Source organism: Crinia signifera, chromosome 3 (assembly GCF_055691185.1).
Source record: "Crinia signifera chromosome 3, ASM5569118v1, whole genome shotgun sequence".
NCBI lineage: Eukaryota > Metazoa > Chordata > Amphibia > Anura > Myobatrachidae > Crinia > Crinia signifera.
The window spans coordinates 109,638,951-109,927,308 of NC_139219.1; the positions used below are offsets into that span (position 1 = coordinate 109,638,951).

General features: G+C 43.8%; 1 protein-coding gene across 7 annotated transcripts; it reads left to right on the top strand.

Annotated features, from left to right (window-relative positions):
- The first annotated feature begins 8,764 nt into the window (after nt 1-8,764).
- FAM120B (family with sequence similarity 120 member B) lies at nt 8,765-232,859 on the top strand. Of its 7 annotated transcripts, none has more exons than XM_083176370.1 (15): nt 8,765-8,914; nt 14,005-15,060; nt 49,960-50,140; nt 76,593-76,694; nt 77,806-77,978; nt 82,592-82,684; nt 162,729-162,935; nt 163,347-163,373; nt 182,424-182,532; nt 196,916-197,026; nt 200,099-200,209; nt 206,811-206,918; nt 207,772-207,858; nt 224,561-224,642; nt 231,312-232,859. In XM_083176370.1, exons 2-14 carry the CDS (start codon nt 14,041-14,043, stop codon nt 224,617-224,619), a joined length of 2,388 nt encoding a protein of 795 aa, XP_083032496.1. In that variant the 5' UTR covers nt 8,765-8,914; nt 14,005-14,040; the 3' UTR covers nt 224,620-224,642; nt 231,312-232,859. The 7 variants fall into 7 exon arrangements, 6 of the variants coding, with proteins under 6 accessions (XP_083032496.1, XP_083032499.1, XP_083032500.1 ...); XM_083176373.1 differs by having other exon boundaries at nt 224,564-224,642; XM_083176371.1 differs by having other exon boundaries at nt 8,902-9,034.
- The last annotated feature ends 55,499 nt before the right edge of the window (nt 232,860-288,358 follow it).

Sequence of the window (288,358 nt, forward strand, 5' to 3'; positions counted from 1 at the left end):
GTTGTTAGGTAGATGTTCTAAATGGTAGAGGTGCAACTCAGTTGTTGGCATGATCTTTAGCTAGTCCTTCCTTTATTATTTTCCAAGAATAGTTTGTCCTCTATGGACATTGCTCCTGGGTCATCCTTTTTAATTCTTTGGAAGACTGTGTACCCCAGAGGATCTTGGTAGTTGTCACAGACATGGTTGTCACTAAGAGAATATATTGGAGTACAGTGTGGTAATTCTTTAATGAGGATGTGATTGTGACATGGTTGAAAAAGAGAAGGATGTCCATTTTCTAAAATGTACAAGTAAGCCTGGTGTTGATAGAAGCTGGTTTGTGCACACTCCCAAGGCATACTTCTCCTATTATGACCCATTGTAGGTCTAGGTGCTGAGCATATGGTGCATTGTTTGGACCATTAATCTGACTTCTGGCTTTGTGGACTCGTAGGAGATTTCTCATGTTGAGTAAACTTATCTGAGCTTGTGGGTCCAGTTCTGGTTTTAGATGTTCTAAGCGTTTCAAATGTGTATGATGAATAGCTGCATCTGGTGTAAGAATTTCAGACATTTTATCTGGGATCTCATTGCACTGAGTGATCGTTGGTAAGGGAAGACATATCTTACCATCTATGGATTCGACTAGATAGCCAGTGGTTCTCCTTTCTGATGTTTCAAAAACTCCTTGCACAGGTTCTGAAAGGGATGCTGGGGCCTTTAAAACTAAAGGTCTCAAAAAAGGTTGATCTGGCTAGAGACCTGTTACTTTGTTCATCTAGGATTGCATACAGTTTGACAGCTTTATCTGGTTGGCCTTTGTTGTAGACTCTGACTAGACAGATTTTGAAGCAAGATCTGTTGCTAATGGCATATTTACAGACTTTGGTACATGCCCTGTCACTGTAGCTGTGTTGTAAAGTCCACGGGGGAGGCCCAGGGTGTAAAGCTGTGTTATGGCCTGTGCTGCTACATTCTGTGCAGTTAGCACTAACCTTGCAGTCCTTGGCAAGATGAGTAAGAGCAGCATATGTAGCAGATACCATTTTCTCTTAAGTAGACCTTACGGTTCAAAAGGGACTTTTCTCTGAAGGCTCTGAATTTCAGGAGATGGTGCAGTTTGTGATGTAGAGGGCACTGCTTTCCAGGATCTTTCTCCTTGGTTTCTTGGTGATCAGAGCTGAAAAACCTGTGATACGAATCTGAATAGTAAATGTTAGTCTTGTGAACTGTGGCTGCTGTTTTGTGGGGGTTAGGTACTGTAGCACAGGGGTAGCACCTGTTTGATGAACAAAGTAAACAAAAACAGAGAATGGTGTAAAATAGTACATTGTTCCTCTGTTGAATCCTGGATAACCCATTGTTCCTGTACTTATAAAGTAGTTTTTGCACTACATGGTTAATACCTATGGCCGTCTCCAGGAAGGCAAGTCCTGGTAAGACTCCCACGCATTTGGCTACTTGGAGCTCCCATTAGTAAATCACTCAGGGGTAGATTTATTAAGCTCGTGAAGTGATAAACTGTCTGTTTTTTATCACCGGCCAATCAGCTCCTTCCTCTCATTTTTCAAACCAAGCCTGTAACTTCACAGGTAGGAGCTGATTGGCCGGTGATAAAAAACAGACAGTTTATCACTTCACCAAGCTTAATAAATCTACCCCTCAGTTCTCTAAGTCTCTGATGGCCATTGTTAGGAGTCAGTACAGTACATGTATTCAACTGCTTGACAGACATGCTGCTGATGACTTCAGGATTATACTGTATGTTTAAATTGCTGACAGCCTGATATTTTACTGATGAAGTCAGTGTGCATGTGTCCAACTCGCTGATAGCATCAATGTTTTACCGTTCAATTTCTCACTTTGGCAAATTCGAAGCATACAATATAACCCTCCTTTACTTTTCAATAATTCATCCTGATACAATGTCTGAAGAATGATATTTATTATTCCATAAAGGCATCATGAATATATGTGATGATTGATTTGATGATGTAATAAGCATAACTTTGCATAGACATGAAGGGGGAAATTTACTAAAGGAAATTTGTAAAAAATAGGTGTATTTGTATCCAGAAATACACTTATTTTTGACATTTACTATCCCGAAAATACGGCAATTCGTATTCGTATTGATAGCACGTCAATAGGGATCCGAATTGCCGTATTTTCGGGATAGTAAATGTCAAAAATAAGTGTATTTCTGGATACAAATACAGGTTGAGTATCCCGTATCCAAAATGCTCGGGACCAGGAGAATTTTGGATAACGGATTATTCCGTATTTCGGAATATTTTAATATTTCAATTATGTATTTTGAAGTATCTTGCATGTATGCTGTATAAACACATAAAATACACACAAATATATTTTATTACCACATAAAATACACACAAATATATTTTATTTGTTCAAAAAACAAGGTTTCAAAACATGAAAGAAAATTTGTGTACTATCTCAGATATTGAATTTAAATGCCAAGCAATCATTTTCTTGCACATATATAGTGCCAGTTACATATCATGTCACCAGTAGTGCTGTTACAAATGTCCCCAGTGAGTTTTTAGCAAAAAAAAAAAAACGGGATACTCAACCTGTACACCTATTTTTTACAAATTTCCTTAAGTAAATTTCCCCCGAACTTTCTATATTGCTGTGAAGTTGCTATAGTGACATGAAGTGGTAAAACTGTAAATAAAACATGAAGATGCAATTACAATAAATACATGGGAAAAGGCAAGGCAAACATATGCAATACACAGAACATTAAGCATATAAACATGGTATTACATGTACAAGAGATATGCTACAGTGCAACTGATACAGCTAACGTACATCACTGACTAATTAATCGATAAACTCCCCATCGAAATGCTGTACCAGGCTGGACCATGTGAAATGTGTGGGGAATGGAAACGGCTGCTTACAGCTTCTTTGGCCCAGAATGCATTGCTAAGCTAGCTACAGAGGGATAAGAGGTACAAAATACTTCTACTGATAATAAGATTTGTGCTGACCACTGGAGGGAGTTGATAAATGCAAAGGGATATGGTCACTAGGTCTACAAGCATTAGGTTGACACCACTAGGTAGACATGCAGGAAGGTCGACATGCATTAGATCAACATGGGTTAGGTCGACAGTCAAAATGTCGACATGAGGTTTTTCACTTTTTTTTGGAACCGACATGTGCTGACAGGTGGTATTTCATGCCCTACCATCGACTAGGACAGGCATTCCCAACCACGGTCCTCAAGGCACACCAACAGTGCAGGTTTTGTAGATATCCAGGCTTGAGCACAGGTGACTTAGTTTAATCAGAATCACTCATTAAGTCACCTGTGCTCAAGCCTGGATATCACTAAAACCTGCACTGTTGGTGTGCCTTGAGGACCGTGGTGGGGAATGCCTGCACTAGGGCATGGTGGAAGAATAAAATAGTGTGCCGAGCATAGCGAACAAAGTGAGCCATGCAAGAGGATGCAGTGCTACGTTTCAGTGTCCATGTCGACTGTGTTGACAGGCGGGACAAAAAATGTGAAAACCCCCATGTCAACCTTCCACATGTCGACCTAATGCTTGTGTCGACCCAATTACCCAGTCGACCTAACACATGTCGACCTTCCTGCATATCGACCTTCAGCCATGTCGACCTAATGCTTGTAGACCTAGTTGCTGTCTATCCAATGATCCCATTCCAATGCAAATTACAGAAACCAATGAATACAAAACTATGACAACCTCTATGTTGCTCTAATGATGTTCTAGTTAGGTATAAGGTATAACTGGGCTGCTGTTATCGCGAAGAACCCTGCTAGTGGAAGCTACACATGAAATGCTACAACAATAGTGAGACGAGCACCCCAATATGATTTACATATACAGTAATGATAGCTATACTTGTACTTCATTAAGATAGTCCATTTCCCCTCCAAAATTATTTAAACATAAAAGTTAAATTGTAAAAACTGTGAAGACAATCCTTACATACATACACACACCATTTTTTATGTAGATAACACAAAAAGCAATAAATATGATAATAATAATAATAATAATAATGTTATTTATATAGCACCTTTCTCCTAATAGGACTCAAAGTGCTTGCATTAGCCTTTTACAGCACAAAATACAAAACAAACTTAACAAGCGACATTAGTGAAATGCTTGGGTGAACAGGAAAGTCTTGAGTCTATTTTTGAATGTTTCCAGAGTGGAAGCTTCTTGAACTGAGCGGGGAAGTGAGTTCCATAGAGTTGGAGCTATAGCGCTGAAAGCTCGACCCCAGATGAATTCAGGGAAATCCTGGGTACTGTTAGTAGACCTTCATCAACCGATCGCAGTAATTGAGTGGAACAATAAGGGATCCGAAGCTGCTGTAGGTACCTTGGGCCCTGGTAGAGCCTTAAAAGTCAGTAAGCCAATCTTGAAAATTATTCTCCATCTTATAGGCAGCCAGTGAAGGGCATACAGAATGGGTGTTATGTGGCTGGAATGGGGCTGATTGGTTAATAGCAGGGCTGGGCAACACCGGCCCTCCAGATGTTGATGAACTACACATCCCAGCATGCCTTGCATTAGTTTCAGCATGGCCACATAGCAAAACTAATGCAAAGCATCCTGGGATGTGTAGTTCACTAACATCTGGAGGGCCGGAGTTGCCCAGCCCTGGTTAATAGCCTGGCAGCTGTATTTTGTACCATCTGCAAGTGGTGGAATATTTTTTGCTGGGACACCGAGGTAGAGGGCATTGTATTAAAGGTGTGATGATACAAATGCATGTATGACTTTAGACAGATCTTCTGAGGGAATAAAGTGCTTGATTCTGGCTATATTCCTTAGATGATAGAATGAGGATTTAATTGTGGCTGATACCTGATGTTTAGGTGTCAAGCCACTATCCAGGACAACACCAAGATTCCGCACATGTTCCGTATTTTGAAGTTCTGCATCCCCAAGCATAAGTCCTGTTGGTTGGCTCTTATGCATTCTTGTCCTGTGGCCTATCATAACCACCTCTGTTTTATCAGGGTTCAGTTGCAGCCAACTGGCTCTCATGCACTCCTGTAGCTCAGCTAGACAGCCATTTAGGGTTGGTATTCCTGGAGTAAAGGACAGGTATAGTTGTGTATCATCTGCATAGCAGTGGTAAACCAGGCCATGACATCTTATTATTTCACCCAGTGGTAGCATGTAAACAGCAAAAATCATGGGAGATAATTTGGAACCCTGCGGGACACCACATAGAAGTGGCACTGGTGATGATGAAAACACTCCAGATTAAACTCTGTGACCTACCAGTGAGAAATGATTTTAACCAGCTAAGAACTGTGCCATCCAACCCACATACATTTTTCAGGCGCTGAATTAGAATATCATGCTCCACGGTATCAAAAGCTGCTGAGAGATCCAGAAGAATTAAGATTGAGCAGTCACCTCTGTCTCTTGCCATCAGAAGATCATTAAGCACACATACCAGGGTAATTTCAGTGCTGTGTCTTCTGAATCCTTACTGGAATGGATCATAAATATCATGGGCTGACAGGTGGGTTTCTAGTTGAGTTGCTAACACTTTTTCAATAACCTTTCCTAGAAAAGAAAGATTTGATACCGGTCTGTAGTTGCTCATGCAGTCGGGGTCAAAATTAGTTTTTTTAAGAAGTGGTCTGTGAGTGTGTACAAACAGGGGGTTAGGACACTAAGGGCAGTATTCAATGAGAATACTGGCGACGTGCAGCAAATCCTGTTTAGGATTCTCTGCACATTCGCCACTGCCCGCCGCGTTCCGGAGCCTCGCCGGCTCCAGTATTCAATGAGTCAGGAGCTCGCTGCCCCTGACCGGCGAATTTGAGCTCCTGCGGCGGACGCCGCAGGGAGCCTGAGGACGGTGGCAGGCAGGGAGATGGAAGTCTCCCTGCCTGCCCCAGAACGTTTCTGGGGGGGGGGGGGGGGGGGGGGAGGTGGGCTCCCCGGGTGCCAGGCAGCACAGGAACGGGTATATTCTCTACACCCGATCATGCATATGTAATGATCGGGTGAAGTGAATATATGAATATCTAATGAGCGGCTTGGCTCCGGCCCCCTGCTGGCTGGTCTGTGTAAAGAAAAAAAAAAAATTAAATTAAATATATATTCATGTGCTTACAGCACATGAATAAAAATAGCATGCCCCTCCTCAGAATAAAATTCCTGATTTTTTGACACCAATTGTAAAAAACAAAAACACTTTATTTTAAAAGTTCACATTCCACTTCACCATAAAAAGATAGCGATTGCTACTCGGTGAATCTTGAAAAAAACCCATGAAATGTATTCGCCATCTGGTCATTGAATAGGGTGATTCACCATTTTAGTCAAACATTCGCCTTACAGCACAAAATCGCCATAAAAACCTGGCGAATCAGCCTCATTGAATACCGCCCTAAGTGTCCTGAGAAAGTGCCTATGGAGAGTGGGTTTGCTAGAGCTGCAGTTATGGTTTATTCGGGGGGTCAAGCCCAAATAGATAAAGTGAAGAAAAAGAGGAGGTGGTGTGAAACTGCGCTAAACGTGTACAAAAAAATAAATACAATATACATTAAAAAGGGAGGAAGGGGGTAAATGGATGAGCTCAATGGCAATAATAAAATAGCTGGTACCAAAATAGGTTGTATAAACAAGGATAGTCACCCAGAGACCTGGATAGATGGTGTCCAGTGTCCGTTCCTATGTTGCTTCCTTTGGTGGGATCTCCACTTTGTTAGGACCAATCACTGTGGCATGGACTAGGAAGTTGTATTCCCTCCTTAGCCTGATGGTCTGGGGTACTACCTGGTACGATGGAGAATGTTAGAGTCGTTTTCCTCCATGTTATAAATAAAAATGTATAAATCTTTCTCTGTAATATATTGTACTGTCCATACGAGGCAGCATCCTGCAATATGCTGCACTGTGTTATGTAATCCCGCGCATGTGCACAACAAGTGCCATAATGGCCAGAAATGGAATCCTAAGTGCCCACACAAAGTGGGTGGAACCATTTTTTGTGTCCAAACATTTTCTATCCGATCGAAGAACATGAAAGGGACTTTGGGAGTGTAGGCAGGTTGCATGTGATATCTTAACAGTGGCAAATGCAGGATTTTTAGAGGGGGGTTTCCCAAATGTAATCCAAAATTTCCCACTGGAGTAAGAACGGGAGTCTGGGGGGCCGGTAACAGCCCCGAAAATTGGTCTTTTAATAGACTGGATTCATGGTACAATAGTTAACATTACTACCTCACAGCGTTAAAGTCATGGTTTCGATCCCCACCATGGATCTAACTGTATGGAGTTTGTATATTCTTGCGTGGGTTTATTCTGGGTACTCCGGTTTCCTCCCACATTCCAAAAATATACTGGTAGGTTAATTGGCTTCCAACAAAATTAACCCTAGAATGTCTGTGTGTGCGTGCACATGTGTTAAGGAATATAGATTGTAAGCTCCACTTGGGCAGGGACTGATGTGAATGTTCAGAAGGTGCGTACACACGAGGGGAAAATATTGCTGGCAATATGTTTGATGTGGGACCATATTGCCAGCGATTGGAGTGTGCATTGGCGATAAATCGCAGGGTGCACACTCCCTTTTTCAGCCCCCTAATGGTCGCTGGTTGGAGGAGCATGCTCCTCCGACCAGAGACTTCCCCTGCCTCTTCTCCCGGCAGTGTGTCATTTTCATCAGCGACCACCTCTGGTCGCTGATGAAAAGGGACACTGAGCAATATGATTGCTGAGCAATATATTGCCAGCGATCATATTGCTCTGTGTGTACACAGCTAGAATGAGACAGAATGGCTTGCAATTTTCAGCCAAAATCGCAAGTCGCTGATGAAAACGGTACACTGAGCAATTTATTGCTGAGAGATAGTGCCAGTACACTGAGCAATATATTGCTGAGTGATTTTAAGCCCAAATTGTTCAGCGACCAAATCGCACCGTGTGTACACAGCTTTAAGGTGCCCATACACGTTACAATTATTGTATACAATATCGCGGTTTTGCGATGAGATGAGATCTAGTACAAAAGGTTTGTACTAGATCACATCTCATTTCAAAACCGAGATTTGATGAGATGCCATATTGTATACAATATTCCAGGGGTTCCCAAACTTTTTGGAATCACAGCACCCTGGAGTATCAGATTTTTTTTCGTGGCACCCCCTAGGCCAAAAGTTTCTTATTGAGCACTTTCAAAATATATAAAATAAATTGTGTTTGTGATCCTTAGGTCCAGTTATGTTGTGAGGGACAGTATTCACTTCGGTTTGTCCACATAGTTTATGATTGGAAACCACAAGCACTGATTTTCCATAAATAAAATGAATTGATCCTGGACCACTATCCCAGGGCACCCCTGCAAGTGCTCCGAGGCACCCCAGGGTGCCACGGCACACAGTTTGGGAACCACTGCAATATTTTATACAATAATTATAACGTGACATCCCCGTTGCCAATGCTTTAATTACTGATAAAGGCATTAAGCACAACCCTGTACAATGCAATCTATTGTATTAAGATAGCAGTGATTCCGTTTTCACAGTATTTACATGTGCTAAAAACAACAAACAAAAGTAAAGGGAAAATAATAAAACAGTGTTACGATTATACCTTTCCACTCACGTTACATATACTTGAATGAATAAAATATCAGTCAATGTTCCATTATTTGCTCAACACATGAATTTTAATATAAAGAAAATACGTCAGAATATGCGTATAATAATTTACAATAAACTGCTACTAAAAATACGTCACCACACTACTTCCGCGCATGTGTGCAATGGCTCGAGCTCGAGCCGTAGTACTATGACGGTGCTCTCCCTGCTCTGCATTCGGCATATGTCCCCGTGACATCATTAGAACATCCGGGAAGCGGAAGGCAGAGAGCTATACAAAGCGCCGTGTAACCTCAGGTGAGTGCAGTAAAAGTAAAGCACTTGCGAAATGCTATGGTGCTGTAAATTGGAATGCGACGCAGTGCGCCATGGGAGATGTAGTTTTCTGGGCTAATGCTGATCTGAGGCCTACAGAAAGTAGGTATTTTGTGGCTCTCTTTCATTATGAGTCTACAAACCATAGTGTGGAGTGTGTGTTGTACTTTCTGATGAGATAGGAACACGGATGCCAAGGGGAAGCTAGAGTGGCTACTACTAATACACTGGGCCTGCTGGAGGGGATTGTAGGGGGCTTAAGGGTCAGCTGCTAGGGTGCCACACATAGGCTACCATTTAACAATAAGATATATCCACTTTAGCACTACTCTCTCCATTGTTCAACAAAGATTACCATTGTTTGTCACTGTATTGCTAGATGGCAAGAGCAATAAGATCCCCACTGCCAGCAATGGTGACCCAGTGCAGCCTTTTTTGAATTTAGTGAAGCCTTTGAGGCAAACTTGCCTACCTGACCCTCTCCATGCGGGAGATAATGCTCGGTTCCTGGACTTCCCTGGTAATGTAGGATTGCCATCACCTGTGGTGAAACACCTTTACCTAGTTCCCCACAGGTGATGGCAATCATACATTACCAGGGAAGTCCAGAAACAGAGCATTTTCTCCCGCATAGAGAGGGTCAGGCAGGCAAGTATGCTTTGAGGCACTGCAGCCGGGCTCCCACTGGGGGAGAGCCCTGAGCAGTTTAGGGATAATCATCAATGGTTTATGATTGATGTAGAATAGTTTTGCCATCAATGGGGTAGAACAGATGGTTTCCAAATAACAATAGTTCTTTTTTTTTTTCCTTGGGCCGGGACATGGATAATAGCCCAACAACTGTAAACCCCTGCCTCTAGCCAGGGTTCTGATTGGCCCAAGGGCCAGTCAGTCCAATAAAAAGGATGGCCATCGATACTTAATACCATCGATGGTCATATATAACATAGTATGGTACCATTGATGGTCATTTCCACTATTGCGATGGTGATCGTGTTGATGGCCATCCCTAGTGCAGATTAGCTGAAACGAAAGCATGTTTAGACTACCAGGAGAGGGGCATAACTGGACTTTACAGGTAAATTAAGATACATACAAACGGTATATTCCTGAAGTATTCCTAAATACTTAACAACATATACTGCTGGTATTAAGACTTGTTAAGTGGGGCCCTTTGTAGATTGATTTTTAATTTGTGGATGGATATTTATTAACAGTGTCTTATATAGTGCATTCACATCAGTCCCTGCCCCAGTGCAGTTTACAATCTATAATCCCTACCACGTGTACACACATTCTAGGGTTAATTTTGTTGGAAGCCAATTGACCTATCAGTATATTTTTGGATTTTGGGAGGAAACTGGAGTAAACCCAAGCAAACATGGGGAGAATATTAAAACTCTGCACAGTTAGGTCCATTGTGGGAATTGAACCCATGACCTCAGCGCTATGTAATGCTAACCTTCTGACTTGCCCCATCGATTTGATACAGAATGTTTGTCTCATCACCTGCCCCTGTTGGGAGCAATAAGTGGCTTTGCCTGCTATATAATATGTCAAGAAACACAATTTTATCATTTATTTTTTGAGAAAAACGTATTTTAAAAAAAAGTGTGATGTGGCATGCTATACCAGCTGCTATTTTTGAAAACCCTTAATCAGTATAGCTGCAGTATTCCTCCTCACTTCCCCATCAGTATAGCTGTGATGTTCGGCCTTACTTCCCCAGCAGTATAGCTGCAATGTCCCTCCTCACTTCTCTATCAGTATAGCTGCAATGTGCATCCTCACCTCCCCATCAGTATACGGTAGCTGCAATGTACTTTCCCATCAGTTTAACTGCAATGTTTCGCTCCACCTCCCCATCAGTATAACTGCATTGTTTCTCTCCACCTCCCCATCAGTATAACTGCATTGTTTCTCTCCACCTTCCCATCAGTATAACTGCATTGTTCCTCTCCACCTCCCCATCAGTATAACTGCATTGTTCCTCTCCACCTCCCCATCAGTATAACTGCATTGTTCCTCTCCACCTCCCCATCAGTATAACTGCATTGTTCCTCTCCACCTCCCCATCAGTATAACTGCATTGTTCCTCTCCACCTCCCCATCAGTATAACTGCATTGTTCCTCTCCACCTCCCCATCAGTATAACTGCATTGTTCCTCTCCACCTCCCCATCAGTATAACTGCATTGTTCCTCTCCACCTCCCCATCAGTATAACTGCATTGTTCCTCTCCACCTCCCCATCAGTATAACTGCATTGTTCCTCTCCACCTCCCCATCAGTATAACTGCAATGTTTCTCTCCACCTCCCCATCAGTGTAGCAATGTTCCTCCTCACTTCCCTAATAGTATAACTGCAACGTATCACTCCATAAATATAGCTGCAATGTGCATCCTCATCTCCCCATCAGTATAGCTGCAATGTACCTTCCCGTCAGTATAACTACCATGTTTCTCTCCACCTCCTTATCAGTATAACTGCAATATTTATCTCCATCAGTATAACTTCAATGTTTCTCTCCACCACTCCATCAGTATAGTTGCAATGTCCCTCTCCACATCCCCATCAGTATAGCGTCAATGTCCCTCTACACCTTCCCATCGGTATAGCTCCAATGTTCCTCTTCACTTCCCTATTAGTGTTTCTAATAAGCAATGATTCTCCTCACCTCCCCATCAATATATCTGCAATCTACCTCCCCATCAGTATAACTGCAGTGTGCCTCCACCTCCCCATCAGTATAGCTGCAATGTGCCACCTCTCCTCGCCATCAGTATGGCTGCAATGTTCCACCTCACCTCCCCATTAGTATAACTAAGATATGCGTCCTCATATTCCCATCAGTATTGCTACAATGTTCCTCCTCATATTCCCATCAGTATAGCTACAATGTTCCTCCTCAAATTCCCATCAGTATAGCTACAATGTTCCTCCTCATATTCCCATCAGTATAGCTACAATGTTCCTCATTTTCTTATTAGTGTAGCTGCACTGTTTCTCCTCACCTCCCCATCCGTATAACTAAAATGTGTCTTCTCACCTCCTCATTCAGTATAGCTGCAATATGAATAGCTCAAATGTGGCTTATTTCTGTCTTCCAATATTACCTCCATCACCCTCATGGTTGACCACATTATGTTCTCCCCTATATCTCAAGCCAGTTACATTGGTGTTACCATTGACTCCTACTGTATATCAGTTTCTCCCCACACATTCAATCAACCTCATAGTTCTGCCACCTTTTTTTTTTTAAACAAAATAGCCAACTTTTACACCTTTGTCGCTCTGGATGTAACCAACAATCTCATACATTATTCAAAATACTGCAATTTCATCCTTGCTAGAATTGCCTTCTTTTTCTTCAGTTCATGCACCAGTTTATCTTTTTCTCTTGTTCCTCATCTACAGCACCTCTTGGAAAAACCCTTCGCTGGCTCCATTTTCTTTCCAAAATTTACTTCACACTGCTTACCATAACCAAGGCTTGCACTTAATACATCTCTTACCGATACACAGCAACCTGGACAATCTGTTTCACCTATGACCTTAACCTCTCCCTATCGCCTCTTGCCTTCACAATTATGGAAATAGTTGCCTCTTCCCATCAAGACTCTCCAAAAACCTACATTTTTTAACTTTTGCATAAACATGCAATACCACTCCTGATTACACCCCCCACATTGTCTACTTGTCACCCCCATCTAGATTGTGGTTGTATTCTTTAGCAAACAAGGCACAAAATTAAGAAAATGTTTTCAAACATAGGGTAAAATTCAATAAGCCCTGGTAAGGTAAAAGGGGTAAAAAAAAAAAAAAAAAGGTGGTAGCCTCAGGCTTTATCACCTGAGCAATTCGATTCCAGCTCCTTTTTTACCTAAACCCCTTTGTAATACCTGTTAACATGTTCACAGATTTAACAGGGTAATATTACACATTAACTCTCTTGTTGCCAGGGATTTTTTTTTTTGCATCTGCCAATTTACCTTTTCCAGTTAAACTTTAGTCCACTATTTAGTTTCACTCTCAATTAGCAGCATACATATCAAAACTTGAAGATAGATCAAGTACCAGCCAATCAATGACAGGAGTTATTTTGTTTCTGTGCAGGGTAAATACTGGCTGCTTTATTTTTACACTGCAATATAGATCTCACTTTGAAGTAAAACCCCACCCAAAGCTAATTCTCTCTGCATATTTTACATCTACCCCCCTGCAGTGCACATGGTTTTGTCCATCTAAAGCCCCATACACACGGGGGAGATATATTGCTCAGCCATATATTACTAGCAATATATGGCTAAGCAATATATTGCTCAGTTTCTCCTTTTCATCAGCGACCAGAGATGGTCGCTGATGAAAGGGAACCTCTGCCAGCGGTCCCGCAGAGGTAATCAGCGATTAAAACGGGGCTGAAAACGGGAGCGCGCACCTGGCGATTTCAGCCCCTATCGCCCCCGTGTGTACACAGCTTTTGAAGGATTTTGTCAGAAAGAGCAAACTAGAATAAGGCCCAATGTCCCTGATTTAGACCCATGCCCTGCTCTGCAAAAATCGCTACTTAAGCGATTTCTGGAGACCTGTGCATGCACCAGTGCCAAGCATTTAAACTGCAGTTTTTTTGTGACTGCAGTATATCCAGCAGTCCAGAGACACCAGCACAGGTGTATCCTGGCCACTTGGAGGGAGGGCCATGGCAGCAGCGTGACACAAGCATCCACTGGAACCTGAAATATGGCTGCGCAGCCAGGGGGCAGTCGGTAATGCACAAGCACCTCATTGTATAGAGAAATGCTTGCACTTTATAGATGCGCCTGCTAACTTTTAAAGCCACATTACGATGTGGTACCTAGCATGCGGGGCCCCACACAGCTTAGTTCTGGGAGTTGTAGTTTAACAAATCTTTGCTAAACTACAACTGAGTCCAAATCAGACCCAATGTTTTTTGTAATTGATAGAAGAAGACAAAAAGCTATCTCAAAATATATTTAACCCTTTGAACAATATATTTTTTTCTAGGTTTTCCAAGTGTCTATTTATATTAATCTGCTTTTTTCTTCTTCACAGGTTCATTTGTTTTAAAGTTTGTTGTTTTTGTCAGCAATGGGCATCAAAGGATTACAGGGTTTTGTGCAGAATCAGTGTTTCAATGTTTGCAGCAATGTCAACTTAAGTACTCTAGCCCAGAAGCACATGTCGTCTTATCCGGGTTGTTCTCCTACTCTTGTTGTTGATGCAATGTCCTGTCTACGTACCTGGTACACACCAAACGCTTGGGTTCATGGAGGCCAGTGGAAGGAATATCTGGACAGTTTACAGAACTTCATTACGGCCTTTAAGAATGCCGGTATTCGACTTGTATTTGTTTTTGACGGTGTTATAGAGGAAAAGAAGAGAGCAGAATGGATTAAACGGCGGTTACAGAACAACAAAGAAGTTTTCAAAATTTTCACCTTTATTAAGTCGAATTGGCAGCAGCCTGGTCGGAATATGTTCTTTATTCCTTCTGGAATATCTACTTTTACACGATTTGCCTTAAAATGTCTTGGCCAGGAAATAATTTGTTCACAAGTTGAAGGAGATTATGAGGTTGCTGCATATGCCCTGAAACATAATTGTCTTGGAATTTTAGGGGAGGATAGTGACTATCTCATCTTCAACACTGCCCCATACTTTTCCATTAACAAGCTTTGCTTGGACAAACTGGTCACTCTAATGTACTCAAGAGAATCCTTTTGTGGAGAACTGGGCCTCAATCTTTCAGACCTGCCTCTTCTTGCCTGTCTTCTTGGTAATGACATTGTTCCAGAGAATGTAATGGAAAGCTTTCATAGAAAATGCATGGCATCATATCCTCCTAGCAGTAATACACATAATAAAAGGGCCAATATCATTAGGGCTGTGGCTACTTTTATTTCTAGTATACAACTTCTACCACATGGCCTTAAAGAGGTAGAGAAGATGTTGCACCCAAGATTTGATATGGCATTGCTGCAAAAGGGAATAGAATCCTATGTTCTGCCACAGCAAAGTTCTCCTTGGATTTGTTCAAGTTCACAGCCATGTGATACACGCACTAAAGAGGTAGCAACCAGTGTCTGCCAAGATCAAGAGATTGTTCAGGTATTTTGTTTAATATGTTATTACTTTGCACTAGTAGTTGCTTTCAGTGTATTTAGTTTTTCTGATCTGCACAACTAAATTAAACAACAAAAGGTGTTTGGTGATAAAAATAGTGATATATCAATGTTCTAATTCTAAATTGTCAACATCTAATAAAGGAAAATAGCATCTATGAGAATATTACAAGCTCCACTACCACTGAGTTGTTTAACTTTTCAGTTTGCCACTGGGTGTTTAGGTATGAGGACCAATCAGAATCAGACTGCTTTTGCCCCAGAGCTTCGGGAAAAACAGACCAGGGGCTTTATGGTGAAATAGGAAGAGTAGTCCTGGGAGGTAATGAAGATTTAGTGAAATCATGTTTAGTTCATGTACATTTGATGGGGGAATACAATTTTTTTTTATCATGGCTTTAACTAATAGGCATCCACTAAGCAACTCCATTGCTACTCCGAGCACACTCAATTGCTGTAGGTGGGACTATTCTTCCAGCCTCCTGAGATGGTTAGTAGAAATGTGCAAATAGTACAAATGGCATTATGGTTGTCCTATCCATGACTTTAGACTTGTTTAGCTGTGTAAAGTGGGCATGACAAGCTTGCACATAATAATTTAAGTGTTTTATTTGGTGCCCATTAGTGAGTGTCATTATAAAAACAATTGTATCCCCCCTTGTGCTTTCATTTTGTTTGTGATATACTGCATATATCAGTACTTCTAATGCACGCTTTACAGTTGTGCAAATTATAAAATTGCAAATTCTTCCCATTTTCTAATGGCTATGTTTAAAGAAGCATTTGAAATAGCAACATGTTCTTCTTCAAAACTAAATGTAGTAACTTCAATCAGGTATTACAGATGTGGGAACAGTGCTTTATAAGTTTTAAAAACGTATAACCTGGATCCTACATTTCAGAATAGATTAGCTACTCTACTGGGTTAAATGCCACTGACACACCGTATGTTAAACATGATAACTTTTGACATTCTGCATTGGCAGATAGTTGGTTCAACATATTTTCAGATGAAAGAAAATTAAGTGTGGAAAAGATGTGCAGCACTTGAACCCCTTTAAAGCATTAATTAAAATGCTAAGGGTTATGGAAGGCATTTTCAACCTTGGTCCTCAAGGCACGATAACGTTGCAGGTTTTAGTAATGTCCCGGCTTCAGCACAGATAGTAAAATCCAAATAAATGAGGTACTAATTGTCACCTGTGCTCAAATATGGATATCACTAAAACCTGGATTGTTATGCTGCATACACACTGGGCAATATATTGATGGTCCATCAGCCTGTGTGTACCAGCAATATGTCTGTGAACACTGTCGTTCACAAACCTATTGTATCGGCTGTACAACACACTGCATCGGCTGTGCCAATATATCAATCTAAAATACGAGCTGTATTGGCACATCGTGCTCTGTGTACTGTTGATCTGCAGGAGCCAGCAGTGATTGACCACACAGTTATGACTTATCAGGCAGTGTGTGTGTCACAATAACACGCTGCCCTATTTGTTGAGAGATATAGGAGGGTATTCAATCTGGGGTCACGGCTGTCGAGCAGTCTGCTTGACAGAGAAATTGCAGGCGAGATTCAATGTCCTGCCTGCAGTGGGGCAAGAAGGGGGCGTGGCCGGGAAGAGATGAGTTGTGGCCGGGAGCGTGTCACTTCCCGACTGTTCTCGGCCGAACGAGCCGGACTGCATGTGAAGTCTTGCTCATTCTGCCAAGAAACCCTGTTCAATGCTGTCTAGGAAGACACTCCTTGAATAGGGTAGTGCCTGCGCTGGCTGTACCAATAAATTGTACCAGACGTTTCTCAAAAAAGTATAACAATTTTAATAAGAATAATACATATAAAATGATGGTACTTATGTATTATCTGGACTCCCATGTTAAATGCACCCCATTTTTTCATACCCCTACTATCCAACTATGCATGGAGTTGATTTTATATAGTGTGGCGAGCGCAGCGAGCCACCGTGCCCGAAGCGTGGTGAGCGCAGCGAGTGGACGCGGTCTCATAAGAAAAACGGGAGTCCAGATATTACATAAGTACCAAAATTATATATAAAATATCACACTATACATGTTAAATTCCTAGACATAGAGTCCAAGGGGATTATATGGTGTATCGCCGGGATACTTGTTTAGATCAATTAAAGCTGAGATGGGATATGTAAATGCTGACGAGTTTATATTATCATCCTGGTCGGTCTGGTGAATGTTGTTATCCAGACAATTGGAACAGCAGTCCAGAAGAATCTCAGCCTCCTCCATTTCGGCTAGACGTATTTTATGGCTCAGGTCTTGGCAGGCCGAGATAAAAAAAGGCAGTGGAGGCCTTGCCTTTCGCGTGTGATTTTTTTGTTCGGTCAGGAACTGGAGAAACTTATCACCCAGGCTACGGGGGGAAAGTCAACCTTTTTGCCCTCAGCACCTCCCCCACAGAAGAGGGTTTTCTCGGGGCCATCCTTTCGGTCCTTTCGAGGCTCCTCCTAGGTTTCGGGGAAAAACCAGAGGCACCTCTGCGTCTGGCAGAGGTAGAACCATGTCCTCCTTTACCTTGTCCTCCGCCGCGAGGACAGCTGACAAGCCCTTGCCATGACGGGCTTCCAGCCCACCTGGAAAACCCCAGGGTGGGCGGTCGTCTACAGGCTTTTCGGGATCAATCTGAAAAAAAAAAACACAATATAACTGAGAGCGCACTGTGAATGTCTATAACAATTTATTAAAAATAAAAGCACAATTAAAAATTGAACAATAAAAAATATATAATAATAATATTACAATACAATACTAATATTGCCAAATATCATACCTGTCACGATATATCACATAAGCATTAAGTGTATACCCCCAATGTTCGTACCCACTTGAGTTGTGTGTAATTTGGTTACAACGTGGGGACTCTCGGCAGGTAACAATTTTGTATTCAGAGATCAAGTTGGCCAACTGACTTGTATTTGTTTCCAAATATTATAATTGGATTGTGGCAGCAGTTGTAATATGTGCAAATGTCCCAGTTAGGCACCCAGTTGAGCCACAGGATGGAGATCAATGGTATGGGCAGGTGGGGAAAATGGTCACTTGGTCAGGCAGGAGGAAGGTAGAGAAGGATTGGAAGCAGGCACAGCGTCTTGGTTGCTACCACCGGCGTAGCTCTGTTGGAATGAGAGCCAGCGCCGGGAGCAATCTCCGTCGCGTGTATGTAGGTGGTCAGTCGCTACTACCGGCGTGACTATGTTGTTGTGAGTCAACGCCGGGAGCAACCTCCACAAGATGTGAGTACCTCTCGACCTCTGACTGCGTTGACAGGTGACGTAGTCCGGTTGGTTCTCTGTAAGTGAACAAGCGATTACAGGCTTCACACTGGTCTCGTTGTGAGCTGTTATAATCAGCGCTTCGTGTGAGGGAGATGGTTCCCGCCGGACACCCAGTTCACTCAAACGTCCCTATGTCTCCAGGCTGGGTATTGGGGCTGGGAAGATGAATAGGTCAGCAGACAAATGGACAGGCAGATATTTGGGCATTTGTGGAACCCCTATTGACGCGTTTCTCCGTACAGGTATACTGACGGTTTCCTCAGAAGATGGGGAAGGGTGTTGCAGTCCTCGTTTTAAAAAAGCAGATTTCACCTATCAGCACACAGCATTCATTATGTTTCACCTGTTGTCTTTGTGACAGGTGTGAACTTTTTGCAGTGTATAGACATTGCTAGCATTCGAGCTTGCATATAGTATCTCATTGTAGCATTACAATCACAAATTATATCAATTTAAAGATTTTCGGGATCAATGGCTTCAGACTTGCAAGGACAATTGGGCGCGGAATATCGTGATGCGAGGGTACGCTTTGGAGTTTGCCATGCCACCACCCAGGCGGTTCTTCACGACAGGACTCCCTCATTAGAGAGGGGATTCAGAAGGCAATTCATACCCTCCTCCAATCCAGAGTAATTATTCAGGTTCCACGGGAACAACGAGGTCTGGGGTTTTATTCAAACTTGTTCGTGGTTCCGAAACAAGACGGATCTCTATGCCCAATTCTAAACCTGAAACTCCTCAACAATTACATTCTGTATCAAAAATTCAAGATGGCGTCGATTCGGTCCGTAATTGCAAGTCTGGAGCCATTGGAATTCCTAATTTCACTTGACATAAAGGACGCTTACCTGCACTTCCCTATTTGGGAACAGGATCAACAATACCTGAGATTTGCAGTCCAGGGTCTACATTTTCAGTTTCAGGGCCTTCCCTTTGGCCTGTCTTCGGCGCCCCATGTGTTCACGAAGATTATGGCCTGCATGGTAGAGGCACTCAGGCGGCAGGGCATCACAGTGATCCCTTATCTGGAAGATCGGTTACTGAAGGCCTCTTCGGTGGAACAGCTCCGAAGGGATGCTTTCCACACTTGTCAGTTCCTAGTCCAGCACGGCTGGATATTAAGGGGGAAATTTACTAAAGGAATTTTGTAAAAAAAATAGGTGTATTTGTATCCAGAAATACACATAGTTTTGACTTTTACTATCCTGAAAATACGGCAATTCGTATTCGTATTGATGTGTTATCAATACGAATTGCCGTATTTTTGGGATAGTAAATGTCAGAAATAAGTGTATTTCTGGATACAAATACACCCATTTTTTACAAATTTCCTTTAGTAAATTTCCTCCTAAACTTCAAGAAGTCGCAGTTGATCCCATCTCAGAGACTAGTCTTCTTAGGCCTTATCCTAGACACAGTACAAAACAGGGTTTTTCTCCCTTTGGACAAGATTCACTCATTGCAGGATCTGTCAGGAAGGTACTTCAAGAGCACCAGGTCTCAGTCCACCTGTGTATTCGGCTCCTTGGAAAGATATGGCATCTTTCGAAGCTGTACCTTTCGGTTGTTTTCATTCATGGCGGTTCTAACTAGATCTGTTCAGCCAATGGTCAGGATCCCATTTACATCTTCACCAGTTGGTGAGGCTTGCTCCTCATACCCGTTTGTCTCTGCAATGGTGGCTCAACAAGGTAAACTTTTTGGAAGGTCGCAGCTTTGTTGACCAGGATTAGACCATTCTCACCACAGATGCCAGCCCAAAGGTCTGGGGTGCGGTGGTGCTGGGACATCAGTTTCAAGGTAGATGGTCAGTCCAGGAGTCCCGACTCACTATCAATGTGCTGGAGTTGCGAGCTATTCAGTTAGCTTTGGTGCAGGCCACCCCTCTTCTCAAGGGGCGGGCCGTACGGATCCAATCGGACAACGCCACGGCGGGGGCATACATCAGAAACCAAGGGGGCACACGGAGCGGAAGAGCTATGCAGGAGGTGAAGCCGATTCTGCAGTGGGCGGAGCGTCACTCCACGTCCTTTTCTGCAATTTTCATTCCCGGAGTGGAGAACTGGGAGGCGGATTACCTCAGTCGCCAGGATCTCCACCCGGGGGAATGGGCTCTACACCCGTCGGTTTTTCACCAGCTTGTACAGAGATGGGGTCTTCCCCATATCGACCTCATGGCCTCCAGGCTGAATTGCAAGCTGCCGACTTACTGTTCTTGCACCAGGGATCCAGCGGCGGCTGCAGTAGACGCCTTGTCAGCTCCGTGGCCTTACAGACTTGCCTACCTCTTCCCGGCGTTTCCTCTCATACCACGGCTACTCAAATGAATTTGGAGGGAATCCACCACTGTCATTCTAGTGGCTCTGGACTGGCCCTGTCGAGCCTGGTACACAGATCTCCAGCGCCTGTTGGCAGACAAACCTTGGCGGCTTCCACTGCAGGAAGATCTTCTTCTTCTTCAAGGACCATTTACTTACCCCGATTTACCACGGCTACATTAGTGTTCCCGCTAGGCTGTTTTAGCGGAGCGCTGCGCCCTGCCCGATTTATTGAAAGGGCAAAATGCGCCCTGCCCGTCTCGCAGCGCCCCGCTAAAACTGCCTCATGGGGAAGACCAGCGTCGCCATTGACGGCGATGCCTGGCGCTTCCCCGGCAGCACAGTGGATTCGGAGGGGCCAGGCCCGCCCCCTTTTGATGACTGTAGCGGCCGGGCCCGCCCCCTTTGATGACATCGGTGGCCCAAGCACGCCTCTTTCATTACGGCGGTGACCCGGGCATGCCCCCTTCATGACGTCGGCGGCCCGGGCACGGCCCTTTCATGATGTCGGCGGCCCGGGCACGCCCCCAGCTGTGACGTCGGTGTGCCCGGTCCGCCCCCCAGCGCCCTGCCCGGTGTCACTCCTAGAGTGGACACTACACATTTAACGGTGTGGCTGCTGAAACCATCCTATTGAAGAAGAGGGGTATTCCGCAGGAGGTGATTTCAACTATGCTGAAGGCAAGAAAGGAAGTTAAGTCAGTGCACTACCATAGAATTTGGAAGGCCTACCTCCGGTGCGAACGGAGGAAGTTTCCTACTACTGCTTTTTGCCTAGCAAGACTTCTCGGTTTTCTTCAATCAGGTTTAGCTGCTGGTTTGAGGCTCGGTTCCTTGAAGGTCCAGATTTCGGCTCTGTCTGTGTTTTTTCATAGAAGATTGGCTTTACTCCCAGAGGTCCAGACCTTTCTGAAGGGTGTCCTCCGCATTCAACCACCAGGAGTAGCCCCGACAGCCTTGGGATCTTCCTTTTGGTTCTTTCCTTCCTACAGTCGTCATCTTTTGAACCTTTGGAATCTGTTAGTTTGCGACTACTGACCTGGAAAACAGTCTTGCTTCTGGCATTAGCGTCAGCCAGGCGAGTATCTGAGCATAGTGCGCTCTCCTGTCGATCACCTTATTTGGTCTTTCATGAGGACAGGGCAGAACTTCGAACGCGGTTGGATTTCCTACCCAAGGTTGTATCAGCGTACCACATGAATCAACCCATCGTGATGCCTGCACTGTCAGGAGATTCCAGTTCCTTGGACGTGGTACGAGCATTACGCATTTACGTGGATAGAACTGCAGCAATTCGGAAGTCAGACACTATGTTCGTCTTGTATGACTCCAATAAAAAAGGCTGGCCTGCCTCAAAACAAACGCTAGCACGCTGGATTTGCCTCCCCATCAAACAAGCATATTTGGCTTCGGACAGCAGGCCTCCTTTACCAATTTCTGCCCATTCTACGCGTTCCGTTGGTCCATCTTGGGCAGCGGCAAGAGGGGTCTCTATGACTCAGTCATGTAGAGCGGCCACCTGGTCCAGCTCTCAAACCTTTATTCAGTTTTAAAGGTTTGATACATTTGCATCCGCCGCGTCCAGTTTTGGCAGAGCGGTTTTGCAATGTTCTCAGCGCTCTCCCACCCATGGGGGTAGCTTTGGGATGTCCCCAGTGTAAGCAGCATTCAGTGTCCCCTGGGAATGAAGGAGAAAATAAGAATTTGGTACTTACCGATTAATTCCTTTTCTCTGAGTTCCCAGGGGACACTGAGCGCCCACCGAGAGCAGATACATTGGGTAAGTTACAGTGTGATTGGCGGTTGCGTGGATACTTCTTTCCTACCTGTTATTACCTCCTCTCTCTCACAGTTTTCTAAGACTGGAGTCTGGGAGGGGGGATAGAGGGGAGGAGCCTGTCACACTCCAAAAGAATCTAAAGTGCCGACTCTTCTAACACCCACTCTATCCCCAGTGTAAGCAGCATTCAGTGTCCCCTGGGAACTCAGAGAAAAGGAATTATCGGTAAGTACCAAATTCTTGTTTTCTAATAAATATACATGTTTGTAAGACTACTGTTTGCTAATTGGAGGTTTGTGTTTTCAGTTGTTAACCACATTGGATATACAGTAGGGCTTAATCCAGCCTTAATTGCAAAAATATTTTTTTCTTTAACCCCTTCCCGACATTTGACGTACATTTGTAGATTCTGTAACAATTGTAAATTTCTCCATTGTGAGACGAATAAAGGAATTCTATCTCTATCTATCTATCATTTACGTCATGGCCGGGATGTACTTCCCGACACATGGCGTAAATGTACGTCATGGCTTTAAACTGTCACCGCGTCTATAGATGCGGTGACAGTTTAAACATGTCTGCTGTCCCTGACAGCAGACATGTCCCTGCATGCCCAGGGGGGCTGCGATGCCGCCCCCCCGTCGGCGATCGCTGTGATTGGCTGTTCAGTGTGAACAGCCAATTACAGCGTTTTCTGTGTCACCGGCGAATAACGTTCGCCGGTGACACAGGGATCGGTGGTGATTGGTGCTGTAAAGTACAGCACCAATCACCACGGGGTGTAAGGGTGACACTGGTGTCACCCCACCTCACCCCACCCGCCCCCAAAGGCCGTGATTGGTTCGTCGGACCGACGAACCAATCACAGCCATGGAGGGTGATTTAAACTAACGGTGACTGCACTGCAGACGCCATTCCGGTCTGGAATTGCGTGCAGTGCGGTCACCGTGCCTATCTGCCGCGATATACTGACCTGATCCTTGCAAACACTTACCTGATCACTGCTTGTAGCGTTCCTGGATCTTGTTACTTCTTGTGACTTCCTGTGTTGTGCTGTGCTGTGTTGTGCTGCTGCAGTGTGTTCGAGTTATAGATAGAGAGAGATAGAGAGGGCTAGTGACAGAGAGTGCTATATTTTGTGCTGCTGCAGTGTGATAGAGTTATAGATAGAGAGATAGAGAGAGATAGAGAGAGATAGTGACAGATTGTGCTATATATTTTTTATATATATACAACTATACTGCGTGTGCAACTGACTGCTGCCCCCCCCCTTTGTGCTGATCAGTATAAATTAACTGATCAGCAACTTTTTGGGGGCGCAGGTTTTTTTTTTTATATATATACCTGTCAGTGCTGCTGCTGCAGTGTCATAGAGTGATAGATAGAGAGAGATAGTGATAGAAAGTGCTATATTTTGTGTCTGCTGCCCCCCTTTTGTGCACCCCCAGCAACTTTTTGGGGGTGCAGGGGTTATTTTTTATATATATAACTGTCAGTGCTGCTGCAGTGTCATAGAGTGATAGATAGAGAGAGATAGAGAGTGATAGAGAGTGCTATATTTTGTGTCTGCTGCCCCCCTTTTGTGCACCCCCAGCAACTTTTTGGGGGTGCAGGGGTTATTTTTTATATATATAACTGTCAGTGGTGCTGCTGCTGCAGTGTCATAGAGTGATAGATAGAGAGAGATAGAGAGTGATAGAGAGTGCTATATTTTGTGTCTGCTGCCCCCCCCTTTTGTGCTGATCACTATATCTGAGGTGATCAGCAACTTTTTGGGGGTGCAGAGGTTTTTTTTTTATATATACCTGCCAGTTGCACTGTCAGTTGCACTAAAGGCTGTGCACCTGCTGCCCCTCACTGGTAATCAGTGTCGCATCACTGATCACCTTTTTTTTTTTTTTTGAGGGTGCTGTGGGGTCTTTTTTAATTTTTTTTGATCAAATTCCTGTTGCCTTTGAGCGCTGTTCAGTGACGGACGTTACTGACCAACATCTGTGCTCAATTTTTGGCGCAGGACCTTTTTTTTTTTTCTGCACTACATACACACTACACACTACATACTACATTGAAATAAAGTTTGTACCCCCCCTACACTATACACGTGTTGAAACATTTCACTACCAGAAACACAAAAATAAAAATGGTATCCCAAATGTCATCCCAAATGTCATCCCAGTCATCCAGAAGAATGTATTCAGCGGAGGAGGCATATGCCATGCTTGCCTCTGACTCTGACACAGCCAGTGAGGCAAGCGGGGAATTTGAAGGATTCATCTTAAGCTCCTCTTCCTCCTCTAGTGATGAGGGACCCCCTCAAAGACGCCCCCGTAGAGCAGCTGAGACCCCCCCCCCCAATAATTGATCTCGTATGGACCCCACCACCAGACAATTTTGAGCCCCAGGTTCCTGAGTTTTTGGCCATGCCAGGAATCAAATTTGATTCCACAGGTCTCAGAGAAATTGACTTTCAAATTATTTTTCTCTGATGATTTTATAAATTTAATGGTGGACCAAACTAATTTATATGCCCAGCAGTTTATTGCTCAAAACCCCACGTCATCATTTGCTAGGTGGACCCCTGTAGATGCAGTAGAGATGATGACGTTTTGGGGTCTGGTGTTTCATATGGGCATAGTAAAAATGCCAGAAATTAGGCAATATTGGAGTACAGATGTTCTGTACAGCACCCCACTTTACCGTATGGCCATGACCCGGACTCGTTTTAAGTTAATCCTTAAATTTTTGCATTACAACGATAATGCACAGTGCCCACCCAGAGATGATCCCACCTTTGACCGGCTATTCAAAGTCAGGCCAGTCATTGATCACTTCAGTGCCAAATTTGAAGAGATGTACATCCCAGATAAATTCATTTGCATAGACGAGTCCCTTATACATTTTAAAGGAAGGGTTAAATTCCGCCAGTACCTTCCCAGTAAGAGGGCAAGGTATGGCATAAAAATGTATAAGCTGTGTGAAAGCACCTCAGGGTACACTCACAGGTTTAGGGTATATGAAGGGAAGGATTCAAGAATTGAACCGCCAGAATGCCCTCCCTCCCTCGTAGGTGTTAGTGGAAAAATTGTCTGGGATTTAGTGCACCCCTTCCTGGATAAAGGTTATCACCTCTATGTGGATAACTTTTACACCAGCATACCCCTGTTTAAGGCCCTTGGTTCAAGAGGTACAGCAGCTTGCGGTACTGTGCGCAAGAACCAAAGAGGCCTCCCAAAAACGCACATTGCCCAAGTAATGAGAAGGGGTGAAAGCAGGGGAATATGCACCGAAAATATGTTGTTGGTCAAATATAAGGACAAGAGGGATGTCCTTATACTGACAACAATTCACGGAGACAGTACCACCTCCGTCCCTGTACGAGGTACCAGTACCCACACCTCAAAACCTAATTGTATCCTGGATTACAATAGGTACATGGGCGGAGTGGATCTTTCAGATCAGGTACTGAAGCCGTACAGTGCCCTGCGGAAAACAAAAATCTGGTACAAGAAGCTGGCCGTGTATATCATCCAGATGGCACTGTATAACGCTTACGTGCTATTCCGTTCTACCAGCCAGAGGGGGACATTTATGCACTTTCAAGAGGAAGTCATAAAGGGCCTAATATTTGGGAACCAGCAGGCAGAGGGCCCCAGTACTTCTAGTACTGGCCCCCGTATTGTACCAGGGCAGCATTTTCCTGATGAAATCCCCTCCACTGGAAAAAAGGGCAGGACACAAAAAAGGTGCAAAGTTTGCTATAAAAAGGGAATAAGAAAGCAAACTATTTTCCAGTGTGACACTTGCCCCGACAAACCCGGCCTATGTATAAAGGAGTGTTTTAAAATATACCACACATCTATGGATTATTAGGTTCATAATTTCACCGTGCTTCGGGGGTCTTGCTAATGCCACATAGCACCCACCATTCATTCCACCAGAATCTGAGCCGCAAAATCCAAAAATCACTCCTTCCCTTCTGAGTCCTGCCATGCACCCAACTGGTATTTTTTGGTCACATGTGAGGCATTGCCGTACTCGGGAGAAATTGGGGCACAGATTTTGGGGTGCTTTTTCTCCTTCATACCTTCTGAAAATGAAAAATTTTGAGCCAGAACTGCATTTTTGTGTAAAAAAATGTAATTTTTCATTTTCACTGCCCAGTTGTATCAAAATTGGTGAAACCCCTGGGGGTTTGAAATGTACACTATACCCCTAGATGAATTCCCTGAGGGGTGTAGTTTGCAAAATGGGGTCACTTGTGGGGGGGTTCCACTGTATTGGTGCTTGGGGGGTCTTGCTAATGCGACATAGCACCCACCAACATTCCACCAGAATCTGAGCTGCAAAATCCAAAAATCACTCCTTCCCTTCTGAGTCCTGTCATGCACCCAAATGGTATTTTTGGTCATATGTGAGGCATTGCCGTACTCGGGAGAAATTGGGGCACAGATTTTGGGGTGCTTTTTCTCCTTCATACCTTCTGAAAATGAAAAATTTTGAGCCAGAACTGCATTTTTGTGTAAAAAAATGTAGTTTTTCATTTTCACTGCCCAGTTGTATCAAAATTGGTGAAACCCCTGGGGGTTTGAAATGTACACTATACCCCTAGATGAATTCCCTGAGGGGTGTAGTTTGCAAAATTGGGTCACTTGTGGGGGGCTTCCACTGCATTGGTGCTTTGGGGGTCTTGCTAATGCGACATAGCACCCACCAACATTCCACCAGAATCTGTGCTGCAAAATCCAAAAATCACTCCTTCCCTTCTGAGTCCTGCCATGCACCCAAATGGTATTTTTTGGTCACATGTGAGGCATTGCCGTACTCGGGAGAAATTGGGGCACAGATTTTGGGGTGCTTTGTCTCCTTCATTCCTTGTGAAAATGAAAAATTTTGAGCCAGAACTGCATTTTTGTGTAAAAAATGTAATTTTTCATTTGCACAGCCCAGTTGTATCAAAATTGGTGAAACCCCTGGGGGTTTGAAATGTACACTATACCCCTAGATGAATTCCCTGAGGGGTGTAGTTTGCAAAATGGGGTCACTTGTGGGGGGCTTCCACTGTATTGGTGCTTGGGGGGTCTTGCTAATGCGACATAGCACCCACCAACATTTCACCAGAATCTGAGCTGCAAAATCCAAAAATCACTCCTTCCCTTCTGAGTCCTGCCATGCACCCAAATGGTATTTTTTTGGTCACATGTGAGGCATTGCCGTATTCGGGAGAAATTGGGGCACAGATTTTGGGGTGCTTTTTCTCCTTCATACCTTCTGAAAATGAAAAATTTTGAGCCAGAACTGCATTTTTGTGTAAAAAAATGTAATTTTTCATTTTCACTGCCCAGAAGTATCAAAATTGGTGAAACCCCTGGGGGTTTGAAATGTACACTATACCCCTAGATGAATTCCCTGAGGGGTGTAGTTTGCAAAATGGGGTCACTTGTGGGGGGGTTCCTAAATTTTAGCATCTTATGGTGCCTAAAAAATAATCTCATAAAAAGGAGGCTCCAAAATCAAGTAGGTGCTCCTTCTATTATGAAGCCTGTGGTTTGGTCAACGTGCACACTAGGGCCACATATAGGATTTTTATGAAAACAAAAGAATTGGGGGAATCAATTTTTAGTCACATTTCTCTAGTAAAATCTACTGTGTTCCTTAGAAAAATGTATTAACCCCTTCACGACATTTGACGTATATATACGTCATGGCCGGGAAGTACTTCCCGACACATGACGTATATATACGTCATGACTTCTAACTGTCACTGCGTCTAGAGACGCAGTGACAGAGGGACGATGTCTGCTGTCAGCAGCAGACATGTCCCTGCATGCCCAGGGGGGGCTGCGATGCCGCCCCCCCGTCGGCGATCGCTGTGATTGGCTGTTCAGTGTGAACAGCCATTCACAGCGTTTTCTGTGTCACCGGCGAATAACGTTCGCCGGTGACACGGGATCGGAGGTGATTGGTGCTGTAAAGTACAGCACCAATCACCGCGGGGTGTAAGGGTGACACTGGTGTCACCCCACCTCACCCCGCCCGCCCCCAAAGGCCGTGATTGGTTCGTCGGACCGACGGACCAATCACAGCCATGGAGGGGGGTTTAAACTAACGGTGACTGCACTGCAGATGCCATTCCGGTCTGGAATAGCGTGCAGTGCGGTCACCGTGCCCAGCTGCCGCCATATACTGACCAGAACCTTGCTCAATACTTACCTGATCACTGCTTGGGATCTTGCTTCATCTTGTGACATCCTGTGCTGTGTTGTGCTGTGTTGTGCTGCTGCAGTGTCAGCGAGTTAGAGAGAGAGAGATAGAGAGAGAGAGATAGAGAGGCCTAGTGACAGAGAGTGCTATAGTTTGTGCTGCTGCAGTGTAATAGAGTTATAGAGAGAGAGATAGAGAGAGATAGAGAGAGAGAGATAGAGAGATAGTGACAGATTGTGCTATATATTTTTTATATAACTGACTGCTGCCCCCCCTTTTGTGCTGATCAGTATAAATTAACTGATCAGTAACTTTTTGGGGGCGCAGGTTTTTTTTTTATATATATATATATATATATATATATATATATATATATATATATATATATATATATACCTGTCAGTGCTGCTGCTGCAGTGTCATAGAGTGATAGATAGTGAGAGATAGAGAGATAGAGAGATAGAGAGAGATAGTGACAGAGAGTGATAGAGACTGCTATATTTTGTGTCTGCTGCCCCCCTTTTGTGCACCCCCAGCAACTTTTTGGGGGTGCAGGGGTTATTTTTCATATATATAACTGTCAGTGCTGCTGCTGCAGTGTCATAGAGTGATAGATAGTGAGAGATAGAGAGAGATAGTGACAGAGAGTGATAGAGAGTGCTAAATTTTGTGTCTGCTGCCCCCGCCTTTTGTGCTGATCACTATATCTGAGGTGATCAGCAACTTTTTGGGGGTGCAGAGGTTTTTTTTTTTTTATATATACCTGTCAGTTGCTGCCAGTTGCACTGTCAGTTGCACCAAAGGTTGTGCACCTGCTGCCCCTCACTGGTAATCAGTGTCGCATCACTGATCACCTTTTTTTTTTTGTGGGTGCTGTGGGGTCTTTTTTTAATTTTTTTTTTTACACACACTGTGATTTTGTGGGTGTCCTGTGGCCACTGTGCGCTGATCAGTGACGTACATCACTGATCAGCTTTTTCGGCACAGGGTTGATCTATTTTTTATTTTTTTTTTGATCAAATTCCTGTTGCCTTTGAGCGCTGTTCAGTGACGGACGTTACTGACCAACATCTGTGCTCAATTTTTGGCGCAGGACCTTTTTTTTTTTTTTTTAACCCCTTCAATTTTTTTTTTTTAACCCCTTCAATTTTTTTTTTTTGTATAAAGTATTTTTATTTTCTGCACTACATACACACTACACACTACATACCCCCCGGGTTGAAATAAAGTTTGTACCCCCCCTACACTATACACGTGTTGAAACATTTCACTACCAGTAACACAAAAATAAAAATGGCATCCCAAATGTCATCCCAAATGTCATCCCAGTCATCCAGAAGAATGTATTCAGTGGAGGAGGCATATGCCATGCTTGCCTCTGACTCTGACACAGCCAGTGAGGCAAGCGGGGAATTTGAAGGATTCGTCTTAAGCTCCTCTTCCTCCTCTGGTGATGAGGGACCCCCTCAAAGACGCCCCCGTAGAGCAGCTGAGACCCCCCCCCCCCCAATAATTGATCTCGTATGGACCCCACCACCAGACAATTTTGAGCCCCAGGTTCCTGAGTTTTTGGCCATGCCAGGAATCCAATTTGATTCCACAGGTCTCAGAGAAATTGACTTTTTCAAATTATTTTTCTCTGATGATTTTATAAATTTAATGGTGGACCAAACTAATTTATATGCCCAGCAGTTTATTGCTCAAAACCCCACGTCATCATTTGCTAGGTGGACCCCTGTAGATGCAGTAGAGATGATGACGTTTTGGGGTCTGGTGTTTCATATGGGCATAGTAAAAAAGCCACAAATTAGGCAATATTGGAGTACAGATGTTCTGTACAGCACCCCATTTTACCGTATGGCCATGACTCGGGCTCGTTTTGAGGCAATCCATAAATTTATACATTACACCGATAATGCACAGTGCCCACCCAGAGATGATCCCACCTTTGACAGGCTATTCAAAGTCAGGCCGGTCATTGATCATTTCAGTGCCAAATTTGCAGAGCTATACATCCCTGATAAATGTATTAGTATCGACGAGTCCCTTATACATTTTAAAGGAAGGGTTAAATTCCGCCAATACCTTCCCAGTAAGAGGGCAAGGTATGGCATAAAAATGTATAAGCTGTGTGAAAGCACCACAGGGTACACCCACAAGTTTAGGGTATATGAAGGGAAGGATTCAAGAATTGAACCGCCAGAATGCCCCCCCTCCCTCGTAGGTGTTAGTGGAAAAATTGTCTGGGATTTAATGCACCCCTTCCTGGATAAGGGTTATCACCTCTATGTGGGTAACTTTTACACCAGAATCCCCCTGTTTAAGGCCCTTGGTTCAAGAGGTACAGCAGCTTGCGGTACTGTACGCAAGAACCAAAGAGGCCTCCCCAAAACGCACATTGCCCAAGTACTAAGAAGGGGTGAAAGCAGGGGAATATGCACCGAAAATATGTTGTTGGTCAAATATAAGGACAAGAGGGATGTCCTTATACTGACAACAATTCATGGAGACAGTACCACCTCCATCCCTGTACGAGGTACCAGTACCCACACCTCAAAACCAAATTGTATCCTAGATTACAATAAGTACATGGGCGGAGTGGATCTTTCAGATCAGGTACTGAAGCCGTACAGTGCCCTGCGGAAAACAAATATCTGGTACAAGAAGCTGGCCGTGTATATCATCCAGATGGCACTGTATAACGCTTACGTGCTATTCCGTTCTACCGGCCAGAGGGGGACATTTATGCACTTTCAAGAGGAAGTCATAAAGGGCCTAATATTTGGGAACCAGCAGGCAGAGGGCCCCAGTACTTCTAGTACTGGCCCCCGTATTGTACCAGGGCAGCATTTTCCCAACGAAATCCCCTCCACTGCAAGAAAGGGCAGGACACAAAAAAGGTGCAAAGTTTGCTATAAAAAGGGAATAAGAAAGGAAACTATTTTCCACTGTGAAACTTGCCCCGACAAACCCGGCCTATGTATAAAGGAGTGTTTCAAAATATACCACACATCTATGGATTATTAGGTTCATCATTTCACCGTGCTTCGGGGGTCTTGCTAATGCCACATAGCACCCACCATTCATTCCACCTGAATCTGAGCTGCAAAATCCAAAAATCACTCCTTCCCTTCTGAGTCCTGCCATGCACCCAACTGGTATTTTTTGGTCACATGTGAGGCATTGCCGTACTCTGGAGAAATGGGGGCACAGATTTTGGGGTGCTTTGTCTCCTTCATTCCTTGTGAAAATGAAAAATGTTGAGCCAGAAGTACATTTTTGTATAAAAAATGTAATTTTTCATTTTCACAGCCCAGTTGTACCAAAATTGGTGAAACCCCTGGGGGTTTGAAATGTACACTATACCCCTAGATGAATTCCCTGAGGGGTGTACTTTGCAAAATGGGGTGACTTGTGGGGGGGTTCCACTGTATTGGTGCTTTGGGAGTCTTGCTAATGCAACATGGCACCCACCATTCATTCCACCAAAATCTGTGCTGCCAAATCCAAAAATCACTCCTTCCCTTCTGAGTCCTGCCATGCGCCCAACTGGTATTTTTTGGTCACATGTGAGGCATTGCCGTACTCGGGAGAAATTGGGGCACAGATTTTGGGGTGCTTTGTCTCCTTCATTCCTTGTGAAAATGAAAAATTTTGAGCCAGAACTGCATTTTTGTGTAAAAAAATGTAATTTTTCATTTTCACAGCCCAGTTGTACCAAAATTGGTGAAACCCCTGGGGGTTTGAAATGTACACTATACCCCTAGATGAATTCCCTGAGGGGTGTACTTTGCAAAATGGGGTGACTTGTGGGGGGGTTCCACTGTATTGGTGCTTTGGGAGTCTTGCTAATGCAACATGGCACCCACCATTCATTCCACCAAAATCTGTGCTGCCAAATCCAAAAATCACTCCTTCCCTTCTGAGTCCTGCCATGCACCCAACTGGTATTTTTTGGTCACATATGAGGCATTGCCGTACTCGGGAGAAATTGGGGCACAGATTTTGGGGTGCTTTGTCTCCTTCATTCCTTGTAAAAATGAAAAATTTTGAGCCAGAACTGCATTTTTGTGTAAAAAAATGTAATTTTTCATTTTCACTGCCCAGTTGTATCAAAATTGGTGAAACCCCTGGGGGTTTGAAATGTACACTATACCCCTAGATGAATTTCCTGAGGGGTGTACTTTGCAAAATGGGGTGACTTGTGGGGGGGTTCCACTGTATTGGTGCAACATAGCACCCACCATTCATTCCACCAAAATCTGTGCTGCAAAATCCAAAAATCACTCCTTCCCTTCTGAGTCCTGCCATGCGCCCAACTGGTATTTTTTGGTCACATGTGAGGCATTGCCGTACTCGGGAGAAATTGGGGCACAGACTTTGGGGTGCTTTGTCTCCTTCATTCCTTGTGAAAATGAAAAATCTTGAGCCAGAAGTGCATGTTTGTGTAAAAAAATGTAATTTTTCATTTTCACAGCCCAGTTGTACCAAAATTGGTGAAACCCCTGGGGGTTTGAAATGTACACTATACCCCTAGATGAATTCCCTGAGGGGTGTACTTTGCAAAATGGGGTGACTTGTGGGGGGGTTCCACTGTATTGGTGCTTTGGGAGTCTTGCTAATGCAACATGGCACCCACCATTCATTCCACCAAAATCTGTGCTGCCAAATCCAAAAATCACTCCTTCCCTTCTGAGTCCTGCCATGCGCCCAACTGGTATTTTTTGGTCACATGTGAGGCATTGCCGTACTCGGGAGAAATTGGGGCACAGATTTTGGGGTGCTTTGTCTCCTTCATTCCTTGTGAAAATGAAAAATTTTGAGCCAGAACTGCATGTTTGTGTAAAAAAATGTAATTTTCCATTTTCACATCCCAGTTGTACCAAAATTGGTGAAACCCCTGGGGGTTTGAAATGTACACTATACCCCTAGATGATTTCCCTGAGGGGTGTAGATTGCAAAATGGGGTGACTTGTGGGGGAGGTTCCTAACTTTTAGCACTTATGGTGCCTAGAAACCTACATGGTGCCTAAAAAAAAATCTCATAAAAAGGAGGCTCCAAAATCAAGTAGGTGCTCCTTCTATTATGAAGCCTGTGGTTTGGTCAACGTGCACACTAGGGCCACATATAGGATATTTTTTAAAACAAAAGAATTGGGGGAATCAATTTTTAGTCACATTTCTCTAGTAAAATCTACTGTATTCGTTAGAAAAATGTATTAAAATTGAAACTCTGCAAAAAAAAAAAAAAAATTTTGAAATTTCACCTACACTTTGTTTTAATTCCTGTGAAACACCTAAAGGGTTAACAAACTTCCAAAATGCTGTTTTGAATACTGTGAGGGGTGCAGTTTTTGAAATGGCATCATTTATGGCGGTGTCTCACATACAAGTCCCTTAAAGTCACATCAGAACTGAACTGGTCCCTAAAAAAATCAGTGTTTGAAATTTTCTTGAAAATTTGAGAATTTGCTATTCATATTGTAAGCCTCCTAGTGTCCAAAAAAATTAAAAGGAAGTTGAAATAATGATGGAAACATAAAGTAGACATATGGTCTATGTTAGTTATTAACTATTTTGAGTGGTATGATTATTTGTCTCACAAGCAGAAAATTTAACATTTTGCAAATTGCTAAATTTTCCATTTTTTTACGACATTTTGGTATTTATCACAAAAAAACACAGACTGTATCGACCCAAATTTACCACTAATTTGAAGTAGATTGTGTCACGAGAAAACAATCTCAAAATCACTGGGATAAGTAAAAGCAAAAAAAAGTTATCCCCACTTAAGTGATACATGTCAGATTTGAAGAAAAGGGCTCTGTCAGGAAGGCAAAAACTGGCTGTGTCAGGAAGGGGTTAATGGACAAAACCTCATTGCACTGCAGGTGGGGCAAATGTAACATGCACAGAGAGAGTTAATGCTCATAGACACGAGACGATTCCACCCCTCCCCCTATATATTAAACCAGGGGTGGCCAAACCTGTCCTCAAGATCTACCAACGGTGCATGTTTTCCAGGCAACCTGTGGATATATAGTAGGAATGAATGCAGCAGGTTTAAAAAAAACGACCGTTAGTATTGACCAGCTAGATGATCTGGAAAACATGGACCGTTGGTAGATCTCGAGCACCAGTTTGGCCACCCCTGTTCTAAACAATCTGTTGCTATGTGTAAATGGGTGATCTAGCCACCGGGGCAATCAGTAGATTGTCCCTTGTGTATGGGGCTTTAGATTTGGGTGAGTTATTTTGTTTCTGTAGAGGGAAAATACTGCCTGCTTTATTTTTAAACTGTAATTTAAATTTTAGATTGAATACAACTCACCCAAATCTAACTCTTTTTCACATCCCCCACCTGCAGTGCAACATGTTTTTTTAAAAGTCCATTATAGAAAAAATGTGCTTTGCAATCCAGTCTAAATTAGTTTTATATAGAATATAGGGTACTTGTATAGTTTCACGGCGGCAGGCTACGCTACGCTGTCAGCGTAGCCTAACTGCAGCCTAGCGTAGTGTCCCAGCGGCAGCCCTGCATAGTCAGCGTAGTGTCCCCATCAGGCAGCGTAGTCACCGTACTGTCCACATGAGCTGCTGCTCTGTCCCTGGCAAGCCTAGTGAGCGTCTCACACAGCGCCAGTAACTGCCAGATCCCCTGCGCTGGCGGACGCCAGCAGAGAGGCGCTCCATCTGCCTGAGCATCTCATATGCTTGTGCGTCTCAGTAAAACGGTACGGCAACCTTGCCTGTGTCCGCTTCAGGAGACTGTCAGGGTTAGGGGTTCGGTAGTGCGTGCGTCTCATTTACAGGGGGGTGGGGTGCGGTGCGCAAGTTCATTTCATGCACAATAAAGGATACATTTGCCAGTGCTCCATATTACATACTGGCAAATGGCTCCATTTAAAACCCCACTATCCACGTCAGCCCAAAGCGTGGTGAGCGCACTTTGTACGCATCCTCCCGACCTGTTCATACCCTCACTATCCACGTCAGTGTGGAGTTGATTTTATAAAGTGTGGTGTGTGCAGCGAGCCACCGAGCCCAAGGCGTGGGGAGCGGACGTGTAAAATGAGCCCAAAGGGTGGCGAGCCCCGTGGGGCTGGCTGTACTAGCCACGCTTCAGGCTCACCGCGCTCGCCACACTTTATAAAGTCAACTCCACGCCAATGTGGATAGTGGGGGTATGAACAGGTCGGGAGTATGCGTACAGTGTCTGCTCACCACGCTTCGGGCTGACGTGGAACAGGAACTCATTCACACCTGTCATGTCAGGCAGGTGAACAATTGTCAATGGTTCCCACACAATGTAATAAGCGCTGACACAATGCTGACTTACTACGCTAACTGTGTAATGCTGACTAACTACACTAACTGCTTAAGCTCCGGGTAGGTGCGAAAGTACACACAGTCGCAGACACAAGCTGACTATGCTGGCCACGGGGGCACTACATTGACTACAGAACTGCCGTCGTGAAACTACACAGGTACCGAATATAGTATAAGTCTCTCCAATAAGCCTCTCCAATTTCCTATGTGAGGAAGAATTATGTATAGATTTATAAATTATATTAACTATAGGTGCGTAAACACTGGGCAATATTACTAATATGGTTTTAGGCAGTATAATGTTAATTTTATATCTGTTTTTAACTAACATGGCATGCAAAGAGTGTGCTATGTGGATGCCGAATATCCTCCTAGTTGACTCTATTTAACATAATGATAAATTAACTTTTTTAGCCAATTTGTTGACAGTGATTTCAATTACTCTCTGTGGAAACACATCTTGAATTAGGCAAAAGGGTTTTATTTCTTTTTTTTATTTACAAGTTCTTGTTGTGTGAAACATGATATTTACATTTTAGTTTAGTGTCTTTAGTTCCAGTGTACTCAATGTACTCCGTTTCCTGAAATGTGAAGAAAAAAAAAGGTTTTGTTTTATTTTAAATGGAAATTGTTATAACCGATGCAGGGCATTTTTAATGAATGTTGCATCTAACAAAATTAACACATACACAATTAAAACTTGTATCACTTCTTCTACATTGCACATGTACATTGCTTTATTATACGAGTAACACAAATTATTTTACAGAAGCTGAACTTGTTTGTAATGTTCTTCACCATGCATCAATTATATGGAGTGTCAATTAGCTTCTGTCTTGCAGCTATCCTTGTCACTGTTTCATAAGGTCTAGCCCTTACTCAACAATGACTAATTTAATTACATTAACTTAACATAAGAAAAATAAATCTGCCAATCTAAGTAGTATTCGGTCTTCCTACTTCATGGGTTTAGGCCTCTTTCCAATTTCTAGGATTTTACCTTAAGCAATTGTGGTATGACTTCCCGGGATCTGATGGGTACATATGTGAGTTCTGTGCTTTCTCCGCATAGCCCAGACCTCCTGTTACGGACTTGGGGGTTACCCACCGTGGGAGTCCGGAGACAGTAACGTGAGGATGCAGGAGGCAGGGAGCTGGAGATCAGGCGTGAGCCCGTAGCCGGGACCGCTGGTTAGACCGGTCACAGCGAAACCCTACACTGACTCTGTTGAGTCCCCCGGGCAGATGGAATACCCCTGCGGTAGTGCTAGGCTTCGCCTGTAGCCGCCGTGTTCGACAGAGCCAGTTAGGCCGGCTCTGACCCCGATGCAGCCAGGTGTTAGGTAATGACAAGGGGTGAGCAATCGCCAGGGGTTAGCTCAAAAGGATGATCTGGCTAAAGGACCTAGCTGGAAAAAGACCCCTGACTACCGGCACCAGGCCAAGGATGGGAGTTGCGACCCAGTCGCAAACACAAGAGATACAATAGGGAATCTCGGAACAGGGGCACACCAAGGCAAGTGATTCCCCAAAACTGGTTGCAGATGGAAAGGGAAACACCCCTGCCTGATGGAAGCTAGGGTGACAGACAATAACAAAACAGGAGGAACAGCTGGAAAAATGACACAAAGGAATAACGACGGACCCACAGCGGGGAACAGCCACGGCTGGCAAATGAATAATAAAAGATAGAACCACCGGGCTCCAAAGGAGCACTTACGTGACCCACAGGGAGAAGAGGGAAGTGGATCAGGTGCAGGCTCAGGCCCAGGACTGGATGACACACCAAGCAGACTTGGAAGCAGGAAACCAGGAGAGCACTGGAATTTCCAAAGGAGTACAGCAGGAACCAGAAAGCTCCGGGGTCCGGGTATACAGGCTGAAGCTACAGTGAGCAATGAGCTGCAGAGGATAAATCCTGAGATCCAAACAGCAGACGGAACAGGGAACCAGGTAGCGAAGCTGAGAGCTGACAGAGAGTTCTCTCCGCAGGAACTAAACATAGGTTAACAGGAAGCTAGAAGCTGACAGGAACTGAGGCTATCACTGGCAAAGTACTGCAGGTGAGCCTGCCCTATAAAGGGCTCAGGTGATTAATTACACCTGAAGATTCAGGGAGCTCCCAGGCTAGTGCTTGATTAGCTTAATTATCTCACAGCCAAGTGAATAAATTAAGCTCCCAGAACACAAAGCTGTAATGGCAACAGATCTGCCACTGGAGGCCACCAGTGAGTCAAAATGCCAAACAGAAACTGACAGAAAACAAAACAGACTGGTTCCTGACAGTACCCCCCCCTTGAGGAGGGGTCAACAGACCCCAAAATCCAGACCTCCAAAAATTAAATGTATCTGGATTCTGGATAACGGGGCAAAGGCAACAGAAAGGTGAACACAAGCTAAAACCACGGCTTGTCTCAGTGCCCCCCCTAGAGGGTGACCACAGGGCACAACCAAAAAGACAAACAAGATGATCCAGGAAAGCGGAAAAAGATTAATGCTTCTTTTTCTTTTTCTTTTTCCTAGATTTTGATGGAATCAGCAGTTTAAGGCCCCACACATTATCAGATCTGATGGTACCTTCTATCAAATCACAGCTATGGGTTACCAAATCAGAAACAGAGTTGAAGTCTCGATCTGAGGAGATCATGAGAGTCTTTTTAACAGATGGAATCTCAGAAAGGGAAGAATGTCTTAATTGGCCATAGGCAGAACTCTTATTGGATTCCCCAGACCCAGAATTACAGGTACCAGATGTGTCCAAAAATTTTTTGTCAGGAGTCAGTGAGACAAAACCAATAGCTAAACTCCTGGATTCCGGACCAAGCGATGAGGCAGAAGAATGAACAAACAGAGACTGTGAGTCTCCAGAAGCCAGGTCCTTAAGCCTTATGCTGGGCACCACATTTCCAGGAGCTGGTGGAACCCCATCCTTCTTTTTGGGACTGAACTTCTTAATAACTGCATCACAGAAAGAAGATAGATCTCGGATACAAGGGTCACCAGAATTGATCCGCTCATAGGCCCATGTCTGAGGTCTACCCCTAAAGGCCGAAATGAGGAGGTATATAATATTAGTCCAAGTGACCCCTGAAGATGGTCCTGATTCAAAAAGGGAAGTATAGTGTTTAACCAGGGCAATAAAATGGGCAAGATCTCCATCAAATATGATGGACGTAGGGACATCCATCTCTGGGACCTCAGAACTGGTATTCTCTATCGGAACAACAACCTTTGGGTCTAAGATTTCTGAAGCCTCCCGAGAAGCTGGCAAGACAGAAATGCTCACTGGGTTTGCGGCCCTCAAGACCCTTGCTGAGGCTGTGGTCTTTGGGACCTCAGACAAGGATATGGCCACCCCTTCCGGGGACACAGCTTCTATAATACCACTTGAGGCTAGATGGATTGACCAGACAGACAGAGTCCCCTTCCGGGACCAGATAGACAGAGTCCCCTTCCGGGACCAGATAGACAGAGTCCCCTTCCGGGACCAGATAGACAGAGTCCCCTTCCGGGACCAGATAGACAGAGTCCCCTTCCGGGACCAGATAGACAGAGTCCCCTTCCGGGACCAGATAGACAGAGTCCCCTTCCGGGACCAGATAGACAGAGTCCCCTTCCGGGACCAGATAGACAGAGTCCCCTTCCGGGACCAGACAGACAGAGTCCCCTTCCGGGACCAGACAGACTTGCCCACCTTCTGGGGCGAAACAGACTTGCCCACCTTCTGGGGCGAAACAGACTTGCCCACCTCTCGGGGCTACGGCCTTTGGGCCCCCACTCGGGGCTACGGCCTTTGGGCCCCCACTCGGTTTGGGCCCCCACTCGGGGCTACGGCCTTTGGGCCCCCACTCGGGGCTACGGCCTTTGGGCCCCCACTCGGGGCTACGGCCTTTGGGCCGAACATTTTCCGCACGGTTTTTAGAAAAAACGGAAGATCCCTTAGGATGGGATCGTCAGCCTCTATGAGAGGTTTAACCCACTCCAAAGCTCTTCCTCTAAAGCGTGACAGGAGATAATGGACAGCAGAAGTAGGGGTTATCTTCATATCAGGTGTGAAGTCCATTTTTGAGAGGAATTGTTGAGCAATTGGTCGGAGCTGGGCCAAATCTCCATCGAAGTATGGAGTGTTAGGCGTATCATCAGACTCACCCGGCGGGCCTTGGGCATCAAATTGGCTCGACTGACCTCAAGCACCACAAATGTTCAATGAACTCCAAGCGCCCTTGCCGCTAGATGAGCCCACGGCATCGGACTCGCCTATGGAGACCGGGAATTTGAGTACCATTCCTGGATCTACAACATCAGAGGCAACTCCAAGATCGGGGAAGATGTCACTAGAAATCCCGGCTGAGACTGATGTCAGGGATTTTTTCTTGGGAGTTATGCCTCCCGAGGTCTCATCAGGAGCAATGACCTCCACAACTCCATGTGGGGTTAAGTTCCCCAAGACCCTCTTAGGGGCGACTGTTTCAAGGACCCCCTCTGGGATTATGCCACTTGAAGCCCCTTTACAGGACTTAGCAACTCCAACATTGAAAGAACGTTGAGCTCCCTGACTGGAAGACTAGCATCCAACGTCTTTCTGTCTGGAATCTTTGTGGATGAATTCCACATTCCCGTCTGATTCCGTACCACAACATGGGGCGCTCTAGTCCTAGGACCCCAGTTGTAAGTCGGAGCGCTACGTATGTGGGGGGTGTGGTCAGGTTCCTCCTGCTTAGAGGAGACCGGTATAGATGTAACCTCCTGATACCACTTGGATTGAGGAAAATCCTTCCCGGTACCACCACCAGGTCTGCGCAATTTGCAATACTGGAGAAAGTGGCCTGATTCCCCACAATACAGACATAGGTTAAAGTCCTTACGCCGTCGCCGCTCTTCTGGTGTGAGCCTTGGCCGTAAAAAACTTCTATGTCCCTTCTGAATCTCCTGATCTGAAGTTTGACTGACTACCCCCTTAGCCAGGGTCTCCCTAGGAGCTGGTTGAGCCCCAAAAACCTCAGACAGATCCAGGAAAATTTGGGTTAACAGATCTTGCAATTGCAGAAATGACTGCTGCAGACCCTTAACCCGCTCAGGTTTTAATTCTGTAAAGGCCGTATTTAAGGCCATCAAGGAAGCTTGCAAGGCCTGCATGATTAAGTACAGCAATGAAACAAACAAACAGACCAGACCAACTGGGCAAGCTGAATAAAGCAAAACCCTGTAACGGGCAAAATGCGGGAAGAAAAAAAAATCTTAATAAGGACAAATCTGTAAGTCCCGCAACCAATCAAAAACACCCAAATCACCTTGAAACAAAATTTTATATATGCATGTACACCTATGACTACTGTGAACACATGCATATATCGGTATGGCCAGTGATAATGTTACGGACTTGGGGGTTACCCACCGTGGGAGTCCGGAGACAGTAACGTGAGGATGCAGAAGACAGGGAGCTGGAGATCAGGCGTGAGCCCGTAGCCGGGACCGCTGGTTAGAACGGCCACAGCGAAACCCTACACTGACTCTGTTGAGTCCCCCGGGCAGATGGAATACCCCTGCGGTAGTGCTAGGCTTCGCCTGTAGCCGCGTTCGACAGAGCCAGTTAGGCCGGCTCTGACCCCGATGCAGCCAGGTGTTAGGTAATGACAAGGGGTGAGCAATCGCCAGGGGGTAGCTCAAAAGGATGATCTGGCTAAAGGACCTAGCTGGAAAAAGACCCCTGACTACCGGCACCAGGCCAAGGATGGGAGTTGCGACCTAGTCGCAAACACAAGAGATACAATAGGGAATCTCGGAACAGGGGCACACCAAGGCAAGTGATTCCCCAAAACCGGTTGCAGATGGAAAGGGAAACACCCCTGCCTGATGGAAGCTAGGGTGACAGACAATAACAAAACAGGAGGAACAGCTGGAAAAATGACACAAAGGAATAACGACGGACCCACAGCGGGGAACAGCCACGGCGGGCAAATGAATAATAAAAGATAGAACCACCGGGCTTCAAAGGAGCACTTACGTGACCCACAGGGAGAAGAGGGAAGTGGATCAGGCGCAGGCTCAGGCCCAGGACTGGATGACACACCAAGCAGACTTGGAAGCAGGAAACCAGGAGAGCACTGGAATTTCCAAAGGAGAACAGCAGGAACCAGAAAGCTCCGGGGTCCGGGTATACAGGCTGAAGCTACAGTGAGCAATGAGCTGCAGAGGATAAATCCTGAGATCCAAATAGCAGACGGAACAGGGAACCAGGTAGCGAAGCTGAGAGCTGACAGAGAGTTCTCTCCACAGGAAGCAGGAACTAAACATAGGTTAACAGGAAGCTAGAAGCTGACAGGAACTGAGGCTATCACTGGCAAAGTACTGCAGGTGAGCCTGCCCTATAAAGGGCTCAGGTGATTAATTACACCTGAAGATTCAGGGAGCTCCCAGGCTAGTGCTTGATTAGCTTAATTATCTCACAGCCAAGTGAATAAATTAAGCTCCCAGAACACAAAGCTGTAATGGCAACAGACCTGCCACTGGAGGCCACCAGTGAGTCAAAATGCCAAACAGAAACTGACAGAAAACAAAACAGACTGGTTTCTGACACCTCCAGTAGCTGTGTTCCAAGCCGGGTGCCTGTGCATTCCACCTGCGCACTTCCAGATCTGGCAGGTGTTGCCTAGGAGTTCCATATGGGCGTCTAGGCCTTCCTAAGGCGCACTTCAGTTCTGGATCTGGTCACTGTCTTCTGCTGGATTTAAAAAAAAAAATGTTACTGTTCCTGGGAATGGCTGCATTCAGCTGCAGGAAAATGAGGTTGCCTCACCCCAAAAAATGGTGCTCTTGCAGCTGAGGTAGGTCCTCAAAGAGGACTTGGTATTTATTTTTGATTGTAGGAGCTTATAGTTTGTTCCTTCTTTCTTCTAGTTTGTCTTCTGGTGCTAAGAAGAAAAGCACATGAAAAAAGAAACTCTTCCAAGCATTGCCCTTCACGTGACAAATCATTTATGGGGATTGTGTCAATGATTCTGCACCTAACCTAAATACTTCTACTCAGTTTTCAGATTTAAATGATTGGATGAAGAAATGTTTGTTTCTGAAGAAATTTGTCACTGTTCTAAAAGATCTAGGTCTCAGACCAGTCTTGGTGTAGTGTTCCTAAATGGTGTAGTGTTCCTAAAATTGATGCAGTGGTGGCTAAAATCACACTAGGACCTCTATACCATTATAAGATGGAGCCATGCTTAGAGATCCTATGGATAAAAAAAATGGAGAGTGCTTTTCAAATTACACATTTCTAATACAGTAGCAATAAAGTTGCTAGAGCTAAGATTGTGGTGTTTCTTGCAAGAGGATCTGCAAGAAAGGGTTCCTAGGGATCGTATATGTAAGGAACCTTTCATCTATTCAAATGTCAGTAGATTATATCTGTGGGGCATCGTTGGATGTCTTATATGTTTCCGCTAAATCCATTACTTCTGGTGTTATAGCTAGAAGATCTTTGTGGCTTAAATCTTGGGCAGTGGATTCCCTTTCTAAAAATATTCTTAAAATATTCTAGCAACGTTGCCTTATGAAGGGTCTTTCTTATTTGGAAGAAAGTCAGATTCCATGATTCAGAGCATTTCCAGTAAGGACAGGCATGGCAGGTTTATGGATGTGTCCTCAAGACAACATTGCAGGCAAGCAATGTCCTATAAAGCTTGATGTCTGTATAAATAAAGATATTCTTCTGGATTGTCTAGGTCATCCTTTCATTAGCCCAATAAAAGTGGACAGAAGCAGTGACTGTTAGGAAACTTTGGTGACTTACCCCCTTATGCCAGTTGGAAAAATAATTTTAAAATTTGTAGAAAACTGGAAAAAAAAACATTCAGGACAAGTGGGTTCTGGATATAGTCACCTAAGGTTACCTATTCGATTTTTCAACAAGCCGAGGAAAGAAAACTTTATCATTTCAATACTACCAATTATGAAAATAGAAGTCTCAGCATTACTGGAGAGTTGGAGAGAGTTAATAAACAACACTGTGAATCTTTAAAATAAGCCTATTGTAAGGGAATCCTTGGTGTTATTCCACATTTTTGTTGCTTGTTGTCTTTATCTAAGTAAGCTGAACCAATGCAGGAAATCACACACCACAGAGATATAGGGCCTTATTCTGGTTCACTCTCAGAAAAACCATGTGCACTGCAGGGGGGATGTAACATGTGCAAAGAGAATTAGATTTGGGTGAATTTCTCTGCAGGAAAAAAATACTAACTGCTTTATTTCTACACTGCAATATAGATCTCTGAAGAAAAACCCCACCCAAATCTAATTCAATCTGCACATGTTCTATCTGACCCCACCTGCTGTGCACATGGTTTTGTCCATTTGAGAAGGAATTTGCCTCTGAGAGTGAACCAAAATAAGACCCATAGAAAGGTCATTCAAAAAAGAGAGGTGCCAAGTCTGCCGAGCATCAAGCTACATGGTTGATCAAGGTTTCTAATACATATAAATTTTTCACAGTATTATTATAACAAGTGGGATTGTTGTTTTTCTTTAATTAAAACATTAATGCAAAAAACAACAACAAAAAAACGGTTACAATTATTTTTTTTCCCCAAACCTGTCAGAGTGTCTTTACAAAGATATTTGTGACTTGACTAGCCCACCTCAGGGAGTAGGGCATTATGATATGGGCTTACGTAGACAGCCTTCTCATTGCAGGTCAATCAAGGGAGTCAGTATAAACTGCAGAAGTTTGGAAGAAAGAAAATTCAGCAATGCATGGCATTAAGGTTATTGAGCATCATCAGCTGTTGTTATGGTCCCATGGGCAGGATGGAGGATGCGAATACTTCGTGGGACTTACTAAAATACTCCTGGCTCCTAACTGCATGGGTCATTTGAATAAAAGTGTTTGCATCCACAAAGAAGTCTCTGTCTCGGTGAATAGACAGTCAAATATGTCTGAATGGTACCGCCTTAGAAGAACCAGTGTTTCTGGTTCTTACCATCAATGCAAGCGGCTGGGGGGCTCATGGGTTGCACAAGAGCTGTCAAGGAACCTGGTACCCTCAAGAAAAAAGTTTATTCTCCAATCCGAGATGAGGGCAATTTGTTTGGGAGTATGTCATTTTTAAAACAACATTACAGAAAACCATTTGAGAGTATTTTCAGACAATGTAACCTTGGTGGTGTATCTAAACCGACAGGGCCGGATGAGAGGTTTGGCCATTATGGAGGAAGTGCAGAACTTCATGGTCTGGGCAGAGAGACATTTGAAATGGTTAACAGCGTTACATGTCCCAGGCAAAGAAAATGCGGTTGTGGATTACGTGAGTCTGTCCAGGAGAATGGGAGTTGGAAAATTCCATATTACAGTTAGGTGTGGTACAGGGGTCCGACAGTCGGATCCTGACAGTCATTAGCCCAATGTCAGGATACCGACTGACCGGACCCAGACAGCATGGTGAGCGCAACAAAGCCCCTTGCGTGCTCGCTGCACCCGACATGCTTCGGGGATCCCGACTGGCACCCATTACAGTTAGTAGTCATCAGGTTTGGCTTTCTAGGAATAGACTTGATGGCAACTCAGAGAACAGATACAACATGAACAGCTCCTGTGGACAGATGCTCTATCGCAGAAGTGAAATTTCAAGCTGGTCTATGTCTTCCCTCCATTTTCTCTAATTTCCTGGGTACTGAGGAAGATAATGGAGGAACAAGTGCAGGTAATCGTCATTCTACCTTTCTGGCCCAGGAGGTCCTGGTTTCAATTATTAAGGATGGCAGTCAAAGATCCTCTAACATCACTTGTAATTCTACGAATGTTGTGTTAGGGTCCCTTATGGACCCTCAGAATCTATTTTTACAACATGGAAGTTAAGCGGAAATTGTTATAAAGTAAAGGGCTGCCTCCTGCTGTAGTTCAAGTATCATCACAAATATACTATAGAAACTGGAAAATTTTCCTCAGCTGGGCAAAAGTAAAGTGTGATGTGCTCAAGGCAGATACACCACTAATCCACCACAATTTGTTTGTAAAGTGTTTGATAACGGCCAGGTAATTTTCACCCTCAAGGTTCATATAGCAGCCCTAAGTGCACTGCTGGACAGAAGATTTTCTAAGGACAGGTTGATTTTAAGATTTTGCCAAGTTTTAAAGAGAATCAGACCTTAAATCAAGTAATTTATCCCTTAATGGGATCTAAATTTTGTTCTTAACGCCCTTATGATACCCCCATCTGATCCTTTGGACAGAGTAAAGTTAATATTCTGAACATGGAAGGTGAAATTTCTCACTGCAATTACTTCAAGAAGGTATGGAGCAACTACATGCTTTATGGGACAGCACGGAGGGTGTAATTTTATTTACAGCTCTTTACAGAGAATATTTAAACTTTCATATCAGTCCCTGCCCCAGTGGAGCTTACAATCTATGTTCCCTACCACATGCACACACACACACACACACACACACATTCTAGGGTTAATTTGTTGGGAACCAATTAGCCCACAGTATATTTTTGGATTGTGTGAGGAAACCGGAGTACCCGGGGGAAACGTACGGGCAGCATATACATACTCCGCACAGTTAGAGCCTTTGTGGGAATCAAGCCCATAAGCTCAGTGCTTTGAGGCTGTAATGCTAACCATTACCCCATCCGTACTGCCTGTGATGCCTGCCTGTGATTACTGCTTCACAGCACTGAGGTCATAGGTTCGATTCCCACCATGGGCCTAACTGTAGTGTTCCCGCTAGGCTGTTTTAGTGGGGCGCTGCGCCCTTCCCGAATTTTAAAGGGCAAAATGCGCCCTGCCCCTCTAGCGGCGCCCCGCTAAAACAGCTTCACTGGGAAGCCCAGCGCCACCGTAGACCTCAAAGGGGGAAGGCCTGGGACTGCCCCCAGCTGTGACTTCGGCGGGCCCGGTCTGCCCCCCGGTGCCCTGCCTGCTCTAAATGCTAGAGTGAACACTATAACTGTGTGGAGTTGGTATATTCTCCCCATACTGGTGTGAGTTTACTCTGGTTATTCCGGTTTCCTCCCACAATCCAAAAATATACTGGTAGGTCAATTGGCTTCCAACAAAATTAACTCTAGAATGTCTGAATGTGTGCGTGTACATGTGGTAGGGAATATAGATTGTAAGCTACACTGGGGCAGGTACTGATGTGCTGCTTAATATCTGTGCGGTATATAAATAACTTAATAAATAAATGGGAGCCTTATTATCTTTAAAAAAAAAAAAAGTCCTTTTTGCCTAAAACAGTATCTTCATTTAATTTAAATCAAGACTTTATTGTGACGTCTTTTTTCCCTGAAGCAACGAATAAGAAAGATGAGAGTCTTCACTCATTGGATGTGGTTAGAGCTTTTTCCATTTACTTGGATAGAATTAAGAGTTTCAGAAAGGCTAAGACTCTATTTATAATTCCAGTAGGAGCCTGGAAAGGTCTTTCGCCAGTTGGTCATATGGTTCTGAAAATAATAAAGGCACATTCAGCCAGAGCAATGTCGGTCTCATAGGCTAAGGTGGCTCAGGTGTCAGTAAAATAAATCTGTTCTGCAGCTACCTAGTCCTAAGTGTATACCTTCTCTAAACATTATGCATTTGATGCGGTGAAGCAGCACATTGGTAGCGGCATCCTTAGTCAGACTATAGCTTAAGGTATTTTATTAGCCATCCCATTTATTGCTTTGGTATATCCCATTGTAAAGAGCTGACATGAAGTAGGAAGAAGAAAACAGCAAATTATACTTAGATAAAGATAATTCCATTGTATTACTTTGTGGCAGCCCCTAAATCTCTGAATCTATTTTAATTTATCACAGATTCTATATATATTTTAGTAAATTGTGTTTTATGTCATCCTTAGAAGCAAATCTTTATCCTCTCCACATAATTAAACCTGTTTGTCCAGGACTGGCAGCCCCCGGCACTGGTTTTACCTATTACATGGATACTTAATAGATACTCTGGCTGAACTCATTAGCCCCACTGGGTTTAAATGAAGAGTTTCCATTATCTTCTTCTCTATAATATCATTAGCCTAAAAAACATCAACCTTGATATTCTATCTTATTAGTAATCTTCTAAGTTAATATAAGTATGTCTATGTGTTCTTCACTTTTTTTATATTTTTCACGTTTTGGTGTAATTTCTTGTGTTTAACTATGACTTGATCCAGTCAGAGATGCTCTCTAACTAATTAATATATAGGCTGATACATGCTAGACTGATACATTTATACTCATGCCATGAGTTGCTACTGCAAGTACTGTAATTGCGCTCCAGTGGTGTGTCCAAAAATGGCTGGGCGTTCCATGCAGTGGATCTGCTAGAGCATCCTCCAAAAGATGTCGGTGCGGGTCATGATGCGCTCCATGTGGGGACCCGATGACGTGGCGCAAAGTTTGGCGTACACTGGTGCACCCATAGTGGAGATGGCGTCTGAGACGGGGATTGATGACGCAGGGACCGCTGCGTGATGCGGTGCGTGTCACCTGCATGTCTTCTGCTTCCTACCTCTGCCACGCTGGATGGATATGCTTGCAGGCTGTCTGAGGGACCCCTCCTCCCCTCAGCACGCTTCCGGAACCCAGAGATGATGTCAACGGCTCTCATCCGCATCATCATCTCCATGGTGACCAGACGCTCGCAGTCCAGACACTAGGGGGTGACACTAGTGGCTCTCACCCGCGTTGTCATCACCATAGCGACCAGACGCTGCCATACTGTCCACCGTTGTGCAGCGCTGTGTTCACTCTGGACTGTTAGCTGAGATATCTGCAGCGAACAGCCCAGAGTGAACACAGCGCTGCGCAACGGTGGACAGTATGGCAGCGTCTGGTCGCTATGGTGATGACAACACGAGTGAGAGCCGCTAGCATCATTCCCTGGTGTCCAGACTGCGAGTGTCTGGTCACCATGGAGATGATGACGCGGGTGAGAGCCGCTGACATCATCTCTGGGTGCCCGGGCCGCCAGTGTCCGTGCCGGAAGCGTGCTGAAGGGAGGAGATGGCGCTATTAAAAGGAAATAGTGCATTTGAACCTGGTTGTACTGTCTGTCTGTTTCCTGTTTTTTTGCCTCTTGATAAAGGGGCTGATGCCCCGAAACGAGCCGTTTAGGCTCCAATAAAGATGATTTTAACCACTGCAGTGACATGCCGTTTCCTACACACACATACCATCTGCTTGCATGCTGACTGGGTGTATTTTATACATGTCTTGAAAACGGCCTAATGGGGTTGAAACGTAGACAAATGATGTCCTGACTATTGGGACTAAAGCTGTGTACACACGGTACACTTATCACTGGGAATATGGTTGATGTGCGATTGGAGTGTGCACCGGCGATAAATCACTGGGTGCGCGATCCAGTTTTCAGCCCCCTCATGGTTGCTGGTCCTGCTCCTCCGATCAGAGACTTACCCTGCCTCTTCTCCCGGCAGTGTGTCATTTTCATCAAGGACCATCTCTGGTCGCAGAAGAAAATGGGACACTGAGCAATATGATTGCTGAGCAATATATTGCCAGCGATCATATTGCTCCGTGTGTACGCACCTTAACATATAAAAGTTTACTATCTTCAATTTATTGGTGAGTGCCCTCTTTCAGTATTTCTGGAACTCTGCAATGTTATTGGAAATTTTTTACTTCCTTAAAGGAGCACCCCCTCCATAAAACAAAGGACTGGAGTGTGTGTGTGTGTGTGTATGTATGTATGTATGTGTGTGAATTTCAAGTGAAAAAAAAAACTCCTTTATTGGTCTGACATGTTTCGGGTATTACCCGTCCTCAGGGATACCCGAAACATGTCGGACCGATAAAGGAGGTTTTTTTTCACTTGTATCAGACCTAAAAGAAACTCACCCCATATGATAAGTACAATCTATTTACATCACTTTTAAAACAAATAGGCAGAAGAAACACTTTCTAACTTTGAATTAATTTGTCTTTTGTTGCTGTGGACAGATTGCATTAAATCAACACTTTAAAGGAGAGAATAACATGATCTGCAATGTCCTGTGTCTTGGAGAGAGTGATTGTAGTAATACTTTGGAAGATGAAAATGACCCACAGATTCCAGGACAAGCTGTGGTCTTTAGAACTGCCCGTCAGCATATTTACGCAGTTCTTCTTGGCGTCGGTAATGGTAAGCATTTTATACTATAGGTAATCTTTTACGTTATATTTGATGCGTTTATTACAAACTTGTATGATATGACACTAGTTGTCCTTTCAATAATTTTCAGTCATTGCACTTTAATGCTAATAGCCTCTCCATATATTTATCGGCTATCCTGCCAGGTGCCAGCTTTGTAAGTTAGGAGGTATTTTGCCACTGACCATAGAAAGCTTTGCTTTTACACTGTATTATTTATTTATTACTTAATAGTTTTTATTTTTATTTACACACATATAAGAAGAAAAAAAAAGGAACAAATAAAGGGGCAACAAATGACCTAATAGCTGAACCATTTCATATGAGGAAATGAGACATAAGCATTTGCAATATGACGTCTCACAGTCAAACTGCCTTTGAATCTTGTTTACAATAGTCAGTAAGTTGGGTACAAAGATGTCCAAAATTGTGTGATGGTGGCCACCAGTATGTGGACTATAATGGGCAAAATGTACTAAGAATACGTCTGTCGTATTCCTATTTTCAATACAACTGGGATCGGTAGCGTGTTTACTAGCCCCCATATTTACTAGCCTGTCATATTTTTAGAATTCGTATTTTTCAATGGCGTATGGTGCTGTATGGAGTCATATTTTGTCATACATATTTGTATTTTTTTTCAGTGATTTACGCATGAGTAATGGCTAGTTTTACGGACATATTTTTAAAATATGATATTTACTTATTTCAGAAATACGGCACTATTTTACAAAGCAAAACCAACTTCGTAATTGCCTCAAACATGGGAGTGCTCTCCCAGCCAACACGTCCAAAACTCCTTGTGAGTTTAGATAGGCGTGATTTCTGATTGGGTATTGTGCTGTAAGGTGTGCTGTAAGGTGTGCTGTCCTCTTTTTGTTTAGTATATTTAAAAGTTTGTCTGATTTTTAGTCTTTGTGGATTTTTTTTTTAAACGTCTCTATTCTTTATTTGTGAGTGTTTGTGTATGTGTTTGCGGTAAGGAGTGGGAGTGTGTTCTGTGTTTGTGTGTCTTTTTATAGGGTTGGGATAATTTGGTCTATTGCATTATGGTCGAAAGTCATTAGGTCGAATCCATTAGGTCGACATGCTAAAAGGTCGACATGACTCTAGGTCGACATGGGAAAAGGTCGACATGATTCTAGGTCGAAAGGTCATTAGTTCGACAGGTCATTAGTTCGACAAGGTCATTAGTTCGACATTGTCTATGTCGACATTCACAAGGTCGACATGGGGTTTTTCACTGTTTTTTTACCTGAATGTCAACACAGTCGACATGGACACAGTTTAAAGTGCACTGCATCCCCTCGCATCGCTCGCTGCGCTCGCGATGCGTCGGGCACGGTGCCTCGCTACGCTCGGCACACTATTTTATTCTCCCACCACGCCCTAGTGGATGGTAGGGCATGAAATACCGCCTGTCGGCACATGTTGGCTCAAAAAACAGTGAAAAACTCCATGTCGACCTTGTGAATGTCGACATAGACAATGTCGAACTAATGACCTTGTCGAACTAATGACCTTGTCGAACTAATGACCTGTCGAACTAATGACCTTTCGAACTAGAATCATGTCGACCTTTTCCCATGTCGACCTAGAGTCATGTCGACCTTTTAGCATGTCGACCTAATGGATTGTCTGACTGTCGACCATAATGCAGTAGACCAAATGACCGCATCCCCTTTTTATATGTAAGTGTTTTTATGTATTTTGTTTGTCCGAATGTCAGAGTAAGGTTTATGAGGTGGGGGTAGAGGAGCTGGAGGAGGCCTTCTCTGCTGAAGAGGATGCATGTGAGGGAGCTCCAGCCAGAGACAAGAAATGGTGCATTGCTATGATTAGCCATGCATAGAGTTGCGCCCTGGCATGTGTGATGCAGGGAACCAATAAGGTGTATACAGTGCTATTTTTCTTCAGGAACCAGCATGAATGTACATTATTTCCACATTAGTGTCCGAACATAAGCACTTGATGTTGATCTTTTAATTGTACACATTCCCAATGGCAAACAAATGCTTGTGTGGAGATTTTCACACTGATGGTGTCATGCCTGTGGTCAGATCCAAACTTAAAACAACCACAGGCGTAGGGGCTGACTGGTACACAAACTGTGGTGACTTGATAAGGCTACTGCACATTAACAGGAGGCACCCAGGAACATTTGTTTAGAAGAAGGTCAACAATGTAAAAGCACAAGTCTAAATACCACAGAAGGTACGGTTCCGGTATAATATGTCGGCGGTCGGAATGCCGACAAGGGGGCCGTGCTTGCCATGCAGCGGGCCTGGTGCCTCGCTACGCTCGGCACACTATTTTATTCTCCCTCTATGGGTGTCGTGGACACCCATAGAGGGACAAAGTGCTGGTATTGATGCGGTCTGGATTCCGATGTCGGTATTTCGACCACCGAGATTCCGACTGCCGGCATATTGACCACATCCCACACCACATGTGATGAATGATGAGACTTGAAGAATATATGAATGGCAATAATCACAGACAGAATTCCGTAGTGGTAGCACAAGTAATAAGCAAGTGGTGCAGCCTAGGAACACTGATGCAGTCTATGAGAGCAAGGAGTACTTGGTGGCAAGTGTAGCAGTGTTTGCGGGATACGGTCACTAGGTCTACAAGTATAAGGTCGACACCACTAGGTTGACATGACTGAAGGCTGAAATGCAGGAAGGTTGACATGACTGAATGTTGACATGGGTTAGGTTGACAGGGTCATTAGTTTGACACAAGCATTAGGTTGACTTGGGGAAGGTTGACAGCCAAAAGGTCGACATGGGGTTTTTCACTTTTTTTTTTTAGCCGAAATGTGCCGACAGGCGGTATATCATGCCCTACCATCCACTAGGGCATGGTGGGGAAACAAAATAGTGTGCCAAGCATGGCGAGCACAGCAAGCCATACGAGGGGACGCGGTGCTACGTTTCCTGTCCATGTTGACTGTGTCAACATTCAGGACAAGAAAAAAAGTGAACACGTCGACCTTTTGACTGTCGACCTTCCCCATGTCGACCTAATGCTTACATCGCCTTAACAACCCTGTCAACCTAACCCATGTCGACCTTCAGTCATGTTGACCTAATGCTTGTCGACCTAGTTCGTGTCTATCCTATGGATCATGCCCGTGTTTGCACACTGATGGAGTTCACATAATATTTAGTAAAGGGTGAAGAACTGGTAAATGGTGCAGTGTAAGAACATTGAAGGAGTCCAAGCAATAATAACAACTGTAGTGACAATGGGGTAATGGTGCAGTGTAAAAATTCTGATGAAGTCCAGATGATATTAGCACACTAAGGGGTTTATTCTAGTTCATTCTTTCTGACAAAATCCTTCTTAGATGGACAAAACCATGTGCACTGCAGGGGGGCAGATGTAACATGTGCAGATAGAATTAGATTTGGGTGAGTTATTTTGTTTCTGTGCAGGGAAAATACTGACTGCTTTATTTTACACTGCAATATAGATCTCACTTTGAAGCCTTACTTACCTAACATACTTATAGCAACAGAAGGGTGATGATTGGCTGAGCAATGCGGAGAGGCTCACAGGATAGGCTGAGAAGTAACGTGATCAGGAAGAACATGGCAGCACCCATGCTCAGGGGAGTCGGGAAATGCTGTTTGTACAGCACATGAATCGGGGTGTTAGAAGCACTTTCCTACCCCTTAAGTGTCCCTCCAGGCTTCCTCTGCATTGTGCTGCTAGATGGCCGAATCCAGGGAATACATGCTGTGGACAATCTGGCATCTCTTCAGTGCATCTGTGCTCCATACTATAGCGCTCCCTGCTATACTCTGGTGCTCTCTCCTGTCTCATCAGTGACTGTCTTGTCCCGTGATACTCAGCACTGCCCTCCACCATTACTCTACACTGCAGCCACGCTGCATACAAACCAAAGTTCCCTCCATTCCCATGTATGGGCATGGCCATCTTCGATTCGGTCACATGGTCGTTTCCAACCAATTTCTGATGTCATGGACTCTAGCCAATCCCATACATCTCTCCCTATATCTATAGTGGGTTGAGCCCTGGGAAATTGCCAGTTTAATGAAGTCTACTGCATAGCTGCTTCCTGTGCTACACAGTCTGGTTCCTACCAGTATTGCTGGTATTATTGACCTGTTCAACTCCAGCTCATTCCATGCATTGCTGTTACCAGTATGATGTTTCCAGAGTAAACTGCATGTCTCCACAGCTACAGTGAGATCTTGCTGTCTCTGTGTGTATTCTCCATCCTGCTGCACGGTCTGGCTTCATCCAATATCCCTGGTGTCTCCTCTCTGTTCCAGCTGAGTTCTGCATTGCTATCTTCAATGTTCACTCCTCAACCATGGACTGTTGCCATCGATTTTCAACATAAATTTTTTCATCAATAGTCATCATTGATCACTAGCTGCAGTTCCATTGATCTCTAAGCATCGATCTCTAATCATCGATATTCTTCATTGATTCTCATTATTTATTGTCAACATCATTTGCAAACATTGGTTTCTATTATCAACCGCGGTACTTGTGAGTTATCCGGGCTGCCGATTTTTTTCATCGCGCCCGAAATCGTGGGCATCGCGTCGGTCGTGGCCGTTATAAGGAGCCGCGACGCGATGCCCACGATTTTCCATAGACAGTAATGTTAAAAGACACGATGGACCCGATTTCCGACCCGATTTCCCATAGACAGTAATGTTAAAAGACGCGATGGACCCGATTTCCCATAGACAGCAATGTTAAAATAAAATGACAATGTGAATATGGCCATTTCACATTGGATATGTTTTAAAAAAAAATGTTTCATGGCCCCCCACCACCGTTAACGCCACCCCGCTATTGACGCCAACCCGAAGCGTGGCGAGCGCAGCGGTACGCGCCCTCCGACCTTTTCATGCCCTACTATCCACTAGGGCGTGGAGTGAGAATAGAATAGTGTGGCGAGCGCAGCGAGCCACCGAGCCCGAAGCGTGGCGAGCGGACGCGGACACCTTCACAGGTATCCGCGTGCCCTTGCGGGCTTCACAGGTGTCCGCGTCCCCTCGCGGGGCTCGCTGCGCTCGCCACGCTTCGGGCACGGTGGCTCGCTGCGCTCGCCACACCATTCTATTCTCACTCCACGCCCTAGTGGATAGTAGGGCATGAAAAGGTCGGAGGACGCGTACCACCGCCCCTCACGGGCTCACTGCGCTCGCCACGCTTCGGGTTGGCGTCAATAGCGGGGTGGTGTTAACGGTGGTGGGGGGCCATGAAACATTTTTTTTTAAAACATATTGGCCAATTTCACATTGTCATTTTATTTTAACATTGCTGTCTATGGGAAATCGGGTCCATCGCGTCTTTTAACATTACTGTCTATGGGAAATCGGGTCCATCGTGTCTTTTAACATTACTGTCTATGGGAAATCGTGGGCATCGCGTCGCGGCCCCTTATAACGGCCACGACCGACGCGATGCCCCCGATTTGGGGCTAAATCGCGGGCATCGCGTCGGTCGGGTGTCCTTAAGTTAACCAAACTTAAGGACAAAATCGGCAGCCCGGATAACTCACAAGTACCTCAACCGCTTCAAAGGCATCACTCTCTAGCACCGCACGCTAACACCTTGCCCTGCAACGATTCTATTGATTACCTGCTACAGTTTGCATCTGCTGATTTTATAGGTCATAGCTGTACTTCTACATTGCTTAACTCTCACAGTACCTATCCTTTCCCAGTCACCTTAAGAGAGTCCAGGCTGATATCAACCACCATCGGTGTCCACCATTAATGCCCAATATCATCAGGTGTATTCCACTCTGTGCCAGTGGTATAGGTACTCCAAGTCTCCTGTAGATCTGAGCACACTACCTGGTGGTGTCTTCCTAGAGACTTACCGCTTCCTCCTCATTCATCGATGGTCATCATCGGACATCAGTGATTTCAAAGACTATTACAGTTATTACTGTTTCCTATTACTCCACTCGGGCCACCCCGAGTCCAAAGACTCTTACAGTTATCACTGTTTCCTATCATTAAAGCAAGACTTCCTCACAGTAATTACCATTATTTAAGATACAGTTCAATAAATAACAAGTTGATTTTACTTCTGTTTCCTCCATCATTGGTCACGGCTTCGGATTCTGGTCACTGCATCTACACCTGAGGTTACCCACATATGTGGACATGGTTCCTAAGGGAATCTATCTTCAAATTCATACTACCAAACACCTCAGGTATGACAACATGGAGTTTGGTCTATGACAATGGTGGTGGCGTGGAAACCACGGGAGGTGCAGCCGTAGAGTGATGTTCAGATGTGGACACTGCATTGCTGGAAAGCTGAGTCACTACAGGGGCAGTGGTATTAGGGAAGCGCTGTATACCCGTGCTGTGGGCTGAGCGCACTCAGTGCTAATGGAAACAAACTCTGGAATGCAGTGACAGTCTTGCTAAGCACTTGGAAGGTAAATATACCAATCTTAATACTTTGGCCGTGACAGCCGGTTTTAGCCATGCTAAAATATTTACAGTGTTTACCTTTGTCCTGTGGACATCTATGCTTTACCCAGTGTATGTCAACCTTATTTTGTTGGATGGAATCACACATATCCTAACAAATTACACCAATGCAGCCTCAAAACTACCTGCTGCTGATGTCCACTTTTATGACCCCAACATCTTATTTGGCCCATCTGACAGTACATCACATATCCCACAGCCAAGTGAAAACACATCAGTAGACACATAATTACCCATGTTTATAAGAAGCAGAGAAGTGTGTGTGTGTGTGTGTGTGTGTGGTTAATGGCCTTTTTTAAGGCAAACATTTGTGCAGGAGAGTAGCTGTGCTGATTTAATAGAGATTACTTTTACTGTACATGTGTAAATCTGCAAACATCTAAAATACACCTCAAAATCAAGGTGTATGTTTAAGTTGTATTTTTTCCTGGTTTACGACTCATAGACGCACATATTTCCATAAACAAATTATTAGTACATTTCAAAATAACATGAAGTAAATGGGAAAGTCGTATTCTCTCGATGTCATATATATTCATATACCAGCAGGAATATGAATACTGTCCGTTTAAAGGCAAAATACTGACGTACTTCTCCATTAGTACATTTTAAAAATATGTATACCAGGCCCTATTAAAATATGAATACGTCAAGTTTAACTGTATTTTGCTTAGTAAATTTTGCCAATGTGTCTACCCCTATTGTAAATTCTCTCAGGTAAAAGTGGAACAGTGCAGCTAGTGGGACTGCAGGAATACATACCCCTGTCTCTTTGCTAATTCTTTTGAATACCTCAGATTCAAAGCATAGCGCGGAAAATCTCCCTTACACAGGGGACAAATTTGGTCAGAGATATGGGGAGGTATGGGTAAGAAAGGGTATGAATCAGTGTGACAGTTGTGGTAAAATAGATAAGAGAAACTCAGGATCAGGATAAAGTAAAAACTAGGATATGGAAAAAAATTGTAGGTGAAGTGATGTCATTTTGGGGTGGGGGGATTTTCTATTTATTTTTAATTGATTGTTTCTATATTTGTAAATATTGGAAAATAAATATTTAAAGAAATATTTTTTATTAAAAAGATTGCAACATTTAAATACAAATATATACATAATATATTTGTATTTAAATGTTGCAATCGTTTTAATAAAAAAGCATTGACAGATTGGTCGGGAGCGAGCTGATTTCTAAGGCGTCATGTTGACTACCCAGCACCACCAAGGGTCGTACTCGAGGTCGGAGCTCGTTTGCTACACTACACACAGGTCTGGGAGGCGTCCTGTATCAACGTGCGGACTCTCATTTCGCAAGGCTACAAGCTAGAGTTTGCAAAGCCACCCCCGCACAGGTTCTTCAAGTCAGGGCTATCAGCTTTGAAATAGACTCAGGCCACCCTGTTACAGGCAATTCAGAGACTATTACTGTCTGCGTCACAGCGCATCTGCCTCCTCCCTGCATTTACCGGCCGGATCCTCAGTGTCAGGTAGAGCACAGCCTGCTGGAAAGTGCGCAGAGGTGATCTAGGTCAGAGGGGAGCGCCGAGCTGATCGCTCCACCTATGCTTGGGGCAGTGTGCACAGTCAGGGGACATTGGAGAAGACAGCGGAACAGGCGCAGCAGAGGGAGGAGAGGTGGCCTGTGGAGCACCCGGGAGAGGGGAAAGGCACCCACCACTATACGGACCTAGGCCATTTATCCGCCCACCAACAAATCAAGTGACATGCGCACGCCTATGGTGCTCCATCAGCTGACTTGAGAGCAAGCACTGATGACTTGGTGCTGCAAGATGCTGGCCAGGTTTGTTGGCGGTTGTCAGACTTTGCTTGGGAGATCATCAGTGGTGATAAATCCTGGATCTACAGTTGACACAGAGACAGCCTGTAGAATATATACTGTACCTGTTTCTGAATGGTCCAGCTGCTTCACCAGTGGTTTGAGCACATGCAATTTTACATAGATTTCTCTGGGGATTACTTTGAAAAAAAAATGTAATGTTTGCTTTATTTCAAAACCTAATACAATACTTTTTTTTTTTTAATTCCTCAATTGTTTTCTGAGGGATACAAAGTGTAAAATATTCATATAGGATGATATGCTGTAAAAAAACTATTATGCTGGGTACACACCAGGACGACTAGGGCCCGATCCCCTCAATCTAGATCCAATTCCGACCAATTGGATGTAGATTGTGTGGTGATTGGGCCCTTTTCTGTCCTGGTGTGGACCGATACCGGTCCGATGCGCGGTCCCGCGAGTCGGTCGGTCGTTATTGAGATCCTACCTGCTGCAGGTAGGATCTGAATGACGACCATACAGCCGGGTGCGGGTTGCCATCGGATCGGACCCGCTCACGGTGCACATCGTGAGCTGGTCGTGCCCCCCCACGTCACCGTGAGCGGGTCGGACGAGACACTGACGACCCGCTCACGATGTGCATCGTGAGCGGGTCGTCGTGGTGTGTACCCTGCATTATTGTTATATTCTTCCAATAACAGATCAGAGTCCTACATATAACATGTTCAAACATATAACAAGAAAACACATGTGGAGGCATACACAAGGGCAACAGTAGATAAATGTAAAGGGAGTCATTAACCTAACTTCGTTTAATTCTACATTTGATTATCTAATGCATTTACTTTTTTATGTTATAGGGGATCGTTGAGCAATATTCTCATTTCATAATATTCCTTATTATAGAGGGAGTTTTGATTCTATTTCGATGATCAGGAAGAGTGTTGATGTAGCTTTCCCATGTAGCAAAAAATCCTTTTATTAGTCTAGTATTGTTGTTTCTAACCAATCCATTAAAAAAAAGTGATTTAGTTTGTTTTGAAATAGGGTTAGAGTGGAGGATTTGTAGTTATTCAAGTTTGTAAAATAGGCTTGCGTGCTGCTGCACTTATCACCAGTAATAATTTTCTATAACTGTTCACTGTTCTTTTAATCTTATTATTTATTTTAATTATTAACAGTTTCTTGTATAGTGTAGCATATCCCATTGCACTTTATAATAATAGACAGTGATACAACAAACTGGGTATTTACAAACAGTCAAAGGTATGAGAGCCCTGCTTGCAATCTATAGGGAAATATGCATTGATACAAAAGGATAGATATTCTTTATTGCATAAAGTCCACCAGAATGCAAAGGTTCCTGGTGTGCTGTATGATACGGTGACCCAGCAGTTTGACCAGGGCTCAGGAGGATGGAAAATGTGAAAAAGAAAGAGCGGATATGTGTGGCCTTTACAGTGGGGATGTGATTGGATAGGAACGGTATGTGAGAGTTAAGTGGCTGGTGCCTGAAATTTGATAAGCTTGCCTGAAGAGGTAAGTTTTCAGGGAACACTTGTTTGGAGACTGGAGGAGAGTCTTATTGTGCGTTGGGAGAGCATTCCACAGAGTGGATGCAGCCCAAAGAAAGCCCTGCAATTGGGAATGGGAGTGAGTAATTAGTGTGGATGAGAGACGTAGATCTTGTGAAGAGCAGAGAGGTCGGGTTGAAAGATATTTTGAGATAAGAGAAGATATCTATGTTGGTGTAGTTTGGTTTATGGCCTTGCATGTAAGTAAAAATATTTTGTCTTGAATACTGTAGAATACGGGTGACAGAGTAGCTTTGCAGAAGATGAACATCTGGCTAGGAAGATTAGCCTGGCAGCTGCATTCATGATGGACTGTAGTAGTGAGAGTCTGTGTTGAGGAAGGCCAAATAAGGAGACTATCCTAGTCTATAGGAGACTATAATCAATGTGTGAGATGATGAGAGCATGTATTAACGTTTTAGCAGTGTCTTGTGTAAGATAAGGGTGCATTTTTAATATTTTGTTTAAGTGCATGTGGCATGATTTTGAGAGAGTGAATGTGGTGAACAAAGGAAAGTTCAGAATCAAGGATGACACCTAGGCAGCGAGCTAGAGTGGAAGGAGTGATTGTTATAGTCTCAACATTAGGAAACATAGAATTTGACGGCAGATAAGAACCACTTGGCCCATCTAGTCTGCCCCTTTTAAAGGAAGAGTGTTGATGTAGCTTTCCCATTTGGAAAGAATCTGGTTGGTGACTATTTATTGGTGGAAATATAAATAATTCTGTTTTTGAAATATTCAGTTTGAGGTGGCAAGATGACATCCAAGGAGACACAGCAGAAAGGCATTCAGAAACATGGCCCAATACAGATGGAGACAGGTCCGGAGAGGATACTTTATATACTCGAGTATAAGCCGACTTTTTCAGCACATTTTTTATGCTGAAAAAGCACCTCCTCGGCTTATACTAGGGTGAATACGGTAACGGTAGTTAAGACTGTGAGGAAGTGGATCCAGGCCTAATGCTCCTTCCCACAGCCCTGTTCCCCTCTAACTGCGCTGTACCTGCCCAGTTTGGGCTCCATCAGATAGCCAGATGTCCCCTGAGCATAGCGCTGTTCATTGCAGACCCAGTGGACAGTTTTTCAGCTTGCGGCCTACCATGACTGGTAACCGGGGCCTAAATTTCGGAGCCAGGCCAGGAATCGGGCTCCATGACGAAAATCACAGACTTTTACAGCCGGAGCTGCACCTACTGACCCTGGACCTTGAGGGTCTGACCACCCTGCTAAGGTTTACCTGGTAGAGGTAGGAGGGGTGAGATGACTGCGCCACAAACCTATGAAATTGTGAGTTAGCTGCTGGGTGTGTGGGTACACTACAAATACCCAAAGTAGTATGGAGTAGGCAAGTGGGGATGTACACCCTGCGCTTCACTAACAATATTCAAATAATATACATACACATTGGTTATGAAAAAAATTGAAGTAACTTTTATTACAACAGGTTTAACAATATAAAAAGGTCAGTTTAAATGGCAATGTATAAGTACTGTATTTGTTAAAAATATACTATATAATGCTCAATAAAAATAATGATAATAAAAATAATTAAAATGACTGCTACTACCGGTATACACACACAAAAGGACAGGGGGTCACAGGACAAACATATATAGTCCTGGTGCACTGGCCAAGTGGGTGTAAAAGAGTAGCTTGTTCAAAGTCTTGTATGCTCGTTAGAGCGGTTAGGAGAAAATACCTGTTCCCAGGGTACAAGGGGTCTGCCGGCAGACTTACCCATCAATGCCGTGTTGCGCAATCGGCATAGGCGGGATCTCCACATGCATCGACTAGTTTCGCCAAACAGGCTTCTTCAGGATGGTGTGTGTGGTTGGTGCCCCTGCAGGCTGGGGTTTAAGTACGTTTTTCTTGTCCTCCAATTGGTTCTTTCCTATACGCCCCAGTATGGGCGTCAGGCAATCTTATGCTGTCTTATTGTGACTTCTGCCCTTGCGTGGGCGTGCTTTGATTTTTAATTGGCAATTATTGGTTGCTGAATAGTGGCGTCATTCCTTTCGTTCTTGTTCTCCCACTTATTTGTATTAACTGTGCCGCTATCAGCTGTGTGCGGGGGGCGGGTAGAAGAGATGTTGATGATTACTCAGCTGTGAGGGCGGGTGGGCGGCGTCACTGTGTTAGAGGGCGGGTTTGGGCGGCGTCACTTTGTGAGGGGGCGGGTAGGCGGCGTCACTGTCCGCTCCGTATCTGTCCTGTGTTCGGGGAGAGGGGCGGGGGTGGGAGCAGTGTCATATGTTCTGCCGCTCGTTCCGGCTGATATTGTATTATGTTCAGCTGTCAGCTTGGAGCCGCCCTCGCTGTCAGCTCGGGGTCCGCTCTCGCTGTGCCGGTATGACGGCTTTCTCCCAGGCACTCGTCTCTCTTCCTTGTTACAGGATAGATGATTGAGAGATTTCATAGTGTGGATGGGGCTCCGTTTCATCTGTGTCAACTATTAGGTGGTGTCGACAGTTACAGTGGGGGTCCATGCACTGTGCTTGTGCTCAATTTGAATAGCTTATTGACACAAGACGACGGACATAGACACATTAGGGATATGAAATACATTAAATAACTCCTAATGATATTTATAATAGGGTATGTACTCATAGTATAATTTGATGCTGAAACTGAAAGGTGAATAATTATAATTATGGAGGTATGATTTATGGATATATAAATAAAGATACCTGAATATAATGGTAATAATAGTAAATAAAAATGGAAAATAAATAAAAATAAATAGTAATAAAAGTAAAAATAAAATAAAGATAAAAATAAGAGTAAAAATAAATAATAAATAATAAAAATAAATATAAATTATAAATATAAAATAAAAATAAAAATACATAAAAATGAAAAAAGAAAATATTAGAATAGAAATCAGGATAGATATAAATATAAATAAATGAAAGTGAACATGAAAATTGAAAATGAAAATGAAAATAAAAATAAAATTAAAAATAAAAATAAATATAAAAATTAAGAATAATAATAATATTAAATTAAGAGTACATGAGAACAAAAACAACAACAGAAAACGAAGCAAAATATGAGTAGCTGCGGTTAACTTGTTGTTTGGTATGAAGTTGACGAGTGGGGTCTAACTGTGGTTGTTTGGGATGGGCCTGATGGGGGTGGCTGGTGTAGGGCGGTGGTAGCCCCTTTACTGTTTCATAGGAAGGCTGATATATCGAAGTCCACGTTCAAACCCTTGGGGGTTAGTGTTCCCATATTGTAGATGATCTTTGTTTCTTCTTGGGTTAGGGCTTTGTCTTGATTACCCCCTCTCCAGTCAATTTTCACTTTCTTAAGGCCGATAAATTTCAGGGATCTTGGGTCGCTGTTGTGTTTTTCTATATAATGTGTCGGAATGCTGTGATTGGTCTTTTTGTTGCTGATGTTACAGATGTGTTCCTGAATGCGTATGTGCAATTTCCGCTTAGTCTTTCCTATATATTGAAGCCCGCAGGGGCACTCCAACATATAGATCACCCCCTCGGTATTGCAGGTTACACGGTTTACCTGGTGCCTGGATCCCTGTACACGCTGCTGGGCACTGGAGAGAGGTGAGAGGCATTGTGGAGGACTTGCTTCCTTCACAGTGACAGCAGCCATCTTTGGATCAATCACTTTCTCCTCACTGTTAACCCCTCTACCATGGGTCCCACAATTTAAACTTCCCCTCAGTGTCAGTGTGTGTGTGTGTCAGTGTGTATGTGTGCCCCTAGAGCCTGTACAGTGTGTCTCAGTGTGCCCCTAGACCAAGCATTCCCAACCACGGTCCTCAAGGCACACCAACAGTGCAGGTTTTGTAGATATACAGGCTTGAGCACAGGTGACTTAATTAGTATCTGAGGGATTCTGATTAAACCATCTGTGCTGAAGCCTGGATATCACTAAAACCTGCACTGTTGGTGTGCCTTGAGGACCGTGGTTGGGAATGCTTGCCCTAGACCCTGTGCATTTTCCACCCTAGGCTTATACTCGGGTCAATAAGTTTTCCCATTTTTTTGTGGCCTCGGCTTATATACGGTAGGTAGAGTTGAGTATCATCCGCATACAGATGATACTGAAATTCAAAAGAGCTGATTAGTTTGCCAAGGGATGAGATATAGATTGAGAAAAGCAGAGGACCTAATACTGAACCCTGAGGTACGGTACACCAATTGATAGAGGTAATGAAGAGGAGGTGAAATCAGAGAAACAAACACAGAAGGAGTGGTTAAATAGGTAGGATGAGGACCAAGAAAGGTATTTAAGACCTAGTGGTTGTAGTGTTTGTATGAAAAGTGTATGGTCAGCAGTGTCAAAAAGCAACAGAGAGCTCTACAAGAATAAGTAGTTAGTAGTGGCCTTTAGACTTTGCAGTAACCAGATCATCCACAACTTTAGTCAGTGCTGTCTCAGAGGAGTGTTAGGAATGAAAGCCTGACTGAAGTGGGTCCAAAAAGTTGTGCGAGATAAGAAAGTGTTTTAGGCAAGTGTAGGCAATTCTCTCAAGTAGTTTGGAGATGCATGGAAGCTGAGAGATGGCATGTTAGTTTGAGAGAGAGCTTGGGTCAGAATTGTGTTTTTTTTTTTCAGAATTGGCATAATAATTGCATGTTTGAACAATGAAGGAAAGATACCAGTAAAGAAAGAGAGGTTACAGATTTTAGTTAAATTAGTTTAGTTAATGGGATGAGCACAGGATACAGTCTTCTACTGTATGTGAGGAAGTCCATTGGACTGTGAGATTTACTCCATTTACGTGCAACTTTCCTTGAGAGATCTTGTTGGTGTATTGTTAATTTAGAGTGCTACAGTTGGCGTCTAGCCCTACGTGGAGTGTGGAGGGTAACTGGAGCAACTTCATCAAGTGCTGTTTTAGGAGTTAAGTTCAGGTGTGATACCGCCATCTCAGGAGTTGTGATTGAAGAAATAGGTCCAAGCTGTTGTTGCAGAGAGGAGGAGAGTTCTTGAAAATTATTTTCACTAATATTTTAGTGGGCTTGAGGTGGATTGAGGGATTTCAGTGTCTTTGTTTTTAAAGTAATAGAGGAGAGCAGGTTATGATCTGAGAGAGGGAAAGGAGTATTGGTGAATTCAGAGACTGAGCATAGTTTAGTGAATACAAGATCAAGGCAGTGGCCCTCCCAATGAGTAAAGGAGTCAGTCCATAGGGAGAGGCTGAGAAAGGAGGTTAGAGAACGTAGTTTGGAGAGGGGTAAGGATCATTTTATAGACAACAATTAGGTCAACAAGCATTAGGTCGACATGCATGAAGGTCAACAGGGTCATTAGGTCGACATGGAGAAGGTCGACAGTCAAAAGGGTTTTCACTTGTTTACCATGTCGATACAACAAAAAGTGCACCACGTCCCCTTGCATGGCATGCTTCACTCACCATGCTCTGGGAATGGTACCTCGCTATGCTCGGCACACTATTTTATTCTCCCACCATGCCCTAGTGGATGGTAGGGCATGAAATACCACCTGTCGGCACATATCTGCTCAAAAAAAGTGGAAAAGCCCATGTTGACCTTTTGACTGTTGACCTTCCCGATGTTGACCTAATGCTTATGTTGACCTAATGATCCTGTTGACCCCATGTTGACATTCAGTCATGTCGATCTTCATGCATGTTGACCTAGTGGTGCCGACCTAATGCTTGTAAACCTACTGCTTCTAAACCTAGTGACCGTATCCCATTCGGAGGCATGAGCAGCAGATTTTGTGCTATCAATATCAATGTTGAAGTCACTCATGATGATGGGTGAGATGTCAGAGGATAGGAAGTTAGGGAGACAAGCAGAAAAATCTAGAAATCGTGTGGGTTGCCCAGGTGGGTGATAGATAGCTGCAGCACGCAACAAGAAAGGAGTGTAAGTTCTGATAGAATGTACTTTGAATGATGTGAATGTGAGTGATGGAACTGGTGTAAGAACTGTGTATGTGAAGGATTGGCATAGTAATATTCCCTCCCCACCTCATTTACAGTACCAGGCCTGAAAGTGTGTGTAAAGTGGAGATCACCATGTGATAGTGCTGCAGGGGAGGCTGTGTCTGATTATTTGAGTTATGTTTCTGTTATAGCCAGCATGTTGAAGTTGTTTGAAATGAAGAGGATGTGGATAGATGTTAATTTGTTGCCAACAGAGATATTGCTTTTCATAACCCTTTAAAATAAATCCATCTAATATAACCCTCTGATCGGCATATGGCTTGACCATCCTAGTGATTTCACTTAAGAATGTGAGGGAGTATCCCAAATTTAACCATTCTATTGTGAAGGGAATGTAATTAAGTAAATTTTGGGTTGTGAATGTCCTAACTTGCTGCCAAAATTTACAAAGTAGAGGGCAGACCCAAAAACTAAGTCTGCTTCTGGAGTTTTACATTTAAGGCATTCGTTGCAGTCTGTGTCTTCTGCCAAATGTTGTAGTTTAGGTGAGTAATTTGCACGGTGAAAAATATTCAACAACATCTCTTGGTATTGTTCTGCTGGTTAGCGTTGAATTAATAATGATTTTAACAACAGCGCGCATGTCAGGGCAGGAGAACTTGGCAAACATCGGTTCATACCCTACTGAGTAGTAAAATTATCTATTTGAGCATTGAAAATTCTATAATGTATAGATATTGCTTTTTTGGCAGCTGGGGGAGACCTCAATACCCCATCCAAGGTGTTTGACAGATCGGGTTCAGATAGGCTTTTCAATACTTCACTAAATTTATGTTGCATTTGAGGGAATGCTATCGGATAATCTTTTAATATGGGGAAGACTTGATGTGCCATTGAGAATGTTTTTGGCTTGCTATTAGAATAGTCAGCTAGACAGTTCATATCCTTTACTCCTTCCCGATGAAACGTCATGAATGGAAATTTGACCTCCCCATGCTGGAAATTTTTATCATCCAAAGTAAAAAAAAATTAGTGTTTTATATGAGTGTAGGGCGTTTTTCTGTCTAAGTGTTCTTCCATAGTTGTTACACTAACCACAATAAGGGGTTCTCTCTGTGTTGCATGTCTGTTTCTGATTCATGAAGAAAATAAATAAAATTTTCCTTTTCCAAAAAGTTATTGTCTAGATTGGTGTCTGTTTAGATTTACGTATTGTTCAGCCAATCTCTTAATAAAATTAAACAAACTTGTATGGTTGTAAGATTGTATATTTGGACAACCTACACCTCCATTAAATTTTGTTTGCTATAATTGCTAAGTAAGATAGGTAAAGATTGCATGACCTATAACAATTTTGGGAATGTAATTATTTTAATCAGACTTATTCTACCTAGATAAGATTGCATTAAATGGTTTCCATTTTTCCAATTAATTTTTAATGAGCTGAATTGTCTCTGTTATGTTTGTAACTCTTCTGGATATTCAGTTAGTTTTATTCCCAGATAAGTTATAAGCGATTTAGCCCATAAGGGGTCTGCCTCATCCTGGTTTAGCTATACCCGGCTTAAGATATAAACCTCTAGATATTTCAAAATTTACTTGGAACCCCAAAATCTTTCCAAATATTGTAAACAAATCAAGTATTGCCCCTAAAGATTTGGGTTATTAACGTAAATGCTGATGCTCTACCAAGATCCTATTTTGATGCCTCAAAAATGTATGTTTGTAATAAACAAAACAACGGGTCATTGGAAAGAGTAGGGGAGAAAATGGGCACCCCTGTCTCGTGCAGTACTTTTATGTATCCGTAAACTTAGTGCACATCCCTCATATCCTTTTTTAAAAGTGCTGCATATAGAAATCATCTATACATTTGGGACAGAGGTTTGAAAGCAGCATTTTATAATCCGCTATAGGACATATAATAAATCTTGATGCATAGTGTGGACCTCCTTCAGGCGCCTGAAAGGAAATTGCAGAAATAATTGTTTTTTTCTTTTTTTTTGGAGTAGTGCATTTCTTTGCACTTACATCAGTGTTTTCTTATTCTGTCTTTAAAAATAGGACATACTTTTTAAATGTGTTTAAAAGGGAATGAAAATATTTTTAAATATTTTGCAATGGAAATCTCTTATCTTTCATCAGTTTAACACAAACATTAATGGTTTACTCTATACAGGTTTAACGTTCTCTTTAACATTTTTCTTTGCAAATCAATGGTGGGATATACAGAGGAGTTTTCATTTATGTGTTTAGCTTAGTCATGTTTCCAGCAATTGTTGTAACTTCACACTCTATTGAACTGCATAGTTAGTGGAATAATCCGAACAATGGAATACAAATATCCTATATTATAATCTATAACTTTTTATTCTTCACTTTTGAGAAAATATTGTGATCTTCTATCTCTGTTTAAATAATCCTTCTGCAGACCTGATTGTAAATTCTGCATCCACTACATGCGTAGAGTAATCACTTCTGCAATTTTTCAGCAAACCTCCAATCTGCTTCTGCTGAAACAATCTGTGGAAGGAATATATTCAGCTGTGGAGGGGGAGGAGGATTGATTAATGATATTGTAGTGGAGGAAGGGGAGGAATATATTGATGACATTGTTGAGGGCTTTTCATATTGTGGCTGGGAGATGGGAACAAGGATTTCTAATCATTTATTGTTTCACATGAAAAAAGTAAGTTCCTCTTACAAATCAATACCAAGCCCTGGAACTGAGCCAGATCTGTTAATGAAAATTTTTGGAAAAGCCAGCACTATTTTCCAATAACCAACACTAGGCTGAAGCAGTCAGGGGAATACAGTGTGCATCCTCTGCCATCACATTAACCATACCCAAAATGGCTAGCCCTGGGATAAAATTCCTCCCCATATTCATCCTATATTCACCATCACCCTGCCCGCTGTGTGTTGGTGAATATGGGGTTAATGGTATGTTTAATATTGCTCTTTACAGGAGGCCCACAGGTGCCTGTATGCTGGGACATTAAATCTTTGCTGGCACTTGTAGTGCCTGTATGGCAGGAAACGAAGTGCCTGTATGTCGGGACATTAAAAAATTCCTGCTGGCACTTGTAGTCTGCCTGTAAAGACAATATTAAAATAAAGACAAATAACTTAATGTTGCAGTAATTTATTAGAAAGTGCCTTCAACTTTGGAGTGTTGTCATTTAACGCTTTTGCGTGGATGTTGCCTCCCCAGGACTTCTAGCATCTTAATCGGGCTTCTACACCTCAGGGTGGTGAGGAAACCTTCATGATTTTTGTGCATGATTGTCGTCTCAGATAGGAGCCCCTCTCAGCCATGCCGCCAGCAGGGAGTGGGACAGGGCTGCATCACTTCTGGGGAAATGGGGCACGCACGCGTCTCGTGCACACACCCCCTTCCTGGCGCACAGTGTAAGACAGCAATGGCGATAACATCGTCTGGAGCCACACTAATGAGAGTGTCTCCATCTGTACTTCCGGCATCTGCTGCTTCAGCAGCTCTTGCTTGCTCCTTCCTTACAATCCTTACAATTATACCGACAGTCACACTGGTTGATATTACCTTACTCAAAGGGACAAGGTAGATGATTGGCTAGCTGTAGCCATATTGAACCTTAAAAATGACTGCACTCTGGTGACTCCAGAGTGCCAGCTCCTGTTGAGTGGCAGGAGCTTGGTGTGGTACTGTAACATTACATGCAGCTCCCAGTTGCTGTCCTGTAACTGCAGCTAAAGCATTGCTTGGGGGCAGCCTCAGAGTGACGAAAAATGGGTTTTGGACCTTGTGGACAAACCACCTCTGTGACACCATGCCCACTACTGCGAAGCTACGTCTCATTTTCCACATTCTCAGAGTGCCACACCTGGTGTCATAAGGCGAGTGACAGCCCTCAGTACATAGCCCCCTAGTCTGTAAATGTGTTTTGTATTCCTTCATATTAACTGCTATGACATCTAAGTTCCCAAGATATATTGTTATTATTACAGCTAATGGCTGCAAAATATCTTGTTATTGTCATCTTCTTGTTTCTCTTCCTGCTGCTATGGAGGATGTTTCAGTACACATGGAGTAAAGTGGTATAGAGGCGTCAGCACTTAATTAGCTACATTTTTAGTTAAAATAAAATGCTCCTCCTGTCTAACCCCACCTTCATTTTTCATTAATTGCTGAAGGAGGAGGTCAGCACTGAGTTATGTAGGGTACACACCAGGACGACCCGCTCACGATGCACATCGTGAGCGGGTCGTCAGTGTCTCGTCCGACCCGCTCACGATGACGCGGGGGGGCACGACCCGCTCACGATGTGCACCGTGAGCGGGTCCGATCCGATGGCGACCCGCACCCGGCTGTATGGTCGTAATTGAGATCCTACCTGCAGCAGGTAGGATCTCAATAACGACCGACCGACCCGCGGGACCGCGCATCGGATCGGTATCGTCCACACCAGGTCAGAAAAGGGCCCAATCAGCACACAATCTACATCCAATTGATCGGAATTGGATCTAGATTGTGGGGATCGGGCCCTAGTCGTCCTGGTGTGTACCCAGCATTAGCTTAAGGAAATATTTTTTCTTTTTTTCTATATGGCTCAGATATTGTGTGGAGTGTGGTCCCCCTCCTTGCCTTGACAGGCTCTTCAGTAGGGCAGAGTTGGACTGGAAAGGCTGAGTGTTGGCACCTTCATTACAGTCATAAGACATGGAAGGGAGTCACAGGCAGTAGCCAGAGGGGGGATAAGAGCTGAGCAGAGAAGGTGGGAGGTGCAGCAGTGAAGTCCACAGGAGAGGGGACACGGCATGCCGCTTGCACACCACCAGCAGCACATGGTGTTGATGCCAACATGTGATTACTCAGGAAGTGGGACTGGACCAGACCATACATCTATACAGAGAAGTTGTGGCTGGATCATTTGCAAAAAGTGTCACTCTCTCCCTAAAATAAAGGGTTAACAGTAGAGGGAGATGCACTCAGTGTCTACTCTGAGGAAGAGGGCAATTCGCTGAGGTAACATCTGGCTAAGCTAGGGACAGCAATTAGCCACAAGGAGCAACCCATGTGAAATGGTTCAGTCCAACAGCCAATGAAAGACTTTTTTGAGATTACTGATTCATGCTGGAGAATTATATTTATTTTACTCCGATATATATTTAAATTGTGTTTGTATGTATGCTGTATATTATATCAGTATAAAGTCCCTCATTCTGATCTGTTCGGAAAGGGGCAAATTCTGACCCTTTTTGATGTTTGTGGCTCTGTGCATGTGCATGGTCTATTATGTGCATGTACAGGCCTCCTTCGCAATTGGCTTTGGCGACTTGCATATTCGCTGAGCCATTTGCATACATCGGGGACGGACAGGGCTTGCCCATGGGAACAGCCAGCATTTTATCGGTGTCCCCATGAAAACGCTGGCCGTTGCCATTTTTACGCGTGTGGGCTGATGCCTGCCAGAGGCGTGCGGCTGACGTCACAGGATGTTAGCCATTCACCCCATCTTCGGACAGGCATGCGCAATTAAAATTAATTTCAGACTGACTTTTATTTGCGAAGGCGGGAGAAATCATTCGATAGTCAGCTACCATCGATTGATTTCTCCTGCAGTGAAGGCATGCGAAGGGATGTGTTTTCATTACACCTCCCATCGCAAGGTACCAAGGGGAATCCGCAGGTATTCGGCGGGGTGGTGGGCGGCGTCTCTGGGGCTCGGTAAGCGAGCTTTGCAGCTTACCGAGTAAACCAGAATCAACCCCAAAGGCTCAAGATCATCACATGAGACAAATATCCATGTGGACAACTATTGGGAATAAGCCGTGCCCAAAGTGTGGTACAGTAAGCATAGCAGAGTGCCCAAATCGTGCTGAGCAAAGCAAGCCTGCAAGGTACCCTTTACATTACATTGTAATGTTCTGAACAAGTTTAATGATGTTCCTGAAGTAGGTTGGTTATGCTAACCCAGGGGGGGTCCCATGTTCTGAACCTGAACCAAGTATAATTCCCAATAAGATTGTGGAGGAAATAATACATTATTACTAGTTCACACACATGCTGGTTATACTGTTTGTAATGAAATGCTGCATGGGTTAGATACAGTGGTAGCCAACCCTAGCCCTCGAGAGCCACCAACAGTTCACATTTTCCAGACAACCTAGCTTCTGCACAGCTGCACTCATTATTCGCTGACACATTTTAAAAGATCCACAGATGGAGCTAATTAGCTCACTTGTGATTCTGTGAGGAGACCTGCAAAACATGCACTGTTGGTAGCTCTCGAGGACTAGGGTTGGCTACCCCAGGGTTAGAATCATTTGCACAGTTAGAGTCTCTGTTAGAAGGAAATAATTGTCTGATTATTATTATTTATTTTTTTGTATTCATCCTTTTAATTTTGTTTCATCCTGTCAGATAAAGACTGATTTCACTGAAGATAGCACATCTATTTACAGCTAGAGATGATATTGCTTTCTTTGTGGAATTTATGTATGACTATCTGGACCGGGAGTACTGCTATTGGAAAATTGGGTACTCTTTACCTAAAAGGGCGGCCATTGCGGGCATCGCATGTACTAAAAAATCGCATGCGATGCGACCGACGCGATGACCGCGATTTCCCATAGGGAACAATGTTAAATATCCCAATTGACCCGATTTCCTGTTCAATGTCCCAATTGACCCGATTTTCCATAGGGAACAATGTTAGGTACTTGTTTCCTAGCACGGCCACAATCGTGAGTAATCGTGTCCCTTACTTAAGGGACACGATTACCCACGATGGACCCGATTTCTTTTGAAATCAGGTCCATTTTGCCGGCTAGGATAAAATATCGGGGGCATCGCGTCGGTCGGGACCATTAACATTGGTCCCGACGCGACCGACGCGATGCCCCCGATATTTCCATAGACTTCAATGTTAAAAAATATTTTAACATTGAAATCTTGTCGGGAAAGGTAAAATATCGGGGGCATCGCGTCGGTCGGGACCATTAACATTGGTCCCGACGCGATGCGACGCGATGCCCCCGATTTTTGCATAGGATTCAATGTTAAAAAAAATTTTAACATTGAAATGGTGTAAAAATGTCAAAAAATGTGAAATGGGTCCATATGACCCATTTCACATTATAGATGTCCCCGTCGTCGCCCCACGATAGACGCCAACCCGAAGCGTGGCGAGCGCAGCGAGCCCGCGAGGGGCGGCGGTACGCGTCCTCCGACCTTTTCATGCCCTACTATCCACTAGGGCGTGGAGTGAGAATAGAATAGTGTGGCGAGCGCAGCGAGCCACCGAGCCCGAAGCGTGGCGAGCGCAGCGAGCCCCGCGAGGGGACGCGGATACCTTCACAGTTATACGCGTCCCCTTGCGGGCTTCACAGGTGTCCGTGGCGACGCGGACACCTGTGAAGCCCGCGAAGGGACGCGTTTACCTGTGAAGGTATCCGCGTGCGCTCGCCACGCTTCGGGCTCGCCACACTATTCTATTCTCACTCCACGCCCTAGTGGATAGTAGGGCATGAAAAGGTCGGAGGACGCGTACCGCCGCCCCTCGCGGGCTCGCTGCGCTCGCCACGCTTCGGGTATGCGTCTATCGTGGGCTGCTGTTTACGCGCTTCAATTTGGGGGGGTTGGGAATTTTTTTCATTGAATACAATGTAAAATTGGGTCCCAGGGACCCAATTTACATTGGATTCAATGAAAAAAATCGGGTCAAAAATCGGTCGGTCGCGTCGATCGCATCGCATGCGACCAAATCGCATGCGATGCGATCGACCCGATTTTTTTCAGCACGACCACCCCGATCTTAATCGGTGTGGCCGTGCTAGGAAACAAGTACCCAATGTTAAATGGCCCACAGAGGCCAAATAGGCACCCTAAAGTGTGAAATGGCCCCCCCAATTGTTAACGCCACCCCACGATCAACGTCAACCCGAAGCGTGGCGAGCGCTGCGAGGGGCGGCGGTACGCGTCCTACAACCTTTTCATACCCCCACTATCCACGTCGGCGTGGAGATGAGAATAGAAAGTGTGGCGAGGGCAGCGAGCCACCGAGCCTGAAGCGTGGCGAGCGCAGCGAGGGGACGCGGACACCTTCACAGGTATACGCGTCCCCTCGCGGGCTTCACAGCTGTCCGCGTCCCCTCGCGGGGCTCGCCACGCTTCGGGCTCGGTGGCTCGCTGCGCTCGCCACACTTTCTATTCTCAACTCCACGCCGACGTGGATAGTGGGGGATATGAAAAGGTCGTAGGACGCGTACCGCCGCCCCTCGCGGGCTCGCTGCGCTCGCCACGCTTCGGGTTGACGTTGATCGTGGGGTGGCGTTAACAATTGGGGGGCCATTTCACACTTCAGGGTGCCTATTTGGCCTCTGTGGGCCATTTAACATTGTTCCCTATGGAAAATTGGGTCAATTGGGACATTGAACAGGAAAATCAGGTCAATTGGGACATTTAACATTGTTCCCTATGGGAAATCGCGGTCATCACGTCGGTCGCATCGCATGCGATTTTTTGGTCGCATGCGATGCGACTGACGCGATTTTTTTTTCCCTAACGATGCCCACGATCAAAATCGTGGGCGCCTTTCTAGGTAAATAGTACCGAAAATTGTGTAACTAGGCAGAGACAGGGCAGTATCCAGTTACCTGCAATCACTGATCATGGGTATTTGCCTCACTTGGGGCAATTAATTTAGCTCTGATAAACCAGCACATGCTGCAGCGTAACTGGGATTTTGTTTCACATACAATCAAATCCCTGAAAACAGCTCCATTTTTGAGCAAGAATGTTGCCGCCATGGCCAAAACCTACAGGCTTCATTGAACCTGTATGTTTTCAGGTTAAATTGCTAATTAGCATTAACAAAATTAAATTAAATAAATGGTGTGACAACATATTGTTGCCAAAAAGTAGAATATTTTTAGAATACATATTAGAGACTGGGCAGTTATGGAGAAACATAGGCTGTGCATCATCATCATCATCATCACCACACACACACACACACACACACACACACACACACACACACACACACACACACACACACACACACAGGGTGCAGGGGATATCCTGCTGGGGCCTCGGGCCCCCCCCAAGGCCCAGACCCCATAGCAATTGCATCCCCTGCACCCTCTATAGTTACGCCACTGGATGTCAGCATGCATTACCATGGAGGTCCAGGAACAGAGCATTTTCTCCCTGAAGGAGAGGGTCAGGTAGGTAACTCTGATATACATATACACACACATCTAGCTATACCCCATAAAAGCCTATGGGCTTCTTATTCCGAACCCCGCCGCCCCCGCAGGGACCCCTGCCACCCTGCAACGCCTCCCTGCCGACCCCCCCCCCCCCCCTCACTGTTGTCCGGACAATATAATGCTGTGCTGGCCGGACCAGTGGCCTCCTCCTGCTTAGCCCCTACATCCCCTTCCGGCTGCAGGTAGGAGGAGGCAGAGCCATGTCAGACAGCCAGCAGCCGGGTTAGGGAGGGAGGGGGAGCCACTGGGGACCCGTCACACATCACTGGCCACAAAGCAAAGGACAGTTCTTAAAGCAATGCTTGTTGCACATTTGCAGCTGTGAAATAAATGCGTTGTTCATTTTGTAGATGTACTGTTAAGTGAACAACAGCTGGACTTCGTTCATATATGGGAAATTAAAGAATTTTTCATACAGCTTCATTGCTACTTATGTATCTTCTAGCCTGATATTGTGCAATAATTGTATGTATGTATATAAAAACATGCGCGAATGCAACGTTGTGTCCATATTTCAAAGCAATCATGAAGAACTGTCAGAGATTTATGATTTTGAACAAGCGAACATTTACATTTTAATTTATATAGATGACTAATGTGCTCACTAACACCAAAACGTGCCATGACCTTGGTGGAGGAGGACTGTTGCCCTATCTACTAATATGCCTATTGCTGCTAAGTATTTTTATGCTTTGTAAGCGGACTCCTCTTTTTGTATATGCTCTTGTTGGTCACTATGCACTTTAAATAGATGCCATAAAAATCTTGTTTACAAATCTGATGTTGCTGGCTGCTAGTTTTGTATTTTTGCATAACTCCACTTACTTTAGCACTCAGAAGCAGGATCAGTTATTGTGTGCAGCGTATCCTTTTTTTTTCACTAAACACACATATATATATACATATATCTCTACAGTCCAATAACGAGGCGGCACTCGTTATTGGACTGTATTACTGAGGGATTACCACGCTTAAGGAGGGCACCGGAGCCATTTACCCCTTGGGGACAGCGGTAGTACCGGGGACCAACAGCTCTCTCTCTCTATCTATCTATCTATCTATATATATATATATATATATATATATATATATATATATATATATATATATATATATATATATATATATATACTGTAGCTGTATTAAGGGAGGTGCTTTGGGGCAGCTGTCATGGGGCCCCCACACATTAGGGGCCCCCAGACAATAGCGTCACTAGCAAGGGGTGACACCATGCCAGCACTCCCTGCAGTCATGTCTGCAACCTCCCTCTGGCTGCAGCTATAGAGAAGTATGCTTCTCCTTCCTGCAGCTGCAATGATTGGCTGCCTCTTTACCACTCTTAATCGCTGTGTAATGAAGTGTCCGCCAGATGGAGAAAGAGATTTAGCTGGTAAGTACCATAAATCATGTTTTTCTTTCTGTCATTTTAGGTACCCCTGGTACATGTCCTATAGTCCGCGAGTGGTATGTGTACCCTGGAAATCCACTGCGGCAGCCAGACTTTGTTCCAGCACTACCACTTTACACACCAGGTAAGATGTACAGTATGTGACAGATACATTGATCAACATAATATCATTTAATTTCATAAAAGTTTAACTCTACATCAGTTGTTAACATAGCAGAATATTAACAAATATATAAGTTAAACGCTGAATGATCATTTTTATCAGTCACTGCTTCAGTAAACACAAATATAATTGTATAATAGCAGCTTATTGTCTCCACACATAGATAGTATACTGCAGGTCAGTGGTTCCCAAACTGTGTGCCGTGACACCCTAGGGTGCCTTGGAGGACATGCAGGGATGCCCTGGATTGGTGGTCCATGAACAATTAAAACATTTTATGGCCATTGTATTAGGCGAATTGTGAACAAACAGAAGTGAATCCTGTACATTACCACATACTATTTATTTTTATTATATTTATTAACAGTTCCTAATATAGCTTTACAGAGACTATTTGAAAATTCCCATATCAGTCCCTTCCCCAGTGAAGAGTACAATCTATATTCCCCACCACATGTACATGCACACACATTCATTCTTTGGTTAATTTTGTTGGGAGCCAATTAACCTACCAGTACATTTTTGGATTGTGGGAGGAAACCGGAGTACCCGGAGTATACCCATGCAAGCATGGGGAGAATATACAAACTCCTCACAGTTAGAACCATGATGGGAATTGAACACATGACCTCAGTACTGTGAGGCAGTAATGCTAACCATTACACCAACCGTGCTGCCCATGATAATGATAAAGATATAAACATGTTACATAAGATTTTCTTAATTTAATATATTTTTATATTGGAGGGCCAAACTATGGCCCTCCAGCTGTTGTGAAACTACAAGTTCCATCATGCCTTGCCAGAATTTTGCTATTAGGGCATGCTAAAACTATGGCAAGGCATGCTGGGATGTGTAGTTTCACAGCAGCTGGAGGGCCACAGTTTGGACATGCCTGCCCTAGACATTGCCCGATTACTCCAAAATGCACTCCACCTTATGGAGTAGTGAAAGACAGTACATCCAGCTTTATTTTAATCCACCTATGTATGTATTTGATCAAAGTAAATATACTATATTTACGAGTTGCAAGAATTGCTGTTGTCTAAAAATTATTATTGTATGTGTGTAGATGGAACGCCAACCGCCAGGAGCCTCTGGCTCTCTGAAGAGCCTGACATTCAAAGACAACGCTTTTACACATGCCTGGCATGTTTCCATGTAGAAAGATGGACAGAGGAACTCAGTAGCCTTAGTAGCTTGCTTGCTGCTACATGCTGCCTACTTGTATATATTGCAGTGCAGGTAAAGTTGTCATTTAAACTTTGTATTGTTATTAATTATTACAGATATTTAAGGGGGGATTGAAGGGGGGGGGGGGGGGGGGCGGCGTTTCATCCACATTCAAAGCTGAGAAATTTGCAGCTTTTCGCATGGTCCAGAATAAGGTCCTAAGTGTAGTCAGCCATAACATGTTTGATCTAGACACTGTCGTCCGGATACGCCCAACGATTTGAGCAGAATTACTGATTTATTCAACATCAACACATTCAAATAAATGTTTTTCTGAGAGTAACATTGCAAATGTTATTATAGTTTTTACGTATACATGGATTATTTTTTAACATGTGGCCACTTTATTATGTACACATTACTAATCAGAGCTGTAACTAGACATTTTGGTGCCCTGTGCCAGGAAGAGCATTGGTGCTTCTTCCCATCCACATATTAAATAGTTTCAGTATGCACATAGGGTTGCACACCAAAAAAGAGGGTGTGATCTCGGGAAGGGGAATGGCCACATAATAGTACTCCTAATTCTAATTATGCCACACTTTGTTAGTGCCCTTTACACATTATGCCACATGGAAGTAGTGCCTCACATGTTACACCATACAATTGTAGTACCCCTTTCTACAAGTAAAAGTCTTGCTGTTGACTTGCTGTTTCCAAGGACCTGTTGCTTTCAAAGCAGAAAGACATAGGTTTCATCCAAGACCCTATAAATTTCAGATGCAGGCACCTGTTTCTCAGCAGCACTTCAAGGCTGTTATCTGATCGCAGTCCAAACTTCTTCTCAAAATGGGCAAAACCATGTTCACTGCAGGTGGGGCAGATGTAACGGGTGCAGAGAGAGTTAATTTTGGGTGGGGTGTGTTGAAACTTAAATCTAATGTGCAGTGTAAAAATAATGCAGCCAGTATTTACCCTGCACAGAAACAAAATAACTCCCTCAAATCTAACTCTCTCGATACATGTTACATCTGCCCCTCCTGCAGTGCACTTGGTTTTGCCCATTTTGAGAGCCAATTTGTACTGTGATGAGATCTGAATAAGGGCCCAAGTCCAAGCATGCTCTATCATCTAATGTCTGTCAGTGTATCCTGGGACATGTTGTTCCCCAGCATTACTTCTCTCCCCTCATATTGATGCAAATCCCCATACAATCAAATTTTAAATAAAAATAATAGTTTGGGGAGTGCTTTATTAGGAAATATTTAATGGTTCTACATTAAATATCAGTCTACAATGGGTAAATGTTAAACTCCTGAATTTCTCCTTGAGAACACCCAACATTGCGTAAGTCCATCAATTAGGCACACTTTTGAATTAATAATGTTGTATTACATTTAAAATTCAACACGGTACATACATTTAATAACATATAGCAATATTTAGACTCTTCATCACCCTTAGGATGTAAACCTAGTTATAGATCACTGTACACCCAATGCAAAAAGACTTCTTTAGGGGTGTTCAATTGTTTGTAGTGACCTTTCTTTTCAAGTACTTGTACCATATAAGTATCAGTAAATTTCAAATTTATAGTGTAGAAGGGTTAAAAATGTACCTCTTTATACACTTGATATAGAATTCTCAATAGATTGAATCCAAATTAACTTGTATCCTCACAAGACTGGGAGATTACATGGGTAAAGTAACTATGATTTAATTTGGATTCAGTCTATTTGGAATTATTTTTATTAAGTGTTAAAATAGTTCAGTATATGTGTTTTTATGTGTGTGTTTGTACAATACATGTACAAATGTGCCCTCCTACATCTGTGCTGCAGTCAGGATAAACGTACCCAAGGTGCATCATTTAGCAAATTTTTCCCAGAAAAATGCATCTTATTCACAAAGGGTTCATAAGCAGATCCTTTGTTTGTTAATGCTGTCAAAATGGCCAGTCAGTGCTATTTTTCCAAGATTCTGGGCGAGCAGGAAAGATGTGTTGTACATCTTTGCTTCAGCCACACCGAACAGCCACTCTTGGCGCATCAGGTCGGATGACATTCTGTTATTGTTGGTAATTTTTTTCCCCCTTTCCTGATACAAGTGTGTCTTAAGGCCTATACACACTGAGTGACTTTGCGCAGCTCAGTTTTCTAGTTTGAACTGCTTTCAGCTCAAAAGCCGCCCATGAGGAAATCAATTTGCAACTCACTCACAACCGAATGATTTCCCCGGTCTGTGCAAGTGGGCATAACTCTGACTCTTCCACCAGTCTGCAATAGATACAGGTTCATCAAGGCTGCCACCCCCTCCTGTCTGTCAAGTGTTTCTCCACAATGGGGTTATTTTCTCGGAATTGGAGAGAAAAAAACGCAATTAGACTGTTTCAATATAACATCTATACCATAATGACCTGTAATTAAGGAACTTCAAATTCTATTAAGTATCAAGGATCCATTATGAACACCAATCAGTGACTTTTGGAGCTAATTTAATCCGGTAATATCAACCCTTTAGATATTTAACAGTGTGGGCTTACAAATTTATTGGTGTGGTATGTTTGTATTTCATGTTTTTATCATATTTGTCTTTTATTAGTGTAAATGTTATATTTGTGCTGATTTTTTATGCTTTTAAATTGATTATTCTATCGATTAAATCATTTATAGATCAATACAGTGCACTCCCATCCTTTTTGTTTTTTTCATGCTGGTTTTGTGCTAATGGGATCAGCATAATAATTTGCTGATGCTGTGGCATTGTTTAAGCCAGTGATTCCCAACCCTGGTCCTCAAGTACCCCCAACAGTGCATGTTTTCCAGGTCACCCAGCAGGTGCACTCATCATTCAGACACATTTTAAAAGATCTACAGGGGGAGCTAATTATTTTGCCTGCGATTCTGTGTGGAGACCTGGAAAATGTGCACCGTTGGGGGTACTTGAGGACCAGGGTTGGGAACCACTGGTTTAAGCTAATGTTTTTATTTAATTAATCTTCGTTGCTCCCAATATACTTTTGGTATAAATTTTTGGTCATCAAGACCTTAGCTGATGTCACAGACCCTCCCTGAAAACGCCTGGGCACACCTGCATTTTCCCTTACACTCCCAGAAAACCATCCATAAAAGGTGACTTCCTCTCTTACCATACTGCGGGCGGATTACTAAAAGAGAATTTTCTGTTTTTTGCCGTTTGTCATCGCTCATGCACAGTAATTTTTTAGAACAAGCCAGAAATCACTTGTGATATCTGGTGATTTTTTTAGTAACTGGAATGTGTGATTTTTTTTTAGTAAAAGTATGATTCTTTTTTTGGTGGGTAATATGTAATAAAAAAAATGGTGTGGGGTCCCAAACCTGCCCATACATAACCAGTTTTGGTTTCTCAAATACTGGGCAAAAATTGAATGGGGTCTGTCTATATTTAAGAACCTGGTAACGGTCCTGGTTCCAAAAATACAGGGGACAAAAATAATTGGGTCCCCCGTATTTTGCAACCAGCACTGGGCTTCAACAGCCAATGCTGTAATTCCACAGCCAGGGACACTTTTTGAAAAAGGTCCCCTGGCCATCACATTAACACCCTGGCTGGTCAGTCCAGCCAGGCTGGTCAGTCCATGGGGGGAGCGGAGACCTCCCAGTAAAGGGGTCCCCTCCAGGCTTTCCCCATCAAGGACTGTCCATCTGGATACCATACTGCACCGCAACGGACCACCAAAAACACTCAAAACAGCTGTAAAACATTGTTTTTATTTATTGAATTATATTACGTTATTATTTTTATGGCCATGCGCATGTATGTATTACACACTTAAACCAGACACATTTCCTCACATCTCCAAGTGCTTTGTCTCTATCTTAATGCTAACTTCATTACAAAGCTGCTGGAAAGCGCAATACACCTATTTTTTTTATTATTTTTTTTACAAATAGTCCAGGGGTTAAAACGAAAAAAAAAAAAAAAAATAGTCAGATGCGGCTCCTCAATCTTTCCCCTCAACTTGGTTGCCAGTGTCCATTGTAGCGATTTTGTGCTGTTTTCTAAGTGATCTGACCAGATTGCTTAGAAAGTAAGTATTTCTCAGGCTAACCTGTATAGATAGCTCAAGTACTCTTCCCTGAAGCCATGCATTTCATGGGGATGCAGTCATTTGGTCTACAGCATGATGGTAGAAAGTCATTAGGTCGACAGGGGTCTAGGTCGAAAGGTCATTAGTTCGACAGGTCATTAGTTTGACAGTGTCTAGGTCGACATGGGGTTTTTCACTGTTTTTTGAGCCGACATGTGCCGACAGGCGGTATTTTATGCCTTACCATCCACTAGGGCGTGGTGGGAGAATAAAATAGTGTGCCAAGCGTAGCAAGGGGATGCGGTGCACTTTAAACTGTGTCCATGTCGACTGTCTTGACATTCAGGTCAAAAAACAATGAAAAACCCCATGTCGAACTTTTGACTGTTGACCTAGACATTGTCGAACTAATGACCTTTCGACCAAGAACCATGTCGACGGTTTCCCATGTCGAAATAATGACTGTTGACCATCATGCCGTAGACCAAATGATCCCAACCAATTTCATGTGCTATATGGGACTCCTGTGTGGGAATCATTTTCAAACAAAACAGTGATAATAAATGTGTTTTATTTCTTTCATTTTGGTAACAGACATTTTTTTAATCATTAGGTGAACAGTTTGAGCCTGACCGATATAGAAGCATTCCTAGCCCAAGCCTTGTGCCTTCCAGGGATATCTGCATCCCAGCTAAAAAGCCTGCAGGTACAGACACAGTGTATTATTTATTTAGATCTTCTATATTAACTTTGTGTTGACCTTGAATTTCGGAGTACCATACCTCCCAACTGTCCAGATTTTCACTGGACAGTCATGATTTTTTTGTGACTGCCCCACATCCTACCCGCAGCCAAAAGTGTCCCGCTGTGGAGGGTAGTTTGGTGTTCCACTTAGAGCAGCAGTGAATAGACACAGCATCTATTCAGGTAGACAGATGGCCAGGGCGCATATCCAGCAGCTCATAGAGTGCTGGCCATCCACCAGAGTGGCGAAAACAGAGCATGGCCTCATGATTGCAGACATTCCTGTGAGGCCACACCCCTTTATCCGAGCCCATGCCCTTTTTTCGTATCCTCTTGGCAGGGATGCATGGGAGTCCCAACTTCGGATAGGACAATGTGGGGAGATGGTATGGAATACCATCCAGTTTTTATTGTCCACTGATAAATGTGAATTAAACAAATGTAAGCATATAGCAGTTTTGATACGCAAGAATGAATTGATCGAACATTTGAGATGGGCCAGTAAAATGCTTATTATATACACAAAGATCAAAATCAATAATGATTGTTCTCTACTGTACTTTGTATATTTATTGTAAATGACAGTCCTTTTTTTAATGTAAAGTTTATAATCAAAACATTAAGCATAATTAGAAGATGTTTTAAGGTGCCCATACACAGAGCGATGTTCTTCATACTATTTGTACTAGATTGCAACATATCTAGCACAAAAAGCATGCAATGTGCTACAGCTACATGTACGGGCTGCACATACTTTTTGTGCTGTGTGATGTGATGTGAGCAGGAGCACGCATCTCATTAGACCCGAAAAACGCACCATGTATGGGCAACTTTAGAGGCATTTTGATAATGGTGTAAACCAGAGGTTTCCAAATGCAGTGCTCTTGGTTTTAAGTGTATCCATGCTTGGCTACAGGTGACTTAATTAGTATCTCAGTCAATTTTGATTTAACCATCTGTGCTGAGCCATAGACTTACTTTAAACATGGACCATTGGGGTGCCTTGAGAACCATGTTTGGGAACTTCTGGCATAGCTTATACAATTATCTGGAAGATCATCTTCCAGATCTGGCTAGTTGGAATTAAAATTTGGTAATGGATGAGGGCAGTTGACAATACACCATTTGCTCTCCAATGCTTTAAAATGGACAAAACCAGTAATTCAGCCAAATTGGTTACACAGTGTCATGGATTTAACCACATTTTGGATTTAACATTCCAATGAATAAATAGTAACAAATGGCATAAAGAAAGTCCTGATGTCCTCTCACTCGTGATCAATTTCAAACATAAATAAACATAAATTAGTTAAATTAATCAGTATTTTTGCAGATCAAAACAAGACTTAAAATTAGAGATAAGCAGTTCAGATCTAATTGCTTCTTATCGCCAAAATTATCCAAGTTCGGATTTTTCTGATTGCCTATCGGCTGTCACATGTTTTGGATAGCCAATAAGATCCCACTTTGAGAACCGAGTAAAATTGTGTTAAGGTGGCCATACATCAGAAAGACCCGTCTGATTGTGTCCAAATTCCCTTCAACTCCCCGGCAGTCCTTGGTGGTTTTTGGACACATAATGTACTCACAATCTGTCATACAATCCATCTGTTGCATGATTGTATGATTGAAGCTTCGTTAAAATAGGGGGCTGGCCTACTAGGATCAAAAGGATAAGAGTATCAAAAATCCATTTTTTTATTTATTTGTTTAATTTACAGGTTGTCAGCAACTACCAATCTGCTCACATCTCCAGTGTTATGCCATTATTAACCCCTTCCTGACAGAGCCAGTTTTTGCGTTCCTGACAGAGCCCTTTTTTTCAAATCTGACATGTATCACTTAAGTGGGGATAACTTTTTTTTGCTTTTACTTATCCCAGTGATTTTGAGATTGTTTTTTCGTGACACATTGTACTTCAAATTAGTGGTAAATTTGGGTCGATACAGTCTGTGTTTTTTTGTGAAAAATACCAAAATGTCGTGAAAAAATGGAAAATTTTGCAATTTGCAAAATGTTAAATTTTCTGCTTGTGAGACAAATAATCATACCACTCAAAATAGTTAATAACTAACATAGACCATATGTCTACTTTATGTTTCCATCATTATTTCAACTTCCTTTTAATTTTTTTGGACACTAGGAGGCTTACAATATGAATAGCAAATTCTCAAATTTTCAAGAAAATTTCAAACACTGATTTTTTTAGGGACCAGTTCAGTTCTGATGTGACTTTGAGGGACTTGTATGTGAGACACCCCCATAAATGATACCATTTCAAAAACTGCACCCCTCACAGTATTCAAAACAGCATTTTGGAAGTTTGTTAACCCTTTAGGTGTTTCACAGGAATTAAAACAAAGTGTAGGTGAAATTTCAAAATGTCATTTTTTTTGCAGATTTGCAATTTTAATACATTTTTCTAAGGAACACAGTACATTTTACTAGAGAAATGTGACTAAAAATTGATTCCCCCAATTCTTTTGTTTTCATAAATATCCTATATGTGGCCCTAGTGTGCACGTTGACCAAACCACAGGCTTCATAATAGAAGGAGCACCTACTTGATTTTGGAGCCTCCTTTTTATGAGATTATTTTTTAGGCACCATGTAGGTTTCTAGGCACCATAAGATGCTAAAATTTAGGAACCCCCCCACAAGTGACCCCATTTTGCAAACTACACCCCTCAGGGAATTCATCTAGGGGTATAGTGTACATTTCAAACCCCCAGGGGTTTCACCAATTGTGGTACAACTGGGCAGTGAAAATGAAAAATTAAATTTTTTACACAAAAATGCAGTTCTGGCTCAAAATTTTTCATTTTCAGGAGGTATGAAGGAGAAAAAGCACCCCAAAATCTGTGCCCCAATTTCTCCCGAGTACGGCAATGCCTCACATGTGACCAAAAAATACCATTTGGGTGCATGGCAGGACTCAGAAAGGAAGGAGTGATTTTTGGATTTTGCAGCTCAGATTCTGGTGGAATGTTGGTGGGTGCTATGTTGCATTAGCAAGACCCCCCAAGCACCAATACAGTGGAACCCCCCCACAAGTGACCCCATTTTGCAAACTACACCCCTCAGGGAATTCATCTAGGGGTATAGTGTACATTTCAAACCCCCAGGGGTTTCACCAATTTTGATACAACTGGGCTGTGCAAATGCAAAATTACATTTTTTACACAAAAATGCAGTTCTGGCTCAAAATTTTTCATTTTCACAAGGAATGAAGGAGACAAAGCACCCCAAAATCTGTGCCCCAATTTCTCCCGAGTACGGCAATGCCTCACATGTGACCAAAAAATACCATTTGGGTGCATGGCAGGACTCAGAAAGGAAGGAGTGATTTTTGGATTTTGCAGCTCAGATTCTGGTGGAATGTTGGTGGGTGCTATGTTGCATTAGCAAGACCCCCCAAGCACCAATACAGTGGAACCCCCCCACAAGTGACCCCATTTTGCAAACTACACCCCTCAGGGAATTCATCTAGGGGTATAGTGTACATTTCAAACCCCCAGGGGTTTCACCAATTTTGATACAACTGGGCAGTGAAAATGAAAAATTACATTTTTTTACACAAAAATGCAGTTCTGGCTCAACATTTTTCATTTTCAGAAGGTATGAAGGAGAAAAAGCACCCCAAAATCTGTGCCCCAATTTCTCCCGAGTATGGCAATGCCTCATATGTGACCAAAAAATACCAGTTGGGTGCATGGCAGGACTCAGAAGGGAAGGAGTGATTTTTGGTGGTGGAATGTTGGTGGGTGCTATGTCGCATTAGCAAGACCCCCAAAGCACCAATACAGTGGAACCCCCCCACAAGTGACCCCATTTTGCAAACTACACCCCTCAGGGAATTCATCTAGGGGTATAGTGTACATTTCAAACCCCCAGGGGTTTCACCAATTTTGATACAACTGGGCAGTGAAAATGAAAAATTACATTTTTTTACACAAAAATGCAGTACTGGCTCAAAATTTTTCATTTTCAGAAGGTATGAAGGAGAAAAAGCACCCCAAAATCTGTGCCCCAATTTCTCCCGAGTACGGCAATGCCTCATGTGTGACCAAAAAGTGTCAGGACTCAGAAGGGAAGGAGTGATATTTGGATTTTGCAGCACAAATTCTGGTGGAATGTTGGTTGGTGCTATGTCGCATTAGCAAGACCCCCAAAGCACCAATACAGTGGAACCCCCCCACAAGTGACCCCATTTTGCAAACTACATCCCTCAGGGAATTCATCTAGGGGTATAGTGTACATTTCAAACCCCCAGGGGTTTCACCAATTTTGATACAACTGGTGAGTGAAAATGAAAAATTACATTTTTTTACACAAAAATGCAGTTCTGGCTCAAAATTTTTCATTTTCAGAAGGTATGAAGGAGAAAAAGCACCCCAAAATCTGTGCCCCAATTTCTCCCGAGTACGGCAATGCCTCATGTGTGACCAAAAAGTGGCAGGGCTCAGAAGGGAAGGAGTGATATTTGGATTTTGCAGCACAAATTCTGGTGGAATGTTGGTGGGTGCTATGTCGCATTAGCAAGACCCCCAAAGCACCAATACAGTGGAACCCCCCCACAAGTGACCCCATTTTGCAAACTACACCCCTCAGGGAATTCATCTAGGGGTATAGTGTACATTTCAAACCCCCAGGGGTTTCACCAATTTTGATACAACTGGGCAGTGAAAATGAAAAATTACATTTTTTTACACAAAAATGCAGTTCTGGCTCAAAATTTTTCATTTTCAGAAGGTATGAAGGAGAAAAAGCACCCCAAAATCTGTGCCCCAATTTCTCCCGAGTACGGCAATGCCTCACATGTGACCAAAAAATACCAGTTGGGTGCATGGCAGGACTCAGAAGGGAAGGAGTGATTTTTGGATTTTGCGGCTCAGATTCTGGTGGAATGAATGGTGGGTGCTATGTGGCATTAGCAAGACCCCCGAAGCACGGTGAAATGATGAACCTAAAAATCCATAGATGTGTGGTATATTTTAAAACACTCCTTTATACATAGGCCGGGTTTGTCGGGGCAAGTGTCACACTGGAAAATAGTTTGCTTTCTTATTCCCTTTTTATAGCAAACTTTGCACCTTTTTTGTGTCCTGCCCTTTTTTCCAGTGGAGGGGATTTCATCAGGAAAATGCTGCCCTGGTACAATACGGGGGCCAGTACTAGAAGTACTGGGGCCCTCTGCCTGCTGGTTCCCAAATACTAGGCCCTTTATGACTTCCTCTTGAAAGTGCATAAATGTCCCCCTCTGGCCGGTAGAACGGAATAGCACATAAGCGTTATACAGTGCTATCTGGATGATATACACGGCCAGCTTCTTGTACCAGATTTTTGTTTTCCGCAGGGCACTGTACGGCTTCAGTACCTGATCTGAAAGATCCACTCCGCCCATGTACCTATTGTAATCCAGGATACAATTAGGTTTGGAGGTGTGGGTACTGGTACCTCGTACAGGGACGGAGGTGGTACTGTCTCCGTGAATTGTTGTCAGTATAAGGACATCCCTCTTGTCCTTATATTTGACCAACAACATATTTTCGGTGCATATTCCCCTGCTTTCACCCCTTCTCATTACTTGGGCAATGTGCGTTTTTGGGAGGCCTCTTTGGTTCTTGCGCACAGTACCGCAAGCTGCTGTACCTCTTGAACCAAGGGCCTTAAACAGGGGGATGCTGGTGTAAAAGTTATCCACATAGAGGTGATAACCTTTATCCAGGAAGGGGTGCACTAAATCCCAGACAATTTTTCCACTAACACCTACGAGGGAGGGGGGGCATTCTGGCGGTTCAATTCTTGAATCCTTCCCTTCATATACCCTAAACCTGTGGGTGTACCCTGAGGTGCTTTCACACAGCTTATACATTTTTATGCCATATCTTGCCCTCTTACTGGGAAGGTACTGGCGGAATTTAACCCTTCCTTTAAAATGTATAAGGGACTCGTCTATGCAAATGAATTTATCTGGGATGTACATCTCTTCAAATTTGGCACTGAAATGATCAATGACCGGCCTGACTTTGAATAACCGGTCAAAGGTGGGATCATCTCTGGGTGGGCACTGTGCATTATCGTTGTAATGCAAAAATTTAAGGATTGTCTCAAATCGAGCCCGGGGCATGGCCATACGGTAAAATGGGGTGCTGTACAGAACATCTGTACTCCAATATTGCCTAATTTCTGGCTTTTTTACTATGCCCATATGAAACACCAGACCCCAAAACGTCATCATCTCTACTGCATCTACAGGGGTCCACCTAGCAAATGATGACGTGGGGTTTTGAGCAATAAACTGCTGGGCATATAAATTAGTTTGGTCCACAATTAAATTTATAAAATCATCAGAGAAAAATAATTTGAAAAAGTCAATTTCTCTGAGACCTGTGGAATCAAATTGGATTCCTGGCATGGCCAAAAACTCAGGAACCTGGGGCTCAAAATTGTCTGGTGGTGGGGTCCATACGAGATCAATTATTGGGGGGGGGGTCTCAGCTGCTCTACGGGGGCGTCTTTGAGGGGGTCCCTCATCACTAGAGGAGGAAGAGGAGCTTAAGATGAATCCTTCAAATTCCCCGCTTGCCTCACTGGCTGTGTCAGAATCAGAGGCAAGCATGGCATATGCCTCCTCCGCTGAATACATTCTTCTGGATGACTGGGATGACATTTGGGATGACATTTGGGATGCCATTTTTATTTTTGTGTTACTGGTAGTGAAATGTTTCAACACGTGTATAGTGTAGGGGGGGGGGTACAAACTTTATTTCAACCCGGGGGGTATGTAGTGTGTAGTGTGTATGTAGTGCAGAAAAAAAAAAAATACTTTATACAGGAATTTGAACCCAATTAAAAAAAAAAAAAATTGAAGGGGTTAAAAAAAAAAAAAAAAAGCTCCTGCGCCAAAAATTGAGCACAGATGTTGGTCAGTAACGTCCGTCACTGAACAGCGCTCAAAGGCAACAGGAATTTGATCAAAAAAAAAAAAAATAGATCAACCCTGTGCCGAAAAAGCTGATCAGTGATGTACGTCACTGATCAGCGCACAGTGGCCACAGGACACCCACAAAATCACAGTGTGTGTAAAAAAAAAATTAAAAAAAGACCCACAGCAGCCTCAAAAAAAAAAAAGGTGATCAGTGATGCAACACTGATTACCAGTGAGGGGCAGCAGGTGCACAACCTTTGGTGCAACTGACAGTGCAACTGGCAGCAACTGACAGGTATATATATATAAAAAAAAAAAACCCTGCGCCCCCAAAAAGTTGCTGATCAGCACAGATATACTGATCAGCACAAAAGGGGGGGTAGCAGACACAAAATATACACTCTCTATCACTCTCTGTCACTATCTCTCTCTATCTCTCTCACTATCTATCACTATCTATCACTATCTATCACTATCTATCACTATCTATCACTCTAGGACACTGCAGCAGCAGCACTGACAGTTATATGTATAAAAAAAAACCTGCACCCCCAAAAAGGGGGGGTAGCAGACACAAAATATACACTCTCTATCACTCTCTGTCACTATCTCTCTCTATCTTTCTATCTCTCACTATCTATCACTATCTATCACTCTATGACACTGCAGCAGCAGCACTGACAGTTATATATATAAAAAAAAAACTGCACCCCCAAAAAGGGGGGGTAGCAGACACAAATCTCTCTATCTCTCACTATCTATCACTATCTATCACTATCTATCACTCTATGACACTGCAGCAGCAGCACTGACAGTTATTTATATATAAGAAACCCCTGCACCCCCAAAAAGGGGGGGTAGCAGACACAAAATATAGCTCTCTCTGTCACTATCTCTCTATCTCTCTCTATCTCTCTCTCTCTATCTCTCTATCTCTCTATCACACTGCAGCAGCAGCAGGAAGTCCCAAGAAGTCAGATCCAGGAAGCGTCCAGCACGCTACAAGCAGTGATCAGGTAATCAGGTAAGGTATTTGCAAGGATCAGGTAAGTATTAGCAAGGATCAGGTCAGTATCACGGCAGATAGGCACGGTGACCGCTCTGCACGCTATTCCAGATCGGAATGGCGTCTGCAGCGCAGTCACCGTTAGTTTAAATGTCGCGCCTTGGCTGTGATTGGTCCGTGGGTCCCACGGACCAATCACAGCCTTGGGGGCAGGTGGGGTGAGGGTGGGGTGAGGTGTCATCGTCACCGATGACCCCCTCATGCCCCCTGACGCCCGGCGGTGATTGACACCTGTGTTACCGAGCGTCTGATTCGCTGGTAACACAGGAAAACGCTGTGAATGGCTGTTCACACTGAACAGCCAATCACAGCGATCGCCGACGGGGGGGCGACATCGCAGCCCCCCCTGGGCATGCAGGGACATGTCTGCTGTCAGGGACAGCAGACATCGTCCCTCTGTCACTGCGTCTCGAGACGCAGTGACAGTTTAAAGTCATGACGTACATTTATGCCATGTGTCGGGAAGTACATCCCGGCCATGACGTAAATGTACGTCAAATGTCGGGAAGGGGTTAAATAGTCCTAATTAAGCAGTCATCTGAAAACTGTTTCAGAGGAGTGACAGAATTGTGCAAAATGATGTCCACCCCTCTCTTCAGCTGCCCGCCCATCTGTCGCTTGGAATCTTCTGTGACTCCCAGCATCTTCACTACCACGGGCTGCCCGGAAGCTGCACCTCTCTTGTCTGCTAGTCAGGGAGGGAGTGTCACATGACTCTGGTTGTATGAGCCATCTAAAGACAAATTGCATGTGCTTAAAAGCACATGCAATCTGCTCCCAATCCCAACTGATCTGACGTGCAGCACATCAGATCAGTGGACGAATCCTCCAATTGTATTATTGTGTACACACGATGTGCACACAATCTGCATACAATCCATTTTACAATCCATTGAGATTGTATGATTGGGTGCAATGTCTTTCTGATGTATGGCCACCTTAAAACTGAACCTGCACATCTCTACTTAAAAATAAGGGTAGACTGTGTTATGGTTTTTGGATCCTTCAGAGACAGTCAAAAGATGAAACTGACTAACAGGGACCTGACGGGGAAAAACACTAACTAACTGCTCCTGAGCCAATCCCAAGGAAATGAGTAAACAAAATGTATAAGCGACCTAGTTGCAAAACAAGGATGACCTAGTCGTAAGCATAAGAACAGATGCCACACAAAAGCACAAGACAACGCCACACAACAAGACATGATACCAGAAACAGAATCTTGGAAAGCTCACAGAAACTGACATAAAAATAATGAGCCACGGCGGTGGCTCATGACAGTACCCCCTTCCACTTGAGGAGCAGTCAACAGACCCAAATATCCAGACTATCCCAAATAAGGATACATACTGTAAGAACCTGCAATATTGAAAGTAAACAGTAGCAAACACCAGCCAAAACAGACAAAAGCTATGACTACAGCTTGTAAAAGTGTCCCCCCCCCCCTCCCCCCTATAATGGTGGCCACAGGACACAAGACAAGAATATTTAGTGACAACCTGTGTGAAGGAAAAAGATCAGCGCTTATTTCTCTTTTTCTTCATCTTCCCTTCATCTTCCCTTGTCAAAACAATGGGTTGCTGTGGATTCTCAGCCGGTGACTTAGAACTAGAACCCTTCCCTTTGGAACCAAATTTCTGAATGACAGCCTTCCGGAATGACGGGAGATATTGAAGGCAAATGTCACCAGTAGTGATCAGCCCGTGAGCCCATTCAAGAGATTTACCTTTGAAGGCATAAACAAGGAGGTCAATAATTTTAGCCAAAGTGACCCCTGTAGATGGTCCTGATTTAAAAAGGAAGCATAGTGATTGATCAGAGCAAAAATTAGGCTAGATCTCTATCAAAGATTATTGACGTGGAGACATCCACTGAATCATCTGGGACATCAACACTGGAATTATTGGCACGAATAAAGTCATCAGACATGCAGTGATAACTCCTATTCTAAAAAAACAGAATTCTGACCCTAACTCTCTCTCTAACTATCTTCCTATATCTCAGCTCCCATGCCTCTCCAAGCTACTGGAAAGACTTGTCTACTCTCGCCTCACAAACTTTCTTCGGTACTCTTTACTTAGAAGGGCGCCCACGATTTTGATCGTGGGCATCGTTAGTAAAAAATCTCGGGCATTGAATGCACTAAAAAATCGGGTGCGATCAACCGACGAGATGCCCGAGATTTCCCATAGGGAACAATGTTAAATGTCTCAATTGACCCAATTTTCCTGTTCAATGCCTCAATTGACCCGATTTTTCCATAGGAAACAATGTTAAATGGGCCACAGAGGCCAAATAGGCACCCTGAAGTGTATAATGGCCACCCGAATTGTTAACGCCACCCCACGATCAACGTCAACCCGATGCGTGGCGAGCGCAGCGGTACGCGTCCTACGACCTTTTCATACCCCCACTATCCACGTCGGCGTGGAGTTGAGAATAGAAAGTGTGGCGAGCGCAGCGAGCCACCGAGCCCGAAGCGTGGCGAGCGCACGCGGACAGCTGTGAAGCCCGCGAGGAGACGCGGATACCTGTGAGGGTATCCGCGTCCCCTTGCGGGGCTCGCTGCGCTCGCCACGCTTCGGGCTCGGGTCAATTGAGACATTTAACATTGTTCCCTATGGGAAATCTCGGGCATCTCGTCTGTCGCATCGCACCTGATTTTTTAGTGCATTCAATGCCCGAGATGGGCGCCCTTCTAAGTAAAGAGTACCCTTTCTTCACTCTAACACCCTATTAGACCCACTTCAGTCAGGTTTTCGCTCTCAACACTCCACTGAGACAGCACTGACTAAAGTGGTGAATGATCTGGTAACGGCTAATTCTAAAGGCCATTACTCACTACTTATTCTTCTTGATCTTTCTGCTGCATTTCTGCTGCATTTGACACCGTCGATCACTCTCTTCTCTTACAAACACTACACTTCTAGGTCTTAATGATACAGCCCTTTCCTGGTTCACATCTTACCTATCTGATCGCTCTTTCAGTGTTCGCTTTTCTAACTCTACTTCCTCTTCATTACCTCTGTCTGTCGGAGTTCCGCAAGGTTCAGTCTTAGGTCCTCTGCTTTTCTCAATCTATACCTCCTCTCTTGGCAAACTAATCAGCTCTTTCAGATTTCAGTATCACTTGTATGCTGATGATACTCAAATCTATCTTTCAACCCCAGAGTTGTCACCAGTGGTTTTGGGGCGAGTCTCTGATTGTCTCTCTGCCATCTCATCTTGGATGTCTTGTCGCCAACTCAAACTCAATATTTCCAAAACGGAATTACTTATATTCCCACCAACTAAGAACAGTTACCATCCTGACATCTCCATCGCTGTTGACAACTCGATAATCTACCCTACCCCACAAGGTCGTTGCTTAGGGGTCATCCTCGACTCTGAACTGTCCTTTCTTCCCCACATTCAATCTGTCTCCAAATCATGTTACATGCATCTAAAAAACATATCCAAAATACGACCCTATCTCACACAAGACACTACCAAATCTCTTATCCATGCACTCATTATATCCCGCATTGATTATTGCAATAGTCTCCTAACTGGTCTTCCCAAGAGCAGACTCTCGCCACTGCAATCAATTTTAAATGCTGCTGCTAGGCTGATCTTCCCTGCAAGACGCTCATCGTCTGCTGATCCGCTCTGCCAGTCCCTCCATTGGTTGCCTGTATATTACCGTATTCAATATAAAACACTTCTACTTGCTTATAAAGCTATTAACCATACTGCACCAGCATATATCTCTGCACTTATCACAAAATATCTCCCATCTCGACCACTACACTCTACACAAGATCTGCGTCTCTCTTCTGCACGGATCACTAGCTCCCATTCACTATTACAGGACTTTTATCGGGCTGCTCCCATCCTATGGAATGCCCTTCCACGCACAATAAGACTCTCCACCAGTCTCCAAACTTTCAAGCGTTCCCTGAAAACTCACCTCTTCAGGCAAGCCTATCATATTTAAGTTCTACATGCATAACCCTCCGAGGCACTTATGTATTATATAGCTTCCCTTCTGGACTTGTAACTGCTATGCTATTACTGGTGCCTGTCCTTATGTTTCCCCCCTATATCCCTATAGATTGTAAGCTTGCAGCAGGGCCCTCCTACCTCCAAGTCTGTCTGTTGTTACCCAGTTTGTCTTATCACTGTCTACTATTGTAAAGCACAACGGAATGTGCTGCGCTATATAATAAACTGTAAATAAATAAATAAATAAATCAGAGACTTCTCCTGAGACTGTAACTTTCAGGACCTCCTTAATGATCAGAGAGACAGAGCTTCCTCCTAGGGTGTAAACACTGTGCTCCCTCCCAGGGCCGGGAGGACAGATGGAGCCCCCTCCTGGGGCTGTACAGACAGAACTCCCCGTTGGGGCTGTACAGACAGAACTCCCTGTTGGGGCTTGACAGACAGAACTCCCCATTGGGGCTGGACAGACAGGAACTCCCCGTTGGGGCTGGACAGACAGGAACCCCCCGTTGGGGATGGACAGATAGGAACCCCCCGTTGGGGCTGGACAGACAGGAACCCCCCGTTGGGGCTGGACAGACAACCCCCCTGCCCCCGTTGGGGCAGAACAGACAGAACCCCCCGTTGGGGCGGAACAGACAGAGCCCCCATTATGTCGGAACACGTGTCAGCTGGTGGCGTCAGATAAGGACAGGAAGTGTTTCCAGACCATCACCATGGCAACCAATAATACAAATCACGAAGCACAATAAAATACATTAAAAAAAACAAGTAAAAGGCAAAAAGACACAAACTTTAGATGATGCAACAAAAGAAATGAATGAAGTCTCAACTGTTCATTTAACTCGTGTGGGGCCAGTGTGTTTAATCTGTGAATCCATCTGAAATCACAGTGTAACAATTTCAGAGAACGATCTCTGCCCCGAATATCAGCAGGCACATGATCAATAAGCATATATCTGAAAGTAGCCAAACTGTGACCTGCATCCAAAAAATATCTGGCTGGTCACTGTGCCCTGTGGATAGAGCTGTTTGGATGGCATGTCAGCGTGCCACCATCCATTCACGCAAAGTGCAGTCTGTCTTCCCGACATAGCTTAATCCACAAGGACAAGTGATCAGATAAATTACGATCAGGTAAATTAAAAACATGTAAACCGATAATTAATGCTAAATTTCTTACCACTGTAAGGGTGTCTAAAACTTCACATGTATTCCGCGCTCGCCACGCTTCGGGCTCGGTGGCTCGCTGCGCTCACCACACTATATACAATTGACTCCACGCCGACGTGGATAGTGGGGGTATGAAAAGGTTGGAGGACGCGTACCGCCGCCCCCCCGCGGGCTTGCTGCGCTCGCCACGCTTCGGGCTGGCGTTGATAGTGGGGGGTCTGGGGGTGCTTTTAACATAGTAATCACCCATCAGGGTGCCTGTACAATGTAAAATCGGGTGTAATCGCGTTGCATCGCATGCCATTGTAATGGCATGCGATGTGACACAATGTTAAAATTGTATAGGAAGCTCTTAAAACCCTAATATCGGGTCCCATCGCATACCTTAACTAATGGTATGCGATGGGACCCGATGGGCGCCGTGCTAGGAAACAAGTACCATTTATTTTATTTATTAACAGTTTCTTTTATAGCACATACATATTCCGCAGCTCTTTACAGAGAATATTTGAACATTCACATCAGTCCCTGCCCCAGTGGAACTTAATCTATATTCCCTACCACATGTTCATGCACACACAGACGTTCTAGGTTACTTTTGTTGGTACCAATTAACCTACCAGTATATTTTTGGATTGTGGGAGGAAACCGGAGTACACGGGATAAACCCACCCAAGTACGGGGAGAATATACAAAGTCCACACAGTTAGAGCCATGGTGGGAATTGAACCCATGACCTCAGTGCTGTGAGGCAGTAATGCTAACCATTACACCATCCAGTTTGGTGGAAAGCAGGCAACGTTCATAGCAGTCAGTGAGGGAAATGTACTAAGATGTGTATTCTACTTCTCCTGTGATGTTGCTATGGACAACCAATCAGAATCTACTTCTTATTTATTTAGCACCCCGAATATAGTAGACAGGATTGGTTGCCCATAGCAACATCACATGTGAAGTAGAATACACAATACATTTCCCCCAGTGTGTTTTTAGAAAGCATAAAAAAAAAACACTGCTGATGAAAATGCTGTTTTGAGTTGTGGACTGTCATTTGTGCCCACATGCAACTTTAAACTCTTTGATTGGAAAGTGGAAAAATGTGAACCTCGCTGTTTAGCGGCCGCACACGCCATTTCACCATCGCTACAAAAAACTAGCGAGGGGGAAACAGCATGTACATGGGGTTAGTTGAATACTGACCCTGCGAGCTGTGACAGTTAAGTTTGTGACAATTAAGCAATAGAGAGACCTTCTGGATATATACACTTGGTACCATGAGCCCGGCAGGTATGAATGAGAGCTATGGGATCACTTATTTTCTACACTAAGGGATTGTGTTTAACAGCCCACTGTTCCACTGGTGTTGTTGGATTAATGCTTCACCAGTTGGAATGATAGGGGGCATCTGCATTTAGTTCCATGGTGTAGTATGTGGTCTCTTGTGCGATCTTCATCCTGGTCCAGAAGTTCTCTCTCCTATTATTTTAGATTATCTTATACCCCTTTCACACTGCACTTGTTAAACGGTATATTGCAGATTTTTTCCCACTTCAAAACGTTTAAGGCTGCAGTGGGAAAGTGCCAGAGTTGATTTACCGGTTAAAGATCACCGGTATTTCAAAACGTTTAAAAAGCAGAGTCCTACACGTTTACGAGCCATTTTTTATGCAGTGAGAATGGCTCTGAAACGGTATTTAGTATAAACAACAGATTACAGACCTGTGATAGGCTGTCCCCTGCATTCTGCCTTAAAACATGTTAAGGGATTAAACGGGTTGACTGATGTCAATGGTACTTAAACGGTATTTAAAACGGTAATCTACTGCAATGTGAAGGCTCAGACCCGTTTTAAATACCGTTTAAAAATACCGGTTTTTAAAACGTTTTGGTGGTGTGAAAGCGGTATTAGTATATGTATGTACTTTTTTTAGTAATGCTGTCTTCAAATGCTTATTTATTACATATATTTTAAAATTTTGTATACTTTGATGTGCTTATTGTATTTTTTTGTTAATCTTGCAGGCTAATGCTGATAAACTGCATACTTCATTATTAATATTATTTTGTTTTTTTGCGCTTTCTGTGATCATATAGATTTTTGATACATATCTTCTATGTATGTTTTAATATATGCGTTTTCTAATAAATTTTTTATCCATTTTTATTTATTTTTGTGTGTATATGTATTTTCTCATATACATATATATTTGTTTCGTCTAATCGGTTTATTATTAAATATGCGGTTACAGAGATGAAATGTAGCAATTTTTCACTCGGCAATAGCTAGCTTGATCATTTGTTTCTGAAGAGAAAAGAAAAAGGTGGAGCGCTAAAAATTGGATCAATATGGTAGTATAAGAAAATAGATATAGTTTTATTTGCTTATTGCACAATATTAAGTGTGTTTGTCACCACTTGATAGGTATAAAATATTTTTTACACAGTGAAATCACATAAAGACATAATTGAACAAAAAACAAAAAAAGATTAAAATAAAATAATGAGAATAAAAGAATATGGGTTATACTTATGGCGTGGATTCCCGTAATATTGTCCTTTTTTGGAAGTACTTATAGTAGCTGGATTTAGATGTCCTGAGAGTTGGTTTAGGGTCCATAAACCTTGCCGGATAGGTGGCGCTCGAGGGAGATGGTAAACCTGATGGATTGTGGGTATCCTCAGCTATATGCGCCCTTGTAATCCTTATTGTGCAGGTGGTGGTGTCCCAATTTTAAGATATAAGATAAGATATAGGATGTATTTTTGCCCAGTTGATGATCCAGATATTGTATGACAAGTTATTCCTCCAAGGGTATCCGATTGTAGCCAAATAAAGCCAATTAAATCAGCAGGTGCTCCCTGACATGTTTCGCCGTCCACTGACAGCTTTTTCAAAGGTGTAGCACCATGTGTGTAGTAATGGTTTTTATACCAACCAACAGGAAGTTGCATAATCATTAACCATATTGATCCAATAGACATATTTATATTTTGGTTCTCTATATGCATAGTTTTTATAAGGGAGGCAGACCTAAATACAAAACTAATTATAATATATTTACCCATGTTTTTAACACAAATCATTTATACATCATTTAGCCCGATTCCGGATGTCATCATTAACAATCTTCCCCAGCTTCCGGTAGCTGAAACGCCATTGGCCCGCATGGCAAGCTGTTAATTTTACACCCCAATGTACATGTTTAGATTAAGTAAAATTATTACATTCATATTTTCACTGGTGCACTTTTCTTCATTTCTTTCTGTGTATATTTATATGTGTGTGTGTATGTGTATATATATATATATATATATATATATATATATATATATATATATATATATATATATATATATTCTTAATGAAGTGGAGTTACTCACCAGTCTTGTAGTCATGTGTGATGTTTAATCAGGCAGCATGTCAGGGCTTAGTTAGAATTAACGTTTCGGTCCTCCTTTGGGACCTTTGTCAAGATGATTAACAGGAGCCAATACATGTGTATTTATACCTAGGTTGACCCGGAAGTGTATAAGAAGCAATTTATTAAGAAATCACATCATTAACATCATTTTAGGGTAAAGGGTAAAGTTAAAAGTATCTCAGCATGTCTCATAATTAGTCACTAATTAGCGTAATCACATATATGAAGTATTAATTTACATAGTGAGAATTTACAAACCTGCAGGCCAGAGTGTTGTAGCTGAAGCGCATGCTGGAACGCACGCCAACGGATGCGGAAGTGCGTCATATTGATATGTGTTCTGTTACCCCCGGCAAAACCGGAGTGCTCTACTAATGCTACTTCCGGTGAGCTACTGCCCGGAAGTGTATACACGTAGCGTGGAGCGCAAGTGACACGCATCCCGTAACTTCTATAATGGATTACTACCCGGAAGTATGAGAACATAATGTGGAAGATAATTTGGATCTTGATATCTGTGTTTGACAGCATGGAAGTTGAGCGGGAAATACTGAGGAGTAAGGGTCTGCCTCCAGCTTTAATTAAACTTCTGCTGCAAGCGAGAAAAAGTATCATCTCTTGTATATACCATAAATATGGAAAATATTCATTAACTAGGCAAAAAGTAAATGTCAGGTTAAGTCAGGTACATTGCAGATTCTGCAGTTCCTATGTGAAGGGTTTGGTAAAGTTATAGCTGTATCCACTATTAAAGTTCATATAGCAACCCCGAGCATCCTGCTGGATAGAAAATTGTCTAAAGACAGATTGATTGCAAGATTTTGCCAAACCATAAAGGCCCTTATTCTGTTCGGTGCGGCCAGATCATAAATATGCGGCCAGGACCGTGCAGGCGAATCCCCGCCTTCCATACGGATCGCCACCTCCGTCCGTACGCGGATATGTGGCGGTCCGCATGAAAGTGGACGGGGATACGCCTCCTCCATCTTGGGAGCAGCCCCTGCATTCGATGGTCGCCGAACATCGAATGCAGGGCCGCACGCTCCACCAGCGCCCGCCACCCTAGACCACACGGACACTTGTCCGTATGAAATCATGTATGGGGGCGGGCAGCTGACATCCGGCGATGTCAGATGCCCGCCCCCTACACATGCGTCACGGCTTCATTACCATGCATACGCCCTGCGTTTGCATGGGAACGCCCATGAAACGCGGGGCGTATGCATAGGGTAATGAGGCTAAGTAGCCCTTCACGCCCCTCTCCGCCCCCTGTGCGGCGTCTAAAGAATACGTACGGCGAAACCGCTTGCACATGTGCAGAGTGACCTCTGCACATGCGCAGTCGAAAACCATCGGCGGTACGACCGCATGCGGAAAAATCCGCACCGATCAGAATAAGGGCCAAAGAGACTTAAGGTCAAAGCACACTTGAAGAGAGCAATGTCTGTCTCGTGGGGAGGGCCGCCGAGAGGTATGCTGGGTCCCGGTAAAATTTTGGGGTCGTGGCCTAATCCGCAATTAGGCCACACCAGCACATCCTGCTGCTGCTGGGGGGGGGGGGGGATGATGACAATAACACCCCCCTCAACTTTAGAGTATTTTCTCACCCCCTCTAACAAAAACCTGGGGCATGGCCTAATTCCAGGCTCACCATGAGCTTGCACGCTGTCATTGAGACGGTCATGCTTAGCCTCGGTGTGTGCTGCTGCTGCCTGGGAGGGACAGAGGTGAAAGGGGGGGTCGGTCCAGGGCCCCTGCCAGGCCCTTCCAGACAGCTCGGGCCCGGGTCCCCCCCCCCCCCCCCCCCTCCTCGGCGGCCTTGCTCGTGGGCTAAGTAGGCTCGGGCATCTGTCAAAGAAATCTGTGCTGCGGCTACATGGTCTTGGAAGCCATATCCTTAGTCAGGCTATGGCTTAAGGTATTGTATTACCCCTCCTGTTATTGCTTTGATATATCCCAATGTAAAGGCCTGTCATAAAGTAGGGAAAAGAAAACCACAAATTAAAGTTACGATAATTCCATTTCTACTGAATACTTCATGGCAACCCATAAATCTCCCTCCCTGTCTGTTGTTTTTTTTTCTCTTAGGATCATGGGTGGAGTCACTCAGTAGACTGTGAGGAGAGGGGAGGAGCAGATTTATATACGAGAGGTGGATCCTAAGAAAAGTGTTGCCTATTTATTCGAAGGGCCTTAAATTAATGTAAAGGGCTGAAATGAAGTATTCCGAAGAAATAGAATATTGTACTATAATTCGCTGTTTTTTTCAACTAAATGTAAATACATAACAGCCTTTGCTCTTTTATCTACATCAGGGGTCCTCAAACTATTTAGTAAAAACAAGGAATAGTCTCACTTGCGTTATAGAGTACTGTCCCAATATAGTGTAGATCCACACGATCTTCACCTTCCTCTCCAATTCAGATGTACCATTTGGAGAAAATAAAATAATGCACAATGGTGTAATATAGCAAAGGTAACAATAAGTCCTTTTCTCCCTTGGTGTTTAAGGAATTCTATGGAAAAGGTGCTCCCAGAGTTTCCAAAGAGATCCAGGGGATGCTGAGGGTCACCTCACTCGTGCATACACAGAATCACGCTTACATGTATGCTTACATGCCAATGTTGTGGAACCTCATGTTGCGGTTTCTTTGTGAAAGAAAGGGGCCTCACATTCAATCCAAAACAAGGCTTTATTATATTAAAAGACAGTATATAGCCAGAAACAAACTCACAGTATCTGTGCCAAAAACAAGATGTAACCCGAGTATGAGTATTGGCCACACACCACTGTGGGGAATCCGATATACAACTGTCAATAATTTGATAAAAGACACTAGATTATTCAACGCATTTCGTCAGACTGCGATGCCTTTTTCAAGAAGCGTGTCTAAAATTTAAATAATGCATGAATAATTAGTTTTATGTATATAAAAGATTTCATGTGTAAAGAACACCAAATAACTAAATACAGTGTTAAGAATCTAAGATGTTAGTATAAAAAGGGCATAGTGCTGGACCTTACCACAAATGGATGTCAGACAGCGTGGGGGACTGGTTTGTGCAGTTCTCCTCCACGTGTGCCGCAGAATTTTTGTAGGTGCCGGCGTCTGCACACCGGAGATAACAGCTGGCAAAAGCCGGAAGTCCCGCTCGCATCACATCCGCCTGACGCGGCTAGGAACGGCTTTCAAGTACCGAGTCTGTATAGACACAGCGGCGGCCATATTCTTTACTGGCATTTACTGCCCTTAACGGAATATGCCTTATTTTGATAATGAGCCCAGCAGTTAAATATTTAAGTACAATACATAAGAATATACAGAGAATTTGGACGAATATAAAAGCATCACGCTTTGAAAAAAAGACTAATCAAATAGTCAGAAGTTTTTACACTGACGGTGTCCATATTTCTTGACATAGTTTTCTTGACAGCTTCTATCCCTAAATGTTACTCCATCCAACTCTTTTAGGGAGTAATCTTGAGAATAATATGTGTGATCTTATTGTGGAAGGCATAACATTCATTCTGGAAAACAATTATTTTAATTTTGGGCATTTTTATAAACAATTAGTCGGTACCGCCATGGGTACCAGGTTCGCACCCAGCTATGCCAACTTGTTCATGTCCAGGTGGGAGGAGACTCACGTATGGACAGGACATGGCTGGAGCGCAGACCTGGTGCATTGGTGGCGGTACATTGACGATATTATTTTTATTTGGCAGGGGAGTGAGGAGGATCTTAAAAAATTCTGCACTCACCTTAATAATAATAATGTGAATATTTTGTTAAGCTTTGAAATTAGCCAAAGAATAATCAATTTTTTGGACTTGCAAATTGAAATTGTAGACGGTCATATAGAAACCTGCACGTTTAATAAACCCACCGATTGCAATACTTATATACCCAGAACCAGTAACCATTTAAATACATGGCTTGAAAATGTCCCTAAAGGGCAGCTTACTCGTTTAAGACGAAATTGTTCATCAAACATTAAATATAGAGAACAGGCCAAAAAAATGGTTGAAAAATTTACGATTAAAGGGTATGATCCAAAAAAATTGGAAAATATGGCTCAACAAATTGGTGAGATGGATAGAAATCTCCTTCTGTCCAGTACTAATTTTAAACCTGATAAGGGTAAAAAAAACTACACTATAGCTTTTGATACGGGATACCACAAAAGACAAGTAGAGGGGGTGGTTAGGAAATATTGGAACATCCTCCTTAAAGATGATGTATTGAAAAAACCTTGCCAGAAAGACCGGTCTTCATATATAGGAGAGCACCTACAGTCAAAGACCGTTTGGTATCAAGCTCTCTACATATGGACGGAAAGAGATTTCTACCAAGAAATAAAGGTTTTTATCACTGTGGAGAGTGCAAAATGTGCAGATCATGTAAAAGTCCAGTAAATAACTTTATGGAGTTGGACATTAATGGAGTCTCTATTAAAATTAGGGAGTTCATTACATGCCACACCAGTTATGTTGTATATGTAATAGTGTGCAAGTGTAACCAAGTTAAAGTGAGATGGGCGGAACACGTGCGCAACATCACTAATGGTAACCCCAATCACCCTTTTTCCCTGCATTTCAAGGAGAAACATCTTTGCAGTACAGAAGGGAAAAAAATGTTTTGTGCTATTGCATGAATACATGATAACTGGCGTACAAAAAATAGAGATATACGTCTAGCCCAAGCCGAGATGCGATATATATATGATCTCAAAACTCTTGTCCCGGCAGGGCTTAATTGTGATTTCGAACTTAGATGGTTTCTCTAAAGTTTTATTTCCATTATTATTATTTTTATGTATTTTTATGTATTCATTTTTATGTCATCATTTTTATTTCATTATTTTTGTATATATATAGTTGTATGAGCTTTGGATATTGGTTTGGTCACACACCTATACGGGGGAAGCATTACTCCCCTTTATATAGGATAAGGGCAGTTTTACCCATAAGAAATATGGCCACCGTCAGTGTAAAAACTTCTGACTATTTGATTAGTCTTTTTTTCAAAGCGTGATGCTTTTATATTCGTCCAAATTCTCTGTATATTCTTATGTATTGTACTTAAATATTTAACTGCTGGGTTCATTATCAAAATAAGGCATATTCCGTTAAGGGCAGTAAATGCCAGTAAAGAATATGGCCGCCGCTGTGTCTATACAGACTCGGTACTTGAAAGCCATTCCCAGCCGCGTCAAGCGGATGTGATGCAAGCGGGACTTCCGGCTTTTCCCAGCTGTTATCTCCGGCGTACAGACGCCGGCACCGACAAGGATTCTGCGGCACACGTGGAGGAGAACTGCACAAACCAGTCCCCCACGCTGTCTGACATCCATTTGTGGTAAGGTCCAGCACTATGCCCTTTTTATACTAACATCTTAGATTGTTAACACTGTATTTAGTTATTTGGTGTTCTATGCACATGAAATCTTTTATATACATGAAACTAATTATTCATGCATTATTTAAATTTTAGACACGCTTCTTGAAAAAGGCATCGCAGTATGCCGAAACGCGTTGAATAATCTAGTGTCTTTTATCAAATTATTGACAGTTGTATATCGGATTCCCCACAGTGGTGTGTGGCCAATACTCATACTCGGGTTACATCTTGTTTTTGGCACACATATTGTGAGTTTGTTTCTGGCTATATACTGTCTTTTAATATAATACAGCCTTGTTTTGGATTGAATGGGAGGCCCCTTTCTTTCACAAAGAAACCGCAACATGAGGTTCCACAACATTGGCATGTAAGCATACATGTAAGCGTGATTCTGTGTATGCACGAGTGAGGTGACCCTCAGCATCCCCTGGATCTCTTTGGAAACTCTGGGAGCACCTTTTCCATAGTATTCCTTAAACACTGAGGGAGAAAAGGACTTATTGTTACCTTTGCTATATTACACCATTGTGCATTATTTTATTTTCTCCACATGGTGCATCTGAATTGGAGAGGAAGGTGAAGATCGTGTGGATCTACACTATATTGGAACAGTACTCTATAGCGCAATTAAGACTATTCCTTTATTTTTTACTATTGTTGTCTTTTGTGGTCCGGTGACCACATTCTTTAGTCTACTGCAGCTTAAGTACCATAGGTAAAATCTTTTTGTTTTCCTTAAAACTATTTCACCACTCAAATTGGGACCCCATCAGACGTTGAAAATAATTACAGGACCCCAGCAAGTTACTGCAGAAGGTCATCAGTTCAAACGTGTAGTCAGCAGACCGCACATACATGGCAGTATTGGGGAGCCACAAAATGAGGTGAGGAGTCTGAAGTAACAGGCCATTCAAAAGACTTTTCAGACTCCTTGAACCACTGACTCAGATTAGAAAAGTCATCAGCCTGATGGTCAGCAACATGGAGTCGCGACCCCATGCTGAGAAGGTCGGGACTCACATTGGGGTCAGGACCCACAGTTTGAGAACCGCTGATCTACATAATAGGATTTCCTGGATCCATAGATAGACTTGTAGTTTGACTTACAATTTAGGAACCTAAAATGCCACAGGACTGGATTTTTTTTTAAACCTCTTGGTAATTATCCAGCATTCAATATACTGATCTGGGCCTGCAGAGCATTCCAACTCTTATGCTGAATTTTTTAAACATCTTGGTAATTATCCAGCATTCAATATACTGATCTGGGCCTGCAGAGCATTCCATCTCTTATGCTGAATTTTTTAAACATCTTGGTAATTATCCAGCATTCAACATATTAATCTGGGCCTGCAGAGCATTCCAACTCTTATGCTGAATTTTTTAAACATCTTGGTAATTATCCAGCATTCAACATATTGATCTAGGCCTGCAGATCATTCCAACTCTTTGCTGAATTTTTTTAAACATCTTGGTAATTATCCAGCATTCAATATACTGATCTGGGCCTGCAGAGCATTCCAACTCTTATGCTGAATTTTTTGAACATCTTGGTAATTATCCAGCATTCAATATACTGATCTGGGCCTGCAGAACATTCCAACTCTTATGCTGAATTTTTTAAACATCTTGGTAATCATATTTCAGAATTCAACTGCAGAATTTTGTTTTAAATCTGTAAAAAGCTGTTATTGTGGTTTTTATCTGTGCTGTGTGAGTTGTAAGGTTTGATTAGCACCTTCTGCACCTTCAGCTGGTGGGGGAGGTGTATATGGCTGAGAACACCAGAACTACCCCTCACGGTGAGCATGAAGCTGTGAGGGGAAGCACCAGGGAAGCCCCCATACATGAATGTGCCCCCGCTTTCTCATAACCACCTGTACTGCTCCCATGAGACCAGGACATTGATGATTCAATGAAAATGATTTCTCAATATATCCCTTTCATTAGTCCCCTGCAAAGATGTGTTTGTGACTCCCCCCCCCCCCCCCCCCAGAATACATGTACCCCACCATGTGCTTTTCCTGTAATGTGTATCTCTGCAGATTGCACACCCTGCTAGCTCTGACCTCTGCAGTGCACCAAGCTGGTTGCCTCAGATGGTTTCTCTGCGGGCAGCAGTGGCGTAACTACTGTAAGGAAGCCCCAGAAGCCGCTTGGGGGAGCAAGCAGCAGCAGGGTCTGTGTGGGCGCCGGCACCCGCTTGACGCACTGACATGCTGTTGCCTGCCGCTGCCCACTGACTGAGCACTGGAGGCGAGTCAGCCACAGCGCGGGTGTGGCCATGGCAGAGATGTCAAATTCCCCCACTGATTCAATTGACTGTACACAGAGCTGGCTATTGGCTACTGTGTACAGGATGGGCGTGCTAGGGCGGCTTGGGATGTATCGGAGCCAAGGGAAGCAGCAGTGTCTGCTGGTCTCTCTTACTCTATCCTGTTTCAGCTTCTCAGTTATGCATGTGACACACTGGGGAAACATGGCGGAGAGGAGCCTGGGGGGGGGGGGGGGGCACAAGCTTTTTGGCAGGGGGGGGCAAAATTTATAGTTACGCCACTGGCGGGCAGGATGTGGGTCATGTGGCTGTCTCGGTGCAGGGTTTATCATACTACTTCACAAGTATTTGCTTTCCAATATATGTCCTTGTATGGCTCGCCTCCTTCGTTGTGCGCCCACCATGGCTGCCTCATCTGGTGCACTTGTGGATGGGATGAAAAATACATGGACCTGAGTATTCACTGAAATCACCCATTTTGGCTAAATTCTTTTAGGGGTGATCTATTTAACCCAGGGTAATCCTACGGAGCGTCTAAAATGGCTGCCGCATCTGGTACCTTGTCAGGGTGGAGTACACAACCCATGGAAGTTATTATCCAAAATGCTACACCAATCCTGCATTATACTTAAGGGTTTCTTTTGTCTGTTACTGTACTACCAATATCCTCTGTATTATGTGCATTGATTTTTAATGTCTGCAAAGTGCCTTGAGTCCTGTTGCAGAAAGTGCGCTATATAAATTATACTTACTTACTCAGTCACCTTTTATTAATAGGCCCCGCCCCTTATGTCATTTATGTTTTAATTTGTGGGCCTAGCTTGGCAGCTGTTTTATTTCATATTGCTATTGTTGCCCTATAAGCAGTTTCTCAAATGTTTGCTACAGAATTTTGTAAATCTAACCATGATGCTTTTCTCACATGTACAGATTGTGAGGACCCTGTTTAATGTTTGCACTTTTGCTGCTCAACTTTGCTGATCTACAAAACAGTGGCGTAACTATAAATCTGGCACCAACTCGTCAAAGGACAGGGATGACCTTACTGCTGTAAAACCATACATTTTTATCCACTGCATAGTTGGTGATCATTGTTGGCTACTTGCCATATTGCCATCAATGGTAACCATTAACAGCAATTAAACCGATGACTGTCTGTATGGCTTATAACCGCCAAGGGCCGAGTTCTGTGCATATAACCGGCTGTTTCATATATACTGCGTGCCGGTGGAAGGGCGGGATTCTGTGCTTGGACTGGTAAGCTTAGAACCATCTACAGCAATTACACTGATGGCCATCTGTACTCTTGGCAGACTGAGGGTGCTTGATGCAGATCAAAAGGTGTCTGTCACAGAACAAACCTTTAACATTCCTAATGCAGCTGAACACCCAGTAACTTCTACCAGGTTAACCCTTTGTAACCTTTTCTAAAGAGAATGGTACTTGCTTTGCACTGGTGACACCAAGTAATCGTTTTGGAGGCCACTGTGTCCTAGTGGATTAGACAAATAAATTAACTTAAACATAGCTTCTTTCGGTAGAGTATCTGCAAACCTCTAACTATAGAAAATCATTCAGATGTTAGTAAAATGAATGATAGGCATAGTTATTTTCTTGCATAGCAGTAGGCTTACATGCTATTTTGTGTAATTAACCTGTGGCATCCCTGGGGGACCGCCTTTACGTGAGATTTCTTGCAATTTTCCAACATTAGAGAAAAGGTGTGCGCCCCTCTCTTTTTTTTTTATGTACTACTTTCTCCTCCTTTAGGACATAGACGACTGTTCTCAGTAGATGTCCCAGAGTGATGAAGGAGGTAGTCCATAATGTGGCAGAGTGGAAAGCCCCATAGCGGCACACCTGCACAAATCTATACATTGATTAGATTGATGTCCTGTAGGACTTGCACGTATAGCCAAAGGGGGTGTTATCTCTTTGGTACTCTGGCGGCATTTTGTTTTATGCTTTACCTCAATAAGTGGCAAAGCGGGAAAAGCTTTGTAGGAATGTACTGCTACAGTACTGCACCTTGGTTGTGTTCATGCAGTAAGTGTGTAAATAGTGATTGGCAGCACAACTTGAGACTGGATAAAAAGCAGCGTAGTAGGTTCATAATGTAACAGAAATTAGTTTGGTATGTTATATTCCTGATTTTAAACATACAACTGGAGTTGTAATATTCATGCATGATTTTCACCTAATGTACAAAGATATTTGTATATACTGCATGCATACATCTGCTAATCGCTGTGTTTGTTTGACATATAACCGTATTACTGTAAGCAGATGTTGTTCTTTAAGAGGAATACATAATTGCACTCCATGATACCATGGCCATTAAAATTGAATCATATAGGGAGAGAGACGTAGCATAGGAAGGCGGATAGGATTTCATAGAAGATAAATTATTTCCTTCCACATAATAATCTCTTTGCACAAACTGCATGCCTCAGCACTCAGTTATAAAATAGCTTAAACACTCAAGGTTGACAGTGGAGGTCATGTACGAACCGACTGTGCAAAAGAAATGCAAAATCCATTGTGATGTTATACACACATTTGGCCTGATTCTGGTTCACTTACAAAAGCAAATTTTCTCTCTAATGGACAAAACCATGTGCACTGCAGGTGGGCCAGATGTAACCTGTGCAGAGAAAGTTCGATTTGGGTGTTATTTTGTTTCTGTGCAGAGTAAATACTGGCTGCTTTATTTTTACACTGCATAATAGATATCAGTTTAAAGTACAAACCCTACCCTAATCTAACTCTCGGCACATATTACATCTGCCCCCTCTACCCCTGCAGTACACATGCTTTTGCCCATTACAGAGATAATTTGCTGTTGCAACTGAACCAGAATCAGGCCCATTGTGTCTATTTTTTTTTTTTTTATTTAAAGCACATTTGCAGGAGGTGACGTCAGTGTTGGAGTAGTAATTTTTACACAGAATTATGAAGGTTTATTATTTTCACAAAGAAGATTTGATATGACAAGATGTCGATTTTTTAACAACCATAGGGGTGACTAAAGAACAAGAAACACACTAGAAATATACTGTACAACTGCTGAAATGATGATGTCATATGTTTGTATTTGAGCGCATATCACTACAGGATTGTGTACAGTATGTGTAAAGAGAGAGCGAGAGCAAGAAACTTTTACACAAGTGTATTTAAAGTACAGGAATTCATCACGGTGACATGCTAGATATGTTCTTGTCAACAAGATACCAAAACAAATTCATTTTGTTTTGATATCAGTAGATTTAAATTAGCTGGCAGAGGCATATATTGTATTCCACAAGCATTTGGAGCAGTGGAACTAACACAGACTATGGGCAGCACGCCTGTGCACATACTGTAGGATCAGGCTTGGAGTGGTCATTACCTTCAGTGTGAAGACCTCCGGTGGGCCGACTTGTGTGTGGAGCTGCCTTTCACCTGTGCCCCGCACCCTTAACGTGTCACCAGGTCACTCTGTCTTTAATGACAGCTAGTGGGGTGGCTGCTGATATGGCAGGACAGTACAGCAGCCCTTTTTTCTATCTGTGTTGCCCTGCACTCAGCTGGCACCTGGCTGACAGATTTATTTTACTATACTGTACTGTACACTGTGTACTGTCCTGGACTTGGTGGGGACACATAGTGAAGACAATCGGCCGGCCAGCACTGTAACCTGAATCCAGTCTGTGAGGTTATTTCTAAGAAAATGGCTTACTGTGTGTGTGTCTGTCTGTGTGTGTGTGTGGAAGGATGATTAGTTCAGACGGTAATATAAATTAAAAGTTTATTAACTCTAATTAATTAGAGTTAATAAACTATTAATTGATATTACCGTCTGAACTAATCATTCAGCCAGCGCTGGCCTATTGCATTTTATTCTTCTTTGATAATTAGGGGAGTGACAACCCCGTAGCCAGCTGCTGATAATAGCGCACCCCACGGGGGGGGGGGGGGGGGGTAATTCTCTACTGAGGGGGTTGATCTGTCTGTGGGAGGAGGAGGGTTATTTAGTGCTAAGGGGAGGGGTGGCCATTCTATGCAAGAAGGAGATGATATGTGTGAGGGGGAGTAGATTATTTATTGCTAAAGGGAGATCATGTGTCTGAGAGGGGTCTTCTGTATTAGGGGAGTGCATACTCCTTATAGCAGTCACAGCTTACTAACTACCTTCCTCTATCATAGTGCACTCCCCACCCCCTTATTTTCTTCTGGATGTGCCCCTGCAAAGCAATAAATATGATTGACAACAGCATCAGGAAACCTACAGCAAGTGCGTATGCATAAGTTTGCTGACATGCGATACCTTGATATTGTTTGGAGTTTCTCCCTTGCCTTCCACCTAAAAGCAAATGCTGAAGTCTTGGATTCTTAGCGCATTTATCACTGGCAACTATATGGCTTTCACTTCTCTAAAGGAATACATACTGATGGCGGTGGTCGGGATGTTGGCTGTCAGAATAATGACACCGGCATCCCAACAGGGATCCGGTAAGTATATTTACCTTCCCCTGCGTTCCTCTAACCCTAACCCGCCCTTGCCTCAGCCTAACTCTAACCACCCCCCCTGCAGCCTTACCCTAAACATCCTTGCTAGTGCCTAACCCTCGTACCACACTGCCTTTACCTAGCTGTCCCTCCCAACAGCCTATCCCTGCCTATCCCTAGAGTCTAAATGTATCCATCCCCTCCCAAGTCTAAGTATAATCCACCCCGCATATTATGATCAGGATATTGGCAGTCAGGACTCCAGTATCAATATCTACATTAATAGAATGTGAATAAAGGGAAATACAGGGTGATATAATTTTAAATGAGGAACAATACCAGGTGGTGTCATGTAAATAAGTAGCAATAAGAGGTAATAGAATTTAAGTAAGGAACAAAAAGATGTGATGGAATATAAATAAGGAGCAATGTGCTGTGTTATAATGTAAATAAGGAGCAATACGAGGGTGGGGGGTAATTTAACATGCATAACGGACACTACTGTGTGACATAATGAGGAAGGGTGCTGGTTCTGATGTGAAACTAGTGACGTTGCTAGCGACAAAATCTTGCCTAGGGCATCAAATTGGTTAGGGTTGGCTCTGTGTAAAATGGACAGATATGTACATGATCACAAAGGTGTCTGAAATGCATTCTATCTCTGTACTAGTGAAGTTGGTCCTCAGTTGGTACTAGGCTGTGCTTTAATAGTTTTTAGTTGTATAAAAGTTATGTGCTTTCTAGTCTTACCTTTTAAAATCACATTGATCATGTGCACTGGCTTTGCAAATGAAATAAAATCCAGCTTTATGGATAGTAACCTGTAACACAGACCCCTAAAAGTAGATTTGCAGTACTTTTTACATAAAGAACACCCAGTTTGCACTACAGGTTGAGTATCCCGTATCCAAAATGCTCGGGACCAGGAGAATTTTGGATAACGGATTATTCCGTATTTCGGAATATTTTAATATTTCAATGATGTATTTTGAAGTATCTTGCATTTATGCTGTATAAACACATAATATACACACAAATATATTTTATTACCACATAAAATACACACAAACATATTTTAATTGTTCAAAAAACAAGGTTTCAAAACGTGAAACAAAATGTGTGTACTATCTCAGCACTGAATTTGAATGCCAAGCAATCATTGTCTTGCACATATATAGTGCCAGTTACATATCATGTCCCCAGTGATGCTGTTACATATGTCCCCAGTGAGTTTTTAGAAAAAAAAAATTTTTTTTTTCACTTTCTGGAATGTCCGTATTTCGGAATAATTCGGATAACGGATATTCGGATACGGGATACTCGACCTGTATCAGGAAATAATACTTTATAGAATTTCATGGCAGATGAGAACCACTTGACCCATTAGTCTGCCCATGTAAACGCACACTTATACACTAGTATAAATTTTGTTTGGTGCCAATTAGACTACTAGTATAGTTTTGGACTATAAGAGGAAATAAATACCTGGAGAAATGCCAACGCAAGTACAGGGAGAGACCGAGCCTTTTTGTCTTTCATCACTTATTATATTTTTCTTTTATTGACCATTATTTATACAGCTACAGCAAATTTCATTGCATTATTCAATTGTTATCTAAACCATAATAACACTCATTTGGATTATTAAAGACAGACAGAGCAGGTAAGATTATAGTCTACAGGGAAATGGGAATTTGACACATGAGGATAAGTGCACAAGTCCAACCAGCTGGCAAACATTTGATGATCCTTAGCACAGCCATGCCTACTTTTAAAGTCTCCTCTCTGGGAGAAGCCCCGAGAAGAGACTATCAGCAACATGTTGGGGGCGGTGCCTGATCTAGACACCATCAAGCCCCACCCCCAGTATGGCAAATTCCATGATTTGCCAGTCTTTGAGGAGGGTATGGGGCTAAGATGCCGTGATTTTAATCATCAGCCCCCCATGGAAAGCCGCAAATAGTGGTACTTAAATGCCATGACGGGCAATGTTGGCCTAGGGCCAGTAGGTTGTGTTAGTGTAATCCTACCTCCTATAAACCACCACCCTCCTCCTCCTTTCCACCTCCCTCCTTGCCTTCTCCTTCCTCTGTCCTCCCTTTTTTTTTTTCCTCCATCCTTTTCCTCCTTGCCTATCTCCTCCTTTTTCATGAATAGTGCTTTTCTCCTGCAGGACTCAAAATCGCTTTACAGGCATTAAAAATGAAACACAGTGGAAACCACACTGAAAAACTTAATGGAGGAACTTAATGCAGGGTTGATGCAGCCATTTTGAGTATTAAATTGAACAGGTTGCATAACCCAAAAATGAAAGGTACAGTATTTGGTGTGGTATGCATTTTGGGTACACTACAGAGGTTATCCTAGACAGTGCCTAGAAGAAAGTAAACACAATGGGGAAGGTGCAGTGTGCTAAAGCTAGAAGCAGAACTCTTATATAAGCATCAATTATAAGTATTTTTCTGCCCACCTACAGGTGTGCCAGGGGGGGGATGCAGCCATATTTGGTTCACAGCTATTCACCTTTTCCACATTTTGTTATGTTACAGCCTTATTCCAAAATAAAACAAATACATTTTCTCCTCTCGAAATGCTACACTACAATACCTCATAATGACAATGTGAAAACAGTTTTTGGGAGATTTTTGCAAATTTATTTAAAAAAAAAAAATGAAGAAATCACATGTACAGAAGTATTGACAGCCTTTGCTCAATACTTTTCTGATGCACCTTTGGCAGCAATTACAGCCTCATATCTTTTTGAATATGATGCCACAAGCTTGGCACACCTATCTGTGGGCAGTTTCGCCCATTCCTCTTTGCAGCACCTGTCAAGCTCCATCAGGTTGGATGGAAAGCATTGGTGCACAACCATTTTCACATCTCTCCAGAGATGTGCAACTGAATTCAAGTCTGGGCTCTGGCTGGGCCACTCAAGGACATTAACAAAGTTGTCTTGAAGCCACTACTTTGATATCTTGACAGTGTGCTTAGGGCCCTGCAGAAAGTTGAACAGTCTCGCAGTCTGAGTTTAGGAGCATTCGGGAGCAGATTTTCATCCAGGATGTCTCTGTACATTGCTGCATTCATCTTTCCCTCTATCCTGAGTCACTCATATTTTGTTATATAAATTCAAATAAAGAATTTTGTGTAAAAAAAGATTATATTTCCTATATACGGGAAACATTACAGGTCATTATGAGGAATAAAAATGTGTTCTTGGCAATTTTCACACCTATTTTGACAAATTCACAGAGGGTTAAAGACATCCCGACAGCATAATGCTTCCACCACCATGCTTCACTTTAGGTATGTTATTGGCCTGGTAATCAGCGGTGCCTGGTTTCCCCCAAACATGATGCCTGCCATTCATGCCAAATAGTTAATCTTGGTCTCATCAGACCAGAGAATTTAGTTTTTCATGGTTTGAGAATCCTTTAGGTGCACTTTGGCAAACTCCAGGCTGGCTGTCATGTGCTTTTTACTAGGGAGTGACTTCTGTCTGGCCACTGTACCGTGGATTTATGCAGAGATGGTAGTCCTTCTGGAAGGTTCTCCTCTCTCCAAAGAAGAATGCTGTAGCTCAGGTTAGACGGCCAGCCAGCTCTATGAAGAATCATGGTGGTTCAGAACTTCTTCCATTTATGGATGATGGAGGCCACTGTGCTCATTGGAACCTTCAAAGCAGCATATATTTTTCTGTGCCTTTTCCCAGATTTGTGCCTCAAGACAGTCCTGTCTCAGAGTTCTACAGACAATTCCTTTGACTTCATGCTTTGTTTGTGACATGCACTGTCAAGTGTGGGACCTTTTTATAGACAGGTGTGGGCCTTTCCAAATAATGTTCAATAGACTGGATTTACCACATGTGGACTCCAATTAAGCTGTAGGAACATCTTAAGGATGATCAGTGGAAACCGGATGCATCTCATGGCAAAGGCTATGTATACTTATGCAAATGTGATTTTTTATTTTTAATAAATTAGCAAAAATCTCCCCAAATAACTTTCACATTGTCAATATGGGTTATTGTGTGTAGAATTTTGAGGGAAAAATAATAATTTTTCTTTTGTCCAACCTTGTGGCACATCTAACCATGGGATATAGTGGGTCCGGAGAAGCCAAGGTATTTAGGCTGTATCTTTAAGACACAGGCTCCTCCCCTGCTTCATCCCAGAAGACCACAGTTTTTTGTAGGTGCCCACAGGAGTGGGTATTTATGCTGTGGGGCTGCTGCTAAAGCAGCTCTTAAGAGTGTCAGAAGTTTTTTGTTTTATTAATTTCTAGCTAATTGTAGAGTGTGAGATTTCACAAGAAACCCCTTCACACTGTTTACAGCGCTGCAGGGGCTGACAGAAGCGGCTCCTGTCAGTGCCCTGTGAGGAGAGAGGATAATGGTGTTTTCCCTCTGCTCGGTGCTACAGTCTACAGCAAAGGGGAGGACTGTTCCATTTTACAGTCTCCCCACCAAAACTGGGACAGATGGTCACTTCCTGGCTACAGTCTCGGCGCCATTAACTACACTACTACTACTACTGTACATCTCAGATCTGCAGCTGGGCTTCCTCCTTCAGCAGTGCCTTCTTGTGCCAACACACACACTGGGTCTGATAAGTACCACTGGGTTACATTATTCTGTATTGCGCATAATTTATTGCACTGTATACTAATGGCAGATAAGTGTAATAGATCAGCTAAAGTGGCTAAGGGAGGTGCTGCAGCCATACCTTTTAACTGTAAGACATGTGGTATTAAAATTCTGTGTGGGCAGGATGCAGTGTGTGCAGACTGCAAGTCTGGTCCCAGTGGGGCTCAGTCAAAGGGGGCTGATCAGTCAGAGCCAGTATGGGCTACAACTCTGTGCAGGTCTGTGTTGGATTTGGTGCATATTTTGACTAAGCATTGTGAGGATCTCAGTAGTTCCCTGGTTCTACTTCCCTCAACTCAGCCTTCTGTGAGTTCCTCCTCGCTCCAACAAGGGGATCCTGCCTTATTGCAGGTGATGCAGCATACTGCACATGGCATGAGCAGGATGAGATCTTATATGGAGCAATGGTTTAAAGATCTCAGGATCACTGACATTAGGCATCAATCTTTTCCTCAGGATCGGATGTGGATGAGGGGATTTTTCTGGGTGATGATCCCTGGGTACAAAAGAGGAGGTTGATTCCTCAGCTCCGGGAGTGGAGGATTTGGTTATGGCTGTGGGCAATACATTGAATATAGAGGAGGATGAGAGCCTTTCACAGACAGAGGGTCATTGTAAACAAAAACGTAAATCTGTGGTGACATTTCTGCCTTCATCTGAGTTGTCAGAGCTCATTAGGGAGGTCTGGAAGATGCCTGATAAAGTTTTTCGTTCCCAGGATATTTGAGAATCTTTACCCCTTGCCTGAGGAACATGTTAAGATTTATGAAAAGGTTCCTGTGGTAGATGCCGTGCTTGCTCGATTGTCTAAGACTACAGCTCTCCCAGTCCAGAGTGACGCTGCCTTTAAGTATCCAGTTGATAAGAGATTGGAGGGGTGCTTCAAGTAAACCTTTGAGGGGTTGGGGGTATCCCTTTGGCCCTTACTTGTTTCGACCTGGGTATCCAAAGCTGTGGGGTTGTAGGCCACTGCTTTAATTGAGGGTCTTCAGTCCAAGTTCAAGTTGCTTTTTCTGGCTGAACAGCTCAAGGGAGCGGCATAGTATGTCTGTGAGGCAGTGCAGGACAGGGCCTTGTTCATTTCTCATGTTTCTGCTACCACTGTTGCTGTTAGACGAGAACTGTGGCTCAGGAAGCCCTGGATTTCAATGGGGGGGGGTCTTATTTGGCTCAGAACTTGAGTCTCTGAATAAACAGACTACAGGTGGCAAGAGTTCTTTTCTTCCTGTGTCAACTTCAAAACAGGGGTCTTCAAAGTTTTGTCTCTTTCGTTCCTCCTTTTGTGTTCGCGACAATCCTCAGCAGGCCTGGTTGGTCCTCTAGGGCCAGATTTAGAAATTTTACTAGGAAAACCTCCTCCAAGTCCAAGGAGAAATCTTTGGCATGATGGGGTGTGTGTCCCTCAGTCTGGGATCTGAGTAGGGGGTTGTCTTTTGAGTTTTCAGACAAGCTTGTTCTCCGAGGGTTACAGAATAAACCTGCAGGGCCTTGCCCCACATCGTTTTCTCCCTACTACGCTGCCAAGGGATCCACTGAAGAGGCGTTCCCTTTTTAGAGTGATGGAGTCTTTGCTACAGAATGGCGTGATTGTTCCTGTACCTGAAAGGGCCTCTTTTTGGTTCCTAAACCAGCTAGGTCCTTCAGGCCCATTGTTAACTTGAAGACTCTCAACAAGCATTTGTAGATGGATAACTTCAGGATGGAGTGTCTGTGGTTGGTTATCCAGAGTATGTAAGCGGAAGAATATATAGCTTCTCTGGATGTTCAAGATGCCTATTTGCTTACTGTATTCCGTAGGGTTCAGGCATTTCCAGTTTCAGGCTTTTGGCCTGGACATGGCATCCAGGATCTTTCAGAAGATTATGGCTGTGATGGTGGCTCTTCTTTGTCTTTAGGGAATGGTTATATAACCATTCCGTATTTAGAAGACTTGCTGATAAAAGCGGAGTCAGAGCAGCTACAGTACTTCAGGAGCACCTTTTTTAGCAGGATCATGGCTGGATCCTAAACATGAGGAAATCACAGTGACTGCCATCCCAGCAGCTGCAGTTTATGTGGGTTCTTTTAAATACCTGTTTTCTACCAGAAGAAAAGGCCAGGGACCTTCAGCAGTTGGTTTGCATTACCATGCAGTCCCACAGACCTTCGGTCGGAATGTGTCTCTGGGTCCTGGGCAAGATGGTCGCTACCTTCGAGACTTTGCAATGTGCTCGCTTTGACTCCAGAGGTTTCAATGGAACATTCTCAGGAGTTGGTTTGGCGATCCAAAGTCTCTGAGACTGGAGTGTCTGATTTTGTCTCTGAAGACTAGTATGTCCCTTCAACGGTGGTTTGATTTGGACAGCCATTTAAAGGAAAGATTGTTGTTGGCCTGGCCTTAGGTGATAGTGACCACGGACGCAGAGTCTGTTCTAATAAACGTTTTGGAGCTTCGTGCAATCTTGAGGGTGCCGCATTGGATTCAGTCCAACAACGCCACAGCAGTGGCTTACGTTAATGACCGGGGAGGCAATCGCAGTTGGGCAGCTATGCTCGAGATGTCGGAGATCCTGTTTTAGGTGGAAACTTATGTTCCGGCTCTTTCTGTGGACTTTATTCCAAGGATCCGGAATGTGGAGGCATATTTCCTGAGCAACACCTCACCTCAGATGTTGGTGGGGGAGTGGTACCTGCATCTAGAAGTCTTTCAGGCTTTGGTAGTTCACTCAGGAATGCCGGAGGTGGATCTTATGGCTTCCCGGCACAATTGCAAAGTGTATCGGTTTTGTTCTTGAATCGGGGACCCCAGGGCCTGGTCCCTTGGACTTTCAGACTGGCTTATGTATTCCCTCCATTTCCCATGTTGGCACACGTACTAAAGGGGGATGAAAGCCTAGAGGGTACCGGTTATCCTCGTTGCTCCGGATTGGCCATGGAGGGCCTGGTACTCGTACATTCTCAGGTTGTCAGCAGGACCAGGTTGGCGTCTTCCTCTACATCTAGACTTGTTGCAGCAGGGCCCATTCCTTCATAAGGACCTAGCTCAGTTGGCTTTGATGGCATGGCTTTTGAAACCTCCTTGCTAAGAAAGAGGGGTTTCGGTACTTATGTATTATCTGGGCTCCCATGTTAAATGCACCCCATTTTTTCATACCCCTACTATCCAACTACGCATGGAGTTGATTTTATATAGTGTGGCGAGCGCAGCGAGCCACCGTGCCCGAAGCGTGGCGTGCGCAGCGCGCCCCGCGAGGGGACGCGGTCTCATAAGAAAAACGGGAGCCCAGATATTACATAAGTACCGGGGTTTCTCCAAAGTGGTGGTCCAGATAATGGTGCAGACTCAAAGACTGTTTCTTCTAAGAACTAGCACAGCACCTGGAAGAAATACATTCAGTGGTGTGAACACCAGAAGGTCCACACTTCCCATTTGAAATTGTCGTGGGTGCTGTATTTTCTCCAGGATGGTCTTACATCGAGTCTGAGTCTTAAGTCCTTAAAGGTGCAGATCTTGGCCATGGCCATTTATTTCCAGAAGCGAGTGGCCCTCCTGCCAGAGGTGCAGACTTTTTTGCAGGGTGTAGTGCATATAAAACCACCCCACAGTCCACCTGTGGCTACATGGGATTTGTCATTGGTTCTCTCCAATGGACTCCATTTGAGCATTTGGAGTCGGTAAGCCTCAAGTTTCTTACTTGGAAACATACCTTTCCTCTAGCCTTTGCCTCAGCCAGGAGAGTTTTTGGAATTGGGGGCTTTGTCGGGCACGCCTCCTTTCCTAGTTTTTCATAATGATAGGGCTGTTCTTCGAATTGTGCCCTCTTGTCTTCCAAAAGTTGTGTTGGATTTTCATGCCATCCCTGGGAAAACTCACATAATATAACATGATATTGTTCATGTTCATATACTCTGCCTGTGCTAGTGATAAAACAAAGGCTGTATTGCATTCCCAAAGCTAAACAGGCTGGGTAAAATGATAGGTAGAGGAGATGATGTGCCAAGAGGTTATAGAGGAGTCAAATAGTGAGTGGAATAATTTGATTGTGCTGTTACACAAGCCTTTTGGGGGCTATAAGGGTTTGCAATTACTTTAGGAATTGAATAAGATCTCAGTTTGATGCCTACCATATGCCTTGCTTTGGCAAACTGGTTGAGAACTTCCAATATTTAACCATTCGTGACGACGTGATGCTGCCAAAGCAAAAAGAGCCTTCAGTAACCAAAGGGATTTGTCCAATATTAAGTGCTACCCTTTGGTTTACATGAAGCCCTTGCAACCTTACAGGGGACTAGAAACAAATTGACATCATCATCTTTAGCTCAGACTTAAAGACTTAACTTTCAAGAGCAGAGGCAATATTGCACTCTCTGCTAGAGCATGTGTTTACGGCTAAGCTGAAAAATGTGCTATAGGAATGGTATATTCAAAGTTTTTGGGGCATGTTATAGGAAGGGGACAGATTTAACTCCAACCCAATAAAGTAGAATCAGTGTCAAGCCAGAATGAAAGTCTCATTTTGAACGTTTCTTGGTCTAGTGGGTTACCAGAATCCGCTTTATTGGCCAGGTATACTTGCGTGTACTAGGAATTTGATTTGGATTGCTGTGCAACAGCCAGTTATGTAACCGTGAAACAGAGACCATACAGATATACATAAGACATACAGGTATACGCTAGATGAACCCTGGGGAATATAGACGCAGGGAACATATATTCGCTGAGCTGCACAGCGCCTAGGCAGCCAACAGCGGCACCATTGGTCATTGCAACAGCCTGGTAGGTAACAAATATGCAGAGACAGTACAGTTATCACACAGGGAACACATACCCGCCCAGTTGCACAGCCTAGGCAGCCATAAGTGGTGCCACTGGTCGCCTTGACAGTCAGGTAGGTAACAGATAAGCAGGGACAGTACAGTTCTCACATAGGGAACACATACCTGCCAAGCTGTACAGGATTATACCTGATTTTGCAACTAGAGAAGCCCTACTGACTGCTGGGGGTATGCAATGTGCCGCCGCTATTTCCGATGTGGGAAATAGTGGCGGCTCCCTATATGGGCCCCGACTTTAGAAGCTGGTGGCCCACTCTGACGATAATGGCCGTAGATTGTCGCAATACTGGCCGCAGATCGACAATCCACAGCCGTTTTCGCGGCCACGCACCCTTTGCGCCGAGCAGCAGGCGGGACATTGAATCCCGTCTGTCAGGTAGGTTGTTCCCAACATCTTTAAAATCTCATTTCAGATTTTCAGTGGATGAAGACTCACTTACATCCTTTTGTGTCTTCGTGTAGCCCCAACCAGACTTAAAAATTTTGATCTCAGGGCTATCTGGGTGCCATATCATCACTTCCAGGACTCCCCATTTTTCTTTACACTGAAGATAGTTCTTAATGACATTGGCTGTATGTTTGGGGTTATTGCTTTACAGCAGAATAAATTTGTAGCTAGCCACAAGCCTCTAAGACGGTGTATTGCATGATGGATAAGTAATTGCCTGTATTTCACAGCATTGAGGACATCATTAATCCTCATGAAATCCCCAACTCCATTTGCTGAAATTCAAATTTGCAATGAACCTCCACCATACTTCATCGTGGACACTGGTACCGCTCTCCAGCCTTTTTCCAAACAAACTGCCTTCTGTTACAGTCAGTTCAAATTTACACTCACTCATCAGTCTAGAGCAGTGGTAGCCAACCCTAGCCCTCGAGAGCTACTAACAGTTCACATTTCCAGACAACCTAGCTGCTGCACAGCTGCACTCATTAATCACTGACACATTTTAAAAGATCCACAGGTGGAGCTAATTAGCTCACTTGTGATTCTGTGAGGAGACCTGCAAAACATGCACTGTTGGTAGCTCTCGAGGACTAGGGTTGGCTACCCCAGGTCTAGAGCAACCTTTTTTCCTGCTCCCTAGTTGCTATGTTTTCATACATAGGTTGGCCTTGTTTCCACAATGAAAGTATTTCTTTTTGGATACCATTCTTCCATTAAGACCACTTCTGAGCATATTTCTCCAAACACTGGTTTCTGCCAGTCCTGAGCTGATGGACATCTTCCAAATTCAAATTGAAGTAAGCATTATGGGGGAAATTTACTAAAGCAAAATCATTCGTATTTTTGGAATTTACTATCCCGAAAATTCGTCAATTTGTATTCGTATTGATGGCACATTAGTATTTGTATTTACAAATACTAATGGATACACCATCGATAGAATACGATCGGAATCACCATTCAATCACCCCCCCTTGGCCATAACCGGCACCAGGCTCAAAGAGCCAGGGCTGGTTTTAAAAAAATCAGAAAACCATTTAAATAGGGCTCCATTGATAATTTTTTTTTTTTTTTAAGCCAGCCACAGGCTCCAGGGCCGGGGCTGGTTCCCAAAATACGGGGGACAAAATGAATAGTGGTCCCCCGTATTTTAAGGACAAGCCTCAGGCCCAACCAGCCAGCCTGGGCAAGGGTCCTGGGGGAGTGGGGACCCCCCCAATGAAAGGGTCCCCTCCTCCAGAATTACCCTACCCATGCTGAAGCCTGGGGCTGTCCCCAATGCCCCTGGAAAAGTGGGCATCGGGCTGATAAAATGGTGTAAAAATAGAATGAATCCTGTTGTATATTGCTGTGGAACTATGAGTCCCAGCAAGCCTCCCCGCATGCTGGGACTTGGAGAACCCCAAGTCCCAGCATGCGGGGCAATAAAGAGCCTGCTGGAACTTGTAGTTCTACAGTAATAGAAATAGTTAAATAAACACACTGACAAACACATGAAAAATTTAATAATGCATAGCCCATACATACTGATACTTACCTATCTTGTAGCTCAACTTTGTAGCCATTTTGCTGTTCCTCACTCCCTCCTGCACAGCTATTTGTCTTGGTTAATAACTGTGTTTCAACCTACATATGAAAATAATCATTATCACCTATTTGGTTTTATTGGTAAATCATGGCCCTGACTATAATACTACAAAATCCCTGACTTTGTGTAAGTGTACCAAGAAGAATTGATGCTGATTTTGGTTTATTTTCTGTTCATACACTTTGCATTTTGTTAATTGATAAAAATAAACTATTATTACTTTAACACTTTTTTTGAAAGCATTCTTGCTTTGCAGCATTTTTTCCATACCTGTCTGAAACGTTTGCACAGTATCGAATGTACAGTCTATCTTTCAATCCGCACCCCTATTAAATTTATATGTTATATTGTCATTTAGTACCACTCATTTTAAAGACCGGAAAATGGGATTTGCATTTACAACGTTGTAAATAGAAATAATTTTCATATGTATATTGGGTAGCAGTGATCAACTAAAAAGAAATGGTGGCAGCGGGTTTTTTTTTTTGCTCTCCTTCTCCTTGAAGTGACAAAGGAAGATGGTTTCCGTGGGAAATCCTTTTCCTGAAATGCAATAGAGACAGAATATAAACCAGACTGTTAACCCGCTGTAGGTCACAAAATGCAGCTATTATTTTTTCCCTGTAATTCTCTCCCATGTCTCTTATCTGTGTGTTGTTAATATTTTGGAAATAAGCTATGCAAAAGAAGTGAAAATGTATGTTTGCTGATGGAAGGCCTGCATTAATTTCTGAACATTTGTCTATCAGTAATATATAGCACTGGTGTTCCAGCTATGTAATATATATTGGCAACTAAAATAGCTATAGTTCTAGTAAATTGTTGGTTCTGCAGCAACAGTGGATCCTAATTCTGTGAAGGAGAGGGGATTGCTGCTGACCAGGCAACAGTGGGACTGCAGAACACATGTCCAAATCACTGGTTTCTATAGAGAGTGGCTTCCCACAGGATGCAGAGGCTAGTCACAGCCAGAGCTGAATTTCCCATTAGGCACGTGAGGCACATGTTTGGGGGGTGGCACTTGGATACCTGTGACAGTACTCTCAGCCCAAAATGTACCAATAACTGCAAAATATCCACTGTACTGCACTATATTCCATCTTAAATAGAGTGTAAATGGACAGAACATGCAGATACTGCCCCTGTAACTGTCCTACTTAGTAGGCTTACTTAGTAGACTTACTTAGTAGGCTTTTTTTATAAATCCATTATATTGGCCCTTATCAAATGAGTGCTTATAAGTAATCAATAAAAATAATACAATAAGGTTGGGGGAGGTTTGGGGGACATTATTGTTGTGCCTAGGGGCACCCTCATCCCTAAATCTGCCCCTGGTCACAGCGCATACTTGCAGTCCCAGATGGAGGACACACATTCCAAAGAGGATAGCCTGTAGTGTCTGTGACTGACCAGTAGAACTTTCAATAGGAAATCACTGGGGGTGGTGGATTTTACTGGGTGGGCTGCAGTCCTGCAACCCATAAGTAAAATTGGCCACTGTTCTATAGTTATTTTTTTAACTCTTTATTTAGGTAATTAGAGCTGGGTTAGAGAACATATAGGTTGACATGAAGGGTGAAAAAGCTATATGCAAATAGCTCAACATTTTTTCAAGTAACAATGGTAAAATAAAGTATGTAAGGGGGGATATGGGGGGGATTATAGTCATTGCATGAGAAAGAAATAGGGGAGGGCAAATAGATGATGAAGTTTCTCGTAAAAAGTCAAAACACTCTACATTCAGATGTATGTGGAGTAAAACTAAATTACAGTAAAACAGAGTAGGGCAGAGGTTCCCAAACATGGTCCTCAAGGCACCCCAACGGTCCAGGTTTTAGGTATATCCATGGCTCAGCACAGATGATTAAATCAAACTGACTGAGTTACTAATTAAGTCACCTGTGGCCCGTTGGGGTGCCTTGAGGACTGCGTTTGGGAACCTATGGAGTAGGTTACACAAAACCATTAAGATAAAGGAGCATAGGAGGAAAAGGAGAGGGAGGACCCGAGGCAGGGGCCCAATGGGAGTAATAAAGTATTCAAAGATAGTGATGCCTATGTAGTGAGGTTAGGAAGGGTTTAACAGGAACCAGGGATTCCAGATTTGGGCGGATTTATGGGGGCAGTCATGGAAATAGTGAGTGATATTTTCCATGTTTGCTATGTGGCCGACGAAATTGCGTAGAGCTTGAAGGGTAGGGGGGTGGGTGATTTCCATTGTATAGCTATTAGCAATTTAGTGGCTGATAGAATATGAGAGAATAGTTTATTCATATGATGATCAACATCTGAAAGGGGCATGCCATGAGAAATTACCATGGGTCCATAGTGAGTGGGAAGGTGGAGAGCGAATTCAGCAAGTTGAGGACCTGGGTCCAGAAAGTAGCTATGATAGGGCAGGACTACCATATGTGAAGTAGGGTACCTCTCATCCCGCATCCCCACCAGCAGTTCGGAGTAGTAGAGGAAAAGATTTTTGAGAGTCTGTCAGGGGTGTAGTACCACCTGTAGTTCAGTTTGTATAAAGTTTCTTTAATACGTGTAGAGATGGAGCTCTTGGCCATCCCCTTTCTCACTTCCTCCAAGCACGATTCGTCTGGGGGTGGGCCAAGGTCCCTGTCCCACTCCACCTCATGATGGGTTTGCTTGGGAGTCATAGCTTCAATTAGGATAGAATATACAGGAGAGATCATACCCCTGGTTGCATGGTACATTAGGCATATACGTTCAAAGGGGGTGGGTGTGGTGATGGACCTAGCTTGGGAGTGAGCACTGACAAAGTGACGGATCTGAAAGTACTCGAAGAAGGGAGGGTTCAGAGAGGGAAATTTTAATTTGAGGTCATCTAGGGAGGCCATCGACACCTGCTTTAGACCAGAATTTAAAATGGTTAGGGGTACATCCTGGTGGGAAATCGGGGTTATCCCATAGAGGTATAAGAAGGGATGGGGAGGAGGTTAGCTTATATTTGGCAGAGGAGTGGCCCCATAGAGCTAGGGAAAATCTGAGGGGGGAGAGTGAGCAGCCAGTGGATGGCGAGAGAACGAATATCTAGTATGCCTGATTCTATATCTAACCCATCTAGTGTCCCTGGCGGTATAAAGGAGGTTGCGATTTGGCTCCGATTGCATGCCATGTAGTATGATTTTAATATCAGGAAGGCCCCTTCCTCCTGAGGATCTGGGCAGTTTTTGGAGTGTTGAAGGCTAATCTTGGGGGTTTATCATTCCAGAAAAATCTAGAGAGGGATGTCTGGGTTTCCCTTAAGACTCTCTCAGGGACCTTTACAGGGAGTGTTTGAAATAGATAGAGGAGTTGAGGGAGGATAGTCATTTTAGTTACGATGATCCTACCCAGCCATGAAATAGTATACATTTTCCAAAGGTTTAGGTCTTGTTAGAGTTTATTTAACAGATGGGGGAAGTTATCAGTGTAGAGATATTTGTAGCGTGATGTGATATAAACTCCCAAATATTTAATTTTTAGGGGTTGCCATTTAAACTGAAAAGAAGAGATAAGGAAATTCTTCATATCATGGGGAATGTGTAAAGATAGGGCTTCTGATTTGGTGAAATTGATCTTCTAGCCTGAGAGGTGGCCGTATTCTCTGATAGCATCATATAATGCAGGGAGGGAAGAGTGTGGGTGGGTGAGAGTCAGTAGGACATTGTCTGCAAATAAGAAAATTTTGAAAGACTGGAGGCCTACTTTAACACCATGTATCTTGTCTGACAATCTAATTATGGCTGCAAGAGGCTCAATGACCAGAGCAAATACGAGAGGTGACAGGGGGCATCCCTGTCTCGTGCTGTTCGATAGAGGGAATGTGTCCGAAAGAGTACCGTTGGTCATAACTCTTGCGGTTGGGGAGGAATACAGGGCCGAAATGGCTAAAAAAAAAGTTGTCGTATATAACGAAAGCTTAGAGGGTTTTGAATAGAAATGGCCATGAAATGCAGTCAAACGCTCTTTCAGTGTCTATTGCTAGTATCAGAGAGGGAGATTGCCGGTGGTTGAGAATTTGGATGAGATCTATCGTCCATCTAGTGTTGTCCCTGGCCTGTCTGCCCGGTATAAAGCCAACTTGGTCATAGTGGATCAGGCCCGGGAGGATACCATTCAGGAGTTTTAGCATAGATCTTGATATCTACATTTAACAATGAGATTGGTCTGTAACTGGCACAGTCATTGGGGTCTTTACCATCTTTATGAATAACAATTATTTTAGCTTCCAGCATAGTTTGGGGGAATTGTGAGCCATGGAGAACAGCATTGGATAGGGTTTTAAGTTGGGGTGTTATGATTAAGGCAAATGTTTTGCAGTAGGAAGCAGAAAAGCCATCAGGGCCAGGGGCTTTAGATGGTTTCAATGATTTCAAGACATTTCACTTAAATGAAGACATCTCAGATGAAGAGATTTAGGGGGAAATTTACTAAGATATGTATTATACTTCACATGTGATGTTGCTATGGGCAACCAATCAGAATCTACTTCTTAATTATTTAGCACCCTCTAGAATATAGACAGGATCTGATTGGTTGCCCATAGCAACATCACATGTGAAGTAGAATACACATTTTAGTAAATTTCCCCCTTAATCTCTTCATCTGAGATGTCTTCATTTAAGTGGGAGGATGCCTCAGCTGAGAGATGTGGGAGATGAGCTTTCTGGAGGAAGTCATTGATAGCATTTTCAGTGGGGCAAGTATACGTTGAGTTCTTATTCAAATTATAGAGGATATAATAGAAAGCTTGGAATTCCTTATTAATAGTTTTAGGTGCATAAGAAAGCACTCCTGCTGCAGTTTTAAAAGCCAATATGTTGTTACGGGAGTTCTTGGCTCTAAGGCGAGAGGCTAGAATTTTATCTGTGTTATCTCCCTTTTCATAAAAAAATTGATTTAATTTCTTTGCCTTATTTAGTAAGTCTAGATGGGAAGTGGTTGGTGATACAGGTTGAGTATCCCGTATCCAAAATGCTCGGGACCAGGAGAATTTTGGATAACGGATTATTCCGTATTTTGGAATATTTTAATATTTCAATGATGTATTTATAAGTATCTTGCATTTATGCTGTATAAACACATCAAACGCATGAAATGCACACAAATATATTTTATTTGTTCAAAAAACAAGGTTTTAAAACATGAAACAAAATTTGTGTTCTATCACAGATATTGAATTTGAATGCCAAGCAATCATTTTCTTGTAAATATATAGTGCCAGTTACATATCATGTCCTCAGTAGTGCTGTTACAAATGTCCCCAGTGAGTTTTTAGCAAAAAAAATAAAAAAAATTCCCACTTTCTGGAATGTATGGTTTTCGGAATAATTCGGATAAGGGATATTCGGATATGGGATACTCAACCTGTAGTTGTAATTCTAGGGTATGAAGTTTGGAGGTTAGGGAGGTCAGATAGGAGTTACGTTTTGTAAATCTCGACGCTATGTTAATGAGCTGACCACGTAGAACTGCTTTGTGTGCTTCCCAGAGTATGAGTCAGGGGACTCGTTAAATTGGAAATAATCCAGAAAGTGAGACTTAAGGTGCCCATACACGTTACAATTATTGTATACAATATTGTATACAATATCGCATCTCATCGCATATCGGTTTTGCGATGAGATCAGATGAGATGAGATCTAGTACAAAAAGTATGTGCTGCACATCTCATCTGATCTCATCGCAAAACCGATATGCGATGAGATGCGATATTGTATACAATATTGTATACAATAATTGTAACGTGTATGGGCACCTTAAATTCGGTCTGAATATGCAGGATTGTGTAGTAGGGAGTCATTAATTCTCCAGGATTTTGGAGGAGGTCGCAAAGCTATCAAAGTTAGATCTGCAGTGATGGGGTTATGGTCTGCCCACAACATGGGGTGTATGATGGCTGAGGTGACTTTAAGGGATAGTTCTCTACTCATCAGGATCATATCCATCCCAGAGTATGTGTTGTGTACTGGAGAATAGAAAGTATTGGTACTTATATGTTAGTTGGGCGCCCACTAAGCTATGCCACACTTCGGGCTATATAAAATCAACTCCATGCCGACATGGATAGTGGGGGTATGAGCGTACTAACTATAGTGGGCACCCAACTAACATATAATTACCTAGAAAGTATAGTCCCTGGCTGTGTGATCCATTAATCTAAAGGAATCAAAAAGTAATTGGTGTTTAAGAAGAGAAAGTAAGTCCTTTGAAGCTTGTGTTAGGGATCTATGTGGGGAGTTGGTTGGGGGAGAGGAGCGATCAAGATTACAATCTAGTCAGAAGCTAGTATGAGGTCATTCTATAGTCATTTTTTAGAAGTTTAGATGCCACAATATTAACAGAGGCTAAAATTGGAGACACAAGTTGGAATTACTAACACTCCCCCCCCCTTCCTTTAAAACAGAAAATAAATAATTATGGTGTGTGGGTTTATGTACAGATGGGGCCACTCTCATCTGAGCGGCTCCCATCGCGACTACCACCATCCTGTGCCGTCTGCCAGAATGGGGCGCATGCATGTTGAGACGCTCACTCACCCCATTCTTGTTGGAGGGGTATTTAGTTATCCTAATTCCTCCTTTTTCACCCACACTTTTTTTTAAATGTGTAGACACACTGATTATTCCACAATACTTGTTTATGTATTGTGCACACCCTACACAATACACAAACATTGGGGGGGGGGGGGGGGGGGGGAGTAGGCAGAAATTTTGCCTAGGGCACCAAGAACCCTTGCACCAGCCTTGCCCACTTCAAACCACACAGGTGCTACTCTACATGCAGGTGCTCTTTCAGAGTTTGGAGCCCGGAGGTAGGTATCATATACTACAACAGATGTGCAGATGGCAAATATTTACACTTGGGCAGTAGCAGAGATGGGGCTGCAGCACAGTCCAAAATTCAAATAGGCGAGCAAAACCAACTGCCAGTGTCAGTTTGGAATAGCAATTGGTGGCAGTTGCTGTGCCTCACCTATTTGAATGTTGAACTGTGCTGCAGAACCTACCCTGCATATGGTTATGTTTACTAAATTAAGTTTAAATTTACTTAACTTTAGAATGTAAGTCTTCACAAATCGGCTCCTCGTGTGCTTCTCCTTCCAATGGTTTTCGCCCATGCTTAGTGGCTTAACTATACATTTCCCCCCCCCGCCAAAATAGTTTCTCCTTTTGGATATTTAATCCTTCATCAGAACCAACAATGATAAACAAGGTTCTTACCTTTATACCAAACAGTGTATGAGTCTCTCTCCCCTGCAAGTGAAACAAAGTAACATGCATCAAAGTGAAACAGAACAAGGGCAATTTTAAACATATTAACCGGCACATGTGTGTGGAAGCCATTTGTCCAGTCACGACACACCTTCACCATAATAGCACACAAACAGTTCACAGACTGCTCTGTTTCAGAAATACTGCCACCCTTCGCCCAAAAGCTAATAATTATCCCTTTTTGCAACTCGGATGAAATGCATCTTTTACCCATAACCAGGGCTTAAAGTGGTCATACTGAGGTGGGGAACTCATTTCTCTATGCCACCTAATTACCCTCTCCCCCATTAGGCAGAGACAGGGCCAGTGGTAGGGTTTTTGGCATCCCCCTGTAAACTAGAATGCTTTTCTGAGAAATAATACCGTGCAGGGCCAATGTGGAGGTTAAAATGTTCCACCTCACCTTGGGCCTTATTCTGGTCAGTGCTAACAGAGCCGAATATGCGGGCAGGACCGCGCGTCCTAAACCCCGCCTTTCGTACGGATCGCTCACTCCGTCCGAATGCGGTAAGCCGCTGACCACACGGAGCACGAGTGGATTTCTCACGGATACACCTCCTCCATCTCTTGGAACCTCCCCCATCATTCGATGGTCGCAGACCATCGAATGCAGGACCGAGTGGTCCGCCAGCTCCCGCAACCTCAGACCACACAGGCATTTCTCCGTGCAAAAGCAGGGATCTGGGCGGGCAGCTGACATCCGGCAATGTCATATGTCCGCCCCCTACACGTGCGTCACGGCCGCATTACCATACGTACGCCCAGCGTTTTCATGGGAACGCCCATGAAACGCGGGGTGTAAACATATGGTAATGAGCCCAAACAGCCCTTCACGCCCCTCTCCACCCCCTGTTCGTAGTGTACACATTTCATGCAGAATTTGGACGTGCGTTTCGTTCACACATGCGCAGAGACACATGCCTAAGACTGGGGTAGCCAACCCTAGTCCTCGAGAGCTACCAACAGTGCATGTTTTGCAGGTCTCACGGAATCACAAGTGAGCTAATTAGCTCCATCTGTGTATTTTTTAAAATGTGTCTGTGATTAATGAGTGCAGCTGTCTGGAAAATGTAAACTGTTGGTAGCTCTCGAGGGCTAGGGTTGGCTACCACTGGCCTAAGACCATGAATAATCCTGACTCCACTCCACCTGTCTATCAGGGTTTACCAGTCCTAAATGGGGAACCTGAACAGAGGACCGCAACCGGTTTGTCTGGTGCAGCAAAGCCCATATTCCACTTTGGGGGGGGGGGGGGGGGGGGGTGTCGGGTCACTGGCGAAAACCATCAGCACGGTAAGATTCCACACCCCTGAGCAGGACCAGGCTCTGATCATGCAAAGTTTCCAAACTCTGCTACAGTAGATGGACCTCGCTCCATCTCCTTCCACATCTGTGAAATCAGATTCAGAGACAATTAGGGTGCTTCACTTGCTAATCCAGCATTTATAGGAGCTACTGGCCAGGATCCCTTGTCACTAAATTGCTTGGCAAATCAGTCCGACAGTCATTCCTCCGACGTTGGAATCCCGCTTGCTCCCTCGTGGGGGTCCACGAACCCCATAGAGGGAGAATAAAATAAGTGGCGAGCACAGCGCAGCTCGCCACCGTGCCCGCAGCGTGGTGAGCGCAGCGAGCCCACAAGGGGATTCATTGCGCTCCCCACGCTGTGCAGTCGGGATTCCGACATCTGAGTAATGACTGTCGTAATCCCGACTGTCGGGGTAATATACCACACCCATCTGCTGATGGTAGGATTTCTTCCACTCTGGGTTCAGTGCCTGCAAGACCCTCAGACACCATTCCAGGCACTCCAGTGACATTTGCATCTGTGCCCTGTAAGGACAGGTACCTGAGTCGCCCTCATCCCCAAGTTGTCAAAGGAGGAATGTCAGCAGCACAGGTCCTAAAATTTATGCTTTTAATGTGGAGCCCATGATCATTTAATTGGGGTTTGCTCCCTCCATGAAGCCAGGAATTAATTTATTGCTTGCGTTTCCACTCAGGAAGAGTTACGTGGCTTTCACTGGAGTCCCAGAACTAAGATTTTTTTGGTCTAAAAGCAGTATGATTCCGGCCCAGCCCGAAGAGGGGAACCTGAGTGTCAAGTTCTGAGAGGGGAGTCTGAGTGTCCGAACCCAGGAGGGGATGATGTTAAGCTCTATGCCCCAAAGGAGAAGTCCGAGTATCAAGCCCCAGGAGGAGTCTCAGAGTGACAAACCCCTAGTTTAGCAGACGTCTGGCTTTCAGTGTCCCTTGAGCGCCGGGGTCTCAGTTTGTTACAGCTACAGATGACCATCTTCAGTGTCCCTGTGAGCGTCAAAAGTAGCGACAGACACAGGCACGCGGACTTCTTAGGGTACGCGTGCCACACGAGGCACATTTAAAGCATCATTTCCTGATATTGTCCTGTGTGCTTCTGCTCTTCTCCATGCTGCTAATCAACCCTGTGTTAAGCCGCTCATACATGTTGCGTTTCCCAGCAGTGCGATGTGTGCTTTGAGGTGCGCGCTCCCGCGGCACCTCATCATACAGTACAAAAAGTATGTGCTGCACATACTTTTTGTACTTGCTTTTCATCGCATTGCATGCACAAGGCATGCAATGCGATGTGATGGATGCTATTTAAACCCACAACGCACGCCGGGATCGCAGCATGTATGGGCAGCATAAGTCTGAACATTGCACCTGGGTGAGACCATGCTCAGTTCTCCTTGATTAGGAACCTGTTAGGCCAGGCTTTCCCAACCACGGTCCTCAAGGCACACCAACAGTGCAGGTTTTAGTGATATCCAGGCTTCAGCACAGATGGTTTGGTACTTGTGTAGTATCACGGCTCCCACGATGTGCATCGTACATGAAAAAATCGCATCGCATGCGATGAGATGCCATTTTTCACAAAAATCATTGACATGTGTTAAAATCATGTTAAATGCACCCCAAAGGGCATTTGTTACTGTAGCACCCCCACTATCAACGCCAACCCGGAGCATGGCGAGCGGCGGCGGTACGCGTCCTACGACCTTTTCATACCCCCACTATCCACGTCGGCGTGGAGTTGAGAATAGAAAGTGTGGCGAGGGGACGCGGATACCTTAACAGGTATCCGCGTCCCCTCAGGGCTTCACAGGTATCCGCGTCCCCTCGCGGGGCACGCTGCGCTCGCCACGCTTCGGGCTCGCTGCGCTCGCCAGACTTTCTATTCTCAACTCCACGCCGACGTGGATAGTGGGAGTATGAAAAGGTCGTAGGACGCGTACCGCCGCCCCTCGCAGGCTCTCTGTGCTCGCCACGCTTCGGGTTGGCGTTGATAGTGAGGGTGGTACAGTGTGAAAAATGACATTTGGGGTGCATTTAACATGTTTGCTACTAATTTAAATGCATTTGGATGCATTTGTGATCAAAATCGCATGGCATGCGATTTTTGTTACAATTTCATAAAAAACACGGAAAAATCGCATCGCATGCCACTACATATGGCATGCGATGGGAGCTGTGATAGTACACAAATACCGATGGTTTATTCAGAATCACTCAGGTACTAGTTAAGTCACCTGTGCTCGAGCCTGGATATCACTAAAACCTGCACTATTGGTGTGCCTTGAGGACCGTGGTTGGGAAAGCCTGTGTAGGCTCTAGCCCAGTGTCTGACAGCTGTAGCTCATTAGCTTTCAATAAAAGGCACTTTCTGCTAAACAAACTCTAACCTGCTCCAGTGTCCCTTGTGCTCATAGTGTTTATTCCTGACTACCTGTGATTGACCTTGGCTTGCATTCCTGACTACTATCCTGTATAAACCTAGTGTATTATATCCAGACTACCTGTGTTTGACCTCGGCTTGCGTTTATTCTCCTGCCTCATCCCAGTGTACTGCAAACCGTGCCTCCTTGTGTATGACCCGGCCTGACATTGGCCTTCCAATTGCCTTATCCTTCGGTACCTTCTTTGCCCGTTTGATCCTGACCTGGCTATGAAGACCATGGCTAATCCTGACTCCACTCCGCCTGTCTACCAGGGTTTACCCATAGCTGCCTACCCTCCTGCATTCTGCAGGAGACTCCCTGAAATAACATCAATCTCCCTCTCTCCCTCATTAGTCCAGCAATCTCACTCATTTCGCCTAGCCCACATTACACTGTTACATTTTTTAGGAAAAAAGAGATGAGAGATAGATACATTTACATTGAATCATCAGCAACATTTACCAGCACTTTAGCAAGTATAGTAGCTCTTACTAACTGCTTTGGGGGCCATCTACAGTTGCATAAAGTAATTTTAAAAGATTCCTCTTAGATGTAGCAGTACACACCCACGCTTCTAGGTGCCAAGTTCACAATCTCTTTTCACAATCTCTCCATATATAGAGCTAGACACTCCGTCTGGGTGGCTGGCGCATGACACCCCCCCTCAATGGGGTGCCGTGCAAAATTCTGCTACCAACAATAATCTCCTGAAACTAGTTTTCAAAAGTAGGCAAGTATGGATTTACCAGTCCTAAATGGGGAACCTGATCAGGGGACAGCGATCGGCGTGTCTGGTGCATCAAAGCCCATATACCGCTAGGAGGGGTCACTGACAAAATCCATCTGCACAGTAAGATTCTGCACCCCTGCATCAGGTCCAGTCAATCCCCAGCCTGGTATTCGCCATTCCGAGACCGTGAAAACTACATAGCTCTGCCTATTAGTGATGGTTTTCAACTAAGAATTATAGATTATTAGAATCTGTACACTTATGCTGCTTTCAGACCGCAAAACTGGCTTTGACCCTGTATTTGAAAACGTTTCCAAAAACGGGTCTGGCAAGTAAAACCCCTTTCACACCGCATCTCTTAAACAGTATATTACCGTTTAAGTGCGTTTTTTTGGCACTGGCAGATCCGTTTTTGGAAACTTTTCAAATACAGGGTCAAAGCCAGTCTTCAGGCGCCCCCCCCTCCCCCCCACGGGTTAACACACACACACCCCCCCCCCCTAGGACTAACAACCCACCCAATATGTGTTATAAGAAAAGTGACTTTCGGAAAATGGCTGCCCCCATACGAAAGACAGTTTTTTTAAATGGGTTTTCCTATGGGGCAGCCATTTTCAGAAAGTCCCTTTTTTTTCATAAGCGCAGCCAGCCGTCCATACAGTACTGCGGCTGCCGGGATCATCTGCAAACTCAGGAGGTACCGGCTTCACGGGGGGGGGGGGGGGGTCTTAAACACAATGCGGGGCGGGGGGTCTTGGATGTTAACCTGCGCAGGGGGGCGGCGTCGTCGGGCTCCAGTGCAATGAATATTTAATGAGCTCATTAAATATTCACTGCGCTGGATTTAGGACCCAGCTTATTGGCTGGGTCCTAAATACCGTTTCAGACCCGATTTTGATACCAAAATACCGGGTCTGAAACGGGTAGGACCCTACATTTTAACCGTTTTTCAAAAACGTATTTGGAAAAAGGTTAAGTGGTCCTGCACCTTTCAGACCACACAGATTACTATTAAAAACCCACCTCGGCCGCCCCGCATATTTACTTACAGATGCGTGGTGCGGCCGGGTGGGTGGGCGAGATGGGGTGATGGAGCCCGGGCTGGTCCGCTGGTGGTCCGGTGTGCTGGCAGGTCCGCTGCTGGGCGGGCTGGTCCAGGAACAGGACGGCTGGGCGGGCTGATCCGGGGACAGCCCGGGCTGGTCCGCTGGTGGACCGGTGTGCCGGCAGGTCCGCTGCTGGGCGGGCTGGTCCGGGGACAGGACGGCTGGGCGGGCTGATCCGGGGACAGGATGGAGGCAGACAGCCTGTGCGGCCTGAGCAGCGTGACCTCTGACGTCGTCACGCTGCGCAGAGCCGCACTGCCCGGGACGGGAGAAGCCGGGCAGCTGCTGAGCACCCGCTCAGACGCTGCCCGGCATTAGACTGCGCATGCGCAGTCTAATCCCGAAATCCTGGGATTGGAAACTCCAATCCCGGGATTGAAATCCCGGTGTTTTGGGGGCCAAATCCCGGGATCCCGCGGATCCCGATCCCGGGATTGGCCACCCTATTACCATCACCTGTGGTGAAACATCTTTCTTATCAATTAACCTGTTTAAAACAGGTGATTGCAACCATACATTAAGAGGGAAGTCCATAAACAGAGCATTGTGTCCCTTTTGGAATGGGTCATGTTCGGAGGTATGCAACTAATTGTCAGAAACTACCTATTAAATTTTTTTATATAAGTAATAACTTGTGTCTTTTACACTGAAGGTTGAATGTGGCAGACAGTACAATGTATAACTGTTAAAAGCCAAACCTTGCCTCATTACACCTCTATTATCTCTCATCTGTTTGTTTGACAAAAGTGATTTTTTTTTTTTTTGTAGTTGATAGGAAGGCAAGTAGCAGAGTTCAGGTCCTGACCTGAGTGTTAGCCAAGCTGGGCGCGGCCAGAATTAACAGTGTTTTGCAGCTGACCTGTGTCCACGAGCGGCAGGTGTTGCCTAAAGGGCGGGACAGAATAGACGAAGGCTGTAAAAAGTAAGCAATGGCACGTGCACCTGCCTATCATCTGCTGCTGGCTGGCTGCACCTGTCAGCAGCTTCATTGTTAGTCATAGGTTGGAATGCAAGTCTCTCATCTGCCTGAGCTTTCACTGAGAAAGGCAGATGGCCCTGAAGGAGAGATGGGGGAAGGGAGACATTCTTTAATTTCCCTCCATTTTTATATTTTTCCCCCTAAAAAAGAAGTTTACAGAATCATGCTCAATACTGTTTATATGTATGTTTTTACATCATGAAATTCTTTGACTACAGTAAAATAAGTTGTACAAACTGCACACACCACCTGTAGAGCAAATCTAACTACCAGTAATGAATAAGGAGTCTATTTACTAAACTTTGTATGGAGATAAAGGGGGTGATTCAGGTTGGCTCTCAAAAGCAAACTCCTTTAATGGACAAAACCATGTGCAGTGCAGGTGGAGCTGATGTAACATGTACATAGGCCCTTATTCTGATTGACGCGGACTTTACCGCATACTTTCGGATCGCGTCTTTACGGCGTCTGCGCATGCGTGGAGAACGCAACGCGCATGTGCCACGCATTGACTCGGTACCAGTTCGGCCAGATCCCGTCCAGAACTGTTCACCGCTATCATTCGGGAAATAGGGGCGTATTATGGGCGTCATGCGGAATGACACATGGGCGTAGTTTCAAAGTGGGCAAAACGGGGCGGAAACATGGGCGGACACGGGGGAGTACACTTATGTTGGGGGGCGTACATTCGGAAACCACTCCGAATGCACGCGATCAAAAAGGGCAGAAATGTGCGGTGTCCACAAGTGTACTATTGCTTTGCGGACACCACTCGTTCATGCGCTAGGCGAACGTACGCCTAATGACTACAACCATTAACACCTGAACCCAATAGAATCTACTCCTTTACTCATTACTCACTAATAGGACGCTTGTCAGTGCTTTAATTGAAACCATTGCTGCTTCAAGGAAACCTTACTAGTCCCCCACATATGCTGTACTTGTCAGACACTTTCAAACTGCTAACAATGGACATGACAGAATATTAATACTAGCAATACACATGTGTATTTGACATGTACTCATGAAACCACACATTTTGGGTAAAGTAAACACATTTATTTATATTCATGTCACAGTCAAGTTTATGAGGATAGGTAATTGAATAAGTGGGTCATGTGATGTATTGCAGAAGATACTTCATAGTGGGTTGTTTGGCGTAAATACTCCGCTTACGTGCGGTAGCACCGCTTGGCTCCCAATCGGATGCGGTATTCCCGAGCATACTCTGTAATACTCTGTAATACCGTGCCGAATCGGAGTGTTTCTCCCGCACACGCATGGTTTGTATGTCGTCCGTAAACACGCCCTGTTCTTAAAGAGTGAGTCCGTCCGAATGCGGAGGACACGTGGGCGTTTCTACGGACGATGGCCGCATGCGGCAAAACACCGTTGCGTGCTGACCGCTCCGTAAGAATGCGGGAATTTCCGCACAGATCAGAATAAGGGCCATAGTGTGTGATTTGGGTGAGTTAATTTGTTTCTATGCAGATAAAATACTGGCTGCTTTATTTTTACGCTGCAATTTAGATTTCAATTTGAACACACCCTAAATGTATCTCTCTCTCTCTCTCTCTTTCTCTGCACATGTTACATCTGCCCCACCTGCAGTGCCTATGGTTTTGCCGATTAGAGAGAATTTGCTTTTTCAAGCCAACCTAAATTAGGTCCCAAAGTACCAGCCAGTCAGCTCCTAACTGTCATGTTATAAGTTGTATTTGAAATTGGCAGTTGGGAGCTGGTTAGCTGGTCTTTTATCTCTGTCTACTTTATCTCTATCTCCATCTAAAGATTAGTAGACTCCTAAGATTCTAGATCTATCCTATATTTTTTTCATTGCTGCCAATACCTGAATCAAATATAATTATATCTTGTTTAAGAGCAAACCTATGCATATGGTGTTTTGTTTAGCAAAATGTTCATCTTGTGGTTGTTTGAAAACTAGTGTAAAATACAGAATGAATATCACTTCTACATTTTTTGTGTGGCTGCTGTGGTTTATCTAAACCATTTAATTAATATTTCCTTTGGTCCAAAGCAAGATTGCCAATTCCCATTTTAATGTTAAATGGGAAGATAATGAAAATTCAAACATTCTAGTATTATGTACATGACACTACATTATATTAATATGTTAAACACAGAATTGCTACTGCTTAGCTTAGTGTTTACTACTAGCAATGTCATGCCACATCTGCAGGTTCAAACTAGATGCCAATGCTGTTGTTTTATCCCAGTGTAAAACTGATGCAAATACTTTTCTTAACCTGGCATAAGCCTGGTACACACATGACCCTTAACGCATACCTCCCAACCTGAGGACATCAAGGTTGGTGTTGCCTTGTGTAGCTTCTGTGCGCATCTGTAAAGGGTATGTGATCTGTGGCATGGCTTCATGTGTATGACACGACCATGAGCCACATATCCCATTTTTATCACTCTAGTGGCATTTACAGCTCTCTGTGAGCTGCTGGCATGCCCCCAGCCCATTTCTCTCTGTTTACTATCTATTCATCGCTGCCTTCCATCTTCTCATCTGAAGTGCGGTGGTGGCTGTGAACAGAGAGGTACTGTTACAGCCACCACTGCACAACCCCCCCCCCCCCCTCCCCACACCCCCTTCCCCCCCACCCGGCTACCTCTGACACCGGGCCATGTTTTATCAAGCAGCACTGACCGGGACTGAGGAGACCCAGCCAGGGGGGAGGTGGATACACTTAAATTGAACACAATTTCAGGCTAGGTAAGAAGGACAAACTACCCAAATTACCCTGAATAAAAGTTTACATACCATGGAGATTTTGGCCTGATAACATGCACATAAGTTGACACAAATGGGTTTGAATGGATGCTAAAGGTAACCATCCTCACCTGTGATCTGTTTGCTTGTAATCAGTGTGTGTGTGTGTGTGTGTGTGTGTGTGTGTGTGTGTGTGTGTATGAAAGGTCAGTGAGTTTCTGGTCTCCTGAAAGACTGTTGCATCTTTCATCCAGTGCTGCACTGACGTGTCTGGATTCTGAGTCATGGGGAAAGCAAAAGAATTGTCAAAGAATCTGCAGGAAAAGGTAATTGAACTGTACAAAACAGGAAAGGGATATAAAAAGATATCCAAGCAATTGAGAATGCCAATCAGCAGTGTGCAAACTCTAAGTAGTGGAAAATTAGGGATTCTGTGGAAACCAAACTACGTTCAGGTAGACCAACAAAAATTTCAGCCACAACTGCCAGGAAAATTGTTCGGGATGCAATGAAAAATCCACAAATACTGAAATACAGAACTCTCTGAAAAAAAGTGTTGTGGTTGTTTCAAGATACACAATAAGAAGGCATTTGAAGAAAAATGGGCTGCATGGTTGAGTCGACAGAAGAAAGCCATTACTACGCAAATGCCACCAAGCATCACGCTTACAATACTCCAAACAGCACAGAGACAAGCCTCAAAACTTTTGGAACAGTCATTTTGGAGTGATGAGACCAAAATTTAACTTTTTAGCCACAACCATAAACGTTACATGTGGAGAGCAGTCAACAAGCCCAAACACAAGGCCAAGTCGACCTGTCATTGGCTACAGTAAAATAAAGTGAAGGTTCTGAAGTGGCCATCTCAGTCTCCTGACCTCAATATCATTGAACCACTCTGGGGAGATCTCAAATGTGCAGTTCATGCAAGACAGCCCAAGATTTTACAGGAAGTATAGACTTTTTGCCAAGAAGAATGGGCAGCTTTACCATCAGAGAAAATAAAGAGCCTCATCCACAACTATCACAAAAGACTTCAAGCTGTCATTGATGTTAAAGGGGGCAATACACTGTATTAAGAACTGGGGTATGTGAACTTTTGATCAGGGTCATTTGGGTAGTTTCTGTTGTCATTATGATTTAAAAAGAGTAAACACAGTTGTTTGACATAAATGGCTTCACCCAACCACTAACCATGAGTGAAGGAAAAGTTAATGAGTTATCATTCATATTCTCAGACAAATTGTTAGAAAATCACAAATTCTGCTAGGGTATGTAAACGTATGAGCACAACTGTATGTTTGTGTGTGTGTATATATATATCCTCGGAGGGTAATAACTTGGCCAGTGCCCACACAAAATTATAAATAGATAACCAGCACAGGTGTGGCACTCATAGCATAATAACTGACACTTAAGTTGCCAAAAGTGATCAACGTTTCAATTTTATAACAAAATTGTCATCAGGATAACAAGTGCATACAAACATACCTGTTTAAATAGGTTACACATGAAGGTGAGAAAAAAGGAAGTGGAGCGCTGAAAACGGATCAATTAGATATTACAAATAAGATTTATTAAGTGGGAATTTAAAATAATAGTAATAAAAAGACATCAATGACAATATATATGTATAAAAGAATTTTAGGACAAGGAAGGATGATACTTATGTCTCTGTGATGCTGCTGTTAGTGTCCCAAGGGATGAGGGGCTCCTTAATCCGATGGATTGTGCCCTGTAAGAATGGTGAAGGCAATATACCGTCCTGGATTGCCAAAAGTGACGCTGGAGGATGATCTGATTCCCAAATGGATATGGGGTCCTCACTATGTTGCGATTTTTGTAATCCACAGTGGGTTGGCTCACGCTGGAGGATGATCTAATTCCTGAATTTTGGAAAAGTCCTCACGATGTATGCGGAACTTGTGGTCCACAGTGGAAGAAGGTGGAAGTCCCCAATGAGGGGGGGGGGGGGGAGGCAATCCAGAATAGGTGGCAATGAAAGGGGTTTCCAGGGATGGGCATTGAGTATAGAAGCAATAAACAGAGATCCTTCAAAGTCCAGGTTAAAAATAACAAGTGCTGCCTAACATGTTTCTTCGTGACCTCACGACTTTAACAAAGGTATATTACCTTTGTTAAAGTTGTGAGGTCACGACGAAACATGTTAGGCAGCACTTGCTATTTTTAACCTGGACTTTAAAGGATCTCTGTTTATTGCTGCTATACTCCCTGCCCATCCCTGGAAACCCCTTTCATTGCCACCTATTCTGGATTGCCTCCCCCCCCCCCCCCTCATTGGGGACTTCCACCTTCTTCCACTGTGGACCACAAGTTCCGCATACATCGTGAGGACTTTTCCAAAATTCAGGAATTAGATCATCCTCCAGCGTGAGCCAACCCACTGTGGATTACAAAAATCGCAACATAGTGAGGACCCCATATCCATTTGGGAATCAGATCATCCTCCAGCGTCACTTTTGGCAATCCAGGACGGTATATTGCCTTCACCATTCTTACAGGGCACAATCCATCGGATTAAGGAGCCCCTCATCCCTTGGGACACTAACAGCAGCATCACAGAGACATAAGTATCATCCTTCCTTGTCCTAAAATTCTTTTATACATATATATTGTCATTGATGTCTTTTTATTACTATTATTTTAAATTCCCACTTAATAAATCTTATTTGTAATATCTAATTGATCCGTTTTCAGCGCTCCACTTACTTTTTTCTTTCCTTTATACCCACCAGAGGGTTAACACCCCTTAAGGAGGAGCAGCTTGGCACCACACCCCACAGGGCGCCTGTTCCTACTCGGAGTACCCCATCTCGAGTATACCCATTTACACATGAAGGTGAGTCAGGCGGCTGAGGGCGTGAACAAGCACATCCTCTTCCGCTGGTTGTAGATGACGTCATAAAAAGAAGATGTCAAGGTTTAGTGCCATCATGGTTACCATAGTAACGCATAAACAATCACTAAGCAAAGCATATATTTACATCATAAAAATATTACCAAACACCGTACATATATTAAAAGACATAACAGAAAACCTTAATTTAGAAAAAACATAATGTAGTAAAAACATTGTGAGCAATATAATAAATCATACAAATGAATATAATGCAATTAAAGATTAAATATTAAAAATTAAGCTGCTCAATTATCAAATGGATATGTCATGCTTCGAAAATCTACCTGAAGATGGAAAACTAAATTTGTTCATTTAAACCTCTGGGGGCCAAAACATTCAATCGATGTATCCAGCACGCTTCACATTGAAGAAATTTGCGCCCACGGTTACCTCCCCTTATGGAGGCTGGTATACAACCAATCATCCGATATCGAAGACTTGATAAATGACGTGCCACAGCTTGGTCACTTTTACCTGATGTAAGCGCTTCTGTGCATCGTCATTCGCTCTTTAAATTTGCATTCTGTTTTGCCGATATACTGTAGGCTACATGGGCAAATTAATTGATAAACAACGGAAGTGGAGTTGCATGTAAAATTATATTGGATTTTAAAGACCTGTCCTGTATGTGGATGATTAAATGAGTCCCCTGTTAACAAAGATTGACATGTTACGCAAGTGCACTTGAAGCACCCCTTGCGTGCCGGGCCCAGCCAGGGGGCATTGGATGAAATGGGTTGGTAAATAACATTAGTTTTAACTAATAAATCTCTCAAGTAGCTGCCTCTGGAGAAGCACGGCATCAGACGTTTGTTGTCAAAAGGTAACTTTTTATCTTTCTGCACAATTGGCCAGTGTGATTGTATAGCTTTATTAATACCAGCTGAGCTAGAGTTAAACCGATTTACCCAGGGAATCACACTATCGCATAAAGGGGGATGGGTTTTGGGTACCAAAAGAGTTTTTCTATCGATTTTCAAGACTCTATTTTTACAAGCCATAAGCTTGTTCCCTTTTATAGCCCCACATAGTGAGTTTACAAATAAGTTCATCAATTTGTTTGGTCGCAATTTTGAATCTTACTGTTAATGCGTCTGTACCTAAGCATTTGTGAATAGGGCAAGTCCCTCACCAATGTTTGTGGATGGCAGCTTTGTGGCTGTAGAAAAGTTCCTATCGGTATCCTTCACATACACACTCGTCACCAACTTATTGTCGACACATGTAAGGTTAACATCTAGGAAATGTACACTAGATCGTCTTATTTCATTTGTAAATTTTATCGGGCTATCAGATTGATTATGCTTTACAATGAAGTTGACCAATTGGTCCTTGTCACCTATCCAGATAACCAATAAACCATCAATAAATCATTTAATAAAAAAATAATAAGTAATTAGTGACAGAAGGATTAGAAAAAAACACTTCATTTTCAATTGAAAACATAAAAATGTTGGCATAAACTGGTGCAACTGAAGAGCCCAATGAAAAACCTTGTACCTTGTAATTATTATGCAAAATAAGGTTCATTAAATAAATCATAAAGTCAATTTGTTGCTCACCAAAGTTGCTGTGTTGTCTCAAGAATTCTTCCAAGGCTTTCAAGCCCAATGTGTGTGGTATAATCGGGTATAAATTTACAACATCAATTGTCGCAAGCCAACAATTATCAGGTACATTTTCAAAACGTTGTAACTGATTCAAAAGTGACATAGGGGGAAATTTACTAAAGGAAATTTGTAAAACTAGGTGTAAAAATAGGTGTATTTGTATCCAGAAATACACTTATTTTTAACATTTTCTATCCCGAAAATACGGCAATTCATATTCGTATTGATAGCACATCAATACGAATACGAATTGCCGTATTTTCGGGATAGTAAATTTCAAAAATAAGTGTATTTCTGGATACAAATACACCTATTTTTACACCTATTTTTACAAATTTCCTTTAGTAAATTTCCCCCATAGTGTCCAGCAAAAAGGTTGGTTGGGCTTCCAGCCGGCTGGAGCAATGTTCCCTGGGCTGATACTATGGTCAGTGGATTAATCCCTTTGTGAATTTTGGGTATAGTATATAAAATCGGGGTCACTGGAAAAGCAAAAAGAAGGATCTTCTTAATAGCTGGAGTGATGACATCTGTAGCCAAACCCCGCTGTAAAATAGCCGACAGCTGTTGTTTAACCTCATTGGATGGATTCCGGGATAACTTGCAGTAGGTATTCTGATCAGAAAGGTGTCGCATTATTTAAATGTGATAATCTTGTATATCTTGTAACACAATCGCTCCGCCTTTATCGGCGGGGCGAATGATTAGGTTAGAATTCTTTTTCAGATTATCCAGAGCTAGGATAGCCAATCCCGGGATCAGGATCGGCAGGAATCCCGGGATTTAGCCCCAAAATGTCTGGGATTTCAATCCCGGGATTGAAGTATCCGGATTAGACTGCGCAGTCTGAGCACCTGTTCAGACGCTGCCCGGCTGTTCCGTCCCGGCGTGCGACCTTCGCAGCGTGATTCGGTCATAGGTTATGCTGCGCAGGCTGCAGCGCTACATCACCAGCACCGGAACTCGCTTACCGCCCGGCTTACCCCCATCCACACACATCATACCCGCCGCCTGACTCTGCACTGCTGCTGCCTGCCCCCTACGCTGCTCCTCAGAAGTAAGTGATGGTGGTGCCGGAACCCACTAGCCGCTGGGCCTCCCCCAGCTGCACGCATAATACCCAAGCCTGCCTCGCTGCTCCTCAAAAGTGAGTCAGTGTGGGGCACAGGGGCAATTTTCCCGGGATTGAGCATTTTTCAATCCCGATTCCTGGGATTGAAAAAATGCCCCGGGATTGGCATCCCTATCCAGAGCCTTAAACTCTTCTTTTATCAGATTAGGATGTCAGAAGGGGGTTTGGTTAACCAATTCAGGGATTTCTTGTTCCAACATCGGCTCAAAGGAAGATTTTTTTGCCATATTTCTTTAGCACCGATGGAATCGGGGTGGTGTTTGAAACAGCAGGCGGACAATAAGCATAATATTATTTCAATTTAAGTTTACGTATTAATTCATGCTTTTCTACTTGACATTGAAAGTCATTAAATGTAACAGAGGGTAATATATATTATATAGGTGGTGATGTGGGCTGGCGACTGGCCAGTGGGGGCATGCACAGGGCACTGGCACACTCACAGCAGCAGCATATATATATATATATATATATATATATATATATATATTATAGGTGGCTATGGCATGTATATTATAATGTGGTAGATTTTGTGGCCTATAATGTGGGGGCATTATTAGCATATGAGATGTATCTGATTTCTTTACAGTTTCATTTTTTCTGTAGTAGTACTAGCACTACCATCTTCTTAGGTTGGAGTCAGAGGATCAACCAGGTTGTATTTTTTGGGCTGCACAAGTCTTTGTCAAGAGAATCACTTGGGGCCTCCGGAGCAGCGTGGCGATGGAAGCGGCGGCGGTGGGCAGAGGAGGCGGTCGGAGGGAGTAGAGCGGAGGAGGCGATCTGAGGAAGCGAGCGCTGTGTCCCTGGCGCAGGAGACGGTGAGGAAGCGAGCGCTGTGTCCCTGGCGCAGGATGCGGCGACACCCGACCAGAGGCGGACTACGCTGTGCTCCCCCCCCGCAGCACCATCGGGCAGCACTGCGGGGCCCCCCGGCAGCACCATCGGGCAGCACTGCGGGCCCCCCCGGCAGCACCATCAGGCAGCACCGCGGCTCCCCCCCCCGGCAGCACCATCGGGCAGCACTGCGCCCCCCCCCTCGGCAGCACCATCGGGCAGCACTGCGGGCCCCCTGGCAACACCATCGGGCAGCACTGTGGGCCCCCCCAGCAGCACCATCGGGCAGCACTGCGCCCCCCCCCCCCCCCCCCCCCGGCAGCACCATCGGGCATAACTGTGGCCTCCCCCCCCCCCTGGCAGCACCATCAGGCAGCACTGTGGCCTCCCTCCCCTGGCAGCACCATCAGACGATCACCCTGCACACTGCATTTGGGGAAATGCCAGAACAATGCAGGTGGGGGAAGGGCAGGACCTGCATCACACCAGCTATCATCCGGCCAGGTCAGGGGGCACATTGACCATGGGGGCCCCGGCATGACACCCAGAGGCCAGCAAGATCACCCCCCCCCCCCCCCCATAGTGACTCTCAGCCCAGGGAGGGCCCAACTACAGCCCCAGGCCTCACTGTCTCTCCCCAGTGACTCAGTGACTCTGCCCCCACCACCAATTCCCACCACCACACCAGCTTTCCACGCTGGTTTCTCCTACAGGAAGATGGCCCGTTGAGGCCTACAAGATGACGCCGCAAATGGCTGCCAAGGAACTGTGCACTCAGCTACTGTATGTAACCCTGTGTCTTTGCTCCAATATTACCTGCCTGGCTGGTGCAGCGACCAGTGGCGCCGCTGATGGCTGCCTAGGCGCTGTGCAGCTCAGCGGGTATGTGTTCCCTACATGTAATGTCCCTGTGTGATAACTGTAACTGTCCCTGCTTATACTGTTACCTACCGACTGCTGCAATGACCAGTGGCGTCACTGATGGCTGCCTAGGCGCTGGGCAGCTCGGCGGGCATGTGTTCCCTACATATAATGTCCTCAATGTAATGTATGCAATGTCCGTCGTCGTCCCCCCCCCCCCCCCATCCCTGCTTGATGCTGCACTGTAAATCTGCAGAAAATTCCTAGTGTGCGCAAGCACACATGGCCAATAAAGTTGATTCTATTCTATTCTAATTGAGGTAGCTAGCTACAGTAGCTCCTAAATAGCTTGGGATTCGGAGTTGGACAATAGTCTTATTGTACTATTTAAATTAATACTGTATTTTCATTCATAATACATACATACATACATACATACATACATACATACATACATACCAACATACAACAAGCCTGGCTGGGTCATAAGAGAGAATAATAGTTTTTTTTTTAATCAATATGACTATGTATATGTATGTTCTAGAATGCATATATTATATTGTAGTTGTAGATTTCTTTTACATCTTTGATGTGTGAATGTGAAGTGAATGTCAACTACTACTACTACTACTTAAGTAGGGTTAAGGACGGGTAAGGTTTTAACTGTTTTTTTTTTTGTTTGTTTTTTATTTCAAGAACAATTGTATTCTTAAATTAATATTTGCAAAAAAATAAATGACCTGCTGTAAAAGAAAATAGCATTTGTGTCTTATGCTACATTTGTTTAATACCTAATTAGAGACAGTACTAAAACACATAGTGACAGTAGTTACAGCAAAGCTATGACAAAATTAATGACTAAATTGTAAATCCCAGACATAATTAACACTGACGATGAGTGGTTCTAACAGAGGACTGAATGGCTTTCTTTAGCGCACTGCTATATGGAAAGCCATTCACAGCTGCAAAAATCACTGGTCGTGGGGGAAAATCGTCCAGTGTGTATGGAGATTTAGAGAGTATTCTGTTGCTTGCACTCTTCTACTTAACAGTAACCATTAGTTGTTAGGTCCTAAAACATATAATAAGCACCTGTCCTACTATAATCTTAGGAGAAAAAAAACACAAATACATTTGTTTCCATCAGGTGCCAATAGTGAAATGTCTGTTTATTTTGTTAAGCTAATGGCACATTCACTTATAGAACTGCCTGGTTATCACACTCCAGTAGCGCACAATGCACAGTATCCATGGTAATAGTTTAATGCACATTCAATGCCAGGTAACTATGGCATGTGAAAAATAGTGTATTGTTGTTCTGCTCTAGCAAGTTAGGGGTTAAATCAGGATAAAGTTATACCCCTAGCACTGGAGAGTGGTGTCTCGCAGGAAGTTAAACGGCTTGGCATTGCTCCCTGAGGAAGCCAGGAAGGGCTAGGTGCCTTTGTAATAAGTTTGAGCAGGGTGACTCCCTTTCTCAGGAAGGGAGGTTAAATGTTGACATCATACAAAATGTACTAGTAAGGCCTATCATGCTGAATTGTATGCCAGAACAACCTGGGCCAGAAATCATTGCCATTTCTATTACCTTAGCAAGCTAAACCATCGCTTAATTTATTTTGCTATTTCAGTGCACTGTTAATTTCTCTGAACTCACTGATTATGTTTTTAGCAGCACACCTTGCTATTATAATTTAGGTGACAGAAAAGTATAGGCCCATACGCACTTGTCCATTTTGAGCTGAAAGTAGCTAACTTTTGGTGTTATAGCTAATTTCAGCTCAAAATACCCCAGTGTGCATGCCCTGGCGATGAGCGCTGATGCACCCTTCCACATCATCACCTGCCGTTGGGCTTCTTTACCAGTCGAGGGAACCACTTTCCATATTCTTGTACTATGGTAAGCGGTTCACCCCCTGAAAAAAATCACTGGCACAAAATCACTGTGTGTATGCATTTCCACCCATCGCTCCTCATGCACGCTGGGCAAAAACACCCAGTGTGTATGAGGCATATATTATAAAGCATGATAATGTATTAATTACCATGTATTGAAATGTTCTCTCTCCCACCAGAGAAGGTAGACCACTGCTTTCCCCCACAGCATAATTGGAGTTGTCCTCCAATACGGTAACCTCGACGGGATAGCCGCACTATAAAAATGGGTAAAGAAAGGCACTCAGTGCAGGTATATAACTAGAGATGAGCGTGTTCGGATCCTAGAGATCCGAACGCCCCCAAACTCGCGCCATTTGCGTTCATTCCACCGATAAATTGAAAACAAGACCAAAACGCTATCATCCCGCGTCGGATTCTCGCAAGACTGAAACTTTATATAAGTCCCGGCTTCCGGTGCCATCTTCATTCTGCAAGTTAAAGTCAGACAGCATGGATTTTTTGTGCTGTCTGCAGAGGGGGACGCTATGCAGGCTGCAGCGGCATAAACTAAAGGGGACAATCAAATGGGGGAACTAACAGGCTTCCTAACTTGGGTGCTGCTGATGGGGGACATCTGCTACAGGGTAAACTAAAGGGTACATCTGGTAAGGGGGAACTACTGAACGGGAAACTATATTAATGGCCAGGGTGCAACTAATAAGGGGTGACTACTGTGATGGAAACTACTACGTATAGGGTACTATTATGGGGGCACTACTAAAGGGGACTGCAATATGGGATTGCTGTGGGGGACAACTAAGGGGCTCTGTGAAAAAAAAGTTTTTTTTTTTATTTTTTACTGCAGGGCTGCCCGCTAACAGTCAAGCTGCGCTGCCTAGTGTGTCATATCATTCCAGCTGTGGTACCCAGTGTGCCATATCAGTTGAGCTGTGCTGCCCAGTGTCCCATATCAGTCCAGTTGTGCAGTATAATTCCAGGGGTGAGCCAAGTGTACCGTATAATTCATGGCCTGAATAACGGCATTAATTGGTTTTACATACCATAATAAGCAGCAAACCTCGCCATAGTAAGCAAGCTTTTAGGTTTATTACCCTTTGTCAGGCATCAAAGTTACATACAAACATAATGACAGACCTTGGGCAGGATGCTCTAACATTTATCACCCCCCCCCCCCCTCCGCTGGGCTTCGCAATGTTAATGATCGCATATGCTCTAACACTGGGGTAGCCAACCCTAGTCCTCGAGAGCTACCAACAGTGCATGTTTTGCAGGTCTCCTCACAGAATCACAAGTGAGCTAATTAGCTCCATCTGTGTATATTTTATAATGTGTCAGTGATTAATGATTGCAGCTGTGCAGCAGCTAGGTTGCCTGGAAAATGTGCACTGTTGGTAGATCTCGAGGGCTAGGGTTGGCTACCACTGCTCTAACATATATGATCATTAACACACGGGACAGCTCTTGCGATAAGGGCATAGGGAGATGCATGGCACTAAGGAGGATGCAGTGAGACGCAGGGCACTAGGGTGGGTGTAGGGGACGCAGGGCACTAGGGATGTGTAGTGAGATGTAGGGCATAGGGATAAAGAGAGACAGCAAGAGTGACAGCGGATACACGGCGACAGCAAGAGTGACAGCTTGGAGACGGAGACAGCAAGCGTGACAGCGTGGACACGGAGACAGCAAGTGTGACAGTGGGAAACTGAGAGTTTCAGTAGGGACAGTGACAGCGGAGACACGGAGAGAGAGGGAAAATGACAACAAGGACAAGGAGACAGGGAGAGTGACAGCGGGAGACCGGGCGAGGGACAGTGTTAGACAGACATAGAGGAGAAAGTACAGTGTGCTGAAGCACCTTCTAATATATTTTAATTATAGTATGGGGATACAGTTATAATCCCGGCATTTAAAATCCTGACCGCCGAAATCCCGATACTTTCTCCCTCTATGGGTGTCCACGACACCCATAGAGGGAGAATAAATTAGTGTGTCGAGCGTAGCGAGGCACCGGGCCTGCTGCGTGGCGAGGGCAGCGAGCCTGCAAGGGGGGGCGATCCATTTCCCCCTTGTCGGGATTTTGGCGGACGGGATTCCGGCTTCTGGATTCCGACCACCGGGATTTCGTATCAAACCCATAGTATGGTATTTACTTACTGTACTTGGTGTTTCCAGCCACTGACGCCCAGTGGGGATCCAGAGGCAGCAGGTAGCGGAGCCAGGGCACCCCAGGCGGGTGCCTGACAGCAGCAGGGAGAAGTCCAGCGGCAGCAGGGAGGAGAGCCAGGCGCTACCCAGGCGGGTGCCCTGGAGCTGCAGGTAGACATATTCTAATATACAGTGCAGCCACAGCACCTCAACTATAGGCCAGCACTCGCTCCGGGGCTACTGCTGGCCCCACTGATCACCAATGTTAAAGGAGGCGGTCGCCCCTAGGCATAGCCCATTGCCCTAGGCAATTGCCTAGTCTGCCTAGGGCTGGCTCTGCAAACATATAAAGTGCATGGAAGGACAATAAATTAATCTAAAACTGACATCAATTAATCAGCATAAATACATTATAGTGCTATATTCAATAATTATACACAAATATATTGGCGATCTTAACTGTACCACATCAATATACAAAATGACTAAATTAGTTAAAGATATAACAATTCAATTGCTCATTGACACCTCTTGATTTGATCATATCTAACAAGTGAATCCACTTTGTTTTAAGTCTCAATAATGCTTTGTGTCTATCACCTCTCTGTCTGTTTTCGGGAACATGATTGATAATTAAATGTGTAAAATTAGACAAATTGTGTTTAAGCTCTGCAAAATGTCTACCTAGTTGTTGTTTTGATTTAATAGCAGCTCTAACTGTGGATCTATGTCTCTTTAAAAGAACGGATGGTTTTGCCTATATACCAAGGGCCACATGGGCACTTCACTATATAGACGAAAGAAGTTTGGAGACATCTATATGAGTATCCCCTCTCTAAAAATCTATTAGACAGGTCATCCAAATTAGCTACCAATTCATCCTCTTCACTGGGAATAATTTTTACCCTGAGTAGTTGGGAGTAAGGTCACCCTTTCATAGCAGCTGGAGGGTGATGACTGTCTGCTTTCAATAACATGTAAGGAGTAGATACTTGTTTTTAATTTTGACTTGATATTCGAAATTCTAACGTCCAAAAAAAAAAAATAGACTCCAGATCCATGTGAAATGTAAATTTGATTGGGCAGTCTCTTCAATTAATTTATTTTAGCAGGGAGTTAAACTGGTTATATACACCTGTCCAAAACAGGATAACATTGTCAATGTCTCTTTTGTAAAAAAGGATATGATTACGTACCCACTGAAGAAGAACATATCTTCAACATCAAACATGTATGCATTTGCATACACGGGAGCCTCCAGGGGAACCCATGGCACAGCCACTAGTTTGGAAATAGAATTTTCAATAAAAAAAAAAAATTCAGAGTAAAAACTTTCTCTTAAGGACCAAATAGAATGACATTTCCGGACCAGCATATTTTTGGTTGTGTGTCAATAGTTTTTTCACCACTCATATGTGGTATATAAGTGTATAAACTAGTTATGTCAAGCATACATAACCAGGTATTAAGTGGTAAAGGGCCCAATGTGTTCAACAATTCTGTGGTTTACTTCAAATAATTTTTTTGTGTCTTGTGCACATGGCTGGAGAAAACTAGCTATTCAGACACATTACTCAATAAAGATCTCCTTGCCAAAATGATAGGGTGACTTGGGGGGTTATTTAACCGCTTATGTATTTTTGGTTATTTATATTGAATTGGCACCTTGGGAAAATCCACTTTTAAAAAGTTACTCTCAAAACAATTCTTACGGTAACCTCCAAACTGAAAAACTGGCAAGACCTACAACTTTCTTTTCTTGGTAGGGTGCATCAGTACACAGAGAGGCCTTATGGAGGGCGGCACAAGGGCATAGAGTACTATCTGTAAAAGGGGTAGGACATGGGAGTAAGTAAAGAAAATGGGCAGGGCGCAGCACCCTGCAAAATACACCTAGCGTGAACACTACATATAGGGTTTATATCTTGTTACTGGTATCATTCAGGGTGCTGGGGGGAAATTAAGTGTGCTTTTCTTATCCCTTGTGGGGGTTTTCTTCCCCAAGATTCTGTACCCATTACAAATCTTGCCTTTTTTACTAACAATCAAAGATATACAAAGCATTAAATCCACTTTCCAAATTTTTTTCTGGTCAGGCAAAAAAACTAAAATTAGTCTTAAGATACTTCAAAGTAGTAAAAAAGAGGGCGGTATCAATTTTCCTCACATAAACAAGCATATATTTGTCATTACATTAAATATTGGCTTTTATCTAATGTATACACCAGTTCTGCATTAGAACAAACACTTATACCCAATACTCATTTAATAGCATTTTTTACATATGACAAAAAAAGATTGCCTCGATAATCCTCTACTGATCTCCACCAGGTCTCTTTGGTTCAGGATGCACAAACAGTGGAAATTGAATCCACAATAATATTTATTCCTTCCTCTATGGCTAAACCCAGCTTTTCAACATGGAAATTCCACCTGTCCATTTCATACCTGGTCTATTGCAGGCTTAACTTCAAAAAGGTGCTTATTGGAAACTGAGGGGCAGATTTATTAAGATTGGAGAAGAGATAAACTGGAGATAAAGCAGAGAAAAGGGTAAAAGGAGATAACGCACCAGCCAATCAACTCCCAACTGTCTATTTCCAACACAGCTGATTGGCTGGTGCTTTATCTCCTTTTACCTTTTCTCCGCTTTATCTCCAGTTTATCTCTTCTCCAAGCTTAATAAATCTGCCCCAATCTCTTCAAAACCAGCCACAAAAACTGAAATTATTGACTGATTCCCATTCACAGACAATCTACTTTTTGCTACCTTCCATGCCCTACACTATGCTAACCGCATGGGAATGCCCAGTGTTTCATGGGTGTCTCCATGAAAACGCTGGGCGTTCCCATGCTAATGTGGCCATGACACAGTCAGGGTTTGCACATGAGTGGAACTGCGTCCATTGAGGCAGGGGCCGATTTTCAGATCACTACGAGTGATCCAGAATAGGCTTCATTGTTACTTCTATGTTCGATTACATCCATGCAGGTAATTTAACCTAATTTCTTAAATATGGGATTAGCAAGGATGTCTTTTTTTTTATATATTTTCACAGGATGCTTTTAGCGTCTTCATTTGGTGATAATTATGAGTTACTTCAGAATGCTTTATTAATGTTACTTAATTGTTTTCTTGATAATCCAAATTAGTAAAAAAAAAAGTGTCCCTTTTTTGCCTCTGCAAATTCAGTCCACTGTCAGCTCTTGCATGTGAAAACTCTGCATAAGCGATGCAGAGCAGGGAATATTCACAGAGACAGAGGAGCTGGGGGCTGTGAGCCACTGGCCATGCCCCCCACAGTGATGGAAAATGGGGACTCGCAGGAGCATCATAAGTATTGGCCACGCCCCCACAATTTCAGGCCCGCACCTTCGGCACACACATACAGTAGTCCTTCTTTCGATGATCCAAATGTTGGGAGTTATGAGAAACCGTAACACTGCAAATAAGAAAATCCACATGCAACAGCATGAATTTGATTGCTCACATATCATTGCATTATTTACTTTCTCTTAAACTATAAATTTGTGAGCGCTAATACAATAGATTTTTAGAAAGGGTAGATTTTTAAAGCATTTTCTTGCCGCCAGAGCAGATGCATAAGTTTTCTCCTAGCAGAAAGACGTGGTAGTGGAGTTAAAAATGTGCTTGTTCACTTTCACAAACTTTCCGCATACTTTCAGTTTAGTGTAGTTTCATTACAATGTGAGTCAGACCGGTCTTGACAGTTACATAGAAGAATGTTTGGTTAGAGTTTCGCGCTAAAACAATCTGCAATTACTATGTTCTACATGTACTGTATTATATTTAACCTGTTTTGAACCCTCCAATTAGTACATTTTTGTTTCTAATCCCCTAAGCAAAACAGTTGCTTTCTTTCTGATTAAACAGTAATATCTTATTCAAAATGGATTCCAGAGCTGCCGGCAAGTTTTTCACACTTTCCATAGTTCAGGACCTTGGATTACCAGTTAAAGCTTTGCTTTATCCAGTCATCATAAAGGCTCATACACACGGGTGATGTGTATGAGCCTGGTGTGCTGAGCGATCTAGTCTACTCTGCACACAAGGCTTGCAAGGTTGCCCTTAAACACGCCATCTGTGCTAACCAGTGTTTTCTGATTAGAAACCTAAAAAACCACAAATCTCACTCTGGAGAATTAGTGCAGAGAGTGCATTAAACACACAGGGGGAAAATTTACTAAGATCAAATGGTACGAATGCACTTATTTCTACCTTTTAATGTCAAATATATGGCTGGTAAATTAGCATCAGTATCAGCTGAATTCTGCTGATTTGCTGTATTTATATATGTCAATATCAGCCAAATTCTGGTGTTCGAATGAATACACCATCGATTGAACTTTATATGGCCATGAGTTCTATCATGATATGCTCATCTTCTAACATTCGTACTGCTGAAATTGGGGCGGTAATTCAGTAGAAAATACGTATGGAACTACTTATAATTTTCCAGTCATATATGGCTTAAGCCTGCACGGATCGGCATACCTCCCAACTTTTGACATGAAGAAATAGGGCGCCCGAAAAGGGGACGGGGCGTATGCAAATGAGGGCGCAGCTTATGCTAATTAGCCGCGACCTCATTTTCATACGAGAATAGACGCTGTGCGCATGCGGGACAATGCCTGCCGCGGGTGGGACAGCGGGACAGTACCCGAAAATCGGGACTGTCCCTCTAAAATCGTGACAGTTGGGAGGTATGGATCGGTCAGATCCATGCAGACTTCTCTGTGTAAAATAACAAAATGAAATAAATAATTATAAAAAACACGTCCCCCTTCCACAAGCATAACCAGCCCTGGGCTCATTGAGCCAGTGCTGGTTGTAAAAATACAGATGGAAAAATCAGATGGGGTTCCTACGTATTTAATATCCAGCATCAGGCTCTTGGCCCGGTTCTGGTTCCCAAACTATGGGGGGACAAAGTAGTAGGGGCAGAGCCGAATTTCCCATTAGGCACGTGAGGCACCGGCCTAGGGGCGGCACATGTTTGGGGGCGGCACTTGGATGCCTGTGATAGTACTTTCAGCCCAAAATGTACCAATAACTGCAAAATATCCACTGTACTGTACTATATTCCATCTTAAATAGAGTGTAAATGGATAGGACATGCAGATACTGCCCCTATAAACTGTCCTACTTAGTAAACATTATTGTCGTGCCTAGGGGCGCCCTCATCCCTAAATCCGCCCCTGAGTAGGGGTCCCCCGTATTTTGGAAACCAACACCAGGCTTCACCAGGCAGTGGTGCCATGCTACATCCGGGGGAAATTATTTATATTAGTTCCCTCGGCCGAGACATGATACCCCGGCTGGTCAGCATGAGCCGGGTGCCTGAGGTAGTCAGAACCCCCACACAAAGGGGTCCCAGAGTGGTGGACCCCAGGCTGATGGTGTAAAAAGAGTTAAATAAATGTGCAAAAAATAGATATTGGTTCTGTAGTAGAACTATTGGGCCACCATTTGTACTGGGCCCCCATGATTTCTGATGGCAGCCCTGATTACAGAAGGATTCTGCCTCTAGCTTTACTACACTGTAACTTCCCCATTTTCTGTAATACAGTATCTTCTAGGTTTTGTCTGCTCCACCCAAGGTAACCTGTGTAGTGTACCCAAAATTGTGGCTTGATCTGGTACTTTTCATTGGTGGGTTATGTAACTTTTGGGTGCAACCACCGGAATTAAGCTTATTGTGGCCATTATGCTCTGTATTCTGATGCTTGTAAAATGACTATGTATTCTGCTGGAGAAAAGTGTTACATAAATAAAACTGGGAAACCGGGCTTTTAATGAGATTCATGTAGCCCATCTGCATCTATTGTATGTGGGGTATACATGTTAAGAAATTAGAGCAAACTAGTATTATGTTTACTAAATCTATATTTCAATTTATACATGATGTTAAAACCATAGAGAAATTAAAAATTAAATAATCTTCAAATAGAAATTCAAGTTTTTTCAGATCTTAATACTGTACATTTACTGATCAACAAGTCCTAACACTAGCCTTCATTTTTTCATTCAATAGAATCCATACATATAAACTAAAGTGTCTACATTTTATAGTGGACAAAAATGCTGTTCGGCATTAAGCTAATAATATAAAATCTAGCAAGGTCTACAGCCCCAGTCAAAGCATAGGATTTCACATGAGTGGAAGCTATTTTTCAGCAAGTATGTGCAGTAGTAGCACTCTACTTGTTTTGCTTATATTAAATTCTTGTTTATTTACATCACAGTGCCAATAGAGCAATAAAGCAAAATGGAACAATATTTGTCAACACTTTGCAGAGTTCCACAAAGTTGGCCTAAAACCAGTAGTTTTCCATTTTGTTGAGAGGCATCACTTTACACACACTGGCAATAAAGTCAGCAGAACAGCCTTCCTGTGCATATCAACAACAAACAGTCTGACTGTTTATGTTTAAATATTTACTGTGCTACTTTAGAGGCATTTAAAAAAAACTAGTTTTTCTGGTTTTCTGAACCTTCAGATATTGGCATGTCTGTTGCTTCTTTCAAGTCACATTGCTTATTCACAAAGCTTACATAAGCAGGAAAGGCTTAGATTAATGGCAGCAGCTAAGAAGATGCAACATTACAAATTATCCTTAAGCGTGTTTTGGAAATAGTGGCTGCTGGAGAGCCAGACATCCCTTTAGCAAACTGCATGTCGCTCAACATGCTATTGGCTAATGCTGAGTGAGCACAGTTAAAGTTGCCATCTGTTGTTTGAAGCTATGGTTTAGCTGGGAGTCTTTACAGGACTAGTAGAATTCCACTTACCATGCCAATTGTGTAAGGCTTAACCTACCTAACCAACTGAAATTAATAAAGGAATCTGATGCTTGGTTTGTGAAGATTTTGTTCTTTTCACTAAAGAAATGATATTCTTCAGCTATGTATGTTGTATTTACCATACAGAAGCACTTGGGCAACCTGACTATATTTTGGTAATACATTTCCTTATTTTTTTTATAACTTTTTAAGGTGCAAACACAGGATTCCTACAGGGTGGTTACAAATACTTGATTTAGTAACAAAGCTATAGATAATTCCCTCAGGTATGTCATTCATTTCTAAAAAAAGTCAAACTTTCAAGAACATAAATAATAAAATCAAGCAATTAAGAGAGCGGACATACACCTAACTAATAAGCACATCCAAATCACTAAAAAAAGCTTACATTGAATACAGTAAGCTCCAAATGGAATTCAGGGTTATCCTCACTTTCACTTATTGCAGGTTGGGGCCCAACATTGCTGCATGTTGCAAATCAAATGGACACTGATTAGGAATAGTAAAGTGTGCTGAGCACTAGAATACCTATAGCACAGTAAACAAAGTGAGCCATGCAAGGTGGCGCAGAACACTAATTTGGGGTCCATGTGTTAAAATTTCACATTGACACAAAAAAGCTAAAAAACGCAGGTCAACCTTTTCATATGTCAACCTTTTTCATGGTGACCTTTTGCTCATGTCAACCATTAAGCATATTGACCATTTGGTGTTGACTTTGACATCTGTTGACCCATAACCCACTCTGCACTTGTTCAATATATATATATATATATATATATATATATACAGTATATATACCCAATATTCCATCTCGCGCTAAAGCCTATTTTACAAGTTTAGTTTTTATTGTTCGGCAGCCTCACCACTAAGTTCCCCGAGGGGTAGGGAACAGACACAGCACAATACTTTTACCCAATAGTGGTATGGCGCCTAGGGTATTAGTGTAATTGTCCAAATACATTCTGTAGGATCCACATCCAATGAAGCAAACAGGAGATATCTTCCAATATTTATTTATTCGACTTCACAGAATTAAAAACTTCTTGTAGAGAAACCCAACGCGTTTTGTCTCAGAGACTTTATCAGGGGAAATATAACAGTATTTTGGTTAATGTTTGACGTGTGAATAAAGTTGGAAACTTCCTTTTTTGTAGCAGTGTCATTCAATTCTTATACACGGGACGTAGTGATTCTTTAGCCCTATGTGTTTATTCTACCAATTTCTATTGGTTAATTAGTGATCAGAAGCAGTATACTGCCTATAATATTAATAGTTCAGGTATTTCAGTTGGCCTCCTCTATTGTGGGGTTAGTAACTGGACCTAAAATACAGATGACAGTCCTTCATCTGGCAATAAAATACAATCTCCAATGGGACTTCTGGTTGCTCCAGAGAAGGCCAGCAGAAACTGCTGGCCTTCTCTGGAGCAACCATAAGTCCCGTTGGAGATTGTATTTTATTGCCGGTCAGAAACAGACTCCATGAAGGCGGTATGAGGGCCCGGCATCCACAGGTGGAGGTTGTGCTTACAGTCCAACACCGTGCAGGACATTTGGCATTTGCCAGAGAACACCAAGATTGGGTAAATTCACGACTGGTGCCCTGTGCTCTTCACAGATGAAAGCAGGTTCAACTGAGCACATGTGACAGAGTCTGGAGACACCAAGGAAAACGTTCTGCTACCTGCAACATCCTCCAGCATGACCGGTTTGGCATTGGGTCAGTAATGGTGTGGGGTGGCATTTCTTTGAAGAGCCGCACAGCCCTCCATGTGCTTGCCAGAGGTAGCCTCGATGCCATTATGTACCGAGATGAGATCCTCAGACCCCTTGTGAGACCATATGCTGGTGCGGTTGGCCCTGGGTTCCTCCTAATGCAAGACAATGCTGGAGTGTGTCAGCAGTTCCTGCAAGACGAAGGCATTGATGTTATGCACTGGCCCACCCATTCCCCAGACCTGAATCCAATAGAGCAACATCTGGGACATCATGTCTCACTCCATCCACCATGCACCACAGACTGTCCAGGAGTTGGCAGATCCTTTAATCCAGATCTGGGAGGAGATCCCTCAGGATACCATCCGCCACCTCATCAGGAGCATGCCCAGGCGTTCTAGGGAGGTCATACAGTCACGTGGAGGCCACACACACATGACTGAGCCTCATTTTGACTTTTTAAAGGAAATTACATCAAAGTTGGATCAGCCTGTAGTGTGTTTTTCCACTTTAATTTTGAGTGTGACTCCAAATTCAGACCTCCATGGGTTAATACATTTGATTTCCATTGATAATTTGTGTGTGCTTTTGTTGTCAGCACATTCAACTATGTAAAGAACAAAGAATTTAATAAGAATATTTCATTCATTCAGATCTAGGATGTGTTATGTTAGTGTTCCCTTTATTTTTTGAACAGTGTATATATGATGTGTGTGTGTGTGTGTGTGTGTGTATGTACAGTATGCTATCTGTGTGTTGGGTTGTGAAATAGGACAGATCTCTGTCCATCTATTTCATAGCATCACTGCTATTGCTGTTCTTGCACACAAGCCCCCTTGAGCTTAAGAGTCCTGGAATGTGTGTGCTAGCAGCAATATAGTGGGGCACATCAAAGTGTGTATATAGTGAGCTACAGCTCTACTGTTGTGACTTTTTTATGATGAAAGGATAGCACGAATTCTGAATTACCCACCACCATAAGCTACAGGGATTTCCTGTCCTGTTCTGGACAAGGTCAATTATTTGGGGGGCATAGTACCTACCGTCTAGCTGATCTCAGGAGGACAGGCTTCGCAATCGAAAAATAAATGGGAAGGCCAAGTACAGAGCATTTGTGTGCTTGTTGTATGGGATCATGTTGGTGTGTCTGTTATGTTTTCAATGTTATGACAGGCAGTGTTTAAGATATTTATAGCTATAGAGGTAACATTAGCACTTCTTATGACAAATGTAAACACATACTTTAAATCCATAACCTAGAATTATGGTATTTGAGCATTTCAGAAACAATTCAACAGGTGTTTAAAATGTCAGGAACCCCCCTACAAACAGATTTTAACAGGACTCTAAAATAGTAACAATTGTTGAAAATGCGGATATAAACTAGCTGACCTTTATCATTGTTTGTGGCAATGCCTTTTAATTAGACACTTTTGGGTTCAGATACGAAACTATGCTATTGAAAAACTGGTAAACTATCTGGCTTTAACTCTAGAATGGACAATTTTTGGAATTCTCCCAAATTAATCTCACTATGACTAGAGGCGCAGGAAATTATTGCTCGCTATTAGTACTGCAGCACGTAAGGCGATTTTACAAGTACGGATAAATCCAGAGTCACCATCTTTACAATTATTTAAGGCTAAATTATTTTACCTTTTTCGTATGAAATGGGTGGGATTGGTTTCAGAAAGGGATAAAAAAGTGCAACATTTTCTAGAAATTTGTAAGAGCTATATCTCCACTTTGTCAATCCTAGTACGCATGCAAATCCATAACTCTTTTACCAGTAATATATGGTACATGGCACAAACTTTAATAGCAGACCCACCTATTACCCTATGATGATATATTTTCTTACCTTGGTGGGACGGGAGGATAATCAGGCACGGACAAATGAGTATGATCATCATTTCTCTTTTTGTTCCTTTCTTTTATTGGTCAAATATACTGTATGTTAAGTTACAGGATGTACAGTAATGACCACCAAAACAATGATTTCACACTTTAACGCTTTTATTGACAATGTTTACATGCACATATTCTGGACTTCTTGTTTACCTGATATGAATGTATAACACTTTGCTTCAATAAAAAAAAAATGTCAGGTACCTACAATATATAAAGCGCCCCCCAGATTTTGGATAATCTAGGCAGCTGCCTAATGGTAGAGCCAGCCTGGGTCACAAACTTGATCATTTTGAGTAAAGGGATGCATCTGTAAATAATTAGCATATTTTATATGTTATAATGTATGTCTAAACTATCCTGTACTTTTTTTACTAAAATAATATTTGTATATCTTTGCTTGCTTTCCTTTTGGAAGGAATATTATCATTGAAATGATCTAGAGGAGGAAAGTGCTAACTTACAAGATTTATTAACTTTTTTTACTAATATAAGTGAAAAGCGTGTTTTTATGGAAATTACACAGGTGACAGGAAAAAAATTCCGTAACTCATAAGTAAACAATGTATTGTAAGATTCCAGCGGAACAAAATGAATGTTCTTTTGCTACAAGGTATGGTCAACTATTTGGGTGAAATAATACATGTTGGCATGTTGACTTTCTGTGTTTTCTTTGAGTAAAAACACCTGTCGCTAAAGCAATTTTAAAGAGAAGGTAAATAAAACGAATGCAGATATTGCTACATATGGTTGTGTAGTAATATAGGGCTTAATCCAATCAGCTCACCTCCGAGAATGAGGGGGGCAAGATGCTATGGCCCCTGACCTATCTGGTCACAGATTTGCAGATTTTTGTACGCAGCTTTATGGGGCTGCAAACAAAAGTCTGCTAATACAGTGGTACCAGAGAAGCCTCATTTACTTGCATCTGCAATTTTTTATTGACCCCTTTAAGTGTACACTACAAGGGCAAATGTGGCTAGTGTCCTCCCTAATGAAAGCTCATACAGCCATAGTTTTTGAGTTTCGTTCAGATTGATATAAAAATTGTCAAGTCTTAGCTGCCTCTACCAGTCCATGTTTATATAGCTATAGCTTACATTTGAAGGATCACTCATTTAGATCTCTAGTACTTTATTTTATTAATGATCATGAGGCCAATAATGAAATCTTAGTGTAATGATGATAGAATTCAGCATCACACTCATGTTTAAATGTCTATATGACAGTACATTATTGCAAGGTAACAATAAAATCTAAAAGCGCCAAAGAGAATAAATTAAATAATTGAGTCATATCTTCCTTATTTAATTTTTTTTATTTTTTATTTATAGCTTCCATATGTGGATTCCAGAGCAGTTCACCTTGCTTTTCTCTTTCTCCGAGGATTGATTACCCTGATGGGGGCCAATTGTGCCTGTGGTTATCCCTTTAAAATGGTCGATTTGATGCCATGGAGCACATTTGATGGGAAACTCTTTCATCAGAAATACCTACAGTGTCATAGCCAGAGACCTTTGGAAGAGATCTTAATAAAAACAGTGAGTAAATCTGTTTGATCATACTACATGGGATTACAATAGGCCTACTGTATATATAATTTGCTTCTTGGTGCAGTGTACACAGATTGTAAACATGACCTTATTGCTGGCAAGTGCACAAATTGTTATTATGGTTACCATGAAATGGGCAAACGTGAGCCTAAAAATTCTCCTTTTATAAATCATTCAGTGAAGAAAATAGTCTAACATTGAAGGTGTACTGCTGTCTGGATTTATGACCTTGGAATGGATAGAGCCACTATGGCTTTATCCATTCTAGGGGTTCTAGAAGAAAGTCATTATGTTCTTAGATGAAGATTATTCTTCATTCTCTTTGAAGAATGTGAATATTTTATGGTTTACGGATGCTTTTATTGGCAATAACATTTATTATATTATATTGTTCCACAGATCATAAAACATACAGCATCAGATAAGGTAAAGATAAGATACAGGGCAAGAGTAGTACTTTTGTTCTTTATTAAATAAAATCGTATATTATACATTGCAAACCAATACACTATCCCTTTAATTTGGGGACAGTTATGCAGAATTAAAACAAAACAAAACAAAAAAAAATTAATATAATGAACAACAAATGATAATTGATTACCTCAACCTTCCTTGCTATACAAATTATAAAAAAGTATAGTATGCAATATTTGTATTTGGTTAATAACTACTGTTTATTTTACTTTTTTTTTTAAACAACTTTGGTTTCTAACTTTATTACCAAAATACAAAGTGAGGCAGTAAGAGGTATATTAATGAAGTAGCGAAAAGAGAGGAGAAGTGATCCAGTGAAAAAGGTGCCCATGGCAAACTATCATCTACTCTGTATACTTTTATAGAAGACACCTGATAAGTTCTATCTCAAAGCTGACTGGTGCCATGAGCAACTTCTCCACTGGCTCAATTCTGCACTTTTCATTGCTTCATGAATGGACCCCTAATTGTGCATGCTGACTTTGTGAATTGCAGTCACTAAGCTCATTGAATTGCAGAAGGCCAAATAATTGTGTTTATTTTTTTAATACATGTGCTTCCTCCGCTTAAGTGAATTACTATAGTAGCTCTGTTCTACTGTATGTTGCTAACTCCACGTAAAGCATGATTGTCTATCTACTGTGTAGAAGCCCTCAACACACAAGAAAGATGTATCAAACCTTCATGAAGGATGAACAGGAGAAGTTGGACATTAACTATTCAGATGGGTGGGAGTTAGGGTGCATGAGAGCAGGAGGCTGGGTGGTAAAGCATGATCGGGGAATGTGGGCAACACAGGGTGAGCGGGTCCCCACTGGCGGAAGTTACGGGGCAGGAGAACAGGAGGCAGGGCAGTGATAGAGGTGTGTGGGCATGAGGGGTAGTAAAGGTTTGGGGCTTTTACAGAGTAGGGATGGGCATTGGTGCAGACGCCATCAATGGTTGGCATTGATGGTGATTTTGCACCCTGCCATCGATAGTAGTAACATATTACTTGGATAACCGTCGATTGTTGTAGCTATCGATGGTCATCCATTATATCTGACTGAATAGACCGTGGGTCAATCAGAACTCGGTAGCGGGACTTCCGAGTGTGGGGCGCGGAGCTATGCTCCGTGTCCCGGTACCTTAAAAAATTTGAAACCAAATGGTTCCCCTCCTTTGCCATTGATGTAGAGAAACCATCTGGTCCTCTCACATCAATGGCAAAAGTATTCAACATCGGCCATAAACCATCGATGATTTGAAATCATTGATAGTCGATGGGCATCCCTAGAACTGGAAGAGGGTGGGGGACAGTATGCAGCTCCCGGCAGTGGGTGAGCGTCTCCTCCCACTGGGAGGGAGTAAGGGGGTGCATGAGAGCAGGAGGCTGTATAATAGTGGTATGTGGGCAAGACATTGATAAAAGTTGTGGTGCTGGTGCAGAGAGTGGGGGAACCTGCAGCTAGGGCAGGATTTTCCACCTAGGGGCGGCCCCTGCTTGTGGCGGTACAGGATCCCCCATTCTCACGGGGGTATGTGAAATGCGGGAGCGGGGGTCCGCTGGGGGGGAATTGCCGGAAGGGGGTCATGGGGGTCTTCAAATTGCGGGAGGGGGGGGGGTGGGGATCTGCGATTAGTAGGAGGGGGGTGGTGGGGGTCCGTGAATCACGGTAGGGGGGGTTGTGGGGGTCCGTGAATCGCGGGAGGGGCAGTGAATCAAGGGAAGGGGGTGTGTGGGTCCGCGAATCACGGGAGGGGAGTGTGGGGGGTCATGAATTGCGGAAGGGGGGGTCGTGGGGGCCGCAATTCGTGGGAGGGGGGTGCGGGGGTGCCGTGAATTGTGGGGGGGGGCGTGAATTGTGGGATGGGGTCTGCAAATCGTGGGAGGGGGCGCGAGAGGGGAGTGTCGCGAATCGCGGGAGGTGCCGTGGGGGTCCGTGAATCACGGGAGGGGGTCCGCAAATATCATGGTGCTGTGAATCGCGGGAGGGGGCGGAGGTCCGCAAATTGCGGGGTGGGGGGATAGAATCGCGGCAGGGGGGCGCGAATCCTGGGAGGGGGTCGCGGGCCAATAGTTTCCATCCCCCAGCACTTAAAGGGGGTTTGCTAAGGTCGCATCACCAGCGACCGTACAATCCTCTCACAGGAGCTTGGCAAAGTGGTCACTAAATTTGCAGAGAGGGGATATAAGCATTCCCTTCTATTACAACAAAAATAGGAGGTCTTGCAAATTCCCAGGTAACAGCTTTTACTCCCCTCCAAAAAACAACAAGGAAAGGAAATTCCGTGGGTTTCTGATTATTCCACTTCCAGCCGTGTCATCAATAGAGCCACCAGGGCCCTTTGGCCCATTGTTTCAACAGACCGAGCCCTTACTGACTTACAAGATGCCAAACCAATGGCAGTATTCAGAAAAGGGAAGAGTACAAGAAACTTTGTGGTCAATACAGACATCACGGACTTCAGCAAACAGATTCCGCAAGCACACTTATTAACCAAACCTAACGGCTGTTACAAATGCCTCAAGTGTACTACTTGTCAGCACATGGTAACATGGAGGACGTTTCTAAACTCCAGCTGGGACAAAACATACAATAGCAGACATGTGCTAAGTTGCACCTCGTCTTTTATCATATATGTGGCCACATGTCCCTGCCAGCTACTATGGGTAAAACGACGAGGACCATGCGGTAACGCATGGCCCATTTATCGATCGGCCATCAGCAATGCTTTAGCGGGGAAAACGGTGGATCAGCCCATCCCAAAACATTTCATGGAAAAGGGCCATAAGTTGTCCGAATTTAAACACATGGAGATTGACTGCATACCCAACAATAAACGGGGTGGTGATCGAGCCGGCAACCTACTGAAGAAAGTGGCGCGGTGGATCTTCATGTTAAACACCAGCAAACCCCATGGGTTAAATGACAGACTCTCTTTTAAAGGTCTTTGGGTACCATTAGAAACAGTAGGGCTTCAACATGACATGGATCCTAGCTGCACCCTTAGGGCGAGGGAATTCCCTTAAATCGGCAGTAAAAAGCCCAAATTAGAAAGTGTCGACACACTGTGCAGCTGACATAGATGGATTCATTACACATATCCTGCAGAATGCTTTCTAAAGGTTCTGCTTCCGACATCAATGCAGTTCCTTATTCCACACAGCTGACATATAATATATGAGTTTATAAATGACTCATTTAGCAGTTTACGTTATTTCACACGACACATATACCCAGTACTTAGTGGTGTCACGTCACTATTGTCACGCCAAATGCGGGGACATCTTATATTATGCACCATTACTTATGTGCCTTAGAATTTGGAATTAGGCATCTTAAAATTACAAATTCATAAACTTGCTTTTATTGTTTTCATTGTTTGCATAGGTGCTGTTGGTGGGCAGATGTAACCAGCATCCGGGAGCGGAGGCTGCTAGACAGAAGCGAGCCTGATGGTAGGGTAGCCATGGTAACCCAACAACAGTGGTTAGCATGCCGATGCAGTGAGGCGACGCCCACTGACATCCGCCCGCACCGGAAGTCGTACTGGACGCAGCTGAGACGCTCCACGGAGAGGGGAGGGGAGTCTGCTCACACTGTGAGTATTTAAATGCTTTTATTGCCACTTGCACGTTTGTACACCTTGATAAAGGGGTAGTCATTCCCCCGAAACGTTGGACACATGTATCAAATCACCTTAAGTTTACCTCGCGGAGTGCCACTGTCTGCTTTCAGAAAAAGGATCTTGCTCGCTCTCACTCGCGCTCTCTCTCTCGCTCGCTCTCTCTCTCTCTCTCTCTCTCTCTCTCTCTCTCTCTCTCTCTCTCTCTATATATATATATATATATATATATATATATATATATATATAATATATGTGTGTGTGTGTGTGTGTGTGTGTGTGTATATGTATGTATGTATGTATGTATGTATATGTGTGTATATATATATATATATATATATATATATATAAATTTTAAATAATTTGGGGACACTTAACATAAAAAAAATACTCAACAAACATTCACTCCCAAAACTAGGTCTCCGTGAGATTTTGTCAGATTTGACCCAATTCAGGTGGATTGGGTCAATTTATCTGACAAAATCTGATGTGCTTGTCTGAGAAAATCTTATGTGCCTGATGTGTAGGACCCAATGCACAATCCCGTGCTATTGGGTATAACCAAGAGATTGCAAGAGATTGATCCTCTTGCACATAGGATAAACCTCGAGTCAATCAGGTCCAACTTGTTGGACAAGTGGAAGGGGCCTTAAGATGTAAAGCAAAAACAAGCCATATAATGAATCTGTGAAAATATACAAGGAACTTTTAATGATTGTGTACACATTAAACATCTGGCTTTGTTTTATAAACATTGTAGATTTACAAATATAGTATACTGAAAGTGCTTATAGTGATTTACTGTATAGACATTTATTATGTTGAATTAAAGCAGATGATATAAGGAATAATGTACTTCCAATTATAAGTTATACTTACTGTAAATGCATATTAGAGTTTATGAAGTTTCCTCAGCATACATATTTTGCAAACCATAGTACTTGGTTCCTAGTTTTATTTCTAGTTCAATCAGCATTCTAGTGCACCTTTTTTGTACCTGTTCTCTGACCTACTTGAATGTAAAGCTAAGGTATTGCAAATTGATAGATTGTCACTGCTACAACCTAAACCCAAAGATAAGGGACTGACAGAAGTGATCCCTTGGGTTAATCGATACAATACTGCATCCACGGCTACTACGGCGCTAGTGAAAGCACACTGGCCTTTAATTCAGAGTAACAGCAATTTGCCATTAACTGAACATCGTCTAATGCCCTGCTATCAAGAGGTGGGAATCTCAAGGATCTCTTGGTGAGAACAAATGTACAGTACAATCCAGTTCCTACGACTCGTACTTGTCTAGGTGGGACATGTGTTGGTTGTTTCCGATGTACATGTACCACTTGCCAGTTTCTACTCACTGGCAACACCTTTAGTCATCTGCACAGTGGAAAGGTTTTTAAGATCCAACATCACTTTACTTGCACATCATCTTTTGTGGTGTATCAGATTAACCGTGTAGTCTTAGCTATGTAGGCAAGACTGAACGAAAATTTTAAGAAAGAATGACGATGCATAGGAGTACCATCAGACAGGCTATTGAAACTGGGGCAAGTGAACATCCTGTTGCCCGCCATTTTGTGGAGCATAAACATGCCCTAAATACTGTAGCTTAAGATATAGAATCTTCGATTGCATACCCCCTAATAAACGAGGAGGTAATCGTGGATTGCAGCTGCTCAGATGCGAAGCACGCTGAATCCACCGTCTTGATACAATAGCTCCAAGAGGGCTTAATGAGCAGATTCATTTTTCAGTATTTAGATAAGTTTATAAGAACCTCGGTGCGGCTTGATGACGTCAGTCTCATGCGGCAGAGAGGGAGGGAGCGCGTCTTGACTCCTGCTCGGCTTCACTCCTTCGGTGTCAGTCTTCTATAAAGGTATGTGTTCTGATATGTGTTTTTTGTAACCTGATGACAATTTAATAAGATAAATTGAAACGTTGTTTGAATGGCATTGCGTGGAGCCTGTTTTTACTAGCCTTGAGTGCCGCACCCCTGGACGTCTGTCTGTCTATCTATCTATCTATCTATACATATATATATATATATATCAGGGAAATTCGGCGGCACTCGCTCCAACAATAACTGACTCCAAAGAATCAATAGTATTCAGTATGACATGTTTCGGTTTTAATTCCGTCCTCAGATACAAAATACATGTTCATTTAGCTTACCTTTATAGCAGTGTAAAGGTAAGCTAAATGAACATGTATTTTGTATCTGAGGACGGTATTAAAACCGAAACATGTCATACTGAATACTATTGATTCTTTGGAGTCAGTTATTGTTGGAGCGAGTGCCGCCGAATTTCCCTGGTATATTACTGCATTTGCACTGCGGAGGGCACCGCACTTGTTGTCTTGTGACTGAAAATTGGAGAGTGCCGGTTATTTACACGTGACTATATATATATATATATATATATATATATATATATATATATATATATATATATATATATATATATATAGCAGATGTATGTACCGAGGTACTGGGGCGGCACTCGTCGGGCTTCACTCAGAATGAAAGAACTGCACACCACACTGCAGTGAGTTCAGTGGTGTGCAGTTCTTTCATTCTGAGTGAAGCCCGACGAGTGCCGCCCCAGTACCTCGGTACATACATCTGCTATTGACTACCTTGTGGAAAGCACCGCGGCAGTTTATACTTTGGTGGAGTGCCGGACCCCAACCCTTGCTATATATATATATATATATAAATGGAAATAGATTGTGCGCAAAGTCTTAAATGAGGGAAAAGTAAAAAAGTACTTCTGTGGAACTATCAGTCCCAGAATACACCAAGCCGCTTGTTCCACGGTAGGGTGATTGCACTCAGGTGATAGAAACCCGGCTCCGTTTAAGCCCTTCAGGGCACCTGAATCCAGCAGGTAAACGAGATCTATAAGAATAGACAAAACGGGTGCTTCATAGTGCAGATATCTTTAAAAGTTTGTATTTATTCGAACACATAGATAAAATGACGTTACCAAATGTGGCGGCTCCAAATAATGCCGCACTGTAAAAGCATGAACACACAGACGTCCCGGCGTCTGGTACAGGGAGAGGTTACACTCCTCCGGACTCTCGCTGGTCTGATCGACGCTGAGCCATGCCCCGTGGAGATATATATATATATATATATATAACAACACTCACCCAGCCTCCAGGAAGGATAGGAAAGGACCAGCACTCACAGGTTTGGTGAAAAAAAGAAGTTTGTATTGGCGTTTTCACAGCATGATAAGTTTACAAGCAGGCTGACCCAACAGCCGTTTCCACTGGATACCTTAACCAGTCTTCATCAGGGGTGCATGAAAGTAACACTGGACACATTTAAATAGCAAAAAACGAGCGCCAAAACCACTGGACGTCTCCAGTCTCTACACCAGCATTCCCCATGACCAAGGAATACAAGCCAGTAGAGATATGATCTCCAACAACATTCATTACCAAGGACCACCGGTGGAATATCTCTCCCTCTTAATGAATATAATTTTGAATAAAAATTATTTTCTATTTCAGAACAGATTTTATCTACAGCGCCAGGGGACGGCGATGGGGTCTAACATGGCCCCATCGTACGCAAATCTATTCATGGCGACATTTGAAAAAACACACATCAGCGGTAATCAACGGTTCAATAAACATATCAAGCTATACGTGAGGTATATTGATGACCTGTTTTTCTTATGGACCGATGGAGAGGACGAGCTAATATGCTTCATCGATTATCTGAACACAATCCCGGGTACCATAAGATTCACAAGCAACTTCAGTCATCAGAGCATCAGTTTTTTGGATGTCACAATTACCCTACAAAATAGGGCTTTGTCCACAACAATCTTCTCAAAGACTACTGATAAAAACTCACTACTACATGCGGATAGTTTCCACCCGCATGCATTGAAGAAGGGTTTACCTTACTCGCAACTGTTAAGGGTCTGTAGAGTGAATTCTGACCCTACAACTCTTAAAGATGCCCTTGCTGCCATGTGTGTTCGCTTCCTCGAGAGGGGCTACAATAAACATGATATAGAAGATGCAATGAATAGAGTCTCTATGCTCGACAGAAATGATCTGCTCACATTATCTGTGAAAAACCCTGACAATGCTAACAGATTAAACTTCTGTAGCACATACACAGTGGCCTCTAAATTTGTGAAAAAGACCATACTGGAACACTGGCATCTGCTTGCTAGTGACCCATCTCTACAAACAGTGCTCAATATTCCACCACGATTTGCCTATAGAAGGGGTCCCAATCTAAAGGACATGCTGGTGGTAACTGATCCTTCGGCTAACATCATTAAACCAACCAACTGGCTTACACGGAAAAATGGGGTCTACAAATGTGCAGGCTGCGCAAACTGCCAATTCCTTGTCACAGGAGAATCATTCAGCAATCCAGCCAATGGAGAAAAACTCTCCCTTAGACACAAACTTGACTGCAACAGCAGGTTTGTAGTCTATGCCCTCTTATGTCCATGCCAACTAGTTTATGTGGGAAAGACAATCAGAACCATTAAAGAAAGATTAAGTCAACACAAATCTTCAATTAAAAAAAGTCTCTCACCCACAGTTGACAACCTGGATCTCAAAAATCTGCCAGTGGCAAGACATTTTCTTGATAAAAAACATAACATTGGTCAATTGAAATGTCACATCATTGACCACATACCCCCACTACGAAGAGGGGGTGACCGAGAGAAACTGCTGCTACAAAGAGAACTCAAATGGATATACCGTTTGAACACACTTGCTCCGCACGGTCTCAACGAAGATTTCAAAATGGGGTGCTTTCTTTAAAGCCACTAACGGTACCGAGCTGTACCTCTAAAACCCCATTATCTATATTTGTATCTATATTCTTTATTTATTTTTTTCTTTCTGCACACACATACTCATAAGCCCGGTCCTTTTTAATATGCCACAGGATGGGTCTTTTACTCATGGCTTTCCATCCAGCCTGCACTTAGCGGCACTTGTCATCTGAGTTAGAAAAGGGGTGGTGAGTGACATGAGCCAGCAATGGTTTCATTGTCACAAACCTCTTCCATTTTTTAATTACATCCATACGCAACGTTTTATACATATTCTTTACATACAGTGTTAAAGGATTAGCTACTTCACCTAATCCAGTGATTTGCCCACCCCTACTCTATTGCGGACTACACTAATCGACACACAACTGTGTCGCCCGCTGTATTACAACACGGTCTACAATGACTAGCTGCTTCTGACAGCACGCAATGGTGCGGTGCCTACACTGTCTCCTGGACGTTTACAAATATGTTGTGAATAACTTCAAGGTCGACACAGCTCAGTGTCGCCCCGCTCTCTCAGCGCACCAGGAACTGTATGTTTAAGACTGCCAATTCTGCTATACCCTTTGACATGTTCCCCACCCGTGCCGCCGTGCACACATTATGCTGTGGATGCCAAGATGTAGACACCGCCGTGTGATGTTCTTTCATACGCTGACAGGTGCCGCCGTGCACTGTCTGAGCGTAATGGACGGACTTATTGATTTAAGTGTTTGGTGTCACTATTTATATATGCAATTGTTCTCTTTCCACGCTTCATGTTGTGGCTATGTTACACATCGATCCCCGCACAGCCTCTCTCACGCTAGAATCACTTTCCCTTTATTATGGCTAAGCCGGACCTTGCACACTTTGCGGGGTCACTTAATTATTTAATTTAAGTTTGCACTTTACAGTTACCAGCACGCATTGGTGATTTGTTACACAGGCTAATTGGTTAACACAGACACACGTCACAGGGATTCCCCCATGACGCATGCAGGCACACTCCCCTGACAGCGTCATCTGACAGGCGCTGTATGCTCAGTTGTGAGGTGCTGATTGACAGCTCCCCATTTGAATTGTACTGGGCGGTTTTGGCGCTCGTTTTTTGCTATTTAAATGTGTCCAGTGTTACTTTCATGCACCCCTGATGAAGACTGGTTAAGGTATCCAGTGGAAACGGCTGTTGGGTCAGCCTGCTTGTAAACTTATCATGCTGTGAAAACGCCAATACAAACTTCTTTTTTTCACCAAACCTGTGAGTGCTGGTCCTTTCCTATCCTTCCTGGAGGCTGGGTGAGTGTTGTTATCAATTGTTTATGGACCCTGCACCGCCACCTATGACATTTTATACTTTGGAGTGCCGTCTTATATCTACATATACTTGCTACCTCTAAAAGACTGAGCACCTATCTCTCCTACTTTGTATCCAGATTGGACAGCAATCTGGTCATACAGACCTTACAATCTACGAATTACAATCTACTTATAAATTAAATATATCAATCTTTTCTTATATTTCTGCCCACCTCCCCAATACGTGGAGGCAGACTGAAGAAAAGTGCAAACCACACTATCCGGTCTAATGTCAACCACCCCTGGACTGGATTTGGCATCCACGTTGCTTTTTTCAGATGCAGACAGAGAGAGGATACTGTTTGCTGATACAGATACTCTTGCATTCAACAAGGATAGCCCGGAGGAAGCATATCAGGACTTGCTAAAATTAAGCAAGCGTGAAATTGAGCTTGAACTACACGGTCTTACACTCTCCCAATATTATAAGGAGCAATTGATTCCGAGAGGGTTTAGGTTGCATAACCAACCCACTTTAGGACGTCACAACAATGACTTCTGCATCAAATGGTGCAATATCTTAAATAGATGCTCACAAGACTTGATGCTCCTTGTAATTGAGCAAACTGGCTCTGATCTAGCTGCCATCAAAGGAGAAATTGGTGATTTACACCAGACTGAACCATATAAGGCACTCCATGTCCCTGAGTGTGATCTACTTAAGAAACTTGACACTGAACTTACCAAATACAGAGAGAACCTATTGAAGTTTAAGAAAACAAAATACAAGCAAGTTAAACTCGATTACAAGGAAAACAGAGTTTATACTTGGTATTCAAGAATAGAAAGCCGACGGCCGCGTCAACAATACAGAAGAGGGACAGCGAGACGCCCCAACACCCAATTTACAGACATAGAAACCCACACCTCGGCCAGCGACTCTGACGCTCCATCCAACTCTGGACAAGATACACAATATCTCAACAGAGCGGACAGACCAAGACGCCCCCCAAAAAACCTGCTGTACCCACCCGCAGGGGTGGGCGAAAAAGACAGACGTCGGGGCAACAAAAACCAACAGGGTCCGTGATCTTCAATCTGTCCAAACATTTACTCTCCCCAGCTGAAATTACTCTTCTGAATAAAGGACTTTCTTTTGTGCCCACCCTCACCCAAGAGAGTTTTGGGTGGCAAGTTGACATGTACAAATTAGGAAGGCAACTTCGACTGAGGGACCACTTTCAAAGGTTCCCCACGCCTCCCGACAGAGGCGGGATGGATACTGGTGCCAGCACTCTGAAGAAACGGAGTACATTTGACCCACCAACCCTTAATGCCTCAATCAACACCTTTTTACGCGTCCTCAAGAGAGATACCAGTCCATACATGGACAAACAGAAAATTTCATACCATAATATCAGCAAATTGGAGAAAGCAGCAATCAAAACCCTTCAAGAAGACAAAGAACTCATAATTAGGGCAGCTGATAAAGGTGGGGGTATTGTATTAATGGATTATTCTTACTATGTCAAGGAGGCACACAATCAACTTTCGGATTCTAAGTGCTATCTGTCCCTGGATCGTGACCCCACTTGGGGATTCAAGAAAGAGATTGATAGCATTATTCAGTTGGGCCTTACTAACCTCTATATCAGCAAGGAGACCGCCGAATTTCTTACTCAAACACATCCAGTAATACCCATCTTGTATACACTTCCAAAGGTCCATAAAACTCTGATTGACCCCCCAGGCCGCCCCATTATCTCGGCTAGGGGGTCTCTATGTCAACCTCTATCTCAGCTTGTGGACTTTCACCTACAACCCGTGGTACAGCATACAGCAAGCTTTATACAAGACACTTCAGACTTCCTGCGCAAACTTAACAATGTTAAAGACCTACCTCAAAACACACTACTGGTGACACTGGACGTCTCCAGTCTCTACACCAGCATTCCCCATGACCAAGGAATACAAGCCAGTAGAGATATGATCTCCAACAACATTCATTACCAAGGACCACCGGTGGAATATCTCTCCCTCTTAATGAATATAATTTTGAATAAAAATTATTTTCTATTTCAGAACAGATTTTATCTACAGCGCCAGGGGACGGCGATGGGGTCTAACATGGCCCCATCGTACGCAAATCTATTCATGGCGACATTTGAAAAAACACACATCAGCGGTAATCAACGGTTCAATAAACATATCAAGCTATACGTGAGGTATATTGATGACCTGTTTTTCTTATGGACCGGTGGAGAGGACGAGCTAATATGCTTCATCGATTATCTGAACACAATCCCGGGTACCATAAGATTCACAAGCAACTTCAGTCATCAGAGCATCAGTTTTTTGGATGTCACAATTACCCTACAAAATAGGGCTTTGTCCACAACAATCTTCTCAAAGACTACTGATAAAAACTCACTACTACATGCGGATAGTTTCCACCCGCATGCATTGAAGAAGGGTTTACCTTACTCGCAACTGTTAAGGGTCTGTAGAGTGAATTCTGACCCTACAACTCTTAAAGATGCCCTTGCTGCCATGTGTGTTCGCTTCCTCGAGAGGGGCTACAATAAACATGATATAGAAGATGCAATGAATAGAGTCTCTATGCTCGACAGAAATGATCTGCTCACATTATCTGTGAAAAACCCTGACAATGCTAACAGATTAAACTTCTGTAGCACATACACAGTGGCCTCTAAATTTGTGAAAAAGACCATACTGGAACACTGGCATCTGCTTGCTAGTGACCCATCTCTACAAACAGTGCTCAATATTCCACCACGATTTGCCTATAGAAGGGGTCCCAATCTAAAGGACATGCTGGTGGTAACTGATCCTTCGGCTAACATCATTAAACCAACCAACTGGCTTACACGGAAAAATGGGGTCTACAAATGTGCAGGCTGCGCAAACTGCCAATTCCTTGTCACAGGAGAATCATTCAGCAATCCAGCCAATGGAGAAAAATTCTCCCTTAGACACAAACTTGACTGCAACAGCAGGTTTGTAGTCTATGCCCTCTTATGTCCATGCCAACTAGTTTATGTGGGAAAGACAATCAGAACCATTAAAGAAAGATTAAGTCAACACAAATCTTCAATTAAAAAAAGTCTCTCACCCACAGTTGACAACCTGGATCTCAAAAATCTGCCAGTGGCAAGACATTTTCTTGATAAAAAACATAACATTGGTCAATTGAAATGTCACATCATTGACCACATACCCCCACTACGAAGAGGGGGTGACCGAGAGAAACTGCTGCTACAAAGAGAACTCAAATGGATATACCGTTTGAACACACTTGCTCCGCACGGTCTCAACGAAGATTTCAAAATGGGGTGCTTTCTTTAAAGCCACTAACGGTACCGAGCTGTACCTCTAAAACCCCATTATCTATATTTGTATCTATATTCTTTATTTATTTTTTTCTTTCTGCACACACATACTCATAAGCCCGGTCCTTTTTAATATGCCACAGGATGGGTCTTTTACTCATGGCTTTCCATCCAGCCTGCACTTAGCGGCACTTGTCATCTGAGTTAGAAAAGGGGTGGTGAGTGACATGAGCCAGCAATGGTTTCATTGTCACAAACCTCTTCCATTTTTTAATTACATCCATACGCAACGTTTTATACATATTCTTTACATACAGTGTTAAAGGATTAGCTACTTCACCTAATCCAGTGATTTGCCCACCCCTACTCTATTGCGGACTACACTAATCGACACACAACTGTGTCGCCCGCTGTATTACAACACGGTCTACAATGACTAGCTGCTTCTGACAGCACGCAATGGTGCGGTGCCTACACTGTCTCCTGGACGTTTACAAATATGTTGTGAATAACTTCAAGGTCGACACAGCTCAGTGTCGCCCCGCTCTCTCAGCGCACCAGGAACTGTATGTTTAAGACTGCCAATTCTGCTATACCCTTTGACATGTTCCCCACCCGTGCCGCCGTGCACACATTATGCTGTGGATGCCAAGATGTAGACACCGCCGTGTGATGTTCTTTCATACGCTGACAGGTGCCGCCGTGCACTGTCTGAGCGTAATGGACGGACTTATTGATTTAAGTGTTTGGTGTCACTATTTATATATGCAATTGTTCTCTTTCCACGCTTCATGTTGTGGCTATGTTACACATCGATCCCCGCACAGCCTCTCTCACGCTAGAATCACTTTCCCTTTATTATGGCTAAGCCGGACCTTGCACACTTTGCGGGGTCACTTAATTATTTAATTTAAGTTTGCACTTTACAGTTACCAGCACGCATTGGTGATTTGTTACACAGGCTAATTGGTTAACACAGACACACGTCACAGGGATTCCCCCATGACGCATGCAGGCACACTCCCCTGACAGCGTCATCTGACAGGCGCTGTATGCTCAGTTGTGAGGTGCTGATTGACAGCTCCCCATTTGAATTGTACTGGGCGGTTTTGGCGCTCGTTTTTTGCTATTTAAATGTGTCCAGTGTTACTTTCATGCACCCCTGATGAAGACTGGTTAAGGTATCCAGTGGAAACGGCTGTTGGGTCAGCCTGCTTGTAAACTTATCATGCTGTGAAAACGCCAATACAAACTTCTTTTTTTCACCAAACCTGTGAGTGCTGGTCCTTTCCTATCCTTCCTGGAGGCTGGGTGAGTGTTGTTATCAATTGTTTATGGACCCTGCACCGCCACCTATGACATTTTATACTTTGGAGTGCCGTCTTATATCTACATATATATATATATATATATATATATATATATATATATATATATATATATATATATATATATATATATATATAGACTTGTGGCAGGCCGGGCACAACTCAAATGTGAGGCACGTTGGATTGCCAAACTAGGTACTGTAGCCCCCAAGGGACTGAACGAATTCTCGGGCTTGAATGTGCTATTATGATACATTGATATTGTTGAGACTTGGTCTGATATTGTTCATAGAAGATGTTCATATTGCTATGCCTATATACTCCACTTAGATAAGTGGAACACTATGTTTCAGTTTGTTTATTCATTTTAATTTTCATGATTTACACGTTGTGCACTAATTTGTAAAGTGGTATGTATTAATATGTATCATGTTACCAGCTCACTGGACACGATGTCATTATCATTGTTATTTTGATAGGTTATCTTTATATGTTTTTAATAAGTGTCAACTACACTATGTCGATAATAAGGATCTGTGAGGTAGATAATGGGTTCAAGTACCCGGGACGGGAGCTCACGCCCCCATAGGCGGGATACTCCCCACTGGTTACCTGTAAGCACGCAATCACGTGAGAGGCGGTTCCTAGGTACCTGCCCTCACACGTGACACACACCTGCAGGGTATTTATTTGTTGTATGTCAGTTTGCATATTGAGCCTGGCGAAAATGTGTATGCATTGAATCGTTGCCATCTTCAATAAATCTTTTTTGATTATCGTCTGAAGTGCTGTGTCTACCGAAGCAAAAGTCTAATCGGACGTGCGATTGGGAGTCCAATCGCACGTCACTCAAAGAATGGACGTGCTTCCTTTTTAAAGTATGTCTGCAGCCTTTTCTCTCAAAGAGCCAGACCACGGCTCAGGGGTGTCCCAATGGAATATGCAGAGACAGAGAGAGAGTAGTGCAACCAAATGAGTGATCATATACAGTAAAAGTAGTTTACTTGTAAAATCAAAGCTCACTTTTTTTTTTGCTAAAAACTTACTGGCAACATATTGTAACTGGCACTACTGGGGGAAAAACATGTAAATGGCACTAAATACATGCATTGCTTGGCATAGTACACAAACTTTGTTTCATGTTTTTAAACCTTGTGTGACATTTAATAGAATGCGATTTTTTGCACTTTCAAAGTTGCCCATATTCGCACTTTTTAAAATCGCATTTTTTGCCGTGAATTCGCATATTTAATGAGGTGCGTATTCCAGGAAAAAAAATGCGATTAAAAGCGATAATGTGCAAATTTTAGGCATGAAAATGTGCGATTTTTAGGCATGAAAATGTGAGAATTTGTGGTAATGTGCAAATTAGTGTTTATTTAAACAAAAAAAAAAGGCTTGAGGTCCCCCCTCCTGAGCATAACCAACCCTGGGCTCATTGAGACCTGGTTCCAAAATTACGGGGGGACAAAAAGCATAAGGGTCCTACGTATTTCTGAAACCAGCCACGTACTCTTGGACCGGCTCTGGTTCCAAAAATCTGGGGGACAAAAAATCTGGGGGTCCCCCGTATTTTGAAACCAGCACCGGGCTCCAACAGCCCGCAGTTTCATGCCACAGCAGGGGTTCACTTTTTATATAAGGTTCCCCGGCCGAAACATGAGCACCGTGGCTGGTCATCCTGGGACTGGGTACCTGGAGGAGTGGGGACCCCCAATAAAGGGGTCCCCCGCTCCAGGCTTCACCCTTCCAGGGCTGAAGCCGGGGGCTGTCACTGGCGTTCGTGGTCAGTGGACGCCGGCCTGGTAGGTTTAAATCTCACATACCTAACATGGCTTTATGCCAGAGAACTACAAGTGTCAGCAGACTTCCCCGCATGCTGGGACTTAGAGAAACACAAGTCCCTGCATGCGGGGCATTAATGGGCCCGGTTAGGACCAGTCCAAGAGTCGGGGGCTGGTTTCAGAAATATGGGGGACCCCTATGCTTTTTGTCCCCCGTATGTTTGGAACCAGGTCCGGCTCAATGAGCCCAGTGCTGGTTATGCTCAGGAGGGGGGACCCCACGCCATTTAAAAAAAAAAAAAAAACACTTTAACACATTCTTTTACACAGGACCCTGCACAGATCTCAATGATCTGTGCAGGGTTCTGGCCAATTTGCATATCAGAACCTGGTCTACATGTTTGGCGATTTTTAGGCACATTTTTCCGAATTTGCATCTCATTAAATATGCAAATTGTATACTTTTCAATGGGAAAACATCTGGATGCGAGTTCCGGCGATACTAAAAATCGCACTTTCAGAATGTGCGATTTTGCTGCAAAATCAGCGTTTTTGCCATTTTTCGCATCTCATTAAATATGCGAAATTGGGGAAAAGTGTGATTTCGGCCGTTTTTGGCGAAAAAATCATATTTTCGCATCTCATTAAATGTCACCCTTTTTTTCATGCACAAATAAAATATATTTGTGTGTATTTCAGGTGTATGATGTGCTATACAACATAAATGCAAGATACCTCATGTACCATGCATTTTGGATAAGGGATACTCAACCTGTTTTGTGATGTTTTTTAATTAAATAGCAACACTATTTGCTGCTGGAGTGTTCATCATTTGTTGTCTTACCTGCATCCTCAATTCTGTGTTCAAATGGTCATCAACTCCACTAACTCCTGACTGTATTCTTTTAATCATGTGGAAGATATTGTTAAAAACACATGTTATGAAGAAAACAGCAGCTGAACACAATCTCAGTCACCTTTAAGGGACTATGCCAGTGGTGTAGCTTGGTTTGGGGCGCCCCCCGTCGTTAAAGGTGGGCGCCTCCCCCCCTCCCCGCTGGCCTCCCCACCCCGGCCGCCGGTGCCCCCCCCCCCCCCCCATCGCCGCAGGCTTACCTGTCTGCGTGTCCCGGCTCCCCTCCTGGCTTCAATTAATAATTCTATGCAGACGGACCACGATAAAATGGTCGCCCCCATACCGCAGACTGTTTCAGAGTACTGTCTGCTTTATGGGGCGGCCATTTTATCGTGGTCCGTCTCCATAGAATTGGTTGAAGCCGTCTCCATAGAATTGGTTGAAGCTGGGACGCGCAGACAGGTAAGCCTGCGGGGGATGGGGGGCGGGGGCATTACTATAGCACCGCAGCCCCCGGCGCCCTCACATGCACAGCGCCCCCTCCCCCGCGACCGCGGGGGGCTGCAGTGCTCTAGTTACGCCACTGGACTATACAACAGAAGGCCAGCTGAAACATACACCCGCCAAACCGAGACTTCAGCACCCAAGAATTTCTTATTATATTACTGATAAAAATGAGGGAGTGTCAAATTTAGGGATTGTGTGTAGTTTTAGGCCAAATTTCAGTAGAACTATAGAAAACTCTGAAGGGTTAACAAACTTTCAAGCACCAGGCGTATTGCTCTATCTCAGAACACTTCCTGATTTTTGTTTTTTATTGTAATATGTAATGCGCAATGTAAATCTATTAAACTACTTTGGCAGTATGATTGTGATCTCAGTAACTTGAATTGAATGCTTTGTTGGGTTTTTGTGTACTACACTGAGCAATCACTTCTCATTTCCTTCCCAGGCTGAGCTTTTCAGTATTGAAGGTTAAGTGACAGATACAACTTAAAACCCTATTTAGCTATTCCTTGACAGTACCTGTTGTTGACTTAAACATTGTTTACCTGTTTTCAAATCAGTAATTATGCTGAGACACTGAATTCTGAAATCCTGAACAGTACAGAACATATTTTAAGTATGTAGGAAAGGGTATTTGTCTGTCTTACCGTGATTGGTTTTGCATTCCAAAGGCACCTGTGCAAATACATCTCTGCATGGTTCTATGATTAATGGTTTATCATCACAAAGCTTGTCCACCTTTTTAGTAATGGTCCAATACAAAATCTCATATGTACTTCATAACCTATCATTGTGTAAGACCTTTCAGGGTGCCTCTGTGTGTCAGATATTGATAGACATGTAAGAGAATAGATGGGAATACACAAGATCAAGAATAGTTTTTCACATAGTTCAAACTTGGGACACGTAGTACACTTACTGAAATTAAACATACCTACGTATTTCTAAACATCCTTAAACAGCAACATGTGAAAACTAGAAACTAGAAAAAGAATCTACAGCACAGTGGTACATGTTCTAAAAAAATGTTTTGGTGCTATACAATTGTAATAGTGTATTGTACAGGCAAGTGCTAGTAAGGTAGCTAGCATAGATAAACAGGATAACAATTCAAATTATTGGCAACATTATAATATACATTTTGTATACAAATTTTTAAATCCTAAAAATATCCACATCAGTTAATAAATCATTGCCTTCGTAAGTATACTAATTGAAAAGATGAGAGGATTGGAAGTTTTCCCTCCTACATCACTTTATATATAGTTCTGTATTAGAATGATTTTTACATAGCTGCTTTATGTACAGTTGGGTATACACAAGTAATTATAACTGTAAATGGTGATTTTGGTACATGTTTTAATATGCAAAATTTAATCTGCCTTAAATACTTTAAACTATATAATTTTTATGTATTGTTCTATGGAACATGTTACCATTGCAGATGTATTTTACTTTTAGGAGAAGATTGCTCAGTTCATGAAACTGCGGACTATGATCACTGATGCTTGTGCAGCACAGAATAGAATCTTGGAACCCATCCCGAAGAGCACAAGTGGTCCTTTACCTGGTGAGTAACAGTATGTGGGCCTGATTCTGGTTCACTTGCAAAAGCAAATTCTCTCTCTCTAATGGACCAAACCATGTACACTGCAGGTAGGGCAGATGTAACGTGCAGAGAGTTAGATTTGGGTGGGCTTTTGTAAAGCAGCCAGTATTTACTCTGCACAGAAACAAAATCACATCTAACTTTCTGCACATGTTACACCTGGCCCACCCACAGTGCACATGGTTTTGTCCATTAGAGAGCGAATTTTCTTTTGCAAGTGAACCAGAATCAATCCCTGTAGCCATGGAGTTTCTCAAACAATGATTGTATAGCTTTGTTTCCTAAAAGCTAAATATATGTTTGCAAAATAAAAATGATGTACTTTGCCTGTGGCTAATGTTGGTAGTGTGCTCTTCAATTGTTACCACTTGACTAAGCAGTGTTCACCCTATTTTACATTAAATATTGTCAGTTGTAGCAAGGTATGTTGTTAAATTGTTGCTGTGTACACATTCTCAAATACTTTGGTTACATTCCATAACAACAGCTATTGTTTCAGTCACTGTATTTATAGCAATGTGTGTGCTGGTTCAAAATTCTAACTGATGTTTCTATAAGTGGACATGTTAAATCCATGTACAGTATCTGCAGGATAATTAATTTTCTAATCTGTATATTATACCATTAAATGAAAATTAGAAACTGTTTGCTTTCAAATAAACAGTAATCTTTGGAGTGTAATAACTTAATGTATACTATCTAAGCAGTTTAACTTTGTTCGCTTAGTATAGGCTAGTAATGACTGATTTCTAACACCAATGCTGGTGTGAGTCCTTCTAAAAAAAATAAAACTACTGGGAACACACACCCACAAAACACTCAATGTGCCATACAGTATGAGATAGAGTGAGACTGGATTAAAACGAGCATTGTCAATGTCTACAGTAAAGAGGTGACTCTGGGATGTGGCATTCTAGGCAGAGTGGCAAAGAAATGCCATGCCTGAGACTGGCCAATAAAAGGAAAAGATTAATATGGGCAAAAGAACTCAAACATTGGACTGATGAAGATTGGAAAAAAAGTGTTATGGACTGCCTAGAAGGCCACCTCTTCGCTGTAGATGTTGACACTAGCATTTTGTGGGTACCATTTAATGCAGCTGCCAGTTGTGGACCTGTGAGACATGTATTCAAACTATAGACTCTAATGTACTTGTCTTCTTGCTCAGTTGTGCACTGTGGCTTCCTACTCATTACTCAGGCTGAGAAGGAAAAGATAAATGAAAATTTAGAAACCAATCCTGCAAGTAAAAAGGAAATGAAACGATTAGAGGGTAAAAACCTAGTTTTTGAAGGAAAAGACCTGAGCCATTTTGTTACTAATAAAACCAAGACGTATTTGAATTGTTTGTGATCCACAATATGACAGAATACTGCAGTGATTCTCTAAAAAACCATGTGAACCCTCTTAAGGTGGTCAATGATACCGCAGAAAGAGGAATTGCTCTGATAAAAAAGTTGAACGAATCGGTCAGGGACAAACCACAAAAACAATTCTTGTGCCTGTAGTGTCGACGGATCTGATTATGCAAAAAGCTATACCTGCAAACCAACATTGGCGTATTGTCGAGGGAGGAATCTCAAACAGCTACTCATGCATAAACCCCAGCCGACCACAAGTGATCGTAATTGGTTACTATCATGCCATCCAGGCTGCTATAGATATGCTGGCTGCACAACTTGTAGTTCACTGATCACTGGAACGAGTTTCCCAGATCCACATAGTGGACGATCAATCTCAATCAAATACAAGTTGCATTGTCGACTGGATCATGTGATCTATCTATTGTATTGTCCATGCGGCCTAGTTTATGTTGGTCTCACTACCTGCACTTTCCGCGAACGGATGGCCAACCATCGGAGCGCCATCAATAAAGCTCTGATCAAAGGCACAACAGACAAGCCAATGGCTCAACATTGTCTGGCCAAACAATATCAAGTGTCTTCCATTAAAAGCAGGATTATAGACTGGGTTCCGGTTCCACCAAGTGGAGGGGATCGGACACTGCAATTGAAAAAACTTGAGGCGTAGTGGATTTTCACTTTAAACACGGTGGCGCCTTACGGTCTCAATGAACACAAATCCATTATATGTGTTCTTATGCTGAGTGTTTTTGGGTTTGCGCATCAGTGACATTCCAATGACTATGAAGATCTCCTGCATTGGGACCACAATGTGGATTTACCCAGCACAGAAGAAGTGACATAATATACTCCCTAGCCTTATTTTGCAATTTTCCGGTCTTCTGGCATTGATGGCTAATGTCAAGACTGTAAACTCCCCTAGTCTACAAACCTGAGCAAACAAGCACGAGTTTTTAATGTTATTTTTTTGTTGTGTGTAATAAGTTTGGATTGGAGCCTCCAATTTATTTGTTGGCATCCAATAAGTTATAGTGGTATTTCTTTACACCAAGTCCACTGATGTATATATGTGTTTTTTAGATGTTATTTGTTTGATGTATTGTGTCAGTACCTACCCATTTATGTCCAATACCCCTACTTCGAACATTAGCATTCGTTTTCTAATACTAGTAGTAGTAGTAGTAGTACGTTTATTTATAAGGCGCCGCAAAGTGTCCGCAGCGCCGTACATAGCAAACAAAAAACTAATTACAAGGTAACGTACAGGGTGTGTTGAAAAATACAGTATAAATAGGGGTATAGCTGGTCGAACTAAAATCAGCATCAATTCAGAAGTAGAAGTACTACTATCGAAGTGAAGATCATTGCTCATTGCTTGCAACTATGTTGCCCCTGTGGCCGTCAACTATTTAATATTTCCTTACAACACCATTGCTAGTACGGTTCCTAGGAACCTTTATGGTGCTGCGGTTTCCCCTGAGTGAACACCCGTGTCTCTTTTATGTTTGTATAGGTACTATGTTGTGCTATTATTTCAACAGCGCTGGTATTCTTATGCAGCAAGGCAGCTTTAGTTTGCTGTGTGATTCAGTTATTAACATAGTCGGATATTCGCTGGTGCTGGAATGCGTCACTTTCGGGACCCGACTTCCAGGTCTCATGGCGTGAGTGACCATATGGGCGGTATTCAATGAGAATACCTGCGAGGTGCAGTGAATCCTTTTTAGGATTCGCTGCACATTCGCCACTTCCGGAGCCGGCGGGCTCCGGTATTCAACGTGTCAGGGGCTCGCTGCCCCTGACTGGCGAATATGAGCTCCTGCGGCGATTGCCGCAGGGAGCCTGAGGACGGTGGCAGGCAGAGAGATGGAAGTCTCTCTGCCTACCCCAGAACTTTGTGGGGGGTAGGTGGGCTCCCTGGGTGCCAGGCAGCACAGGCTGCCCCCCGGGGGTGCCAGCAGGAGACCGTATATTCACTATACCCGATCGTAACGATCGGGTGCAGTGAATATATGAATATGTAATGAGCGGCTCGGCTCCGGCGCCCCCTGCTGGCTGCTGTGTAAAAAAATATATATATATATATATATATATATATATATATATATATTTTTTTTTTTTTTTTTTTTTAAATTAAATATATATTCATGTGCTTACAGCACATGAATAAAAATAGCATGCCCCTCCTCAGAATAAAATTCCTGATTTTTTTACACCAAATGTAAAAAACAAAACACTTTATTTTAAAAGTTCACATTCCACTTCACCATAAAAAGATAGCGATTGCTACTCGGTGAATCATGGCGAAAAAAACCTTCAAATGTATTCGCCATGTGGTCATTGAATAGGGTGATTCACCGTTTTAGTCAGAAATTCGCCAAACAGCACAAATTCGCCATAAAAACATGGCAAATCAGGCTCATTGAATACCGCCCCATATGTGCGGACTCAGCCGGGAATAGACAGTGCAGCAACTGTATGTTAATAGATCAGGTAAGCCCTGTCCTTCTCCAAAGCCCTGATGATCTTTTTATAGTTGGCTACATCTAGTTATTAATCCAACAGTTGTTTATAGATGGCCGGAAATGAGATAATCTATCCAGTTTGTGTCAGCTATAAGCTAACAGGAATTCAAGTTTTGGCTCCATGTTTGAGCAGGGTACTTGGGGTATATATATATATGGGTAGTCCAGCAGCAGGTACCTTGCTGTAGGTACTGCTGCACAGTCTGTGCTGTGGGTTTATTGCAAGTGATATATATGGATTGATACTCCTGACAACGGTCCTGAGAGGACAGAAACGTTGATTGGCATCTTTATTTATGCACCTATGAAGGTTTGAATAAAATACCCAGCATTTTTAATTGCAAATTGGAGTTTGGTGAGTGCCTCTTTCTCTTCTATATATTTTGGACTTTGACGGTTCTGGAGGTCACCCCAGCAGTTAAGGCCGGCACTCCTCCTTGTGGTATGGTAACCTGCCCAGGTGCCTTCCAGGATGCAGCAAGCACCCAAAGTAATAGAGCCAATGGAGACGGCGGCACTCAAAGGGACTTTGGAAAAGAAATTCAGACCACTCTAGGGACTTGAACCCCAGAGTGGTCTGAATTTCTTTTCCAAAGTCCCTTTGAGTGCCGCCGTCTCTATTGGCTATATATATATATATATATATATATATATATATATATATATATATATATATATATATATATATATATATATATATATATATATATATATATATATATATATATATATAAACATTTGTCCCATGGGGAATAATACACATAATAACCGCAACAGGGGATTGATACACACACTTTAGAAGCAGTATTTTACAGCTTGTAATAGGTTATGTCCCCTATAGATGTGATATACACATACATATTTATATTGATCATTAATACACAGTTCCTCATAAACTTTGAACACCCAGTTTCCATTTGTAGTAGAACCTAGTTACCTAGAACCTAGTTACCCAGTTAGAGCTACAGTAGGTGCAGGGGCTGTGGCTGCTACGTGGCCCTGGTCCCTGTGGGTGGCTTCTTCTTTCTTAGCATTATGCTGCTACAGGCACATCTGCTGTCCCAGTTTGCCCCTCAATTATGCTGGAAGTAACCATGCTGGGACATCCCCGGAACACAGCCATGTCTCTTCCCAGCATCAGTCAAGGAGAAGAGACTGTTGATGGAAATTATACTGTGGGGACCCCTTTAATTTCCTGACAGTATTGCAGAACTCCTAAACAGCCTTTCTATTTCTATATATATGAGGTTGGACACCAGTTACTGTTTAAACTGCTAGGGTCCCCACTGCATGACTGCCAGTCTAGAAACCAATTAGCAGCATGGCCTTTCAGCAGGAAGCCCACACTGCGATGATTTGTCAGCTACAATTTTGTTCTAGGGGCTGCAGACTATGCAGCCCTAGTAGCTATTTCACTGCAGCTGTGCATGAGTATAATACTGAATATTTACTCTTCTATATAATCAGATGCACATCAGATGCTATTCATTATTAATTGCACTAGTCACCAGATGCATTTAATAATTTTTTGTACTGTTATAAATACTAAAAGACAAAACACTAAAATCAGGCGCAACAAATTATGGTGGATTTACTAAAAAACAAAGTGTATTAAGGCAGCTCCCAGTGGGAACCTTTAAGGGACCCAATAAGACAAAAATGGGGGGACGACTATTATTATTCAGATATAATAATGTAGAGAGCGCACTGAATTAAACACATATATTTATTAAAAAACAACAAATAATCAAAACAATCACAATCTCAATATTTTGATAAAAGATGATTAGACACACACGGGCATGCACTTAAACCTAGCACAGTTCATGTACTGTATATGAAGTCCAATGGCTCTTACCCGCTGAGGCAGATGGAAGAAAAACCAGTTAACGGGGAGCTGATATATTGTATGGGAATGAAGTTTTTGAAAAGTCCATCCAATAAAGTTATGGGTTAAATGTTACAATGGAATGATGATGGGGAAGCGGGGGAACAGTTGAAATGAATGAAGCTTGCAGGAAACTCACTTGCTGGATTAGGTGGTCCTGTGCTTCAACCGGCTGGTGATGGTATATAGCCGGGAGCACGACCAGAGCAAACAGTGGTGCGGCTGGGTACTTGGATGATATGCCGTCTCATCTACCGCCGTGACGTCCCAAGGAGAGAGCCGACGACGGGAGTGACTGGACACCTGACGCACTTGGGTTGCCGTGAGTTAAAATTGTATGTACTTGTGTTGGTAGTTTATAATTGGGATAATTTCATCCATGCAATATGGGAATACACTGCCCCAATTTGATGAAGTATATATATATCCTCATTTGATAAAATGTCTCTAAAATAGAGCAGAATTATAGACTGACAACAATAGGTGCAAAATACAATCTTAAATATAATTGTTTGATCAAAATTCACATGCCCTCTCAACAGGATTCGAACCGGGAACTGGGATAAGCTCCTTTTCTGAGTCTGTATCCTTGCTGATTGAGCCACAGGCTCCAAATATGGTTATAGAGAGTTTTGGAAATATATGAAGCTCTCTTTTAAAATAATTTTTTAATTAAAAAAAAAGTGAAAACCCGAAAATAGTAAATGAGATTTATACATAGAGACCTATTAGAATAATAAATATATTGTGACCTTCAAGATTGCCACTTTTTTCTTTTGTATTATAATTGTTATGTTATGATATGGAAACAAAGTAAATAACTGACTTTTGACTTAGTGATGATTTTAAGCCACACAAACCGGGCTCTCATACTAATTAAAGGCGTGCTGCTAGTACAGGTGTACTCTAATTGAAGTCCCACCACTGATTGGTTGATTCACCTTTTAAAATGGGCAGCCAGACACACTCCCATATGAGGAAACCGTCTGATCCCACGACGGAGAAACGCGTTAAGACTGGGAGGGCCACCCGGCATCCACCTATACCCACCACTTGTTCTATCTCTGATTCCGAATCTACCTCGTTTCCCTCGGTGCTGGTACCCACAAGTGGAAGGGCGACCTGCGGCGAACCCTGACCAACCTGAACTTCCAATGGGACCCCCGAGAGGTACAGCTTGCATCAAGTCTCACGGCAACCCAAGTGCGGCAGGTGTCCAGTCACTCCCGTCGTCGGCTCTCTCCTTGGGACGTCACGGCGGTAGACGAGATGGCATATCATCCAAGTACCCAGCCGCACCACTGTTTGCTCTGGACGTGCTCTCGGCTATATACCATCACCAGTAGGTTGAAGCACAGGACCATCTAATCCAGCAAGTGAGTTTCCCACAAGCTTCATTCATTTCAACTGTTCCCCCGCTTCCCCATCATCATTCCATTGTCACATTTAACCCATAACTTTATTGGATGGACTTTTCAAAAACTTCATTCCCATACAATATATCAGCTCCCCGTTAACTGGTTTTTCTCCCATCTGCCTCAGCGGGTAAGAGCCATTGGACTTCATATACTTTACATGAACTGTGCTAGGTTTAAGTGCATGCCCGTGTGTGTCTAATCATCTTTTATCAAAATATTGAGATTGTGATTGTTTTAATTATTTGTTGTTTTTTAATAAATATTCAGTGCGCTCTCTACATTATTATATCTGAATAATAATAGTCGTCCCCCCATTTTTGTTATAAATACTGTAGTTTGATCCCGGTGGAAAATAAATCTTATAATGGTAGGAAGGAAAATGTATATTATTAAATGTATTTTATTACATATTTTGGTGCAAATTGTTTTTTTTACTGGTGCCTGACAGGGTCCCGACAGTCGGGATCCAGACAGTCATTTACCTGACGTCGGGATCCGACTGATAAAACACAGACGGACGGGTTCCCGACGGCCACCGGCTATTCTCCCTCGTGGACCCCCATAGAGGGAGATTAGAATAGGTGGCAAGCGTAGCGAGCCCGCAAGGGGCTTTGTTGCGCTAGCCATGCTGTCTGAGTCCGGCCAGTCGGGCTAAAGACTGTCGGGATCCCGACTGTTGGACCCCTGTACCACACCCTTTTTTACAACTGTACATTTGTCTCATAATTACAAAAAAGTGACACTGCACATGCCTCGCAGGATGTGTGCATACGTGGTCGTAGTAGTGAGTCACATGGTCTTAGAAATACATTGCAAATACACTTAATAATAATCCTAACTTTTACAATGGTATATATTTGTTGTGGCTTGCCAATGCATTTGAAAACTTCAAGCAATAATTACACAGCACTGAGGAATCAAATAATGTGGACTTCAGTTTAGTCATTGAAAACAATTAGAAATAATGTACATTCCCTCCCCTACCCTTGACTGCATAGTACACTAGACATACTACAAGTTTTATGACTAATGACATTACAGAAAATTTTTACTCTGAATTTATTTATGAGTTGGATGTTGAAGGTTGTGTGCAAGTATAAGATGAAACACCAAAACATCCAGAAGTTTTCTGTTTGGGTAATGTCAAATCAAGATCTGACCTGATGTTGAAATCTATTGGGCTCACACATTGCATAGAAAGACCAGGTTCTATTTGTTTTTCTAATGCTATTTGTTGAGGTGACAAGCATAGAAAGTTGCTGAGCCATTAGTTCAGCTTATAGAGGTACATATCACTTACATCAATAGCATACCCATGTGAGTGATGAGTGAAAATTTCAGTATCATAAATGGAATAACTCTGTACATCCAGAGCACTTCCCTTCATGTGTCTAATGGATTTTCTTTTTTTTTTTTCTATTTTGTTGACTCAATCCAGAATTAAACCTACTCTAATTCAAATGTTCATTTCTTACTCAAATGACATTAACATTGTCATGTCTTTTAATCCTAGTAGCAAAGAGTACAGTTACACAGAGTGTATTCATTGGCAGACCTAATCATATTTCTGTGTGGGTAGAAACACAAATTTCTCCAGTATACCCCATCCACTATTCCAGCACGGATGGGGTATGCTGCAATGCACTACATAAGGGTAAAATTGTCATTTGTAATTCAAGTATGCTGATTGATAAAAGCCTGAGCCTGGAAAGGCTGAAACGTTTATCTACACTGCCTGATCCCCTCCCGCTCTCTCTCTCTCTCTCTCTCTCTCTCTCTCTCTCTCTCTCTCTCTCTCTCTCTCTCTCTCTCATCTAGTGGATGGGGTATTCTGGATAAATTTGTGTTCCTACTCACGCAGCAATATGATTGGTTCTGCCGATGAATATATATATATATATATATACATGCAAATTTAATCTGTGCAAAGTCAGTTACTATGACTTTAAGAAGAAAATCCGTCTCCAAATGTATGATGCAGCTCAACTTCACCAAAGGCTTGTCTCAGCCTCAAAGTACGGTGCATGTAGGGAGAAGTGAGAAGGAGCGCACAATGAGTAAATTTGAAACCAATTTACTTAAAAAGTGTAATAATAGTACAAACATGTTTGTTATCCTGAAGAAAACACGGTACTTGTTTCCTAGCACGGCGCCCACGATATTAAGTTGTATGGCATCGCATTGCATGCCATATGCCCGCCTGCGATGCGATATCAAATTGTATAAGCCCCTATACGATTTTTAATTGTATAAGCACCCTAATGGATGCTTACAATGTTAAATGCACCCCCACACCACCCCCACTATCAACGCCAACCCGAAGCGTGGCGAGCGCAGCGGTACGCATCCTCCGATCTTTTCATACCCCCACTATCCACATCAGCGTGCAGTTGATTTAATATAGTGTGGCGAGCGCAGCGAGCCACCCAGCCCGAAGCGTGGCAAACGCAGCGAGCATTACTTTACATGTATTCCGCATCCCCTCGCGGGGCGCGCTGCACTCGCCACGCTTCGGGCTGGGTGGCTCGCCACACTATCTAAAATCAACTCCACGCCGACTTGGATAGTGGGGGTATGAAAAGGTCGTACCACCACCGCTCGCCACGCTTCGGGTTGGCGTTGAAAGTGGGGGTGCTTTTAACATTGTAAGCACCCATTACGGTGCTTATACAATTAATTATATTCTAGGGGGCACATTTAACATTGAAAACACCAATTAGGATGCGTATACAATTTTAAATCGTATACCATTCTATATGGCATACAATGGCATACAATGCGATGGTATACAATTTAAAATTGTATAACATCGGCTGCCATAGCGTAACATCGCATCGAATACCATCGTATGCCTTCTGGTATGCGATGCGATGGGCGCCTTGCTAGGAAACAAGTACCGAAAATACATATATATCTTGAAACGTCAATATGACTAAATAAACATCACCGTCTGTTTCACTACAAAGTAGAAGGCACACAGTGAGTCGGACTCATTCACACACAGACAGCACAGTAAAGGCCCGAGTGGATGGCCGAGCCGTGGGGGTCACTGAAAGCTAGTACAGGCAGCCAGGCAGGGGAATGGAAGCTCTGGGGCCCTTCAGATCACCGGGCCCATCACCAGGGCTGCCAGTTGAAATGGTCAGGCCTGGAACTGATTACTAGTCCACCCCACTCCCCCCACACACACAGACAAACCTACCGCCCGCCCTGGCTCTGCGTGGCCCTAGCTGACTTCTACTACTACAGCCAATCAGAACAGCTTCCAGTATAAAAGCTCTGATGGGCTCATCAGATGGTGCCACAATTTAAATGCATCTGCAGGTGAATTTGGTGAAGGAGAAGCCTGCTCTCCATGAGCAATAGCTGGGCTTCAGCAGAGGCAGCTCAGCGGAGGCAGTTGGGGTGTGTGGTGGGAGGAATGAGTGGCCCGGGCCCTTCATTCTGAGTCAGAGTGGCCAGGCCCAGGACATCTGTGGCTGCAGCACTCCCTTGATGGTGGCCGTGCCCATCACACTTGACCCCACCTGTCGCTGTGCCTGCAGTGGACATAGGATCAATTAGGCTCTAATGTGAATTGGGGTACTGTGTTATATAATGTGTATTAACAGCCCTACAATGTGATATTATGTAAGCTAGGGAACTACTTCAGGGTATAACATTTACTACTGTAGGGCACAGCTGCTATGGTTCTGAAAATGAACTAGTTCATTATTATGGGTCATAAAACTGCTTCAAAGAGGTTTCTTCCTGTATTGGGACAGGGACCTTGTCAAAATGTTGTTATGTGTCCCATAAGGTTCTGACTACAGCCCCTACCTTCAGACATTAATGTATCATTGCACCCAAAAATGGTTATTAGGGAGGCTACTGTATTGGGATAATAATATATAACTCTGCTGTTACCATTTTGTATTTACATATCATCAACCTAAATATTTATCACTAAATTTTATTTGTATACCGTCTACCTATTACAAGCAGTACAGATGGTGTAATCGTTAGCATTTGCTGCCTCACAGCATTGAGGTCATTGGTTCAATTCCCACCTAAAGCTGGGTACACATATGTACAATTTAATTTTTCTTGCGACCGTTCGATCGACCGAATACACGTTCGGCCGTCCGAAACATACGACCGATCTGCGCGTACACATATGTACAATTTTACTTGCGACGTCCGATGTACTCCCGTCCAAACAATCGCAAGAAAAAGATTGTACCACCGTACACACTCTCCCGTTCTGGCTATTCGCACGATAAAAATGTACACAACATTATCATAATGGGCTGGATTTAAAAGAGCATACCAAAACGAGGCGTGATCACGGAACAAAGAATCGTTCGTGTAGTACAGTGAATAGAGCCGTGACTATTCAGATCATTGCTAGCTGTACTGGATATACGTACGTACGTTCGTTCGTCTATCGGTGCATTTGGGCCTTTTTAATCATGAGCTTGAGGAGAAGGAAGGCTCGTGCGTGCATTTTGGCTGCTATGGCCATTAGATTGCGGGCTATTAAAAAAAGAAAAAGGACCAAGAATCGGAGCTGCTGGACCAGAGACTGGCTTCTGAGGAGAGACACCTTCTCCCACATGCCATTGCTACAGGAGATACGGGAGAACAATCCTGATGATTTCAGAAATTATCTCCGTATGGATGACGCTACCTTTATGGAGCTGCTGACACTGGTTACCCCTTTAATAGAGAGAGAGGACACCTATTTCAGGAGGCCCATTTCTGCAGAGCAGAGACTGGTGGCAACGCTGCGTTACCTGGCAACAGGCAGGACCCTTGCCGACCTGAGATTCACCACCGCAATATCATCTCAAGCGCTGGGGTTGATAATACCAGACACCTGTGATGCCATCGTCCAAGTTCTTCAGGACAAATACATGAAGGTAAATATGGAAATTACATACATGTCCCCCATATGTATAGCTGTGCACATACCTGTACCCTATATGTATATCTTTACAATGCCTGTTGATTTAATCTTTTACACCAGTGGGTGGGGGGTCAAATTTACAACGGTTTGCATTGTAAAGTCAAAAAATAGTTTGTGTACTTAATTTAACTTTTTTTCTCCTTCTTGTTTATTTGGAGGCCAGAAGCATGGTGCATGTCGTGGCAAGCAGTCTCACGGCAGCAACGCATCCCATGTGAGCAGGCCGGGATGTTCCCATGTGATGCGTTGCTGCCGTGGGACCGCTTTCCACTACATACACCACCATGTTCAAATGTGTTTTTATGTTTTTTGGGTGGGTGGGCTTTCCTGCTAAACCTTCACACGTGGCACTTATGTCATGGCAAGCAGTCCCACGGCAGCAACGCATCACATGTGAGCAGGCCGGGATGTTCCCATGTGATGCGTTGCTGCCGTGGGACCGCTTTCCACTACATACACCACCATGTTCAAATGTGTTTTTATGTTTTTTGGGTGGGTGGGCTTTCCTGCTACACCTTCACACGTGGCACTTATGTCATGGCAAGCAGTCCCACGGCAGCAACGCATCACATGTGAGCAGGCCGGGATGTTCCCATGTGATGCGTTGCTGCCGTGGGACCGCTTTCCACTACATACACCACCATGTTCAAATGTGTTTTTATGTTTTTTGGGTGGGTGGGCTTTCCTGCTAAACCTTCACACGTGGCACTTATGTCATGGCAAGCAGTCCCACGGCAGCAACGCATCACATGTGAGCAGGCCGGGATGTTCCCATGTGATGCGTTGCTGCCGTGGGACCGCTTTCCACTACATACACCACCATGTTCAAATGTGTTTTTATGTTTTTTGGGTGGGTGGGCTTTCCTGCTAAACCTTCACACGTGGCACTTATGTCATGGCAAGCAGTCCCACGGCAGCAACGCATCACATGTGAGCAGGCCGGGATGTTCCCATGTGATGCGTTGCTGCCGTGGGACCGCTTTCCACTACATACACCACCATGTTCAAATGTGTTTTTATGTTTTTTGGGTGGGTGGGCGTTCCTGCTACACCTTAACGCAAGCACCTGTATGTGATACTCTGTTCAGGTCCGACCACCCAAATAAACAAAGTGTTCACAGTATTTTTTGTCAGTATTTCTTAATAAATGTTAAGTGTTTATGCAGAACAATGAACATCACATATCTATCTATCTATCTATCTATCTTCTATAACTATATCTGTCAGGAATGCACACACAACGATTATTTATTTCAAAAGGAATGCACACACAACGAATATTCTTTAACCGCATGGCGCGGAAAGTACGGGGGAGAAGACTTCCTGTTGTTTACATGCTGCGCTGATGGAGGGATGACGCAGCTAGTCAACACCCACATGGGCGTGCTGCTTTTGGGAGGAATGATCGCAGGAACGGGCTGCATATCGATCGAACGTGCGTACACATGTCACTTTTCTTTCGATATGGAGCCGTCCTGTCGGAAGAATATTAAGCAGCAAAGAACCTGCGACCGACCGACCGTGGACGGCCAAGAGCGTTTTTGGCCGTTTATCGATCGCAACGAAGGGATCGGGACAGCGTACACATATATACAATCGAACGGCCGTTCGTCCGCAGATCGGAAGAACGGCCCGACGATTGTACATATGTGTACCCAGCTTAACTGTGTGGAATTTGCAGTTGTGTAGGTTTCTTCCGGGTACTCACTCCAAATATATACTTAATTGGCTCCAGACAAAAATGAACCCTAATGTGTGCATGTACAGGCTAGATGGCCCAAGTCGATCTGGTCTACCATTAAATTATATGATGCTATGACTATGCAAAGCAGTATAGAGAGAATATGTGATCATTCACATCATTACACCATTTCCTGCCTTTATGGAGATTCAAATCTGTATATCATTAACTAACGCACTAACTTAGACTTCAGGAGTACCTGCTATTATGTACTGAAATTTGTGAAAGGTGAAAGAGGGACACCCAGAGGAAACCCATGTAAACATACTGTGCATACTCCAGAAAGATTCTGAACAGTGACATCTGAACAGTGAGGAAGCAGCACTAATGCAGTGCAATAGAAGTAGGATCATTTTTGTTCATGTATCATTAAATCACCTTGAGTCCATTGGAGAAAATAGCTACTCAATTACTTTATTATTAATACTATATGAATAACATATGCTGCTTTATTTTTCAGCAATGTCTGGTAATTTCTCACCGAGAGACAGGCAATTTAATCCTCCACGCGAACACAGGGGCAAAAGAAATGACTGGAGTGACACCTCAAGACATCAAGCAGAACATCAAGGTAATTTATATCCCAGGTTGAGTATCCCTTATCCGAAAATGCTTGTGACCACGAGCATTTTGGATAAGGGATTTTTCCGGATTTTGGAATATTTATTTTTCCCCATACTTACCTGATACCCCTGCGGTGCCCCGATGGTCCCCTGATGTCCATGGCAGCCTTCAGGATCCTCTTAAGCAGCATCTCCAGTCCCACAGGTGCACTGCGCGAGTGCGGGGGCATGCCGGTTACGTCACTGGCGCGCCCGCGCACTCGTGCAATGCACCCCTGGGACCGGAGATGCCGCTGAAGAGGATCCTGAAGGCCGCCTTGGACATCGGGGTATGAGGTAAGTATGAAAAAAAGGGGCGGGGGGGAATAACACCCCCAAAAAACCTAAAATATTCTGAAAAACCACGATTTTCAGAATATTTCGGTTTTTGGAATACATGGATAAGGGAGACCCGACCTGTATAAACTTTTGATAGTATCCGCAAAAAAATGAATCGATATCCTTTTAAACATTCTCAAGGCACATTTTTTACATAGGGCAGTGGCAGAGGCGGAACTACCGGCGGCGTAGTGCACTGGGGCCCAAGCCAGTTCCTGGGGCCCGCTGCAATCTGCACTGCATGCTGTCATTTTCATCCTTTTCTTTTGTAACTGAAAGTTTAGCAGTGTGTGTGCGGTGGTCCCAGGAGGAAAGCGAACGTTGGGGATGTTGTGTGGCGAGGAGGGGTGACAGATCGGATCTCTGTTGTGGAACCGATCCACTGCACTGCTCCCCCAGCAGAGTGACACAGCCACCAGTGCAGTGCTGGCTGTGACGGCTGCCTTCTGAATGGACATCTAGCAGGCTACAGGAAGGAGAACAGAAGCCAGCCACCTGCCACAGCTAACTTCATCCTGCCCGGCTTCTCCAATGTTCTGGTAAGTCAGAGTGGTTACCAGTCCAGAAGGGGACCAGTCTAACAAGATAAAGGAGATGGCGGTCATGTGGGATGTGGAGGGGGGGGTTGAGTTATGGGATATGTGAAGTGCAGGATGTGTTGGGGAAGCGATATATTATGAGGTAATTGTAGGAGATAGGAGGAGTAGGGTATGTTTTGAGTAGAGGGGTATAGGGTGCATTTCGGAGACATGGGCAGTAGGTAATGTAAGGGTAGAGGCATATGGGGTATATGTGGGCGCACAGGAGGAGTAGTGTGTGTGGTGGATATAGGCAGGGTCGGACTGGCCATCTGGCAAATGCGAGAGGGGCCCATGGCCAGGTGGACCGATTTGCTAATCCATGGAGGAAGCATCCTCTTCCCGTCAGCGCACATAGAGCCGCTGGTCTCACAGCTGGTCAGGTGGATCTCTCTGACTGGGTCCAGGAGAGAGGGGTCAATCACATATGGCTATTCCCCTCTCTCCTGTACACCGGGATCAGCGGTGCACGCATCCAGGCGTGTGTGCACACACGCAACTTCACATCGCGCACAAATGTAAGGGCTGATTTGATGGCCCAGTCCATCCCTGGGTATAGGGGTATGGAGATAGCTTTTAGGGGGTGTATGTGGGCTGTGCACTGGTGACAAGGGGCAGGAAAAGTGCAGGGGTGATGTGGATTTAGAAATGCAGGAATGACGGGGCAGAGAGGTGGAGGGAATAAGAGATGCAGAGGTGATGGAGAGGGAGAGGTGGAGCGAGTGAGAGATGCAGGGGTGACGGGAATGGAGAGATGGTTACTCACCACCCAACGCCATGGTATGCACTCAGCTCCTTGGCTGCTGAGGGGCTCAAACGAGCGCTGAAGGAAATTTGAAATATGTCTCATGCCCACCAGCCTATCAGAGCTCACGAACCAGCAGTTGCAGTTAGCAATTGGCTGCTGAACCGCAAGCTCCAGTTGACTCACTAGCCTGTGCCATATTTTAACTGTCTTTCAGTGATGGTATCAGCCGCTCAGCAGCATAGGAGCTGAGCACATAGCACACAGGGCCGTGGTGAGCTCTCTCATCCCCTCTTATATGGCACTAATATGGGAATTCTGTAAGGGGCACTAATGTGGTCATTGTTTACTGGGAGAATTATGTGTAAGGGACATTACTGGGGGCATAATATGTCATGGACATTACGTGTGATGCATAATGTGTAATAGGCATTACGGTGTGTGTCATAATGTGTAATGGGCATTACGGTGTGTGTCTTAATGTGTAATAGGCATTACAATGTGTGACATCATGTGTAATGGGTACTGCAGTGTCTGACAATGTGTAATTGGCATTACAGTGTATGACAAGGTGTAATGGGCATTAGGGTGTGCGTAATCCTGGCCCAGGAGCCCCTGTCCAAGGGGCTCATTCAGATCGCTATCCTGTATCGGACCCGCTATTTTTATCCTGGGTACGACCCTTTCACACTAAGCCCATTATACACAGGGTGACCCGGGTTTAACCCTTCTTATAACCCGGGTTGCAATGCTAGGTAGGTCGACCCTGGTTATTCAGTTTGGTGCTTTCACATCGACCCGCCAATAACCCGGTTTTAAATGCGATCTGAAAGGGGTATGAAGGGCTGTACCTGGTGCAATGTATACAAGTGGCACTATTATGTGGTTTAATGTGAATAATGGACACTGCTGTGACCCTATTTTTCCACTCCACTTTCCCACAAAGCTATGCCTTAATTTGGTCTACCATTAAATTATATGATGCTATGACTATGCAAAGCAGTATAGAGAGAATATTTGATCATTCACATCATTACACCATTTCCTGCCTTTATGGAGATTCAAATCTGTATATCATTAACTTACGCACTAACTTAGACTTCAGGAGTACCTGCTATTATGTACTGAAATTTGTGAAAGGTGAAAGAGGGACACCCAGAGGAAACCCATGTAAACATACTGTGCATACTCCAGAAAGATTCTGAACAGTGAACAGTGACATCTGAACAGTGAGGAAGCAGCACTAATGCAGTACAATAGAAGTAGAATCATTTTTGTTCATGTATCGTTAAATCACCTTGAGTCCATTGGAGAAAATAGCTACTCAATTACTTTGTTATTAATACTATATGAATAACATATGCTGCTTTATTTTTCAGCAATGTCTGGTAATTTCTCACCGAGAGACAGGCAATTTAATCCTCCACGCGAACACAGGGGCAAAAGAAATGACTGGAGTGACACCTCAAGACATCAAGCAGAACATCAAGGTAATTTATATCCCAGGTTGAGTATCCCTTATCCGAAAATGCTTGTGACCACGAGCATTTTGGATAAGGGATTTTTCCGGATTTTGGAATATTTATTTTTCCCCATACTTACCTGATACCCCTGCGGTGCCCCGATGGTCTCCTGATGTCCATGGCAGCCTTCAGGATCCTCTTAAGCAGCATCTCCAGTCCCACAGGTGCACTGCGCGAGTGCGCGGGCATGCCGGTTACGTCACTGGCGCGTCCGCGCACTCGTGCAATGCACCCCTGGGACCGGAGATGCCACTGAAGAGGATCCTGAAGGCCGCCTTGGACATCGGGGTATGAGGTAAGTATGAAAAAAAGGGGCAGGGGGGAATAACACCCCCAAAAAACCTAAAATATTCTGAAAAACCACGATTTTCAGAATATTTCGTTTTTTGGAATACATGGATAAGGGAGACCCGACCTGTATAAACTTTTGATAGTCTCAGCAAAAAAATTAATCGATATCCTTTTAAACATTCTCAAGGCACATTTTTTACATAGGGCAGTGGCAGAGGCGGAACTAACGGCGGCGTAGTGCACTGGGGCCCAAGCCAGTTCCTGGGGCCCGCTGCAATCTGCACTGCATGCTGTCATTTTCATCCTTTTCTTTTGTAACTGAAAGTTTAGCAGTGTGTGTGCGGTGGTCCCAGGAAGAAAGCGAACGTTGGGGATGTTGCGTGGCGAGGAGGGGGTGACAGATCGGATCTCTGTTGTGGAACAGATCCACTGCACTGCTCCCCCAGCAGAGTGACACAGCCGTCACAGCCACCAGTGCAGTGCTGGCTGTGACGGCTGCCTTCTGAATGGACAGCTAGCAGGCTACAGGAAGGAGTACAGAAGCCAGCCACCTGCCACAGCTTCATCCTGCCCGGCTTCTCCAATGTTCTGGTAAGTCAGAGTGGTTACCAGTCCAGAAGGGGACCAGCCTAACAAGATAAAGGAGATGGCGGTCATGTGGGATGTGGAGGAGGGGGGGGGTTGAGTTATGGGATATGTGAAGTGCAGGATTTGTTGGGGTAGCGATATATTATGAGGTAATTGTAGGAGATAGGAGGAGTAGGGTATGTTTTGAGTAGAGGGGTATAGGGTGCATTTTGGAAGACATGGGCAGTAGGTAATGTAAGGGTAGAGGCATATGGGGTATATGTGGGCGCACAGGAGGAGTAGTGTGTGTGGTGGGTATAGGCAGGGTCGGACTGGCCATCTGGCAAATGCGAGAGGGGCCCATGGCCAGGTGGACCAATTTGCTAATCCATGGAGGAAGCATCCTCTTCCCGTCAGCGCACATAGAGCCGCTGGTCTCACAGCTGGTCAGGTGGATCTCTCTGACTGGGTCCAGGAGAGAGGGGTCAATAACTTATGGCTATTCTCCTCTCTCCTGTACACCGGGAACAGCGGTGCACGCATCCAGGCGTGTGCACACATGCAACTTCACATCACGCACAAATGCACGGGCTGATTTGATGGCCCAGTCCATCTCTGGGTATAGGGGTATGGAGATAGCTTTTAGGGGGTGTATGTGGGCTGTGCACTGGTGACAAGGGGGAGGAAAAGTGCAGGGGTGATGTGGATTTAGAAATGCAGGAATGACGGGGCAGAGAGGTGGAGGGAATAAGAGATGCAGAGGTGATGGAGAGGGAGAGGTGGAGGGAGTGAGAGATGCAGGGGTGACGGGAATGGAGAGATGGTTACTCACCACCCAACGCCATGGTGTGCACTCAGCTCCTTGGCTGCTGAGGGGCTCAAACGAGCGCTGAAGGAAATTTGAAATATGTCTCATGCCCACCAGCCTATCAGAGCTCACGAACCAGCAGTTCCAGTTAGCAATTGGCTGCTGAACCGCAAGCTCCAGTTGACTCACTAGCCTGTGCCATATTTTAACTGTCTTTCAGTGATGGTATCAGCCGCTCAGCAGCATAGGAGCTGAGCACACAGCACACAGGGCCGTGGTGAGCTCTCTCCTCCCCTCTTATATGGCACTAATATGGGAATTCTGTAAGGGGCACTAATGTGGTCATTGTTTACTGGGAGAATTATGTGTAAGGGACATTACTGGGGGCATAATATGTCATGGACATTACGTGTGATGCATAATGTGTAATAGGCATTACGGTGTGTGTCATAATGTGTAATGGGCATTACGGTGTGTGTCTTAATGTGTAATAGGCATTACAATGTGTGACATCATGTGTAATGGGTACTGCAGTGTCTGACAATGTGTAATTGGCATTACAGTGTATGACAAGGTGTAATGGGCATTAGGGTGTGCGTAATCCTGGCCCAGGAGCCCCTGTCCAAGGGGCTCATTCAGATCACTATCCTGTATCGGACCCGCTATTTTTATCCTGGGTACGACCCTTTCACACTAAGCCCATTATACACAGGGTGACCCGGGTTTAACCCTTCTTATAACCCGGGTTGCAATGCTAGGTAGGTCGACCCTGGTTATTCAGTTTGGTGCTTTCACATCGACCCGCCAATAACCCGGTTTTAAATGCGATCAGAAAGGGGTATGAAGGGCTGTACCTGGTGCAATGTATACAAGTGGCACTATTATGTGGTTTAATGTGAATAATGGACACTACTGTGACCCTATTTTTCCACTCCACTTTCCCACAAAGCTATGCCTTAATTTTTTTTTTTACGCCCGCCTTCGGCGCACACTGTTCCTATTATGAGTATGGGGGGGAGGGGGGGGCTGGCGAAGCATATTTCTGCACCTGGGCCTACTGCTTGCTAGTTCCGCCTCTGGGCAGTGGTCACGATTTAATCCTTTGCATGAATATGATGGTAGAGTACTCTTGCCTTAGGGTCATGAATATGACCCTTATATATAGTAGTCCAGGTAAAATTATTTTCTAAACATTTTGTTTGTTTGAAATTTGGGCATATCCTTAGGTACAGTAAATTAACATTATCTTGTGTTTCTTTTTGCCTCAAATAAATATATTTGGAGACCGCAAAATTTAATCACGTTGTATTATAAAATACTATTTTATTTTCTCTGAAATTGAAGAAAATACAACCGATTCCATTCTAGCTATGATTATCTAGTACAGTCTTTTTATTTTTCAGAATATACTCGATAATTAAGCTTTTATGTTTTCTTTGTAATTAACAAACAGGTTTTCTTCTTGTTGCCTGATACCATAAAATACAATTATTTCGATGAATTCTTCATATGGAGCCTGAGCTATAGGAGAATAAGTTTTCCAACATGGAAACAATGGGCCTGATTCAGGTTGGCTCGGTAAGCTGCAAACTTTGCAGCTTACCGAGTGCCTGAAACTCTGTCCGTCCAAACGCCCCCAAAACCCCCACCCACCCCACCCTGCTGCCACCGATTCCCCTGGTTAACATGTGACTGGATGTGTGACAAAAACACATCCCCTCACATGCCTCCACTGCAGGAGAAGTCATTTGATGATCGCCAACCATCGAATGATTTCTCCTGCCTTCGCAAATAGAAGTCATTGAAAATGTACGGTACTGGTTTCCTAGCATGGGACTCGACCGACCCAATTTTCGGGCTTTAAAGACGTTTTTAACACACTTTGAAAATCGGTCGCATCGCATGCCATTATAATGCGACGCGATCGACCCGATTTTTACATTGGACCCAATGTAAAAATGGTCCCTGAGACCCGATTTTACATTGCACCCTATGTTAAATGCCCCCCAGACCCGATTTTTAATTGTAAACCCACCCTCATGGTTAATTATGTGAAATGCCCCCCATTGTTAACACAACGCCATGATCAATGTCAATCCGAAGCGTAGCGAGCCCGCGAGGGGCGGCGTTACGCGTCCTCCGACCTTTTCATACCCCACTATCCACGTCGGCGTGGAGATGATTTTATATAGTGTGCTGAGCGCAGCGAGCCACCGAGCCCGAAGCGTGGCGAGCGGACACGTAATACGTCTGAAGTAATGCGCTGCGCTCGCCACGCTTCGGGCTCGGTGGCTCACTGCGCTCGCCTCACTCCATGCCGACGTGGATTAGTGGGGGTTTGAAAAGGTCGGAGGACGCGTACCGCCGCCCCTCGTGGGCTCGTTGCGCTCACTACGCTTCGGGTTTTCGTTGATCGTGGCGTTAACAATGGGGGGACATTTCACATAGTAATTACCAATCAGGGTGGGTATACAATGAAAAATGGGGTCTGGGGAGCATTTAACATTGGGGCCAATGTAAAATCGGGTCTCAGTGACCATTTAACATTGGTTCCAATGCAAAAATCGGGTCGATCGCATCACATGCGATTTGGTCACATGCAATACGATCGACCCGATTTCATACAATTAAAATCGGTGGCACCCTGTTAGGAAACAAGTACCAAATGTACTTTTATTTGTGTGCGTCTGGATAAATACGGGGCAGGCAAATCCGCTGTAAGAGTACTTTACCCAGAGAGGTCACAGCGCCAGCGACCAACAGGTATGGCCATGTGCAGTACAGATAGGTGACAGCTGACACCATGGGTGCACAAACAGTACAGGGGGGTAAAGTGTGATGGGGCATACAGTGAGTCAGACGCATTCACACACAGATGGCACAGTAATAGCCGAGTGGATGGCTGGGCTTTTGGGGTCTCTGAAAGCTATTACAGCGGCCATCACCAGGGCTGCTACTAGAAATTGTGGGGCCTGGGACTGATTACTAGTCCACCCTCCACACTTTACTGCTTGCCCCAGCTGAATTATACTACTCCTGCAGCGCCGTCTTCTCCACCTCTGCAGTCCAGATGCTGATGGCCATATAAAATATGTCGCTAATCGAGGCTCGCGGCCCAGCAGCCAATCAGAATGACTTCCGGTATGCGAGCTCTGATTGGCTCACCAGACGGTGCCACAATTTAAATGGCCATCAGTATCTGGAGGTAAACTTGGTGAAGGAGAAGCCTGCACTCCGTGAGCAGTAGCTGAGCTTCAGCAGGGGCAGCTCAGCGGAGGCAGTTGGGGGTTGCAGTGGGCGGAATGAGTGGCCCAAGCCCTTCACTCTCCAGGCCTAGGACATCTGTAGCCACAGCACTCCCTTGATGGCAGTTCTGCCCATCACAACTGAATTGAGGGGTACTGTGTTATATAATGTGTATTGACAGCCAGGGCCGGCGCCACCACTAGGCAGCCTTAGGCATTTGCCTAGGGCACTGGCCATTGGAGGGTGGAAGTTGGAGCAGCTGTCGTCTTCCCCGCCACCCCTGTTGTCGCCACATAGCCCATCACTGCCCACAAGCAGAGAAACACCCCCCCCCCCCCCGTGTAGCAGCCGCCCGACAACCCCCTCCCTGACTACTGTGTAGCACAGTAGCCGGGTCCGACGCACGCCCGGCACCCGTCCCCCTCCGTGTAGCAGCCGCCCGACACCCCCCTTTCCCCGGCTACTGCGGCACAGTAGCCGGGCCACCGCACACCCGGCACCCCCCCTTGCACCGGCCCTGTTGACAGCCCTACAATGTGATATTATGTAAGCTAGGGAACTACTTTACTACTGTAGGGCACTACTGCACTGGTTCTAAAAATGAACTAGTTCATTGTTATGGGTCATAAAACTGCTACAAATAGGTTTCTCTTTGTATTGGGACAGTGACCTTTTCAAAATGTTGTTATGGGTCCCATAAGGTTCTGACTACAGCCATTAATTAATGTATCATTGCACCCATAAATGGTTATTATGGAGGCTACTGTAGGGGGATAATAATATATAACTCTGCAGTTGCCATTTTGTATTTACATATCATCAACCTAAATATTTATCACTAAGTTTAATTTTTATACCGTCTACCTATTACAAGCAGTACAAATGGTGTAATCGTTAGCATTACTGCTCACAGCACTGAGGTCATTAGTTAAATTCCCACCTAACTGTGTGGTGTTTGCAGTTGTGTGGGTTTCTTCCAAGTACTCATTTCAAATATATACTGGTACGTTAATTGACTCCAGACAAAAATGAACCCTAATGGTGTAATCGTTAGCATTACTGCCTCACAGCACTGAGGTCATTAGTTCAATTCCCACCTAACTGTGTGGTGTTTGCAGTTGTGTGGGTTTCTTCCGGGTACTCATTTCAAATATATACTGGTAGGTTAATAGACTCCAGACAAACATTAACCCTAATGTGTGCATGTACAGACTAGATTGCCCAAGTTGATCTGGTCTACCATTAAATTATATGATGCTATGATTATGCAAAGCAGTATAGAGAGAATATGTGATCATTCACATCATTACACCAGTTCCTGCCTTTATGGAGATTAAAATCTGTATATCATTAACTCACCCACTATAGACTTCAGGAGTACCTGCTATTACGTACTGAAATTTGTCAAAGGTGAAAGAGGAACACCCAGAGGAAACCCATGTAAACATACTGTGCATACTCCAGAAAGATTCTGTGGTTGAAATCGAATCCATAGCATCTGAACAGTGAGGAAGCAGTGCTAATGCAGTGCAATATAAGTAGGATCATTTTTGTTCATGGTATCGTTAAATCACCTTGAGTCCATTGGAGAAAATAGCTATTCAATATCTTTATTATTAGTACTATATAAATAAGATATGCTGCTTTATTTTTCAGCAATGTCTGGTAATTTCTCGCCTAGAGACAGGCAATTTAATCCTCCACGTGAACACAGGGGCAAAAATGAGTGGAGTGACACCTCTAGACATCAAGCAGAACATCAAGGTAATTTATATCTAATTTACATATAAACCTTTGATAGTCCAAGCAAAAACAAAACAAAAATTGGTATCCAAATGTTATCCTCTTAAACATGCGCATAAATTAGCCTTCAAATCTTTTGCCTGGCCTTGACAAAAGATTTCAGGCAAGCGCACATCTTTACCAAAGATTTTTCTTAAGATCCCATGTATGGATCTTTTGTTAAATCTTCTGATCTTTCATGCAGCACGTAAGATCAGAAGATTTAGCAAAAGATCCACGGGAGCGAGCATCGGACCAAAATCGGACGATTTTCGACCGATTATCTTTAAACATCGGACGATATATCGGACAATCGGACAAAAAATTGTTCTAGTGTGTGGCCACTTTTAGATTTGGGTGTTTTATTGTTTCTGTGCAGGGTAACTTCTGGCTGCTTTATTTTTACACTGCAATATAGATATCAGTTTGAAGTACAAACCCTACCCAAATCTAATGCTGCCCATACACGCTGCTTTGTCAGCGTGCGTTCCGTGCTGTACTAGCACGGATCAAATCGCATTGCATTGTATGTGCACACGTTGTGCATGCAATGCGATGCGATTTGATGAGAACTAGGTACAAAACGTATGTGCAAGCACATACTTTTTGTACTGTGCGATGAGGTGCGCGGGAGCGCGCACCTCAAAGCACACATCGGGTCAGCTCTCATAGCAGCGTGTATGGGCTGCTTAATTCTCTGTGCACATGTTACATCAGCCCCATCTGCAGTGCATATGGTTTTGTCCATTATAGAGCGATTGTGCCTTTCCGAGTGAATTAGGATAACCCCCTATATGTGCATTCACCTTGCCTTATTTTTTCATTTTATACATAGGGCAGTGGACACAATTTAATCCTTTGTATGAATATGATGGTAGAGGAAACTTGCCTGAGGGTCATGAATATGACAGATATAGTTCAGGTAAAATTATTTTCTAATCATGTTTGTTTGAAATTTGGGCATATCTTTAGGTAAATTAACATTATCTTGTGTTTATCTTGTGTTTCTTTATTGCCTCAAATAAATATATTTGAGACAGCAACATTTAATCACGTTGTGTTATAAGTAGTATTTATTTTCTCTGAAATTGAAGAAAATACAACCGATTCGATCTACTGTAGCTATGATTATCTTGTACAGTCATTTTATTTTTCAGAATATACTTGATAATTAAGCTTTTATTTTTTCTTTGTAATTATCAAAAAGGTTTTCTTCTTCTCACCTAATACAGGTTTAGTATCCCTTATCCAAAATGATTGGGACCAGAAGAATTTTGGATAAAGGATTATTCCGTATTTTGGAATATTTTTATATTAGAATGAGGTATCTTGCATATATGTTGTATAAGCATATCAAACACATGAAATACACACAAATATATTTTATTTGTGTATGAAACAAGGTTTTAAAACATGAACCAAGTTGATGTACTATCTCAGACACTGAATTTGAATGCCAAGCAATCATGTCCTTGCACATATTTAGTGTTACTTCCCCAGTAGTGCCAGTTACAGATGTAGCCAGTAGGTCTTTAGCTAAAAAAAAATTTGGGGGAATAATTTGGATAATGGATATTTGCATAAGGGATACTCAACCTGTACTATAAAATACAATTATTTCTATGAATTCTTCATATGGAGCCTGAGCTATAGGAGAATAAAATTTCCAACATGGAAAAAATTAGCCTGATTCAGGTTGGCTCAGTAAGCTGCGAACATCACAGCTTACCGAGTGCCTGTCACAAACACTTGCCGCAACTGCTGCCGCCGATTCCCCTGGGTAACATGCAAGGGGATGTGTAACAAAAACACATCCCCTCACATGCCTTCACTGCAGGAGAAATCATTTGATGATCGCCAACCATCAAATGATTTCTCCTGCCTTTGCAAATAGAAGTCAGCAAAAACTGACTTTTATTTGTGCGTGTATGAATAAATACGGGGCGGGCGGGTGACGCCGCGTACCCATGGGACACCATTGGGCGTTTCCATGGGCGAGCCCCATTACCATCGGAGTCTCGCCCCGAAAGCATATATGCGCTTGTACATGCGCAGACCCTCAAACATCGGAACAGGTCCAAATGAACATGAATTAGGCCCAAGGTGCACATTGGAGCTATACTTTAGGACAGGGGTGTCCCAACTTTTTGCGATGAGGGCCAGATTTGGTCCCCCACTCTGCCCCCATTCACTCTATGTCCCCCAGCCTGCCCCTTCACTGTATTTCCCGCAGCCTGTCCCAATTCACTGTATGTCACCCAGCCTGCTCCTCCTTCACTGTATGTCCCCCATTCACTGTATGTTCCCCACTCTGCACCCATTCACTCTGTCCCCCAGCCTGCCCCCCTTCTCTTAATGTCCATCAGTGCCTCCATTCATTGTATGTCCCCAAGCCTGACCCTAATTTACTGTATGACTCCCATTCACTGTATTACCCCCATTCCCTATGTACCCCACTCTGCCCCCATTCACTGTATGTCCCCCAGCCTACCCCTGCTCCCCCTTCTCTGAATGGCCATCACTGCCTCCATTCACTGTATGTCCCCCAGTCTGACCATCCTTCACTGTATGTCCCCCACTCTGCCCCCTCCCTTCTCTGTATGTTTCCCAGCCCCTTGTGTGAGCCAGAGGAAGGAGAGGCAAAGCAGGCACTGCAAGGACAGGAGATGCTTGGGCTCCCGCTGCTGCCTTCCTCAGCTCTGCATGTTACAGGTGCAAGCTTCCCCCTTGCTGCCCCCCTCCCCAAACACTGCTGTCACTGTATAATACAAAGTTGAGATTTCCAAACTGTATGAGGCGCAAAAAGATCCTGATGATGTTCGGACCGACAAGCTTTTCAACAAGTTTCTCCGTGTGTGTGAATCCCCTCCGTGTATATTTTTGAAAACATAAACCAGAGAAACCAGCAATTAGTTTAAGTTCAGACACATAGATAAATTTCACAGGTGGAGCGAACAGAAAGAACTGAGGGTGAGCGTACCCCTACTCACTCTGTGAGTGGCACTGTACGTGCACGTAGCGTGTACTTTCTCCTGTTGGAATCAATCTTCTCTATTCTCTTTCCTCGCTCCAAATGATGTTTATATCATGAAAAAAATAATAAATAATACTGTGTAAACCCGTTTCCTTCTGGGTATATATAGATTTTTCAATAGAAAAAGTGATTCTAGGGCGCACCTCACTCACCCGATCTCAGGGGGAGGCACACATATAAAGGTATCTTTAAATACAGTGAACTTGTGACTCAATTCAATGGTGAAAAAAATGGGCGTACCCCACTCACGGTAGATGTAGATGGTGTAAATGCCCGTAGCAGGTTCTTTTAAGTTTTCTCTCTCTTATCCAGCGGGATACTTTTAATTTTTCTCCAAAATGTGAACATGAAATATAAATAAAAAAAACACAATGTGTAGTTTCGTCCTGACTGATCAGTATTTAACCAGGGAACCGCCAAGTGGTGTGTGCTGAATCGTACCAGGACTCACTCGTTAGAGGTTTTTATAAAGTGTGTAAAGGTATCTTTGTGGGGTGTGAATTTTATAGAAGATTCCTCCACCAAGACCAAAAGTGTAGAAAATTTTCTTTACCCAGGGGTAACAGGGTTTAGATGGAGAATAATGGCGTACCAGACTTACGGATTCGTAAGGCTTTATGTTCTCATAGCGTTTTCTTTATTGGGCTTATGTTTTTAAACCACACTGGACAATGCTTCATCCAACCATGTACACCAATTGGTGCAGGATAAGACAAAAAAAAAAAAGAATATTTTTGTCTCAGTGTTTTGTGTTCAAAAACAGAGAAGGGGTTATCTGTTCATTCCTTATTGACCATAAATAAATTTGTTTCCTTTGTCTCTTTTTAAAAAAAATGTATTTAGACAAATGAGGTAAAAAAAGGTTCAATCACCCTTTGATGGTCACACACCATACAACAGGGGGAACACAATTCAAAAGGACCCACACGGTCATATAGAAAAAACAGAACTGTTTAAAAATCACAACAATAAGCATCACAAAAAGTAAAAAGCATAATAAAAAATATGATAAAAAAATACATACATCCAATGAAGATTCGTGATAAAAAAGGGGGGGTGATGGCTGCTCACACTCCACGCCATCACCCCCCCTTTTTTATCACGACCGTGTGGGTCCTTTTGAATTGTGTTCCCCCTGTTGTATGGTGTGTGACCATCAAAGGGTGATTGAACCTTTTTTTACCTCATTTGTCTAAATAAATTTTTTTTAAAAAGAGACAAAGGAAACAAATTTATTTATGGTCAATAAGGAATGAACAGATAACCCCTTCTCTGTTTTTGAACACAAAACACTGAGACAAAAATATTTTTTTTTTTTTGTCTTATCCTGCACCAATTGGTGTACATGGTTGGATGAAGCATTGGCCAGTGTGGTTTAAAAACATAAGCCCAATAAAGAAAACGCCATGAGAACATAAAGCCTTACGAATCCGTAATTCTGGTATGCCATTATTCTCCATCTAAACCCTGTTACCCCTGGGTAAAGAAAATTTTCTACACTTTTGGTCTTGGTGGAGGAATCTTCTATAAAATTCACACCCCACAAAGATACCTTTACACACTTTATAAAAACCTCTAACGAGTGAGTCCTGGTACGATTCAGCACACACCACTTGGCGGTTCCCTGGTTAAATACTGATCAGTCAGGACGAAACTACACATTGTGTTTTTTTATTTATATTTCATGTTCACATTTTGGAGAAAAATTAAAAGTATCCCGCTGGATAAGAGAGAGAAAACTTAAAAGAACCTGCTACGGGCATTTACACCATCTACATCTACCGTGAGTGGGGTACGCCCATTTTTTTCACCATTGAATTGAGTCACAAGTTCACTGTATTTAAAGATACCTTTATATGTGTGCCTCCCCCTGAGATCGGGTGAGTGAGGTGCGCCCTAGAATCACTTTTTCTATTGAAAAATCGGTACTTGTGAGTTATCCGGGCGTCCGATTTTTAAATCGGGTCGGATCGGGACATCGCATCGCATCGCATGCGACCATCGGATGCGATGCGATGCGATGACCCGATTTTTCCATAGGAATCAATGTTAAAATGGACTGAGTCCATTTTAACATGGAATTCAATGGGAAAAAGGGGTCCTTTTCATACCCCTACTATCCAAGTGGGCATGGAGTTGGATATAAACCTGTGGCGAGCGTAGCGAGCCACCGAGCCCGAAGCGTGGCGAGCGTAGCGAGCCCCGCGAGGGGACACGGAATACCGTCCCCTCGCGGGGCTCGCTTCGCTCGCCACGCTTCGGGCTCGGTGGCTCGCTACGCTCGCCACAGGTTTATATCCAACTCCATGCCCACTTGGATAGTAGGGGTATGAAAAGGACCCCTTTTTCCCATTGAATTCCATGTTAAAATGGACTCAGTCCATTTTAACATTGATTCCTATGGAAAAATCGGGTCATCGCATCCGATGGTCGCATGCGATGCGATGCGATGCGATGCGATATCGTATCGCATCGCATCTGATTGTATGCCTTAACTTAAGGCATACAATCAAAAAATCGGACGCCCAGATAACTCACAAGTACCGAAAAATCTATATATACCCAGAAGGAAACGGGTTTACACAGTATTATTTATTATTTTTTTCATGATATAAACATCATTTGGAGCGAGGAGAGAGAATAGAGAAGATTGATTCCAACAGGAGAAAGTACACGCTACGTGCACGTACAGTGCCACTCACAGAGTGAGTAGGGGTACGCTCACCCTCAGTTCTTTCTGTTCGCTCCACCTGTGAAATTTATCTATGTGTCTGAACTTAAACTAATTTCTGGTTTCTCTGGTTTATGTTTTCAAAAATATACACAGAGGGGATTCACACACACGGAGAAACTTGTTGAAAAGCTTGTCGGTCCGAACATCATCAGGATCTTTTTGCGCCTCATACAGTTTGGAAATCTCAACTTTGTATTATATTGTATCTTGTCTGGTTGTTGGGTGATGACCACGAGTTAGTACGAATTGAGGGCAGCAAAGCGCTAAGTAGGGGTCTTATTCTATACCATTTATTGTTTCTGTATACTGCTGTCACTGTGATTGTGGAGTAGGGTGATATACGATTGCAGCAGCAGGGGTAGGACGCCACACACATCTGACTGTGGCAGCCGGCACTTCCTCACTGCAGCAGACAGCAAGGTAAAGGCGCGCTCGCCGGTGCCCCACCTTTAGTGTCCTGTGCTGTGCTTCTCACATCTGATGCTCTGCCCGCTTCCAGCTGGGGGCTGCGGGCCACTTGAAATTACAGCACGGGCTGCAATTGGCCCCCGGGCCTGACTTTGGACATGATGCAGAAATCAGGTACACACCGCTCAGCCAGTGGTGTAACTCCAAATTTTGCAGCCCCCCCCCCCCCACACTGGTCAAGTAGATCTGCGGGTCCCAGCCACAGATGTGGCGGAAAGCGGAGGGTTAAGGGCACCAACCCTAGGGATGCCTCTGATGTAGCCCAAGACTTACTCAATGGCTGGGATAGAAACTGTCTGTTCTGGACCAGTGCTAATGTCAAATGTCTTCCCCTAAAATGCATGGGCACGTCTGCGTTTTCCATGACACTCCCATTACCACCCACAAACACCGGCACAAGTTCGACAGTCAAAATGTTGGCATGCACACGGTCGACATTGACAATGTAGAGCTAGTGCATGTCGACCTTTTGGTGTTGATCTATTGACTGTCTAGCAAGACATTGTCTGTGAGCTAATCTGCACCCAAACCAAAATGTAAAAATGATCCTGCTCAAGCTATCTTACATCTAAATCTGGGTTCACACTGGGACGATATGTCCCCCGCCGATATGTCATCCTGGAGGCTACCCCACATATTGGGTATACACTGATATGTCTTTTCATTTGGCCCAAAACTAAATATTAGGTCGATATAATTTACTGAAATATTGTTTAATAGAGACCAAATACTCAGATCATTAAAACAGACCTGCCTGTAAATGCAGTTATTAATAGATATGTTATTTCTGGCTGGCATTGTCATTTTATTTCAGACCATTGTGCACATTGTCTGTATCCGCTGATAATGTCAAAACAATCCTTACTGCTCAGCATTTAAAATAATTATCTTGCATAAAAGTAAAGCAAAGTTTTGTATCAGTGTTTGTAATCTTTTATTTATATATCCTTTATTTTATCTTTACATATTATTTTTACTATGCAGCACAGAAAATGCTTACTAACTTTCATCAGTTCCTGCCTCAGTGGAGTTTACAGTCTTAAGTAAGGTAGTAGAAGTAGTAGTAGTTTGTTTATTTATAAGGCGCCACAAAGTGTCCGCAGCGCCGTTCATAGCAAACAAAAAACAAATTACAGGGTAACGTACAGGGTGTGTTGATAAAATACAGCATAAATAGGGGTATAGCTGGAGAGCTAAAATCAGCACCAGTTCTGAAGTAGGTGTCGAAATTGACGAGGAGACTGAAGATGCAGTTGAGGAAGAGAAGAAACAGGGCAGGAGCACTGGTGAGGTAAAGAGGTAGGGTGAATACGTGAGGAAGGAGGACCCTACTCATAAGAGTATACAGACAAAAAGGAGGTGGGTGGACAAACAAAAAACAATAGGATAAGTCGGAACCGATGGAGAGTTAGGGTAGGCAGAATAGGAGGAGCAAAAGAGGTTAGGAGGAGGAGGGATAGGCTAGTCGGTACACATCTATACAATCGTCGGGCCGTTCTTCCATTCTGGGTCGGACGGACATTCAATTGTATAGGTGTGTACGCTGTCCCATACGATCGATAAATGGCCAAAAACGGTCTTGTCCGTCCATACTCGGTCGGTCCAAGGTTCTTTGCGGTTTAATTTTCATCCGACAGGACGGGCCCATATCGGAACAAAAGTGCAGTGTGTACGCACGTTTGATCGATATGCTGGCCGTTCTTGCGACTATACTGCCAAAGCTGGAACACCCATGTGGGCGTTCCATAGCTGCATGATCTCTCCTACAGCACAAGAAGCGTTCACCTCTCCCCATGTATATTTAAAGAAATAATCATAATATACATGCACCCATCTTTATAGCAGGTCGCCGTAAAGTACACTATAATAGTGCCACAAAAGTCATGAACTGCGCTAACTGCTGCAGTATGGTATATTGAGTGGAAAACGGAGAGGAGTCAAGGTTTGTCTCAGTCGTGGTGCACCTTAGATAAATCGTAAGACTTAAAATATACCTTTTATTGAGTCAATGTTAAAAAAAGAAAGGCTGCGAAATATGACAGACTACATAAAACATGAAACAAGGACAAGTGAGAATAAGTGAAATTAAAAACTTGGGCTCATGCGGCGTCCCTTAGCACTATTTTTCTTTATTAAACTTGTATTATTGTTAGAAAGTCTCTCCCCATGTGCTGGCTGTGTTGCCTATAATGCACCTGGGGGGACGTTTTATTCTTGTATTATAATACAGTTGACTACCTGTCAGTGTCCTGTTTGAGTGTACACACCTTATCTGATTGGCTCACGTAGAGAGGAGAAACTTCTATCGATTTGATTGTATATTAATACACATTGATGGCGGGTCAGTTGTTACAAAGTAGCTGGGATGTGCTTATGTCAGTCTCTATGCTGCGATACCCCTCGTGGTGTATACTGTGCAGCGTATAGATCCTATTACTGGAACAGCACAGTGGCGAGGTAGGATTAAGGGCAGTAGGCAAAATCGCCAGGTGTGTACTGCTCAACTGATCTTAATATATAGAAAACTCGCTTATTTATACATATAGCATCCCAGTGTGCAGGAAGTCATGAGTTTTAATCACCCAGTACTGATAGGCGGAATGACCGTCAGTCCGCTCTGATCACCTATGACTGCTGCATATGGCGGTACACAATAAACAAGGACAATTTTAAATAAACATTAGAGTCCTTAAAAGGACTAGAAATAAGGCAATCAGACAGGAGTGAAGAGCTAAGGGAGCGACCACACGGCTTGTGGTATATTGAGTGATTTGCAATAACATTATAAACTGGGGTAAATAAAAAATTGATAGACTACACTAGTTGCGTTCAGATAACACACTTGAATAAATCATGTGTGGCGGGGTTATTATGGTTCACAGAGCCGTGGCTCAGAGAGTGAAGCCGCTGCTCATGATATATATGTGCAGGCTGTCCACAACAGATACAGGATTTGAGCAGCATAGGCAGTCAGACAAAATCCCTTAAAAGGGCTAAGGATATTAATGCACAGTTGCTGTCATTTAAATTTTGCATTAAGTAATATAACACACACGGTTAGGAGCGCCCGCATGGCTAAAGGATGCCATACGAATGCTATGTATGGATCAGCCAATAAATGTAGAGGTGATCCTAGTCATTAAATAGTCACTGAAAGTCCATATGATGCCAATATTCCTTATATCTGTGAGAGCCGGCAATTGTGTAACAGAGAACAGGGGCGCAGTACTGTGGGTGGTCTGAGTGTGGCGTCCCGCTGCTCAGACAGATGTGAAGTCTTCAGGCACCTCTTTAGAGCATTGGTGGTCAGTGGTTTTCCTCCCAGCATTTCTGTATCCCACCTTTAATTTCAGGGAAAGCATATACAGTCAGCCAGCAGGCACAGATACGGCAAACTGCTATAAAGATGCGGAAAGCGACTACCTAGTCACTTTGCCGTATCTGTCCATAGTCACCCTGCCGGCTGCTATAAAGATGCAGAAAGCAACTACCTAGTCACTTTGCCGTGTCTGTCCATAGTCACCCTGCCAGCTGCTATAAAGATGCGGAAAGCGACTACCTACTCACTTTGTCGTATCTGTCCATAGTCACACTGCCGGCTACTATAAAGATGCGGTAAGCGACTACCTAGTCACTTTGCCGTATCTGTCCCTAGTCACCCTGCCGGCTGACGCGTACCCCATCTTTATAGTGGTCCACTTATATATTTTGTTTAGGTTCTGTAATCACGCCTCTTTGTTTTGGTATGCCCTTAACCCAGCCCATTATGATCATTATGTTTATATATATGGTGTCAAAAGCCCAAATCGGGAGAGTGTGTACGGTGGTACAATCTTTTTCTTGCGACTGTTTGGACGGGAGTACAGGTGTGCATGCATATCGGCTGTTATTTGTGGACGGTCCGACGGGTCTATGGTCGGTCGAACGGTCGCAAGAAAACAGGGATTGTATAGATGTGTACCCAGCTTTACTCCTCTGCTGCATACAACCAGAGCCAGATTTTGACCTCATGGAGCCCTAGGCAAGATACCGATTAGCAGCCTCCTCCCTTAAACAATCCATAACACCTTGGGGGTTATTCTGGTTGATTCGCAAGGCTGCGAATTCGCAGCCTTGTGAGTCCACCGAACCCCACCTTGGTAATGGTTGGCTAGCACCACCCACTCGCAAGGGTAACTCGCTCGCAGGGGCTTGTGAATGGATGTAACACAGTAACATCCATTCACAGGGCAGGGAGAACCTCCCACATCTTTCGAAGGTCCCGACCATCGAAAGATGTGGAAGGTGCACGCATATAAAAGTGACTCTCAAGTCACCTACATATGCGTACCAGCTGGGAAGAAAATGGGTGGGCACTGACAGCTGCCTGCCCTCCGCACTCACGTCATGGCCTCATTAGCATGAGAATGGCCAGCATTCTCATGGGAACACCTGGCCGTTCCTATATATGCTAATAGAGCCGCCCCACACCCCTCTCCGCCCCCCCGCCCACTGTCCTGCTGATTGCAGGTGGCATCGATAGAGTTACATGGTGCCTGTGGCTTCTTGATCCATGCCCCCATTTTTTTTACTGTGCCATCACTCTGGGGGTTATTTTGGTTCACTCTTTCTGACAAATTCCTTCTTAGATGGACAAAACCATTTGCACTGCAGGTGGGGCTGATGTTACTTGTGCAGAGATAATTAGATTTGGGTGGGGTTTTACCTCAAAGTGAGATCTATATTGCAGTGTAAAAATAAAGCAGTCAGGATTTACACTACACAGAAACAAAATAACTCACCCAAATCGAATTCTCTCTGCACATGTTACATCTGCCTCCCTGCAGTGCACATGGTTTTGTCCATCTAAGAAGGATTTTGTCAGAAAGAGTGAACTAGAATAAGGCCCTCTGTGAGGTTCTGACTATGCTCCTAACCCCTCGGTAATTAGATGCATTCCACTGCTAAGCAGGGCAGCAAGTGACAGGGGTACTCCCAACAACTGCATCCCATTCTTCCTGCTGGCCATGAGTGGGAAGCTGGACAGTCACAAAAAAGTGACTGCCCCATGAAAATCAGGACAGTTGGGAGTTATGCATCTAGGGGCCAAATGTGCATTTTTTTGGGCCAAAATCACATTTTCCTAAAATTGCACATGAAGTAACGTGCAAATTGCGGTAAGATTTGCATGTTTTGCAGTGACCAAAAAAACGCACATTACAAATCACATCCAGATGTTTCCCCATTAAAAAGTATACAACTCACAAATGTAATAAGGTGCAATTTTGCAAATCGCACCCTAAACAAAGAAAAATAGACTTGGTTCTGGCTGGCGAGTTTGAAAGAACAATGCATAGATCATTGAGATCTGTGTATGGTTCTGTATAAAAAAAAAGTGTCTAAAATCACCAGAAATTTCTGAGCTTGTCTAAAAAAATCTCACTATACTGTACTACATTTGCTTGGTTTGGTTAAAAAATCACACATTACTACATTTGGCCCTGGACTTTTGGAAGTAGGCTTAATAATCCATTTAGGACCTTATTCTGGTTGATTTGCTCTCCTGCGTATTTGCGCAGGGGAGCGATGTTTCTTAACTGCGCATATACTTTTATGCGCATGTGCAGCAGCTTGGTGCGAGTGGGCTCAGCGAACTGCTTGTTTGCCATCCCGTTCACACCTAGCAGTGCGGGCGGGGGGCCTGGGGTGGCGGCGAAGGGGTGCGCTTATGGGAACGCCCAGCGCCCATCTGAACACCCAGTCAGCTGCTTGCCCGCTTCCCGCACAGGGTACTTGAAGATGTGAGACACCAGAGAGGAAAATGGATGTTTACACAAAACATCCATTCACATGCGTGCGGTATGAACGCAGCGTGCGAGGGGGGACGGGCGGCTGTGCGGGCAGTGTTTGTTGGACTCGCAAAGCAGTGAACTTTGCAGCTTTGCGAGTCAACCAGAATAAGGTCCTTAATGTAAACTGGGTGCCCACATATAGTGAATGAGACCACTTTGTGTGTCCAAACATTTTATCATCTTATCCAATAAAAAATCAAAGGGAATTTGGGAGTGTGGGCAGGTCTGATGTCATGATGTCACGCAGTAGTTGTACCATGCTCCTCTGGGAACATTTTGGATGGCCAGTATATCATTATGGGGTCCCAGTATCCAGTCCCTGCGTCGATATTGTCTGGGTCAGGGGTAGCCAACTCCAGTCCTCGAGAGCTACCAACAGTTAATGTTTTCCATGTCTCCTCACAGAATCACAAGTGAAGTATTTAGCTTCGCCTGTGGATCTTTTAAAATGTGTTAGTCAGTAATGAGTGCACCTGCGAGGTGAACTGAAAAATGTGAACTGTTGGTAGCTCTCGAGAACCGGAGTTTGCTACCCCCCAATCTAGGTCAACAGTCACTCGGTCGATCCCTAATGTTTGACAGTGACTACGTAGACACCAAGAATGGTTCAAACAGAAGGATTCTCAGTTTCTACAGTGCACTGTCAACCTCTGCTGGGTCGCTAACTAGAGCACCACTCCTACAAATACAATTTTACAGAACAATTGAGGATAGTTTCCCTGCGCTGGTCTAGATAGTATCCACCCGATACTCCAGGGTCTTAGAGCATATAGCTATTGGGACCACACTGACCTTGGTGTTGGTCCCTAGGTGCAAAACAAGGTTTCTTTTAGGTTGAGATCACCAGGACCATGCACTCCTGTCACAAATGGAGGGGTCTGCAACCCCTTTGTGACAGGAGTGCATGGTCCTGGTGATCTCAACCTAAAAGAAACCTTGTTTTGCACCTAGGGACCAACACCAAGGTCAGTGTGGTCCCAATAGCTATATGCTCTAAGACCTTGGAATATCGGGTGGATACTATCTAGACCAGCGCTGGGAAACTATCCTCAATTGTTTTGTAAACCTAAGAATGGTTGACAGTGACATATTGTCGACATGATAAGATCTACACAGGTTTTTAATGATTTAAAAAAAATTGGTTCATACATTACCATCCAAGTGGGTGTAGAGTTATATTATAATATTGTGCCAAGCGCAGGGAGGCATAGTTCCTGAAGCAAGACGAGCGCAATGGTAAACTTATACGGTGTCCATATTGGCATAGGCACAAATCTGCGAAAAACTTGTGTTGACCACATTAGTGTCGACCATGTATATGTCAACCTTTAGCTTGTGTTGACGTTTCACTGTTGACCTATGGTATGTCAACCATACTTAGGTGTCAACCTAGTCACTGTTGACCATTAATAGTCAACCAAGTGACTGTCGACCTAGACATTGTCCATCATTTATACCAATGGTTTTCAAACTGTGGGTCCTGACCCCAAAGTGGTTGCCGACCTTGTCAGCATGGGGTCGCGACTCCATGTTGCTGACCATCAGGCTGATGACTTTTCTAATCTCAGTCAGCGATTCAAGGAATTTGAAAAATCTGTTGACTTGTCTGTTATTTTAGGCTCCTCCCATAATGTTGTGTCTCCACAATGCTGCCATGTATGTGCTGTCTGGTTACTACCCATGTGATGTGATGACCTTCTGCAGTAACTTGTTGTGGTCCCAGAGCAAAATAGTTTGAGGACCCCTGGTCTATACTATAGCTGGGGCCCCTTGGGACCTGCTGAACCCTAGGCAGGCACCTAGGTTGCCTTGTGGAAATCCACCTCTGCACACGTCCACACAAGGTCCTATTTTAGTCAGCATTCACCTAGAAGTCTGCTTTGGAGAAACCCTTGATTACAGCCTCAATGCATGATGTTTCAGGAGGTTCCTGGTGTGATTGACCCACCAGATCCTGTGCAACTCTAATTAAGTTGTGCATCGTTTTGTTTTTTTTGTCATAAACCAACAACCAACTAAGATGCACGAGGAGACTGTGCTGGATATATTGATCGATGACACTTGTAGATTGTGTGTGACTGAGTGTACGGAGCACATCGAAACTTGTATTTGAAAAAAGTGGGGCTGCTGCATTGTGCCACTCTCTGTCAGGGACTACTAGATTATATTGATGTTAGCTGTAATGAGCAGGGCTTAAAGTGGTCCTGGAGAGGTGGTGGAACTCCTTTCCCCTAACACAGAGCCCCCCTCATTAGGTAGAGTCTAGTGCAAGGGAATTTCCACCCTACCTCCCTTAAAGGGGTAATGGTCCCACAAGGAAGGGGTGTGGTCACACAATAGTAATGCCAATTAAAATTACAACACTCAGTAAACACAATACACTGCATAAAACTACAAAACAGGTACCTACGTAACTGGTGGGGCGCCTGTGTGAGATGTTGAGCCAGCAGCAATCTGAAATAGGGATTGTCAGTACCTGTATATAAACAAAAGTAGGGGATAGATTGCGCTGAATTGATGGCAGAGCAAGGCTTATAATAAATTTTAAAACACTTTAATTAATAAATGTATCACACTAAAAATAGCGGGAATGTACATAAAACATAAATGTTAAAAATAACAGGTACATTGAAAAGGCTACGTCCAGTTATTGCAATATCACCTTATTGTGAGTCCACAGTTCATTGTGGGGAGAGGGGGAGATGTATGATGGAATATTCCTCCAGACAATTTGATATAATGTCCCTTACAATGCTTCCTCCAAATAAGTGACGGGGGTTGCGTTCCTCCCAATTGGTATATCTGAAGCTGTAGGTGGTCTACTTGGTAGCCGAGGTTGGTATCTTAGAGAGGTGGTTTTCCTTCAGATTGATGGTACCATACTCAGCGTCCGGCAAGTCTTTTCAAAATCATCAGCACTTCCCGCCGCCAGGCAAATAGCGCTAGGAGACGGAGTGACGAGTGAGTGAAAGCTGCTGCTACACCATTCCCTGGACCCCCGCTGCCAACATACAGTACCTGTGTGCAGGCTGCGGGGGTAAGCAGGGTCCAGGGACTGGTGTACCGGCAGCCTTCACTCCCTCGGTCTCCTAGCGCTATCTGTCTGGCGGCGTGAAGCACTGATGACTTTGAAAAGACTTGCCGGACGCTGATTGGCTGAATTCAGCCAATCAGCGTCCGGCAAGTCTTTTCAAAATTTGCTTCCTGCCCACCGCCTGGCAGCGCTAGGAGTCGTAGTTAACCCACCGGTCCCCGGACCCACGCTTCCCGTCCCTGGGACCCCGCTGCCAGGACTTCACACTATCGCCCCCTCCAGCGCCCGATGCGCGTGACCCCCCCAGCCCCCCCATAGTTACAACCCTGCTGTTTTATATACATATATACCTATCATCCCCATAAACCGGTTATATACATACTGTATATTTATTTATTTACAGTTTCTTATATAGCGCAGCAGATTCCATTGTGCTTTACAACCGAATATGCCTACTACTCCCCCCCCCCACCCCCACCTGCACACACACACCTGTTATATACATATATACCTCTTACCCTAACACAACACTTATATAGTTTAGAACACAATGCTACACAATATAACCTACTCTTGAGCTGATGGGGTCTGTTCCTCTGTTCAATTTGAGAGGCCCCATGATAGCAGATGGCAGTGCTCCTCCCTGCAAGCTTATCTATTTTCTTCAGGTGGCAGGAGGCAGAGCCAGCTCATTTCAAGCATGTGAAGGGGAGCCAGGCAAAAACAAGGTTGGTGCGCTGCTAGCATTTCATGCAACACAGCGGGCACCAAGAAATTCAGCTGTTGGCAACTGGCAGAGGCTGAACACAGTGGCATGAGGGAAGCAGCGACCACACCTCTATGCGTATTGCCCTGAGAGGGGCTATGCCATGGAGCTTGGCCACCTGAGCTTCTGGCATGTGATGTGAGGATGAAGGCGAAAGAGGCGCTCTAACTGCTGGGCTAGAAGGGAGAGGACAATGCTGCTGTCGGTCTGCCCAGTGCAGACTACAGGACAAAGCAAGCAGCTTGCAGCAGTCTGACAGGTGTATAATCTCAGCGGCCCCAAGTGCTTTACAGTGGGTAGCGGAAGCCCTAGGTGTTTGCCAGCGGATGCACCCACAGTGCAGATGCGCTGTGTGCAACGCACCACTGGCCCTGGGTTTGGAGGTAATCCGGCAAGCACCATATAAAGGTAAGCAGAACAAAGGAGCAGGTTGTGCACATTGTAGCATTTTGTATACAGATTCAGAGACTCAGTCACACAGAAATATACAAGTGTCATATATTAATTTTATTCACTGTCTGCTTGTGCATCCTAGCTGCATGGCATTGCCACTAAGGTGCATTTTGGGCATGCAAAGAGAGGCTGTTTGGAGTGGCTGCAGTAGTCCAGTATGGGCACACATCTCTAAATGGATATGGGTTATAGGGTCGACACTCAATAGGTAGGCCACCATTGGTTGACAGGCAAAAGGTAGACATGAGTTTTTTATGGTTTTTGGTGACTGCAGGCCTGATTTAGAGACAGACCCATTAGCACAACTGCCACATTTTTGAATGCTACGACTGTGCTAATATATGCTAATGCTGTATAAGTGTACTGCGTTCCCTTGCTTCGCTTGCCATGCTTTGGGTGCGGTGCCTTGTCCTGCTTGGCACACTATTAGACTTTCACTCTGTGTCCACTTGGATAATAAAGTATGAAAAACACCATTTAAAAAGAAAACAGAAACACTAATGTTAATCTTTTTCACATTGACCTTTTCCATGTTCACCTATTACTTGTGTTGCCCTTTTGACCATGCCAACCTCTTTCATGTGTCGACTTTTGGCCTGTCGACTAATAGTGGTCGACCTATTGAATGCCAACCTACTTACTGTCAACCTATTGCCGACATCCACTGCAAAGACCCAGGCGGTGCTCTTGTTGGTATGAAATCTTTGGATCTACTACAGTAAGGCTTCATTGGGATGATATTAGTGACTGGTTAGCTGTAAATCTATAATTCATGCTAAATGTCAATTTAGCAAATCACATTACATACAGATGGAGCCTTCTTCAACTAGCCTTCTCTGTATAGCCATGGCTCACCAAGGCTTATTGTTCTCAGCTGCAAGACAATACATAGAACAATACAGGAGGGGATTAGCATAGGATTAAATCCGACAGCTCTGGCTCACTTAATCCTATTAAAAGGCTAGATGAGGATGGCTCTATCTGTACATCTGTACATCAGAATATATTTAAAATAAATATTGTTGCCCTATACATAATGGATATAAAATTTGTCCTGAAGCCATGCATGCAATGTCAAATAACATCTGGTAATTTGCTTCTTTGTGAAGATTATGTGAGTAGTAGTAGTGATCATTTTATTTATAAATCTTTTGGTATTTAAGCTTTTGAAAACAGTGTGCTTTTATTGGTATAATAATGGCTGCTTGTGAATGTACTGTAGCAATGTACACTAAACAAACCTTAAATTATAGGGTATAGTGTACAATTTACAAATCACTCCTTCTGTACCTTCCTTACTTCAGCAGGGCACAGATCATGGAACAGAGGCCAAAGAAGGAGGGGACGGTTTTCTGATCAGTGAGGAGTGACTAGAAAATTACATAGGTACAGTATTTCATAAACTATTTTTATTTGTTCTTTTTTTATTTGTATATGTCTTTGTTAAAACAGTTTTTTCACCTCTAACTTTGGTAACTGATTCAGAAACGGATGCATTAGCACAACTGCCACATCCATTAATGCAACCATGGACCGTGCTTATATATGCTAATGCCACCGGAGGTTTCATGTCTAAACAGATATTTCCTGACAGCTTCTGTATGCCACTGCAGCAACAACACAGGATTGGATTACTCTGTGTTAATCAGTCATATCAGTCTATTTAGGATGGCCCAGTGTGTTCATGCACTAGGGCCCTTATTCAGATCTGATCGCAGTACAAATTTGTTCTCAAAATGGGCAAAACCATGTGCACTGCAGGTGAGGCAGAGAGAGAGTTAAATTTGGGTGGGGTGTGTTAAAACTGAAATCTAAAATGCAGTGCAAGAATAATGCAGCCAGTATTTACCCTGCACATAAACAAAATAACTCACTCAAATCTAACTCACTCTATACATGTTACATCTGCCCCAACTGAGGTGCACATGGTTTTGCCCATTTTGAGAACAAATTTGTACTACGATCAGATCTGAATAAGGGCCTAGGTCTAGTGAAGCTGAGTTGTCTTGGCCAGAAAATGGGGCTCCCACAGACTGGTTTTCTGAAACATTGGCCATCACCTCCAGTTCCCTGACCCCAAGTGGTCTCAGGCTTCCAGTCAAGCTGTATCTTAGGGGGCACTGCAACCTTCATTGCAGACATTTACAACTGTGCAGATCTTAATACATTGGAAGAAAAAATTGGGTTTCCTTCATTTCAGTATTTACCCTGCACAGAAACAAAATAACTCACCCAAATCTAATTCTCTCTGCACATGTTACATCTGCCCCCCTGTAGTGCACATGGTTTTGTCCATCTAAGAAGGATTTTGTCAGAAAGAGTGAACTAGAATAAGGCCCTTAATCCATATGGACAGTGGCGGGACTAAAGAGTAGTAGGCCCAGGTGCAAGCATATGTTTTGGGCCCCCACCAACTTGCCTCTCACCACCTCCACTAAATAAAAACAATATAGTATGTTGTTGCAATGAGTGCCCATGGCTGTGCTCACCTCACAGCAGCATCTTAAGATGCCCATACACGTTACAATTATTGTATACAATATTGTATCTCATCGCATCTCGGTTTTGCGATGAGATGAGATCTAGTACAAAAAGTACTTTGTGTACTATATCTCATCTTATCGCAAAACCGAGATGCGATGAGATACGATATTGTATACAATAATTGTAACGTGTATGGGCACCTTAACTCACATGACCCCGTGTGCCTCAAATGCCCCCAGTGTCTCACCAACATGCACCTTCAGTGCTACACATCACCACAATATGCTGCAATACATCACTATACTACATTACCAGATACAGTATGCTGCATACATCACTTCACTACATTGCCACAATACGCTGCAATACATCACTCCACTACATCCCCAAATACATTGTACACATCCCTACACTACATCCCCAAATATGCTGCATACATCACTACACTACTAAAGAACTTCCCCCCTTAGTTACAGGCCTGCTTTGACTGGTGGGCTACTGTACTCTAATGCAGGGGCAAATCCAGAAAAAATGACAGGGGGCACTGTGTTGGAGGAGGTTGCTGGTTCGGTCAGGTAGAGGAGCCACAATGTTGTTGCAAGGGTTGTAGAGCACAAGAGAGGAGGAATAGTGAGAGATAGGAGGAATAGTGGGAGATAGGAAAATAGGAATAATGGGAGACAGGAGAGAGGAGTCCTAATGGGAGACAGGAGAGAGGAGTCCTAATGGGAGACAGGAGTCCTAATGGGAGACAGGAGAGAGGAGGCATAATGGGAGACCGGAGAGAGGAGGCATAACGGGAGACAGGAGAGAGGAGGAATAGTGGGAGACAGAAGAGAGGAGGAATAGTGGGAGACAGGAGAGAGGAGGAATAATGGGAGACAGGAGAGAGGAGGAATAGCGGGAGACAGGAGAGAGGAGGAATAGTGGGAGACAGGAGAGAAGAGGCATAATGGGAGACAGGAGAGAGGAGGCATAATGGGAGACAGGAGAGAGGAGGCATAATGGGAGACAGGAGAGAGGAGGCATAATGGGAGACCAGAGAGGAGGAATAGTGGGAGACAGGAGAGAGGAGGAATAGTGGGAGACCGAAGAGAGGAGGAATAGTGGGAGACAGGAGAGAGGAGGAATAGTGGGAGACAGGAGAGAGGAGGAATAGTGGGAGACAGGAGAGAGGAGGAATAGTGGGAGACAGGAGAGAGGAGGAATTGTGGGAGAGAGGAGGAATAGTGAGAGATAGGAGAGAGGAGGAATAGTGAGAGATAGAAGAGAGGAGGAATAGTGAGAGAGAGGAGGAATAGTGAGAGATAGGAGAGAGGAGGAATAGTGAGAGATAGGTGAGAGGAGGAATAGTGAGAGATAGGAGAGAGGAGGAATAGTGAGAGATAGGAGAGAGGAGGAATAGTGAGAGATAGGAGAGAGGAGGAATAGTGAGAGATAGGAGAGAGGAGGAATAGTGAGAGATAGGAGAGAGGAGGAATAGTGAGAGATAGGAGAGAGGAGGAATAGTGGGAGACAGGAGAGAGGAGGAATAGTGAGAGTTAGGAGAGAAGGAATAGTCGGAGACCGGAGAGAGGAGGAATAGTAGGAGAGGAATAGTGGGAGACAGGAGAGAGGAGGAATAGTGGGAGACAGATGAGAGGAGGAATAGTGGGAGACAGGAGCGAGGAGAAATAGTGTGAGTCAGGAGAGAGGAGGAATAGCGGGAGACAGGAGAGAGGAGGAATAGTAGGAGAGAGGAGGAATAGTGGGAGACAGGAGAGAGGAGGAATAGTGGGAGACAGGAGAGAGGAGGAATAGTGGGAGACAGGAGAGAGGAGGAATAGCGGGAGACAGGAGAGAGGAGGAATAGCGGGAGACAGGAGCGAGGAGGAATAGCGGGAGACAGGAGCGAGGAGGAATAGCGGGAGACAGGAGCGAGGAGGAATAGCGGGAGACAGGAGAGAGGAGGAATAGCGGGAGACAGGAGAGAGGAGGAATAGCGGGAGACAGGAGAGAGGAGGAATAGCGGGAGACGGGAGAGAGGAGGAATAGCGGGAGACGGGAGCGAGGAGAAATAGCGGGAGACGGGAGAGAGGAGGAATAGCTGGAGACGGGAGAGAGGAGGAATAGCTGGAGACGGGAGAGAGGAGGAATAGCGGGAGACGGGAGCGAGGAGAAATAGCGGGAGACGGGAGAGAGGAGGAATAGCTGGAGACGGGAGAGAGGAGGAATAGCGGGAGACGGGAGAGAGGAGGAATAGTGGGAGATGGGAGAGCAGGAGGAATAGGGATGTGGGCTGCAGGACACATGGTTTGCAAGCACCCTTGGCCAGTGAAAAATTGCGCCAGCTGATAACCAGGTCAGCGCTATCATCTAAATGCACCGCTGAGCATCCTGTGGTACCCAGACCACTGTCTCTGGTGCTGTACCCTCTGCAGGTGAATAGACTGCCACATGCAAGGTCCCTATTATAACATTTTGTGCATAGCTCCTTTGAGCTATGGTCTATATTGATCAAATGGAAGAACGGGCTGCACACCAGTGACTGGCTGCTGCCAGGATCAGTTAAAACCTTGTGGGGGCCACAGGGCTACTTTAGTACTCCTACCAATAAAATTTGCACAGCCTCACTATGCCCTGGCATAATAGTAATAATTATACAGACACAAATGTAACAGGCATCTTTTCTGGTGTTCATTGGGGAAGTGCTGCAAGAGATGTTGGTCTCTGGGCAGCTAGGTGACATCTTGCAGTGCCAGGGTACTAGCTGGACTACCCCATCACAGCTGCTGTCATTTCAGTGGGTAGGAGAGGGCAAACAAGTGTGCACACATACAGTGACAAATACAAACACACTGTACATTGCAAGGAACCAGTGAATTACCTGTCATGCCCTTAACTGAAACCTATATAATGCTGGAGCTTCACAGTCAGGAATGACAACATGCAGCAGCATGGGCAGGGAGAGTGTAGAGTGGAGTCCCCAGCCCAGGCATACCAGTCAAGTGGCGAACACATCTATAACCATCAGCTCTCTCTGCTTACAACAATCTGGCTCTGGCTGCTGCTGCTGGAGCTCTGTTCTGAGAGCTGACCCAGCTCCTGACTGCTGTCGCTGATCCCTGGGGCTAGCTGGAATCCCCGTATCCCGTAGTGGTGGACATTATTAAGAATCCCGGGATGGGATTCTTAAGTAATGTCCAGTGGTGGGGGTCCTTTCTTTGCCGTGGGCCTCGGTGCAATGCATCGGCTTCATCGCCTGTAGTTCCGCCCCTAAAAAAATAGTAAACCCAATTGCCTACACTGCGTGCTCCTCAGGGATGATAAATTAGAAAGAATTTAATGTGTGCTGAGCCTGTCAACTTCATACAAGGCCAGGTAATCATGAGTGGTCTATCCTATTTCATGGATCATCCTGATTGGTTAGCGATCTGTTAAGTAGGCTGGTTCTACTTCAAACACATATAGCTTTTAACCATTGTATTATGAGCTACAGTATTAGCTACTAAGTAACTATGCACTGTTTTTGTATGTTATTAAGTCTACTTTTCTAGTACTAATAGTACTATTAGAATCTTTGATTAGACCACCTTTAATTTGTCATGCTACGGACTACATATAGAGTCTAAACCATGTTAACATGAGAGTATCACACAGTTTCTGCAGATGAATCAGATGCTGTTAATGTCCCATTTTATCACATCTAAAAAGTGCTCTTGTATTGCTATATTTTGTTAACACCGACAGCCGGCTTCCCGACGGTCACCTGCTATTTTCCCTCGTGGGGGTCCACAACCCCCATAGAGGGAGAATAGAATAGGTGGCTCGCGTAGCGAGCCACCGTGCCCGCAGCATGGCGAGCCCGCAAGGGGCTTAGTTGCGCTCACCATGCTGTCTGGGTCCGGCCAGTCGGGATCCCGACTGTCGGACCCCTGTACCACACTCGAACCAGCCAGGCTTGGCAAAAAAAATTTTGGGACCCGGTACCACAATGGGTACTCTTTACCTAGAAGGGCGCCCATCGCGACCATCGCGACCATCGAATGCACTAAAAATCGGGTGTGACGCGATGGCCGCGATTTCCCATAGGGACCAATGTTAAAAATCAGATTGGACCCAATTTTAGTGTTCAATGCCTCAATGCCCGCGATTTTTACATAGGAAACAATGTTAAATGGGCCACAGAGCCCTAATAGTCACTGTGAACTCTGAAATGGCCCCCACAATTGTTAACGCCACCCCACGATCAACGTCAACCCGAAGCGTGGCGAGCGCAGCAAGCCCACGAGGGGCGGCGGTACGCGTCCTCCGACCTTTTCATGCCCTACTATCCACGTCGGCGTGGAGTTGAGAATAGAATAGTGTGGCGAGCGTAGCGAGCCACCGAGCCCCGCGAGGGGACGCGGATACCTTCACAGTTATACGCGTCCCCTCGCGGGCTTCACAGGTGTCCGTGGCGAAAAGCGGACACCTGTGAAGCCCGCGAGGGGACGCGTTTACCTGTGAAGGTATCCGCGTCCCCTCGCGGGGCTCGCTGCGCTCGCCACGCTTTGGGCCTCGGTGGCTCGCTGCGCTCGCCACACTATTCTATTCTCAACTCCACGCCGACGTGGATAGTAGGGCATGAAAAGGTCGGAGGACGCGTACCGCCGCCCCTCGCGGGCTCGCTGCGCTCGCCACGCTTCGGGTTCACGTTGATCGTGGGGTGGCGGTAACAATTGTGGGGCCCATTTCAGAGTTCACGGTGACTATTAGGGCTCTGTGGCCCATTTAACATTGATTCCTATGGCCAAATCGCGGGCATTGAGGCATTTAACATTAAAATCGCGGTCAATCACCGTTTTTAACATTGATCCCTATGGGAAAATCGCGGTCATCGCGGGTACCCGATTTTAATGTACCCGCGATTTACCCGCGATGCCCGCGATGGCCGCGATTTTTTACCCCCGATGCCCGCGATTTCAATCGCTGGCGCCCTTCTAGGTAAAGAGTACCCTACAATGTTTTTGGAACCCCCTATTCTACCTAATATATATACTCCCCATACATACTGATATTCAGAAAACATTGGCTGTGGGTTATTATCATTATATTGAGTTGGGGACAGATACTGTAACAGTGATCCTTAGAGTTAGAGGTTTACAGGATGGAGCAGGTCAGCAACTGGTGCTGATGTAACTTGACCTGGATTTGATGCGGAACAAGGAGAATAAAACCACAATGCAGCTGACCTTTCCCTCTCATATCTCCTGGAGTTCTCCATTCTTTACCTCTACAACAACAGAAAAAAGCCCAGGATGGCTTTGTTGCAGCAACCACTCCTGATGATGTGTACTTCCATGCACCATCCCAGATCCTAGCTTAGCCAGTATAAGTGGTGTGTATGGGGGGCCATTACTCTTCTAATTGGTATTAATATACTTAATGTGTGTCATTAAAGCATTCCACTCACCATTACACCAATGACCTGTAACACAAAGCATGTTTTATCCATTGATTCATGTTTACGCCAAATTGTGACCATGACCTCCATTATCTCAGTACAAATCAAGATTCGTCTGACCAGATAACCTTTTTTCCAATCTTCAGGTGGCCAGTTTTGGTGAACCTCTATACATTGTAGCCTCAGTTTTGTGATCTTCAAAGATGACATGAGTGGAACCCAGTGTGGTCTTCTGTATCCAATCCTCTTCAGGATTCGACAAGTTGTGCATTCAGTGATGCTCCTCCACATATCAATGTTTTTTTAATTACTGTCACATTATTGTCAGTTTAAACCAGATTGGACCTTTCACATTAACATTTTTTTTTTATTGTCATTTTTTTACCTCAGTTTTTGTTTTGCATGCCATTTTCTGTAAGTTCTAAAGAATTTTTTTTTATTATGAATTTTTTAAGTAAAACTCATGGTGCTAGTGCAGGGGTGTCAAACTCAAATTCATCGGGGGCCGCATCAGCAGTTTGGTCACCCTCAAAGGGCCGGTTGTATGTTTAGGTCCCCCTGTATAATATAAAATGAATGCCATGACACCACAGGCTGCTCCCCCTGTATAATAATAATGCCATGACACCACAGACTGCTCCCCCTGTATAATATAATAAAAGTAATGCCATGACACATAAATGATTATACAGGAGGAGCAGCCTGTGGTGTCATTGCATTATTATTATTATACACGGGGACACCTCAGGAAACAGCAGATATATATTTTTCTTTTATTGTGAGTGTGATCCTCATCCTCACTTTCTGTTTCTCCGTCTGTCCTGCAGCTGCTGCGGCTTCCAGCTTTTCTTCACTGCTTGCTGCGGCCACACTGTCCCCGACTCCCGGTCCAGCTTCCCTGCCTGCTCCTACTTCTCTACAGAAGCATGGGCGGGCGGCGTCATCGTCATGACGTCCCCACCCAGTGTCTGTCACTGCCGGGCATCAGAGGAAACAGGCGGCCGGGCCCTCCTCCACATAGTCGTGAAGGCCGGCGGCCATGTTTCTGTAGCCGCATACATATGTGCCTACAGGAACATGGCCGCCGACAGTGGAGGAACAGGTAAGGCGGACGTGGACGCGGCCCGCAGCACTCCTGTTTTAGACACACTGCCCCTGCATGCTATCTCCTCGCGCGGGCCACATGACGAGGTCTGGCGGGCCGGATTTGGCCCGCGGGCCTTGTGTTTGACACCCGTGTGCTAGTGGGTTAAATGGGACAAGGCATATGGTTTTAATCAGTAATTGATCATAAACCCCCCGCTGTGCTTTGATAGCAACTATTGCAAGTTGCAAGAAAATTCTAACAAAGGTCAACCGGTAAATAAGCTGTGCTTAGGGTTGTCAATTTTTTTATAAAGAATGGTAACTTCATAAATATAAATGCAAATATAAAATAAAAAATAAATAAAAAAAACAATATAAAAACACATTTTTTTTCACATAAACACTGAATGGTGTATTGCAACAGAATATTGAATTTTCATAGATAATTTACTTTTTGTTTGATTCAATAAGAATTGGATAACATATGTTTAAAAATCACAGAAAAGTTAACCTGATAAGTTTTTTTTATTATGCTGTGACTAAAGGCACAGTGCTGTATCTTCTTAAAAAAAGGCTATTATAAAGTAATCCCCTGGAATAATTCCAGACTATTGTTGCTTGTGGTCTTCATTTGAATGAGCTGAATGCAGTAAATTCACACACACACACAACATAGAAATAGAGAGAGTGGGTGAGCAATATAAATAAGGTACTAAATCTGCCTAGTATTAGCTAAGACACATCAAATGACATTTCTATAGGACAGGAGAAACCCACAACTAGCATTATCAATGTTCAAGTGTACACATTAAAAAGAAATTACACACTTCTGATTCTGACTTCATGAGCTGAGTTGCTCCAATGTTTATCACCGGAGAAGCCTTGCTCACCTTTACCTTTACAAGGTTCCACGCAGCCTCCAGCACATCAGGCTATCCCCCATCCCACCTCCTCCCCACAACCAAAAACTCTACAGCAAGAGAAACGATGGAATCCAACATGGCACCAACCACCCCAGCTCACAAGGAAGCTGCTGCTACCCTGGAAGAGTCTGACAGCCATCAAGAGTGTCACCCCTCCTGACTCTCTTATCACTTACTCAGATATGGTGGGTGCAATTAATTTCACCATGGGACCCCTATTGTCACAAACTTTATCTGACATAACATTACAGCTGCAGAATTTCACTCTCAGCATCTCTGAAACAGAATCCAGTATAGGGACATAAAGTCTGTCATGACTTGGCAGAAGTACTGTACAGTTTGCTATTAAAAAGCTGAAAAAAGAAAATGACAGGATATGGGGTACTTGTGTAGTTTCACGGCGCCAGCATGAAGGGGCCCCTGATGAAGTCATGCAAATGACGAAACGCATTGGGATTATGGGCGTATTGAAACACTTGTTGTGATTGTACATCATTTGTATACAAATATGTCATTTATATTGTGATTCACTGTAATTGTACCAAACCTTTACTGTACACTGCTATGCCCTTAGGGCAGATTTATATTAAATTGTTTTACTTACTTGAAAGATTCTGTTCAATCAGGAAAGGTTAAGCGCACCCTGAAACCCCCCTTTCTTTCCCATTTCTGTACCGGGTCCCATCTAACAGGGGACCCTATCAGGGTAGCAGCTCCCTCAAGTATCATTGTGCGCATAGTGTGGTTCTTTTCGCTATATATATATAGCATACTTGAACGGATTGGCTGGCACCATTAGGTTCACCCATGCAAGTAGTCCTGTTCAACTCAGCTTTTTGGATGTTAACGTATGTATTAACAGAGGTAGCTTTGAGACAATGGTTTATAAAAAACAAACGGACACCAACTCGTTATTAAGGGCTGAAAGCTTTCACCCCCTGCCACTTAAACGTGGGTTACCGTACTCTCAGCTACTGCGAGTTGTCAGGATCACCTCTGATGTGGGCAAATTACCCCAAGAATTGAAGAGAATGGGGGATGAGTTCTTGCAAAGAGGGTATAAGCGAGAAGAAGTGGAACATTCAATACAAAGATGCCTTCAACTGGACAGAACAACTTTGTTGGAAAAGGAGAAGATGGACAGGACCATCAGTCGAATGATCCTGCCAACCACTTTTTCAATAGCATCTCCAAAGTTGAGAGATGTGGTCTTAAAACACTGGCACATTTTACAGACTGACCCAGTGATGGGCCAGTTCTGCAAAGACAATCCTCTTTTCGCGTATAAACGTAGCAAGAACTTAAAGGACGAGATCACCTGTTCTGATATCAGTCTCACTCCAGAGAACTCTAATTGGCTCAGTGTGAGAAACGGAGCCTTTAGATGCAGTGGTTGTGTGAACTGCCAACATCTAATCATGGGAGATACCTTCAAGCACCCTAAATTGGATTACAAATACAAATTACAACATCGTATGACTTGTGAAAGCAAGTACATCATATATGTAATTGTGTGCCCCTGTCCTCAACTGTACGTGGGGAAAACAATTAGGATGCTAAAGGAGAGGATCGGAATGCACCGGTCTTCAATAAAAAAGGCCATGACAATCCGTGACCATACAACGCCTCCGGTCGCCAGACATTTTTACGAGACCGGGCATTCAATCAAGGACTTTAAGTTTATGCCTATTTTTCATGTGAGGAACCCTAAAAGAGGGGGTGATCGTCACCTAACTTTACTAAGAAAGGAGAGTGAATTTATTTATGATTTAAATTCGCTTAATCCTTCAGGCCTCAATGAGGAATTAAATCTTAATGTCTTTCTTTAATGTAAAATGAAAGTCTGCATGGGTGTGCTACAATAAGATTTTCAATAATAGGAAATGTGCATATTCCTTTAATGTAGATCTGTCGCTCATCACTCGCTTAGATACTTCGTGTATTGTATTGGCATATAATTTATTGTCAATATGGTGTTAGTTTGTATGTATAATATTTTTTCACTATTGGGTTACATTATACTTTTTTGCATGGTGGAGGCTGATTGTTACTATAATTGTTCAAAGTTTTGGACCAGAGACTTGCCATATCACTATATATACCAGCGTGCCTGATTTGGGTCAGTGTAGAATATTGTTACTTCTCTCCGCATATCTATTGAGCGTTCTGTTCATGGTGACTGATAAAGTTGTGTGAATACAGGGCCGGACACCAGGTGACGTATAGCGCAGTTTGTGTATTGGTGTACGCAGACAAGATGGCCGTGCGTTCCACGGTCTCTTACGCTGTGGTTTCACCGATTCACACTGCCTATTGGCTGAAATCCACCGGATTGAGCACGGTGTATGGGCTGCATGTGTGTAGCTCACGCGCCGGAGCTCTCCACGTGCAGAGCCTTGTTATGTCGTTACGGTGATGGGCTATATTGTGTTCTGAATACACACGGTCCCAGGAAGCGGAAGTGCGTGCGTGTCACACGCCGCTGTGCGTTCCACTGCAGCCAGGTGAGAGATGGAGCTGTCAGCGGAGCTTCTACACTAATTGGCCACAGGTAAGACTGGTTATTGTGATTTTGGCGGGTCTCTGTGCCCTATATATATGGTAAACATTCAGAGGTTGTTGTGCTCTTGAAGAAGGTGGTAACACACCGAAACAGGCTGTCGAGCCGGTTGGTTATGAGACCAGCGTGGAGGTCCACGGGTAGCATGCTGTTGTCCCGCTAAGGATAAGTGACCCACTGCTTAACTCATTTTTTTCAAATATGTTGCCATGTGTTTTAAGAACTGTCTGAAACTGGACTTTTGAAATATATTCTTAAACCTTTACCATTGGTGTGCAGATGTCGTTTCTCTGTAAGGGGAACACCATGTATATATATATATATATATATATATATATATATATATATATATAATAGACCATGGATGGGGCACCAGTGACCAAGGGTGACTGAAAGCGTTTGAAGGTTTGCAAGGTCGGGGAGAGTGTAATGGAACGAGGGAGTGCGTTCCACTGAAGGGGAGCAGCATGGGCAAAGTCCTGTACTCTAGCATGGGAAGCAGTGATCAGGGTGGAGGAGAGACGATAGTCGTCGGTCGACCGTAGAGGGCGGGAGGGTGTATGAATGGAGATGAGGTTAGAGATATATGGAGCAATGGATTTATAGATGGCCCTGTATGTGAGTGTGAGGTGTTTGAAAGGGATTCTGTAGGGGAATGGGAGCCAGTGCAGATTTTGTTGAAGGGGAGTGGCAGAATTAGAGCTGCGGTAGAGGAAAATAAGACTGGCTGCAGGGTTGAGGACAGATTGAAGGGGAGCCAGTTGGGAAAGAGCGAGGCCGGTGAGGAGAACATTGCATTAGTCGAGCCGTGAGATGACCAGTGAGTGGATGATGAGCTTAGTTGCACTCTGTGAGAGAAAAGGCCTGATGCGAGCAATGTTGCGTAACTGGAACCGGCAAGAATGGGCCAGGGCTTGGATGTGGGGTGCAAAGGAGAGGGATGAGCTTTAGTCTTCGCTTTAGTTGCAGAGAAGACCTTCGAAATGATAATGTGGCAATATCCTTTTCAAACTATTTTTTTTTAACTTCCTTTGGACATCTGTTATGCTAATTCAAACCCTTTATACTGGATCAACACCCCAGATTTCCAGCAATGGCCACATTTCTGATACCTTTGCAATCGGCCATTGATTGATGCAGGGTTGCCCCTTTTACCCACATTTTTACGCACTTGCGACCGAACCTCTTGCAATAGCAATTTGCCTCTCTCCATCAGTTAAAGGAATCTCCATTGGTAAAGTTGAATTTGGGGTCTCTCTTTTGCAGATGATATGTTATGTTTTCTCACTATTCCTTTTAGTCTCCTTGGAGTCTTTTCAGACTTGCCAAATCAAAGATGATACCCATTATTAGTCCACCAGCTACCAATCAGACTATTTCAAACCTCTCCCCTTTTAAAATGACTCCAGATAGGTTAAAATATCTAGGTGTTTCATCTAGTATCAGCATTACGTCTTCTATCTCCCATCCATATAAAGCAAACTACTTACCCCAAAAAATTTATAAAAGGGATCCAGACTATGGGCAACATGTATTGGATCGAAAGTCAATTTGCCATTTTCTATTGGTCAACAAGCAAAAGGTCAACATGGACAATGGGTGGACACAAGCAAAAGGTTGACATTGTAATGGTCAGCACATGAAAAGGTCGACACATATTTTTCTTAATTTTTTTTTACTTTTTATACTTGGACGTGGACAAATTATTAAACTTGGTTAATACTATATTTCATTTTTATCTTGCTCCAGATTTATTGGCATGTCTCTGTGGAAAGACTCAAATTATACCAGATAAGAAGAAAATGTTAGTACAAGGGAGAAAAGAGTACTCTCGTCGGTTTGGGGGCACACTTTAAATTGGTTAAAACATAACGTTTGTTATTATATGCAAAGCTAATAGGTTGGTATAAATTGTCCCGGACTAACAATACACACAATTATAGAAATACAAAATGTACAGACAATTAATACAAAATACATATATATGTTCTATTCAATAAAGGGAAAATTTACTATAGGAAATAAGTTTAAAGGCTGAAACCTGTGAAATGTTTTTTTAAATATATATTTACAACAGTAAATGCAATGTATCATAATTCAATAAAGAGAAAATTCCCTGCATAGAATAAGCTCAAAAAGTTGAAGTTTGCGAACTATTCAAAAATGTGGTATCATATATTACAACAGTGAGCATAATTCATTCATAATTCATATTTCAAATCAGTGTATTCTATGTTTCCAGAACCTAGCGTCAGTAATAATCATGATAGGATTAATGGAATATGTATCTCCAGTACATAACTTTAGCACCACCAAATGGTTAGAGAAGGATTAACTAATTGGTAATGATTTGTAATAAATTTGTGTGTCATAAATTACGCTGATTATTCAACAGATCATGGGATGTTTTCTTATGCAAATGAATACACTTTGTTTTTCAAAGGTAGAGTGAAGAGATGGTCACCATACAGAGAGTGATGATAGACCCCTGCAGACTTTAATGACCTTTAAGGCTCGAATTGGACCAGATAAGAAAAAATGTTGCTGCTCTTGACAACTGTGATGACAGTTGCCAAGAAGGTGATCCTGTTTTACTGAACCTCTAGATCCTCTCCTTCACTATATTTGGCTAAAACACTTACAATTACTCTATTTCGATGAGTAATCATCTTCAGATATTGATAAAGGAATAGAGAGAGTCTATTTGAAATGGGGGCCATAAATCTATACATAACATAATCCCACACAAGACACAATTTGTTGGTCTTCGAACATACCGCTGTTCCTTATCCTAGAACTTCAGTTAGACCTGGAGACTCTTTAACAGGATCAACTTCTTGCATTGAGCATCCTCATAATTCTCTCTATAATCTCAGATTTTGTGGCTGCTACTTGCAATGTCTCACCTTACCCTACTCCAGGCATTTATTTTTTTAAACATTAAATTTTTATTGCAAGAAGTTTCGTCTGAAAACATTTTGTATGGGGGGGGGGGGGGGGGTACAGAAAGGAAAAAGGGAGGGAAGGGTACATGTACAAGAGAGAGATACAGAGAGCAGTTGCATCGAATTGCTTATCTAATAGTCATAATTGCACGAATGAATATCTCTGTTATAGAAAAACGGAAGCATACCAGTATTTAAATCAATTAGTGTACAGTTTGACTCTAGAGGTATATAGGGTAACACTATATAATATAAGTCTAAGACTAAGAGCCATCAGAGGATGAGGTTAGAGTTGAAGCCTCAGAAGTATCACTTAACAAGTTTGTGACGCCCAATTTGTCGCAGTAGAGGGACCATCCAAACCATTTCATCAGGATTGAGTTTGGTGTAGAGGAGTATTTTGCTCCGGTAGTTTCAAAAGTATAATGTTTGTGGATTTTTTTACGAATGGAGTCTACTGTCGGAATGACATCTGATTTCCACAGTTTAGCAATCATGGCTTTGGTGGCTATCAACACATGTCCAACCAAATATTTGTCATCAGCCGAAAAAGACGGTGGAAAAATGTGAAGCAGTGCAAATCCTTCTCTGAGGAGGACTGGGATGATATTTTCAAGTAGTGTTTTAAGATCTCGCGTAACTCCAGGCATTTCCAAACGGTGGCCCTCCAGCTGTTTTGAAACTATACATCCCAGCATGCTTTTCCATAGTTTTAGCATTCCCTAATATCAAATTGTAGCAAGGCATGATGGGACTTGTAGGTTCACAGCAGCTGGAGGGCCATAGTTTGGACATGCCTGCCCTACTCCCTTAGTTTCCTTACCCTCCCTGCTTTCTTCTCCCACAATATTAGATATAAGTTTGAACAGAATTAATATTACTCTCTATACCTGGACACTAAGGGGGATATCCAATTACTTGCACTCACTGATCATGGGCAATTTGCTTTCTGGGGGCTATCCATTTAGTCCCAATAAGAAAACACTCACTAAAGCTTATTTTTGTTTCACCTGCTTCCTGCAAAATCCCCAAAAGTTGACCCATTTGGAAGCGAAAATGTATTTATCGGCAATCTAATAGCGTAGCCAGATAAGAAACATTGTGGGTAATAGCCCAGGTTTATTGGGGGTAATTGGATACCCCCTTTGTCTAACTCCCAAAATTATATAACTGACATACTGTAGATCTACAGTATATTGTTCCATTTATTTAACCTTTATAATGATAATTAACCACATTTCTTTCCTGTCTCCTATTCAGTTAATATATGTATCTCCAAACATCGCTTATTTCAGTGGTTCCCAAACTGTGGTCCTTATTCTGATTGAGTTGGATGGCTCCGAATGCGTACGGACGGCCGATGGTTGGTGTTTGCGCATATGCAGAGAAGTATCTGCGCATGTGTGAACGCCTCAAGCGTCCGAACACGGCATGAGATCCGTGCAGAAAATGATCGTACGGAACCATCCGAGCAGGGGGTGGAGAGGGGCGAGAAGGACTGATTTTGATCATTACCATATGCGTACACCCCTCGTTTCATGGGCGTTCCCATGAAAACGCTAGGCATACGTATGGTAATCCGGCCGTGACGCACGTGTGGGGGCGGACATATGACATATCCGGATGCCAGCTGCCCGCCCATATCCCTGCTTTTGCCCGAGTGGTCTGGAGCACTCGGTACTGCCTGACCACTCGGTCCAGCATTCGAGGGTCGGCGACCATCGAATGATAGGGGAGGTTCCCACAGATGGAGGAGGTGTTCCATGAAAATCCACTTGCAGTCCGTTCGGTCAGCGTCTTACCGCATTTGGACGGTGTGAGTGATCCGTATGGAAGGCAGGGCTAAGAACACTCAGTTCCTGTCTGAAAATACGCATCCGTTAGATTCAACTAGAATAAGGGCCTGTGTGCCGTGGCTCCCTGGGGTGCCTCGGGACACTTGCAGGGGTGCCACGGGTTGTTGGTCCAGGACCAATTCAAGTTATTTATGATCAATTAATTATGGACAAAACCAGTGCTGGTGGCTGCCAATCCTAAAATACAGTATATGGACAAGCAGAAGCAAATCCTGCCCTTTACTACATAATTGAACTGAAGAATTACATATAAACACAATCTACTTAATGTTATATTTATTTTTTTAGGGGTGCAGTGGAAAAATTATAATACTCTAAGGTGCCGTGATTCATAAAAGATTGGGAACCCCTTGTTTATTTGCTAAATATTTTTATTTATATTTATTGTATTTCTTTGTGTTTTGTTTTTTTATTTTTCTTAGATTTTCAAAGAGATCACGCTTTCTTATATTCAGCTATAAGAGGAATAAGAAGCAGTAAAAATTGGTTTTATTGAAAGCTGTAAAATTTGTCTTATCAAAAGCTAATAACATTGGATTGTTGATGTTAGAAAGCATTAAAACATGGTTTTGTGTTGTGGGATTGATACAGGATAACTGTGGTATATAGAAAAGAGAGTACATAACATTCTATACCAAGAGGTGCACTGTATCACCCCAAACACAATACTTGAATTTAAAGGTAAGGACAGGCCGAAAATACAGCAGCACTATTCCAAGGCAGAGCCCAGTACACCCGGTCAATCAAGGTTTCTAATAACAATGTTTCACAGTATTACTATAATATAAGTAGGATTATTTTTTCCCCATTTTGTGCATCTGTTATGGTTGGTTATGTTCCTCCTTCATTTAGCTCTGAGATATTCAAACAATGCTGTGATTTTTTTCCCACTGTCCCAGTTCTCTGTCTTGTGATTTTAATAATAACTTGTATGTTACTTGGACATACTATATGGCATGAGAACGGATCAGTTCCCAGGTGGTCTTATTCTGCAATCTTGTCAATGAGATGGGTCTTGTGGATGTTTGGAAACTTTGGAATGTGGACATTCTGCAATTCTCAGGATTTTTAGCTGCACATTATTCATTTTCTCTTAGCAGCTTGGTTCAATATAATCCTTGTGGCATAACAATGCTGTCTATGTTGATGGTTATCATAGTACTGTAGCTCTTCCAATGTCTGGGAATGATCCCACCTTTCCTGATTCATACCATCCTATTTCTAGGGATTAGTCAGGTTAATGCTGAGATCATTCATCCAGATCAAACAAGGCTTATGCCTAGCAGTGGTGTCTCTTCATGCTGCAAAGCATTCAAATCTGTTAAATAGATCTATCTTTGGGAAGTTCTTTACCGGTTTGGTTTTGGACTCACATTTATGAGGTGAAGTAAATTTTCCTACTGGCATATAAATTCATCATACACTCTCTGCATGCATAGACTTCACTGGGGCTGGTGGGCACCTGAGCCTACCACTCCATTGATTTCTAGGGGAGCAGGCAGATATGTAAAGGAGTTCTACAGAACACAGGTGTATGCAGCAATGCTGTACCGGGGCACAACTGTGCAAAGGTTGTGCACTGCAGAATTTATGTGCAACACTGCCACCATTTCCACGGCTGCTTCTGTAACTTAATTGTGCAATTATTGTGAGCATCCAAAATTGGGGGGGAAATAATCTGCTTTCTCTGCTCACCTCATCAAATTCAGTTCATATTTATGCATTGGTCATCTATGACAGATGTATACCTCCAGCATAATTCTTTCAGTCCCCTCCACCTAGGGCTTCTGCTCCCCTACACCCACCCATGCCCAACTGCTCACCTCCAATTTAAAAAACAAAACAACAGATGGCCCTGCCTTTGGCAAACCATCACTAGAACCCCTTCAAAATGCAGCACCTATTTTAGAAGGTACCATCCCAACAACGATTGTGCTGCAAAGTAGGTGGGGAGGCCATCTTTAACAGATCACTTAAACTTAGGATCCACCTTACAGAAATTAGTCACTCATTTGAATCCATCACTGCCTAAAGTTCTACAGGATTAGGTTTCAGAGTTCTGGAACATGAAATATGGCTCATTCTATGGGATGTGGTCGCACTCTCGTTCCTGTCTTTCAGATTGCACTAGAAATGATTGACCTCAAAATAAACCCAGTCATGTGGTCAGACATACCCCCCCCCCCCCACCATGCTGTTTGAAGTATACATGCTACTAATAGGTGAAATAATCAGACAACATGGTCTAGTCGACCACTGCAATGCAGATGATACACAACTGTAGCTGTCCTATGCGCCTGGTACTGAGAACCTAACAACAAACTTAAATGGCTGCCAAGCTGAGATTCAGGAGTAGATGTCAGTGAGCTGTGGCTGAATCCTGCTAAAGCAGAGGACATTATGAGAAGAGGTAAGGGATGCTGATTGCACTTCCCTTTGGGATGCCAATTCTTAAGCCCAGAAGACCTGTGTCTGCTCCTGTTTGGCAGCAGTCTATGGTCTATGTGGACCTGTGTTAGGGCCACCATGTGCAGACTCATCTCACTTGCCATATGGGTGCGAGTACCCTGGGTGATGGCAGTGATCCAGTTTAGCTTCCTGAGCTGATAGATGATGGCATCCATTTTGAGGTTGTTGGCATCCATATAATTAATTTGTTGACTTAAGAAGCTGTCAATCAAAATAGCAAGCTCTTCCCCACTGGGGGATTGGAAGTGACTGGGTGGCTCTATGTGAGTCAAGGTGACTCTTCCTCCTCCACCAATAGTCCACCAGACCATACATTCAGACTGTGGCCTGTGGCTATGGGCAAAGCACAAGATGAGAATAATCTGGAAAACCGAAGGTGGATTGTAAAAAGTACTTGTACTTGACACATAAAATTTAGGGCCTGATTCAAACCCGCACACTAGGCAGTATATATTCTCAGCCTAGCGAGCAGCTAAGCGCTGCCCAATGAACTCCCCCCATATCACTGTGTTTTGTATGTGACAGAAATTATTTGATACTGTTATTTTTGCCCTATATGTTATGTACATTCTTGCAGGCCTATTTGTCATAATGCTAACATAATTATTGTAATGAGACATTAGATGTAGATTACAGAGGCGTGCAGAACCATCTACATACGTATGTAATGTTGGGTGTGTTTATGAGCAAAATCTGATATTTACCAGCCTCCTGGTCACCCGGATATAGATCGCTTCCTTCTCAGATGAGCTCTCCTTGGTGCAGCAGCTGTGAAAAATACCACCACAAAATAAAATGTCAAGGTGAATGATAATGTATATACTGCATTGCTAAAGAAGCACAATAAAAAAATTGTAACTTCGGCACAATAATGTGATAATAGACTTCTCTAGACAACTGAATGCTGAATGCTGCTTGTTGGTTCAGGGACACACATGGCACACACTAGCGAATTACCTTTTTCTGGTAGGGCTCTTCACACACATCAAAACATATTGTTGACATTTATACAATTTACCTGTCACGCCTGAGGGTTGCAGCTGTCTCTGGGAGTCCTCAATCCGGGTGAGGAGGTTCTCAGTTGCCTTAATGGTCTCTTGCTACCATTACCCAATTTTTAAGAATTATTTAAAAAAAATATCTTTATTGATTTTTATCTATTTGCTGTATGGAATAAGTTATCTTTGGAGGAACGTGTTCACCTGCATTCAGCATTCCTTTATCAGCAGTGAAAGAAACCTTTACGTGCCTATAGGGAATTTATCCCAGGTCAGTACACTACATATGAGCGTGTGGGGTGTGGTATCGGTTGCAGATAGACGTTGGAGCAAAGAAACCTTTTCAAACCTATAGGGACCATTTTCTAGGTCAGTATTGCTAACTGGGAATCTTTCCTCCGCTGTCTTCTGAGACTCTGGGTGACATTTAATGAGATGCGAAAAGTAGAACTTTATTACACACACAGCTCAATTTTGCACCAATATACTTACCGAACCAGGGTCCAGCGCTGCCCTCCCTCCTCCAGAGCCAGCTCACCCCGCATTGACAGCAGGGTGAGCCGGCTTCCTCTGGGGCTGCTAACAGCTTCTATAGCTCTGTCCCGGGCATTTAGTCACACTCATTTCCGGCGGGATCACTTCCGGTTGTTGAACCGCAAAACCAGGAAGTGAATGTCCCCCGACTGAGGCTATAAACCTAATATCTGGAAGAATCTTACTTATATAAGGATGAATATCACAATAACCTAGCGGAATAAAACAGAGATTAAAATATTACAGAATATAGGATAAAGAAATAGAGAGCGATTTGTATAAATTCGTGTAGAGCTTTTTGCTCATAAGCAATAACATTGCTTGTCATGGTTACAGTTTATATAGTCTGATTTGGGCATATTACATTCTAGTCAAAAAAAGAAGAAGAACAAGGGGAGGGGGAAGAAAAAAAGAAAGAAAAGGAGGACTTTAATGAGGAGTAATACAGTTCATATTTTAGGACTGAAGATGGTACACATTTATGAAACAGAAAATTCTTAGGATTCAAAATATATAATTTTCTTTTGACGTTAGTATTGGTAAAGGAGAGTCCATTAATCATTTTGGAGAGGATTCCGAGGTCGTCGCCGGGGACCAGGTGAGTTGGATTTGCTTCCTTAGGTACCCCTGGGGACTACCTCGGATCCCGGACCCCGGATTCTGCAGCCCAGGAGCCCCGGAACCCCAGGACCAGCCCCGGAACCGGACTCTTCTGCCCTGGAGCCCCGGAGCCCGGACCCAGGACCCAGGGACCGACCTACGGGCTCAAGGTAGGTAAGTATCAGTGTGTGTGTGTTTTATATGTATTAAACTTTTATTTTACAGTGTGTCAGTGTGATTTTGTTAACTATTTTTTGTACTGCTGAACTACAAGTGCCAGCGGGCCCTTTTATGCCCCGCATGCTGGGACTTGTGGTTCTCCAAGTCCCAGCATGCGGGGTAGGCTTGCTGGGACTCATAGTTCGCCAGTATAAAACAATAGTTTTACTTCTTTTTTTTACACAAGCCATCAGCCCGATGCCCACCACCCAGGGGCATCGGGGACAGCCCCGGACTATCAGCATGGGCTGGTAAGTCCTGGAGGGGGGGGGACCCCTTCATTGGGGGGGTCCCCACTTCCCCAGGACCCCTACCCATGCTGACCAGCCAGGGGGTTAATGCTTTGGCCGCGGGAGCTTATATAATAAGTTTCCCCCGGCTGTGGCATTACCCTGCTGGCTGGTTGTGTCCGGTGCTGGTTCTTAAAATACGGGGGACCCCTAGTCACTTTGTCCCCCGTATTTTGGGAACCAGCGCCGGACCTTGAGCCTGGTGCTGGTTTCATGAAATCAAGGGGACCCCGATTTGTCGGGGACCATGATTTTATGTCACCAGCACCGGCTCAGTGAGCCCAGGGCTGGTTATACTCGGGCGGGGGACCCCGCGCTCGTTTTTTTTTTTTAAACTTTGCGCTGTCCTGCAAATGTGCGATTTTCAGACATAAAAATCGCACATTTTCAGGACTAAATAGAGCGCACCACTTCGTCGCAAATCGCCCCTCTTCGCACTTTTCAGTCTCCAATGCGCATCACATTAAATATGCGCATTTTGACTGAAAAGTGCGATTTTTAAAAGTGCGATTTGCGGCGATGTGGTGCGCGAATAAAACATGCGCATTTAGCGCAAACCATAGAATCTCACCCATTAGGTTTAAAGCCACAGCCGGGGGACATTCACTTCCTGGTTTTGCGGTTGAACAACCGGAAGTGATGCCGCTGGAAATGAGCATGACTAAATGCCCGGACGGTGCATAGACACCGCCGGGAGATGGAATCCCACTACTCCACGGACCCCTTTACCTTCATTCTCTACCTTTCCTGACCTCTCCCTATTATTACTGCATATTGGCACATTGCAGTAAGCTCATGTATTGTGGCTCACCTGCACCTTAAGGAAACCGGATGTTGGACGCCATATGCGCTCCAACAACTGGAAGTTGAACACTGCGTGCGTTCCAAGGACCGGAAGTGGGGCACAGGTGAAGCACACATGTATCACCAAGGTATTTTCACACTATACCAATGTTTTTTACAATCATTTATATCTGAATATAGTATTATGACTGCCTTCTGTAATACAAACATCCATATATAGTGGTGGATGTGCACTAATTTACATATTAAGAACAGATCAATTGGGTAATTGACAAAGGTCAAAGTTGTACTTCCTGTCTTAGCAGTATATATATATATCCTGACTAGCTAGACACTGGCACACCTTTGAAAAAGTTGTCTTTGTGCAATGAAACGCGTCAGGCCAGGCTGCACTCTGCTACATGAATTTGGACTTTGAATTCATCCCACACTTGGACCAGCTCTCCCATTTTGATCCTCCCATTTTGGTTTTCCTATTTGTCAATACCAACTGGATACAATCTTTTGGGACACCACCACCTGTTAACCACTGGAGCCTATTAAGATCCGGAGACCCCAAAAAATCCTGTCTCAGGTTTATGGACACCCACTATAGTATCCTTAAGATGGACACCATGGGAGATAATATTGAATGATCCGAGGAGAGCATACTAGGAACAAGTGAGATTGATAACAGTATAACCCATTGTCATTTATGAATAGTTTCTAGAAACATAGAATTTGACGGCAGATAAGAACCATTTGGCCCATCTAGTCTGCCCCTTTTTTTACCCTTCAGGTAATCTCAACCTTTTTTAATCCTTATTTCTTTGTAAGGATATTCATATGCCTATCCCAAGCATGTTTAAATTGTTCTACTGTCTTAGCCTCTACCACCTCTGATGGGAGGCTATTCCACTTATCCACTACCCTTTCTGTGAAGTAATTCTTTTTAACATTTCCCATAAACCTACCTCCCTCCAGATTCAGTGCATGTCCTCATGTTCTATGTCCTGCCTGTAAGTCACTTCTAGAGTGTATTTTATATTTATTTATTTTATATTATATGTATATTATATCTTTAAATATAATTTTTTTATGTGCTAGTCAAAAATAAATTGTGATTTTTTTTTATGTGGTACCCAATTGATCGCTATACATTTATGTGATCATTTTTTTTATAATCTTTGAGCGCTCTACCAATAGTCTTTCTGTCTTTGTATGTATTTTTGGGGACTGACCCACCCCAATTCGGTGTGAGCAGCTTGCCAAACAAACTCACCTCTTGGCGCTTGTTTTTTTCCACCTAGGTGGAAACTGTTTTTTTCTATTAGCATCACCACTAGTCTGATACGGCATACCTAGCATCACCCCTGGACTGATACGGCACAGGCAGCATCACCCCTGGACTGATACGGCACATTTAGCATCACCCCTGGACTGACATGACACACTTAGCATCACCCCTAGGCTGATACTGCACACCTATCATCATTTTTTAAAAATGGGGGGCAGCTCCCCTGGACTAATACGGGACACTGATCAGCACAGCTGGACTCATAAGGGACACTGATCAGCACAGCTGGACTTAACACCCCTTTCAGGTAATAAGCCCCCAAAACAATTTTTTTATTTTAATAAAAAAATGGGGGAAGCTCCCCTGGACTGATACAGGACACTGAGCAGCACAGCTGGACTTATACGGGACACTGTGGATTGATATGGGACACTTAACACCCCTTGCAGGTAAAAAAAAGAAAAACACACTTTTTTTATTTTAATAAAAAATTGGGGGGCAGCTTCCCTGGACTGATGTGGTACACTGGGCAGCACAGCTGGACTGATATGGTACACTGGGCAGCACATCTGGACTTATAGCGGGCAGCCCTGCAGTAAAAATAAAAAACTTAGTTGTCCCCCACAGCAGTCCCATATTGAAGCCCCCGTTTAGTAGTGCCCCACAGCAGTCCCATATTGCAACCCTCCTTAGTAGTGCACCCATAATAGTACCCTATACCTATTAGTTTAAATCACAGTAGTTCCCCCTTATAGTTGTACCCTGACCATTAATATACTGTAGCATCCCCCTTACTAGATGTACACTTTAATTTTAGTTGTCCCTCATCAGCAGCACCCAAGTTAAGCAGCCCAGTAGTTCCCCTGCTAGTTCCCCCATTTGTGTGCTGCCTTTAGTTTGAGCCCCCACCTCCTGCAGCCCACATAGCGTTCCCCTCTGCAGCGTCCCCCTCTGCAGACAGCACGGACACATCCGTGCTGTCCGACTTTCACATGCAGAATGAAAATGGCTTATATAGAGTTCCGGTCTCATGAGACTCCGACGCGGGATGATGACGCTTCAGCTTCATTTTTGGTCCGGAATATCAGCGGGCTAGCGGCGAACTGCTCGCAAGCGACCCGGGACAGGTAAGTTCGGGTGTGTTTGGATTTCTCGGATCTGAACGGGCTCATTTCTACTGTGCAAGTCACATAACTCGCATTCTTGTTGATCTAAAAAAGTGCATGCTTCCTGGTGTGAAATCTTGCATGCCAAGTTTTTGACTAAAAAAAATCACACACCATTACATTTGCGAGTTACAGAACAAACTCGTATAGTATATCTAAAATATGCGATAATGTGCATTTTGATCTGTACATGCAACTTTCTCTCTTTTACATCCTGCCACAGATGTCAGCAACAATCAAATCCTCATTTATTCATCTAAGGGACCTAGCAAGGCAGTTAACCAACCAGCCCCATTACAGCCAAATAAAACCCATCTATACTCTCCACTGGCTACATGAAAGAAGGTGAATAATTTTCAAGATTAGCTTACTGACTTTCAAAGCCCTACATGACCAGGACCCTGGCCCCAAGGCAGCTGAACCAGTCCCTCATTCTATACTGCCCTGCTCAAGTACTATTATCTGTAGATGAAGGACTTTAGCAGTGCCTAGAATCCCCCGTAATTCATCTGGGAGTCAAGATTGATTCCCCGCACATTTCGAGAAGCTCCCACTCTAGAATCATTCATAAACAGACTCAAGATTTTCCTGTTTATTCAAGCATTTCTCTAATTGTCATTTTAATATCACCATGTTCTCTGTATTTTCTTAAAAGGTTTTCTGTACTTAACTCTGTTAAGTGCCTTGAGTACTACTGGACAAAGAGTGCTATATATACTGTAAATTAAATTAATTTCAATATTGATTAAAATATCCCATGAAATGCATATCAATGTGACATAGGACTTTGCAATAAAGCATGTGCCAAATTACACTGGCCGGGCAGCCTAGTTAATATAATACATTTTTACCAAAGTACAGATGGAGCGCCTCTCAGCCAGGCAAAATGCCCCGACGCTGGCTGCTTCAGGGAGATGGGCATGGTTGGGGAAGGGGATCGGTGGAGGGGAGCTCCGTTGGAAGGGGATGCACGTGCATCTCATGTGCGCACATCCCCTTCTGGCGGTTGGCGATTCGACTGCGAGACTCCTGCTAGATGAGCCACGCTTCATCTGTAAGTCCATTTCAGTAGTGATTGCTCCCTGGGGACCCCAAATAGCAGACCACAAATATCCAAGTGGGTCTAATTAGCCAGTCAATTGGTCGATTCCATGTCGACTTTTTGACCATGTTGGTCTTTTTCATGTCAACCATATAAGGTTGCCCTATTGACTATTTGTCTATTTATTATGATTGGATTGGTACATAGCATTAACTGTACTTTTAATCTATTTTTTTTATTTCTGCAGGTCCCTGCATATCCTTGGGATCAGTGTTGTGTGTCAGTGCCACTGCACCTGGTACACAGCAATCATTGTCTGCTGTGCACTATAAGTAGCTAATGGGTGTCGGTACTCTTTACCTAGAAGGGCACCCGCGATTGGAATCGCGGGCGTCGGGGGTAAAAAATCGCGGCCATCGCGGGTACATTAAAAACGGGTGCCCGCGATGACCGCGATTTTCCCATAGGGATCAATGTTAAAAACGGTGATTGACCGCGATTTTAATGTTAAATGCCTCAATGCCCGCGATTTGGCCATAGGAATCAATGTTAAATGGGCCACAGAGCCCTAATAGTCACCGTGAACTCTGAAATGGCCCCCACAATTGTTAACGCCACCCCACGATCAACGTGAACCCGAAGCGTGGCGAGCGCAGCGAGCCCGCGAGGGGCGGCGGTACGCGTCCTCCGACCTTTTCATGCCCTACTATCCACGTCGGCGTGGAGTTGAGAATAGAATAGTGTGGCGAGCGGACGCGGATACCTTCACAGGTAAACGCGTCCCCTCGCGGGCTTCACAGGTGTCCGCTTTTCGCCACGGACACCTGTGAAGCCCGCGAGGGGACGCGTATAACTGTGAAGGTATCCGCGTCCCCTCGCGGGGCTCGCCACGCTTCGGGCCTCGGTGGCTCGCTGCGCTCGCCACACTATTCTATTCTCAACTCCACGCCGACGTGGATAGTAGGGCATGAAAAGGTCGGAGGACGCGTACCGCCGCCCCTCGCGGGCTCGCTGCGCTCGCCACGCTTCGGGTTCACGTTGATCGTGGGGTGGCGTTAACAATTGTGGGGGCCATTTCAGAGTTCACGGTGACTATTAGGGCTCTGTGGCCCATTTAACATTGTTTCCTATGTAAAAATCGCGGGCATTGAGGCATTGAACACTAAAATCGGGTCCAATCTAATTTTTAACATTGGTCCCTATGGGAAATCGCGGCCATCGCGGGCATCGCGTCGCACCCGATTTTTAGTGCATTCGATGGTCGCGATGGTCGCGATGGGCGCCCTTCTAGGTAAAGAGTACCTGGGTGTCTGGCAGGCAAATATAGGAAGGAAATAGTGACTGCTGTGTCTGAGGTGTAGTGGCTGTGATACATGGCAATGATCCCCAGGGACAGGCAAACATCCACAGATATTAACCCTATGAGTGCCAGCATCTCTGTGAGAGATGTTTAAAATAGCCACTAAAAATGCCAGAGTTGCTTACATTTGTTACAAAATTCAAATAAACAATGCTGTAGGTAAACATTACAGGTCATCTAATTTGACAAAATGACATGGAACGTAAAGGGAAAAAGACTGTATTATATTTAGGTTTTGTACTAAAAGCCACCCCAGTTATTTGTGGTCTGCACTGCCGACCGTGGGAACCAGTACCCTCTGGCCAATATACTAAAGAATGACACTAGCAGGGGCACTTTAAGAAAGAATGAGGCCAGTGTGCAGTCTCCTCCATCTGGGCCCCCTCCCCTCTTCCAGGAACAAAACTCACCCACTACCTAACGCTGTAGAGTCTGAGCACTAGAGCACTCAGACCCTACTGTGCATGCGTAAACCACTGGAAAAATGGTGCGGTGACCATTTTTCTGGTGATTCTAGCGGTGCTGCTGCATTCATTGACGGACTCCAGAGAGTAAAGCTGGGTACACATATATATATACAATTCCTGTTTTCTTGCGACTGTTGGTTGGACCGTCTACAAACAACATCCGATACGCACGTACACACCTGTACAATTTTACTTGCGACGTCCGATGTACTCCTGTCCAAACAGTCGCAAGAAAAAGATTGTACCACCGTACACACTCTCTCGATTTGGGCTATTGACACGATATATATAAACAAAATTATCATAATGGGCTGGGTTAAGGGCATACCAAAACAAAGAGGCGTGAGTACAGAACCTAAACAAAAGTTGGGGTATGCAGCCGGCAGGGTGACTATGGACAGATACCGCAAACTGACTGTAGACACTTTCCCCTGTCTTTATAGCAGTTTCCATATCTGTCCATAGTCACCCTGCCGGCTGCTATAGGCAGGGGAAAGCATTCGACAGTCAGCCGGCAGGTTGACTATGGACAGATATGCAAATTGCTATAAATACGGGGGAAAGCATCTACAGTCAGCTTGCGGTATCTGTCCATAGTCACCCTGCTGGCTGACTGTTGAATGCTTTCCCCTGTCTTTATAGCAGCCGGCAGGGTGACTATGGACAGATATTCAAATTGCTATAAAGACGGGGGAAAGCGTCTACAGTCAGCTTGCGGTATCTGTCCATAGTCACCCTGCTGGCTGACTGTCGAATGCTTTCCCCTGCCTTTATAGCAGCCGACAGGGTGACTATGGACAGATATCCAAACTGCTATAAAGATGGGGGAAAGCGTCTACAGACAGTTTGCGGTATCTGTCCATAGTCACCCTGCTGGCTGACTGTAGAATGCTTTCCCCCGTCTTGGGGTGCATGTATATTATTATTATTTAAATACACATAGGAAGAGGTGAACACTTCTTGTGCTGTAGGAGAGATCATGCAGCTATGGAACGCCCACATGGGCGTTCGCACTTTTGTTCCGATATGGGCCCATCCTGTCGGATGAAAATTAAACAGCACTGAACCTTCCACCGACCGAGTATGGACAGACAAGTCCGTTTTTGGCTGTTTATCGATCGTACAGAGGGAGTCGGGACAGCGTACACACCTATACAATTGAACGGCCGTCCGACCCAGAATGGAAGAACGTCCCGACGATTGTATATATGTGTACCCAGCTTAAGTATCAAAGATTGGGTTCAGGGTGGGCCCCCGGGACTCAGGGGCCCATGTGCACTGCGCACATTGCACCCATTATAAATACCACACTGGACACTAGTACATGTTGATTTCATAACAATATAGATCATTGCTGTCTGCATTAATTCATAACATATTGAAACTACAGTACATACATCTTTATCACAAGTGAGCAAGTGTTGGGTACAACTGGTTGGCAGTTATCCTGTTGACATGCTCAGCATGTCAACAGTGACCAAGTTGACAATCATAATATCTAAATGAAAAATATATCAACATGATGATCAGTTGACAAAAGCACTGTTGTGGTGGCCCAGCAGTTGCTGTAGCGTTTTCTTCTGGGTCTTAATGGCCAGTATTTATCTCCCTATACTAATCATATTCTTCGTCCTTAATGGGTCTGTTACACATTTGGAAATGTTAGTTTGTGCATATTTTAAGTGCTAAGCCCATTTATTATTGGGTGCCCGATGAGGCTGCATCATATTCAGCTAATCTGAGAACTGGAACAGATTATCACTGAATTGTGGCCACGTTTACAAATACATAAATCTGCATATGTACATCTTTAAATATATTATACATATCAGAGGTGTGCAGGCTCAGATTGTGCCCTATCCTCCCCGGGGGTACGCATGCACAGGTCTATGGGAACATGGCACCCAAGCCACGTTCCGGGACACCTTTATTGCGCATGTGCATACCATCAGAAAATGGCCACAGCGCTCATTTTTTCAGTGCCAGTGCTGGGTCAATGGATATGTGAATATGATTATTAGGTGCAGGGTATGCTCCCCCCTGGACCCAGGGCACCACACACCATACTTGCCGACTTTTGCTGGCTGCCTTCCGGGAGAGGGCAGCCAGCTCTGTTATACAGGGGGGCGGGGCTATCGCCGGGAGCGAAAAGAGGGAGATGAGGGTGGAACCACAGACGGGCTTTCCTGTTGGGGGGCGTGCCTACAGTGATCGCATCATTTTAGCCACGCCCCCCACCATGCAATGCCAGTATTTCAGGCATTGCACGGCGGGGGGCGGGGTTAAAATGACGCGATCGCGTCATTTTACTCACGGACCCCCCCGCCGAGGGGCGGATCGCAGGGGATTTGGGGTTAATGCGGGAGGGTTGCCCCCCTTTCCGGGGGGCCGGGAGGGGGACCCGATTTCCGGGACCCTCCCGGCCATTCCGGGAGGGTAGGCAACCCTGCCACACACCCATTATAGCTATGGCTTGTGTGATACATGTGAAACCAGAGTGCAGATATGTAATTATCAACACATTAGCTTGCACCTGGACCATGGGATGTACAAAGATATCTTTCCTAAAAGGAATATGATAAAAAAAAAGTCAACATCAGACACAATACTATTGTTTAAATAAGATCAAACAGGATTTGCATGATCTTCAGTTTGGAAACCAGCATTTTGCTATCATGTGTGATTTGTAATAAACTGCATGATTGTGTGTCTGTTTCTTTAAAGAAAAAAAAAACTACACAAATTCATAAATGATGCGATTAGTGTCTTGAAACCATATATGATTGATGTCCGTTTTAAAATTGTACAGTAAGCTGCACTTTGATACTTACAACCTTAATACTTTCAGCACAGACACCACAGAGCAACTGTGAAATATGGGAATCTAGTTTCACATAAACTTTACCTAACACTTCACCCCAAGAAAGAAAACACATTTTAACCATATGTTACAGTGACTGCCACAAATGTCTAGCTGCAGAGGGGTGAAAATCAGCTCCTACTCATTTGTCCACTAACTTGAAGAAATATTTTTAAAACAGCAATGACAAGAAAGCCTTGTGGCACTGTGCTCTACAGCTCAAGCTAAAACATATATTTAGTGGGGGAATCTGTTACACCAGGGTGGGCTGCCATACACAACTGCCCAGAATATGTCAGTAATAAGCATGCTGACATACAGAAGTTTTCTCAAAACTGAAGATTGTGTCTATGACATTTCACTTTTTTGTAATTATTATGAGAGTGGTTCAATAAGTAAGGTAACAAGACCTCTTATGTGTGTAATGTTCTTTATTTTATTCTAATTTCCCACCAGGCCAGAGCAGGTAGACCACTGCTTCCCTTCACGGCAATTAGACATCCCCTCATATCAGTCACATTGTCCCATAATCAGTTGTATGATGGCGGTGCTTGCAGAAACATGCGCACACGGTTAGTCATGGGAGGCAGAGGGGCTGGAGGCATGCCACTCCCCAGAGATAAAAATCTGGGCATGGCTCGCAATAGCGTTACATGATGCCACACCTCCTTTTGCCGAGGTGAATAGATGCTATGCACATTCACACAGCATTTATCACAGGAAGCATAGGATTGTCAATATATATATATATATATATATATATATATATATACAGGGGCGGTGCGCCGGCACTCAGCTCCAATAGAAAACGGCTTAGAGCCCCGTGCCTTCGGTAGTGACCCGAGCTGGGTCAAATAATATCTCTGGTGTGGCCGCGGCACTGGAGACTTGCAAACAGACGGAACAGGGTGCCGGTTCTCTGTTAACGTTTCAGCCCTTTATTGCAGGCTTTTCTCAAAACAGCTTAAACATGTCAGCCTGCTTACATTAGTGGCAGTGGAATTTCAGAACTCTTCAGAACGCAGAGCATTGGTGACTTTAACGCACCATGAGCCTTTGACGCCGCTGTATGATTTTATGTGGTTTTTTTTGCTTTGTGGTTGAGTAGCTGTTGTTCATAAACGCTTCCAATTTCTAATAACATCACTTAAATATGACCGTGGAATATCCAGAATGGATGAAATTTTGTGGATCAGTATTCTATCACAGTACCATGCTTGAAGTCAATGAGCTCTTTAAAACGACCCATTTTGTATCACAAATGTTTGCAAATGGAGACTGCTTGACTATGTGCTTGATTTATACACCTATGGCAGTGGGATTAACTGAAACACCAGAATTTAATAATTAACAATTATGCACATGGTGCATTTTGGGTTTGTTATGCACATCGCATAACAATGTGTGTCCTGAGCACATCACATCGCATAGCACAAACAGTACAGTATGTGCTGCATGTACTTTTTGAACTAGATCGCATCATGTCTACTACAAAACGTACATTGCTTTAGCATATCGCATGCATTTTGAACCAGATGTGATGCAATCTAGTCCAAAATTCACAGAGATGCACTCCCCTAATAATGCCCTCTGGAGGTGGATAACAGCAATGTACACTGCTCAAAAAATAAAGGGAACACTTAAACAACACAATGTAAATCAAACTGACTACTTAGTTTGACAATCAATTTAGCATGCTGTTGAAATGTCAAATGGAATAGACAACAGGTGAAAATTATAGGCAAATACCAAGACACCCCCAATAAAGGAGTTGTTCTGCAGGTGGTGACCACAGACCACTTCTCAGCTCCTATGCTTTCTGGCTGATGTTTTGTCACTTTTGAAAGCTGGCGGTGCTTTCACTCTAGTGGTAGCATGAGACGGAGTCTACAACCCACACAAGTGGCTCAGGTAGTGCAGCTCATCCAGGATGGCACATCAATGCGAGCTGTGGCAAGAAGATTTTCTGTGTCTGTCAGCGTAGTGTCCAGAGAATGGAGGCGCTACCAGGAGACAGGCCAGTACATCAGGAGACATGGAGGAGGTCGTAGGAGGGCAACAACCCAGCAGCAGGACTGTTACCTTCGCCTTTGTGCAAGGAGGAACAGGAGGAGCATTGCCAGAGCAAAATTACCTCCAGTAGGCCACAAATGTGCATGTGTCTACTCAACTGTCAGAAACAGACTCCATGAGGGTGGTATGAGGGCCCGACGTCCACAGGTGGGGGTTGTGCTTACAGTCCAACACCGTGCAGGATGTTTGGCATTTGCAAGAGAACACCAAGATTTGGAAATTCGCCACTGGTGCCCTGTGCTCTTCACAGATGAAAGCAGGTTCATTCCTCCTAATGCCAGACAATGCTAGACATGTGGCTGGGGATGTGGTCATTTGGTCTACAGCATTATGGTCGACAGTCATTAGGTCGACATAGGAAAAGGTCAACATGGGTCTAGGTCGACATGGGAAAGGGTCGACATGGTTCTAGGTCGAAAGGGCATTAGTTCGACAGGTCGTTAGTTCGACAGGTCGTTAGTTCGACAGGTCATTCATTCGACATTGTCTAGGTCAACAGTCAAAAGGTCGACATGGAGTTTTTCAATGTTTTTTGAGCCAACATGTGCCGACAGGCAGTATTTCATGTCCTACCATCCACTAGGGCAGGGATGGGGAACCTTTGGCTCTCCAGATGTTGTTGAACTACACATCCCAGCATGCCCTGCTACAGTTTTGCTATTTGGCCATGCTAAAACCGCTACAAAGCATGCTGGGATGTGTAGTTCAACAACAGCTGGAAGGCCAAAGGTTCCCCATCCCTGCACTAGGGCATGGTGGGAGAATAAAATAGTGTGCCGAGTGTAGCGAGCAGATGCGGTGCACTTTCAACTGTGTCCATGTCGACCGTGTTGACATTCAGGTAAAAAAACAGTGAAAAAAAACCATGTCGACCTAGACAATGTCGAACTTATGAACTGTCGAACTAACGACACGTCGAAATAATGACCCTTCGACCTAGAACCATGTTGACCTAGAACCATGTCGACCTAGACCCATGTCGACCTTTTACAATGTCGATCTAATGGTGTTGACCTAATGATTGTTGACCATAATGCTGTAGACCAAATTATCCCAACCCGTGGCAGGAGTGTGTCAGCAGTTCCTGCAAGAGGAAGGCATTGATGCTATTTACTGGCCCACCCATTCCCCAGACCTGAATCCAATTGATCACATCTGGGACATCATGTCTTACTCTATCCACCAAACTGTCCAGGAGTTGGCGGATGCTTTAGTCCAGGTCTGGAAGGAGATCCCTCAGGAGAGAAACCGCCACCTCATCAGGAGCATGCCCAGGCATTGTAGGGAAGTCATACAGGTACGTGGAGGCCACACACACTACTGAGCCTCATAGTGTCTTTTTCCACTTTCATTTTGAGTGTGACTCCAAATCCAGACCTCCATGGGTTAATAACTTTGATTTCCATTATTAATGTTTGTGTGATTTTGTTGTCAGCACATTCAACTATGTAAAGAACAAAGTATTTAACCCCTTCCCGACATTTGACGTACATTTACGTCATGGTCGGGATGTACTTCCCGACACATGGCATAAATGTACGTCATGCCATTAAACTGTCACCGCGTCTATAGACGCGGTGACAGAGGGACGATGTCTGCTGTCCCTGACAGCAGACATCTTCCCTCATTGCCCAGGGGGGGCAGCGATGCCCCCCCCCCCATCGGCGATCGTTGCGATAGGCTGTTCAAATGTGAACAGCCAATTGCAGCGTTTTATGAGTTATGTGTATAATTTTGACTCTGCTGCCCCCTAGTGTCCAAAAAAAATAAAAGGAGGTTGAAATAATGATTAAAACATAAAGTATACATATGGTCTATGTTAGTTATTAACTATTTTGAGTGGTATGATTATTTGTCTCACAAGCAGAAAATTTTACATTTTGCAAATTGCAAAATGTTCAATTTTTATACGACATTTTGGTATTTTTCACACAAAAAAAAGACTGTATCGACCAAAATTTACCACTAACTTAAAGTACAATGTGTCACGAGAAAACAATCTCAAAATCACTGGGATAAGTAAAAGCAATAAAAAGTTATCCCCACATAAAGTGATACATGTCAGATTTGAAAAAAAGGGCTCTGTCAGGAAGGCAAAAACAGGCTGCGGCGGTAAGGGGTTAATAAGAATATTTCATTAATTCAGATCTAGGATGTTATGTTACTGTAGTGTTCCCTTTGTTTGAGCAGTGTATTTCAAAGAAGCAAACCTGGTGCTCAAAAAAAAATTCCAATAAAGTGTACTTGTAGCATCATAGTAAATCCACTGTTTCAGGACTCGAAGAGGTCCCACTTTCAAGGTGAGTGTATAAAACATTAAATGGGCTTACCTTTTAACATAATAAAAGCCCCCCACATGTGAACCACAAGCATACCCAGGAATCTGTAACCTCATGGGGAAAACCATGAGATCTACAGTACGAGAGAGGATGGCCCTCCATAGGTCGGTGATTAAATTCAGGCAAAACATCAGACTAGGCAAGGCCAGGCATTTCACCGACCATGGACATAATGATGTGATCTTTAAAATATGGCCATAGACCATGTCCTGATTTCAATTAGAAGAGGGGACAAATCAGTGACACATGGAGTCCAAATGGATCTTTTGTCTAAATTCTGTCAAACCTACCGGCCCTTATTGACAAAGTGACCTTAAATGTATTTCAATTATTGTAAACCCAATATCTAATGTGGTTTATTCCTTCTTATAATTATATTGGCTCCCTAAACCCTAATACAGATTAGATACAGTATAAGATATCAGGGCCATTTTACCAGCATTGTAGGCCCCGGGCAAAGCAATGCATTTGGCTTCCCTTTACACCTATTTACGGGGGGGAAATAAAAATGATAAAACGCCCCTCCTGTGGTTCTATGTAATCTATCCACTTGCTTCTATACAATGAATGGCTGCCAGCACACTGATTTGTGGATAGCTCCAGGCATCCACCAATCAGCATGCTGACAGCCATTCACTGTTTGGCATCATGTTGGGAGGCAGGTAGAGAATGCTGGACTGATTGGTGGACAGCTCCAGCCATCCACCATTCATAATGCTGACAGCCATTCACATCCTGGGTGTAGAGAATGCTGCCTGGTCACTGTGTGTGTGTTTCACAATCAGTGCGACCAGGTAGCATTCTCTACTGCCTCCAAAGAAGCTCAGGAGGGAGATGCCAGCAAAACAATCTGCCCCAGCTCGAAGGTCCCTTGAATTAGGGGACCCAAGGGAAGCTGCTCATTGAGCCCATATGTTAAGATGGCCCTGTAATATATATGAGATCTAATGTGGATCTATGTGGTCCAATGTGTACGTGTTTATCTGTGATCATTCCTACATTTATTTATTTATTACCAGTTTCTTATATAGCGCATATATATTCCGCAGCGCTTTACAGAGAGTATTTGAACATTCACATCAGTCCCTGCCCCAGTGGAGCTTACAATCTATATTCCCTACCACATGTACACACACACACAGACATTCTAGGGTTAATTTTGTTGGAAGCCAATTAACCTATCTGTATATTTTTGGATTGTTCGAGGAAACCGGAGTACCCCCACACAAGCACGGGGAGAATATACAAGCTCCTCACAGTTAGAGCCATGGTGGGGATCGAACCCATGACCTCAGCGCTGTGAGGCAGTAATGCTAACCATTACACATCCGTGCTGCCCAATTGAAGTGGTAATAGAGGTCCCTTCACCAGTGCTATATGGGGGAAATTTACTAAGATGGGAGTTCTATTTCATAAAGCACTCACAGATCTAAGACACTCTCTGGTGCCTTTGATCCACGGCGCCCCTCTAAGGGAAGAGGCGCCGCCTGCCCACCCCTTGGCACCCGTGAAACCAGCGCATTTCCATGGGAACGCCCAGCGGGTAGCGCCATCGGGAGAATGGGACTATTCTCTGAACCAGCGGCTGTATGAATAGGGGTAGTCATTCCCAGAATATACTAATGGAAAAAATAAAAAATAAACAGCGCTGCTTTGAGGAATTATTTAAAAATATCATGTCACCAAATGAGAATTTTTAAAATGAATATACATTTTATTAAAATACAAAAATGCATATACTGTACAGCAGTGATTTTCAACCTTTTTCAGGTCGCGGCACACCAGACAAGACTTCAAAATTGCCAAGGCACACCAACATTTTTTAATCAGATATTCCAGATATTTTGCATACCATAATGCCAGTTACATGGTATATCACACACATTAATGGCCATTACAAGTTATGCCACACATCGTGATGCCAATTACAAGCTATGCCATATACCGCAATGGCCATTACACATTATGCCAGGACTCAACAAATTTCTTGCAAACGAGGGACAATATGGACAGTGCGCGCCGAAGGCGCGCGGCAAATTTTTCTACATAATGCCAACACACCGCACACCCATTATATAGTATACCACATGCCATAATGGCCATTACATGTTATGCCACACACCGTAATGCCCATTGCACATTTTAGTGAACTTTGTAATTCCGATTAGACATAAGCCCACACATGATGACCATGACATACTATGTAACACTCCGCAATGCCCATGACATACTATATAACACTCCGCAATGCCCATGACATACTATATAACACTCCGCAATGCCCATGACATACTATATAACACTCCGCAATGCCCATGACATACTATATAACACTCCGCAATGCCCATGACATACTATATAACACACCGCAATGCCCATGACATACTATATAACACACCGCAATGCCCATGACATACTATATAACACACCATACACATTTGACACATAAGTGCCACTTACCTACATGCTCAATGCCAGGGACTTCATGCTCGATGCCAAGGTGGACTGAATTTGCTCGTTGCCAAGGGGGACAGAACTGTGCAGTGGCCCACTCCTGGCTCCCGTCCGCTATTTGCAATTCAATGCACCGCCAGTAGTGTGCAGCAGGGAGGGAGGGTGGGAGCAGTAGGGTGGGAGGGTATCTGCAGTGGGGTGGGAGGGTGGCTGGGAGGGTATCTGCAGTGGGGTGGGAGGGTGGCTGGGAGGGTATCTGCAGTGGGGTGGGAGGGTGGCTGGGAGGGTATCTGCAGTGGGGTGGGAGGGTGTCTGGGAGGGTATCTGCAGTGGGGTGGGAGGGTGTCTGGGAGGGTATCTGCAGTGGGGTGGAAGGGTGGCTGGGAGGGTATCTGCAGTGGGGTGGAAGGGTGGCTGGGAGGGTATCTGCAGTGGGGTGGAAGGGTGGCTGGGAGGGTATCTGCAGTGGCGTGGAAGGGTGGCTGGGAGCAGGGGCGCTGGAACGTTTTTAGGTTGGGGGGGGCAAGATATAATCTCATTTTGGCGCCCCCTAAATTGCTATATGTTACCCCCGGGCACTATACACACTGGCAGCGGCATATACACATGGGCATTATACACCGGGCAGCGGCATATATGCATGGGCATTATACACAAGGCAGCGGCATATATGCGTGGGCATTATACACAAGGCAGCGGCATATATGCGTGGGCATTATACACAAGGCAGCGGCATTTACGCATGGGCATTATACACAGGGCAGCGGCATTTACGCATGGGCATTATACACAGGGCAGCGGCATATACACGTGGGCATTATACACCGGGCAGCGGCATATATGCATGGGCATTATACACAGGACAGCGGCATATATGCGTGGGCATTATACACAAGGCAGCCTAGCCTAGCCGCCTCTCAGTGCGTGGCCGGCGGTGCTAATACTCGGGGAGGTCAGCGGGGGTCACAGACCTCTCCGCGCTCCCTCTGTCACCTGGCTGCGGCAGTCCCCGGCGCCGCGTCTCCTCACGCTGCTGGAGGTCGGCGGGGGTCACAGACCTCTCCGCGCTCCCTCTGTCACCTGTCTGCGGCAGTCCCCGGCGCCGCGTCTCCTCACGCTGCTGGAGGTCGGCGGGGGTCACGCTGACGTCCCCGCTCTGCCGCTCAGCCTCCCTCTCTCCGTCCCCGCTCTGCCATTAACCCCTTCTCTCCTGGGGCTTACATAGGCGGACGGGCGGGGGCTGGATCTAGATTACTCAGCCGCCCGCCCGCACAGCTGGTTTAGCGCCTCAGTAATTTTGGGGGGGGCAAGCTGCCCCCTCGCCCCCCCCGTTCCGGCGCCACTGGCTGGGAGGGTATCTGCAGTGGGGTGGAAGGGTGGCTGGGAGGGTATCTGCAGTGGAGTGGGAGGGTGGCTGGGTGAGTGCAGGAGGGTGGGAGAGTGGGTGGGAGTACACCATACTAAGTTAGCCGGCCCGCTCACCTCACTCCCCCCCACCTCCTCCTCCCAGTGTGCGTCCGTGTGCAAACCCCCCTCCTGCCTGTGCTTACACGCCGACGACCCCTCCCCCCTGTCAGTGTGCGTCCAGTGTGCCGCTCACGGCTCCCCCGCTATGTACGGGAGAGAGACGTGCTGTGCTGATATGTAATATTCATATCTCCCGCTGCTGGACCACTAGCCAATGGGCGCTCGCGGTCCAGCAGCCACCAGTTGATTGGCTGCTGGACCGCAAGCGCCCATTGGCTAGTGGTCCAGCGGGATATATGATTATTGCATAGCAGCACAGCACATCTCTCGACAAGTGCCGGACAGTGCACAGCAGGGGAGCCGTGAGCGGGCGGGCAGTGCGCACATGGACGCACACTGACAGGGGGGCGGGGAAGCATTCCCGGACAGCCACTCAGCGCCGCGCGACCACACACAACCCATGACACATGATGCCGAGCCGCCTGCCCGTCCCCCCTGTCAAAGTGAACAAAGTGGTGTGTCGCCGTGACCCGAGGCATGGCGGCACACCTGTCAGCTGGCCGCGGCACACCGGTTGAAAATGTCTGCTGTACAGTATAATATACTCAATCAGGGAAAGCTCGGTGTTAGTGAAGGTTGAGGCACCCCTCTCCTGATTGCAGAGAGTCTTGTTCCTATATCAGACCTTGCTGGTAAGGCACATTTAATGTAAAGATGGTGGTTCCTAGCACTGTATATAGGGGATACGGTCATTAGGTCTACAGTAACTAGGTCAACAAACATTGGGTCAACACCACTAGGTCGACATGCAGTAAGGTCGGCATGGATCTAGGTCGACATGACATTAGGTCGACACTAGCGTTAGGTCGACATGGGCTAGGTCGACAGTCAAAAGGTCGACATGGGGTTTTTCACTGTTTTTGAGCCGACATGTGCCGAAAGGCGGTATTTCATGCCCTACCATCCACTAGGGCTTGGTGGGAGAATAAAATAGTGTGCCCGAAGCATTGCGAGTGAAGCGAGCGATGCGAGGGGATGCATTGCACCTAGTCCATGTCAACCAAACGCTAGTGTCGACCTAGACCCCTGTCGACCTAGATCCATGTCGACCTTAACCCATGTAGACCTTGCTGCATGTCGACACAGTGGTGTTTCCCCAATGCTTGTCGACCTAGTTATGGTCGACTAAACGATCCCAACCCGTATATAGATACCTAAAGTTGGGCGTTTGCCAAAATTTACACCCCAACTCCATTGGAGATCACCAGATTTGTTTATCCAAGTAATCCTGCACTAGGACCTTTGCACATATTGTTTGGAGACTCTTGTTTGGTCCCATGAACAATCTGTTCAACACAACACAACAAAGTAATAAGAGCACTACTGACAATTTCAGTAACATTTCTTCAACTACAGGAGCCACCAATAATTGGGAGTGGGTATCTATATAGTTTTCCCATATATATATATTGTTTTTACACATTTTATATGCAATTTTTGTATACAGGTTGAGCATCCCTTATCCAAAATGCTCAGGACCAGGAGAATTTTGGATAACAGATTATTCCGTATTTCAGAATATTTTAATATTTCAATGATGTATTTTAAGGTATCTTGCATTTATGCTGTATAGACACATCAGACACATGAAATACACACAAATATATTTTATTTGATTAAAAAACAAGGTTTCAAAACATAAAACAAAGTTTGTGTACTATCTCAGGCAATGAATTTGACTGCCTAGCAATCATTTTCTTGTACATATATAGTGCCAGTTACAGATCATGTCCTCAGTAGTGCTGTTACAGATGTCCCCAGTAGGTTTTTAGCAAAAAAGAATAATTTTTTTTTCACTTTCTGGAATGTATGGTTTTCAGAATAATTCGGATAACGGATACTCGGATACGGGATACTCAACCTGTATTAATTTTATAAATCCAGCTTTGGTGCCATTATATTTTTAAATAATTCCTAGAACTGTTTATTATTTTGTTTCTACTGGTACATTTTCATCTGACAGTACCAACATAAGAATCCATGTGCCACAGCCAAACAAGTGCCACCCCTAGGCATGCGTGTTACTGTATGTGTCTTACAGGAAATTTGCCACTGGGTTGCACCGCATTACACCTAGAACACATGGTTTTGCAATGCATTGCATTAGTCAACTCAAGGAAATCAGTATAGTGGTAGCACTCAAAGTGTGTGCGCAAACTCACAAACAAAATCTTTGCAATTCAAAATATATATTGTATGTAGGCTGCATTTAAAGGATTTATGTGAATAGGCTGTCAAATATTTATATTCACACTGCAATATTCTGGCCTACTCTAAATGAGGCTGTATTCAGATAGTCAATAATTTGGGGAAACTAGCATTTAATTATTATTGGTTGATTGATTATTGCTAGCGTTAACTGAAGCAAGTGTATCATTACTGTGTTAGCACAGACTAAATTCATCCATACATGTAACTAGCTGTTTTCTAAGTTTGGCATTGAAAAGTTGGGGTCATGCTATTCTCTTGCCCTTTTCTTAGACACAAACAGGGTCTGAAGCAGCCACTTCCTTGGGATACACAGACAATCAAATTAAACAATGTGTGGGGAGCCCACAAGTCAGCACTATTTGACTGTACAGTAAATTATACATAAACAACATTTAAGAAGCCTGTAATTAGTTTTTTTTTAAAGAAGTTAAGTACCACTCGTTCCTAAAATAAATAGCACCAGCAGCTGTTAACAGAGGAGATATCTGGCCCATTAAGAACATTAGCTGCTCTGATGGTGGCACTGATAGTGCATTGTGAACGCCTTGATCTTTCAAGATCTGGGAGAGAGCTGTGTCAGAGCACATCACTGTCACTAAGGTCTCTCCGGATCACTGCAGAAGGAAGTTTTATGTGCAGGATTAGACCCAATTAGGATTACAGCACAGATTATACAAATAAACACAAATTGTGTATGCCACGGAATACAATTGTTTAACTATTGAAGTGCAGATAATTTCTTTTTATTACTGCAGTAATAACACATACATACTCATTAATGTACCTTATTTGCAGAACTGGGGATATAGCCTGACATACAGGAAACCCCAAAACTCTTTTCTTTACTTCAATCCCTGGAACATCGATGTTATAAGTAAAGCTATGTACTGTACATAGATCCAGATTCAGTGATGTACATCCCCGAAGTTTTAAGATCTGTGCATGCAGTGGCGCAGCTAGAAATTTTTCTCCCCTCTGCCAAAACAAAATTCTGGTGCGCCCCCCCCCCCCCCCTTCCCCCAAGAAGTGGCGAGGCGATGGATTACAGGCACTGACGGCTGAGCTGACATTCGACCCAGGCAGCAGTGAGCACCGAGCTGGTTCCGCTCTGTGCATATCTAATGAGTGGGGACCCAGCGCAGTGCATATTGAATGAGCGGGTCCCCGCCCTGTGCATATGTAATAAGTGGGACCCGCTCATTACATATGCACGTTGCGGGGACCCGCCTATTAAATATGCACTGCATTTGGTCCCGCTCATTAGATATGTACAGTGCGGGACCAGCTCAGCGCTCACTGCTGTCTGGGTCGCCTGTCAGTTTAGCAAGCGGCGCCTACCACAGACCCTGGTGGCACTACTCTCCCAAGCTGCTGTGGGGTCTGCCACTTATGTAGCTACGCCACTGTGTCCATGTACAGGATCTGTAATGTACATGTATGTGTTATATGTTATGAAGAGTCTGTGTTTTATAGCTGTGTTATATGAAATATTTTCTCAGAATTCTGTTGATCAATTTAATTTACAAAATGTGTATGTACTGTAGTAAATAGCTTACAAAATGCATATAAGTGAAGACTCGCGGGGCTCGCTGCGCTCGCCACGCTTCGGGCTCGGTTGTTCGCTTCGCTCGCCACACTATTCTATTCTCACTCCACGCCCTAGTGGATAGTAGGGCATGAAAAGGTCAGAGGACGCGTACCGCCGCCCCTCGCGGGCTCGCTGCGCTCGCCACGTTTCGGGTTCACGTTGATGGCGGGGTGGCGTCAACTACTTTTGGGGGGACATTTCAATGTTCAGGGGTGTTTTTGGCCCATTTACTATTGTTCCTATGATAATTTGGCTAAATTGAGCCATTTCACATTGTTTCCTATGGGAAATCGAATCTGATCGCATCGCATCGCATCGTTCAATATCGTGTATGTGTATTTGTGGTATCCGATGCGATGCGATCCGATTTTTATACGCAGAATAGCATGGTGCGCAATTAACTTAGCGGGCGCCCAGATAGGAAACAAGTACCCAACAAACTCCACATACATTTGATGTAATAGTTCAATTGCTCACATGTATGCTTGCATGAACTTGAATCATACTCCTCCCATCAAGTTATCTTTCAAGGACCAGAATTTCTCACAAGGGCAAATCCAACACTTTTATTATAAAAAATGGTACTTGTTTCCTAGCACGGCGCCCGTCGATTTGATTTTAGGGCTATTTTTAGCCTTTTCCCCGACAATTAAAAAATTGCGTCCATCACGTCCATCGCATGCCTTAAGTTAAGAATTTACAAAAAAGAGAGAAAGGTGTGTCGCTGGGTGATGCACCTGAAGAATGATTCATTTAAAATGTAACCTTTATTAGTTATATTGTTAAAAGATGTAGCAAAGTATTAGACACACAAATCACACAAGACAACGTGAATTAAAAGGGAGAATATACCCCAACTCTGTATTCTCCCCTTTCTGATCTCCCACTAATATCAATATGGTGTTTTATTGTGTCATGCACCCACTGGTATATGATGGAGCTCTCTAAGCGAAGCGTACGCTGACCTTGTCAGCATCTGTTGTGACTCCCCTATTCCCCTCCCCACATACCAATGTGTAAATATTTGTGAAACTGTAATTCAACCTGAGCCGCAGTACAACACGTGTGCCAGTCTCCACTGGGCACGCGTCAGAGGTCACGGTGTGTGGCGTCCACACCGAGATACACTGATCCTCGTGACAGATTTGAGACTGCTGGCGCTCATCTCATGCGCCTCAGGTCAGTCTGTCATACAGCGGGCGGCAGCAGGAACCGTGTGCACCTAGGAAGTAGCGGTAAGGCAAACTGACTGTGAAGTGACTGTGAAGTGAGAGATCACGTCATAAGCCTGATACCGCACCCGGGCACAGGTTTGAACTGCGCATCCACCCGCTACCCGCCATTGTTATATTTGCGGATTATTAAAATATCCAATACCCCACTGATAAGGGTATAATCCCTACATTGGATATATACGGCCAGGCTGACAGCTGAGTCTGCTCCCACACCTTTCACTAACAATTATTATTACATATACCAGTGGGTGCATGACACAATAAAACACCATACTGATATTAGTGGGAGATCAGAAAGGGGAGAATACAGAGTTGGGGTATATTATCCCTTTTAATTCACTTTGTGTTGTGTGATTTGTGTGTCTAATACTTCGCTACATTTTTTAACTATATAACTAATAAAGGTTACATTTTAAATGAATCATTCTTCAGGTGCATCACCCAGCGACACACCTTTCTCTCTTTTTTGTAAATTTGTGTCTTTTGGTGTCCAGTGATAGCACACCCTCTCTCATCTAAGAAATATTTCAGAAAATAATACATGAGGGTCCAATAACAAAACTTAAACTTTATATATCCTTGTGCGACCTTTTCACCCCCTTTTTCCAATAATGGGGCAGATGTATTAAGCCTGGCGAAGAGATAAACTGGAGATAAAGTGGAAGGAGATAACGCACCAGCCAATCAACTTCCAACTGTCATATTTCAAACACTGCTGATTGGCTGGTGCGTTATCTCCTTACACTTTATCTCCACTTTATCTCTTCACCAGGCTTAATACATCTGCCCCAAAATGCCTTAAGTTAAGGCATGCGATGCGACCGATACGATGGACGCGATTTTACATAGGGAACAATGTTAAATGGTCCAATGGACCCAATTTTTCATTGTATACCCACCCTTATGGGTATTTTACATGACAAATGCCCCCCATATTGTTAACGCCACCCCATGATGAACGCCAACCCGATTCCAATGTAAAAATTTGGGGTCCCGATGGATACAATTTTTATCGCTGGCGCTGTGCTAGGAAACAAGTACCTGAAAAACATCCAAAAACAAAATTGTGCATGGACCAGATGTTTTGCCAAATATATAACAGATACTGCTGTCCCTGGGAGTGAATATACTCAACCCGGGTAGCTCACCAGTATAGGCAGAAGAAGCCGGAATGTGGTCAGGGAGAAAAATATGTCAGTCCGATCTGTTGGATCCCAGCCATAGATACATTTTGCCACAAATAGGTAACACACACAGTACAGTATGACATCTGTCACCCTTCCTCGCCCTTGGTACTGCACTGGCCCCTCAACTTTCTGAGGAAAAAGGCAAGTATGCTTATACTACATAGCTGCTAGAGGATATTGCTGATTTGGAACTGCTTCATGTGAATCAGTCACTTTCCTAACACTAGCGGGTACATTTACTAAGATGGGAGTTCTATTGAAAATGGGATGTTGCACATAGCAACCAATCAGAATCTACTTTTTATTTATTTAACACATTCCAGAAGATAACAATAAACTGCTTGGTTGCTATGTTGCAACATCCCATCTTCAATAGAACTCTCATCTTAGTAAATCTACATGGACTATATTACTCTACTTTATTTCATTGGCGACCTCACGCATACGCATTGGTGATTTTCAAAAGCGACATCTGGTGGATAAACATAAGCATTGCAATCCCTGGCAATGCCATACGCCACACTAGCCAAGATGTGCAATGCTACATAACGCTATGACAGGCCTTGTGTGTCGGACCAACTAGCCGAATGTATACTGGCCGGTATTTGACCCGAAAATACGTCAGGAAAATACTGCTCATTTTCCAGTCCTATTTGGCTGAACCTGCACAGATCAGTTAGATCAGGGTTGACTACCCTTCCAGAATGGCCGAGAGGGTCCCAAAAATTGGGTCCCCCTCCTGGCCCCCCGGAAAGCTGGGCAACCCTCCCCAATACCGGCGGACCCCTGAATTTCCCCGGTGGCATAGTTATAAAATGCCGGGATTCACAGCTTTTCGGGAGAGGAGATGGGGTTAAATTTGCAAATTGCGTCTATTTAGCCCCGCCCCTCCTCAGAGACCCATTAATTGCGAGATTTACATTACTGGGTGCAGGGACTAATGATGTCTCCATCAGCCCCGCCCCCAGAAGTGCTACTGACAGTCTCCTATTCAGGGTTTTCCCGGAGAGGAGACTGTAAAAGTTGACAACCCTGAGTTAGATCCATGCAGGCTTCTCTGTGTAGAGATAACAGGGTACCCTCAACTTCTTTGGACCCTGAATTTCTAAACCCAGGACCAGCTCTTTGAGCCTGGGGCTGGTTATAGCTTTTTGTTTGTTTTATTACACAGGACAGCATTGCACGGATCTGAGTGATCCATGTGATGCTGCCGCTTTATACGTATTTGACGGCTGTACATTCCGCCAAATCTGAAAACTAATGTATACGGCCGGCGAAGACATCGGAAATTACGAATTCAGTTAATACGGCAGATTAGAAAATTTGCCCTATTTACATTTCGTATTTTCCCCGAGATATGGCCCATGCTGGTCCTATGCATCTGTACCCAGGATCAGCCATATCCCTTAGTAAATTTGCCCCAAAGTATTAATTCCACCAACAGGCAGGGCTTTGCATCGATGCCGCTATAGCGATCCGTGACCCCATTTTGCATCAGTGTGGGGGCATGACCAGCACACTGAGAACTTCCACACCCCTTCTCTGTGGATAGAGACGCTGTACCCATCAAAAAAACTGCAGGACACTGTCAGCACTGAGTGGAACACGGGCAGTTCCAAAAAAAAGGGAAAATCAGGACAGCTGGTAGGTATGAAAAAAAAAATGTGCACCGCACGTGGGCAGATATAACATGCGCACGTAATTTTAGATTTGGGATGGGGTGTGTTCAAACTGAAATTCTAAATATTATTTATTACAGTTTCTTATATAGCACATATACATCCTGCAGCGCTTTACAGAGAATATTTGAACATTCACATCAGTCCCTGCCCAGAGGAGCTTACAATCTATATTCCCTATCACATGTACACGCACACACAGACATTCTAGGGTTAATTTGGTGGGAGCCAATTAACCCTACCAGTATATTTTTGGATTGTGAGAGGAAACTAGAATACCCAGAGGAAACCCACGCAAGTACGGGGAGAATATACAAACTCTGCACAGTTAGAGCCCATGGTGGGAATTGAACCCATGACCTCAGCGCTGTGAAGCAGTAATGTTAACCATCACACCATCCGTAATTGCAGTTTAAAAATAAAGCAGCCAGAAACAAAATAACTCACCCAAATCGAACTCTCTGCCCATGTTAAAATTGCTGCACCTGCAGTCCACGTGGTGTTACCCATTTTGAGAACAAATTTGTCCTGCGATCAGGTCTGAATTAGGCCCTTAATGGTTTCTTCGCTTTTACAGGGTGTTGTATTCTCTGAATGTGGATTTCTGTATGCGAGACATTATTAAGCTCAGAACAGCAGTTCGGATACAAATTTGTCATCAATCACATGTTTTCTATCATTTACAGTAGGAACCTGCATACATTGCTTGCTATAAAAACAGAACACTGATCTGCCTTTCGTGTAATGTTAGTACAGTGCTAGTTACATACCCTCCAACTGTACCGATTTAGTCGCTACAGTACCGTTTTTAATGGTCTGTACCGCCTAAACCTAACTGTACCGAATGTACCGATTTTTTGTATCCTGCTCCTCCGACTCTGGGAGTTGTAGTTTACTAGTTGTAGTTTCCAATCCCTTCACCATGCATTGGGTCAACCACTGAAGGTTGACACAGGAAATAGTAGCACAATAGTTTATTCTCCAACCACGCCATAGTGGATGGTAGGGCATGATATACCGGCTATAGGCACATGTCGGCTAAAAAAAGGCGGACCTTGCCATTGTCAACCTAATGCTTGTATCAACCTTGCAACCCTGTTGACCTTAGCCATTGTGACCTATTTCAGGTGTCTACCTAAGCCCTGTGGACCTTCAGTGGTGGAACTAATGCATGTGAACCTAGTGACCATATTGTATCCCCTAGTTATGTTGCGTCTTTAAAATGATTAGACTGTTTGTTAATAAATGGCGGAAACCCCTGATACAACTTTTTTCAGCATCATATCAGTCTCAACAGTAAGCAAATCTTGTACTTACTGTATCTTGTACTTAGAATTATCTGCACTCAGCGGGGGTCTAGATGCACTATGCATGCAACCTCACTGGCTCCTGCTGGGTACAGACACAACCGGAGGATTAAAAGATGTGTCTTTAATCTTTCTTTAAGCTTCATTTCCTGCCGTAATGATCGATCAGAGCGCAACAAATCGACACAAAGACTTCTGGGAAGACAATCTTTGCAGCTGTGCCCTTTGTTAATGAAAACGCAAACATTTGTGATTCTGACAGCTGTAAAAAGCTTTCCTTTTATATATATATATAAATATATCTTTCCTCATTTTACATATTTTTTTTATTTAAAAAGTATTTCGTTTATTTTCAATTTTGCATCTTGAAACAATGGGTGACGTGTAATAGGATGAGATTTTAAGACTTTTAAGATTTTTTTTTAAAAAGATTCCGAAAATCAGAGGCGTAACTAGAACTTTGTGGGCCCCATAGCAAAATTTATAATGGGCCCCCCCCCTCCCACATTATGCGACCCACCTCAGTGCCAGCCATTACACATTACGCAACACAACAGAATGCCCATTACGCAACACAACGCAGCGGCGGCCATTACACATTATGCAACACCCCATAATGCCCATTACAAAACACAAAGCAGTGGCCATTACATATCATGTGACCCACCACAGTGCCCCCCATTACACATTATGCGACCAACCTCAGTGCCTGCCACTACGCATTATGCGACCTACCTCAGTGCTCACCATTACAATTATGCGACCCACATATGCAGAAAAATACAGTAATAAAAAATAATATATTGCCCAGCTCACCAGATATATTAGATGATGCTTTTTCAAGGGTCCTCACTCTGGATGATGGATCTAGACTCCAGATCTCTTTTGCACGTGCATCCACAGGTCCACTCCAGGCAGGAGAAGTCCAACAAGCAGAGAATTTGACAGAGCTCTCTTTTTCAATGGTGAAGGATTATTAAAGCAAGTCATTTGGTTAGAAGGTTTACCACACAACATTAACATCTTCATTCTCACTTTGTTCTGTATGTACAAGAAACTCTGTTTCTCAGTAGAAGTTAACATCCTCCTGGTTCCCAGTAGGTTTATCCTCACTATACATTGGACTCAAACATTCAGATGTTTCACAAGTAGAATAGTTTGCCGTATGCACGTTTTCTGTCTTGTTAATTTTGTTACAATGATTTACAGTTTGAACTGAAGCAGTAACTGGTGAATTGCAAGCCAGTTTATTCCTCTTGCCAGATGGAGTGAAGAACAAGTACATGGATGTCTGTTTAGTACAAAGCAAAGCTGTTTTTGTTTGAGTAAAGTCAAACAAAGCAGAATCAATACGAGGTCTCCTTAAAAACGGAAGCCTGCTTGACGATGTACAGGGGATCACAGTCTGCTGCGATCTCCTCCTCAGCTCTGCCGTGTCCAGCCACACCCCGCACTGCTCAGCATACTGCGGGGACTGGGGACGTTTGCTGCTCCTGCTCTTCATCTGTACCTGTACGCACACCCAAAGCGGACCAGACCGACAAATTGTCAGCACTGCAGCACGGCAGTGCATCAATAGTGCACTCACATTCTAATCTCCCGCCGCGTCCTCACACATAGCAGTCCTGCACACTGCCTGCCCCGTGTAATCTTCACCGTCATATAGCCCTGCTTAATGGCGGAAGCGGCGGCTCTATGGCGGACGCGGCAGCTCTTTATATTGGCAGTCACAGTGTGCAGGGGAGTGCTTGCTTGCTATCCATGGGGCCCGGGCCCCCCCAGCCGCCGGGCCCCATAGCAGCTGCACCCCCTGCACCCACGGTAGTTCCGCCACTGCCGAAAATCACACTTTTTGCCGCAAAAATCACACATTTTGACACTTCAATTTGCATCCAGATGTTTTCTCATTATAAAGTATACAACTCGCAGAATGTAATGGGAGCGGAGATTTCCCGATGCCCACTCCTGATTGGTTGGTGGGCGGGTCTAACCCCCGGTATGTCGGAGTTGCCAAGATTGGAAACAAACCATCTCCACTTGCGCAGCTGGGGGTACATACAGCTGGAGGAGCTGACCATTTGTCACCAGAGGGCATGTGAGTATATTTTCCTTCAACAGGTAACCATGGATACTACTGGAGAAGGGGGACCTATATGTACGTATGGTTTGTGTGTCATTGTAGTATGCAATAAAACTTTTACTTTTCTTTTGTGTCTGTTTTTTTTGTGTGTGCTATTTGCATTGGTGTCGAACTACAAGACCCAGTGGGCCCCACTATAAGGCCCCACATGCTGGTACTTCTGATTCTCCAAGTCCATGCATGCGGTGCATGCTTGCTGGGACTTGTAGTTCCACAAAAATGTAGAATAGTTATGTCTATTTTTACACTCCAATCAGCATGTTGCCCAACACCTAGGGGAACCGGGGACTGTCCTGGGAAGGGTTAACTCTGGAGGGGGGATCCCTTTATTGGGGTGGTCCACACTCCTCCAGGGTCCCTGTGTTGCTTTGGTCTGGGGAACTTGCATAAAAAGTTTCCCTGTCTGAGGCATTACCCTGTTGGCTGTTTGTGCCCAGTGCCGGTTCCTAAAACATTGGGGACCCCTACTTATTTTGTCCCCCGTATTTTGGGAACCAGTACCAGCCCTTGAGCCTGGTGCTGGTTTTAGAAATCCTGGGGATGCCCTATATTTTTTGTCCCCTGAATTTCTAAAACCAGGACCAGTTCTTTGAGCCTGGGGCTGGCTATGCTCGGGGGCATAAAACATGGAAACTACAGGACTATCTGGACTTCTAATGTAGGCAGGATTTTCCCTGCATGCAAAAACAAAACATGTATGTACAAACTAAGCATGCTATAGTAAATGTAAAGCAATATATTAACTACTGTTAATATTTATTACATTTGGCTGATAAACTGTGCATTCTGTCAATTGTGATGCAAACGACTGCATACGTAGAATAAAAAGTTTATGCTGGATGGAAATTATTTCATCATGATGTGAGTTCTGCAGTCTAAGATCACACATATTTAAAGAAAAATCGAACAAAACGGTACTTGTTTAGTTTCACGGCGGCACATCCCAGCAGACCGTTTGTAAATGGTATGCAAATCGCACGTGATATTTGCATATGATTTGCAAACGATTCAATCTGCGATGCAATTTAACACACCCCCACTATTCAGCGTGGCAAGCGCAGTGTGCCCCACGCATACCTCCACTATTCACATCGGCGTGGAGTTGATTTCATAAAGTGTGGCGAGTGCAGCGAGCCACCAAGCCTGAAGCGTGGCAAGCGCAGTGAGCCCTGCGAGGGTCCGCTTAAACCGAGCCCGAAAGCGTGGCGAGGGACCGCGGAATACACATCAAGTAATCCATGTCCCCTTGTGGGGCTCAATGCGTTCACCACGCTTTGGGCTTGTTTTCCGCGTCCCCTCGCGGGGCTCGCTACGCTCACCACGCTTCGGGTTCGGTGGCTCGATGCGCTCGCCACACTTTATAATTTGCATCGTGGATCGAATCCTATGCAAATCACATGCAATTTTTTTGCAATATTTGCATGCGATTTGCATACGATTTGCCAGTTAGTGCTGCCGTGAAACGAAACAAGTACCAACAAAACATATTGTGGTTGACCCAATTATGAATACATTTGCAAAAGCAAGTTTGTATTATGAACAGTGTGAAGTGGCTTTATCTTTTGGATGTTAAGTACCTCATTGGATTTATCTAATTTCTAAAGTATTATAATTAATATTTAGTCAGCTGCTTATGGCAGTATGTTCCTATATTTGTCTCTGGTATAAGACTTAGGGCGGAGTGAAAAAATTGAAATTGAGAAATTCAAAATTGGCTAGTGTGGAAAAGTTGTGAGTTGACCTGAATAAGAAACGTGCAAAAGCATTTTGATCTGAGTCAACATCTTTTGTTCTGGCAAGAGGCCTAAAGTTTCACTTTTTAGGTGAAAATAACAAAATCTATGAAGATGCTCCGATCTAGTTAAAATTATGTCAGGATGTCTTAGAGGTGTTCATTAATATACTTTAGCATAGTAAAAAACAGTACGAGCTTGTCCTAGTGCAAAGTGACTGACTTTGGTGGTAGAAAAAATCCCTGATAATTGACCCATTTTCATGGTCACAATAGTGAATACAGGTTGAGTATCCCGTATCCGAGTATCCGTTATCCGAATTATTCCGAAAACCATACATTCCAGAAAGTGAAAAAAAAATTTTTTTTTGCTAAAAACTCACTTGGGACATTTGTAACAGCACTACTGGTGACATGATATGTAACTGGCACTATATATGTGCAAGAAAATGATTGCTTGGCTTTCAAATTAAATATCTGAGATAGTACACAAATTTTGTTTCATGTTTTGAAACCTTGTTTTTTGAACAAATAAAATATATTTGTGTGTATTTTATGTGGTAATAAAATATATTTGTGTGTATTTTATGTGGTTATACAGCATACATGCAAGATACTTCAAAATACATAATTGAAATATTAAAATATTCCGAAATACGGAATAATCCGTTATCCAAAATTCTCCTGGTCCCGAGCATTTTGGATACGGGATACTCAACCTGTATTGTGTTTTCTCCTGAACGTTTTTTTTTGGAGAGGATGCTCTGTATTGAAGTGACCAAGAAAAAAAACTTGGGGCAAAAAATCAGGTTAAATACCTTTTGTTTGCCCTTAATAGAATAAGGCACACCTGTGTCTTCTAATGTCCAACAAACTCTTTACTGAATGCTACAGTAAGTTCAGTAACAATGCATTTCATCATGCTCACTGGTAGTTGGTAGCTGGATTCCTTCGGTCAATGCTAGGTCACGCTCCAACGCGTTTCCTCATATACTTCGTCAGAGGGCCCTGACTAAACTCTGATTGGTTGCTATGGGCAACATTCTATCTTCAATAGAACTCACGTCTTAGTAAATTTACCCCATGGTTTGTTGTGCCGCGTGTGCATCTTAATACACTAGGCTGTGTCCAGGGCAGCCGAAAGGGGGGTTGGGAGTGGGTACTAATTACCTGGGCCCAGGCTTGCTGGAAGGGCCCCTGCCTTCCCCCTCCATCCCTCCTGGGTAGCAACAGCAGCACACACTTGTACAGCAGGCTCAGCATGAGTGTGTCACTGACAGCGTGAGAGGTCATACTGAGCCTGCTGTCAGCACAGCACATGCTGTAGGTGTGTGCTGCTGCTGAGATTCCAGTTTTTAGAGTTTTCTTTTATCCTCCTCTAAAGATTTTGGGCTCCCACACTACGCCCCCAAAATTTTACCGGGGCTCGGTATTCCTCTCGGCTGCCCTGGCTGTGTCTAAACCTAACCTCCCTGCACCACAGTCTGACCATAACCCCTGCATTGCATGACCTCAAATCTCCCTCTACAGCCTAACCCTAAATCACTAGTGCTTAAACCCAATCCCCCTTTCTCAGTCTGTCCCTTGGGCTATTTTGCATATCCTATTAGGACCTCTTAGGACCAATTAGGTCCACTGCTTTGCCCCCCCCCAACCTGTTGTTCCATTTTGACAGCCATTCATACATTGCTTGTGCTTGTAGAAGAGGGGCCATTTCCCTATGTGCCCCCCAAGCTGAAACTGACCATCCAGCCCCTGTGTATAATACATAGCACACAGTGGGCAGCAGTTCCCCTAGCCTCTCTATGAAAGGGTGAACGATCTTCCTCTTTACTACTATTACCTGTTGCCTGTCTTGATACCTGTGTTTAACAATGTGCAGACTTACACTTTGTACGGTGTGTAGGACGCGCGTTTCAGCCCAAAAAAAGTGGGTGAACAAGCCCTTGGTTTTAGGCGAAACGCGCGTCCTATACACCGTACATGAGGACAGACCTGCTGCACTTGGATGTTCTATTTTAATGTGCATTCGAAAATTTTAAAAAAATATATTATTTTCACAAAATTCACTTGTATATTCTCTCTCCTAAGGACCAAATAAAACTCAAGCATCATTGGTAACCAGCCCAGGGAAACTCTTTTAATCCCTTAAACACCAATCTTTCTTTTCCGTGCAATAGCACATCACAGTATATGTTGTGTGTATGTCCAAAAATTTTTTAACTCTTAAAAATTTCACAAGCCACAGAAGGAGATTATCATGTGAGATCCCATATGTTAAAAAATCTGCACAGGACAACTCTCTCCCTTCTTTTTACATGGATACAGTACATTAATAAAGGTTACATTTTAATAAAAAACTATTTTTCTTGAATATTTCCTCCTGTTGAAATATCTCTTCTTTTTGGTGTGCATCCACCATGCAATTATTTTTCTCTCTAGCTATTGTCTTGACTATATTGCCCAGATAGAACCCGTTGCCGAACTATACTAATAAAGGCGAACAAAGGTTAATCCCTAATTACTGTATAAGGGACAAAATTCAAAAACAGTGTGTGCGGACCTCCAACTCCTCTCCCCCCCTTCCCTCTATATTTACTGTATATCACCAGGGACAGCACCAGGCTTCAGCTTGGTCAGGTAAGTCCTGGAGGAGGGGGATCCCATTATTGGTGGGGTCCCCACTCCCCCAGGGCCCCTGGCCAGACTGACTGGTCAGTAGGGTGATGTTTTGGCTGCGGGAACTTATATAATAAGTGTCCCCCGGCTGTGACATTACCCTGCTGCCTGGTTTGGTCTGGGGCTGGTTCTTAAAATATGGGGGACCCCTAGTCATTTTGTCCCCCATATTTTGGGAACCAGCCCCGGCCATGGAGCCTGGGGCTGGTTTAAAAAAATTGGGGAACCCTTATTTGCCGGGTTCCCTGATTTTTTATTACCGAACCCGGCTCTTTCAGCCTGGTGCTGGTTACGGCTGTGGGGGGGGGGACCCAACGCCGTTTTATTTATTTATTTTTCTATTTTTTTAACACAGAAGCCTGCACGGATCTGACTGATCCATGGAGGCTTCTGCCAAATACGACAGGAAAATAAAGTGTATTTTCCTGCCGTATTTGTCCCGCCATTCACGGGCGTTTTATGCTAATTAGCAGGGGTATTTTCAATACGGCCGTTTAGTAAATCAGGAACCACCATTCTTTTGAATAGTGATTTCTGTCGTATTCTATCGATGGTGTAATCATTAGTATTTGTAAATACAAATAGGAATGTCCCATCAGTACGAATACGAAAATTTGTATTTTTGGCATAGTAAATGCCAAAAATACGAATACACCAAAAAAATCGTATTTTCGTATGCAGCTATACATCTGTCACAATTGTACCCCTAGAGGACACAATAATACTGTCAACATTTTCAATATCAAAATTAACAATATCATAATTTAAAAATAAGAAATTAAATAAGAAGTGCCCCAAAAAGAGAGTCATCTTTTGCTCTTTTCTTGTTCTATGGTTAACTACTATGACTCATGGGAGCACCGCCAACCCAAATATTTATGACATCTATGTCTTATGATTGACTCTATACGTTGGTTTACACATGTAAATATTCATTTGAAGGTCTGTGCAAGAATTTTCCCAGTTTCCCCTTACCCCTTTTCAAAAAGAGAAGGGAATGCATGTTTGAGATTACAATTCACAACCAATCAGACACCCATATTGTGTCTACTCTACCTATTGTGACACATAATGTGGCACATAAATCAAAAATTGAAAGTCCACACAGGGTTTTGTTGAAGAACTGGGCTGTAGTTTATTCACCAATTTGTCAGGATGGCACAGAGAGCATCAGTGGTTGTTTAAGCAGTCACATAAGCTTTGGGTTTTCTGCGACCCTGTCACCGGCTATACACAGATCACCTACCTAGCGAGTTCACCGGCTATACACAGATCACCTACCCAGCTTACCCAGCATTGGTCACACTGACCACAACACTAGACAGTCATTTTCAGCCTCTGCCGAAGCACTACCTATTAATTAGTGACACCACTGTGTGTGTAGTTTAGGAGGGGATTTAGCCAGATCCAGATTAAGGTCTAAATGGGCCTGGAGCTGAATGATCAAGGGCCTATTACGTGCAATAATAGGGGTTGTGGCCAGCACCTAATAATGTGGGTGGCATGACCAGTGTTCTGTTTGGGTGGTCTGCTCATGGGTGTGCCTCTATTTGTGTAAATACTTTCAACTAATTATATGTGCCTGGAAAAGGCAGGGGGCTGGCATAAGAAAAATGCAGGGAGATTTATTGGCGGGTGCACTCCAAAGTTGCGGGGTGAGGCGGCACTGCAGTCTTAAAAAAAAATAGTGAAAGCCGAAACTTGGTAGACAACATTTAAGCACCTTTTTATGTGGTCACCTAAGTTTACCACACCATATACCCCTTAGTCAAATCATGCAACACAATAGTAACCCCCTTATACTGTACTTGCCTCTATTACATTATTCCACATGGAATGAGCCAAAATTCACACCGAGTGAGCCAAAATTCACACTATGGCACATGGATTGAGTCACAATTCACGTTATTCCACACAGATTAAGTCAAAATTCACATTGTGCCACATGGATTTAGCCAAAATACACACTACACCAGGCATATCCAAACAGTGGCCATCCAGCTGTTGTGAAACTACACATCCCAGCATGCCTTGATATAGTTTTAGCATTCCCTAATAGCAAAACTGTGGCAGCTGGAGGGCCATAGTTTGGACATGCCTGCACTATACCAAACAGATTGAGCAATAATGCACAATATGCTTCATAAATAGGGGCATTGACACGCATTCAAAATTACACCATAATGCCCATTACATGTTAAGACACACACCATAATCTCCATTATGTATTATGCCAAACACCATAATGCCTATTAAAATATGTTACATAAGTGTTGCTTACCTACATGTTCATTGCCAGGGGTTCCATGTTCATTGTAAGGGGTTCCATGCTCATTGCCAGGGGTTCCATGCTCATTGCCATGTGGGATTACATGCTCATTGCCAAGGGGGAATACATGCTCGTGGTAACTGGGGGACAGCCGCTGCCGGGCAGAAATGACAGCCATTGACAGCCGGGCAGAGAGCAGGGGTCTGCCCGGCTGTATTCAGAGCACTGCTATTTGAAATAATACCCCTTTCACACCAGAAAATGCAGGGATTTACCCGGGAATATGGTCCCAGGATCATGCAGGGACATTCCCGGACTGGCCCCTTTTACACCAGCCTAGTCCCTGCATTTTCTGGTGTGAGGGGGAGAGAAAACCACCCCCGCCCCCCTTTAAACAACCAGCTATATCTTCGGAACCAACTGACCCATTTACATGTAGGCTTCGCATGATTTTGGTCCCGTGAAACTGGGCCGTTTGGTTCCAGAGAAATCTGTCCTCAAACAACATGAACAGCCATGAAATTACATTTCAGAAATGAAAAAAAAAATTGGTTTACCCGCAATATCTCTAGAGCCAATTAACCCATATGGACCAGGTATCAGATTGTAGGCCCAGCGATTTGAGTTCGACTGAGATCAACCTCGAGCTTCTGTGATGCTGGAGGGGGAACTGGCAGCCATTGGAACCGGGTGGAGGTCGGAATTAGTGGGTCACATGTTATCCTATGGGAAAAACGTTCCAGGTTTGCCTGGCGGTATCTCCGGTTTCCGGGGGGCTAGCATCGCGGGGCTTGGCTCGTTGGAAAGCCTTGGCCCTCAGCTACTAATGAGAGTACGCATTAAAGACTCTCACAAGAGGCTCAGACAAACTACCCAGTTTGTCACATTATACACTGCACATTTAGAAACTTATTTTACACACCTTGTATCATGGATATCTCCTTCTTGCCTTTCACTAATGTTCTGGCCTGCTGGAACCAAACACTAGTATGGAGACCTAAATTAAATTAAGCTCCAAACATCATGCTCTTTCCCTATGCAATAAAGTATACCACTGCCGCCATTGCCTGACAATGCACAACAGCACTGCTAAGGTCAGACCATGCAGTGCCAAATTTCAACACCATTAAAGTAACATTGAAAAGATTTGCAATGACAGTTGATCTTTGTATCCACTGTCTTTTTCCCAGAACACCAAAACATTCCCCCCCCCCCCCCCCACACACACTCTGGCACTAAAAAACTTAATTTAATTAGTATAAGAGTACACCACTAAGAGAGTTTAAGTCCACCTAATACTTTATATTCTTCACACCATGGGCTATATTTACTAAACATCTGTATTAGGTCAATTTAAAATACACCAACATTGACAGAGTGTTTCAGAGACAAAACAAAACAAAACAAAACATATTTACTATATTTACTAACAGCTGATCAATTTTGGAGAAAAAAACGATGTTGAGATTGTACTGCATCCATAACTTATACAGCCACAGGAACCACATGATTCACAGGTACACAGCAACACGCCCAAACTATGGCAACGAAGCAACTGAGTTTCACCACCACTCCATTTTCAAAGCCCACAAACAGTGCCCGATAATCACTCTGCAAAAAGATTTTGATGCATGTAAAGTATATGCATAGGCAATCTATCAATAATCACCGGATTATAAAAATATCAGCATAATGGGTGAGATGCATTAAACCTTGAAAGGAGATAAAATGGAAAGTGATAAACCACCAACCAATCAGTTAGGAGCTGATTGGCTGGCAGTTTATCACATTTCATGCTTAGTTTATCTGGCCCATTGTCTGTCATCTCTACTTTTATACGTATCATAATGAAGTTTTAGGCAATAGAATGTGTTTTTGAAGTGAAAAACTCCTGTCAATTTTAATCTGTTGTTTGGTTGCTTTTGTGTTTCATTTTCAGTCAATTTTAACAAAAAAAACCAACAAAAAAACGGAATTATACTCCTTTCAGACATACTACCCGGGATTTGCAACCCGGTACGATCCCAGAGTTTTAGTGACCCGGGTCAATTGCAGGTGCTCAGGATCCAGGAGTGAAATCCTAGGAAGACCCCTTCACACATACGCTAGTCCCAGGTTGATATGCGTTCAACTGAAAAAACAAAACAACAGGATTTTCGCGTATGCCTGAAAGGGGCAATTTTTCCTGAAAATATTTTTTGAGGCCTATAACAACACCCCCCTCCCCCCCCCCCCTTAGTAAGTTTCGGAATTTGATCAAAATAAAAAATCTCCCATTCTACTACATTATCATACATAGAAAAAAATATTTTTTTGCATACAGTATATTGCTGTTCAAGATGTGAATATTCATTAAAAGGTATCAGAAATATACTTCTATTCAACCTAAAATTATATTTATCAGTGCATTTTGTTGTGTCAAATGTAAGACAACTACACATATGACAGTGATTATTCCTGAGAAATTTACAGGCTAATTATCTCAGGCTTACTTTCATACTCAGAGTGTGCATGTTGATTTTCAGTATATTATACAGAAACAAAAAATTGTGCATTACAAAAACTCTGAAGGTGGATGTTGAGTATGACACTTTTTCAGTGTCATATACTCCTTATGTGTTTTGTGTTTGTTGTGTTATAGAGTGTCAATTTTATTCTTTATCTCTCTGAAAATATTAAAAGTAAAGTTTTAAATAATAACTTTTTTTTCAAGTTGTGCCCCCAGGAAAAGAGAGTACTTTCTCTTCTCTCGTTTATGTATTGTTTCTACTCTCAGAGGAGCACCTCCACCAGCCATTATACAGACTAAGGCACCCCATTGTAAAAATTGTGGAATCTCATTTCTTTACATGTATCATTTTCTTTATTCGTGTAAGTGACTTGTGCACCGGTACCCTCCCAATTTCTCTTTCCCAATATTGACACATATTCTGTGTCATACGTATATGTTTTATATTATTCTTATACTTTTTACTACGGAACATACAGTACATTTTTTAAATTTGTTTCGGAGGCACCAAGAGGTTTGTCTACCGCTGTCCATGTTATTGGACCAGAAGCAGGGGGCAGGCAGGGGGAGGGGCCAGGTATAGGCTTTAAAAATTAATTAAAAATAACAGGAAAAGCAGCACCTATAGAAGTGCCTCAGTGACAGGGGCATTCTGTCACTGAAAGCACACCCCTGTCACTCAGGCAGGTGTCAAAGCGGAAGGAGTGGAGTGCCCCCGGTCTATTCCCTACTGCCCACATGGAATGTGCTGGCTCTTCTCCCTGCCTAATCTACATGCTGCTGATGGAGCCATGGAGTGCATGAGTCCAGTAAGCTTTAATATTAAATAGGTATTTATGTTGACCTCCCACCCCCGTGTGTCCTGCGCCGCAGTGTCCCCCTCCCACCCGGCATCCTCCGAACACCCTGCATTCCCTCTCCCATCCTGCATCCCCCCACCCTGCATCCCTCCTCCCACCCTGTGTTCTCTGCCACCCTGCATCCCTCCTCCCACCCTGTGCCCATTGCCTTCCTGAGTCACTCCTCCCATCCCGTGTCCCTCCTCCCACCCTGTGTCCTCCACAACCCTGCAACCCTCCCTCAAACACTGAATCCCTCCTCCCACCCTGCAACCCCCTCCTACCCTGCTTCCCCCCTCCCACCCTTTGTCCTCCTCCACCATGCATCCCCCTTCCCACCCTGTATCCGCAACCACCCTGCATCCCCTCTTCCACCCTGCGTCTTCACCACAATGCATTCCACCTCCCTCCCTGCTCTGCTCCTGTGGAGCAGGGAGGGACACAAGCCTTGCCTCGCCAGCCACTGAACTCACTGCAGGCCACTGCCCTCACCTACCAATTAATCCTAAATAAAGCAGCAAGACTTTCCTCTTTCACATTCCATCTCTTCCAAACCACCTTGCAAATCACTTCACTGGCTTCTTGTGTCCTCAAATATCCAACTGAATTTACTACACATTTTCATACATAGTCCTAAGGTAAACCTCTAGCCTACACCTCACTTTGGGGCTGATTCCGGATGTGGCCCCAGCCTGTGCATGTGCAAACCCCGACAGCAAACAGTTACACACTCGCCAGGCCATTCTCTGCGTGAAGGGAGGGCCAGTGGCAGTCACAGGGCCAGACCAGGGGAACGTGGGTGGTCTGATGCCTGCCGGGGGCGGGTAGCTGAAATCGCAGGACATCAGTGCCCGGATTGTCTTCAGACTGACTTTGATTTCTGAAGGGAGGAGAAATCATTCGATGGACGGCGACCATCAAACAATTTGTCCTGCTAGCGTCCGCATGCGAGGGATTGTGTTAGTGAACACATCCCCTCACATAGTACAGAGGGCATTCGTTGCCTGGGGGGGGGGGGGGTGGCCGCTTGGCCAGGCAATGGATGGCGTTAAGCTACACGCTAAGCAGCGAATGAATCAGGCCCTTCATCTGAACTAATAACCTCTCATTCCACCTAAATGACCACAGTCATGTACTGTCAGAAAACCTTGCTCTTCTTATTTTAGATGTCTACTCTTCCAAATTGAATGTTGGCTCGTTATGAGAAGCCGCCCTCATTCCCCACGCTCCTTTTTTTAATGTCTGCATTTGCAGTATCTTGTCTACTTTGTCTCTCCTTGTCTCTTCCTATTCTCCACTGTCCAACAATGGGCCTTATTCTGGTTGGTGCGTATATTTCCGAATACTTTCGGATGGCGTTTTTTAGCCGTCTGCGCATGCGTGGGGAACGCTATGCGCATGTGCCACGCATGGTCTACGTACTTGTACTCACTAATACCGCACAGAAATGTGCACCGCAATCACTTGTGAAATCTGGGCGTATTATGGGCGTCATTCGGAAATACACAGGGGCGTAGTTTCAAAGTGGGCTAAACTGGGCGGAAACATGGGCGGACACGGGGGAGTGCACTTATTTTGGTAGGCGTGCATTCGGACAGCACGGCGAATGCACGCGAACAAAAATGCAAGAAATATGCGGTGTTCATAAGCAAGTGTTGCTTTGCGGACACCACTCAGTCATGCGCTAGGCAATCGGAACGCCTAATCACTGAAACCATTGTCAGCTGAACACAATACAATCCACTCCTTTACTCATTACTTGTTAATTACATGCTTGTCACTGCTTCAATTGGAACCATTGCAGCTTAAATGGAACATTACTAAACACACACATATATGCAGCACTTTTCACACACTTTTACACTGCAAATAATGAACACAACTTAATATTAATAATACAAATACACAGGTCACTTCTACATGTATCAATTAAACCACACATTTGGGGGAAAAAAAAAACATTTATTAAATGAACGTATAAAATAAATTAGAAACTGTCACACATTAAAAGGTACCATTGCAGGAATAAAAGTAAATAATATATAATAAATACATGTATTGTAGACATACATAGCCACAGCCGAATCATTAGGAACACATCAGGTGGCTTCACAACAAAAGTATAGCACCAACACTTCAAGAACAGCAGACAGTAATGCTAGCCGAAACAGGGCAACAGGGGAACCAAACATGACATTCGAAACGAGGGCAAATGTGGGTACCCTCTGCACGGAATTGGACACAGGAAGCTGACACACACAGCTCAATGAAAGATTTGGGAAGACATAAGGGTGGAGATTAATGCGGACACAAGTTCATTTGCGGGCATGTTTGCCCCTGGCAGCAGCTCGTGCAGCAGCTCTTCGGCCACGGTCAGATGGTGGCCCAGGTGGAGCAGATGCTGGTGAGGGGGTGGATGGTCTTCCCCCTCTGGCAGCAGGGAGTGCTGATGGTGGGAATGCACCAGAAACGGATGACATTAGGACCCTATTGCTGGCAACTAGCTCCACCATAAGCTCATTATGGTGGAGGAGGAGGTCATTTTTCCGCAGGGCTTGATCAGCCAGCACCTGCAGGCTAGCAGCAATTGATTGCTGGGTGGCAGCCATAGCCTGCAGGCTCCCAGCGATACTCTGGTGGCTGCTGACCAAACCCTGCAAGACCACCTCGGTCCTACGCACCCGCTCTGATGCCGACTCTCCCTGCTGCTGAATATGGGAAAGCACCTGCACCCACCTGGTCAATTCAGCCTCGGTCAGTGGCTGCTGCTGCTGCACGGGCCTGGTACTGGTGGCAGGTGGCACAGACTCCTCAACCTCCTCAAGAGATTCTTGACCAAGCGGTGGGGATGCTGGTGAAAGAGAACGTTACAATTACAACACATTCCATGCAAAATTAGAACCAGCTACTTATGGCATGGCAAATAATTACCTTCAAGCAAAGAAGCCATGACTTCCGCTGGGGCCTCGCTGTCCATGGTGCTCACCCCCCGGACCTCCTCGACTGCAATGCAGCACTCTGCCATCTCTTCCAGGGGGGTGAGCTTCAAATTTGATGGCATGGGGCCAGCCCCAGAGGTGTGGCTGTGTTCCCACCGCTGGGTCAATTTCTTCTTGAGGTTCGTTTTGAAGTCGTGCCACCTGCAATCAAAGTTTACATATTAATACATGTCACTCCTCATGTTTGCTGTAGCACCCATTGCAATCTGCAACAGATTACAACATGTGCCTCATGACACCAAACTTACATTATATTAAATTTGAAAACCAAGCCTTAGAAGATACACTCACACTCACCCTACAATAACTATCAATTAAATGACATGGCAAACATGTCTGTGCCTCCAAGCAACGTGACCGCCCATTTAGCAACTCCATCTAACATCTAAAGTATACATTACTGGTCTTGTACTGCTCAAATGTAACACACATGAACTTGCCTCTTCTTAACGTGCTCCGTCTCACGAACTTGTGGAGCCACCGCATTAATCTCCGCCGTTATGTCCTCCCAGATCTTCCATCTCTTTGTGTGTGTCAACCGGTCCTGTGGACACTCGATCCAATCCCGTGCGCGGGGCACCAGGATGGCAAGCTCCTGCGCTTCGAATGCCATGTTTCTGGTGGTTGGTTCCTCTGTTGCCCTATTTCGGCCAGGGCCACGGCCACTGGCACCGCCACTGCCACGGCCACCTGTCGCTGTACTCGAAGTGCTGGGCAGGCTACTCTGTTGGGAAGCCACCTGCTGTGTTCCCAATGATTCTGCTGAGGCTGAAGATGGGCCAGCTGCCGATTGGCCTGATGTAGATGGCCCATCTGGCTGCTGTTCTCCCAATGGCTGGTCTGGGTTGATGGGGACATAGGTGGTGCTGGAGTCCATGTTGCCAAACAGGTCCTGCAACACCTGGTCTTCCTCTGAATCTGAGCCAGCCATGTTTACAACAACATTGCATTTGTCTAACACACCTTTATAT

What these genes read in the sequence shown, in the direction of transcription:
- FAM120B (XM_083176370.1), top strand. Translation starts at nt 14,041, where the DNA reads ATGGGCATCAAAGGATTACAGGGTTTTGTGCAGAATCAGTGTTTCAAT. An exon ending in TCTTCTTGGCGTCGGTAATG is followed by an intron (nt 50,141 to 76,592) that starts GTAAGCATTTTA and finishes CTGTCATTTTAG; the next exon opens with GTACCCCTGGTACATGTCCT. An exon ending in AACATACAGCATCAGATAAG is followed by an intron (nt 163,374 to 182,423) that starts GTAAAGATAAGA and finishes TTTTACTTTTAG; the next exon opens with GAGAAGATTGCTCAGTTCAT.